Source organism: Capricornis sumatraensis, chromosome 2 (genome assembly GCF_032405125.1).
Source record: "Capricornis sumatraensis isolate serow.1 chromosome 2, serow.2, whole genome shotgun sequence".
In the NCBI taxonomy this organism is placed as follows: domain Eukaryota; kingdom Metazoa; phylum Chordata; class Mammalia; order Artiodactyla; family Bovidae; genus Capricornis; species Capricornis sumatraensis.
The window spans coordinates 116,183,175-116,468,022 of NC_091070.1; the positions used below are offsets into that span (position 1 = coordinate 116,183,175).

A 284,848-nucleotide genomic window follows, 5' to 3' on the forward strand; every position below is an offset into this window, starting at 1 on the left:
AGAGACACAAGAGACATGGGTTCGATCCCTGGGTTGGGAAGATCCCCTGGAGAAGGAAATGGCAACCCACTCCAGTATTCTTGCCTGGGTACTCCCAGGGACAGAAGAGCCTGTCAGGCTACAATTGATGAGGTCACAAAGAGTCAGACGCGACTGAGCACGCAGGCACTTCTCTGTCAAATTAAATAAGCTAAAGAAGGGGTGGTTACTTTTAGATTCTGGCAGAAATTAATATCAGCTTTTGTTTTTGTGTATCTAAAAAAATAATTTCAGAAAATCTGGGAGGCATCACTGGATAGAAGGAACAGGACTGGGATGAAAATGGTTTGGAAGAAAGGTCAGGGGATGCCAAAGCAAAAGGAAAAGGGTTCACTATACCCAAGGATACAGAAAGTGGAAATTAAGTCAAGCTGCAGGCCTAGCCCACTAAAAGCACAGGTGTTCTTAAAGGTAGACTGATTCCCTTTACCCACTCCCTAAATCCCCTTCTTACTATTCACCTCTTAAGAGGAAGAAGAGGAAGGGTAAGAGGGAAGGTAACAAAGAGCAAATGGGTGGAAAGTTTATTGAAGATTGGGGTGAGAAGCAGAAGAGGGTTATGAGATTAGGTCCTCTTCTTTCATATAGAGACCTTCTAAATTGAGTTTAGGGACTGAGATCCCTCACAGAACTCTGGGATTCAGGTCCTAGGTTTACTGCATATCCAGACTGGAGTTTGGCCCTTTAAGATTCCATCCTTAGCTTGCATCACCCTCCTACCCTAGGCCTGGGAGAAAAGCCGAGGTCTCAGCCTACCCCTTGTCTCTGGGCCCCTAGTGGGCGGAGCCTTGCGGCTAGGATTCTGGCTTCTGGCTGTCTGTTTTTAAATTTAGTACATTCCTCAGCCCTGGCTGCCCACTGGGGGGAGGTAAGTCTGGGGTAATGGGTATAGGAACTTCAAGACTGCTGCTTTTGGGGGAGTTCCTAGGGCCTTCCTGTAGGTCTCCCCTGCAGGTGCAACCCTGAAGAAGTCAGCCTCCCTGATGGCCCTGGGAAGTCCTTTCTGCTTTCTAGTTTCCATTCAGCCTAGAACTGGGCATGGTTGTTTGCTCTCCTTTTTTTCTGGTCTTTGCTATATAAGGATCCTAAACGGGGGAATGGGTGAAGAAAGAGGTGAAGGAGTTGCTAGGCAGGAGGGGAAGTCAGAGGAACAGCGAAGGGGTGAGGAGCCCAAGGAGCTCAGCCAGTGGTGAGGCAGTGGAGCCCAAAATAGTGGCAGAGGCTAAAATTGGCACCTACAAGAGTGCTGAGCTGGGCTTAAAACCTGCAGCCCGGCCCTGCTGCTGAAGCCCTGCAGGGAGCCGCTGGGTCTGGTTTGGGCCTCCTCTCCTCCCCTCCTTCCTCCACACCTTTGAGGACCAGAGTCAGGGACGACCCTACAAACTTAAGATGCTCTGTTCCAGGACTCTGTGCTTTTGGTTGCTCCAGAGACAGGAGGCTCTGAGAGGTAGAAATGAAGCGCAATGTGAATGATTATAATTCTAGGGGAGGAGGCATTTCCCCCAAAAGGTGGAGGTTGCCTCAGGCTGGGGCAGAGTTTCCAGAAAGTGTGTCCCACTCCACCGTTCCTCCCCGTGGAGCCACTGGCCTTTCTCCAGTGGGGCAGGTTGGCTGCTGGGCTTTCTGGTTCTGGTCTAACTTGCAACAGACAGAACTGGGGTTAGACACAAGGAAGGACTTCCTCAGCGTCTTGGTCCCACAACCCCTGGCCCCAGCCGTCAGTGAAGGCAGAGGCAGGAGGGAAGGGGGTGGGCAGAGTGCAGGCCTGGAAGGCCCCAGAGAGGCTGGGGGCTTGGGGAAGGACTCTCTCTTCCCGGATTCTTCCTCCCGGCCCTGTAAAGAACTAAAACCCAGCCTTTAGTTCCCCTTTGATTTCTCCGCCCTCTCCCCACCCCTGCCTCGATCGTAAAAGGGGGGTCGGTAGGCTCTGGCCTGCTTTGATGGGCCCCCGAAGGCCAGGAAGGAACTGATCCGGGTTCCCTGGAGAGCTGGGAACGGCTGGAATCCTCCGGCCCGCGGGTCTTTCTAGACTGATGGACTGCTTTGGGGGAGGAGAAGGGGAAGGCGAAGATGAACGTGGGGTGAGGGCTACGGGGCGGGCCAGGGAGGGTTTTAGGGAAACTGCAGCCGAGGCGGCTGGGGTTAGAGACCCCCTACACACACACACGCACACACCGGCGCTGGACTGCCAGTCCACGGCCCCCTGTACTCGTGCGAGCTGCCCCTCCACTGACCGAGGCGTCCGGTCCGGCGCGCGGCACTCCGCCCTCCCTCCGCCCCGCCTCCCCCTTTCCTGAGCTCGGGCGGGGGTGGAGACTCGGGTTTGAGGAACTGGCGCTGGGTGCCGGGCGAGGGGAGTCAGACTTCCTGTCCCCCAGACTGACGCGTGCGGGGCAGACCCCTCCCCCGCCCTCCCCCCACAATAGCCGGACGCCTGGGTCCGCGCCGCATCCTCCTGGGCGCCGCTCCATCGGATTATGTCTCGGATCGAATCCCTCACACGGGCGCGGATCGACCGGAGCAAAGAGCTGGCCAGCAAGGTGGGCTCTGAAACCCCTGTCCCTCCCGCCCGCGGTCCTTGGGGTGCCCTTCGATCCCCGGTACCCGTGCGCGGCGCTCCCGGGTCTCCCCGCCTGCTTTCTGGGCGCCAAAATCGGGCGGAGCGATGGCCGGGAAAGCGGCGGGACGCGGTGGGTGGGGACTGTGAGTGAGTGGGGAGGGGGCTGGGGGAGCCGTCGACGCGACCCGCGCCTCCAGCTCGGAGCTGATTCTCCGCTGGGATCCCGGGAGAGAGCAAGCGGACCTGGGGTTGGGCTGCTTCCGATCCGGCGGGACTCGGTGTTTTGGGCCGCGTGAAAGAAAGTTGCTCCGGTAAGGGACGGAGCGGGAACAGGGAGGTGTGTGTGTCGCGGGGGTGGGCGCGGTGAAGGCTCTCGGGGACCCCCTCTCCCAGGGTCCCACCAGGTTGCTCTCTGTGTACCCCCCCGCCCCCCTGCAGTCGCCGGCTCGGTCGTTCCCTCTTTGTCCCCGCCATCCGGCCGAGGGGTGGGAGGGGGTGGTTTCCCAGCTTCCTCCCACCACCAACACCACCCGCATCACCACCCGTGCAAGACAAAAGTCAGCTCCTCCTCTCCTCGCAGATGGACTTTCCAGCTGTGATTCAGTTCTCCCCGCCGGTGGGCGGGTGACTGGGGTCAGGACAGCTTAGGGACAGCTTACTTCCCCCCAAGCCATCACCCTCAGGTGAAGGGAGCAGAGGTCTTTGTGTAGCTAGGATCCTTTCTTCCATCCTTAGGAAGGTTCCTGGGCACCCCAGTTCCTGAAACATCAGGGTCCCCCATCCCTTTTTGCCCCACCAGCTTCCTGAAATAACCTGGAACCTTTAGGCTGACCCACTTGGCACTGTGCCCTCCTCCCTCCTCCCCACCTCTGCTCTTATCTCTTCATCTTGGGACTGTTCTGTCATTTCTAGAGTCTGGATATATAATTAGCCTAGTCCCCCAACCCTATCTGGAGCTCTTGGCCACTCCTTTCCAAGTATCCTTTTTTTCTGCCTTGGTACCCAGGCCCACTGCCAAAGACTGTGACCTCTCCACACCTCAGCCCCCAGGAAATGATGAAGCTGACTTGTCTGTGAATAAGTGAGAGCTGGGAGGAAGGTGGTGCATGCAGACAGCACCTCCCAGCTGCCTGAGGCAGCCACACTATACCCATTATTGGAAAGGCCAAGACCCAGTCCATAGCTGGTTTAATCTCTGGGCACTTTCCAATCCCAGTTTCTGCCCTGGCAGGCAGCCTGTGCTGATCACCATCACTGTCTTCAGGCATGGGGGCGGCACTCCTTCAGAGCCCTCAAAGGTGATGGAACCCTTTTCCCCCACTTCCCTCCTAGCTCCTAGCCTGGCCACCTATCTAGAAACCAAGCTGGGAGAGATCCTGTCCTGAAACTTTTCTTTAGAGGGGCTGGGATAAGATTCTGCTAACAGGAAAGCGACTGGGGGTTTGGGTAGGGCCTAAGACAAACAGAAGTCCAGAGGAGTGACGGCTGAAGTGCGGTGAAACAGCGGGGTGGCAGGCAGGCTCTTCCCAGCCCTGCGCCAGGCCAGGCCCCAGCTATGAAAGTCTGTTTATTTTTCAACCGTTTGAGCTGAGACTCTGGAGTAGCGCCAAGGGGGGAGGAGAGGTTTTTTGAAACCACGGAAATTTGGTTCCACCCTAAAAAGGAAAGCCGTGGGGGCACCGGTGAGGGGCTATAGACAGGGGTTCTGGGAAGGTAGATACTGGGGTCCCTTTTCCGTTATTGGGAGGAGCTGGGGAGCCGGATAACTGGGTCCTGATGCCTTGTGGGGGGTTGCGTTTGTTTGTTTTGTTTTTGGTCATTGGGAGGACTGGGAATCTAGAAGCTTGACTTTTTCCATCCTGGGGTCCTGGGGCTGATCTTGGTTTGGGGGTGTTGGGAAGCTGATTGGGGGTGAGGATGTGGGGGGCTGAGTGGGTAGGTCTGAGAGGGCACGGAGGCCACTGGAGGAGGGTGCTTGTCAGTTTGGGCTGGTCGGAAGGGGAGGGCCACCTCCGGAAAACTGTGGTTACAGAAGAGGGGAGTTGGTTCTTAGCCAACAAACCCTGGATCCCCTCTTCCCCCTCCCCCAAGCACACCAGCTGTCTCCTTTCTTTTTATACTGTGGTGGGAAGGAGAGGGGGCCTGCTGGAAATGAGATAATTGAGGAAGATGGTCTCCCCTGCTGCCTATTTGGGGGGATGCTTCACAGCCAGTCCTGACAGCCCCCGCCCCCCACCATTCCTTGCCTTCCTCCTCGGGACTTCCTTGAAGAAGAAGGAATTTAAGTGGAACCTGCCCCTTTCTCCTTCCCACTCTCCTAGAGTCTATGCAGCTCCCGCACCGCCACCCTTGACTCCTTTCTCTTTTCTCTCCGTTTCTGTTCTTCCAGGCTGTCTTCAGTCCTCCACCCCCTCGTTCTCTGCGCTCTACTTCTTACCTCCACAGGCCCCAAACCCCAGAGGTCCCTTTTCTGTCTTTCCTCCTCTGTTCCCACCTTCCTCCTCCCCCAAACCTTAACTGTCTCCTCTCTCAGAACAAAGAGTCCTTTCCTCCCTAGAAGGAAGCAGGGACCAGAGGATCAGGGGTGGCTCTGGAGGCTAGGGGGTCTCCCCGGAATCTAAAGGACCCCAGCTTTGGAGTGTGGTGGTGGGGGAGAGGAGAGAGACTATTTCTTTGTTCTGGCTGTTGGAGAGGTGGCTGGCTTTGTGTGCGGGACTGGGAGTGGAACTGGAGAGGAGGGCTAGGGGAGCCCTGGAGGGAACTGGCAGTGCTGGCAGTCTGGGAGGGAAGTTGAAGAACTAGGGGGTCTCCGGAGAGGCTGAGGCTTTGCGGGGCATAGGAAAAGATTCTTGGGGTCTTAGAGGTTAGGAAAAGAGCTGAGGGGGAGGGGAGAAGCAAGGATGGGGGAAGGGAGTGTAATGCTTAAGGTAGTGGCCGAGTGACTCCAGGGGGTCTGATGGCGCCTAGAGAGGGACGTGCCTGGGCTGCCCGAGGGATTTCAAGAGGGGTTCAGTCTCAGTCCCTCTGGCTTTCCTGGAACCCCTGACCTTGGAGTCAGGGAGGGCAGATCTGAAGGAGTGAATCCCATGTGTGCACATGCCCTGTCCTGTGTGTTGGTGTGTTTGTGTGTTGCTGTGGGTGTCTGTCTGTGTGCCTATCCCCAGATGCTCTGGGTCACTGTTTTGAATGATGGTCACCAAAGTAGGGGGCTCATTGCACTCTGGACGTGAGGAAGCAGTTCCATTTTTAGCTCAGTCTCTCCTTTGAGGTATCATCTAGGAACGAGAGGGAGCAGATTGGGCATGGTTCCTGGAGCTGGTCAGAGAAATGGCTCAGAGGTGCTGGCTGGACCCTTCTGGGTTTGTTTATGTCTCCTTGGGGGAGGGTGGGGGAGGGGCTGCAGGCAGCAGCTGCCCCCTCCCAACTCAGCCGGCCTGCCCTGTGCCAGGAGGGCAGGGAGTCCTGGCACAGCTATTGTTCGCCTGCACAAATGCCCGTCTGTTTGCATCACTGCCCCCCTCCATCTCTGCTTGTCTTTCTCTCCTGACCCGACAGGTGTGGCCTGGCGGGGGGTGGGGGGGCGGGCTGGGGTTCAGGATGCCTGAGCCTCCCGGTCTCCAGCCCAACTTTATTCCCTATGGCCCTCAGCGCCCCTCTTCTGCTCCACTCGTGTGCCCACCCCCACCGTCCGGTAGCTCATCTTCATTCATCAAGCAAGCGTTTATTAAGTGCCTTTGTGTGTTCAGCGATGTCTTTTTGTGTTATGCTGCTGGCTTTGGTGTTACCGTTTCGGTTTGGCCGCCTTCTCCTCAGCCTTCTGCCTTCATCTTATCATAAAGGAAGCAAAGCCTGGCTGAGACCACTCCGAGCCCTCTTCTCAGTCCCATGGCCAGGAACCCCCTCTCTCATTCCCAGCCCTAGAACCCATCCCTCAGGACTCATGGCCCTTTGCAGCCTATGATTCTGAACCCCTGCTATCCAGGGTCTAAGCCACAGATGACTTGAAATCTAGTAGAACCTTCCAGGGACCTTCTGGCCACCAAGCACGGCCTGGACAGAGACTGTACCACCTTGGGGAAGAGGCTGCTGCCCCTTGGCCTGAGCAGTGGTCATTCTCAGCATCATGTGACTTCTCCAGAGGTCTTGGTTTGGACATACCTGATGAAGGAGCAAGGACACTGACAGCCTAGGCTCTGGAGAGGCGCTCGCTCCTCTGGGTCAGCTCCACCATCCTCTGCTGCCTGCTTGGGAGTATAGGTAGCCAAAGTCCTGGCTTTGGCATTCCTTGGCCTTTGCGTACGTCACTGTTTTCCTCATCTCTCGGCCTGGGAGACTAAGCACAGAGGAAGGGGAGACTGCCTGTGTGTTTGAGCCTGCAGCCTCAATGCCCTCTGCCATTCGCCTAGTCTTTCTCCAAAATGACCCAAGTCTGGGATGCACTACAGTGGAAAGGAAAGTCTTTTTCTGACTTTCAGAGGATACCATCTGAGCCTAAATTCAAAGGAATTAGGAGTGAAGTTCTGGGAGGAGGGAGGAAAGAATAACAAGAGAGGAGGAGACCAGAATTCCCTGGTGGTCCAGTGGTTAAGACTCCACGCTTCCAGGGCACAGGGAACAGGTTCAATCCCTGGTCAGGGAACTAAGATTTCACAAGTGCATGGCTCAGCCAAAGAGAGAGAAAGAGAGGAGGCAGAAGGGGAGACTGAAAGCTCTGAAGCTGTGATAAAGAATGAGGGGCTCCCTAGAGCAGGGGTAAGGGTGCTGCTAGGACCCCTTGTCTTGGTGTCTCACCATCCGTCCATCCTTCTTTACTTCCTTTCTTCCCAAGCATACGTTGAGTGCCTGTTACGTTCCAGCCGTTGTGCTTGGTGCTTACCCGTGCTTTATTCACTTGATCCTTGATGGAGCAGTGGCGGAGATGCAGGCTGTGTGGCAAGACCTTCTGTGAGGGTTTGTAAGAAAGCAGGACTCTGGACACTGAACAGTATAGGACTGAAGGAAGGGCCTCTGAGTTTGCAAGTGGGTGTTGTGGATTGGGGAGCAATGGGCCCTTTTCTTGGTGGACAGATGGGGTCGTGAGGTGAAGGGCTGTCCTGCTGGCTGGTGGGCAGGCAGGTAACGGGTGATCTTAAGAATATTTGGAAAGAGTAGGACAGAGAAACACACAGGGCCATCGACTTGGAGCAGGCAGCCCTGGGGTGCAGGCCCTATGTCCTTCTTGCCTCACCAGCCTGAGCCCTTGGGGAGGGTGCAGACTGCCTCCAGGACAATAGCACTAGGCAGTGCCAGGGCCGCTCGCTGCTGGGCAGTGTCTGTTGGGATGTGCTGCTGCTGTGGCTGCTGCCCGCTGCTGGCCCACCTAGACAGGGGGTCCCTTGGAGAGAGGGTGAGTGTCGAGAGGTGGAGGAGACTGGGCCCTTGGAGCCAGAGAGGGAAGGTCCACAAGAGTCCCTGTCCTCTGGCTGCCCCAGTCCTCTCGCCCTCTTTCCCCGCCTCTTTCCCAGGTGAGTGCTCCTGGAGGCCTGAGGGCAGAAGGCAGAGGGCAGAAGGCAGAGGGCAGAGGTTGGGGGAGGAGAGGGGGAGTTGTAGCGGCGCTGCCGTGGATCTTCAGGGCTGCCCGTTTTGGACTTGACCTTGCTTCAGATATGTCATTTTTTGTTTTTTTAATATAGTTGATTTACCATATTATATTAGTTTTAGTGCTTTTACAGATTATGTATGCTCCGTTAAAGTTGTTACAAGATAACGGCTATAACTCCCGTGCTATGCAATACATCCTCGCTTCTTGTCTGTTTCGCTTTTTTGTTTTTAGTCATGCTGTGAGGATTTTAGTTCCCCAACCAGGGACTGAACCCTCAGTAACGAAATTGCAGAGTCCTAACTACTGGACCACTAGGGAATTCCCTGCTTATCTATTTTATACACAGTAGTTTGTATCTCTTAATCCCATACCCCTAATTTTCCCCTCCCCATGTTGCTCTTTTTAATACAGTCACGGTTTTTTGTTTGCTTACTTTTAATTCAAACATAACAATTCCTCAAACTTTTCTGTTTGTGGGAGGGCAGGTGAGGAGAAGAGAAGGCAGAGCGTAGAGCAATGAGCTGTTTGGACTTGGATTTTGAGGTTCTATGGTGGTGGTGGTGGTTTAGTTGCTAAGTCTTGTCTTAGCAACCCCATGGATGTGGCCTGGCAGGCTCCTCTGTCCATGGGATTTCCCAGGCAAGAATACTAGAGTGGGTTGCCATTTCCTTCTCCAGGGGTTCTTCCTGACCCAGGAATCAAACCTGGGTCTCCTGCATTGCAGGCAGACTCTTTACCGACTGAGCTATGAGGGAAATCTCCCAGGTTCTATAAGGCCATTTTATTCAGAGGAGGATTAGATTTCCTAAAGAGCTATAATTTGGAGCTGGGCACATGGTGGTTAGACCAAAGAGAGAATTTTCTAGTGGCCCAGATAGGTAGGTATCAGAAAAGAAAAAGGGAGGTTAGAGTGAGAGGTTGGTGAGCTCCCTTGACAAGGCCTAGGAGGAGGGGAGGGAGAGGCCAAGAGCAGCAGAGGAGAAGCAAGGGTGGGAAAGAGGTGGGAGGCCAGGGATGGGAAGGAGAGGGTGTTATGGGAAGAGCAGGAGGCTGGGAGGGGAGGAGAAAGGGAAAATGGGTGATTGGTGGGGCATGACCTCAAGAGCTCCAGGCTCTGGTCACCATCAGACACACCTGGGACTTCTGAGGGTTGCCGGGAGAGAGAGGGATCTTGGGGCACCAGGCAGCCCTGAGACCCTCGGGCACCACAGTCCAGTGCCCTCTGGCCCCTGTGCTGTTGACTCATACCATCCCTTCACACTTCCCTTTTCCACCCTCACCCCAAGCCAGTGCGTCTCTTCCCCTCCCCCACCTCCTAACTGATAGAGTGACTTCAGCTGAGAGTCAGGACTGGGCCCCTCACCCCCAAGTCCAGACTGCGGATCCTCCTCTGAGTTTCGATTGGCTGTCCCAGGGCCCCGATAGCGTCATCTGACTTGGGGCTCATCACCCTCGGCCATCAGGATTTCGCTCTTCGCTCTTCGGTTTCTGAGAGAGGCAGGGAGGCCTTGCCAGGAGTGGTCTTGCCATCTCTGCTTCCTGCTCTCAGTTCTCTAAGAGTGGAGGGAAAATCCAGGGATCTGAGGTGACCACTGAGGAGGGTCCCGGAATGGGTGTAAAGTACGGTGTCCCATCTTCTCATCTCCTCAGGTTCAGGGAAAGTTCGGGGGCCTTGAGGAAGGACAGAAGAGAGGTCAGGGAAAAGAACTTGACCTGCAGAGGTGGGAGTCAGGGTGTGAAGCAGGAGATGAGAAAGCTGATGGGAAATGCCTGCTTCTGAGGTTGCGCGGACGAGCCTAGAGAGTGCCCCAGCCAGACAGAGCAGGGCAGGAGGAACTGACGCTGCAGCTGGGACAGAGGGTGGATGCCAGAAAGGACTTCCTAGACCAACTGGGTGAGGAGGAAGAAGGGAGCAATCCTCGGATTTGGAGGGGAGCGTGAGAAGGATAAAAGTTAAACTGCAGAAGAGACTTCCTGCCAGGAATGAGACCTTGATGGCCAAGTTTCCTTTCTTAAAGATCCTGGAGAAGACAAGTGAAGAGATTGAAACCAGGCTCCTCCTCCCTGAGGTTAGCAGGGGACACGCTGCCTCCTGCAGAGAGGCCCTGTGTCCCTGGGCTGAGCAGACATGGAGGCCTCTAAGGTTTGGGATCCTGACCTCCTGTTGAGGGTGGCAATGGAGGCATCCTGCCCCCTTCAGCCAATCTGATAAGGGGATCTCCTGCCCCCCCACTGTGACTGCCACTGCCACAGAGACAGCGGCTCCACCACCGGTTGTCATGGTTATAAGAGGAGCTAACTCCCATAGATTTGAAAGCGCTGGTGAGCTGGCACCTTCTGCTTTGCCTGCTCTCCCCTCCTCTCTGCGCATCTTCTCCCGGCACAGAGAAGAGAGTACAGCAGCTTGGGGGCGAGCAGAGCTAGAGCCGGGAGGTGGAGTGAGGACGCGGAGGTCTAGAGCCGTGGAGATGAGCGGCAACAGGAGGCAACCCAGCCGCAGGGGCCAGGTAGGTCAGGGGCTAGCTCGGCCCCTGGGGATGGCCAGGCACTCCTGGACAGCTACCTCGACACGCTGCGGCAGGCTCTGCTTCAGGAAGTGGTGTGTTTCTGGCAACCCCAGGAAGGCGTTGCTCGCTCACCTCTGGCTCTCTGGACTTCTCAGGCACCCTGGCATCCTCCAGCCTCACTTCCTGTCTCTCTCGCCCCTCTGCAGACCCGGGAAAAGGAGAAGATGAAGGAAGCCAAGGATGCGCGCTACACTAATGGGCACCTCTTCACCACCATCTCCGTTTCGGGCATGACCATGTGCTATGCCTGTAACAAGAGCATCACAGCCAAGGAAGCCCTCATCTGCCCAAGTAAGTTCTTTGGACCCTGAATGTCACTCTGCCTCAGTGCGCTCTGACCCTGGTCCTTCCATCTGTCCTTTCTGCCCTATATCCATAAGGCTCACTCTCTGAGTCCCAAATGCCAGGGCTGGATGCTTGATCCCTTTCTCCCTTTCCTTACGTCTAGGAATAGTGGCGGTCAGAATATGGTATGAGCAGGACTCGGGGGGATGGGGGAGGGGAGGCCAGGGTGGCTCTCCTTGCAGCTGTCGTCCGCTGGGCATCCCCCAGCTCCCCGAACAGCTGCTGAAGGTCAGAGAACTGATTGGAGAAGGAGAAGGAATGTTGTGTGTCTGGGGAGGGGGGTTGGATAAGGGAGCTGGATGGGAGGCTGCCAGCCTTGCAGCTGCTCTGCCGATCTTCCTGGGCCGAACTGGGTGTTCAGGACTTCAGGGTCCCCTTGCCCCCTCCCTTTCTGTTGACTAGGTGGAGGCTGAAATCTCTAAATCTCTGAAGGATTAGGGATAAGGACACTCATCTCAAATTTCTAGTCCGACTGATACGTAGTGAGAAAGAGAGGATATGGTAGCAATGTGTATATTGAGGGAATAGCGGTTAGAACTCCTGACCTTCAGCCACATCTCAGGATAGCCCTGTATTAAGTACAAGCCAAGATTTCTTCCTTCCCCAAGATGCCTGTACAGAGGGTTCCCACCCTGTCCACCCATCCACCCCCAGATTTATGGCAAAGAGCTGCTTCTGGTTTGAGCAGCACGGCCCACTGCGGAAGAGAGGAGCAAAAGCTTTAGCTTCTAAATCTCTATGGAACCTGGCAGGGAACTCCAGACAGAACCAGTGAGGCCTCCCTCCCTCCTCACTGTTCAACTTGAGTTTATGAGGGTGAGGAGGGAACCCCAATCTAGATCCCTCTAGAGACCTGACAAAATCCCCAATCTGGAAGCTCGTTGCCAGGGGAACTGGGGAGGCGGGCAGCAAGCGCTATTTTGAGAGCAGGTGGAAAGCGGAGGTTCGATCCAGAGACACTGGGTGCTGGAGGTCGAGGAGAGCTCCAGCGGGGTGGGCGCAGCCCCAGCCCCCACTTCTGTCTGCCCCTCTGCCCCACCCTGCTTGCCTTGTATTTGTGGAAGTAAGCCTGATGCTGGGTATTGTCTGAAGGAGTTAGCAGAGTTTCCGGTGTTGTTGGATGGGGGAGGGGAAGCTGGAGCCAGCCAAGGGCTGAGGGCAGATCAGGGAGAGGGACAGACAGCCGGCAGTCCCAGTGCCCAGGCACGGCTACCCCTCCTCGCCTCTTCTCTCCTGCCCCACGGCAAGGTGGGCTGGGTGACGAGGGAGAAGCAGATGGAGTGTGGGAGCTGTGGGTTTGCCTTACTTGGAGAACAAGACTCCCCGGGCCCGGAAGGGAGACTGGAGTCATAGCAAGCATAGCTGAGCAGTACAGAAGGCAGGCAGGCGTGGCCGGCAGGGGCAAGGCATGGCCAGTCCCAGCTCTGCTGCTGGATCCATCAGCCTTTGCGTTGCTTAGGCCTAGCCAGGGTTCACCGGCAGACACGTGGCTCCACGTAGAACCCAGACACCCCTGAGTTAAACTCCAGCTCTGCCGCTAGGACCTCTGGCAAATGATTTAAGCTCTCCAGGAGATGGGTTCCTCATCTGTACGATGAGGATCGTTGCATTTGCTAGCATCCACTTGATGTGGCCCATTTCCTCGCTGCCCAGGGGATGTTCATTCCCCTCCCTGCCCCTAGCCCCCATCCCAGCTGCTCCTGTGCCACCTTCTGTTCCGTGGGCGTCCTTTCTGCCATCTGTCATTCTCAACCACCTTTGTGCTTCTTGAGCTCATCTCTGGCAGCCAGTAACCCCTTCTTCCCTCTAGTCCACCTCACAGGTCATCTTTGAGTCGGGATTATCCCCCTCCTATGGCTTAATTGTGGTCCATACCTATCCCCCCTCACTTCATCTCCTGCTTGAAGGAAGGGGGAGGCGGGAGGAGAGGGACTGGGGTGTGGTGATGGCCAAGGAGTCTGGGGAGGGGGCGAGTCTCTGACGGTGTGGCCAGGGGGACATGGGGGTCTGCATGTGGGTGTGTCCTGTCCTGTACCACCCGGCCCTCCCGTCACCCTCTCTACCCCACCCTCCCAGCCTGCAATGTGACTATCCACAACCGCTGTAAAGACACCCTCGCCAACTGTACCAAGGTCAAGCAGAAGGTGAGATGGCAGGGAGGGCAGAGGGCTGGGGGAGAGGGTAGTGAGTGTGTGGTACCCTCGTGCCTATTCCGTTCATTCCTCACCGTGTGTTCCCCAACCCCTCTCCTCTCCACGGGGCAGCCCGACCCTCCACCCTAGGCCTCAGGCCCCGCCAGAGGGGGGCCAGCCTGTTGCTCTGGACACATGCCCTTGGCACTGGGCTCAGCCACCCTGATGCCCTTAGCCATCAAGCCAGCTTTCTCCCGAGGGGGCCAGCCACCCAGCTCCTGTCCTGGGCCCACGGAGGTGACCCTTGGGTGACAGCTGTTCTTGGTGTCTCTCTTGCCCTCTGTCTCACAGCAACAGAAAGCTGCCCTGCTGAAGAACAACACTGCCTTGCAGTCCGTTTCACTTCGCAGTAAGAGTGAGTAGTGAGGGTGCAGGAGCCGCCACAGGACCCTGGCCCACCAGGCCTCTCGGCCCATGGGCTCTGCTGCCCCCTTGAGGTTGTTCCCTGGCACAGCACCTTCCTCCGTTCATCTGGAAGCTGATGGCTGCGGCACAAGGGAGATGGAGACCCATGGGCCTGGGGGCGGGACAGCAGAATTCAAATGAGGTTGAAGGCTTGGGATGACTGGTCATCTGAGCCTGCTCACGCTTTATATTAGTATGATCAGTTATTTACATGGCACTTGGGGATGTTGGCAGAAGTTGTTAAGGGCCAATTCAGAAAGATCTGGTGTGACAGAAAGAACAGGGTGCTTAGTCAGGAAAACTAGAGTCTGAGTCTGTGCTCAGCCACCAGCTGAGTCACCCCAGCCAAGTCTCTTCACCATCCTGAGCTGCAGTTTGCTTATAGGCTTGTGGCTGGGAAGAGATAAGAAAAGCTCTTTGTAACCATTAAAAGTATTGCACAAGTTTATGGGTAGCATTATTATCATCTTTCTCTGACTAGAACTGGGCTAAAGGTGGGGTTGGAGAGGAGGCTTCCTTTCTAGTCCAGGAGCCTGGGAGGCTTGAGTCCCGGGAAGGCACCAGGTTTGAGGCTTGCTTGCTTGGTATCCCCTCCGACAGCTACCACTCGGGAGCGGCCCAGCTCAGCCATCTACCCCTCGGACATCCGGCAGTCCCTGCTCGGCTCCCGCCGTGGCCGCTCCTCCTTGTCTTTAGCCAAAAGCGTCTCCACCACCAATATTGCTGGGTGAGCCTCTGCTTGGGGACAGTAGAACCAGGCAGGCAGAGTGAGGCTGTGGAGACAGGCCGGGGGGAGGGGCTGAGAGATCCTCCCCATCCCTGAGTTCAGAATGATAGACAGGTAAGGAGAACTTGGAGTGACTGCCTCTGGGATGCCGCCTTTGTTCCCCAACCTGGGAAGGGATCTCTCGCCCGAGTCAGTCGGATGATGCAGCCAGGCTCCACTCCCCTCAGACACTTCAATGATGAGTCTCCCCTGGGGCTGCGCCGGATCCTCTCACAGTCCACGGACTCCCTCAACATGCGGAACCGGACACTGTCGGTGGAGTCCCTCATCGACGAAGGTGACCGTGCCCGGACCTGGGGGAGACCCAGGCGTGAGGGGCGGGCGGGAGCTGGCCTGAGAAAGGCAGGGTGGGAAGGGATCCAGAGAAGGGCCCAGGACCCAGGGAAGAGATCTGGGGTCCGAGTCGTTTCCCCGACTCGCGTCCAGGTGCCGAAGTGATCTATAATGAGCTGATGAGTGACTTTGAGATGGATGAGAAGGATTTTGCAGCTGATTCCTGGAGCCTTGCGGTGGATAGCAGCTTCTTGCAGCAGCATAAAAAGGAGGTGATGAAGCAGCAGGATGTCATCTATGGTGAGCCGGGAAGACCACCCCAGACTTCTCTTTTGTCACCGGCCCTGTTTCTCTGTGTCCTTCCTCTGCCAGCCCCTACCTCTCAAAACACTTTCCTTTTATCCCATTGGCCTTCAAGACCCTGCCAGGGATCCCATAAGTAGCTACGAGGTCCACAGCTTTTGGAGCTGTTGACCTCCAAGGCCCTTCTTAATCCCTTCCTTCCAATCAACTCTTAGTCTTTCCTCTCTGCCCATTCCATGCCCAGCTCTGTGCTGGGGACTGTGGGAAGCCTAGACATGTAAGGAACACATGGTTTTTGCCTTTATACCTTGAGATGGCAAGAGTGAGCCCCTCTCAGCCCCTCCCCCTGCCTGTCTCCACAGCCTCATTCTGCCTTGAGATGGCAAGGCATAAAGATAAATGATTAGAAAAATGATCTAAGATCATAACGCAGAATATTAGCCTGGAAGGGAAACTGAAAACCTCTAATGAGCCTGAGGTCTCCAGCCTCGGCCCCACCAGTTGTGGCCAAGCCGAGTGTTCCACCGTCCCCACAGAGCTGATCCAGACAGAGCTTCACCACGTGCGGACACTGAAGATCATGACCCGCCTCTTCCGCACGGGCATGCTGGAAGAGCTGCAGCTGGAGCCGGGAGTGGTCCAGGGCCTGTTCCCCTGTGTGGACGAGCTCACTGACATCCACACGCGCTTCCTCAGCCAGCTGCTGGATCGCCGGCGCCATGCCCTGTGCCCTGGTAGCACCCGGAACTTCGTCATCCATCGCTTGGGGGACCTGCTCATCAGCCAGGTGAGAAAAGCCAGGAGCCCTGGGCAGCAGTCCTGGGTGGGGGTGTGACTAGAGTGGGCATTTCTCATCTCCAGACTCTGGGGGGTGGGGCAGAGAGAGTTGGAAAGGCAGGAAGCCAGCCTGTTTGGCAGGAGGCGAGAGGGCATTGGGGATGAGAGGTGACTTTGGGGGACATGCTGACCCAGCCTTGCTCCCCCAACTTCTAGTTCTCAGGTCCTAGCGCAGAGCAGATGCGGAAGACCTACTCAGAGTTCTGTAGCCGCCACACCAAGGCCTTAAAACTCTATAAGGAGCTGTATGCCCGAGACAAACGTTTCCAGCAGTTCATCCGGGTGAGCAAACCTCTCCAAGACCCACCCTCCGCCTCCTGTAGTGCCCCAGCCCTAGTGGACACAGCTGCTCATTTTTCCAGGGGTAGAGCGAGTGCTTTCGCTCCTTGGGTCCTCACAGTAAACCTGTGACCTTGTGGCCCCATTTTCCAGAGTCATTAACCTCCCGGCCACCAGCATGAGGTAAATGACCAAGTGCAGGCGGGCACCAGGGCTTAGGCTCCAAGTCCAGCGTCCTTTCTGGTGCCCTCCCCGCGGGTGCCCCTCTGGCCCTGAGCCCTGACCTCGCTTTGTAGAAAGTGACCCGCTCGGCGGTGCTGAAGCGGCATGGGGTACAAGAGTGCATTCTGCTAGTGACTCAGCGCATCACCAAGTACCCGGTGCTCATCAACCGCATCCTGCAGCATTCCCACGGTGAGAGGGCGAGTCCAGGAGGGAGGAGGAGGGAGAGGGCTGTCAGGGGTGAGGCGTGGCCCTGGACAACCACCCGGAGGAAGAGGGTCACATATGGAACCCTGGGCAGCCTCTGAAGGCGGCATTGAGATCAGTGGGATGGGGACTGGCGTGAAGCTGGCTGGGCCACCCCTTCCTCACGCCGACCTCGGTGTCAGGGATGGAGGAGGAGCGCCAGGACCTGACCACGGCCCTGGGGCTGGTGAAGGAGCTGCTGTCCAACGTGGACCAGGATGTGCACGAGCTGGAGAAAGGGGCCCGCCTGCAGGAGATCTACAACCGCATGGACCCCCGGGCCCAGGCCCCGGTTCCTGGCAAGGGCCCCTTTGGCCGAGAGGAGCTCCTGCGGCGCAAGCTCATCCACGATGGCTGCCTGCTCTGGAAGACGGCGACTGGGCGCTTCAAAGGTCAGTGGACAGCTTGGCAGACCAGGCAAGAGTCCATGGCCAGAGGGAGAAGCCTCCAAGCTCATAGGACCTCTTTTAATGTAGCCCTGGTGAGACCCAGTGGGAGGAAAATATGTGAGCTCTGTTGTAACAAAAGTCAGAATTCTGGATTTAATTTCATGGGCGATACAAGGACTTCGTTGTCAGGATCTGTTCATTCCTTTGGTCTTTGCGTGCCCAGAAAGCTACCGATTTTGATGAGAAAAACAGAAATTCCAGGATTAGAGGACTAGCCCCAGGTAGTTGGTTCTACCAGCTGGAGTCCCAGCCACTAGGGCTGGGGAATGGGCAGGCACTTTGGGAACACAGCTGAGGAAGGCCCTTGGAGGGGGTGGAGCCCAGGGAAGGGCGGGCCAAGTGGAGAAGAGAAAAGACTGCAGGGAAGGTGTGTTCAGGGCGGGGCGCACTGTCCCAGCCTCTCTTCCCAGACTGTACTGGGCAAGGCTTGCCTACCTAAATCAGAAGAGTCGCAGACCTCAGCTTTAGGTGTGAGGGATGCTACCTGAGGCCAGAGCTTGCCTGCACCTCTGTCCCGTGTCGTGAAGTCCCCACTCCATAGGCTTGAGTATTGCAGGCTTTGCCAGCCACTTTCCTCCATCCCTTTCTCTCCTTCCCATCCCTCCCACGCAGCAGCTAAGAATATAAACCATGGGGGGGTTAAAAATAGCAAGGCTGAAGAGCTTTATTTCTGAAGCCTTTAGCAGAAGCCCTCCCCTTCTGTGTGCCCACAACTTAGAAAGATCTCCAAGGGCAGAGGATGCATGTGTGTTTTCCTGACTGTGACATCTGACTTTCATGGGTTGACCTTTGTCTCCCCCAAGTCTTAAAGCACAGGACCCTGTAGAATGTGAGGGCCTTGAAGGTGGGGCAGAAAAGGAAAATGAAAGCAGGGCCTGCTGTTGTTGAAGGAGATTGGGATTGTTCAACGGTGGGAGAAATGAATAAGGAACCTAACTGTTCCCCTCCCCATGGAGCACAAAATAAGAAGTGGGGAATATGCTGGCGTGGGGGGAATCTTAGACCAAATATCCAAAAAGATCTCATGTCAGTTGTTCAACATGGAACTGAAAGGCTCTGGGAGTCGTTTTACCCTCACAAGAATTCTGGACCCTTTCACACAGAAAAACACACGTGTGATAGATTAATATGTAAAAATTGCTTATGGAACTTTAGAGGATCTACAGAGCCTCTGAAGCCTGATAGCAGACAACCTAGGTGTCGGCAGATCACAGGCTAAGGAGCATTCATTGGATAAAGAGGCTTTTATTCAAGGCCACTGGGTGATGGCTTTATAGGCATCTCTAGCCCAAGAAACTGTTTTGTCTGATGGCACATGTGTCCCCCCCGCCCCCCCACCGTTTCTGAGCTGTAGGAATGGGGAGAGGTGGGAGGTCTGCAAAGGGGGAGGAAACAACCAGAGGGAGAGAGGTCGGGGAAAGGGAAACAGCTGCTCGCATCCTCTAACGCTGACTCTCCTCCTGCCTCCATCCCCCTGCCAGATGTGCTCATGCTGCTGATGACAGATGTGCTGGTGTTTCTCCAAGAGAAGGACCAGAAGTACATCTTTCCTGCCCTGGTGAGACCTTCCACCTTCTTTCTCAGCATAGACAAGTGTTTCAGACCCTTCTTACTTTCCTACCCCGGCCAGGAAATCCTCCAACATCAAATAGCTATTATTGTAACCACTGCCGTAATATAATCAGGAAAAATAAGAAGAGCCAACGCATATAAATATGATCAGAAGGAATAAGAAGAGCCAACGCATATTGTTACTATCTGCAGCCACTTTTTTTACACGTGTTAGGAAGGCACATGATTATCCTCTTTCCGTAGATGAGAAAAGTAAAGCGTAAAGTTAATTAAATTGTCAAAGGTCACAGACGTTTCTAAGTCCTCTCTGGCTGGCACCAGAGTCTGAGCTCTTAACTTATATTCTCGGCTGACTCTTCAATCCTTTGGATACTCCAGGAGGACTGAAGACTCAAATATCCAGGGGTCAGGATTCCCAGCTTTAATCCTTCCTGTGCCCCAATTGGCAGGACAAGCCCTCGGTGGTGTCACTGCAGAATCTCATCGTGCGGGACATCGCTAACCAGGAGAAAGGGATGTTTCTGATCAGTGCGGCACCCCCTGAGATGTACGAGGTCCACACGGCATCCCGGGATGACCGGAGCACCTGGATCCGTGTCATTCAGCAGAGTGTGCGAGTGTGAGTGTGTGCATGGACTTGTCGTTCCTGCAGTTTGGGGCGCTGGACCACAGCACTCCCAGGGAACAGAACCCAGGGTTCAGAAGTGGAAGGAGAGGCCAGGAGAGAGACAAGATGGCCCAAGGCAGGCAAGGTCATCTATGTTCTCTTGCCCGGTAAAGTTGCATTTTATACAGTGACAACCCCAACCGCCTTCTGAATGCACCATGAGCTGACAAGCCAAAGGAATACTTTAAGTTGGCACGTGCTGGCATGCCTGCCAGTCAGCAGTACAGTTTCACCTCCATTAACATCTTAGTCTGTAGGCAGTGGGCCATTATTTGGATTGTATTGTCTTTTACCTTCATTTTCTAAAAATGAATGAAAAAGAGAATAATGAAAAAAAAAGAAAAAAAGGATAATGAAAGCATTGATACTAGCGATCAGAGGGGCAAGACTGAAACAAACTCCATCCGATAGAGGCTACAAAGAAATCATTTTGTGTGCAAATCTCTGGCTTCTGTTGGACACACATCAGATCTGAGTATGTGTTTGTTGTGATCAAAGAAAGTAAAGAGGCTTCCTTGGTGGCTCAGACGAAGAGCTGCCTTCAATGCAGACAAAAATTCAAGTGCATGTAAAATGTCGAAAATGGATTCTCAGGCTTCCCTGGCGGCTCAGTGACAAAGAATCCTTCCGCCAGTGCAGGAGACACAGGTTCAATCCCTGATCCGGGAAGATCCCACATGCCTCGCAGCAGCTGACCCCGTGCCCCACGACTACTGAGCCTGTGCTCTAGAGTCTAGGAACTGCAGCTGCTGAGTCCACGGGCTGCAGCTACTGAAGCCCGAGCGCCCTAGGGCCCATCCTCCACAGCAGCAAAAGCCACCACGGTGAGGAGCCTGTACACCGTGACTAGCAAATAGCCCCCACTTGCCACACCTAGAGAAAAGGCCTGTGCAGCCGCTAAGACCCAGCACAGCCAAAAATAAATAAACAAAACTTTAAAAAAGAAAAGAAAGTGCATTCTCAAGGATAATGCCTGAAAAATAAACTCAATTAGGATGTTTATGATTTTTTTTTATACTTTTCAGGGAATGGATTCTTCTCTACTTTATAATATATAAACCTATATATATTTTCTCACTTCTGCAATTTAGACTTTTGAACAAATTTTTCAGAAATTTGTGCAAAAATATGAAATTACCTGTTCTGGTAAAACAAGACCAAAGTTCCTATCCCATTGACAGACGATCTATAGCGGCCTCTTTATTAATAATGTTAATATTTGTAGTCGTGAAACCATGATTCATGATAATTGTTTTATTGAGCTTATCCCACGTTCAAAGCACTAGTATATTATTTCATTTAATCCTCATACAAAAAAAAACAAACTGTGAGGAAGATATCATCCCTGTTTCTCATATGAAGAAATAGAGAGGTTACCACCTGGTAAACTGCAGAGCCAGAATCTGAGCCCAGTGTGCTTGACACCAAAACCTGCAGTTGTCCTTCCGCACTACGCTGCCTCTCTGGGTGACTTGCGGAGAGGCACTGGCAAGTAGACGCAGATTGTCAGCGCCAGGAAAAGGATGAAGCCAGGGCGCGGAGCTGACGAGTCTTATCGGGGAAGTATAGAGCATGTTTGGGAAGGAGGGAAGGCAGATTCCTGGTGTGTAACCTAGCTTCCTTCCCCGAACCCCACCCAACCTGTGATCCCTCCAGATGCCCATCCAGGGAGGACTTCCCCCTGATTGAGACAGAGGATGAGGCTTACCTCCGGCGTATCAAGAGTAAGTCCAGGGGAGTTTGGGGGAGAATGGATGCATGTATACGTATGGCTGAGTCCCTTAGCTGTCTATCTGAAACCATCACAGAACTGTTAATCGGCTAAATTCCAATACCAAATAAAAAGTTTGATAAAAAAAATTACATGACGTTTTCAAAAAACAAACAGAAAACAGTAAGTCTACCCACAGAGCTTGTTTAAATAATTTATCAGTATGATATATCCACACAGGGGAATACTATCTTAAAATGAGGTAGCTGTATGAGGGCTGATGTAGACCCACAACCAGAACATTTAGTTAAGTGAGAAGAGCAAGGTTTAAAACACTGTGAAGTATATGCTGTCACCAGCGTTGGGGATAGATATGTGCCATGCATTTTGTGTATACGTGTGGAGTGTCTCTAGGAGGATATTATTACTGTGGTTCCTCTGGGAAGGGAAACTAGGAATAACAGGATTAAGATACTGAGTTTTTTTTGCCATAGATCCGTATGTTAACTGGGGGTGTGATCTAACTGCTATACAAAAAAATCAACAGAAACCATTTGGTCACATGAGGTAGATTATTTCTCTCCACTTACCAGTCCAGAAGCGAGAAGTGCAGGGTGGTAGTGCAGCTGTGCCCTCTTTGTCATGAAGATTCCCCGCCTCTATGGCCGCATCACTCCTCCAGCTTCCGCTCTCACATCTGCATCCCAGCTAGCAAGGAGGGTTCGAGGACGAGGAGAGTTTATACTCATTTCTTTTAAGGCCAGATCAGGAAGACATTCCCATCTACTGGTCAGAATTTAGTCCTGTGGCAATGCCTAACTGCAAGGCAGGTTGGGAAATGGCGTGTAACTGGGCAGCCACACGCCCAGAGGAAACTTGCACTCCTTCTGTAATGAAAACATGGGGAGATGAAAGCTGGTGGACAGCCTGCAGGCCCTGCTACATGCTTTCGTTTTGAAGACAACACTGCATGTGTTACTCATTCCCCCCAAAAAAGTTCTCTTCTTTTGCATAAATGCCAAAAAAACCCAAAATGCAGTCCTGCCGCCCTGTCCATACCTGGCTCCTCATCCCTGGGGCTGCCCCTCCACTCCCAGTGGCTCTTCCAGGTGCTCACCTGTCTCTCATCCACAGTGGAGCTGCAGCAGAAAGACCGGGCCCTGGTGGAGCTGCTGCAGGAGAAGGTTGGGCTATTTGCCGAGATGACCCACTTCCAGGTGGAAGAGGATGGCGGCAGCGGGGTGCCCCAGCCCACCCTGCCCAGGGGCCTCTTCCGCTCTGAGTCCCTTGAGTCCCCTCGTGGCGAGCGGCTACTGCAGGACGCCATCCGTGAGGGTGAGGGAGCTTCTGGGGAAGAATCTGGACTCACCTCTTCGCCATCACACAATAGGGACACATGGCTAGACAAGGGGAATGTCCATCCCATAGTCTGGAACTCCCCCAAGTGCCTGTTGGGTGCTGGATGCCAGGAATGGCGGGGGAAGATGGCCCTTGCTACTGTTTGCCACCTCTCATCCTGCGCACCCCTGGGCACTTTAACGATCTTTTCCTCGTACGTGGTGTTGGCACTGAGACCCCATTAGCTGTGCAGGGGGCATTTCCCTAGACGCCTGCATGTCCTGTGAACTGAGTGAACAGCAGCCCCTCCCACCCACTGCAGAATTCCATCCCTTCTGTCCTCACCTCTTCTTTCCGCACAGTGGAGGGCCTGAAAGACCTGCTGGTAGGGCCTGGAGTGGAGCTGCTCTTGACACCCCGGGAACCGTCCTTGCCCGTGGAGCCAGATAGCGGTGGTAACACAAGTCCTGGAGTCACTGCCAGTGAGTGCCCGGGTAGGGGACCACGGCAGGTGGGAGGAGTTAAAGAGAATGAGGTGGTACCAAGGTCTGAGTGGTGTCAGGGTGCTGGGGCAGCGAGGTCGCTGCATCATTTTCCCCTTCTCAACAGATGGTGAGGCCAGAACCTTCAATGGATCCATTGAGCTCTGCAGAGCCGACTCAGACTCCAGCCAGAAGGTGGGTTTCAGGAGGTGTCAGGACTTAGCTAGAGGGTGGGAAATGGACTGCTGGCCTATAGACCCTTGACACAGAGCTATCAGGGACAGGCACCAGGGACTCGTGTGTCTGCTGATGCCCCATCCTTGCCCGTTTCTGCAGGATCGAAATGGAAATCAGCTGAGATCTCCCCAGGAGGTGAGATGGGCTTGCGATGGTATGGGAGACTGAAAGAGGGGTTACTCTCAGCTGAGAAACTGGAGCCCAGTTTGGAGTGGGGGGTGCTGTATATACCTCAAAATACCTGCAGTCTTATTGTCCCCACACCCACACTTATTCAACTTCTGGTCAGTTCTCCCATCCTGAAGCTTGGACTCTGTTCCCCAACCCCTCCTCTGTCCTCAGGAAGCGTTGCAGCGATTGGTCAATCTCTATGGACTCCTGCATGGCCTACAGGTCAGTGAGGGTAGGGGCTCCAGTGAGAATGGGAGGGACTGGGCCAGAGCTGCCCACTTAGCTAGAGCAGAACCATCCTAACAGGCCTGTCTAAGCCTTCCTCTGATTCAAGCTCTATGGGACTCAAAAGCTGGGCCCTGGGGAGTGAGGGATAGAAGAAATGGGATTCTGATACATCCCTTCATCTCCATTCCACCCGCAGGCGGCTGTGGCCCAGCAGGACACTTTGATGGAAGCCCGGTTCCCTGAGGGCCCCGAGCGGCGGGAAAAGCTGACCAGAGCCAATTCCCGGGATGGGGAGGCTGGCAGAGCTGGGGGCGTCCCTGTGGCTCCTGAAAAGCAGGCTACGGAACTGGCGTTGCTGCAGCGGCAACACGCGCTCTTGCAGGAGGAGCTGCGGCGCTGCCGACGGCTCGGCGAGGAGCGCGCGACTGAGGCCGGCAGCTTGGAAGCCCGGCTCCGGGAGAGCGAGCAGGCCCGCGCCCTGCTGGAGCGGGAGGCCGAGGAGGCTCGCAGGCAGCTGGCCGCCTTGGGCCACACGGAACCCCCACTCGTGGCTGAGGCCCCCTGGGCCCGCCGGCCTCTGGATCCGCGGCGTCGGAGCCTCCCTGCTGGTGATGCCCTGTACTTGAGTTTCACACCCCCACAGGTAAGGACTCTTGAAGTAGTGAACTAACCTGGGGTGGACATCAGGGTCCAGGAGAGAATCTGAGAGGAACTGGAGGCCAAATGAAATCAGGCATTAAACTTGAGAAGGATATTAGGATACTAATGGGAGGGCTGAACAATTTCGATGGGTGCAGAAAGAAATCAGTCAGTGGTAGAGTCAAGTCTTCACACTGCTCATTCCTGGACCTCCTGCTTTTTCTGCCTGCTGTCCATAGCCCAGCAGGGGCCACGACCGCCTGGATTTGCCTGTGACTATTCGCTCCGTCCATCGACCCTTTGAGGATCGAGAGAGGCAGGAGCTGGGCAGCCCCGACGAGCGGCTGCAAGATAGCAGTGACCCTGACACCGGCAGCGAGGAGGAGGGCGGCAGCCGTCTGTCTCCACCCCATAGTCCACGAGGTGAGGTCCTGGCAGAGACGCGGCGTAGAAACGGGGTGTAACCTGGGTACAGACCTTTGGGCTGTAGCTTCCAAGTGGAGCCTGCATTGGAAAGCACAGGAATGTTTAACCAACCACTGAGCTCCACAGTCACTCTTGGGACGGGCCTAGAGTGCTTCCTGGTTTGCCTCCTGGTAAACAGGTAGTGGATCTCTCAGAAGCAGAAAATGTAGGGGCCTCTGCTCCAGTAGGTCCATGATTCCAAACCTTTTCAAGCAGAAATAGATTTTCAGAGTGAAAAAATGTCAAAGACCTCCAAGTTCTTATAGCTGGCTCAGGAAATACAAAATAACCCGAAGCTACTGTGACTTCGTATAATACTCATCTTAAAATATTTTGTATCTTATTAACCATATTGTATCTCCATGTAGTTAACAAGCTACCTAGGTATGGATCCATTATTCTGTGGATAGCTTTCCCATCACCCGGGGATTACAGACCTCTGCCATCCCTCCCTGGAGAATCCCAGGGACGGCGGAGCCTGGTGGGCTGCTGTCTATGGGGTCACACAGAGTCGGACACGACTGAAGTGACTTAGCAGCGGCGGCAGCAGCAGCAGCCATCCCTCCCAGCTCTCTGAGCTGCTCAGCCCACAGACAGGGAGGCATCCGTGTAGGGGTTTGGCTGATCACAGGAGCCTCTGTTCACTCACTGACTTTGCCCCTTCCTCCTCCAGATTTCACCCGAATGCAGGACATCCCGGAAGAGACTGAGAGCCGAGATGGGGAGCCTTTAGCTTCCGAGAGCTAAGGGGGCCCCTCCCCCCACTCGGTGTCCCCTGAAGAACATTGCTGAGGGAGGCAAACCTTGGGGACTCCAATCTGCCAATGACAAGGGAACATTTGAAAGAACTGCTTACTGTCCTTGCCATCTCTTGGTATTCTTGGATACCTGGGGGCCATTTAGGAAGCTGGGGGAATTAAGCCACAGTGCCCCCTGCTGGCATCCAGAAGCTACACTGCAGATGCCAATTTTTCATGCCTTCTTCCCTCTACTTTAGGAAAATTTATTTATTTATTGTTTATTAGTTACGGAGGGAGAGGGGAGATTTAGAGGACCAGGGACATGGGAACCAAGCCATAGGGAACAGGGGGCCTTGTCCTTTAACACTACTGGGGTTTATTCAGGCTTAACCATGCAGCTGCTGGGTTCTAGCCCTGACACCCCTCCTGAGCAACACCCATCTTTGAGGAGAGGCTGCAGCCGTAAGCCCCTACTGCCCCTTCAGGAAGGGCTGTGGTCAGGGCCATGTCCCTCTCACCTTCCCCTCAACCTCTGACTGCTGTTCCCCCTTCTCTCTGTCTTCTGTGGAAACCCCAGGAACTTAACCTGGCTTCCTAGAGTTGATGGAATAGAGGCTGAGGTGGCCACAATGGTTTGTTGGGGGATGAGGGGGAAAACTCACAGGGACCAGAATGTTTTTTTTTGTTGTTGTTGTTGTTTTCTTTTTTTTGTACCAAAGCCAACTGCACGTGTTTTATATTTTTAAGAGAAGATTGTAGGCAATTAGAAATTGCAGCCTTCTATCTCTAAATCTCTGAAGAACTTGAGGGATGGGGGGAGCATTGACTTCTCCACTCATCCGTAGTAATGGGGGCCCCATTCTGACCTCTTCCCCAGTCATTTGGAAAAACAGTTCTAGGGTGAGTTGGGAAATCTCTCCAAGCCCTGACCTCACCCCCACCTCAGCAACCATGACCTGAAACCTCAGTGTGAATTTGGGGGATTTTTCAGTGGATCGCCCCTTGCTCAGTGGCCACCAGCCCCGGCCAGTTTTCTGCCAATTTGATTATTTTAAAAAAAGGAAAAAAATAGAAAGTCGGGGGTGGGGGGGATAAAACAGGGAAAATTAAAGTCCTGGAACCCCAGGAAGTGCTGTCTGTTAATATCCACGAGTTCTGAGGATGCTGGTGATGAGGACAGCCAGGGAGGGCCCTGTGTTCCTCTGAAAGGAGCCTCTTCCTCTCCCAGGAGGGGCGACTGCCTCCCTGAAGACACAGGGCACTAACAGAAGAAACTGGTGCCAACCTGTTTTTGTTGTCATCTGTGATACTCACAAATACAAGGATAAAAATGAAGGGGCACTTAGGTTCCAGTGGCTGTTGGGGGGGTTCCAATATTAAAAAACCTGTTTCCATCTCACTGGCATGCCGTGCTCAGAATTACATCAGCCTCTTGCCCCCTTCCCTCCCTTTCTGCACAGCTGCAGTTCTTCGCATGTCCCCTCAGATTCAGCCCTCACTCTGCCCTTGTTCTTCGCAGTGTCAGAATCCTGGGGTAACCTCTTTAAGACAGTTCCCCTCTCCCCTCATGGGAGCTGCTCATTTGCTCTTTGCATTTGGAGAGGCAGTGAGAGATTAGGTAGGTTTCGGTTCTTATTTTTGGTTAATTTTTTGCTTCCTGTTTCTGGTTAATAGCCTGCTCTGGGGCTGTGGGGGAGGGAGGCTAAGAGCGGCCAGCGTTGTCTAAATGCTGGTAGAGCACATAGACTTCTGTTGGAGCCCATGGAGTAAGATGAGAAGAATGGGGCTCGCAACCTCAGCTGGAAAGAGGAATTGAAACCACATGGGGTGTGGGCAGGCTTGGGGGAGCAGCCAGCACCCTCCACTCCTGTAATTCTCATCTATTGGCATCTGGCCTTGACGAGGTGCTTTCTCATCTGTCACAGAGTCTGTGAGGTAACAATTGTTCTCATTTTATAGACAAGGAAACCTGGCCACAGAGGGTTGCCAGGCCAGCAGAGCAGCCAGGGAAGGGCCAGTCCTAGCTGCAGCCCCCCGCTTCCCCTTCTCGGTTGCTCTGCAGAAACACACCGGCGCGCCAGGTTTCCAACACACTGGCCCATGGCTCAGCAGCTGGGACCCAGCGCCGAAAAGGCAGATCGGGGGACGTTAGCATCCAAAGACCACCAGAAAGGGAATGCAGGCTCCTCCAGTGTTCTCACGGGTCCAGTGAAGGGTGCTGGTCGGCAGGAAACAGGAGCCTGGAGACAGAGCCCAGGGCTTGAGTTGGGAGAAGCCCACAGCTCACAGGACAGCTTTGCTGTCCCTCCTGCTATCCCTGGGCTGAAACCCCCTCATCCTCGATCCCAGAACATGACACGACTTTCTCTGACATGGCACTCACATCTCTCACCATTTCTGTCAGTTTCCCCCTCTCTGTTCCCATTTTGGGAAGCGGTCTTGCTCTCTGTCGGTCCTGTGCTCCAGAGCCCAGCCTCTTGCCACAGTAGTGCTGCCTTTCCATTGCACTGTCCCCTCCATCTCCCATCCCTAAGGGTGGGTTTGCATGCATTCATTCACCTCTGACTTGGACCTGTTTAAACTTTGTCAATATTTACCTCCGGGTCCCATAAAACCCATAAAGCACTGATGCCCCCAGAGGAGCCAATATCCGGAGCCCCAACAGGGCCACTGGAGGAGCTGCAGGGGGTGGGAAGACGGGCACTTGAGTAGGGGAGGATTTTCCATCCTGAATTGGCTGGGAACAGATCTGGAGTTTTGATACCAGTTTAAACATTATCAGAGAGAGGAAATTAAACATCAAGAGGCTAATTAAATCTCTTTAGCATGGCTTAATATGTTGTGAATTAGGTGACTCTTTAGAGCCTCTTCTGTTCAGCAACTGGATGGAGCTGGTGCAGGGGGGTGCCCCTTCCAGAGGTAGCTCCACGCACTTGGGAGGCGCTGTGCCCAGCTATTGCCCTGGGATCTTGAGTGGCCAGAGTCCTCCTGGGTTAGAAGACCTGTTGGGGCATGGGGTGGGGCAATGGCAGTGGAAAGTCCACTCCATTTTCCCTCTGCCACCTCCCTCCTTTCCAAGGGCTGCCCCCAACCTTGAACATCCCTTCTGATGGCTGACTGTTGTCTTTGCTGCAAATCTATGGATATATGGATATAGAAACCAAAGGGGAACCCCTCCCTTTAGTGCACACCTTTAATAGGGGCCACCCCCTCACTCATTTCCTTTTGTGACTTTAATTTCACTCCAGAACTTGTAAAAATTCCAGAAAAGACCTTTATGGTTTCCAGCCCCTGTCTCCCAGTTACCCCCATTTCCTCCTTTTTATCATCTCTGTTTCCATTTTACACGGGGTGTGCGTGCGTGCCAAGTCGCTTCAGTCGTGTCCAATTCTTTGTGACCCTGTGGACTATAGCCCTCCATGCTCCTCTGTCCATGGGATTCTCCAGGCAAGAAGACGAGTGGGTGGCCTTGCCCTCCTCCAGGGAACCTTCCCAACCCAGGGATTGAACTCGCATCTCTTAAATCTGCTTTGGCAGGCGGGTTTTTTACCACTAGTACCACCTGGTAACCCCACATGGAGTGTGAGAATAGCTATTCCAGGCACCATTAAATCCTTAACAGCCCAACTTAAGTTGAGAAAACAGGTATAGAGAAGTATTTAACTTACTGAGGTCCCTCAGCTGGTTAGTGTCAGACCTAGGAGGTGAATCCAGGTGTTCTGACACCTGAGTTGATGCTCTGAGCTAAGAACGTGGGACAGGTGGAAGACTAGCACCTCTTTCTGCACTTTCATCCTGGTACCTAGGGGGTGCAATGGTGAAGAATCCGCGGTTTTGATCCCTGGATCGGGGAGATCCCCTGGAGAAGAACGTGGCTACCCACTCCAGTATTATTGCTGGGAAAAATCCCATAGACAGAGGAGCCTGGTGGGCTACAGTCCATGGGGTCTCAGAGTTGGACACAACTGAGCATGCACACATCCGCACCCTCAGCCGCCTCTTCTCCCAACCTCTTTCTGAATCTCACCTCCCTATGCCTCACCCATGATCTTGGCTTGTCCTTATCTTCACTTCCTCCAAATTCTGATTTAAGGAGAGACAAGGTACTCCCAGCCAGCAGCAGAGGTTTGCACTCCAGGCTTGGCTGGAGATAGGGATCCGGCAAGATCCTGCAGACAGCAGGGGGATCTCCAGCTTTTGCCTCGGAGGTGTCTGTGGGCACCAAGTTTCTATGGGTGCTATTGAGATGGTAAGAAGGTAGAGATAGCCAAGGGAGGAGGGCATATTTGGCTTCAGCACCAGGGAAGGACAAGGGTACACCCCATCTGAGGTGAGGGAGGAAAGACAGAGAGGACAGAGGGAGATAGTTACTGACCTATGACTCAATTAGTCTAGAACCCATAGGGAAATTTTCCTGGGAATTCTCACAGAAGGCAGAAAAGGGGCAAAGAATCCTTTTGGCCACACTGACCTGGAGGTAGAACTGAGATGAAAGGTGCAGACACTTTGTGGATAATCCAGAGGTTTATTCTTCGATTCCCATTGCCATGTGGAGATTGGGCTTGGTCGTACCCAGCCCTGACCTGGGCCCTGGCCACCTGTCTTTCCCCACAGCCAGAGCTGGGGATCAAAGATCAGACTTTCCCCAAGGGTGTTTCATCAAGGCAGAGAGGCCAACCTCTCTTTCCCTAGGACGCGTGGATCCTGCACTTGGCAGATAACCAGAAAGAGGAGGGTGTTTAACTTGCCCCCTTCACCCAGGTGTCCCTTTGTCCAGGTTGGTGAGCATGGTGGAAAGGCCACCCTCCTGAGGGGTGCTCTCCGTCCACCACCTGCTCATTTCGTTTAGGGCCACCTGTTCCACCCAGCCCCGACCCTGGGGCCACAGCCTTGCTCGCAGGTCCCTGAAGGTGTCTGCCAGGGCCCGCCGAGGCTCCCGCCTGAGAAGGCAGTACAGCATGGGGTTGAGGCAGCTGTTGGTGTGCGCCAGGCAGGTGGTGACGGGAAAGACATAGGTGTGGATGGTGTAGAAAGTGCTGTCCCAGGGCACCAGGTCAAACTTCACCAGGACACCCCAGAGCATGACCACATGGTTGGGGAACCAGCAGAGGAAGAAGGAGGCCAGAAGGATGCGGATGGAGTGGGCCACGCCCCTGCTGTCCCGCCATCGCCGGCGCCGCCGCCGCAGGAAGGCCAGCAGCAGCAGGTAGCTGGTGGTGATGATGCCCAGTGGCACCGTAAAGGCCAGGACCACCCTCTGCAGCTGGTAGGCCCCCAGCCAGTACCTGCTGGGGAAGCGCAGCAGGCACAGGCACACGCCACTCACCTCGCCCTCGGCCCCAAAGACAGCTGTGGGCACCGTCACCAGAGCAGCTGCCACCCACATGGCCAGGGTGGCCACGCAGGCCCAGAAGAGCGAGAGGTGGGTGCCTGGCCCTGCAGCCACGGCCACCACCCAGTACCGGGCGACGCTCAACGCTGTGATGAGGAAGATGCTGGCGTAGATGTTGAGGACGGTGGCCGTTAGGACTATCTTGCAGAGGGCACCTCCAAAGGGCCAGTGGAAGTCCAGTGCCGACTCGGCTGCCCAGAAGGGGAGGGTGAGTGCTAGCCCCAGGTCTGCCAGAGCCAGGTTGAAGACGAAAGTGTCAGAAGGTGGGCAAGGGGCACGCCGAGCACAGTTACCCAGCACCCACAGCACGGCCAAATTTCCCAGCAAACCGACAGCCCCCACAAGCCCGTAGGCCAGGGCAACCGAGACCCTCAGGGCTAGGAATCCAACAGGCATCGTGGCATCAGCAGCACTCAGCACGCTGCCTCCAGAGGCATTGACCCAGAAAGCGGGCAGGGGGGCAGAGGCGTTGGGCGTGGGCATCGCGGGGCATCCGACGTCAGTGGGGTGGAGGGGCCAGCCAGTGCCTACCAGCCTGGCAGGGGGCACCTAAGGCGCTCAGCAGGACCCTGGGTCAGAGCGCTTGTCCGCTGTTCTCAGGGCCTCTGGCTGCCTGGAGACCCAGCCCACGCCCATACCTCGGGGGCGGGCTGTGGACAGACAGGACAGCCTTCCTCTTCTCTGTTGGTCTTGGTGGTGGGTGGGGCAGGTGAGGGAGAGGTGAACACCGGCACAAATGTGTGTGTGCGTGTGTGCCTGTGTGTGCGTGCATGTATGCGTCTCTGTGTGTGTAGAGCCCCATGTGGAAGAGCGGGAAGCGGGGAGGGAGAATGACCCTACAAGGGAGGGCGGCCCCACACCTCTGCCTCAGGGAGAGGCCACAAATACCCCATCTCAGGGGTGACAGGAACCGAATTGGAGCCCCCCTCTACTTCTGATGTTCAGGGGCTCCCTTCTCTGCAGCAAGTGTCCCCTTGGGGCCTGGAGGAAGGAGCCTGGGAGTGTGCACAGAGGCAGAGAATCAGAATAGTATCTGAGAGAAAGAGGAGAGGTTCTGGAGTCCCGGGGCTGCTCCCTGCTCGCTCTGTGACTGTGGGTGAATTACTTTACTCTCCTGAGCCTCGCTTAAAATTTTCAGATAAAAGTCTCTGCGTTACAGAATGGGTGTGACAAAATGAGAGAACACCTGTGAAAAAGCCCCTTGTACGTGGCTATTTGCGTGAATGTGAATGATTATTATTTCAAAGGAAAAGTTGGGGGCATCTGTGGCAGGAAGGAGCAAGTTACTCCCTTCTTATAATGAGCAGCTATGATCATCATGCCTGGGGAACAATGCCAACTAAAACAGGTTGGAATTCACTGCAGCAGCCAGTGACCTTGAGGTTAAGGGCAGGGAGGAAAAGGGGAGAGGAAGTCACAGCTTCCTGTTCCCTCCCCGCTGGAGCCGATGAGGACCTGAGCAGGCCTGGGGCATGCCCTCAGTTCTCTCCCTGCTAAGGAGTCCTGCTAACCTCTTTCACTCCCACGGCCATTTCACCCTTCCCTGCCCTAATCTGTGGGGGCAGCAGTCAGCGGTAACCCCCACTGTCTCCTCCAACCCCCAAACCCCATTTCAGAGCTGTAGATGCTGAGACACACCCTCACCATGCCGCATCCTGTCTCCCCATGATCTCAGTGCTAAATGGGGTGAGTGCTTCAGTGTGTCCTCCGCCTTTTGTGCCTGTGTCCTTACCCGTTGCACAATTTGCTGTGATGGGGGTGAGGGATAGGAAGAATGAGGCTTTCGCAAAAATATTCAACCACCTTCTTGCCCTCTGCCTGTGAATTAATATGTTTGACGTTCAGTTCCCTTGAGTGCTGGGGGAGGAGAGGGACCCTTTCAGGATAATCAGCAGTGGGTTTGATGAACCCTGTAGGAGAGACCTAGGGGTGAAAGAGATTCAGAATGGGTGCCCAGATGTTTGGGTTTTCTGGCAAGGGATGGATGTGAAGGGAATGCCCAGCCCAAGTTCAGGTGAGCCCCAGGGGCTGCCTCCCAGCCTCAGGGACTGCCCCTGTGTGACTTGTGTTAATCACTCCCTCCCTCAGGACTGTCTTTGCTTTTCAGCCATCCAGCATCACCTGGCTGATCTGGCAGCTGCTACGTCTTTCAATGTGTGGGACCTACTGTCCCTCAACTTGGAAAACAGAAGCTGGGTCAATTTCAGGGCTCTGCTTTCCATTTGAAATATCCGGTCCTCTGGTTATTTCTTTTCTTTCTTTTTTTTTTTTTTTACCTTTATGTGTTTCTAATCTAAGTCCTTTCCCTTGGTCTGAGACTAGCAACACTCCCTTGTGGTTGTATAGAGAGGTGGTGCCACCAACTGACTGAGTTTAAGAACTTCCCTTTGGGCCCTTTCATTTTAGTATCTTGTTAGATCACTCCTTTATCCATCCACTCTTCACTAATCACAGCATCTCTTGGACACTTATTATGTGCCAGGCGTTGTGCTAGATGTTGGGGAGACAAAAACATTACACGGTCCCTCTCCTCAGGAAATACAGTAAGCTCTTTGAGGTGGGTGGGATCTTTTACATCATCTTGTTCAACTCCTCTTTTTATAGAGTGAAAGTGACTTGCTCAAGGGCACCAGGAAGTAGTGTCAGAGTCAGGATTTGAGATAAAATCTTCTGACTGCTAGACTCTAGCTCTTTCCAATACATCACAAAACCCTTTGGGCATTTCTTTCCACCTCTAATCTCTTCCCTTTCTAGAGTGCCAGACCCTGCCCCTGGGAAGCCCCAAGGAAAACAGCAGCAGGATATGCACAGAGGGATAGTGACAACTCCCAGTGGTCTTCACCCACAACTGCTGAGAGAGGAGGAGGAACTGGACTCAATAAAAATTATTTTTCCATCTCTTGTTCATATTACCCTCCAGAGCCATTCTTTTCCAGCCCCCTTTTCAGTCTCAGAATCCAAGGACTCTGCAGTGGTGGGTCACAGTCTCCCTTCCATGAAAGGGACTTGTAACATACGGGCCTTCCCTTTAGTCACCTGAACACCCTCCCCTTGTGCAGTCCACATGTCTGCTCAACCCCACATCCCTATCCTGCACTCCAAAGCCTAGGAAAGAAGAATTGGGAGAGAAGGAAGAGCATAAAGAGAATGGATCTTTGCCCGCAAAACATAAAGAGAAGGAATTTTTGCATCTGTATTTATGGTGGAGACTTAGCGACTGAACTAAAGCAGAGACTAGCTGCTTGGAGGACTGCCCAGTGGCAGAAGTAGGAGTGTGCGTTCTAAGTCACTTCCGTCACGTCTGACTCCGCAACCCTGTGGACTTTAGCCTGCCAGGCTCCTCTGTCCATGGGATTTTCCAGGCAAGGATACTGAAGTGGGTTGCCATGCCCTCCTCCAGGGCATCTTCCCAACCCAGGGATTGGACCCATGTCTCTTATGTCTCCTGCACTGTCAGGTGGTTCTTTACCAAACTTCTGAACCAGTCTCTGTCGCGCTCTCTCAACTTTATTTTTTTTCCCAAGGCAAGGAATTATTTTTTCTCTCAACTGTGTATTTTGGCATAGCTTTATAATTTACAGAAAAATTACAAAAGCAGAGATGGTGATCCATCTCTTATTTTCCATATTAAGATGAAGCTGCTAGAGCATCAAAAATAAAAAATAAAAATCTTAGAGATAAATCTGACAAGAGATGTACAGTACTGGTATATTGAAAACTACAAAAGACTGCTGAAATTTAGATTTTAATAAATGGATAGAGAGGCATACTGTGTTCATGAGTTTGAAGACTCAATAATAAGATGTCAATTCTCCTCATAATGGGTCTGTAGATTCAATGCAATTCTAGTCAAAATTCTAGCAGCTTTTTCAAAGAGAAACTGACAAGCTGATTCTAAAATTCATGTGGAAAAGCAAATAGCCAAATGATTTTGTAAAAGAGCCAAAACAATTTAGTAAAAAGATAATAAAGTTGGAGTACTCATGTACCCAATTCCAAGACTTACTATGAAGCTGCAGTAGTCAAGACAACATGGTATCAGCAAAAGGTTAGACATACAAATCCACAGAATTAAGAGTCCTGAAAGGCCCACACTTTTACAGTCAACTGATTTTTGCCAGAAGTGCAAAGGCAACTCACTGAAGAACAATAGTCTTTTCAACAATTGGTTCTATAACAACTGAATACTCACATTAAAAAGAGTGTGCGTGAGAGAACTTTGATCCCTACCTCGCACCATGCACAAAGATTAACTCAAAAATGGATCATAGATCTAAATATAAAACCTAAAATGCCAAAACTTCTAAAAGAAAACAAAGGAGAAATTTTTATAACCTTGGGTTAGGCAAAAAGTTCTTAGGTACAACATCAAAAGCACAGTCTGTAACTGCAAAAAGTGAGTAATTGGACTTCATTGAAATGAAGAACTCTGCTCTTGGGGTTTTTTTTTTTTCAGTTTATTTTATTTAAAATCAGAGGTGTTTTTTTTTTTTTCCCTTTTGTCTCTTTTGAATTTGTTACAATGTTGCTTTTGTCTTAGCTCCCTGACCAGAGATTGAATTTGCACTCCCTACATTGGAAGGCAAAGTCTAAACCACTGGACAGCCACAGAAATGCCCTTTTGAAGTATACTTTATTTGCAATGTTGTGTTAGTTTCTGGTATACAGCAAAGTGATCCAGTTATATATAAAATATATATCCCTTTTCATATTCTCTTCCATTATGGTTTATTATTACAGGATATTGAATATAGTTCCCTGTGCTATACAGTAGAACCTTGTTGTTCATCCATTCTATATATGATAGTTTGTATCTGCTAATCCCAAGCTTTCAATCTATCCCTCCCCCAACCCCCTCTCCCTTGGCAACCACAAGCCTAGAACTTCTGTTAAGAGAATGAACAGGTAAACCACAGACTAAGAAAACATTTGCAGGTCATAGAATTTATAAAGAAACATATCTGGAATATCTAAAGAATTCTCAAATTTTGGTAATCAGAAAACCACCTTATTTTTTTAAAAGGGTAAAGGATTTGAACAGATAGTTCATCAAAAAAGATATAGAGATAGCAAATAAACACATGAGAAGACACTCAACATCATTAGCCTCCAGGGAAATGCAAAGACTAACCACAGTGAGACAGTACTATTTTCTGATTAGAATGCCTCAAATGAAAACAAAAACCAAGAAACTGATCATACCAACTGCTGGTGAAGAAGTAGGCTACCAAAACTTTCATACATTCCTAATAAGAATGTAAAATGGTATAATCACTTTGTAAAGCAATTTGGCATTTTCTAAAAAGTTAAACATGCACCTCATATGTCCTAGCCATTCTATTCCTAAGCATTTACTTAAGAAGAATGAAAGTACATATTCACATGAAGACACGTACACCAGTGTTCACAGCAGCTTTATTTGAAGTAGCTTAAAATAGGAAAGAACTCAAGTGGATAATCTAATTTTCCATGAGGTAAATGAATAAAAAGACTGTGGTATTTTCACACAGTGGAATGCTACTCAACAACGAAAACGAAGGGATTACTGCTGTGGAATGGTACAACAGCAACCGTGGGGGAAAGAGCGCTGATGACTGCCAGGCCAAGGTCGTCCCTTCCCATTTGCTTCACAGAAGCACCTGTTCTCCCTCCCACCTGTTCATTCCAGGTTCATCTACAGTGCAGCCAAGTCCTGCCTGCCTAGCCTCCAGTCCTAGCAGTGTGCTCCTCTGAAACAAAACACCTCATTGCTAACTCCATTTGCTCTGGACCAGGTTCACTGTAGAGCACCCCACTCTGGGTGTCCCAGGCTGTGGCTCTGAGAATCCTAGCCTTTCTGTCTTTTAAGGCCCCCCACCTGAAAGGTAGGTTTCCATGTCAGATGACAGGTTTTCATCTTCCTGAGAAAGGACTGGGGCAGATACTTCCACATGCATGTAGATGACCAGAGGCTCTTCTGGGGGTTACTGTTCTAAAACCCCCCAAAAGTTTAAGTTTTCAGTAATGGACATGTGTGTTAAGTCACTTCAGTCATGTCCTACCCTTTGCAACCTCATGGACTGTAGCCTGCCAGTTTCCTCTGTCCGTGGGATTCTCCAGGCAAGAATACTGGAACGGGTTGCTGCCGGGAGCCAGCATGGGGAATCCCGCCCGTGGCAAAGGTCATGAGGAAGAGGCCTGACAGGCAAAGGCGAGATCAGGCCTCGAGGGAACCCCCCTGGACCTTCTCTAGCATCCACCCCAAAAATAGAGTCTGTCTGCCTTATTGCATTATGCCTTTCACCAACTCTTCTGACATTAACAGGGGGCTATCCCCCACCACCTTTCTCTGGAAAGAGTTAACTTAGAGCTCCAGTTAATAAGTCTCCTGGGCGTAACAAGAGTGTTTCAGTCCAAAAACTCCTCTGATGGCTCTTTAGCCTGCCTGACAAGTTTATCTGGCCTCTTACAACCACACATGTGATTGTTCACAGCCTTCCAACTGTGAGAGGCGAGAGACGCTCTAAACTTTCTAAATACAGAGCCTCTTGAGAAGTTAGAAATTATTAGTGTGGTATTAGTGGATTGTTAGAAATATACCCGTGGAGGGTTTCATTGTTGAGCCAATATTTGCTGCTGAGTCTCCATATCCCTTGTCCCTTATATACATTAATTGATGTAACTGGCATATGAGAAAAATAGGTAATAACCTTTGATATTAATCACGTTAGACCTTAGGCTAGTAAATTCTTTTCTTGATTATAGCCCACTGCACCTTTGCCCTGTAGGAATACAACTTCATCTGGTGCTTTCAGAGAGTGGCACCTGACTTTAGAAAAATCACCTTTGGAGAAAATAAGTTTTCTGGTTGACTGACCATTATCAAAAAGAAAGGGTCATAAAATGTTAGCAGGCCCCCTGGCCAGAAGATGATGTAACACTACCTAAGACCTTTGTATGCATGCATAAAGAGTGCCTGGTCTCGATAAGGGTCAGGTCTGCTGACCCTGCATGACTTTGTATTATCCATGGATCTCTATGTACAACTTAAAGTATAAAAGCTTTCCTGAAAAATAAAGAGATGGACCAGTTCCTGGAAAGACTGTCTTCTTTTCTTTCTCTCCTTTTCAGGCTAATTCCCGTCTGGAGCATGCTTCGAATTCCCTGGATCCACCAGGGCTGGGCCCCGGGAGGTTGCCATGCCCTCCTCCAGGAGATCTTCCCGACCCAGGGATTGGACTTACCTCTCCTACGCCTCCTGCACTGGCAGGTGGGTTCTTCACTACTAGTGCTGCCTGGGAAGCCCCAGAAGTAGGAGACGCTAATCCAGATCCCTAACCTCACATCAGCCCAATCAGCCACCATCTCTACTCTTAATGTGTCAGAATGAGAAGCCACTGAAAGTTTTTAATCTAAGCAGTGACAGAATCAGATCTATTTTTTGTCTGTTGACAATGTGAAAGATTGTTCAAAGAGGCCGAGAATGGCAGGAAAAGAAATATCAGTTAGGAGGCTTTTGTAAACAGGTGCTGAGATAGTCAGGAAGTAGAGGAGGGAAGGAATATGGATTATATTTAAGAAATAGAATTAATTGACTGGGGATGTAATGTGATAAGAAGAGGGAAGAAGGACTTCCCTGGTCGTCCTTCCACTGCAGGAGACACAGGTTTGATTATGCTCAAAATCCTTCAAGCTTCACCAGTCTGTGAACTGAGAACCTCCAGATGTACAAGATGGGTTTAGAAAAGGCAGAGAAACCAGGGATCAAACTGCCAACATTCGTTGAATCATAGAGAAAGCAAGGGATTACCAGAAAAACCTCTACTTCTGCTTCACTGACTACTATAAAGCCTTTAACTGTGTAGATCACAACAAACTGTGGAAAATTCTTAAAGAGACAGGAATACCTGACTACCTTACCTGTCTCCTGAGAAACTTGTATGTGGTTCAAGAAGCAACAGTTAGAACTGAACGTGGAACAACTGACTGGTTCAAAAGGAGAAAGGAGTATGACAAGGCTGTATATTGTCATCCTGTTTACTTAATATTTATGCAGAGTAAATCAGGAAAACTGCTGGGCTGGATGAAGCACAACCTGGAATCAAGACTGCCAGGAGAAATATCAACAACCTCAGATATGCAGATGATACGACTCTAATGGCAGAAAGTGAAGAGGAACTAAAGAGCCTCCTGATGAAGGTGAAAGAGGAGAGTGAAAAGGTTGGCTTAAAATTCAACATGCAAAAAACTAAGATCATGGCATCTGACACCATCACTTCATGGCAAATAGATGGGGAAACAATGGAAACAGTGACAGACTTTCTTTTCTTGGGCTCCTAAATCACTGCAGATGGTGACTGCAGCCATGAAATTAAAAGATGCTTCCTTGCTCCTTGGAAGAAAAGCTATGACCAACCTAGACAGCATATTAAAAAGCAGAGACATTAGTTTGCTGACATAGGTCCGTACAGTCAAAACTATGATTTTTCCAGTAGTCATTTACGGATGTGAGAGTTGGACTCTAAAGAAAGCTGAGTGCCAAAGAATTGATGCTTTTGAATGTGGTGCTCGAGAAGACTCTTGAGAATCCCTTGGACAGCAAGAAGATCAAACCAGTCAATCCTAAAGGAAATAAACCTGGAATATTCATTGGAAGGACTGATCCTGAAGCTGAAGCTCCAATACTTTGGGCACCTGATGTGAAGAACCAAATCATTGGAAAAGATCCTGATGCTGGGAAAGATTAAAGGCAAAAGGAGAAGAGGGTGGCAGAGGATGAGATGGCTAGATAGCATCATCGATTCAATTGACATGAATTTGAGCAAACTCCAGGAGATAGTGAAGGACAGAGAAGACTGGCATGCTGCAGTCTATGAGGTCACAAATAATAGCAACGGAACAATAATGAACAACTGGAAACTAAGATTCCACACGCCTCATGGCGAGGCCAATTAAAAAAAAAAAAGAAAGAAGAAAAGGGAGGGATTAGGCTGACTATTTGGCAATCTTGGGGAATTAAGCGAATGAAGGGTACATGATTGGATGGCTGAATACATGTATCACACTGGCATCAGAAAATACAGGAGGAAAACAAGGTTGAAAAATTTGTGAACCACTTGGGTACAGCAACCCAATACGCAGTTGGAAGAGTCTGGAAAGAGACCTGGTCTTGAAGATCTGAAATTAGACGTCTTCAGTAGAAGGTGGTCATGGGTACACCATAAAAGAAAAGGTCCAGTAGTTTTGCGACCACGCCTCCCCGTCTTTTTTTTTTTTAAGAACAATTTTTACAGTTTATTTATCTTGGGCTGTGCTGGGTCTTCATTGCTGCGAGGGCTTGTCTCTAGTTTTGGTAAGAGACACTCTCTACTTGGGGTGCAGGGGCTTCTCACTGTGGCGGCTTCTTTTGTTAAAGAGCAAGGGCTCTAGAGTGCAGGGGCTTCGGTAGTCGCAGCTCCAGGGCTCTAGAGCAGAGGCCAACAGTCGTGGAGCATCAGCTTCGTTGTTCCCCGGCATGTGGAATCGTCCCAGACCAGGGATCAAACCAGTGTCTCCTGCATTGGCAGGTAGACTCTTTGCCAGGGAACCACCAGAGAAGCACCCCTTTTCCTTTCTAAAGAACTTAATTTTGTCCGTGTCCATTTCTTCTCAACAGAGCTCACGTGACTTGGAGGAAGCTAACTCCATCTTCTGCTCTAGGAGTGGATGCTGATAAGTTTGAGTCAATCACTATCTCACCATTCTCTTGAAGGTAACTGTTTCAAGAGTCAAGGATTGGACTTCCCTGATGGTGCAGTGGATAAGAAACTGCCTGCCAATGCAGGAGACACAGGTTTGATCCTTAGGCCAGGAAGCATCCTCAGGCTGAGGATCAACTAAGCCCATGGGCCGCAACTACTGAGCCAGAGCTCTAGTGCCTGCGAGCCTCAACTACTGAGCCCGAGTTCTGCAACTACTGAAGCCGGTGCGCCTAGAGCCCGTGCTTCCCCAGGGAGGCTCATGCACTGCAAGGAAGAGTAGCCCCTGCTCCCTGCAACTAGAGAAAGCCTGTGCCAAGCAACAAAGACCCAGTGCAGCCAAATAAATCAATTAATTAAATTAAAACAATTTTTTTGAGTTAAAAAAGTCAAGGAGTAAGCCTATCAACATCTGACATTATCCTGATGAGAGTTACTAGTCCACAGGTTGGTCCAATCAGACTGAAGGTTGGGGGGAAGAGTTTTTCATTCTGATTGGCAGACGGAATTTATTTCTCCTGTTGGAGCTAAACATAGAAACATATGCCTCGGTTGGTGTTGGCTGTCATCCTGTTAGAATGAAGGAAGCCAGTTTAAGGACAAAGCCTTCCCACGGAGACAGGCAGAGCAGAGAAGCTGGGCCTACACCATCTTTGGACTTGTAGCTATAAGACAATACACTTATTATTTCTTGAGACATTTGAGCTAGTTTTTCTGTTACTTGTTATGAGAAGCACCTTGGTTTAAGCAGAAAGGAATGCAGATATGTCCATAAATACTAGGAAGAAACCAGAAATGCTCACTAAATGTATTGCTTACAGAAAGAGAGGGGCTTCCCTGGTGGCTCAATGGTAATGAGTCTGCCTGCCAATGGAGAAGACTCGGATTTGACCCCTAGGTCAGGAAGACCCCCCTGGAGAAGGAGGTCTTCAATATTCTTGTCTGGGAAATCCCATGGACAGAGGAGCCTGGTGGGCTGCTGTCCATGGGGTTGCAAAAGAGTCGGATACGACTTAGTGACTAAACAACAGCAACACAATAAGAGCGAGACATCTTGGTCGGATATTATCTCTATGGGCAAAGCAGACTGTAAATCTGCCCACAGGGTTTGGGGAAGCTGGGGTTCAGGAGCTAGTGTATTTTCAGAGGCATACGTAGATAGACATCATCCTTGGGAGATGATTACTCTTATGAGACTGCTGTTGACTGAAGACAGTCTGACTTTGAAAAATGAGGGGTTGACACTGATTGAATGATGTTCACTAAGGCAAGTTGTTCATTGATTCAACAGGTTTAAAAACAGGGTTTGATGGTTACATGTTACCTTGGCTTTTGTGGTTGTTGTGGTTTAGTCAGAGTCATGTCCAACTCTTGTGACCCCATGGACAGTAGCCCGCTCTGCTCCTCTGTCCATGGGACTTCCCAGGCAAGAACACGAGTGTGTAGCCATTTCCTTCTCCAGGGTGTCTTCCTAACCCAGGGATCAAACCCAGGTCTCCTGAACTGCAGGTGGGTTTTTAACCAACTGAGCCACTAATGTGGTTGCAGAATTTAAAAAATCAGTTTTTTTTTTATATGTGTGTGAATTTCTTTTTCTAATTACCAGGATGAAGTATTCCTCTTCCTGTTCAAGACCAATCTCTCCATCTGTGTTCTTAAGTCCTTCTCTTTCCAGATCCTGCTGCATCAGGCATTCTCTTCCTCTTGTTCTTTTTTTTTTTTTTTACAGTCCCTCTTTCATTGCAAGGAACCCCCTTGAGCTGCTTCTAGTACTGAAACTTGTATCTAAGGACAGGCTGGTGTTTATCAGGCCAGAGTCCTGGGAAAATCCGCACTGTTTTGGCTACCTATTCCCACTTCTCTCTCCTTTCTCCACTGCAGCTGGTGGGCACGTTGGCATGAAAGAGTAGCGCCAAGAATGCATTTTTAGAGTTTTAGTAGATCTGAATGGATTCAGGTGAGATAATAGGGAGACAAAACAATACAGCCCTCAGGAGACAAGTTTTATTCCTTTTGCTTTTCATTTGGTTCCTGTTTCTCATTCTCAGCACATCTACTCCATTCTCTTGCTCCTCTTTGCAGATCAGCTGCATCTTACACCTTTTAGAAACTAAGTACCCAGACATCTGATGTAAACACTAGAGGAAAAACACAGTTACAAAAAACTTCTTAATTAAAGGGGAGAAAATAGAAGGTATCCTTCAGTATATCAACACCATACATTGGTCAAGTCTTCAGAGTTGTTTCACATCCCTCAGCTCAGTAAGCCGGTGTTATAGGGTAAGCACTGGATCGATACTACAGGGGTACCCACGGCTGGGTGACTGAACACGATTGAATTTCCAGCACTGGAAACAGTTTCAACACTAATCTTCGGATTATCCCTGAGATAGTTACTGATGAAAACTTTCTCCATGGAATTGAACTCCTAAAATATTTCTTTTCTGCCATTACCCTCTTTATTTGGGATTAAGCATTGCTGGAGAGGTTGAGATGCCTTGCTATGCTGATGAGTCAAACTCAGGACCCAACAGTTCAGATCTGGTGTTTTTCTGGCAATTCAGTTCTTAAAGTACTTTAGTGGGTTGCCTCCCCGTTTTTAAACACTTCTAAGTTTGTTTTACTGTTGCGATAGTTTTCTTCTTCCTTTTGGTATTTTTTTTCTTTTGACATAATTACTGATTTAGAGAAAGCTACAAGAATAGTACAAAGAATTTCTGTATCCCCTTTACTCAGATTCCCTAAATGTTAACATTTTTTCACATTTGCTTTAAATGTAACTAAATTACATCTAACTTTTTTTTTTTTCTGAACAACTTGAAAGTAAATTGCAGACCTGATGCTCCTTTCCCTCTAAAATTTTCAGTGTGTGTTTCCTGGAAACAAGAATATGCTCTTACGTGACCACAGTACAATGATTAAAATCAGCAAATTAACACTGCTACAATAATCTTGAAACCTTATTCAGTTGTTTCCAATTGTCTCCTTAATGTCTTCTTAGCAAAAGATATCTCAGAGTATGGCTTACACTCAAGTGGCATGTCTCTTTAGTTTCCTTTAATCCAGAATAGTTCCACAGGCTTTGTCTTTTATGACATTTTTTACTATGTATTTTAAAAGAGTAAAAGCTAGTTATTTTGTATAACATTTTCCCACTTGGGTTTGTTTGCTATTTCCTTATAATTACACTCAGGTTGTGAAACTTTTGGCGGGAACTATGTGATGTGTTCACTTAACAGCATTATACCAAGAGGTACATGACACCTATCACGTGGCTCATTTAGTTAAAGTGGTGTTTGCTAGATTCCTCCACTGCTGTAAACATACTATTTCCCTTTTGTGCCTAATAACTATCTTGTGAGGAAATACCTTGAGACTATGTAAACATGCTGCTACTCCTCTTTCTTTGATACGCTATAGCATTCATTGATGATTCTTGTCTGACTCCATTGCTACTATCACTGTTGCCAAATGGTGATTTTGATGGTGGTTTTAAAACCATGACCTTTTTCTGATGGTGGTTATTTCTCCAGGAAAATTAGTCCTGCAGGAATTTGTGGCCTGGCAGAAACCCAAGCCTGAATGTCGCCTGTCCCCTCTGCTGCAATTCCAATGGCTTTGTCCTTGGGCCCTTGATGAGAAACCACATTTGAGATGACACCATGTTTTACCTGCAAGTCCATTCATGATTATCCTATGAAAAGTCATGTTTTGGTGGGGGAAGTGCTGCATTGACAAGTGTTTTTAAGCAACCCAGATGCTAGGGGTTTCCCTACTTCTTCTGGCTCTCCCAGAAATCCCACATTCCAATTGTCAAGAGCCTAGTCGTGGCCACTCAGCACATTAACCTTAGTCACAATAATCCAGTACGGCAAATAATTTGGTATGACCTAAAATATGACAAGAAAAGGTTAATCTTCCAACACTTGGCCTTAAGTAGTTTCAGCCTACAGGGTGAAAGAGTTTTGTCTAACAGGATTACAAAAATTCAGTTTTGGGTTTTTCTTCTTCCTATGCCTTTCATCAGAGAAACCTGGAACAAAATGTTGATCTCTTTAGGGACTGTGCTTCTCCTAAGGCTCTGAAGAATAATAAGCATGGAGTATAATCCTCCCATTCTGCTAACAGGGCCTCTGGGGTTTGCTGTGTCTCCTGGTTTAGCTTTGTCACTGTTGAATTCTCAGTCGGGAATGGGTTAACTGATACCAGCCAGTCACAGTTTCACCGAGGGTCTACGATTTGCAAACCCACTCTTTAAAAAAATTTTTTTATTGAAGTATAGTTGATTTACAGTGTTAATTCCTGCTGTACTGCAAAGTGATGTATAATATCAGTTATACACATATATACATACATACATTATTTTTCATATTCTTTTCCATATGGCCTATTGGATATTAATCCACAGGATATTGAATATAAATCCCTGTGCTATACAGTAGGGCCTTGTTTATCCATCCTATATATAACAGTTTGCATCTGTTAATCTCAAACTCTCAATCAGTCCCTCCCCCATCCCTCTTTGGCAATCACAAGTCTGTTGTCTCTGAGTCTGTTTCTGTGTAAACCCACTCTTAGTCATCGACTTATTTTCCAAGTATACAAATAGCCAAGGCTCACTGAAGCTAGCTCAAGTGAGGGGGAGGGAGGGGGAATCATGTTTTATTTATTTTTTAAAAGCTTATTCTTTTATTTTTGTACCTGGCTGCACCAGGTCTTAGTTGTGGCACTCAGGATCTTCTGGCTTCATGGCGGCATCTGAGATCTTTTAGTTGCAATGTGTGGGATCTAGTTCCTTGACCAGGGATTGAACCTGGGCCCCCTGCATTGGGAGTGAGAAATCTAGCTGCTGAACCACCAGGGAAGTCCCAGCAATCATATTTTAAAACTACACTGGGAAACGTCCTGGCCATAAAGGACTTAGCACAAGTATAGCCAAGACTCAGCAGAGGCTGAGCTGGGGCTAGACACTCTATTTCTTGAACAGTTGCTCCATTCTTCTCTTTTTGACAGACTTCTCATTTGTAAGAAGGCTTTTAGAGGTGATAGCAGATTGTGTTATCTGCTATCTAAACTGTTTTTAGAAGTGATAGCAGATTTCTTCATAGGAAATCTGTTTGGAAAAATTATTCAAAAGCACTTGAGGTAGAAGGTGACACCCCAAACGGTGCTGGTGAATATACTGGAGACCCTGTGAAAGCCCACTCTCCATCTTTTCTTTTTCCCCATCATAACTCCCACTGCTGTGGGTGAGGACATCAGGCCAGAATGGCAAGATCCAGTGTCATCATTTTCCAATTTGGGGCTAATCTAAATGGATTCAGGGAGATACTCAAGGGGGCAGGTATGGATGTGTACCACCGCTATTTGGATTGTAGACAGAAAGTGCCACTGAAACAATGAGGGAGTGGCAAGTTTCAAGGGTCAGGACAGGATACTGAGAGAGGTTATAGGGTCCAGTCATATGAGTTTTATATGAACTCCAAGCTGTCACTGCCTTAGGGTTGGTAGATTACCTAATACTACCCAAATGAGCACCAGGAAATGCACAGTCATTCAGATTCATGTCAGTTTTTTTTTTTTTTTTTTTGACCATGCAGCAAACAGGAAGGAAAAATGACCTCAGCCTAACCTCTCTCACTTTAGAGAGATTTTTTTCAATTAGCAATATCACAAAGTGCAATTGAATGGAGTGTAGAAAATCAGACTTGGTTGTACCAACAAAGAAATTTTCTTGGGGAAATTCTAAAAGAATTTTAAATAAGTAAACTGAGCATTTAACTTAAGAAACTAGGAAAAACATTAAATATTACCAAAAGGAGAATATAATGAATAAAAACAAAATTTCAGGGATTTCCCTGGTGGTTAAACACTACACTTTCCAATGCAGGGGGTGTGGGTTTGATCCCTGATTGGGGAGCTAAGATCCCACATGCCTCATGGCCAAGAAAGAGAACATAAAACAGAGCAATGTTGTAACAAATTTAATAAAGACTTAAAAAAAAACCTTTAATATGCTATTGATGAATTGATGAACATATGGATGATTAAAACTAAATTATGGATTCTTCAAAAAGTTGAACAAATAGACAAGACCCGGGCGAGGATAAGGAAAATAAAAAGAAAAGAAAAAAGATAGAATAGAAAGAAATAGCCATACAAATGAGATTAAAAGAATAAGAGACCTTTAATCAAATTTTATGCAAAACATTTTAAATTCTAGGTAAAATGGATGATTTTAAAATCAGTAAAACTAACTCAAGAAAAGTGAAAAGACCAAAAAAAAAGAAAGATAAATGAAAAGACAACCTATAGAATGCAAGTCATATATCTGAAGGGACTTGAATTCATAATAAATAATGAATACTTACAACTTAACAATAAAAAGATAAATAACCCAATTTTAAAATGGGCAAAGGATTTCAGTAGGATTTTCTCCAAAGGGGATAGAGAAATGATGAATATCTATAAGCAGATGAGTGGATAAACAATTGTGGTATATCCATACAATGGAATAGTATTCAACCATAAAAAGGAATGAAGTACTGACACATGCTACAACATGGATGAATTGTGAGAACACTATACTAACTAAAAAAAGCCAGACGCAAGTGGTCACAAATTCTGTGATTCCATTTATATAAAGTGCCAGAATAGGCAAATCCACAGAGACAGGAAGTAGATTAGCGGTTCCAGTAGCTGGCCGGAAGGGAAAATGTGGTGACTGCTTATGGAAGCAGAGTTGCTCTGTAGGTGATGAAAATGATTTGAAATGAGATAATGGTGATACTTGCAGAACTTTGTGAATATACTAAAAAGCAATGAATTGTACCTGTAAGATACCCTTTCAAAAAGAGTAAATTTTTACAGTATGTAAATTATAGCTCAATTCAAAAAAAAAAAAGGAAAAAATAAACACAATGTAACTTCAGTCATAATCCCACCAACACTGTGTTTTGGGGAGACAACACAGAGGGAAAACAACGTTTTAAAATCTGAAATTCATTTGTAAAAACACACCTGTCAATATAAGCAAAGGAATGTAGGAATATGGGCTTGCCCTAACAGATATTAATGTAGGCATAAAATTGTTATAACGACATATAGTAAAAGTAAAAATTGATTCATGCAATAGAAAAGTGCAGAAATAGGACACATTTAATTTCATATATAATAATGGTGGCATTTGTAGGAAAAGATTTATTTATAAAATGCTGAGGGAAAAACACTATTTATTTGACTTTCAAATCAATTTGTATTCTATTAATCCTATGAGATGGCTTCCCTGGTGGCTCAGTGGTAAAGAACCCACCTGCCAACGTAGGAGAGATAGGTTCTATTCCTCGGTGGGGAAGATCCCGTGGAGAAAGAAATGACAACCCGTTCCAGTATTCTTGCCTGGGAAATCCCACGGGGGTCACAAAGCGTTGGACACGACTTCGCGACTAAATGTCAATCCTACCACAATGTAAACGTATTTGAAAAATACCATTATACTGCATTTACTCAATCTAGAGACTCCTTGCTGCTCCAAGATACCCTACATGCTGGTAATCTCTGGCTTTCAGAATCAACTCAGCCGGTATCCAAGGGCCTTCCGGATCCCGCCCGGCACTCGGCCAGTTCAACAGTTAAGTAGGCAGATCCAGAACACGGTGTTTCATAACAAACCCTGGATCACTCCTCCAACCCTCACCCGGACGTTTAAATTCCGTTTCTTTCAAATACCTGCGTGTAAGCTCCATCAAGTTGAGTATTCTATCTTCTTCATCTTTGCTTATCACACATTCCTATTTTATGTAATTGCCAGCGTGCCTACCCCGCCACATTACAACCAATAGAAAGGGAGGACCCGCGGCTGGTTTGTCTTTATATGCCTCGCTCTTAAAATGGGGCTAGGCACACAGAAATGAAAAAAAAAAAAAAATCTTCGAATAACCTTTGAGAGGAGGAATCGTTTCCATTTTCCTAAACATGTAACTGAAACGTGAAGTTCGAAAAAGTCTGGGAAAGCACTCTTCCAAGCCACAGGCTGGGACTCCAAAGTAATATAAGTGAATTGGGGGTAAAATCTGTTTAATTCCCTGACTCATGCGTATTGTCTTCTAGGCTACCAACTTGCCCACAGCAAAGATGAATTCTCCTTGCCCCAATTCTTCCTGAAGATGAGGTTTAACAGCCATCTTTTTCAAGGGCAAGGCGCAAGCAGGAAGGTCACACCCTAGAGGCTCCCACAACTCCAGATGCCTTGAAATCAGAGTCCAATAGGAATAGACGTTTACACCGGAACCGCTTTGCCTCACGACCGGAAGAGGCTCTGCGTAAGGGCGTTGGGGGCGGAAGTGACGGGAAGGTGGTAGTGGAGTAGTTGGCGGGTGGTTGATCAGACCCGGTCGCCATGTCCGCGGGGAGCGCGACACATCCTGGAGCCGGAGGGTAAAGCTTCGCGGGAGAGGGCATCTCAGGGAGCGTGGGGAGCAGGAGAGGCAGAGGGATCATGGGAAGCAGCGTATGGGTGGAAGGGCCCTGAGGTGGGAAGTGGACACATTGGAGGGCCGGACTTTTGGGGCGAAGGGTGGTGAGCAGGCCTGGAGTCCCTTGAAAAGGCCGGCGGAGATCAGAAGGAGGAGAAAAGCAGGGACTTCGGGAAGGCCGAACTAAGGGGGAGGCGGAGACGAGGACGTATGGGACAGAGTGGAATCTTAATAGGGATGACGGAGGAGAAAGGAAGTAGATTCTGGAACGAGGTTGGAAGAAGTATTTGGGGAAATGTTGCAGTAGTTCTAAGGAGAGAGGGTAATTCCATTTCTGATAGGAGAGTCGGAATTGTAAAGGGAACATGATAGCGGGAAAATAGCGTGTTAAGGTGTCGTAAGGGGAGAAAAATATAACTGAAAGCTTTGATGGGGCCTAATGTTTTTTCTTTTACTTCCGTAGGCGCCGCAGCAAATGGGACCAACCAGCTCCAGCCCCTCTTCTGTTTTTGCCACCGGCGACCCCAGGTGGGGAGGTTACCAGTAGTGGGGGAAGCCCCGGGGGCTCCACAGCTGCACCCTCTGGAGCCTTGGACGCTGCTGCTGCTGTGGCGGCCAAGATCAATGCCATGCTCATGGCCAAAGGAAAGCTGAAACCAACTCAGAATGCTGCTGAGAAGGTATTGGAAGTTGAGGCGACTCTGCTAATTGCAATATTAATGGGGGTTATTTTGTAATCTTGTAATCTCCCAATAATTTGGATGAATGAAAGAGAAAACAGGGATACAGTAATTAAAGATACTTATATTTGAAACCTATTTGATGATATCTTGTGATTTGTTTTTAGGAGGCAGTTTGATTGAACTTAGTTCACTTAGTTCCGCTTAAGTTCGATGTATATAACAAGAATACTGGGTTGCCATTCCCTTCTCCAGGAGATCTTCCCGACCCAGGGATTGAACCCTAATCTCCCGCATTGTAGGCAGATCCTTTACTGTCTGAGCCACCAGGGAAGTCATAATTATCTAAGGCAGTGGTGTAATATGTTTTTTGATAACATGTACGTTTTCCCTGAAGTCAGAAGAGAAATTCAGATAAATCGCGTGGTTTAAATTGTCGTGTCGAGTTAAAAAGCTGTAGATTCAGATAACTAATGACTGCCTAACTGAAGTGCAGTTAAACATGAACTAAGATGATTAATTGATATGTGAGTTGTTTTGCTGTTTTCATACAAATTAGGAAATTATTTGGTCGTTTTATAAAATCTTTGTTATAATTAGAAGCTTACAACTGAAATGGGTCTGAACTTTGAAGCCTTTATCTTGCTGGAGAATGCAAGAATTTCCCTATAGAATAAGGGGTATAGTTCTGTTTATATTGCTAGAATGCAAGCTTTACGTTTGGGGAAAAAGCAACCTTGCGACAAGTATGGGGTGGATTATTGTCACCACTTTATAGATATGGAAAATTAGGTTCATGAATGGAAAGTTAACTTGTCTTAAATCTGTAAATGGCAGACGCAGATGTCTCACTTCAGTGTCCCCTCAGACTCTGGGTATTTAGCTTTTGTTTGGAGTTGGAGAATTCAGTTTGTTCCAAGACAGCCCATTCCATTGTAGTTTTCATGTGAAAAACAATTATTTTGGTTTAATTAAAATTGCTTTCATTGATACATATGAAGAGTTCTACTTGAAAACATAACGCATGTGAAGTGATGGATATGTTAATTAGTGTGTTTGTGGTAATTATTTCATACTGTATGTGTATATATTTATATCAAAATGTAAAATTGTACACCTTAAATGTTTACAGTTTTGTCAGTTGTACTTCAATAAAGCTGGGTGGGCTAGGGGGAGAAAGAAAATGCAATTCTTCAGCCTTCCAGTTTGTCAATAGATAATATCTATCAGTAGGCCAGAAGCTGTGTGGATGTTTTAATGCTTGAGTTCTGTGGATTTGGCGAAAACTTTTAGCGAATTGGAAGTTTGTTATTCATTGTATTTTTTGGTTTGAAAAGATAGTGTGAGTCAATTGTTTATTTGTAAAATCTAGAAGAAAATACTAAAAGCACATTGATGGAGATGGATGCTTGAATGTTAAAATTATTAATATTGATGTTACTCATTTGGACTCATTTTTTCTTCTAAAAAAGTAATCTCTAAAATGGTGATTGAACCCAGCAGAAGGCAGCATGGTGCACGAATACTGGATTTAGAATCAGAATACCTACGTATGAAACCTAGAAGCCCCAGTTACTGGTTGTAAATGTTAAGATTTAGTTCCTTGGTTATGTTAGCCACATTTCAAGTGCTCAGTGGACGTGTGGATGGTGACACCCATATCGGACTGGCAAGTGGAAAACAAAGTTCTGTTGGACAACACTGATCCGCACCTTTAAAGGCATAAGGATTCAGTGAGACAGGTGTGTGAATGCATTTTGAAAGTCAGTAAAGGAATAGGGATATTGTTGAGTTAGTTTGCTTCCGCATTTTTAAAATACCTAAAGTGCAAATAAATAATCTGTATTTTACCTTCCTTGTGCTGTCCACGGCAACTAAGGATTGGGGGAGGCTATCTTGAGGTTAAAACTTTTGAGATAACACTCAAATTCAGCTATCTGGAGTTGCCTGTAGTTTATTTTTTATTATTTTAGGGGGCCATGTCACATAGCTTGTGGGATCTTAATTCCCCAACCTGGGATTAAACTCAGGCCCTCAGCAGTGAAAGCTTGGCATCCTAACCACTAGACCACCAGGGAATTCCCTGTAGTATATTTAACATTTTTTTAAGTCTTATTAACTTTTTAAAATTATAGTTGATTTACAAAGTTATGCTAATTTCTGCTGTACAGCATTTTTTTCCGTTTTACTTTATATTATAGTTGATTTTACAGTGTCGTGGATTTGCCCATAGTTTAAATTGAGAGAAAACAGTCAGGTTTCAGAATCTTACTTGTCTTTTCATTCATTCTCTTTGTTCTTCCTTAAGTGAGTAATGGGATGTGAACTGGATACAATTTAAGGATTTCTGAGGTTTCTGTAGGAATAGATTTTTTTGTGTGTTGTGTAGGTCACATTGTGACCCTAGTGTTGGCGCACAGGCAGCTTTCTGTTACACAGATGAGATGTATGAGTAGTTGGACTCAGGTTGTGCATGGACTCGACTCTACCCTATATTTTACTACACCTGTAGCTATCTAATTGAGCAGTAAAGCATCATAACTTGGCCTTTAATTTTCCTTTTGGAGATTGCAGCTTTTAGTCCATACCGTTTCTGTAATCATATGGTCATAAAAATGCACACAGAGCCAAGGTTACAAAGATATCTAATGATGGCCTTCAAGTAAATTGACTGTACTTGGTGTCATTTTATGGAGGTTTTGTTTGCTTTTTATTTTGTTGATGACGAATGACCAGGGAATATTTCCAGATGTGTTTGCTCGGGGGAGGGGATCGGTAAGGAGTTAGTGGCACTCAGGAAAGTGTAGTTTTAAATTGAACAGAAAGAGATTATTTCGTCGTATGAACTTTTTAATGTAATTTCTCCTGTTACAGCTTCAGGCCCCTGGCAAAGGCCTAACTAGCAATAAAAGCAAGGATGACCTGGTTGTGGCTGAAGTAGAGATCAACGATGTGCCTCTCACGTGTCGGAACTTGCTGACCCGAGGACAGACCCAAGATGAGGTATGGAGATGTGGGGCCTCTGTGGGGAAGGTGGTGGGTGGGTGTAGTGTCAGATTTTTATTAGTGGTTTTGGGTCTACAAAGTCAGGATTGGGTTTGACTGTGGAAGAACTTCCTTGTGAAGATAAACAGATAGGGGTGGATTCCTTGAGTTAGTTTGAGTTAAAATTTCAAGATAATAGGAGAGAACTCACTCCTACATATTGATGGAGTGAATGAATGGGGGAAATCTATATCCTGCTGCCTGTCGTTGACCTCAGTGAATTGCCAAATCATCTAATGCATTGTTTGCTGTTTAGATCAGCCGACTTAGTGGGGCTGCAGTGTCAACTCGAGGGAGGTTCATGACAACTGAGGAGAAGGCCAAAGTAGGACCAGGGTATGTATGCATATCCTATACTTTGGGGAAGAGTTGGACATAGGACTCACATTAGCTTCATATTTGTCATTTGTAGGGAATATGTGTACATGTTTGGTTAGTAGCTATACACACGCACATGTGCGCTCACTCACTTTATAACAGAATTTGAGACATCTCAAAATAGATGTAAGAAGTATTGGCAGCTGTTTCTTTTGCTGTTTGGTTTTTTACTTGACAATTAGTGCTTTTACTGGAGGAAATAAATTAGACTAAACTGTGAAAGAAGACAGTAGTTGTTAATATTTACTGTATGTCTAAATTTTTTTCTGTGGAAATATTTCCCCCAACAAGTTGGTTCCTACTTTGTCATAATCTCCCTTTTAGAAAAATCCTTTTATCAGATTCCTTATTACCACTGTGATGATTATAGGTTGTAAGTTGTCCATATAAAGGTTTCATCTTAGTTTAGTTTCATTATTTCCATTATCCAGTTTTTGAGGGCAGGTATTCAGGCAGTGCAACATTTTTCATATTGGCTTAAACTAAATATAATTAGGAGGCAAAATTTGCTCTCTACCCCAGGCTAAGACTGTATTTTAACCTTGCATATGTGCTGGTTGCTATTTTAAAACATTTTTTTCTTTAAACAGTTATGTTTTGCCTACAGCTTTTTATTAGTATGGTTGTTGATCACTTTCTTTATTATTATCACAATTTAAGTGAGTTTATGGTTTTGTTTTGTTAAAAATGTGTTTGTTTTTGGCTGTATTGGGTCTTCGTTGGACTTTAATCTAGTTGCAGCAAGCAGGAGCTACTCTTTGTTGTGGAGCATGGGCTTCTCATTGTGGTGGCTTCTCATGTTGCAGAACATGGGCTCTGCCTGCGTGGGCTTCAGTAGTTGCTGCCCACCAGGTTCGTTGCTCTGCAGTGTGTGGAATCTTCCCAGACCAGGGATGTCCTCTGTTCTGGCAGGCATATTCTTAACCACTGAACCACCAAGGAAGCCCCATGTTATGTTGAGAGAGTCTTAACGAGTCTTCTCAGTTGGGTGTGAACCTTTAAAGAAATATGCATGTGTATATATATGCCACCACTCTTGGCACATTAGGTTGGATAGCCAAGAGCCCATTTGTCCATAACTTACTAGACAGCCAGCAGAAAGAAATGCTGTTCTCAAACACTGGGTTATCCAAAAGACTAGAGATTAATGTTCATGAGCCTAGAAGAGCATATTTGATCCCTGTGTGGCCCCATTTACTTTAAGCAGCCAGCAAGTATTCATTCGCCAGCTATAAAACCGTGTTCTTAGAAATTTAACTAGCAACAGCCATTTTCATGTATACGGTCTCCTTTACTTATTTAGAAACATTTGAGTGATAACAGATTAGGTTTGGTGACCCATTTGACCCCTTTGGTTGTGACCAGCTCGCTGTCATCATTTTAATATTTCTCTTTATAGGGATCGTCCATTGTATCTTCATGTTCAGGGCCAGACACGGGAATTAGTGGACAGTAAGTAATTGTTTTGACTCGCATACTGCTTTTTGTGAAGAGCAAAGTGTTATATGTAATAAGTTGGCAAACTGTTTGTTCCTGGTGGCTGTTTTAACTCTTCTTTATGATAAAGAACTACTCATGAATATATTTGGGTAATCTATAAAATGGATTAAAAACACAAGTAACTGAGGATTGGCCTGTGTTTATCATTATTGTTTATCTGTTCGTTCATTTCTTTAGTGTAGTACCTTACTGTCTGTGTTTTTCCCTAGGAGCTGTAAACCGAATCAAAGAAATCATTACCAATGGAGTAGTCAAAGCTGCCACAGGGACAAGTCCAACTTTTAATGGTGCAACAGTCACTGTCTATCACCAGCCAGCACCCATTGCACAGCTGTCTCCAGCTGTTAGCCAGAAGCCTCCCTTCCAGTCAGGGGTATGTTTTATGGAGAGGTCATTAACAGTGTTATCATTGCTGTAAAAATGATATATGCCAAATACTATAGGGAGTATGAAGAAAAAAATAAAACCCTGAAGCTCCAACCTAAAAGTTACCCCCGTTGATAATCCTATTAATGGACCATCTAGGTTACCGAGAGGTCGTGAACATCTGAACACACATCTCTTTATACCGATACATTCTAGATGTCAACTTTAAAAAAAAATGCATAACATGAGAGTTGAGAGTTAAGTTTTATTTGGGCCAGTATGACAACAGTAGCCTGGGAGATAGTGCCTCAAATAATTCTCAGAGACTGTTCCAGAGAGATAGAGGGGAAGGGCAGTATATATGTGATTTTGGTAAAGTGAGAGTACATGTAATTAAGCATGTTTATTTTTTAGAAAGTTCTTCTGGTCTGATGAAGCTTCTTCTAATCACAAGAAATAGTCATCACCATGAAGGATTTTAGTGCTTTTCTAGGTACAAGGAGATATAAAAATTAGACTCATAGAATCAGCTCTTGAGAATAGCTGGCTATTTGAAAACCTGTCCTACCAGTTTTCTGGGAGTGCAGGAGTGCCTCATTTCTATTTTCCACCCTGAACGCCTTTCAGAAGGTATTGAAGTTCAGCAGTGGCAGCAGCACATGATTTAATCCTTGCAGAGGCAGATGGCAAGCATGCATGGCAAGTGCCAGTTTGTGGTTGACATAGCAAAGGAACTGTTAGAGCGAAGAGTACACGTATTGTGCATTTTGAAGTCAGTGGTTTGGTTTAAATTAGTAAACTTAACTGGAGGACTAAGAAGGCTGAGTCTGATGAAGCAAGACTCTGCTGATACAATCCTCCTAGAAAAAAAGGGTTGGAGAGAGCAGCCCTCCGTGTGTTATAGAATATCACAGGGTTGACTGTACTACCCGACATTCTACTCCAGCTTTTCAGGAGACTGTCTTTGCTATATCTTATACAGTAAGTGGATTTATTTACTCAGTATTGAATCTTGGGTTTTCACTTCTTAAATAGATTTCACTGACCAGAGTAAGATGTTAATGTTGTAGGTATGTACATGGAATATGTAGTTTGTGTTTAAGCAACTTGATAGGGTTTATTTTTTAGGTTCATGGTAGGAATTACAGGGGGGGGGTCTTTATTCTGGAAGTGATTGAAAGTATCTGGAGGATTAAAGTATTTTGCCTAATAATTTTCATTTTTAGGATTTATTTATGTATTCTGTTTTAATTAGAGATATTCTGTTCTTCTGCAGATGCATTATGTTCAAGATAAATTATTCGTGGGTCTTGAACATGCTGTGCCCACTTTTAATGTCAAGGAGAAAGTGGAAGGTCCAGGCTGCACCTATTTGCAGCACATTCAGATTGAAACAGGTGCCAAAGTCTTCCTACGAGGGAAAGGCTCAGGCTGCATTGAGCCAGCATCTGGCCGAGAAGCTTTTGAACCTATGTACATTTACATCAGGTATGGAGAGATAGAGCCAAGGACATTTGAATGCTTGTCAGCTGATCAGTACAGGCAGAAATGACTCAAGAGGAGCAAGAGAATATGAGCTTAATAAGTAGTAGCATTACGAACTTAAGTAAATAATAGCAGTAATCGCTTTGTAATTAGTTAATAAAAACTGAAGTAGAGATGTGATTGGATTTTTTTAGTATTTACATCTTTGGGTTTTATAAGAGTCTGTGATCATAAAATGAGCTGCAGTAAGCCTGAAATAACTTTCATTTAAACCTACGACAATACATTTAAAAATTAGTGATCTTTAAATAGGCTTCGTTTATATCAAGAAATACCGTTACTCAAAGAAGGAGACCATAACATTTGTGGTAATGATATTAGTTATATCTTGAAGGGCTTAAGGACTATTTTTGTGTTTCTGTTTTGTGATATTCAGAAACTTAGATTTGTGCTACATTGACTATACTGCATTTAGAAAACAGCATACAAAGCAGAATTCTGTATCTTTGCTTTTTCTTTCTTTCAAATTTATTGGTTCTTACGTCTTTACAGTCATCCCAAACCAGAAGGCCTAGCTGCTGCCAAGAAGCTCTGTGAGAATCTCTTGCAAACAGTAAGTTATATTTATCTGTCTGAAACTCATTTAGAAGATCTACTGCCGTCTTGGACTGTGTCTTAGCTATTTTTCTACCTGTATGCGTTTCCTAGGCCTCCCATAACAAATTCCCACAAACCAGATGACTTAAAACAACAGACCTTTATTCTCTCATAGTTCAGGAAGCCAGAAGTCCAAAATCAAGGTGTGGCCAAGCTAGGTTCCTTCTGAAGACTCCGAGGGAGAATCCATTCCATTCCTCTCAATTAGCTTGTTAATAATTAACCTGCAGTCCTTGGCATTCTTTGCCTTGTGTCAGCTTAACTCTGCCTCCATCTTCACCTGGCCTTTCCTGTGTCTCTCTTACCTCCTCTCATAAGAAGGAGGAGATTTGATTTTACAGTCCACTCTAATCCAGCCTGACTGCAACTTAATGATCTCCATCTGTAAAGACCTTCTTGTTGCCAAACGAGGTCATATTCTAGTGTTCTTGGCAGACATAAATTTGGTAGGGGGTTGGAACAACACTTCAAACCACTGCACCATTCCAGCAACTGATACTCTCTGTATGGAAGTCAGACTCCCCTAGCCAGGGTCACTGTTGACTTGGATTTCTTCTTCAGGAGCTGTTTCAGTATGACATTTCCACTATATAGTATCATACAGTCTCAGTGTTGTCAGTTACTTAAATACCACTATTAATCCTGGTCAGGTTGTTTATGATCTGAATTCCAAATTTAATATTAGCTTTAGATGAGGTGGGTTGAGTTATCACAGTTGGAAGCCAGTCATCCTTTGCGGTATCCTTTGGGCTTCTTTGGCTGTCCATTCTGTTTATTCTGTAATCAAATAACCAGAAGTTAAACCATAGGTTTTTTATAGCACCTAAAGGAAATCAGGTTCGAGGGGTTGAATATGTTCAATCTTGTGTTATTTGGTAATTTAAGGAATTTGGTATCAGGCATCTCAGGATGAAGCTGTTATTTCCTTTGCTTTTGCAAGGTAACCTGACTTACCAACCCTTGTCTCATATAACTTCCTTGACCAGTTCCTCATCTTTTTCTTTGTTGTACTTACTAAGTAGCAACAAAGTTGGACTTAGTAAGATCCTTATAATGAAGAACTGGATGGAAGAGGTAATAAACCTTCATTAAACGATGAGGTCCGTGAGAGCAAATTACCCAGTAAATAAAAGAATGAATGATTTCTCTACAGTTAAACAGAAAACTTAGAAATATCTTAACTGATTAATTTCTGTGGTTCTGTGAATGATTTTCTACCCTAGAATTGGGTCAAGTGGGGGGTGGTTAGGATGCTCCACTCAAATTGCTTCCCTAATGTGGGATACCCCGGTTCAATCCCTGGGTTGGGGAAGATCCCCTGGAGAAGGGAAAGGCTACCCACTCCAGTATCCTGGCCTGGAGAATTCCCGTAGTCCATGGGGTCGCAAAGAGTCAGACATAACTGAGCGACTTTCACTTCACTTAGGGTGCTCCTGATGTCCATGTCTCTTGTTCCCCAAACCTGGGTTAGTAATTTAGTGGTGTGCCTTATTAAAATTAAGAGTGTGTGTGTGCTCAGTTGTGTTTGACCCTTGGTGATCCTGTGGACTGCAGCCCACCAGACTCCTGTCCGTGGGATTCTCCCAGCAAGAATACTGGAGTAGGTTGCCATTCCCCCTGCAGGGAATCTCTGAACCAGGGAATCTAACCCATGTCTTCTGCATTGGCAGGCGAATTCTTTACCACTGAACTCCCTGGGAGGCCCCCAAATTTAGATTAAACGAGTCTAATAAATTTGACTGAAACATTGATGGAAATGTTTTGGCGTCTAATTTGCTTTGATCCTGGAATTATATATCCTTGTATATACTAAGTGAGTTGAGACTGTTCCATATTGATCTGTTCCCCTTCACTTTCCAGGTTCATGCTGAATACTCTAGATTTGTGAACCAGATCAGTACTGCTGTACCTTTACCAGGTGTGTATGTCTTGAAGTGGTAAAAGGAAATACTTTGGTAGTGATATTAATGAATAAAGTAAGATACTCGAAGTTAAAGGAACTGTGCCAGGGCACTAATAATATTCACTTTAACTTAGGGTAATTTGGAAAGCCATTTGTGCCTCAGTAGTTTTCTTCCCTAGAGATTAAGTTTAATATTCAGCTAAAATGTCTCATTCTGCTGCAGCTGATTAAACACTTTTTTTCTTCCCCCTCAGGCTATACACAACCCTCTGCTATAAGTAGTGTCCCTCCTCAGCCACCATATTATCCATCCAATGGCTATCAGTCTGGTTACCCTGTTGTTCCCCCTCCTCAGCAGCCAGTTCAACCTCCTTACGGAGTACCAAGTATAGTGCCACCAGCTGTTTCTTTGGCACCTGGAGTCTTGCCAGCATTACCCACTGGAGTTCCACCTGTGCCAACACAATACCCGATAACACAAGTGCAGCCTCCAGCTAGCACTGGACAGGTAGGTTGCCAGGATATGAAATACGAGACCGTTGAATTAGGAAAGGTTGGGGCAGGGAGGGGGTGGAAAGGTGCTGGTATTATCAGAAGCAACTGGAATTCGAGGTGTTTCTTCCTGTGTTCGCACCATCGCACTACCTGAGTACTTTGGAATAGTGTGTACATGTGTATATTTATCCTAAAGTTTACAGTTTTTTGACTTTTGCCACCAAATACTACTTCAGAGCACAAGTTGTCGAGCTTTTCACGAAGGGCTGGAAGATAAATATTTTAGGCTTTGTGGGCCATACAGTTTCTGCCATAACTACTGCACTGTTGCTGTAGCGGAAAAGCCATTTCTACACTAGGAAATGGATGAGCATGACCATGTTCCAATAACTTGATTTACAAAAACAGATAGCAGGCAAGAATCATCGTTTACCTGTCCTGGGCTTTGCAGTGTTAAAGTTCTCACGGATTAGGGCTGGCATACCACACTCGTCTAAATGATAGGAACTGATTTGCTAATCTTAGAAGAAATATATCATATACAGGTGTTCTAGGCCAAGAGGTATGTGAGCTTCCTTAATGAAAGGATTATAAATGCTGGTATATATTTCTCAAGCTAGGAAAGTAGAATTTTAGGAAAAGAATGAGTAGCCAGCTCGTTTAGATTATGTACCCTTCTTCTTAGAGGCAGGGGAAAGACTAATGAAAGCATGGTAATGGATTTATGGTAGGTCCTCCTCTGTGGGCCTCTCATAGTGTACCCATGCCAGAGAAAACAGCCTCGAACCATTGCCCAGTCCCTGCCTGTGGGCTGTGAGCACTGAAAGCGGTTGTACAGTGTGAAACCAAAAATGGGCTTATGAACTCAATTCTGTTTGTGGTCCCTTAGTCATAATTATATTACCTTATATTTAGGCAGAGCTATAGTTCTGCAGCTTTGAGCCACATTCTCTTGTAATTGGGAAGCAATATAGCAGAATGGTTAAGAGTATGGGTTTAGAGATAGACTGGCAGGGTCCATGATGCTTCCCCATTTTTGAGCTGTGTCATCTTGGCAGAGAACTTAATCTATCCAGGCTCTAGTTTTCTTTATATATAAAATGGCATAATCATTATAATCCAGAGTTGCAAGGATTAAGTAAGCAGTCAATAAATATTAGCTGTTATTAATGAAAGTTTTCCTTTTAGAAGTGCTTGTTTTCTCTAATATATCTATCTTTTCCTTTTCGGAACAACCTCTTAAAACTATTATACTTGTTCTTGACATAGTTTATCCATGGAAATGATAGATGAAGTTGTATTTGCCACACAAGCCTTAGCAGCATTTATGATCCAGAAAGAGCTAATTACATTGATTAAAGGGCTTTAAATAAGAGAATGTTCTTGCTTGAACTTCTGAACTAAGTAAGTGACTGGAGTGTCTATTGTTTGTTCATGATCATGTTTGCTCCTGATGGCAAAAATGTGTAGCAGGTTTTTCCTGAGAGTTCAAAACTTTCAATTTCATGTTAGCTGCCATGAAGGTAGGAAGACTAGGTGATACTGTTACCAAATTATACTTGAAGGAAACTCAGGACCAGAAGATGAAGGATGTACATGCATCATATTGATCTCTAAAGTATGCTGTAAACATCCTTTAGTTATTTGTTAATTGGGCATTCTCACACTTTTTCCTCCTTGGTTTGTTTTGGTCCCAGAGTCCGATGAGTGGGCCTTTTATTCCTGCTGCTCCTGTCAAAACTGCCTTGCCTGCCGGCCCCCAGCCCCCACCCCAGCCCCAGCCCCCACTCCCAAGTCAACCCCAGGCACAGAAGAGGCGATTCACAGAGGAGCTACCAGATGAACGAGAATCTGGACTTCTTGGATACCAGGTTAAATAAAATATCCTATCTTACTTATCTCGTCTTATCTTACTGTATTCTCCCTTTAAAGAAAGATAAGTTCACATCTGTGTCAACTGTCCTCCCAATACTAGGATTTCTGCATTCTGGAATCCATTTAAATAAGATACTTATCCTTAGGGATTAAGTTAAACCAAGAGTGATTCCCTTTGGGTGGGTTTTGTTTTTGGGTCAGGGAGATAAGGGAATACAGAGCTCTCCGCCTAGAGAGAAGTCTCCTATGACTAGCATCTGGAAGTTCTGTAAAATTCTGCACTTCCTCTTTATACAGCAGACTCTTGAAAGCCTCTTACAGCTTGTAGTGAAATGAGTAGGGAAGAACTGTTACTCTACCAATATATGATTTGTATTTAAAACCTTGGCACTGTTCTTTTTCTCCCTGCTAAACAAGAGGGTGGTGTAATTCCTACACCCCTGAAAAAACAATAGCCAGAAATGCAGTGATTCTGTGCATGGATGTGATTATAAACTCATTCACTGATGAGTCTTTTTAGATTATTAAAATACATAATTTTGGTACAGTCTTGTTTTATCCGGAGAAGTACTTCTGCCAGAATCCTCTGAAGCATTCTTTGAACCAGACATTCTTTGAAGCATTTTTGTAGTTTATAACTAGATTTATACAAACCAGTTAAGTCATAGATAATTGAAAACATAAAGACATAGCATAATGAAGCACAAAATCTCTGGCCAAGTCCTACAGAGAAAAGTGATAGTCTATGCTTTGAGTATAGTTAACTCCAAATCCCAGAGAGCTGTGTAGTACAGCTTACTGCAGTTTATCAGAAAGATGAGGCACTTGACAGTTACATTAAGGAGCTAAAGTCAATACGGCAGTTGTAGATTTGCTAATGCCACTGTATTTTTCTGCTCATAGCATGGACCCATTCATATGACTAATTTAGGTACAGGCTTCTCCAGTCAGAATGAGATTGAAGGTGCAGGATCGAAGCCGGCAAGTTCCTCAGGCAAAGAGCGAGAGAGGGACAGGTAAGTTAGTTGGAACAGAATTATATGGATATGTTCAGATGTCATTTTTTTTTTTGCAACATTAATGTGAATAATGATCGTTGCTACGAGCACCCATGTTAAACTGAGATGAAATCATTTGGATCAGATAATCTCCTGTTCATTGTAATGGATGCGGTAATGGAAAATATGATGATATCCTTTACACAGTCTTAGAATCGCTTATACTCAGCCTTGAATAGTTCAGTACTTGATTATTCAGGTATCTGCCTTTATTTTTTTTGTCTGTGTCTTAGCCATTTTCCTAAGGATAGACAGTAAAAGAAGTATTACACAATCAAACCATTTTTGCTACTTAGAATCATAGAATATCATGGGTGGAGGTACTTGAATGAGAGTCCAGCCTGCCACCCAGTGCCTGAATTCTCCTCTCCTATATTACGTTAGCCTTCACAAGATGGAAGTGGTTTTTATCACCACAGTTCATTCTTTCATATTCATTCACTCTGTTTTTTTTCCATAAGGATATCATACTTTGCTTTTTTTTCATACTTTAATTCTTGATGCATCATTTTATAAACTGCCTAGAAATATGTACTGTGATTGGCAAATCCCATTAGTGGATATACCATGTTTTACGGTAGTTGAAAGCATGCAAAGGCATATTCAAACGAATAGCTGGGACAACTACTTTCAGGTCATGACAAATACAATTTGCATTGGAAAGACCTCTTTTTTTTCTTTTATTTTGAAGTATAGTTTATTTACAATGTTGCATTAGTTTTAAGTGTACAACAAAGTGATTTACTTGCTGTACATACATATCTATTTTTTTTTCAGATTCTTTTCCCTTTGAGATTATTCCATAATGTTAAATATAGTTCCCTATTACAACTTTAATTTGTTTATTTACTCATTTTATTATATCCTTATAATCTTACAACTTTTGTTTTTGGCCACACTGCATGGCATGTGAGATCTTAGTTCCCTGACCAGGGGTTGAACCCAGGGCACTGGTAGTGAAAGTGTTGGGTCCTAGCCACTGGACTGCCAGGAAATTTCCTAATCTTACAACTTGATAATTGCTTGAAAAAAAATGGTGTCAGGTAGAAAGGGTTGAAATTAATGGTTAAAATGAACTTTTATTTGCAGATTGTATTGTTATTCAACTTCTTATGTACTGGAAAGGTTGAATGTGTCTGAAAAATTATTTTTAACTTTTAACAGGCAGTTGATGCCTCCACCAGCCTTTCCAGTGACTGGAATAAAAACAGAGTCTGACGAAAGGAATGGGTCTGGGACTTTAACAGGAAGTCATGGTGAGTAAGGTGTAGCTGGGGGAGCAAGGAAATGGCTAAGACTGGTCTTAAGCTATTAGCTTTCTAATCTGATATTCATTCAGGTTGACTTATTCAGGTGTTTAATCCAACCTCTATAATCTGTTGGCTAATGAGAATACTTTTTTTTGTTTGTTTGTTTATAAGGACATCATATAGTTACACAGCCTTTTATTTTCAACCGACGTGTGTCTAGAAAAGAGTCAGTCGACTTACATTTTATACATAGCGTCAGTGACATTTAGGAAAAAGTAATGATTGGTAGGTCATTTCAAAATTTTGTTGCCTTTGTTGTTTGAATACCTGGAGGTAACCTGATGCAGACTTAAAAGATTTTTGTGTTGGGAGCTGAGCTACCTCTCACCTTATATCTCTTATTTATTGGTTGGGAATGGTCAACCAGTGTCTTTTTTAAAATGTTGCTTCTTAGTATCTCAGAACTCTAAATTTGGAGAGGTCCATAAATGGGATTTTTTTTTTCTTTGCCTATAGTCATAAAAATTAACAGAAGAAAGTACATTTTTTTTCTTTTCTTCTCTTTTAACTTTTTAAAGGTGAAATATTAGACTCCAGAGACTTACTTGCTAACTTTCCTTTTTTTTTTTTTCTTTTTTTTTTGTGTGTGTGTGTTTCTTTTTTCTTTCTCTGTTTTCTTACATGGCTCTGGTGGATTCCCATTTGCTGATGCTGGTGCTGTTTTTCGTGTGATCTTCAACGTTTTTGGGTGACCATTGACCCTGTGACCTCAAAATGGTGTCCAACTAACCACAATTAACATCTTTTTTTTTAATTAACGAATTTATGGTATTATCTTTTTTTTTTCTTCTTGGTGGGGAATGGGGTTGGGGTTATTCTCTCTTCTAGATTATCCAGTCAAGAAAATGAAGACTACAGAGAAGGGGTTTGGCTTGGTGGCTTATGCTGCAGATTCATCTGACGAAGAGGAGGAACACGGAGGTCATAAAAATGCAAGTAGTTTTCCACAGGGCTGGAGTTTGGGATATCAGTATCCTTCATCACAACCACGAGCTAAACAACAGATGCCATTCTGGATGGCTCCATAGGCAACAGTGGAGCAGAGATTTGAGCCTTGGTGACTCTAGCAATAATGCATGCATTTGATTTAATAATAAGACTCTGGGGCCTGTACGGGGAACCATCTTGGACTTTTACAGAAGTCAGTGATGGGGAAAAAGAAAAAAAAGTCAGTGATGAGTGTTCCCTTTCTTAAAGGGTTTCCATTCTTTTTTAAAAAAAAAATACCCTTATTTCTGCAGTGGCATAGCATCTGTTAAAATTTACTTAGAATCACAAATTTGTCTCAAGCTTTTTAACAGTTGGTGAAATGTGCTTGTTCAACAGGGTCATTCCAATATACCCTTGACCTGGTCCAGCCTTTTCCAAATGAATAGCCCTTATTCTGACATAAAGCAAGTTTTATTTGTATTTTACTACTGTGGTCAATTTTGATAATAACTGGTTCCAAACAAAGCCTTACTATTTATTAGTGGGGAAATGATTTTAAGACCATCCTTTCCTTTCAGTATTTAAATCTAAAAAGTCCTCATCCCTATTTCATTTTTTGGATTCTTTGTTTTGGAAAATGCAAATGCATTACTAATGCAAATTACTGTTGGATATAGCTGAATCCTGGGATATTGAAGGTTTTTTTCCATTGGGATGAGTCAAAGCTGGTACCTTTCAGGCATTCTTGTCTCAAATAACCATTGCTGTTTTTACTGCCCGTCTAAGCTCCTTGTCTTCAACTGAGTCTGAGAAAATTACTTGATGAAAAGCTGGTCAGAACTCATCACAGAAATGACATCCAGTGGTCTGTCTCTCTGAGAACTGGTTGCAACTGAAAATAGAGAGATTTGACTGCTTGGAATAAATGGTGGACTTAGTGACTGAAATTGCAACTTGTCCTTTTTCTTGGCATTACAGGTTTTGCCAAAAGAACTTTTTTGTATCAAATATTGATGTGTGAAAGTGAAGGAGCTAGTCTGCTGAACCAGGAGTAGTTTGAGATACTGAACTGTCGTTTTTGCACATTTGAATACTTTGCAGACTGGCTTTGTATAAACGTATCCTCTGGTTTCCTATATGTTGTAAATATTTAGATCATAATTTCATTATAAATAAATGTATAAATATTCTGCTTGTGGTTTCTTTGTTCTTTATTCCACAACCCATCCATATATGAAAATTCATAACCTTTTTTACTTGTGTGTTTTAGCCTCTCAGTGGTGTCTGACTCATTACAACCCTGTGGGCTGTAGCCTGCCAGGTTCCTATATCCATGGAATTCTCCAGGCAAGAATACTGGAGTGGGTAGCCATTCCCTTCTCCAGGGGATCTTGACCCAGGGATCAAACCTGGGTCTCCCTCATTGCAGGCAGATTCTTTACCCTCTGAGCCACCAGGGAAGTCCCAACATAATGCTATTATAGCTCCATCAGAAAAATACATACATGGACCCCAAAATTTGCATGCAGTTCCAAAAGTTTTATGACTGTACAAAGTAAACCCTTAAAAATTCAAATGAAAATAGAGGATTTTTATGATGGATATTTTTTACTTTCATATTGTCCCCCTTCATTGAACATGGTTAAAGGTACTGAGTGAAGGAAGCATTTTTAAAGGAAATGCAAATTATTCTTGGAAAAATCTACTTCAAAAAGAAGGAAGGGTGCAAAAGTTGCAAGAGAAAAATTTCCCAATGGGGTTGTTTGTGCTACCTACAGGTGGATATAGTTGATAACTCCTTCATTTGTGCTGTTATTTAAGGCCACCTGAAAACTTGAATTATCATTTCCTGTGGGAAGGCATATTCCTTAAAAATTAAAAAATTTTTTTTTCTAAATATTTCACTTAACATTTGCTTAAAATATGTGCAGAAATTTGATTAGTATAACTAGTTGTCTTTGAGACCTGATTGTCTCAAGTCATTTAAGAGCCCAAGTCATTGCCCTTGTCCATTTAGGGAAAGTTTTCTTTTTCTGCTGTTAAGCCTTAAACTTGATCTTGGTGCTCTTTTGGGGAGGATTTGGTGGGTGCCCGTTCCCTTTGTTTACCCATTATATTTGGCTAAATTTTTTAAATATACAGTACCGGGTAAGTTAACTGTTTTAACGCCTTTGTGGGCATGGGCCCTTAGGCGCGGAACTGGCTTTGAGGACCTGGAGGGAAAATGGCCCTCCCCGAAGGGGGTGTGGCCAGCTGCGGGCGTCACGGGGCCGCCCCGCCCCTCCGGTCGGGACGCGGGCGCTGGTGGCGCCATCTTTCCCGGCTGCGGGAGGGGTCACAGGTCAGTGTCGGATCCTCGGCGCGAGTGAGGAGGACGAAGTAGGTGATTAGACCGGCCGAGACCTTCAAGTTCCGACCGGTAAGAGCAGCAGGAGAAGGTTGGCTCCTGAAACGGAAGGGTGGAGGGCCTGAGGCGGGCCAGGGATGCAGCTGGGGTAGGGGGCCGGAGAGAGGAATGGGGAGGGGGCGGAACCTCCGGGTACCGCTGGCGTGAGAGGACCCTTGCGGCCTAGGGGGAGGTGTTCCTTTGGTCCTCAAACCTCAGCTTTCTCACTGGGCTCCTTCCTGCTGTGTCCCGGTTTGAAAAATTCAAGATTTCTTTGTCTCTAGACCTTCTGGAAAATGTAATAATTCGGAAAACCTGTGATAAGTCATAAGACTGAACTGTCCGGGAGGGAAGGTGATGGTGAGGATTTCTTTTACGGCCGCCAGAAAGGGAGCAGGAGTCATAGGCCAGCGTTGGGAAGGCAGGGCGCTGACTAGGACTGTCGTCACTGGTGCCTCCATCCTGGATTAAATGTTTTTTTCTTTTATTCTAGGTGCCTTTTCCTCGGGGCAGCCCGGGATTCTCCAAGAGGACAATGGATTCTGGGACTCGCCCAGTTGGTAGCTGTAGCAGCCCTGCAGGGCTGTCTCGTGAATATAAACTAGTGATGCTGGGTGCTGGTGGTGTAGGGAAAAGTGGTAGGTGACGTTTTTCTTCCATCTTACAAGAAGTAAGAATGAAAAATGCTTACAACAAATGCTTTCCACCCAAATCAGCTGGGAGACTGGCTAGCATGCAGTATTGATACTTAACAGTTATTTCCATGGGTCATCTTTGTGTGGATTTTACCTTTCATTTCTTGTTTTAAAGCCATGACCATGCAGTTCATCAGCCACCGATTTCCAGAAGATCATGATCCCACCATTGGTAAGTCAGAGCATCACTTAGGTTTTACAAATAAACCCCATAAAAGTTACTTTGTGTCAGTTTTTGAAACAGTTTTAAACCATTTATATTTTGATCCTTTTTTGGTGCCTAAACAGACTTACTTAATAAGTGTATCATAGTGATTACTAAGGAAATGAATCTTTTCTTTTTTCCTAGCTTAAGTCTGTGTACATCAGCCATCTTAGTCTGTCTTTATTGAACATTAATGGGACACTTTGTTATATTTTTATGGTTGGTATACCATGTTGCCAGGTTAAAGGAAAAATTTAAGGGCCACTTAACAGAAGCCTATTACTATCATTTTTCTAAGGGTCTGATTTGAGACTGACTCTGTAACTATGAGTCAGCTGGTTTGAACTTCCACAAAAGGAAGCAGAAAAACAAGTAGAGCCAGCCTGCTGAACTCTTTACAACCCAGACAATCCAGAGCCTGGACTTACTTGTTCCACAAGAAGCGCTTTTTACTTCCTTATACCTCAAGTTCATTACATAGCAAGGTCTTTCTTCATGTCTTTCACAGTCCTTAATGCTCAGTTATTAGTAAAACAGAGAGTAAAAAGTAATTTTTTAAAAAATTGCTATTTTCTCTAAACATCATAAGGAGACAGGTTTGATTTTTACAAGTTATATCCCAGGATTATAGAAAACTTGTGATGGGAATGGGGAGGCACAGAAGGCCGCTGTATTAGTTATGTTTTCAGGAGGTGACACTGTGTCGATCCTGGGTCTCAGGAGAATTTCTGTTGGGTCAAGCCAATGAGTGTTCTGTGCTAACCCATCTTTGGATGTGGTCATTTTATATAGTAGATGCTTTTGTGGCTTGGGGAAAACAGAAACAGTTCTTATTTTTTCATGTACTATATTCAATTTAGAACATTGTTCACAAATTCACACTGGTGGGAATTCTAGGAACAAAATGAATTTAGGGCTTGGTATAATTTACTTAGAAATATCTTTTCCTGGGACTCCTGACAGTGCACACCAGTGGTTAAGACTGTTTCCATTTGAGGGGGCACAAGTTCCAACTCTGGTCAGGGAACTAAGATCCTGCAAGCAGCATGGTGGACCCCCTCCCCCACAACAACAACGAAAAACTAAACTAAGAACTTGTCCCCTGAAAAAGTTCCCCTCCCCCCCACTCAGCTGCTCTTCTGACAATATCATCTGATTCAACAACAGATACTTTTACCTATTGAGTTATGTGCCAAGCACTGTGTTAGGCCCTGGGGTTACAGTAGTGAGCAAAAAGATACGGGTGTTTGCTGTCATTTGTGCTCCCCTGGTGGCTCAGAGGGTAAAGCGTCTGCCCACAATGCGGGTGACCTGAGTTCGATCCCTGGGTCGGGAAGATCCCTTGGGGAAGGAAATGGCAACCCACTCCAGTACTCTTGTCTGGAAAATCCCATGGATGGAGAAGCCTCTCATTTAGTTTCTAATTTAGTGCAAGTTTGTTGCAAACTTTGGCTGCTAAATCTAAGAAGAAAATATATTGTAACATGCACATATAAGTATACATTTACACATATGTATATGTAATTAAAATACCATGAAACTCTATTTACCTCACTACTTGTGTTGCACTTTTGTATTTCCTCTTTCATTTTAGATTTCTCCTTGTTTATTTTAATGCTGGTCCTAACCCATTAAATTCATCCACAACTCACAAATACTGATGGCTGCATGACCTGTAGTTTGAAAATCACTGGTTTAGTAGGCCCTTCGTCTGAGGAAGAGTCAGAAGCAGGGATTCAGGAAAAACTGAAGGAAATACATCAGGGTGTAAGGAGCAAATGTTTGAATGGTGGAAATAGTGAGGCTTTTCTTTTTTACTTTTTGGTATTTTCCAAGATTACCATAATAATATACATAGAGAAATAGCTCTCATAAAGGAGAAATTTTGACTATATGAATTCTTTAAGAGACTCTGATATTTCTTTTTCCTGTATTAAAAATGAGGAGGAACTATAAATAAAGCATTAATGAACTTTGTAACATTTAGGTTTTTTTTATCTGTAAAATGGAGTTAATACCACCTCACTGAATTATTGTCACTGTTGAATGAGTTAATATATATAAATCACTTAATATAATGCTTAGTGTTTAATAACTTTAATAAATGGTGAAGTTACTTTTATGGCCTAACGCTTTTCAAAAAGACAATCTCTGAGCTCTTTTTTAGTTTAGAATTATAGGTGAAGTCTGAGAAGTTTAAGCTATGAATAAATTTACGTCATGGCTTATGTGGAAGAAAAAAATTAGTTGACCCAATTTACATATCTGAATGGATTTAGGGGCTTCCTTTGAACATCTGGGCACTTAAAGAAACTTGTGTGTAATCATCTTTTCCATAAGATGAATTTCAGAATAAGTTTGCGTATTCCTGCATTTATGAGTTGATAGTACTGCCTCTCTTCCCTCCTGTAGAAGATGCTTATAAAATCCGGATCCGTATTGATGATGAGCCTGCCAATCTGGACATTTTGGATACGGCTGGACAGGTATTAAATCTCAAAATGCTATGAGTAAAGGCCTTTTCATGCTAGTAAAGGGGAGGGAAAGACTTATGCAGAGAAGATCACTGGTTCATTTCTTTTAATTTTTCATGCACTCTGACTCAGGACAGCAGGTAACAAATCTCTCTTTGATCTGAACTAAATAGCTAAAGTATGTATAGTTTTAGGTTGTATTAGTACACTAATGACCCTTGTTTCCCTCTAGGCAGAGTTTACAGCCATGCGGGATCAGTATATGAGGGCAGGAGAAGGGTTTATCATCTGTTACTCCATTACCGATCGTCGAAGTTTCCATGAAGTTCGGGAGTTTAAACAGCTTATTTATCGAGTTCGACGTACTGATGATACTCCTGTGGTTCTTGTGGGAAACAAGTCTGACCTAAAGCAGCTAAGACAGGTGAGGATAGACTAGAAAATGCTATATGTAATTGTGTGAGATTAGTCATTTGTGTTTCTCGGTTTATACATTTCTGTGCCTTAAAATGAAAATTTAAAATTAGCTTCTCCCCAGCCTGGAAAATGTCCCTATATCTTGCTGTTATTTTGGGTAAAATCTGGATTGTAGGAATCAGTTTACAGGACAAAATCCACATGTGACAAATCAGATGACAAATAGGATACACTTTAAGTGAGGCGTCACGGACTTCCCTGATGGCTCAGCCAGTTAAGAACCCACCTGCAGTGCAGGAGACACAGGAAACGTAAGTTCGATCCCTGGGCTGGGGAGATCTCCTGGAGGAGGACATGGCTACTCACTTGTGTTCTTGCCTGGAAAATTCCATGGACGGAGTAGCCTAGCAGGCTATAGTCCAAAGGGTCGAAAAGAGTCAGACACAAGTGAGCATAAGCACAGATGGAGGTATCATGGGCTTTTTACTTCCTAAAGCCTCAGAAATAAGTCTCTTTTTGTTGCAAAGAGAGAAACTTAGGCTTCAAGGTATACTTCCTGATGGTGAGGATTATGAGCCCAGTAGAGGGAGAATAAGAGAAATTGTAGAGGATTTTAGAATGAGTGATACCCTTCAAATTAGCAGCAGTGTTTAAAATTTTGCTTTTTGGTATAGAGATGCAGGTATAGTGAAAGGGGGCATGTTTATCACCACTAGTGAAGGCTATGAATGGTATAGAATTTTTAGAAGTAATTGGATAATAGTTAAGTTCGTGATGTTTCTTGGTTGCTTTCTCTTCAGAATAATCTATTCAGGGATTTATATATAAAATATTTGTTGCTAGGCTATTTATGGCAGCAAAAAATTAGAAAAAGGCTAAACATCCAAAAGTAGGAGAAATTATGTTATATTCATAATTTGATATGTTGATTTCAGGTTCTTATGGTTTTCAGTGTTGTAGCTTAATTACAACTTCTCTTTGCCTTGTGATTTACTTTCTTGAAATGTATGAGGAAATTAAGATTGTATATTTGACATCTATAAATACTCCCTGTTCCAAAAAGTTACCTTTAAAGTAGACTAGAAATAGAATCACATAGTTTGAAGATGGAAGGAGTCTTAGAAGTGAAATAATCCAGCCTCTCAGCAATACAGATATCACTGTGCTTGCTCTGCTGGGACATCTCCAGAGCTGGAGAGGGCTCTTCCTGTTACTTCACTTTGGGGCGGCAGCTGTAATTTTTTTCTGCTGCTGTTGTTCAGTCGCTAAGTTTTGTCTGATACTGCGACCCCATGAACTGCAGCACACCAGGCTTCCCTGTCCTTCACTATCCCCCAGTTTACTCAAACTCATCAAACCACCGAGTTTCAGTTATGCCATCCAACCATCTCATCCTCTGTCACCCCTTTTCCTCCTGCCCTCAATCTTTCCCAGCATCAGGGTCTTTTCCAGTGAGTATACAGGGTTGATTTCCTTTAGGATTGACTGGTTTGATCTCCTTGCTATCCAAGGAACTCTCAAGAGTCTTCTCCAGCACCACAGTTGGAAAGCATCAATTCTTCAGCGCCCAGCCTTCTTTATGGTTCAACTCTCACATCCATACATGACTGCTAGAAAATCCATAGCTTTGACTATATAGACTTTTGTTGGCAAAGAGATGTCTCTGCTTTTTAATATGCTGTCTAGCCTTATCATAACTTTCCTTCTGAGGAGCAAGCATCTTTTAATTTCATGACTAGAGTCACTGTCTGCTGTGAATTTGGAACCCAAAAAATAAAATCTGTCACTGTTTCCACTTTTTCCCCATATATTTGCCATGAAGTGATAGAACCAAATGCCATGATCTTAGTTTTTTGAATGTTGAGTTTTAAGCCAGCTTTTTCTCTCTCCTCTTTGACTTTCATCAAGAGGCTCTTTAGTTCCTCTTCACTTTCTGCTGTTAGAGTCGTATCTTTTGCATATCTGAGGTTGTTGATATTTTTCCCAGCAATCTTGATTCCAGCTTGTGCTTCATCCAGTTTGGCATTTTGCTGATGTACTCCGCATATAAGTTAAATAAATGGGGTGACAGTATACAGCCTTGTCACACTTCCTTCCCAGTCTTGAACCAGTCCGTTGTTCCATGTAAGGTCCTGACTGCTGCTTCTTGACCTGCACACAGGTTTCCCGGGCGATGGGTAAGGTGGTCTGCTTTCCTGTCTCTTTAAGAATTTTCCACAGTTTGTTGTGAGCCACAGAGTTAAAAAGGCTTTAGTGTGGTCAATGAAGCAGTTTTTCTGGAACTCACTTGCTTTTTTTATGATCCAACAGATGTTGGCAATTGGATCTCTGGTTCCTCTACCTTTTCTAAATTCAGCTTGTACATCTGGAAGTTCTTGATTCATGTACTGCTGAAGCCTAGCTTGAAGGATTTTAAGCATTATCTTGCTAGCATGTGAAATGTGCACAATTGTACGGTAGTTTGAAATTCTTTGTCACTTCCTTTCTTTGGGATTGGAATGAAAACTGACCTTTTCCAGTCCCGTGGCCACTGCTGAGTTTTCCAGATTTGTTGACATAGTGCAGCACTTTAACAGTATTGTTTTTTACGATTTTAAATAGCTCAGCTAAAATTCCACTATGCTGTTACCACTAGAAGTTTTCTCTTGTTTACATTTTTAAAGGTCACCAAGGAAGAAGGATTGGCTTTGGCCCGAGAATTCAGCTGCCCCTTTTTTGAGACATCTGCTGCATACCGCTACTACATCGATGATGTGTTCCATGCCCTTGTCCGGGAGATTCGTAGGAAGGAAAAGGAGGCAGTGCTGGCCATGGAGAAAAAATCTAAGCCCAAAAACAGTGTATGGAAGAGGCTGAAATCCCCGTTCCGGAAGAAGAAAGACTCAGTAACCTGAAGGAAAGATGTGAAATGGCTATCTGTGAACTGCAGTGCTTGATCAGAGCAGTCCAGTAATCTGCATTAGTGAGCATGGTGCTTGTTCTTTCTCCTGTTATGACCGTTATTTTAAAAGTGACTGATGAAGGGGACATGCCCACTAGGAGATTTCAATGATGTGGTATTTAAAGGATTGTCTCTTAGCTAATTCAATTAACCCAGTGGAGCACTGTCTACTCTTTAATTTGCCACATTAGAATTTGATCTACCAGTGTTTTGGATTCTGTTGCTGACATTAATGTAAGTTTTTTATGCCCAGGGGAATATGCCTACCGTATGTGTTTGACTAAGCTCACAAGAGGAATTTTTTGCCATGCACTATTCTGCACTCTCTTGCGGTCCCAACTGCAGTTTCCTGGGAAGGACTTCAGGGAAGGACTTCTGTCTTTTCTATTCATGCTGTGCTTCCTGGAGACAGAATAAAAATCATATCGGGAAATCAGTTCTACAGAGATCAGTGCTAAAGTTCAGCCGATAGCTATGGAACTGACTCCTGTTGCAGATAGTGATGAGAATGGGGAAATCAGGCTGTATGTTTTGCAGGAACTTGCTAGAAAAAGGTAGGATCAGAACAGTGCTCCCCAGAGGAGCCTGTCCTTTCTGAGAAGTACACATTTGACCCAGATTCACTGGGAGAACAAACACGTAAAATGTAATGAAGCTTGCTTTCTCCCTACAGCGTTACTTTACTGTTCCTTTCAGGGTTTTACCTTTCTTTACCTTTAAAGGTAAACACTTTGGAAACCATTACTAGATTACTAAACTCCTGTTTAATCTAAATCCTTGGTTGGGATAGCCATTGCCTTGTACAGGTTTATTTTTTTCCCCAGAGTTGCACTCACCAGTGTTAATTGCTTCCTAGTGCTTTCCCCTCACTTCTCCATGCTCTCTAGGACAGCTAAGCCTGGCAGAATGTTTTATAGGCCCTTTGTCAGACTGACTGCGTTTTCCATTCAGAGGAGACTCATCAGGAGTTAGTAAAATTGAGTATGCGCCTCCTTGACACAGACAATCACTAGACTCAGTGTTCTAAGAAAGCCTGTGGCGTTTCTGTTTAATGAGCCAGTCTTGAAGCTTTAAAATCCCCATATGTTGAGTTTCTCATTGAAGGTTTCTTTACAAGGACCTTGCTAAGTTCACCTCAGGGTTTTCTCTGAGCCTTGACAAAGCTTAGCCTAAGAGAATACCACTTTGATAACTGCATAGTGGAAAAACTATCCTACCTTCTTGGGAAGAATCAGCTTTAAATATTGGTGGTGAGCGCTTTCTTTTAGAACCAGGATTATTTTGATACCTGAACTTGCTGTGTGTGGAGATGAAGTACAAAAGTGCTAAGAGTAATGTAGCATATGTTGAACATTGAATGTCACTGAAGCAGTGTTTGTGACCACTTCAAGAACATGACCTTGTGTAGCACCTTTTAAAAAGTACACAGCCCAACTTACTGTTTTCCATTTTTATTACCAACAGAAGGATGGGGTTTTTCCTCCCAATCAGTGGTATATGTTCTAGGTTTAAAGAAAAGTGATGATTGTAACTTTTTTAGCTGAGTAGTGATCCCTTTTGAAACTCCTGGAGATGTTTTTGCTACCAAATAAATCATGTTTTATGGTACTCAAGCCATCCAAAAGTGAAAGATACAGAATTTGAATCTATGCAGGACAAATATCGTAATGGAATCATAGCACTTTGGAAAACCATGACAGAAGATACATACGGTGCAATTCTATGAATAGTGTTTCACCACATTTAAACTAGCTTAGGGCCTGTTAGGTTTAATGCCTTAGCTTCTCATTACTAATGACCTAGGGAATTGTTATTAGCATCAGGCAAGAAGTTCAGGATAGTCAAGGCAGCAGAGAATATTGCCAGAAAAAAAAAAATCTTTAAGACAGGAGGGAATTTCTATTGTATATAAGAAAAATAACAAATGAGTGTTTTTAAGACTATCAGTGTCATATATTTGATCATTGGAATAATTAGCCCATCAATTAGTACTGAGAATTCTGTTCATGGTGCTAAGTAGTTAGAGGGGTATAATGTGTAAGTCATAGTTCTATTCTTAGTGATTGTATAGTGTAAATAATTTATAAGCTCTAAATAGCTTTATCTAACTTGAGGGCATTAAAATCAATTACTGCCTGGAACTTTGAAGAGAGAAAAATTCAGGGATAGATAAGTTGAAAAGCACTGGAACTGTTTATGTCCATACCAGATTGGTAAATTACAAAACTTGGAAGCTGGTGTCTAGAATTAACTGTTAAGAATTCAAAAGGGGACATAATGTTTTACCTTTGTGATCTATTAGCAGGAATTGGTCTACTGTAATGTTTGAGGAGCAAAGGGAAGAAAAATTTTTCACTTATGCACTTGTTTTTGAAGACAGTTTGTATGACACAATACAAAACTTTTAAACAACTTATTGGACCTTTCCTTTATTTATCTATATGTGGGTAGAAATGTTTGGAATTGTTATACAGAGGTCATTTTAAGAAAAGAATACTGTGAGATTTTATATTCTGGAAAATATTGATTGAAAAGAGTTTTGAGTGCCTACCATGCACAGAACAGCTGTATCAAGTAGTCAGGAGCATGCCACGGAATGCCCCCTCATCCGAAGAGGTTACCTCGGTGCTCACAAAGCTTGAGGGCCAAGGAGGGAGGTGGAGGTGCTGCGTCCTACGGCTGCAGAGGTTCCCTCTTGTCTCTCTGAGCTGAGGTCCCAGTTCCAGGCACCTCCTGGCTCTGATTCCTGACCTCAAACACTGTCCCCATCCTGGAGCCAGTAGACCAGTGACACTTGGTATTTGGCCATGCCATTGGAGAACGTGGGGTGCAGAGTGAACCGCTGCCTCCAAGTGCCTGAGGGACCCTCTGAGACCCCTGCATCTCTGGGAAGAGGCAGAGGGATGAGGCAAAATTTTGTTTAAAAAAGAGCTTACCTCTTCAGTGAGAAGACAGAAAAAAACATGTTCAAAGTAGTACTGCATTTGCCATTTGATCAAGGGTTAATTCAAGTTGTTTCAAGTATATAAGCTAAATGCGAGACAATGAGGAATAATCTTTTATGTGAAGGTCACTGCTTTTATCTCCACTACTATAAATAGGCATCAGTGTTGGTTCAGTTCAGTCACTCAGTCGTGTCCAAGTCTTTGCAACCCCATGAATCGCAGCACGCCAGGCCTCCCTGTCCATCACCAACTCCCGGAGTTCACTCAGACTTGCGTCCATCAAGTCGGTGATGCCATCCAGCCATCTCATCCTCTGTTGTCCCCTTCTCCTGCCCCCAATCCCTCCCAGCATCAGAGTCTTTTACAATGAGTCAACTCTTTGCATGAGGTGGCCAAAGTACTGGAGTTTCAGCTTCAGCATCATTCCTTCCAAAGAAATCCCAGGGCTGATCTCCTTCAGAATGGACTGGTTGGATCTCCTTGCAGTCCAAGGAACTCTCAAGAGTCTTCTCTTAACACCACAGTTCAAAAGCATCAATTCTTCGGCGCTCAGCTTTCTTCACAGTCCAACTCTCACATCCATACATGTCCACTGGGAAAACCATAGCCTTGACTAGACGGCCTTTAGTCGGCAAAGTAATGTCTCTGCTTTTGAATATGCTATCTAGGTTGGTCATAACTTTCCTTCCAAGGAGTAAGCGTCTTTTAATTTCATGGCTGCAGTCACCATCTGCAGTGATTTTGGAGCCCCCAAAAATAAAGTCTGACACTGTTTCTACTGTTTCCCCATCTATTTCCCATGGAGTGATGGGACCAGATGCCATGATCTTCGTTTTCTGAATGTTGAGCTTTAAGCCATCTTTTTCACTCTCCTCTTTCACTTTCATTAAGAGGCTTTTTAGTTCCTCTTCACTTTCTGCCATAAGGGTGGTGTCATCTGCATATCTGAGGTGATTGATATTTCTCCCAGCAATCTTGATTCCAGCTTGTGCTTCTTCCAGCCCAGCGTTTCTCATGATGTACTCTGCATAGAAGTTAAGCAGGGTGACAATATACAGCCTTGACGCACTCCTTTTCCCATTTGGAACCAGTCTGTTGTTCCATGTCCAGTTCTAACGGTTGCTTCCTGACCTGCATATAGGTTTCTCAAGAGGCCAGTCAGGTGGTGTGGTATTCCCATCTCTTTCAGAATTTTCCACAGGTTATTGTAATCCACACAGTCGAAGGCGTTGGCATTGTCAATAAAGCAGAAATAGATGTTTTCCTGGAACTCTTGCTTTTTCGATGATCCAGCGGATGTTGGCAATTTGATCTCTGGTTCTGCCTTTTCTAAAACCAGCTTGAACATCAGGAAGTTCACAGTTCACATATTGCTGTATCAGTGTTGGTAGAGAGGACTTAACTTAGACATTGAAAAAGTGAAAGTGTTAGTTGCTCAGTCGTGTCCGACTTTGTGACCCCATCGACTGTAGCCCACCAGGCTCCTCTGTCCTTGGAGTTTTCCAGGGAAGAATACTGGAGTGGGTACCCATTCCCTTCTCCAGGGGATCTTCATGATCCAGGGATCAAACCTGGGTCTCCTGCGTTGCAGGCAGATTCTTTACTGTCTGAGCCACCAGGGAAACCCAGTTTAGACATTAAAGAAGTATATTTTGTGTCCTCATTATTTAACACTTATTGAGTAGGTCAGTAACTATCAGAGTGTCCACTGTTAAATGGGTAATGGAAGAGGAGCATTCCATGTTCTAATGTAACCTCTTAGGATAGGCAGTGGAATTACAGTCAAAATGTTTATGGACACTTATATGCACTAAGCACTGTTTGCTTAGAGGTGTGAGGGATTCTGATACAGTCAGAGGACTAAAAAGCTCCCAGCTCTGCAGCTTTGATAAAATTTGCATATACAAAACAACTAGAGATCAATCTTTAATAGATTACGTGCTTCAAAGTGGGAGTGTTAACAAGGATTCAAAGAAGGAAGGATTTACAATGGCCTGGCAGATCAGTGGAGTTGACTCTTTAGGTGGAGGGGTCTTCCCTGGTGGTCAGGTGGTTAAGAATCTGGCCCTGATGCAAGGTAACCGAGTTTGAGCCCTGCTCGGGGAACTAAGATCCCACATGCCATGGGGTAACTAAGACTGTGCCACAACTTAAGAAGCCCATGTGCCACAACAGAGACGCAAGGCTGGGATTTCCCTGGTGGTCCAGTGGGTAGGAATCTGCCTGCCAGTGTGGGGGACATGGGTTCTGTCCTTGCTCTGGGAAGGTTCAACACGCTGCAGGCAACTAAGCCTGTGTGCCACAACTATTGAGCTGGTGGCCCCTAGAGGCCGTGTTCCACAGTAAGAAGCCACTGCAATGAGTAACCCCTGCTCAGTGCAACTGGAGAAAACCTAGCATGACCAAATTTTTAAAAAGTAAATGGGAAGGACTTCCCTGGTGCTCCAGTGGCTAAAATACACGAGACTGCTGTTCAGGGAACTAGATCTCACATGCTGCAACTAAAGATCCTGCATCTCACAACAAATACTGAAGATCCTGCATGCCTCAGCCAAGACCCAGTGCTGCCAAATTAAAAAAGTGAGTGGAAGAGGAGACAAATTCAGGAGAGATTGCATTTGACCAGAATAGAGTAATAAGGAGATTACATCAGAAGTGTAATTTCTGAAATTCCTCATTCCTGGTATTTATTACTCATTTATTTAAGAAGAAATTGCTTATACAAGTTTAGTATGCCATTGATAAATGATTGGCCATGTTGCACTTTTTCCAAACTCAATCTTGAGGAAGATGAGATAAATTTGTAGTCTTATTTTTAAAAGTCCTAGTTAAATTGACAGGACACTTGGCTTTAAAAGATACTTAATACTGAAAACATTGGAATTGTAGTAATCCTGGATTTGTTCAGCTTCAAATTAAAATTTATTTTCAAATCTTTATTCTCACATTTCATCAGCTCAGCTGGAACTGAAACTCATACGGTAACATCATACAGGGAAGTAGTTGGAAATCCTAAATTTACGACCGAAGATATCATTTACCCTATCTTCAAAGTATCTCTAAATGTTCTCATTGCATGAATTAAATTTGTCTTTCTTTTTCCCCACTAAGTATTGGCCGTCAATAATTAGGTATAGCATGTATTAGAATAATTAGCAACTATATTTATATTTTACTCAGAAGTTTTAAGTTTTTTTTCAATGAAAGTTGGAAGGTGAGTCTTGCTATTCCTTGCTGTTTTATTGGTTACCTGTTTCAGTGGTGTGCTCTTCACGTGTTTGACTAGCCTACACCCATACCCATGCAGAAAGCTTATTGTTGTTTAGTTGCTAAGTCCTGCCTAACTCTTTGTGACACCATGAACTATAGCCCGCCAGGCTCCTCTGTCTGTGGGATTTCCCAGGCAAGAATACTGGAGTGGGTTGTCATTTCCTTCTCCAGGGGATCTTCCCGACCCAGGGATCAAACCCGCATCTCCCACATCTCCTGCACTGGCAGGCGGGTTCTTTACCACTGGCTAGTCACCAGGGAAGCCCATGCAGAAAGCTAGAGCTGCCTTAACCCTTGTCTACAGAAAGCACATTCTCCTTTAATGAGTCGCATTGACTTGCCATCTGCTGGCACCACTGTTTAGAAGTGAAGGACCTTGTAAGGCCTGCAGGAACCAGGATGGATTTTAGTCTTTAGGAAAATGTGATCAGAAAGCATAAGGGAATCAACCCATCTATAGAGGCTTGCAGACCTATTTCTCTTCACTGTCGAGATAGTCAGACCCAAGTGTGGCCAACTTCCTTAGGCTAAAATAAGTTAGTTAACCCAACTAAAGGCTCCTAACACAAAGTTTCTATTCCCAGTGGTTTACATTTGATAGGGAAGACAAAGCAATCTGTAGGAAACATGAAAACAGAATTCCCTGGCAATCCAGTGATTGTGCTGTCACTGCCAAGGCCTCAGGTTCATTCCCTGATTTGGGAACTAAGATCCACAAGCCACACAGCACAGCTCCAAAAAAAGAACAGAACAGTACAGTCACTAATTTTAAAAAATTGCAAGATCTAGGATTAAATTGGTAGGTGGAATTAGACCATGAAGATTACTCCAAAGGAGGAAAAGTGTGACTTGGGACAAAAAGTCGAGTTGTGTCTGTAGGACAACTTCGATGGAGGATTCGAAACTGGGAAAGTCAAGACCACAGTGTCGTACATAGAATGGGCATAACAAAGCAAGCTTGGGGTTAAACAGTAAGAGGTGGGGTGTAGCAAGAGCCCATAGGGCAGGGTAGAAAGCTGTGGAGCCTAGTCTCAAGGGTGCATGATTTTCAAATATCTGTTTATTCAGGGTCAGAAACAACGGAGGGCTTCCCTGGTGGCTCAGTGGTAGAGAACCCATCTGCCGATGCAGGAGATACGCGTTCAATCTCTGACCTGGGAAGATCCTGCGTGCCGGAGAGAAACAGCCCATGTGCCCCAACTACTGAGCTGGTGCTCTAGAGCCTGGGAACCGCAACTACTGAGCCCACGTGCTGCAGCTGCTGAAGCCCATGCAGCCTCGAGCCTGCGCTCAGCAAAAAGGTGCCGACACAATGAGAGGCCCGAGCTCCAACACGAGAGAGTAGCCCCTACTCCTTGCAGCTGAGAAACGCCTGCGAAGCAATGGAGACTCAGCACAACCAACAAATAAATAAAACTATTTAAAAAAGAAAGAAACAACTGGAAAGCTGTTTTTTTTTTTTTTTCTCATTTTCTCACTTTAGCCTCTGGAGATTTCAACTTCATAGATTTCTGATAGGACCTGATAGGGTTAAAACAAAACCCTCCCAGGTGATTCTGATTGTAGTCACCTAGCCATTCAGCCATTCCTGGGTTAGGGATCACTGAACTGGATGATGTCCAAGTGTCTTGGGAGATCACTGAAGGACTGTATAAAGCTGTGATAGGTTGTAGTTAACAGGTGTGGAAAATTGTGGCTCTATATGTAACAATAGAATGGTGTGGGGATGGGGAGCAGTTGGGAGTAAGCAACAAGAAGGCTGCTCTAATAGTTAATGAGTAAGGAAACAAGGGCTTTGGGTGTGGGGACAAGCAAGAAAAATAAACTCATACCTTGTTATGAAGGAGACCACTGGAGAGCACAAAGGACTGTTAGGTCCTAATGTGCAGGTTATTTTGAAGTCTCTGACCAACTTTCAAATATGAGTTGACCTGGGAAAAAAAATTACTGAAATATTTTAGTTTTGTCTAATAGTCCTTGCTTTAAAAAGAGAAAGTATGATGAGCAGCTTTTGGTTCAGTATGTACATTCTGCAGCACACATGATTATATCATTAAGTCACCCAGTTTTTTGAACAAAAGCTGCTGGGGTGGGGACATGTGTCATTTCCTGCCCTTCCCAGAGCTCGTTATTGCTAGGTTTATTACAGTTTGCTCTGAGCCAGAAGAAAGTCTTTAGCTCCCAGAAATATCCCCACTAGATGCTTCTCTAATTTTCCTTGCAGAAGAGTGTATAGGTGAAGTCATGGAGGCAGAGAAACCTACAGTATATATGAAGGTGAGTCCAAATATGTGCTCAAATACAATGTAATCCAACATAAAAATTTCTGCTGGCCTCTGTGGAAGACACACGCACATACAATTTAGTCAGAAATATCTTGCACAGTCCCACCCAAAACACTGAGGCTGCTCTTATTTTCATATCCTTAGACTCCTCAAAAGAGTATGTGGTTCTGGTTGCAGCTAAAATACATTTACCACCACAACCATCACCAAAAAAAAAAAAAACCCAAACTGTCACAAAAACAAGTCTAGACCAAACTTCTCTTGAAACTCTAACTCAGAGTAAACAGGAGGAAGAAGCAAGGGCTTTCTGTGTCTGCCTCCTAGACAACATTTTGTTCACTGCCTGTCTACCTTTATTGGACAAATCTTTACTCCATACAGCTCTTGGAGTCTTAGTTCTGTTCTTTGGGCGCCTCCAATTCTAAAATGTGGACTCTCCTCTGAGATTTGATCAAATCGAACGGTGGGAGAGTGTAGGGAAAGAGCAAATCAGCCAAGATGGCGGTGGTCAGGCTCTCTCGCCCAACGCCCTCTCGCTCTTGCCCCACGTTTTGTAAATAATGATTATGTAACAGCTGAGATCACTTATAGCACTGTGCGTGCACATCACGAGGTACTGGCTTGGCCACAGGCAACGCTTGTTCTGTAAGCATATATAAGCTTCACCTGAAACGCCCTCAGGGCTACATTATAGCTGCATTATGGCGGTGAGGCTGCCTTTCAGCTGTGTCTGCTGGGTCAACCATGGGAAGAGAGAATACAGGGTGTCTGCTGCCATGGCTGCTGTGCCAGTCAGGAGAGAATAAATGTGTTCGCAGGTCTTAATAGCTCCTTGCACTTTCTTCCAGCTTCTCTGCTCGAGCTTACCTACCCTGGGTTCAATGAACAGTGTGCACAGTGAGATAGAGCGAGACAACCGGCGTAGTTGGTAGGTTAAGTGAGACAGAGAGTGAAAAGAGGTGAAGAACAAGCAGTGAGTATTTCAACCCCTTGGTGAACAATAATGTTTAAATATTAACTTGGAAAATGCCTAAAAATAGACTGATTTGGTGTGAGTGAATGTAAATCATGAAAATGTCTAGTTTCATACAATAACAGATAACCAACCCTCCAAACGAAGAAGGCAATGGCACCCCACTCCAATACTCTTGCCTGGAAAATCCCATGGACAGAGGAGCCTGGTGGGCTCCAGTCCATGGGGTCAGTAAGAGTCGGACACAACTGCGCGACTTCACTTTCACTTTTCACTTTCGTGCATTGGAGAAGGAAATGGCAACCCACTCGTGTTCTTGCCTGGAAAATCCCACGGACAGAGGAGCCTGGTGGGCTGTCGTCTGTGGGGTCGCACAGAGTCGGACACGACCGAAGCAACTTAGCAGCAGCAGCAACCCTCCAAAACACTTGAAAAAACCATAGTGTTTTTATTTTTTGGCTGTGCTGCACAGCATGTGGGATCTTGCTTTCTCTAGCACAGATTGAACCTACACTCTTTGCAGTAAAAGCTGGGAATCTTAATCACTGGACTACCAGAGAAATCGTGAAACATTCTTGAGGACATTGGCATCAAGTGTGTGAATGAGTACAGGGACTCCCTGGTGGGCCAGTGGCTGAGACTCCATGCTGTAAACTCAGGGGACCCGGGTTTGATCCCTGGTCAGTGTACTAGATCCCGTCGAATGTTTTTTTAAAAAAAGAGTACGAGCATATTCTAATTTGTATCAGTTCCCATAGCCTCTGCATCTTTCTTTGAAGTCTCTACCAGTACTGATAGTGGAAGAAAGAGCTTCTGGGGTCAGAGTATCACCGGGTGAATCCAGGATGCATGGTTTATGAATGGCATAAGCCACTGTTAAATTTATTAAATGGGGACAATAGTAGCACATATCCAACAGGGTTGTTGGAAAGATTGAGTTTTAAATGTGTAAAGTGCTTAAAATGGTGCCCAGCACTGATAAGCATTTGATCATGTTAGTTTTTTTTTGTTATTACTATTAAAAGAAAATGAGACCCTTATGGCCTTGTCAAAGTTTTCCAATTAGATTGAGGTTTAACATAACATTTGAGGTGAATTACTATGCTATGCTAAGTCACTTCGGTCGTGTCCGACTCTGTGCAACCCCAGAGACGGCAGCCCACCAGGCTCCCCTGTCCCTGGGATTTTCCAGGCAAGAACACTGGAGTGGGTTGCCATTTCCTTCTCCAATGCATGAAAGTGAAAAGTGAAAGTGAAGTCGCTCAATTGTGTCCGACTCCTAGCGACCCCATGGACTGCAACCTACCAGGCTCCTTCGTCCATGGGATTTTCCAAGCAAGAATACTGGAGTAGGGTGCCATTGCCTTCTCCAAGGTGAATTACTAGCTCCCCAGAACTGAACACAAAAGCAGCTAATGAATTACCAGGCTCTTATCTATTTATCTGTTAATACATCTATTCCTGGGCCTGCTGAGCCTTAAGACCTCCTCTAGGAGTTTGTTCTTGAACACCAAGCAGAGTTTTGAGCAATTCTTCCAGGTGTTCAGAAGGTGTATTTGACCTAATATGGTATTTGGCAATTGAGATACTCTCCAGTTTACTATCTTGTAAAAGTTATACTGAATAAGAATAGATATGTTTTCAGTTTTTTTGAAAAAATAATGCCGCATGGCTAAAACTTATCAGTCTTGAATTACTTAAAGAGGACTTCAAGCACTAGGCTGTTCGTCTTTTCAAACCACTAGGTATAGGGAATGAATGAGATTAGAAGGTGAGGCACATGGTAGGTTAGGAACTCTTCTCCAAGAGTTTGTTATAAGATCATAGGATAAAATACCTTAGAATGAAAGGTACTATAGGAAACTATGTAGGAATTCCTTGGTGGTCCAGTGGTTAGGATTCTGTTCTTTCACTGCGGAGAGCCTGCATTCAATCCCTGGGTCAGGGAACTAAAATACCACAAGCTGCACAGTGTGGCCAAAAACAAACTATGCGATGTTCTTTATTCATTGCCCACCCAGTAGCAATTCCTTCTTCCAAAGAAAATGACATTTTACTCAAGAATCTACCCATCTTCCATACTCTGTTCCAGGGCAGTACTAAATGGCCTGAAGATAATCCCATCGTCTTTCCTTGTGACTGGTTCAGAAATGACCAGGTAATACATTTTGGACCACCAAGATAAGTGGAAAGAATAGCTAGAGGCTTCTGTGAATGACTGACCTTATTTTTCTAGGAGAGGTCCCAAGGCGATCTCCTTTTTTCTCCTGAAAATGCTTCTATAAACATTATAAAAGCCTTACTAATGATTTTATGCCTTAAGCTAGCACTGAATGTCAGAATGGCCCTCAGAAAGAACCTGGGCCCCTCATAGTATTGGTGACTTTTTGTTTTATCAACTCTGAAGCCTAACCTGACTTTGGACTTCCAGTTAGGTGAACTGATCCATTTCCTTAATGTTTAAGCCAGTTTGAATTGGGTTTCCTGTTAATTAAAGCCAATAACATCTTGAGGGCCAAGATAATCTTACTATCATTGTTATTATATCACATTAAAAAAAAGTAATATACAAAATTACATACCACGACTGGAATTATAAGGTTGTTAAATTGGAAGGACATGTGCCAAAATTAGTACTGTTTGCCTGTGGGTGAATTTTTTTCTGGTTCCTACGAACATATACTTTATGTATTTTCTAATACGATCCTGAATAATGTACACAGGGAAGAAAATGCACAAGAAATAAGATTAGATGACTTATTTCTAATGATTGTTAAAATGATTGTTAAGGTTTTGAAACCTTGACTTTTCCCCCTCTTTATTTTCCAATGTTTTTATAATATGCTATGATGTTAGCTTTATAATTTAAAAATGTTTTATATTTTCACTGAAACTTAAAAAGTTTTAAACTTTTTATCTTGCTTCCCTCTTTCTTGCATGCACACAGAGGGTTCCTTTTCTGTTTGTAATTAAATATTTATTAGTGTGATTAATTGATGCTTGTTCTTTGCTAAGCTCAAATGCAGTACTCTTGCTTATCAATGTCTTGTATTCCCAGTACCTGTCATATGATAGAAACTCAATTTAAAAAACTGTTTTGGGGGAGGGAGGCTCACAAGGGAGAGGATATATATGTATATAATTATGACTGATTCACATCGATGTGTGGAAGAGACCACTGTAACATCGTAAAGCAATTATCCTCCAATAATAAAGTCTTGACTAATGAATAAATGAAAGATAGAATCAGTCAATCTAAGCATTGCTTTTGATATATTTTCAATTAAAGAGTCAGACTTATTCTCAGCACTAAAAACCATCAACTCTCACTCTGGTGGTTATTGTCTTAAATACTACATTTTAAGAAGAAAATAGGACAAAAATAAAAGACTCTCAGTCTAGGACCACGTCTTGGAAAACATGGGTGGGTGCCTGCATGCGTGTGTGCATGCACGTGCATGTGCTCAGTCGTGTTCAACTCTTTTTGACCCCGTGGACTGAAGCCCACCAGACTCCTCTGTCCATGGAATTTTCGAAGCAAAAATATTGGAGTGGGTTGCCATTTCCTGTTCCAGGGGGATCTTCCAGACTCAGGGATCAAACCCAACTCACTTGGTTCTCTGGCACTGGCAGGCGGATTCTTTACCACTGCACGACCTATTGGAGTCTGAGTGTTCACATCATTCATAGTCATCCAGCTTCCAAGAAAATCATCCTGAAGTCACTGGGCCTATTTAATGTGAATCAGTCTTTATTCCGCACTTGTGTGGTGCATTAACAAATTCAACATACAAGATAGCATTACATATTGTAGGTTAGCATTACAGCATTAGGCAGTTTCACACAATTCATGTTAGCTTTTTCGATTTTTTTTCTTTTTTTAAAATTTGACACGTTTATTTTATTCTTTGAGTTTCATTTTTACAAGAGAAGACACAAGGTAAAGAAAGACGACCACATTGGAGAAGGATCATGGTGAGGGCAATGTCACTATTGTGGCCATAATAAAAGCTTCCCAAGAAAAAGGACTTGCATCATTCCCTCTCCTGAGCAAGCTGCCCCTGTCCCATGAACCAGTCTGTTCTCATATCCCGAGCACCGCTCCTAAACATGTACCTCTTGGCTGTGCTCCACTGAGATGAACTGAAGGAAGGACTAACTCATAAAGGGACTTTTTGTTATTAAGAAAAGCTCTTGCCTTCCCAAAGGAATCAAGATATCAGCAGAGAAGGACTGACTCTTGGAAAATCAGAAGTGACCATTCCCTAACCTATTCCTGATCATGAGTGCCTTGTGCGAAAGCTTGAATGTGACTCTCTTGTCTTTCCACTGACTCTTAGGAGTAGGCATTCCTCCTCCACCCTTATCAGTTAGCTCTGGGAGGAACAAATGTGAAAGCCAAAGTCAGCTAAGAAACTTTGGGATGGCTGAGTCAAGGGCACAACGGATCAGGCCTGAGGGAGGAGGGAGGAACCTGGTACTGTCTGCCTCTGCCTTTTTCTGAGAAAGACACCGAGGCAGTTCCTAGGCTACAGAACTATGGGTCCCTCTCCTGCCACCTCCACCCACTGCTCAGCAGATGCAAAGAATAAAGCTACAAGGAGATGGGTAAGAGAGGAGTTGGGTGAGGCTGTTTTCCCAGACTTCTGCCGGGAGGAGCTTCAGAGGCACACAGCAGGGCAAAGAGCACGCTTTCTCCACCTGCTCTGCATTGTTTCTGGGAAGGAAACAAAAGCGGGTTGCTCAGCAGTTTCTGATCTTTAGACATTAAGGCGATGGAGAGGAACCATTTAAATTTTTTCCTAATGGGGCTTCAGAATGCTCCTGTCAGATTTACATTAAACTATCTCAAAATGCATTTTTAGAAAACAAAAATTATTTTTGTCTACGTATGATACAGTATTTACATTCCATGGAGTGTTGGATAGAAACCGGTGATGTGAACCCAGCTGATGGTGAGATTGTGAGTCAGATTCTGGGGGTTGGGGGATGACAGCGACAAGAACAGAGAGTGGGCTCTGTGCCTGCTCAGAACTGCTCTGCACTGTCAAGAATCCAGGTTAAAGAAAAAAAAAGAAAAGAAGAATGGGGTTGGGGGGTCAGGGAACAGGTTGGTTTTAAATCCACAAGAGTTATGGAACGGCAGAGGCAACATCACCATTCTCTCCATAGAGAGACTCAGCTTTTCAACTCTTCTCAGAAGCAAGTCAAATAGTGATGTTCTTGTATGAATGTGAAATTTCTGTCTCTACTAATCTTTCAGGCCTTGGTTCAAGCTGCTTATCTGAGTTCCTCTTCAGGCTGGCAAAAATATCTACTGCCTATCCAGGCTTACTTATCATCCGTGAAGGCTCTGCCATCTGAAAAGTCTCAACTCTGGAGACATGGCTGGACTAGGGGTAAGGAATGAATTCCAAAACAGAGGCAGAATCTCTCTCAAGCTCTGCTGTCCACCGGCGGGTGAAGGACTGAGCTCTGTGGTTTCCACATGCCTTCGCTGTACCTTGAGATTCCGGCGTCCTAAGAATTAAGCACTTTGTTTACAGGGAAAGGATGTTCTGAAAAATCCGAGTTATCTTTATTACTAATTTAGTCATGTACTCATTTTAGTCATTCAGTTATTTTTAAGGGCCATTACTGAAAAATTTGAGGAGAAAGAATCATTTCTGAAGGTCCTCTTCCTTATGAAGTAAAACTAACCTCACGGAAACTACTTGAGAAGACTTTAAAGCTTCTCAGTGGTCAGCATTTCTGGAAAAAACAAAGGCCAGTCTAACCCTTCAAACCACAGATGATTCCTAACACATTACCAAAAAATGGCTATCCTTCCAAACACAGCTACAAAGGGCAAGGCACTCGTCTCATTTTCCTTGTCTTCATAACTGCATTTGGGATCAGCTAGACATAGTCAATGGTACTATCCTGTAGCTGAATCTGAAGTCCCAAAGTTCTTTCTAGAGAAGTCATCTAGTTTTGTAAACCCAGATTCTACCTAAAAGTCTGATGCCTTTGTGTAATTGATCACATATTAATCAAAGAGAGCCTTTTACCCCTTTCCAGCATGAGCACTGACAGCAAACATGCCTCATTTCTCAAATACTCTTTCTCCTGCAAACCCTGCCTTATCCATTCCACCTTTGTATATTCGCCTACGGCAGACCTCTGGTCCTTAAGCTCAAAGAGCAGACATGTAAGCGGTAATAGGGAGAAAAGATGGGGATGATGAAAACATGAGGTTTTACAAGAGCAAAAAGATTCTTCCACAGAGGTGGGAGGTGAGAATAACTCTCCAGAGAAGCCCAATAAAAAGAGACCAATTTCAGGTAATCAGCAAGTACAATTCGGCACAAAACACAATTTTCATGGATTAAAATCTGTACCTTGATATTGGCAGTTAGGCTAATTTCTTCAGTTTGTATTAGACATGCAAGTATAAGGTTACATTGTTATATATAGACTTGTAGAGGTCTTTCCCTCTCTTTTTTTCCCCATTTGGAAAAAAAAAAATAAAAGGATTTCCTAGTGCCTTGCAAAGGAGAAAAATCATCATTGCTAAGAACTGAACTGCAGCTGTGGTCACGTGGGGTGTTCTCTGTAGTGTTTGTCGTGTAAGAAATTTTCTTCTACAACTAAAATGAGGTTTTGAGTCCACTCCTCTCGGTCCTCTCTCTCCCCGCCACGTCCCTGCCCAGCCTGGCCCCAGGGTTAGAGGCAAGGAGAAGAGGATTAGTACTCGCTCAGACTGTGCCACTTGGCCACGGGTTTGCGCGGGCTCTCGCACACCTCTCTCCAGTGCTCGGCGCCGCTGGCTGTGACACTGTGCGCCCCCAGGATCAGCCTCCCCACCACCTCGTTCTTGGTGGTGCGATCGAAGTCGATGACCAGGAACTCGATGCTGATGTCGGGCAGGAGGTCGGTGGGGATGTCGTAGATGAAAGACTCGTTGAAGACTGGGTTCAAAGTGCACTTCTTCACGTGGGTTTTCTTCTTGGCAATGCGCTTTCTGCCGTAGTAGACGTTCACCTTGACATAAGGATCTGGGGCCCCCGAAGGAAAAAGGGAGACAGGCCTATGACACAGTCCTCTGCTATACAATGTCAGGGAGGAGGGGCTTCTGCTGTTCATCTCCTTGATGTCCCCTCTCTCACCCCCTGCGGACTTTGGTGGTTGCACACTAGGTGTACACTGACTGTGTGCACATCTGCCTGCCTGGACAAGGGGTCAAGGAAACCAGGCAGACAAGGAACAGAAAAACTGCCTCGAGTCAGGACTGAAGAAACTCCATGACACCAAGAAGCATTTTCAAGGGGGCACAGGGACTACCAAAGGCTGCAGGCTTTCTGAGAAGTCTCACCTGGAGCAAGGGCACAGAGGCTGGCATGCATACCACTGCAAATCCCTTGCCAAAAGTAGAGACCATTTGCTTACCCAACATACCTCCCTGGTTACATTCATCAGGAAGAGAATGTAGACAGAGAGGAACGGGTGGAGGGTGAGAGGTGCCAGGGGTCCTGCAAGGTGGGAGGGGGAGGCTCTTGGATCACAGGCAAGGGCAGCAGTGCGGGGAGGGCAGGCAGAGATAGGTTGAAGTAAATAGCTGCTACCTGAGAGACCGGTGATGTCCATCTTCGGCAGGTGTCTGGCTTTGAGGACCACCACTGTCATCCTCTGTGCCACAGGCTGGTATGACAGAGACACCTGGAGCTCGCCTCTGCTAATGCACTTCTGTGGAGAAGAAATAGCAGGTGAGAACCCCAGCCGAGGGGGCAGGCCACGGCACAGGAAGCGCGGAGGAAGGGACAAAGGAGATGTTCTCCTCACGGTCCTGAGAGTAAACAAGGGGATTCCTGGTGGCCCGGTGCTTAAGACGCCACACTTCCACTGCAGGGGACGTGGGTTCGATCCCTGGTCAGGGAACTAAGATACCACATGCCACATGGCGTGGGCCAAAATAAAATAAAAAATCTTATAGTAAATAAAATCATTTGCATGGAGAGGCAGCACAGCACAGACTCTGCAGCCAGACTGGCCTGGATTCAAATCCTGACTCTACTGCTTATCTGTCTGAGCTGGGACAAGGTCAGCCCTACTTGACCTCTCTGGACTTTTGCTTCCTCTTCTGTAAAATGGATATGAAAACAGTAGCGACTTCCCAGGACTAGTAAGAGGATGCAGTAACTTAGTGTGTACTCTCTCCTGTTCTCTCATTTGGTTCTTGTGATAAAGTTTTGAAGGGAGATTGGACACTTGCATTTGAGTCTTAACTTTGTCACTTACTCACCGGCTGGCCCTGGGCAAGTCCCTGAACTTTCTGGAGCCTGTGGCTTCATTTCACAAGGTGAATATCCACACCTGCTCTGCCTGCCCCAGTGTATGACCTTCAGAGTGTCTTCTCCGGCCACCCTGGATGCCCATATCTTTGTTTCCCCACCTTGAAACGTTATGCTAGACTCTATTTTGAGCTTGGAAATGTGACAAAACAAAACAAAAACTCTAGTCCTCCAAGGACATTTTAAATAACATTTGGATACTAATTACATGCCAGGTGCTGGGAATTCAGAGCTAACAGGACTCAGTCATTGTTCCCAAGGATGAGTAGAAGATTCAGAGACGTAAACAAACATATTTACTTGTCAGGAGAGTGAGAAGCCTCGGAATTCCCTGGTGGCCCAATGGTTAGGTCACTGTTGAGGGCCCGGGTTCAATCCCTGGTCAGGGGACTAAGATCCCGCAAGCTGCGCAGTGAGACCAAAATAAATGCTTCAGTGCTGCTGCGGGATGCAGGGGAGGTGTTGCCAGCTGACATCAGGGCTGAGCTGCTGCGGGGGGAGAAAGAGACACTGAGGCAACGGGCAGAGTGAAGATCCTGCGTGGCAGGGCAGCCGAATGGCTGAAAGGGCTGAAAGGGCTGGCTATGTTCAGAGAATGGGGAGAGGTGAATGTACCTGATGTTGGAGTGCTGGCAGGAGGGATGGGCCAGGAACCTGGAGACGTGGGTTAGGTGGGGGTGAAGGGCATGGGGAGTGGGGGGAGTAAGCTAACCAAACAGCAGAGCCAGCAGCAGCAGCCAGGTGAGAGGAGGTCCGTAAGCATAAGAGCGATTTCTGTAAGCATGACGTTACTGCTGTTGTTCATATATTAATAATCAGATTATTCTAGTTAAAGCTGGAGAAGGAACTAAAGATGAAAGTCAGAGAACTTGGTGAGGAGGCTGCTCCCACAGGCTGGGGAAGGGAGGGTGAGGGCTGGAACCAGGGCTGTGGCAGAGGAGGTGGATGGATAGGTCTCAGAAAGAACTGTCCAGATTTTCTGGGTGGGGGCGGCTAACTGGATGTAAACATAGGGGAGAGGGAAGAGAGGAGGGACTGTTTCTGGTGTTTCTCTCTTAGGAAGTGGGGATGAGGCTGGGATAAAGAAAACAAACTGTGGCAGCACAGGAGGAGTTTAGGACATAATAAGTTAAATTTGGGACAAAACAATTTGAGACCAAATCATTCCTCCACTATCAAATTTTATTCCTTATACTCTTCATAGCCCCAAAGGAAGGTCACCAACTCGACGAATTCTTAGATTGAACAAAAGTCGACTGAATTCACCACCAGCCTTACATATGCCACATACCCACCAAAATGACTTGCTGTGCATTAAGTGCCAGGCAATCTGAAAGCAGCTAGGGCTGAAGAGATGCACCCCTACCCTCAGGAAGCTCACAGGCTAGTGCCTGCTCAAGGGTGTCTGGTGCAGGAAAGAACAACAGCAGTAAATAATTTAATTAGCTCATCGGTGAAAAACAAAGGAAAAACCCTAATAGCTTATGCTTTGATTGATTATAAGTCGTCACCTCAAGGAAAGAACTGTGATAATATTTCCATTTGGTTTAAAAAATTTCTTGAGGCTATGTTTCATACCAGGAGCATATGGAAATGTCTTTCATAGGGTATTGAACGTGACTAAACTTTCAGTGTAGCCGTTAGCTTTCGAAATTGAAGTATAAGAGAAAATAGGCTTTAGAAATGATTTTCATGGTTTTCTCTGCTAGATGAAGCCCTACTCTTTTCCTTACCCATAACATACAGTCGGCTCTTGACTGTATCCACAGGACGCACCCAGAGCCAGTTTAAAATCACAGGCTGGTTGCTCCTGCCAGCCGGTATACTTCTGGGTCGCTTCCTTTGACATAAGTCAGAACGCAGTCAGAGAATGTGCACTCACTTTTCCTATCAGTCACAGCCCAAAGGCATCAGGAAAGTAATCCCTCAGGAAAAAGAAAATGCCTTCCAAAATGTTCAGAACTGAACTGCTCAGTACCGTAGCTGGTAGCTACATGTATCTATTTAAATTTTAATTCATTAAAATGAAGTAAAATTAAAATGTTAATTCCTCAGTCACACTGGCCATATTTCAAGTGCTCAGTGTCCACACGTGGCCAGTGGCTACCATGTTGGATATATGCAGATATAGAACATTTCCATCATCATAGAGAGTTCCAGTGAACAGTGCTGCTCTATCTAGAAAGAACTTTTGGATTATTTGGGCCACTGCTCCCCTCCATTTCCATGAATAATGAAATGTTAACTAGTTTTGATATCTATATCTGGGACCATGAATATTGGTATCGAAATATTAAAAATACCATCTTTAAATATAATCTAACTTTATATACAGAAGAAGGCTAGGGAGGGTAAAAAGGAAATTTTGATTTAAAAGAATAAAGTTTTATTTGTAAAAATAACATCAATTACAAGATGATACTTAGGTCTTCTGATTATTTAAAGCTGTTTAAAAAAAATTCAAACAGTTTCCTAAATCATCAATTACAGCATAATCACCCTAATCAAAGTCCCGTGTGCATTCCCTAGTTCTTTGGGAAAGTGGACAACTTCTGGTCACAATCCTTTCCTCCCCTGAAATCACTCCTCTGGCAACTGTTCTCCATCTGACCCACCCTCCCCCCCTCACCTTTGGCCATTTTACATAGGCAGAATGCCCATCCTCATTCAGCTGCCCCTTTGTGATGCCCAAGTCTGCCGCGGCAACACCACCTGAATGCCCTGCCTTTCTGCATTGAAGGCCAGAGTTTCAAGTCCCCCGTCCCGCCCCCCTTCTCTTTCCACCCAGTTCCCATGCCAAGCGGCATTGTCAATGGCTCGTTCTCAAGGGCTCTTTGTCAAGCAAGGGCTGGGAGCGAACTCTGTTTCCCAGCCCCTTCGCCTAGTGAGGTAAAGACCCTGTTGGGGGGTGGGCGAGCAGAAGGACAAGGGGAAAAAGGGGTTTATCCATGCCTGACAGAGCCGAGAGGCTTTGCTCTCAGAGCGCAGGATCCTTTCTCAGTCCGTGGAAAAAAGGAACAAGGGCAGTGGTCCGAAAGAAGAAGTTAGGCTGAAGGAAATACTTAGGCGAAGGATAAGTCCAGTTCTTATAACTCACAGAGCCCCTACGGAATGACTTTTTCTAGCCAGAGCATCTTTGCCAAGAGGAGGACTCATGCATCCTCAATAAACCTTTACAGGGACTGGAAGTTCTCAGTGCTACCTCCACATAAATCAGAGTCATGAGAAAACAAAAGAAACAAAACCCTCAACATTCAACCACATCCCTCCTTGTCTTTGCCCCAGTACACATACACAGTGACTTCCTTTTTTGGTGTGTATGATTTTATTTTATTTTTCGATAGCAAATTTCATTATTGTTTATGGAAAATTGACATTCCTTGTTCTTTCTTTCTTTTCATTCCCTTTTGACTAGCCTGGATGACCTCCAAGGTCTCTTGTAAATCTGAGACTTTAAGAATCCTCTCATTCCCATGACCACTGTCCCAGGTCATGAACACCAATCTGGCAGTAGAAAGACAGGAAATGGTTTGGGAAACAATGACATGAAGAAATTAGGAGGAGTCTAACGACTCTCTATTATCCACCTTGTAAATCACTTCTTTCCCACTGTCTCTTCTTTAACCCCAGCCCTCTCTCAATCACTTTCCTTCTCCTTGTGGGGGGTGTATTATGGAAATGTAAATTCACTTTTATTTCTTTCTGAATAAAACACTAGGGGGAAAAGCTGCCACTAAAGGAAAAAAAAACAAAACAAAACTCCAGTTCCAAAGTCCAGCTCAGAGAGTTTGTGTGTTTGGAGTTTATGCTGTAAACTTCTTTCACTAATAGTCAAGTGTTAATTTTTAATGCTTCTTATATCTTTCCGAACATTCATAAGAGCTGAGAGTGACCTCTCACAAAGTGACCCCATTAGCCTTCGTGATCCAGCCAAGAGGGAGACTGAGACCCAGAGAAAGTAACTGCACACCCAGAATTAGACAGTGAAATGGACAGAATCAGAAATCATGACCAGTCCTGGCTTCTTTCAACTGGATTGCACTGCAATAGCAGAAAGGACAAGAGCTAAATTTTCTGCTACAGGTCAGGAAATGCAGTTAGGGGCTGGGGATTGTCTAGAGAAATGCAATTCTCACCAGTCTCCACCCAGGAAACTTTGATCCCATTACTATAAAGGGATACCCTACCCAGATCAGGAAAGACTCTTTACAGTGTGGACTCTTCCAGAGCAGCTCTAGCTGATGAGCAGACTATTGGCTACAGTAAGGAGGATTTAAGGTGGACATTTGGAGGCTGCACTGCTAGGGAATCAGGGGCACAAATGACTAAGGAGAGGACAGCCATGACCCAGGATGAAATGTAGCCCTGCCCACTGGCACTGGTTGGGGAAAACAGGCTTAGGAAGCCTGGGAGGCTGCAGACTCAGGGTGTCCTGTCTGGGGCCTCATCCAGGGAATGTGTTGCTCAGGATCCCACCCTGGCTTATCCCTTCTGAAGGGAGTTAATAAAGTGGAAAGAAGCTTGGCGCTTGCCAAGAGCCCCTGGCAGTTTAGCAAATGCCATTGTCTATGCTCCCTGCCCAGTGTCCTGGATTTGAGGCTTGTTTTGTTCCCAGCCCCAATCAGTCCCTTTCCTTGCCAGTGTCTTCCCAGCTGCAGCCTGGCACAGAGCCCTCCTCCACACTCAGCCATGGGCTGAGAGTGCATGAGCCGTCTGGGGGAGTCCAGCTAGTTGGTGGCTTTACCAAGGCTAGTACTCCAGAGAAGGCTGTGCTGAAAACAACCGCCCAGTGAGGAGAGCTGAATGAAGGCAGGGGGTTGGGTACTGGAGCTGCTGTAATGGGGAGTCAGGAGTCAGGGGAGCGGGCTGGCAGAATCTAGAGGAAAAGAAATGGAGGGGGAAGGGAGAGGATGCAGGGAGATGAAACCGGTCGCTGCTGCAGCTTCTGTGCAGGCCTGCCTCTGACCTCAGAGGATGCGAGAATTCCTGCTGTGTTGGACTCAGGGGTGTCTCACTGTATCCTGGCAATGGACTAGTGTTCATGCCCTGACCAAACACCTCTAATATTCTCTAAAGTGTTCAGACTTCCTCTGGCCCTTGTGAGCTGAGTGTGCCACGTGGCAACAGTGGTTCTCTGGGCAGTGGCGTGACTAAGCTGGCTGCAGTGAGGCAGGCAGAGATGGTGCAGGCAGCAGAGATGGTGAGAGCACACCTTTGGGGGAAGGGCTCCCCTCCCCAGCCTGGCGCGGCACAGTGCCCTTCAGCAGTGGCCAAACCTGCTTCCCAGGAGCTCACTGCCCACTCAGTCCTGCTGGCCTGGAAGCCTCTTGTACGTTCCCGAGCCTCCTGCCTCCCCACTGAGTCCAGCATGGGTGTGCAGCTGGAGAAGGCAGTAACAGAGAAGTAAGGTATCTGCAGGCAGGGCTCTTTCTGGAAAACGTGCAGGTGTTTTTAGTGACCCTGATATCCTTTCCAAACCTTCTACCATCTTCTCCACTGATCTAGCCTTCCTTGTCTTCCTTTACCAAAACAAAATGTAAATATGTACAAATCACATATCTCTCCCAGGGATCAAACTTTAATAATGATAATCCTGGTTAACTTTCATGAGAGTTTACTATGGGCTAGGGACTATGCAAATGCATCATTTTAATTCCTTATAAGAAACAGAGACTTAGAGAATTTAAGCAGCTTGCCCCAAGTCACTTAGCTGGTAGAATTTAGATTCAAACTCAGGTCTGACTTCAAAGTCCTTGCTGTGTTGTGCTTAGTCGCTCAGCTGTGTCTGACTCTTTGCAACTCCATGGACTGAGGCCCGCCAGGCTCCTTTGTCCATAGGATTCTCCGGGCAAGAATACTGGAGTGGGTTGCTCTGCCTTCCTCCAGGAGATCTTCCGAACCCAGGGATCGAACACAGGTCACCCGCATTGCAGGTGGATTCTTTACCATCTGAGCCACCAGGGAAGCCCAAGAATACTGGAGTGGGTAGCCTATCCCTTCTCCAGGGGACCTTCTCAACCGCAAAATTGTACCGAGGTCTCCTGCATTGCAGGCAGATTCTTTACCAGCTGAGCTACCAGGGAAACCCTTAAGTCCTTGCTATCAATTCCTTATGTTAAATCCTGAAAAAGGAATGAAACTCTTAAGTGTAAAATTTCAACGGCTTCTTTCACAGCACACTCACTGTACGATAAATACCAAGATTTCTTTTTTGTCTTTCTCCTCCACTAAGTAAAAGCTACATGAAGGCAATAAGATGCCAGGTATATTATTCCATTTGATACTCATAACCCATAAGGAAGGCAATATTATCAGTTCCATTTTACAGATGGGGAAATAGAAGTTGAGAAGAGTTAAGTAACTCACTTACATCACACCCCTGGAAAGTGTTGAGCTGGAAGGTGAAGCTAAGCAGTCAGATAAGAGCCCTCCTGCCAAACTGCAGAACTGCACTGCCTCGCCAATTGAGAATGGAACAGCTGAACTAGTGTGGCTGGGAGCACAATTCTTGCATCCCTGAAAGGATTCAAGAACCAATGCTAGCCCAGTGGAGAGAAGGCAGGATGGAGGGCTCTCATGCCCCTCTTAATGCAAACAGGGTAGAGAGGAGGAATGGGGAGAGAAGTATCCATGGCAAAGGTTTTGGCCTGCGTGAGGGGCCTGAAAGTTTAAGCATTTGTATGCTATGAATGCTAAGTTGTTTCAGTCGTGTCCGACTCTTTGCAACTCCATGGCCTGGGACCCACCAGGCTCCCCTGTCCATGGGATTTTCCAGGCAAGAATACTGGAGTGGGTAGCCATTTCCTCCTCCAGGGGCTCTTCCAGACCCAGGGATTGAACCCATGTCTCTTACATCTCCTGCACTGGCAGGTGGGTTCTTTACCACTAGCAATACCTGGGAAGCCAAAGCAGTTGATGAAGTTGCATTTATAAAAGTTGTTAAAAGTCACACAGATGCAAGCCTACTTATATCTCTAGGTTTGGGCTGGGAAAGGGAAGCCGAGGGGAAAATTACTGAACTACTTCCATAGTTTCTCAGTTGTAAGGAATAAGTTCACAAGAGGAAGACCACACATTCTGGAGAAGAAATTGGCTCCCATATGCCTGAAATGATGAGGTCTAGGACTGGAGGGCCAGCCTGCTCCAAGCAAGCTGGACGCAGCATCAGGACGTCAACCACTAAGAGCAATTTCAGAAGGCGTTTGCCCTTTTCTCTTCAGGAAGCTGCTTCTTGGAGGAGGCCTAACCTGCCAGGCTCTCTGTCTTACTTTGACCACTGCTCAGTCTTGACATCCAAGAGCTTCCTCTCTACAGCCCCTCCTTGCCATCCATCCCACTTCTCCCTCCCATTCAGCCCCTTCTCTCCCCCAACCTACCATTCCTCCCCAACAACTCTTCCTGCTCACCTGGATGTTCCTTTTGATGATGTCCCTGGTCAGCTGTACCTTGCCTGTGCTGGGGTCCACCCCAGCCAGCGGCACCATGACCTCCCCAATGACGTCATCCCGGGAGAAGCGATCAAAGCTGAGGACGAGGAAGTGCAGGACCAGGTCTTGCAGCTGGCTGTACGGGATGCCATAGAAGGTGAAGGTTTCATCAAACACAGGGTCCAGGGTCTTCCGCAGCACCCTGGTCTTCACCCGATGCCGTTTGTCGGGAAGGATGGTCATTTTGATGTAAGGGTCAGAGCCCTGGGTCTGGTCATCCATCACGGGCAGCCCATGAGCCTCCTGGATTGTCACCACCAGGGCTTTTTTCGGGAAGTTATAGTCCACTGAGAAGGTGAGGGATCCTAGCATGACATCCTCCTCTGGAGATGATGGAGAGGTGGTTTTGCTCTCCCCGGGGGTCAGGCTTGCAATGGGGCTCCTCAGTTCTTCCCCATAGTCCACTTTGATGGGCAATTGGTCTATACAAGATCCAGAGCTAGGTCCCTTAGGACTCTTGTCTTGTCCCAGCAGGCCAGCCTCTGCATCTACCAACAGGTTCCCGCGTCCGCCTTCCCTCCCGGGGCCATCTTTGTCTCTCCGCACTTTGATGATTTTCTTCTTGTTGCTGAGGGTTTCTGGGTATATGCTGATGCCTTTGAGCATGTGAATGAACTTGTATGGTGGGTTCTTGTGCTTCTTCTCTGACTGCTGGTGGCAGCACGTCCAGACAAAGACGGTCACTGAGACACACACCACCAGCACAGAGGCCCCGATAAGGCCGGCGACCACTGGTGATACATCTGAAAGCGGAGACCAGAGATGCGTCAAGGCAGCTGGACCTCAGCCTCTGCCGGAGCACCCCTGCTTAGGGCCTCTGGTTGGGGCCGAGCTAATCTGCAACCCAGCCTTCTTCAAAGCGAAACTTGCTCATCTAGGCTTAGGAACATCTCCCCTCTTTTAGAGATGCCCTCACCCATCCCTCCAACCAATCCATGGCTCTTTCTTCCCACCAACCTGGATGAAATACTTATCTTCTCTCAAAAGCCTCCTCTGCAGTGCCCCACCTGACTGCCTGTTCTTTTCTTGGCCTTGCCTCTGTACTTACGGACTTGATTTGCTCATATTGATTTGTGTTTCACATAAAGTGGCCCTGTAAGTGTTATAGGTCACCCTTCTACATAGGAACCATTCACCTCAACTCTTCTACAAGGGCATGAGCTGTGTCTGGTTTCAGGAGGATATTCCACAGCATCCAGCACAGGGTTTGCCACAGTGGGTTTGTGTGGGCTGACTGACAGGTAGGGTGGAAGGATGTGGAACTGACTTTGGATGGGTTTGGTAGGGTGCCCAAGGGTGATAAAAGTAAGTGAGTGGTAAGAAGTATAACTGTGGGCCTAAGTCCTTTTGAAATATGTTTCAAATTTTAGCTCCCAGGTATTTAAAATATTTGTATTTTAATGTAAAATACAAATATTTAAAAATAAAACACAAGTATTTTAAATAGGAAGAAATAGGGACCGTGGAACATGTCAGACCTTGTCACCTTCTTAGTAAGGTTGCTCCTGACCAACCTATTTAAAAATGTAACCTTTTCCACCCTTGAGACCTACACTTCTGGCCCTGCTTAATTTTCTCCATATGACATGACATGAGTTCTGTCTTTCACAAACATACACACATGCATGCACACATATACATAAGAACATGTACAAACACTCACATATTGTCTATCTTCACTAGAATGTAAGTTTCCTAAGGACAGGGATTTTGTCTGTCTGTGTGCTGTGCTCAGTCGCTCAGCCATGTCCAACACTTTGTGACCCCACTGGCTATAACACGCCAGGCTTCTCTGTCCATGGAATTCTCCAGGCAAGAATACTGGAGTGGGTTCCCCTGCCCTTCTCCAAGGCATCGTCCCAATCTTCTGGGATTGAACCCAGTCTTCTGAATGCAGGCAGAGTCTTTACCTTTGGAGCCACCAGGGGAGCCTTTTGTTTGTTTAGTTCCTTTCTTTATCCCCAGCACTAAAAACACCTAGCAGGTACTTGATATTTGTTAGGTAAACAAATAACTAAAGAGAAAGAGGTTTTTTTTTTCTTTTCTTCCCTTCTCTAGTCTTGTCTTTTCTCGCACAAATTGGGCCCCTGACTTAGATAATTAGGTTTGGGGATTTCTTTTCCCTTAAATGCACTGACGCTAACTTGGGTTTAGGCCTTAAAGATCTAGATAAGGCCTATAGTTATCCATACTACGTATTAGGGTAAGTCTCAAGTAGGGCAGGGGGAACTAAGGAAGTAAATGTGATTCTTGCATATTCTAGATTTTTCCTAGAACATCCTTCTATCAGGCATATGCCTGGCCTGCTGCCTCACTCACTGCAGGCTTTTGTTCAAACCTCATCAGAAAACATTTCCTGTCTGTTGCAAGTAAGATAGTATCCCCACTACTCTGATTTATTTCTCTCTGTAGCACTTATTACCTCTGGTATGTATTTATTTGTCAGTCTTCTCTTACTAGGTAATTTAATAAGGCCAGCGACTGGCTGTTTTGTTCACTGCTACATTCCCAGGTCCTAGAACCACGTGGCACATAGTAAGTGTTCAGTGAACAAATGAGTTAGTTTATTCAAAACAGCTTCCACTTTAGGAGCTTGGGATTAACAGATAACAAACTACTACTTAAAAAACAGATAAACAGCAAGGTTCTACTGTATAGCACAGGAAACTATATTCAATATCCTATAATAAACCATAATGAAAAAGAATATATATATATATACACACATATATATAATTAAATTATTGCTGTATATAAGAAACTAATACAACATTACAAATCAATGATACCTCAATAAAAAATTTTAAAAACCCAGTTTCCACAAATTGGAGAAAGAGGATGAGGTCAATATGACTACATATAACAGGGATAAATGTAAAATTCTATTTAGCCTTCAAAACCTATTGATAGGAAATAGGAGACCTTACTTGATAAATCTGAGTAACTAACTTAGTAGTCTAAGTGATAACAAGCTTGGAGTATAACTAGGCTGACTTATACTATCAGTGCAATGTCTAGATCATAGAGGGGCAGTATAATTTCATCTGCTCTGGTCATGACACATATGAAGTGCTCTATCTATTTCTGACAAGAATAAAAATTGCTGTTTTTTGTGTGCCAGTATGATACCCCTGCCAGACACTGTGTTAGAGCTTCCTCAATCTGACTCAAATAACTCACTGAATAGGTACCATTAATAGCTAATTTTACAACTGAGGAAGCTGGGGACTCAAATCTGCTCTAGGCCACCTAGAAGCAAATGACAGTGATGAGATTTAAACCCTGGTCTATCTGACACCAGAATGTGTCTATATTATGGATAAGCAGGATAGAAGAGGACCTAGAAACCATATTAAATGAGGAGAAACTGAAGGAGCTGAAGCCGAAGGGTCTGGGAATAACAACTTTCTTTAATTACTTAAGGTACTTTGCTGGAAGAAGGTCTGATCTGATTTTACTTTGGAGGGCAGGTCTAATACCAGTGCATACAGGCTACAAGAAGACAGATAAATTGAAAGAACTGAATTATTGTTAGAACTGCCTCTCGATGGCCCAGATTGCTTCCGGAGGCAGTGAATCTCTGAAGACTTTCAGAGACTGGATCACCTTGGTCAGATATATTCTAAAAGGAATTTTCTTAACAAGGATTGGAATCAACATCTCTGAAATTCTTTCTGCCTCAAACATTCAAAGTTCTATGAATGTTGGGACCAGGTAAGAAAAGAAGTGGTTACATTTTTAAATAATACAGATGAGGAGTAACACCATTTAACAAAAAGTATATCAAGGTGACTGTGTTCATGGCCATGCTGAATAATAATAGCATTTATTTTCAGAATATCAGGTGAAATAAAAACTGTTAGGGAGAGGTTTCACATAATGGGAGCAGCCTTGGCCGTAAGCTCCTTGAGAGCAGGCAGAAATTACAGCCTGTTTACCTTTGAATTCCCGAGTCTCTTGCATCGAACAGGAGCTCAGTAAATATTTGCTTGAACAATTGATTGTGTTCAACTGTAAATCAGAATGAGCACAATCTGAAAAACTGGCTCTCCATTCACCTATGAGAGATTTTCCTGAAAACTCTTTGCTACTGATTTGTAACACTGAATGTTATCTCTCCAAGAAGAGAAAAGCAAGAAATTACTAGGACAAGTATATTTTTGAGAATGATTTGAAAGGGAGTCTAAAGGTCAGGGTTGAGAGACATCTGAGTGATCCTTTTGGCTCTACCATAAATTTACTCTGTGATCTTGAGAGATCCCACTGCTGTTTACTATGCCTCAACTTTTACTGCTAGAAAGCAGTGGATCAGTAAAAGAGATGAAGGATGCTTATCTTTCAGGAGGGTAGATAAGGAAAAAGAGACAAACAGATGAATGGTTAGATAGCATCACTGACTCATGAATCTGAGCAAACTCCAGGAGACAGCAAAGGACAAGGAAGCCTGGCATGCTACAGTCCACGGGGTTGCAAAGAACTGGACATGACTTAGTGACTGAGAAACAACACAACGCTTCCACCTCTTTTCCCACTTTTGCTCTACTTTCTTCTTCATTTAAGTATTTGTTAATCCCTACATCTCTCCCCCACACCCAAGGCAGTAAACTAGAAAAATCAGAGATGTTGAAACTCAGGACCCTCTGTCTAGTTTTAGTCCAAGGCTTAGTGGGAAAAGTAAGTTAGAACTAAAAGCTGAAGTGAGTGTTTTCAAGTAGCTGTAAGTTGCAGTGACCCATGCTGCTTGCTCCTTTTGTCCTATGAGGTCAAAGATAATTGAGTGTTGGCTTGCTGTATCTCACAAGGGCTATGGAGTTTGAAATGAAGTACTCTATGAGATGTGAAAAAGTCAGAAGTTCTACAGGGAGTTCTCGGTGGAGACCTTCCATATGGATTTGAAGATCTATAAGACACATTTGGGTTTGTTCAGCTCTCTCAGCCTCTGACCAGACATGCTTATTGACATTTCCTTTGCAAAAATAGCCTTTCCTGGTCAAGTAGGCCAGTGTGACACAGTAACATAAGAATGAATTTTGCCATCAATGGGAAATTGGTTTAAATCCTAACACTAGCCTAACTAGTTTGACTTTATTTCCCTTAGACTCAGTTTCCTCATCTAGCAAATATATATATAAAATAATGAATACACTGGAGGGTGTTTATAAGTCTTTTAGTATGTAGAAGACTGATATAATTTCTTTTCTTTTGTCCACTAATATTTCCTCTAAATGACATCACCATATTATGCTCTATACCATCTAACTTTCCAAGGAATCTGGAACTGCAATTAGAGAAAAGAATATAATGGAAAGGAGGCAAAAGAAGAAAAAGAAAAAGCAAGAAGAAAATCACGGAGTATTCATGTGATTAGAAAAGGGACATCAATTTTGGAAATTTAGGACTCAAATAATAAAAATGCAGAAGATGAAGTGGAAGAAAAATATAATCAAGATTTATCCTTGGGGAATCAGTGTGAACCAGTAGTAAATGGGTGTGACCTGTTGTCTGTATACTTTCTCTGATCTGATATTCTTCCCGACATTGAAGGGATAGAGCAGGCTGGGTTTTGTTAATTTCCATAAACCTTCTAGTAGGGAGTGAGAAAAGCCATTTCCTAGTTGGATTGTGACCCCACCCTAAACACTGGAGTCTGGATGCTCAAACCTTCTGGATTGTCTGAGACATAGAATCTCTTAAGGGAAATCAAGGAACCCTAGGCTGACAGCAACTCTCACCTGCTTCTCCCATCCAAACAGGGATAGGACTGAGGCAGAAGCAGGGCAATTCATTTTTCTTTGTGCGGGCGGGGCAGGAAAACAGCACAGGAAGTTTGCTATCTCAGCACATTTTGCAGGAATCCCCCGGAGGAAAAACTTGCATCTCGAGCTTTTCTTTCCCATCTGCTTCCCTATTTTCCACCCCACTCTCTGCTCCAGGGAGTGTAACTGATCTTGGAGCCTGTAGGGTTGGGTCTGGGACCAGCCGCTCCGAGATGACGTAATGCTTTCTCTGGTACACAAAGCGGCCTCCCCCGGGCTCGGCCTTTGCGCCCCTCCCCCTTTGGCGGGCCCCCGCCGGCACCAGCGCGGGTGAGTCCCCCTTTTTGAAAAGCCGGCCCAGGGAAACAGGGAACAAAGGACTGAGAAGAAGAGCCTAGGCGCTGCCAGGAGGCCCAGAAATAGACATCACGTCATCCCCCAGCCCAGCAGCGCCAAGCGCCATTTGGTAGCATCGGACGGACCCCACCATTACGATGCAGAATAGACATGGCAGGGCTCACGTTTCCTCCCGGCCCCAGCATCCAGCTGACCGGCTTCAGGAGTGGCTTCCCTTTTGCTCTCCACCCCCGCACCCCTCCTTCCCCAGAGGCCGCCGCCTCCCCTGGCTGCCTGCCACACAGCCCACGGTCTCCAAGCTGCCATCTTGATGCCCCATCCCCCTTGCCACCTCCCTCCCCCGCAGCCCTGAGGAGTGGGAGGGGGAGGAAGGGGCACCGCCCTGCGTGCCCCAAGGGGGAGGGCTCGGCCTACCTCACCTCTCCTCCCCTCGAGGGAGGGATTCACGTCCTTCGCAGGCTCTCGGTTTCTCACCTCCAGCGGTACTGACAGTGCACCATACAAGGTTTTCGCATCCTGGACGTCCCCACCCTAGGTGTGACTTTGGCCTTCTCAGCCCCTGCAGCCCATAGCTCAGGTTCGGGCGCTGTCCACTGCCCGCGACACCACCACCGCAGGCCCGATTCTACCCACCACAGGCCAGGCCTTGATCTGGGCTTCACGCTCTGCCTAGACGCTGAGCTCCCTTGCCTTGGCAACGGTTTCACCTACCCCAGGCTTAGTTTGCCAGATTTTTACTTACCAAAGCTAGGTCGGATGTTGGTGATCTCAGCCATGTCTTAATCAGAGGCTATTGCTATAAATGCTTTTGCAATGGTCGGTCGGACAAGTCTGGGACCTCCGGTAAGTACCGGAGGCCGCCGCTGCAGAGCGCTAGGCCAGGGCAGGGAGAAGGTATCTGGCGGATGCCTCCTGCGACGGTCTGGTCCCTGGTTGACAGCTGCGGTCGCCTCTTAAGATGCTCCAGGGATGCTCTGAGCTAAGGATGCAGGTGCAGCCAGACTGGTCCTGATGCGAGGTAGGCCCCGCCTTCCTCCGAACGGCCCTCGGCAGAAGACTCCGCCTCTGTCCGAAAAGTTCCGGAAGGCAAGCCCCGCCCTTTTCCGGAAGATCCCTGGGAGGGGACCCCTCCCGCTGCCAAATTTTCGGGAGAATGAGACCCCGCCCACTGATGGGCTTGTGAGTCTGTAAAGCGAAAACCCCGTGGCCTGACTAAGGAGAAGTTGTATGAGATCCTTTAGATCTTGTGATTCCGATTCCCTAGGCTTAATATAGCAGCAGAATGTTCTGGGCGACAGGGAGGTAGGATTTTGAAAAAATAAAATTATATATTGCCTGCTTTTCAGTATCAATTACCGTTATTGTTATGCGTTTCTGAGACCACTAAGGATTATTATGGAAACTTTCTTAAACTTCAGAAGCTCTGATTGAAGACCTGCACAACTCTGAAAGTTTACTGAAAATAATTGAATTGTATAAGTAAAACTTCTTTGGTGGCTCAGATGGTAAAGAATCTGCCTGCAACGCGGGAGACCCAGGGAAGAGCTGACTCATTGGAAAAGACCCTGATGCTGTTAAAGATTGAAGGCAAGAGAAGGGGGCGACAGAGGATGAGATAGTTGATGGCATCACTGACTCAACGGACATGAGTTTGAGCAAACTCAGGAAGATAGTGAAGGACAGAGAAGCTTGGTACGCTGTAGTTCATGGGGTCTCAAAGAGTCGGACGACTTAAGCAACTGAAGAACAAGAATAAGGATGGATTCTGTGATGTGAAAATTGAAGCTTTTTTCCTTTTAAAGACTAATGAAGGTTGCCAATAATTAATCGGTGTTGGTGAATTTCTCTTCTAAAAGTTTCAAATGCTTAGAACAGCTTAGATGAGAGAGAGACAGAGCAAACCAACAGGTCTGTGCATTGTGTAGTTTCAAAAAGCAGGACACAAATGAAAAGCCAAGCTTCTAGAGACATCTTTGGAATGGAAGAGTTAGTGTGATTCACATTAGAGTCAGACTGCTGGCGGTTATCTCCATGATTACATCAACTTCACCGTTTTGAGCTGTGGATCCTTTTATTCTGCAGATTCTGTTTACAGACAGAATCAAGTCAAATAAATTACTTAAATATATAAATGGTGGTGGTTTACCTGTAAAGTGAGAGAGTTGGATGTTCTTTTCTAGTTTTGACCTTCTGTCCTTCTTGGAAAGAGAAAAGAACATCGTTCTAGGAGTTATTCATCCATTCAAAATACATGTGAATTTATTGGCCTTCGACTATGCTCCAAGCACCTTCCTGGACACTGTCTTAATGCATTAGAAGCTAGAGTCCTGATACCTGATTCCATTTGATAGCTGTGTATCTTTGTAAAAATCATCTACCCAGCTGAGCCTAAAATGTGTCCTGTATAAACTGGAAGGTATAATAGCCATTGTCCTATAGAATTTATTGTAAAGATTAAAAAAAATCACCTTTGATAACGTAAGTGAGAGCATTTTGTAAGGAGAGTGTTATACAGATATGAATAATTACTATGGATTGAATTCAAACTACCTTCTCTTTATTCAGGAAACTGCACTATTTGTAACCCAGGATTTCTCTTTCTTAAATTTTATGAATTCTCCATTTCCTTGGTTGCATATTCCAGGTGTTTTGCAGCGAGGACTGTCAACTTAAACCACTGAACCTTAAACTCCCAGTGTTGTTTAAAGGCAAGGTAGTGCCTTTAAATATTTTTGCCAACAACGGAAGTGCTCGCGCTTTGGCTTCATTGTGCCCTAAAATAGAATGGCGCCTGGGCTGGGAGCGTGCTCCTTGACACCCCGGCGCGGCGCGCCGCGACCCGGGGATGCGTTAGTAAGTCGGTGCCGTTGTCTGACTTCCGGTGATAAGGAAGCTGTGTTTCCGCGGGAGCGGGCCGGCTGGTGAGGGTACGGGTTGTGTCCTGTAGGGCGGGAAGAGGCAGTTTGGAGCGGACGTCCGGGCGAAGGATGTTCAGGCTGAGGCGGTCGGGTCCGAGGGCTGGTGCGGGGTGCGTGACGGAGGTAGGGGAGTGAAGACGTCTAGCTGGGAGTGGGGACTGACTCAGCGCTAGGCGCTGAGGTGAAAAGCGCAGTTTGTACCCCTTTGTGAAATGTTTGGCCAGGAGGAGTTCGCGCTAGGGCCGCCTTCTTATTTGCATTCATTCACCCTGTTGGTTTGACTGCAGTTCCCAAAGAGGGGGCCTCTTTAGAACCTCTTTTGTGTTTGAAGTGCCTGAGAAGATCCCTGCAGGCTACTGAGTGAATAGTAGCTGCCTTTCTTTTCATCCCCCGCCCCCGCAACCCCCGCCTTTTTGGACCTCAATGATTTATCTGAAATATGACTTGCCTAAACTAATGCCACGATCCTTAATTCTCCCTTACCATTCCCTTATCAGAGGAATCTTGTTAATTTAACTGTGATGATCAAGATAGGGACAGAAGTTCATTTGGTCTGGGCTGGGGAGTCTCTCCCAGTGTCCTGGAGAAACGGAATTAAAGCAGTTTAAAACTAACCTTGTAGTTCAAAGTCTTAGAAAGCACTTTTATGTTGCCGTCCTCTAATCCAGGTTTTCATCTAGCGCCTTGGTAGATGGGCATTCAGGCCTTACTTGAACATTGTTAGTGATGAAGAACTCACTGTAACACAAGGCAGCATGTTCTATTCTTGGACCTATCTTATTGAGAGTAAAGTTTTTTGGGGTAGAAAGATGCAGTTAGTTTTCATATAATGCCCTTGGTCCAACCTGCATAGAGTATGCACAAAAAAGTTCACACATTCATTCATTCATTCAGGGAACACTTAATGATTGTCTCCAGTAGGGCAGATATTTCTGAGTACTGCTGCTAAGTCGTTTCAGTCCTGTCTGACTCTGTGCGACCCCATAGATGGCAGCCCAACAGGCTCCCCTGTCCCTGGAATTCTAGAGGTACTCATTGAAAGAATCTTTTCCTTCAAAAAGCACATAATTTGTGAGAAAGCACGTAGCTGGTGGGAAAGAGCCAAGAAGCAATCATAAAAGTGGTACGTACAAAAAAAGAGGTTTGCAAATAGATGCTATAAGAACATATGAGAAGATAACCTCCACTTTAGGTTGTTGTTGCCATTAAAGTGTGATATTTGGAATTGAAGTCAACTGTTCAGAAATATCATAGTATACACAAAAGTTAGGAATCTCTCTTGTTTTCAGTACAAAATTTTTGTTAATATAGTCTAACCTTTTTAAACAACCACACTTTGCTTTTGGATTCTTTCTGTTAAGGGAAATACCTGTTTATAAAAGCAACAATGGGAAACATTTATTGATCTAATAAATTACTATTTAATGATGGAAGTGCGATTTTTGTTTCATTTTATAGCTGAAGAAATGAAATTCAGGTAAAGTAACTTATGCAAGGTCACAAAGCTTACTTGGGAAACAAATCCAGATGGTTTGACTCCACAATTTGCTCTCAACATCACGCTATCCTACCTCCCTGATGGTAATAGTAGTAATTAACACTTACTAATCATTTACTATTTAATTCTTATAACAACTCCATAAGGTTAGAAAAATTATTATCTTTCATAGTTGAGGAAACCAAAATTTGGGTAGGTGAAGTCACTCAGGCAAGATAACACAGTAATCAGTTATAGAGTTAGGATCTGAACTCAGGCATTCTGTCTCTTACTTCCCACCGAATGGGAGATTGCATTTGGTGTAAAGTACAGTGTTCGTGTTTGAACTTGAATAAGTAAAAGTATATCTGCTGCTGCTGCTGGTAAGTCACTTCAGTCGTGTCCGACTCTGTGCGCTCCCATAAACGGCAGCCCACCAGGCTCCACCGTCCCTGGGATTCTCCAGGCAAGAACACTGGAGTGGGTTGCCATTTCCTTCTCCAATGCATGAAAGTGCAAAGTGAAAGTGAAGTTGCTCAGTCGTATCTGACTCTTTGTGACCCCATGGACTGCAGCCTACCAGGCTCCTCTGTCTATGGGATTTTCCAGGCAAGAGTACTGGAGTGGGTTGCCATTGCCTTCTCTGAAAAGTATATCTGAGGAAATTTATTACCATTAATTAATAGGAAAGTGATAAGAACTTGCCTTTATCCTTTCAGGATGGAACAAAAGTGGGACTTGGAAAATGTTGCCCTGTAAGAAGAGAAGAACTACATTGACAGAGTCCCCACAGCATCAGGGCAACCAGGAGGAAGATGACTTAGACCTGCAGTCAGCTGTTAAACCAGAATCTGACCAAGTGAAAGACCTGGGGTCAGTGTCCCTGTCCTGGAGTCCAAGTCATGGCAGAGCAGCTGACCTTGAAGTGCAGGATGCAGGCATTCAGCTTGGTATGGAGGACCCATCTTTGAGCTCTAGGATGCTCACCGAGGACACAAATGTGGCAGTTCTGGAAGCTGTGGATGTGGCCATCTCTCAGGGACTCACCCTTCCTTCCTTGGAGTCTTCCCAGCCTGTAAATACACACCTTGGTAAAGGAAAACTCCAGGCCACTAGCTCAAGGAGAGGGAAGAAAATTGCACTCAGACCTGGGTCAGTTACTCAAGAAGACCCAGGCGATCATCCTGTCGCTAAGGAGCCTTTTTCAGAAGAGCCTAGTGAAGAGGTCAAGGAAGAAGGAGGTGAGACATGGAAGATCTTTGGCTTCCATTTACCTTGTTAGTACCAGCTTGTCATTGCCTTTGCGCTTGTCACTGCACTCTCTGCAGTGCCTTTATAAAACAGCATTTCTGAAAGGGGAGCCTGGTTGGGTTTGGAATTGGAACGTTGGTCTTTGTAAGGGTCAGCACTGAACATTATGAAAGGGTGGAAACTTTCTTCTCCCCTCCTATTTCCTTGATCATCTTCCGTATTCTTTTCTTTCCCTTTTTGTTTTAGGGTTTATGTATTTGCTCTGTTGTGGTGTGTCTTTGTTGCTGCACGCTGGCTTTCTCTAGTTGCAGAGAGTGGGGCTATTTTCGTCGTCATGTGCAAGCTTCTCACTGCAGTGGCTTCTCTCACGGTGGAGCACGGGCTCTGGGGGTACTGCCTCAGTAGTTGTAGCACACAGGCTTAGTTGCCACGCGGCTTGAGGAATCTTCCTAGAGAAGGGATCAGGAACCGGTGTCCCTTGCATTGCAAAGTGGATTCTTAACCACTGGACCACCAAGGAAGCCCTCTTTCCTTCCATTTTATCTTTTCATCATTTCTGTAGGGATGAACTGTGTATGGCCTATTAATATTTGGTGGCTGTTTGTGAAGTGGGCCTTGAGGAGGGGCAGCAGCTATAAGGGAGAGACTACTGCCTATGGCATTTGGCAAGGCTCTCCAGAGATGCCATAACCCTTAGGACCTGAAGGATGAATTGTGATTTGATGGAATGGTGGCATGGAGTATCTTAGCCGAAGAACAGTCTGAGCAGAGGCAGGAGAGGTAGTGAAAGATGATGTCAGAGTGTTAGATTGTGTTTAGATTGTGATGGGCTTTGTTTTTTATGCTTGAATGTTTGAACTTTTCCTGAAGGTTATAGCTCACTAATAAATAAAAAGCAGAAGGCATACTTCTAACCTCAGAACACTTATAATCTAGTTGGGAAGAGAAGACACAAGCACCTAATTCATTTGGTGCAGTTTAGGACAATATGTGATTGAATGGAAGTGAGGTACAAGTAATTAAGATTTTTGAAACTGGATCTTGGTGTATTGATAGAATTCAATGGTTTAGGGTAAAGGAGTGGAAATAGAATAGCATTTTCTACAAACATGTAAAAGTGCTGTGTTTGTATGGGTGTGTAACAGGGTTTCAAATAGAAAGGATAAATTCAGATTACTATACAGAGTCATGCTGTTATGCCTTTGAGACCTTGTAAAGTATTGAGAAGAAAGGGTATGTCTTAGAGATATTAGAAAGAAAGAATTAATATTACTCAGAGACTGATAACATTTAATTTATCTGAGTTGGGGGATGGTGAAGCATGCCTTTGTTGGGGAGGTATTTGAGGGGTTAAAATGAGTTCGACTTTAGATATGGGGAGTGTGAGGTTACATTGAGGCCATCAAGGAAAAATAGAAAACTGAGATTGAAGTTTGTTAAGATGTAGAATGAAAAAAGTTTTGATTGTGGTTCTTCTCATGGAAAGGAACATGGTAGAAAATGATAGAGAAGGGAAAACTTGAGAAGTATCAATAATAGTGAAAGTCAAGGAGGCAGGAGAGTTTTAAGTGCAGGTACTTTATTTAAAACTTAGCGACCAAGGAGATATATTGATACCTGAGAAAAATATTACATTTAAAGGTTGATCTTTGAGAGTAGATTTAGGAGAGATTTTGGGAAAAGGAAATCAAATGATGAAATTAAAAAGGGAAGGATGAAAGTCCCAGTGATAATTTGTACAGTGGAGTGGAAAGGGAAATAGCTAGTCTTGCAACCACGTGACTTAAATTTTCTCCTTGGCTGTGGTATGTTTGTGACATGAAGACCAGAAGGAATGGAAGAAAATGCAGAATTAAAGTGCTAGAGACGGAATGTGAAATTAAGTAGGGGCTCAGGGGGGTTTAACTGTCAGTTAATGTCCAAGAATAGATAAATAAAATAAAAAATATCAAATGTAGATAAAAGAAACATTTTTGTTATAGTATTATCAGTAGTACTACTGCCCCTCATTAATCTGGATAATTGAAAGTTGATTCTCCCACCTTGTAATACTTCTGTTAGCTGTATGTGCCAGTAATGCCACCATCTCAGTGGCTCTGTGGTGAAAAGAATCTGCCTGTCAGTGCAGGAGATGCGGATTTGGACCCTGGGTCAGAGAGATCTCCTGGAGAAGGAAATGGCAACCCACTCCAGTATTTCGCCTGGGAAATTCCATGGACAGAGGAGTCTGGTAGGCTACAATCCATGGGGTTGCAAAAGAGTTGGACACGGCTTAGTGACTAAGCAAATAATACCAGTAAAAGAAGTACATTTTGACTCCCTTTTACCACCACCTGCCCCCGCCAAGTAACTTTTTTTGACCAAATAGAAATGTCACATAAAAAGCAGAAAGGAAGAAAGAAGGAAGATTGAAAATTCATATATGTGCATTTTGGAAAATATTGAAAAGTTGAAAGAAAAAAATAAAAATCACTCATAATCTTACTACTCAGAGTGAAAGTGAAAGTTGCTCAGTCGTCTCTGACTGTGCAACCCCATGGATAGTCCATGGAATTCTCCAGGCTAGAAATACTAGAGTGGGTAGCTGTTCCCTTCTCCAAGCGATCTTCCCAACCCTGGGATCAAACCTAGGTCTTCCGCATTGCAGGCAGATTCTTTCCCAGCTGAACCATCAGGGAAGCCCAAGAATACTGGTGTGGGTAGCCTATCCCTTCTCCAGAGGATCTTCCCGACCCAGGAATTGAACCGGTGTCTCCTGCATTAGCAGGCAAATTCTTTACCAGCTGAGCTACCAAGGAAGCCCCAGAGTAATTGCTGTTATAATTTAGTGCCTATTCTTTTTGTTGTTTTGCTTTTGTTAAGTAACATTTTGGTTTATTTTGAAGTATCAGCATTGTGTTACAATCGATATACACTGTTAAATTATGTTTTCAGGCTGCAGGTGTTCGTGATTAAACCTTTCTCTGGATTGGTATTTATTCTTGCAGAATTTTAATTGTTCTTTTAAAATTGATTTACATACCTTGAGTTGTTTTTTCTCCTTTCTTTGCCTTTTAAAAATGATTAACTTAGGTAGATTTCAGCTTACAATTAGTTGGTTTTTACAATTTTCAGCTAATTATTTTCATGTTACCAATTTGAAGTTGTTAGGTGGGCAGTAAGCAAATTACTTCTTCCTTATCTCTTGTAATATTCTTTATTTTAAGGTCTAGTTTGTCTTATATAAGAATTGCTATGGAATGTCTTTTTCCATCCTCTCAGTCTATATGTGTCTCTAGGTCTGAAGAGTGCCTCTTGTAGACAGCATGTATATGGGTCTTGTTCCTGTATCCATTCAGGAGTCTGTGTCTTTTGGTTGGAACATTTTATCCATTTACATTTAAAGTAATTATATATATATGTTCCTATTGACATTTTCTTAATTGTTTTGGATTTGTTTTTGTAGGTCTTTTCCTTCTCTTGTGTTTCCTGTCTATAGTAGTCCCTGTAACATTTGTTGTAAAGCTGGTTTGGTGCTGCTAAATTCTCTTTTAACTTTTACCTGTCTGCAAAGGTTTTGATTTCTCCATCAATATTGAATGAGATCCTTGCCAGGTCGGGTAATCTTGGTTGTAGGTTTTTCACATTCAGTACTTCAAATATAGCCTGCCATTCCCTCTGGCCTGCAGAGTTTCTCCTGAAAGATCAGCTGTTAATCTTATGGGGTTTCCCTTGTATGTTGTTGTTCAGTTGCTAAGTCATGTTCGACTCTTTGTGACCCCACAGACTGCAGCATGTCAGGCTTCCCTGACCTTCACTATCTCCTGGAGTTACTCAAACTCATGTCCATTGAGTCGGTGATGCCATCCAACCATTTCATCCTCTGTCACCCCCTTTTCCTCCTGCCGTTAATCTTTCCCAGCATCAGAGTCTTTTCCAATGTGGCCAAAGCAATGTAGCTTCAGCTTCAGCATCAGTTCTTTCAGTGAATATTCAGGATTGATTTCCCTCAGGATTGACTAGTTTGATCTCCTTGCTATCCAAGAGTCTCTCAAGAGTCTTCTCCAGCACCACCATTTGAAAGCATCAATTCTTTGATCTCAGCTTTCTTCATGGTCCAACTCTCACATCCATACATGACTACTGGAAAACGCACAGCTTTAACTTTACAGACCTTTGTTGGCAAAGTAATGTCTCTGTTTTTTAATATGCTTTCTAGGTTTGTCATCGCTCTTCTTCCAAGGAGCGTCTTTTAATTTCATGGCTGCAGTCACCATCTGCATTGATTTTGGAGCCCATGAAAATAAAATCTGTCACTATTTCCACATTTTCCCCATCTATTTGCCATGAAGTGATGGGACTGGATGCCACGATCTTTGTTTTTTGAATGTTGAGTTTTAAGCCAGGCTTTTTCACTCTCTTCTTTCACCCTTACCAAGAGGCTGTTTAGTTCCTCTGCTTTCTGCCTTTAGAGTGGCATTATCTGCGTGTTTGAGGTTGTTGATCTTTCTCCTGGCAGTCTTGATTTCAGTTTGTGAGCTATCCAGCCAAGCATTTCGCATGATATACTCTGCCTATGAGTTAAATAAGCCGGGTGACAATATACAGCCTTGATGAACTCCTTCTCCAGTTTAGTTATTGCTTTTCACTTGCTGCTTTTAATATTTTTTCTTTGTTTTATTTTTTGTTAGTTTGATTAGTATGTGTCTTGGCGCCTTTCTCCTTGGGTTTACCGTGAAGGAGATTCTCTGTGCTTCTTGGATTTGATTATTTCTTTTGGCATGTTAGGGAAGTTTTCAACTATAATCTCTTCAAAAAATTTCTCAGACTCTTTTTCTCCTCTTTTGAGACCCCTATAATTCAAATCTGTTTAGTATTGTTCCAGCGGTCTCTGAGACTATCCTCAATTTTTTTCATTCTTTTTCTTTTATTCTGCTTTTCAGCAGTTATTTCCGCCATTCTATTGTCTAGCTCACTTATCTGTTTTCTACCTTAATTATTTGAGTATTGATTTTTTTCTAGAGTATTTTTAATTTCAGTAATTGTATTGTCTATCCCTGTTTATTTTTTATTTCTTCTAGATCCTTGTTAAATGTGTTCATTGATTCTGTCATTTTTTCCATTCTGTTTTCGAGATTTTGGATCATCTTTACTATCATCTCTCTGAATTCTTTTTCAGGTAGTTTGGCTATTTCCTCTTCATTTATTTGGTCTTGTGATTTTTTACTTTGTTCCTTCATTTGCACAATATTTCTCTTATCTTTTCATTTTTCGGTAAGTTACTGTATGTGAGGTCTCCTTTTCCCAGGGTCTAGTGTTGTGTTCCTTCTTCCTTTTAGTTTCTGCCCTCAATGGATGAGATTGGTCCAGTGGGTTGTGTAGGCTTCATGTTGGGAGGGACTTGTTCGAAGGAACTTAGGTTAGCAAGGAGAATAGGTGAGATGAATCAGCTATGGGAAATGATTTGTACACTGGCACTGAGGGAAAAAAAGAAAGACTAGTTGTGTAAAAACTGCAGAATAGGGAGTTCCCTGGGGTTCCACTGGTTAGAAATCTTTGCTTTCACTGCTGTGGGCCTGCGTTCAATTCCTGGTCAGGGAACTAAGATATTGCAAGCTTCGTGGAATGGTCAAAAAATAAATAAAAAATAGAATCTTCAGAATAAGTGTGTTGCATTGGAATAGATTCTTATGGTGCTGAACATCTTAAATATTCTTTAGAGGTATGAGTTCACAGTTGGGAAAAAGTGTCTGAAACATTTTCTTTTCCTAGAGGAAGCAAATGATGACAATCCAGAGTATAATTTCCTAGAAGAACTTGATGAACCAGATGCAAAGGATTTCTCACTGACCAGGCAGTAAGAATCACCAGTGAGTCTGTGTTTTTTATGAGTCATGCTCTTGACTTTTCCACATCTGCTTTTTGTTTACTTTGCAGATTTTTGAGGGTGAAGCTTGTAGCCCACTTAGATTAAGACATTTAAGTTTCCTCTACCATTTATTTCTATAATTCTTTAAATTTACATATATATTCAGGAATCCTTTCAGTTACTCATTTATACATCCCACAGTCACGAATTGAGTCCAGTATTTGGCAGCGATTGTACTGAAATGAGTAAGACATGGCCTCTGCCTGTAGGATGTCAGCTTAGTAGGGGGATACAGACAGGAACAGCTACAGTACAAAGTGATAAGTGCTATAATAATAGCTCGTGTATAAGGTACCCTGGCGGCCTAGAAAAGGGTATATAGTGTCCTATGTATACTATGGCTTAGGGGATGATTCACAAAATGAGATGTTTCATCTTAGTTTAGAAGGAGCAATAAGAAATTTTTGGCGAATGGGGCCAGAGAAGGATATTTCAAATAGAAGAATGTCTGCAGACCATGAAATTATGAAACAACAATACATTTGTTTCAAAAATAGTAAGTCGTTTGATTCAGTTGTCTGAGTGAGTGATGATAGAAAAGCAGTGTTCAGGTCTTGGAGAACCTTAGATTTGATTTTTGATCTGTCAAAAAGGAGAGCTCATTGAGTTTTAAGCAGGAAATCAGTAGGAACTGACTTGGATTCTAGAAACATCACTTTGATTTAATGCCAGTTTAATTTATTGATTTGGTGGGTAAAGAGAGCAAGATTGGAGGCATGGGAAACAGATAACTTGGCTTGAGTCATGTTTTAAAAAATTATTCCGTTGCTCATTTGCCAATAATGGATAAGATGTTTCAGGAACTGTTGATTTGTATCCCCTGTCCTGGGAGAGTGAACACCACGTGGTGAGGGTAAACGTCAGCTGGTGACAAGGTTATGAAGAAAGCTTTGTCAGTGTGCCAAAGTGTTCATTATGTACCTGAACCATGCAGGTCTTTGTCCAAAGAGCATTATGTGAGCACAGTCCTGTAGCACTTATGTTTTGTTTTGTTGCTTTAGTTCATCTTTCATGTCATTTTTGAGATTAGAGTGCCTTTTTCTTTATGAAGGTCTTCCGTTTATTTTGGTATGTTATGACAGTTAAGGTTAGAGGAAGCATTGAAAGGCAAGTACCAAGAATCAAACAAAAAGTATAGAAAGAAAAGGCTGGAGGATTCTTGCTATAAAGTAAATTAGAGAAAAGAAAATGTTATTAAGAAAATCATAAGGAAGACAAAATACATTTACAATACTGTATTTATTGATACTTTAGGTTTGTGTTGTCTGTTTATAGGATAAATCATTTGTCATTGTGTTAGTATTGTCTTATATGATACAGAACAGTGTAGGCATATGTGTCAACTGGACATGAGAAATGAAAAGATGATGTGATAAAGAAATTCATATTTATTTACTGGTATAAGGATTCATGCATTGATAATGAAGAAACAATGCTATGATGGCTTGATAGTAGCCTAGTGTAATTGATAGGATTGCTTCATGGTACCCTGGCCTGTAGATGAATGAATTGTTACAGAAATTTTATGGCTTACAATATTATAGTCCTTAAAAAAACTAAGATCATGGCATCAGGTCCCATCACTTCATGGCAAACAGAAGGGGGAAAAGTGGAAGCAGTGATAGATTTTATTTTCTTGGGCTCCAAAATCACTGCGGATGGTGACTATAGCTATGAAATTAAAAGATGTTTGCTCCTTGAAAGGAAAGCTATGACAAACCTGGATAGCATATTAAAAAGCAGAGACATTGCTTTGTCAATAAAGGTTCGTATAGTTAAAGCTATGGTGTTTTCAGTAGTCATGTATGTTTGTGAGAGTTGGACCATAAAGAAGAGTGGGCATTGAAGAATTGATGCTTTCGAACTGTGGTGCTAAAGACTTTGAGAGTCTCTTGGATGGCAAGGAGATCAACCCAGGTAATCTTAAAGGAAATCGACCCTGAATATTCATTGGAACATCTGTTGCTGAAGCTGAAGCTTCAATACTTTGGCCTCTTGATGCAAAGAGCCAACTCTTTGGAAAAGACCCTGATGCTGGGAAAAACTGAAGGCAAAAGAAGAAAGGGACAGCAGAGGATGGCATGGTTAGATAGCATCACCACTCAGTGGACATGAATTTTAGCAAACTCTGGGAGATAACAGAGGACAGGGAAACCTGGCGTGCTGCAGTCTGTGGGGTTGCAAACAGTCAGACATGACTTAAAGACTGAACAAAAGTAACATTTAGTCAATATTCATGTACAGGATTGTTAACATCGTTACATTTTTAAAAAATGAGAGGCTGATACAAGGTTTCTCTGATTACAAGAGAGAGGCATACTGTACGGTAATGTAACTCTTTGAAAGCAAAGTTATAAATCAGTAATAAAGCTAACACATTGTTAATTTTATATTAAATATCACTTTCTGTAAGCGTAGGCTATTCATTTCAGTATAAGTCTTGCACATGATGTTCTAATACTTGGGCAATGATAATGATGATGACACAGAAACATCTCACACAGTTCTTGCCATACAGTTATTAGATTTTCACATAAAGACATGCATATATACACAACAGATAGGTTTATTAACTGTTGGCATGGTGACTATTTACTGTTCATTAAGTAGAAGTGGATCATGAAAAAGGCCTTTATCCTCCTTGTCTTCACATTGTGTCAGCTGAGGAGGAAGAGGAGAAAGAAGGGAGGTTGGTCTTGCTGTTGCAGGGGTGGTGAGACAGAAGAGGTGATGGAGGCAGATGAGGAAGCAGAGAGTGTGACATTGTGGAAATACATTGTAATTTTTGTCTGACTTTTTTGCTTTTTCATTTCTTTAAAAATGTTTCTGTATGGTACCAATCCGTCTCCCACCATGTGCTTTGGTTTCAGAGTCTATATCATGAAGGTGCCATGTAAAAGAAATCAAAGGCAGTCTTAAATAATCAGAATTCTTCTGCCAGATTGTCTTATATCAGTGCTCATTGGCACTGGTCTGGAAGCACTCATCTCCATCAAGTCATCTTATGTTAATTCCTCTGGTGTAGGGTCTGTTAGCTCTTGAATTTCTCTAAGATCCAAAACTTGAATCTCTTCACCTCCATCTTTTTGAGGCCATATTCACAATCTCTTTCCTGATTTCCTTGATTGGCTCTGTTGTAAATCCTGTGAATTCATGCATGACTTCTGAACACGGTTTTCTCCAGTGGGGAGTTATTGTTGCAGGTTTGATGGCTTTCTTGGCTTTTTCCCTAACGGGGATCTTGGCATCTTCAATAGTGTAATCCTTCCTCCAGGCTTACATGATGTTCTCTCCATAGGGGCACTTGTATATTGGTGAGAATATCCTGTGTAATGCGCCTTTAAGGTCCTTAGGACTCCTGATCTAAAGGCTGAATTGGAGACAGCTTTGGAGGCAAGTAGACCTGTGGCTCAGCTGGTAAAGAATCTGCCCGCAATGCGTGGGACCTGGGTTTGATCCCTGGGTTGGGAAGATCCCCTGGAGAAGGGAAAGGCTACCCATTCCAGTATTCTGGCCTAGAGAATTCCATGGACTATATAGTCCATGGGGTCGCAAAGAGTTGGACACGACTGAGTGACTTCACAGACCACTTAGATGCCTTCAGTGTTGAATTCATGGGGTTCTGGGTTGCCAGGGGCACTGTCCTATATGAAAAGAAGCTTAAAAAACAAGGTATTTCCTGACTTCAGGGACAAAGCATTGATGGAACCAATCCAGAGAAAGGGCCTCTTTTTTTTTTTTTTTTAAATATCCAAAGACTGGTAGCTCCTGTTTTATCTTTTCCCTTCAAGGCTCTGGGGTGAGCAGCTTAATAGAGAAGGGCAGTCCTGCTCATAAACCTGACTGCATTTTCACAGAACAGTAGACTTAGTCTCTCCCTTCCTGCCTTAAATCCTGGTGCTTGCTTCTCTTTCTTACTAATTAATGTCTTTTGTGGCTTTTTTCCCCCCTCCTCCAGATTAGGGCATTTTTGTCTGCACTAAAAACCAATCAGGCAGATACTCCTTCTCCTCAATGATTTTCTTAATGCCATCTGGGAACTCGCCTGCTGCCTCTGCATCAGCAGAGGCTGCTTCTCCTGTTATCTTGACAGTTTTTAAGCCAAACCTCTTTCTAAAATTATCAAACCATCCTTTGTTGGCACTAAATTCTCTAGCCTTATGTCCTTCACCTTCCTTTTGCTTTAAATTGTATAATGACTTTGCTGTTTCTCAAATCGTGTCAGATAGGTATGTCTTTCTTATAGCAATCCTCCACCCACATAAAAGTTGCATTCTCAACATGAGATAAAAAAGTATTTTGCAAAAAGCTCTAGGTTTTTGCACCTGCTTGTGTAGCTTCAGCTATGGCTTCATGAATTTCCTTTTCTTTCTTCCAAAGGTCTTTAAACTGGCTTCGTTTATCTTGAAATGGTAGGAAATCACAGCTGCAGACTGCAGTCTCTGGTACCTATCAGGCAATTCAGTGTTCTCTTGTAATGTCCTGACCGTGCTTCTTGGGAGCACTTCCAGCATCACTAGTGGCACTTCGTATGGGTCCCATGGTTATTATTCAGGGTCTGTGGTATTGTGCTAAACTTGATGGAGAATACTCAAGAACTGCAAGAGATCACTTTTTACTACAGTATGCAATCACAGACTTTGGAAAGCTTCCTGTGGTTACATATGTTTTCTTCCCACGTAAGCATTTTCATGGCCTCTCTGATGTAGCCTTTCAATCTGTTTGGGGAACTGGGGTGACAGGGAGTTCATCAATTCTGCAGATAGCTTGTCCTACTCTCAAACACCTCCTCAGTTAATGTTTTCCTTATGGAACCTGAATCTATCTTTTATGTTTCTCTTTTGTCCATTATTGCTAAGAATATAATTTACCCCCAAATGTGCACAGTATGTTTCTTTTCCTACATTTTTTTCTTTACTGTGCTAAACATACCAAGTTTCTTCAGTTCTCTACATTTCAGCCTTTCCACACTTCACCCCTCAAGTTAACCTTCTTCTGGATTCTAGCCTTTGTTTTTAGGAAAATTTCTCCCTTATTACATTTTATTATGAAACTTCAAACATATGGAAAAGTTGAAAGAATTGTACAGTGGACACCCATATTCTCACCACCTACTTTCTATAGTTAACTTTTCATATATTAATTATGCAGCGCTTCACTTATTTCTCTATCCGTCTCCAAATCTTTTTTTTTTTTTTTTAAGCATTTCATAGTGAGTTGTAGATATCTAAACATTTCATCAGGGAGAAGGCAATGGCACCCCACTCCAGTACTCCTGCCTGGAAAATCCTATGGACGGAGGAGCCTGGTAGGCTGCAGTCCATGGGATTACTGAGGGTTGGGCACAGCTGAGCGACTTCATTTTCACTTTTCACTTTCCTGCACTGGAGAAGGAAATGGCAACCCACTCCAGTGTTCTTGCCTGGAGAATCCCAGGGACAGTGGAGCCTGGTGGGCTGCCATCTGTGGGGTCACGCAGAGTCGGCCACAACTGAAGTGACACAGCAGCAGCAGCAATTTCATTATGCATATCATGAATTAGGGGCTTCCCAGGTGGTGCTTGTGGTAAAGAACCCACCTGCCCATGCAAGAGAGATAGGGTACCACAGGTTCAATCCTTCGGTCGGGAAGATCCCCTGGAGAAGGGAATGGCAGTCCATTCCATTATTCTTGCCTGGAGAATCCCATGGAAAGAGAAACCTGTCGGGCCGCAATCCATCGGTTTGCAAAGAATCAGACACGACTGAAGCGACTTAGCCCACATGCATCATGAATTAGAACTGAATATTTGTTTACAGTTTTTCTTTTTAAGTATGTTTATATACATTATTATATAAATTATTGACTTCCCTGGTGGCTCAGACGGTAAAGCGTCTGTCTACAATGCGGGAGACCTGGGTTCGATCCCTGGGTCAGGAAGATCCCCTGGAGAAGGAAATGACAATCCACTCCAGTATTGTTGCCTGGAAAATCACATGGACAGAGGAGCCTGGTTGGCTACAGTCCATGGGGTCGCAAAGAGTCGGACACAACTGAGTGACTTCACGTCACTCATATACACATTATTGCATAGAAATCTTAAGTGTACTATTCAGTGAGGTTTGATGAGTGAAAGCCCTAACAAGATAGATATTTATCACCCCCAAAGTACCTACTGGCCCCTCGAGATCAGTACCCTGACCATTCTCCCAGGTGTAACCATTGTTCTGTTTTTGTTTTTTTTTTAAATCACAGATTAGGTGTTTGCCTGTTTTAAAACTTCCTGTAAATGGAATCATGTAGTATGTGTTGTGTTGTGTAAGGCTTCTTTCACTTAGCATGTTTCTGAGATTCATGTGTATTGCTTGTATTATTTAATTTCTTCCTTTTTATTGCTGAGTTGAATTCCAGTGTAGAAATATACCAATTTGTTTATTTTTCAATCTCTAGTTGTTGATAGACCCGTGATTCTTTCTAATTTCTGGCTGTCTTGAACAAAGATAGCTCTGAACTCTCTTGTTTGAAGGATAATTGCTTTAGAGAACCTTGTTGTTTTCTGTCTGACCTCAACATGAATCAGCCATAGGTGTATATTTGTCCCCTCCCTCTTGAACCTCCCTCCCATCTGCCTCCCCATCCGACCCCTCTAGGTTGATACAGAGCCCCTGTTTAAGTTCCCTGAGACATACAGCAAATTCCCTTTGGTTATCACTTTTATTATGGTAATGTAAGTTTCCATTTTACTCTCTCCATACGTCTCACTCTCTCCTTCCCTCTCCCCATGTCTATAAGTCTGTTCTCTATGTCTGTTTTTCCATTGCTCCCTTGCAAATCAATTCATCAGTACCATCTTTCTAGATTCTCTATATATGCATTAGTATATGATATTTATCTTTCTCTTTCTGACTTACTTCACTCTGTATAATAGGCTCTAGGTTCATCCACCTCATTAGAACTGACTCAAATGTATTTCTTTTATGGCTGAGTAATATTCCATTGTGTACGTTTTCTCTTGTTAGAGTTGTGAACAAATATTTTATTTCCTTTGGTCAGCTCTCTAGGGGAGGAATCGTTGGTCATATAGTAGCTGTATATTCTGAGAAATTGCCAGCCCTTTTTCCAAAGATCTTTTATATTCTTTTTAGAGTTCCAGTTGATTCACATCCTCATAAACGTTTGGATTTTAGCTTTTTAATGCCCTCTTAAGTAGGGCTTTTATAGAAATGATCACAGTCCTCTAGAATTGATCTGAAGGCCAACCAAAAAAATTGAGACCTTTTTCAGATTAATTGGTTTTAAGCCATGTTACCTTTTTGTGCACTTAAGAAACTGATTTTTGAAAATCCTAAATGCATGACTTGTTTATCCCTATTCCGTTTCATCCAATTAATTTGAGAAAACCTAGAATTTTGAATCTGTCATTGGTTGGTTTGGTGATCCCTGCCAGCTTTGTATCATTTACAGATTTGAAAAGTGTGTTTTCTGGCTGTTTTCAGTTGTTAATGGCATTGCTGGTCCAAAGATAGAGTTCTTTGACACATTACTGGAGACTTCTCTCTTGACTCCATTCAGTAGGATAGGCCAGCAGACTGTGAATTTATCTCATAAAATCATCGAGGACTTCCCTGGTGGTCCAGTGGTCAGGAATCCACTTACAATACAGGGGACATGGGCTCAGTCCCTGGTGCAGGAAGATTCCACATGCATTGGGGCAACTAAGCTCATGTGCCTGAGCTGCTGAGCCAGTTCTCTCAAGCCTGATGCTCTGCAACAGGGGAAGCCCCTGCAATGAGACGCCCATGCCACCACAAAGTAGAGAGTTCCCTCTGTTCTCCACAACTAGAGGAAGTCTGCACACAGCAACAAAGACCGGGGTGACCACAGATAATAAATAAACAAAAAAAAAAATGCCTAGCTTATGTTTTTGTTTGTTTTCCCACTAGAATTTGAGCTTCATTCATGAGAGTTTCTGTCATATATCTGAGCATCTAGAACAGGGATTAAAGCATATAGTTGTTGTTCAATAAATGTTTTTGAATGAGTGAATGATGGATATTAATACATTTGAGGATTTTGTCAAAAGCCTTGCTAAAAATAACTTTCTTTGTTTTCCTGGAATTCCCTCTATTGCAAAATGAGATAAGTATGTGCCAACAACATACTATTTGGCTTTTTTGCAGAAAAGGACATGAATGAACTGATGGAAGAGTCGTTTGAAACTGTGAGTAGTGATCTTTGAATGAGAACTTTGGACACTAAAGGTGGATTTTCCAGCAAGCTCTATCCTTTGGTCTCAGGGCCTCTCTCTCCAGAACAGTGGTCTGACCAAGCCTTCTCCTTGCAGTCCACCCAGGAGAGAATATAGTGACAGGAGAATTTTGGTAACTAATAGACTTTGAATATCCATATCTTAGTAAAGTTTTCCTTATGAGCTTTTACATAATCTTTTCAACTGTCACATGGTACATCCTTAAAGATTGCAAACTAATTATAGTTTCTTTTTTCATAAATTTCTCTCTTAAAAGATAATCTGATCATTTTGAGTTATCCATGCTCTGTCTTTACCATTACAAGTTGGCCAAGTGAGAAAGTTTTTTTCTGGCATGAAAATTATGCCATGTGCTGGACTGGTTGAGCCCAGAAGTGAGAAAGGATCCAGTGCATGCTCTTTCTGTGTGACAGCATTATTAAAGTCCTGTCAACCAGTCTTCATTTTCCCCTGTCACTGTTGGGGTGACTTTTACGTGCCAATTCCCCAAGAAAATCCTTCTTTCCCTTTGCCCTCAGTTTCAAGATGAGATGGGATTCTCCAGCATGGAAGATGACAGCCCAGAACAGGACGAACATGTGGCTGAGCCTCGGCCTAACTTTAACACTTCTCGAGCCTTATGGTAGGCTAATCAAAGACCTTGAGACCCAGAGTAGAGGAAAAGTGTATGTCTGAGAGGGTTTTGAGAAGTTTTGGTTAACAGTTTCTCATCCCTGACTGCCTGTTGTTACTGTTATAAGGATGCTGAGCCCCATGGGGGTGTTGGGTGTGAAGCGAATAATTCTCCTTCTTATGGGGCAGTGCCGCTCTAGACCAAGCTGTATCTGTTTGGGAAGGGAGAAAAAGCAGTAGCTGGCATCCATAGCAGCTTCTCCAGGGGAGTGGTGCTGGAGAGGTGTGTAGGCCTCTGTGTGGCCAGCCATACAAACTACTCCAAAGTGTAATATCCAGTATGTCCTTTTTGTTCTTCTGCTTTTCATTAACAGAATGATAGTCTAGTAAAAGTTAATGAACCTTCATTGGTCTCCAGGGCATTAATTGAGCAAACCATGAAGCACCTACGGTAATGCCCTGGCATCTCAAAAGTGTGTACTGCCCTTTTCACATGAATTAGCACTTCTGTTGTCCCATCCAGAAAGTAGAAGCTTTAATTTCCCCCCCCATATTTGTGTGGAGTTTGCAGAGTTCATCCGTACTTTGTTGTTATCCATTCTGAGTAGCAGCATACTATCATTAGGTACCGGCTAGATGTCAGGGTATGGTTTGTGCCTTGGGTGGAACAAAGCAAAACCCAAGGACTCATAGCTTTTAATTAGTCCTGCGCTTTACCTTAACAGCATTACCTAACTAGAGAGCTTTGGATTCACCTGAAAGCTAGACCTTCAGGTAACATACAATTTAGTGAAAAAGGCTAGGTATACTAACCAATGCCTAAAAAGTCGGGAGTAGCAGTCATCAGTTCAGTCAGTTCAGTCGCTCAGTCGTGTCTGACTCTTTGCAACCCCATGGACTGCAACATGCCAGGTTTCCCTGTCCTTCACCAGCTCCCGGAGCTTGCTCAGACTCACGTCCATCAAGAAGGTGATGCCATCCAACCATCTCATCCTCTGTTGTCCTCTTCTCCTCCTGCCTTCAGTCTTTCCCAGCATCAGGGTCTTTTCCAACGAGTCAGTTTCTCGCATCAGGTGGCCAGAGTATTGGAATTTCAGCTTCAGCATCAGTCCTTCCAATGACTATTCAGTCATATTCCATTATAATAAATACCATAATATAACCACAACAGAAATCTCAAGAGTTCCTTTTTTCCCCCCAACTTTGTTGAGTTTTAATTGATAGATAAGGTTCTAAAATGTTGAAAGTGCACAGCGTGATGATTTGATATACATTATGTATTACAAAAGGATTTCACCCATGAAGTTAATGAATACTTCTGTCACCTCACATATTTGCCGTTTTTCTTTTTTTGAGAACATTTTCAAGGTTTCTTAGAGTTCTTTTTTTTTCTTTTTCCAGTTTTATTTTTATTGATTTTTTTTAACACCAAAAACATTTTGTATTGGGGTACAGCCAATTAACAATGTTGAGATAATTTCAGGTATACAGTGAAGCGACTCAGCCATGCATATACATTTATTATTCTCCCCCAAAGTCCCCTCCCATCCAAGCTGGCACATAACATTGAACAGAGTTCCATGTGCTGTACAATAGGTTTTTGTTGGTTATCTATCTTAAATATGGCAGTGTATACATGACCTTCCCAAATTCCTTCACTATTCCTTACCCCGCAACAACCATGAGTCTCTTTTTAAAGTCTGTGAGTCTCTTTCTGTTTTGTAAGTAAGTTCATTTGTATCACTTGTTTTTAGATTCCAAAAATAAGGCAGGTCACATGATATTTCTCCTTCTCTGTCTAACTTACTTCACTCCGTATGATACGCTAGGTCCATTCATGTTACAGCAAATGGCTTTATTTCAATCTTTTTAATGGTTGAGTAATATTTCATTATGTGTGTGTGTGTGTATATACATATATATGTGTATATACGCACATGTATGTATATATGTGTGTGTGTATATACCCCTCACCTTCCCCTGAAGGAGGGCATGACAACCCAGTCCAGTATTCTTGCCTGGAGAATCCCCAGGGACAGAGGAGCCTGGTGGGCTACAGGCCAGGGGTCACAGAGAGTGGGACGTGGCTGAGCACAGGACGGCGGCTCACCCTATCTTCTCTGTCTGTTCCTCTCAGTGGACGTTTAGGTGCTTCCACGTCTTGGCCGTGGTGAACAGTGCTGCCGTGAACACTGCGGTGCATGCATCTTTTTGGGCCACGTTTTTCTCTGGATATACGCCCAGGAGTGGGATTGCAGGGTCATATGGTAGCTCTGTTTTTATTTTTTAAAGAACTTTCACACTGTTCCTTAGAGTTTGTATTTGATCCGCTTACTTCACACCGTATGTCATAGAAAGAAATTCTAGTGTAGCAGAATAGAACCTGAGCACCTATGATCATGGGACTTGATCAATAGACCTATTTCGTTTCCACTACACACCTCTGTGTGCCAATTTTTAAAATTTGGGAATTACATAACTACTTAAAAAGTTCTTATTCAGTTCAGTTACCTTCTGGTATTCAGTTGATCTGCTTAGGCTGCTGCTGCTTTTCTTTTAGCTGGAAATACAAACCTAGGTTATTATTTGATTATGAGTAGAATATCACATGGAAAGTAGGTTACCTGTGCTCCCCTTTTAGCTGTCCATCGAGATAATGCTTCTCAGAATCAGGTACAGCTCTTTTTGCATTATCTACTCTTTTTTCCTGCTTCTGGTCTGTTCGTCGGGTAGGTATGCAGATAATCAAAAGAGTTTTCAGTTCTCAGTAAAAGTGTACAGAGGACAGTCCTGTGTCTATAGATTTTCATCCTGGGCCTGCCCATACTTGCAATAAATACTGTTAAAGGAAACATAATGTTTACCCCCCGGGGGCTGTTGGAACAAAGTTATGATCATTTAACTATTGTACAATCTAGAGGATTTATTGAATTAGGATTACCTGCTAGTCATAGCTGCTTGAGCAGGTTGTATGCTGATTTCATAGAGTAGCAACTTTTGCTTAATCACTTGAGTGTCTTCTGCGTCTGCCTCAGAACTAGCATTTGGATTCTTACTTCAGCCCCTGACAGTCTCTCTGTCTCTTAGGAAGTAGGGGTGGGAGGGAAGTGATAGAAAGCTTGGAGGAGGAATTTAGAGGGCTATTTTCATGGAGATGAGCAGGGTCATACTTGAACCACCTTCTCACTATTGATCTGAACTGCTGTGTGCTTTAGGGCCTCCCAGGTGGCAATAAGAACCCGCCAGCCAGTGCAGGAGACGCAAGAAGCGTGGGTTCAATCCATGTTTCAGGAAGAGCCCCTGGAGTTAGGAAATGGCAACCCACTCCAGTATGCTTGCTTGAGAAATCCCATGGATGGAGGAGCCTTGTGGGCTACAGTCTATAGGGTTGCAAAGAAACAGGATGGAAGTGACGTAGCATGCATGTAGCACCATATGTTTTAGTTTGTGCCCTTTCTACTCCACGCTAGAAGGTCTTTGAGTTTTTAAGAAAGGAAGTCAGGGCAGCCTGAATGAATAGGAGCTGGAGAACAGGAAATGCTAGACCTGGGGTGGGAGTAACAGCTAGCTTAGAGAACAGATGTTGTGCTTTGGGAAGATTCGGTATCACCGTTAAGAATAAGTCCCAGATTAATGTAACTGTCAGTGGGATGCGAAAATCGTGGGTTCCCATTAGCTCCTTGGCTGCTTTGTTATCCAGACATTACTGTATGTTTAGATTTTAGTTTAATTTTACCTTCATTAGTATATTACTCAGAGTACTGATTTTAGGAGAATGGGTAGGGGACGATTAAGAACCATCTTATTTGAATCTACTTTGGGAGAAGATTTGGGTAGGCTAGGAGTTTGCCTGTTGGCTAAAGTGAGACTTGAGGACTAGCAGTAGATGGAAGTTGCTCAGACTGGCTTAGCCCATGGTAGGAAGGAACTGGATGTTGTTTTGGACCCATGGAAATGTTCAAATCCAGTCATCTCCCTGTGGGGGATAGGTTTGAGAAACCACTGGCCAACTTACTAAATGAGCAACATCGCACCGTGAAGGAGCTACTTGAACAGCTGAAGATGAAGAAATCTTCAGCCAAACAGCAGCGGGAAGTAGAGAGGGTGAAGCCCCAGAGGGAGAAGGTTCATCAAACTCTGATTCTAGACCCAGCGCAGAGGAAGAGGCTGCAGCAGCAGATGCAGCAGGTAAGGCTCTTCTTGGTAATGTTAATATTGGATCACCTTCATCTTTTGAGATGAAGCCAAAAATTAGCAGCTTGTGAAAGTCAGAAATAGGTGTCTTGGTAACCATTGAAACCACAGGACCACATCTTCACATCAGTCAGGACCTTGAAACGTCACCATGTCGTGTCTTTATGGCTCAGATAAGAATGCATGTAAAAGGACTTCCCTGGTGGCCTAGTGATTAAGACTCCAAGCTTCCAATTCAGGGGGCACAAGTTCAATCCCTGGTTTGGAACTAAGATCCTGCATGCTGCACAGCATAGCCTAAAAAATAAATGAAAAAGAATGCTGTAAGATTTCAAAGAATCTTTAGTAATCCCTTCTGAATTGAACAGCCTTATGCCAGAGTAGTTTTTGTTTTTTCTAATCTCAGTTCGTCTGGTTTGAGGTTAAACTTCCTTTGATTCTGTTGTTTTGCTGAAGTAGAGCATATCTGAGAAAAGAATTCATACTGAGATAACTGTGTTGTTTTAATAGTCTCTCTAGAAAGTGAAATGTATTTGATAAAGTCACTGACATTGGTCTTCTGGGTTCCTGAGATGACAACATCATAACATGTCACACTGTCTTATTTTCTTTCCCTTCCCAGGATGTTCAGCTCTTGACGCAAATTCACCTTCTCGCCAGTTCTAACCCCAGTCTCAGTTTGGAGGCCAGTACCACCAGGATATTTCTTGTAAGGTTTCAGATACTCCTAAATCTAAAGAATTGTGCATTCAATTAGTTAGGAAGTCATTTCTCACAGATACCAAGTCATCATGAGCTACGTTAATTCTTCTCTCCTGCATGTTCTGGTAAATATTTGTATGGGTTCCTATGCTTGCTGAGAAAACATAAGTTACTGCTTCCCAGGAAAGGGACAGAGTGTGTATTCAGTTTTCTAAAGACAGTTCCTCTTACCTTTTTATTGGGTGCTCTTCCTCACCTGTAGATCCACCCATCTTGGGCTTTTGGTACTTCTCTTCTTTTTATTGAACTCATAATTTATTAAGCTTGATATCATTGTTTTATGTATAAAATTAATTTTGCTTGTGGCATTTTGAAATATTTTGGAGGAAGGGCTTTTAATTTCAAAATGTTGGGAATTCCCTGGTGGTCCAGTAGTGTAGGATTCGTCGCTTTCACTGTCAGGGCCCAGGTTCATTCCCTTATTGGGGAGCTAAATAAGATCCCATGAGCAGCAGGGAATGGGCAAAAAATTCACATTTTAAATCTGAACTTTGGGGCAATAATAAGGATATTCTTTGCTTGTTGGATAAGTCTCTGGAGTCTGAGTTGACTCGTAATCAAATCTTCCTTGGATAGTCAGCGGAGTATGTTTCCCTCTTATTGTGTTCAGAGGATCATGAGCAATACTTTATTCTGAGTGTTATTCAGAGGAACAAATAAAAAGTTATTTATTAATTTTTTAAGTAATGGCTCTCACTCTTGAGAATTTTAATTCCATCTGGGGAGCCAGAACATACATCCAAAAGGCTGAGGAACACTCAGATTGAGAATAAAACAGGAATAAATTAGTATATCAGAGATCCTCAAATATCTGAAGATTTAGTAGAAGAGCTCTCTTAATGGAAAAACACTGATTATGAATGACGTTATGATGATTTTAACCTCTTTTTATCCTATTGTAGGAGGGACAGTTTTTCTCTCAGAGGCTAAGAGCTACTGGTATTGTCTGGAACTTACATCTCCTTTGTGTTCTGTTTTCCCAGAAAGAGCTGGGAACCTTTGCTCAAAGCTGCATTGCCTTTCATCATCAGTTCAATCCCAAGTTTCAGACCTTGTTCCAACCCTGTAACCTGATGGGAGCCATGAAGCTCATTGAAGCCTTCAGCACACAAGTCAGCGTTGACTGGAGTCCTCGAAAAACTGTCACGAAGACTGGTAGGGAACAGATGGGTCCGCTCTTAAGTTTTTATTTGCAGTACGAGGTGAGTGTCTTACCCCACAGACTATTTCCTAGGGATAATTTCCTAGGGTTGGAGGAGACGGGTATTTGTAATTCTTTCCTCTCTCTTTTATCCTCCCTTTGTGTTCATTACCCAAGTTCTAGAACTGGGTAATAATACTTGGGTTTAAATAGAGGATGGAGTCAGTGAACAGGACAGGGATGTGGGAGGTGGAGATGCGGGACTCATTGCTAATAATTGGACTGAAATAAATATGAGGGTAAGTATTAGGAATTAGGTCAGGACCACTGGTATGAGATAAAGATGGAAGTCAAGTGGTAAAGTCAGGTTATATTTAGGGTTTTACTGTCTTCATTAACATCATTTTATTTCCCACAGTGATTATAGTGGTGTCTCCATTTTGAGTGAAACATTGATTTGGGAGTTAGGAACAAAGTAAAAATGTTGTACATTTGCCGTGTTCAATATTTTAAAGACATCTGCAGGTTTGGCTTCTACTTTCATTGGTTTAGGGTTTTTTTTGTGAAAATATTTGCTGTTCCTGTAAAACAAATATTTGCTTCTGATTTCTTCCTGGTTTAACAAATTAATTGTGGTTTACTCTGGATTCAGACTTTGGTCTTCATTTTAACTCCCGTTCTTATAATTCAGTGGAATGTAAGTACATTATGTCATAGCCACTGATCTCAAACTGCTTTATTAGTTATATGTTGGTAATGAAAACTTAACACCAGACTACAGTTATAACTTGGGCTTCTCAGGTGGCTCTGTGGTAAAAGAATCCACTGCCAATGCAAGAGGTGCAGGAGACACGGGTTCAGTCCCTGACTCAGGAAGACCCCCTATGGAAGGAAATGGGAACCCACTTCAAGTATTCTTGCCTGGAGAATCACATGGACAGAGAAGCCTGACGGACTACAGTTGATAGGGTTGCAAAGAGTTGGATACAACAGAGTACGCGTGAGGTTATAACTTATATATATAGTGACCTGTGTTTTTCTTCTGGGGATATAAAAATTATATTTATGGAAGGAAAAATATGACTATAGAGGTGCTTATCTCTGAAAAGGCAGAAGTGCCTGGAATTGGGAGGCTTAGACAACAAGACAGAAATGAATGAGACTGAATTATCTCATTCTCTTTCTGATTTCTTTGTCCCAACCTCAGGAAGAATCTGGGAGAACTTAATGAAAGTTAAGTAAGAATAAGTGAAATTTGGAATACCAGATTTGTGAGGGAGATTAAAGAAGTTGGAATCTTATCCTGGAAGAAAGAAAACATTGTTGAAGGTCACTTACCTTTCAAGGATTTAAAAGGGGAAGGAGGTAAAAATTTTTTGAGCATAGAGTATCTGCCAGGTGTTCCTCGGTACTTTATAAGTGCTGATGTTATTTAGTGTGTTAAGTGTTCCACACAGGAAAGAAAAAGACAATCAACTTTTAATAACGTGGAATGGGACTCTTTTTAGGTACATATTAGGCTGAGAATGATTGTGGAAACTTTTGGGAGAGGGGTATGTGGGTGGATACCCACATTTTTTATGGTCAGCTCTCTCTAAATGCCAAAATACATTCAGAAGCTTTTGTGAAGCCCTCTTTTGTTCTGGAATTTCATTTACAATGAATTTTCTTCTTACAGCCTATAGATTGCCCTATTTGCCAAAGCAAGTGGCTTGGATCCTAGCCATGAGCAAGGTTTTCATGTATCCAGAGCTACTTCCAGTGTGTTCTCTGAAGGCCAAGAATCCCCAAGATAAGAATTTCTTCACCAAGGCAGAGGACAGGTAAGGACTTAGTGTAGCAGAGAAGAAAATCAGAAGACTTGTCTAATAAGGAATGGACACAAAAGACAAAGAAAAGCCATGTAGATGGACACAATTCTATATATGTACCTGTTTCAGCAGTGCTCTTTTTACAGGATTACATATACATTTTGGAAACATTTTATGTTGTAATTTGTCTTTTGTTTATCATAAAAACTAATCTCGTAATACTGTTGGAGGAAAATTTTCAAGAAAAAACATTTGTATCCATTATCCTCACCAGCCCAAGACAATGATTTTTCTCTTTTTATATTTTGTACATAATTATTGCCAATTTGAGTTTAATTTTGTTTTGCTTTTTTTAGCTTAACATCTTCTTGAAATTGTTTTTCTATGTGCCATGGTGTGGCATTGTCTTTTTTTGTTTGTTTCTGTATATTGTCCTTTCAGGCTGTATTAATGGCCCTATCATAGTCCTTTTATTTGCCTCTTTTCCCTCCTTGTCTTGTTTGGCTGTTCTAAGTGAGGCTTCACCAAGGATCTTTGTGCATAGCACTTTTGAAACTCTTTGAGTTTATCTCTTTGGGTAAATTCTCAAGAGTGAGATTATTTGATAAAGGTTATAAACACTTTTCTGGCTCATAATGTGTATTTCCCCACTGCCATCGGCAAATATGTATACAGGTAACTAATTGAGTATGTTACATTGGGAGGTACTGTTGGTGTGGATTTAATATATCTAACATGGTGCCCAGTATTCATTTTATATTTGTTTTATTAGAGCCATTCTCCTTCCCTCAAACTTTGTTTTTATGATTGCTATAAAACACATCATGTTGTGACATTTATTAGCAATTTATGCCTGGTTTTGCCTCTTATCACTTGATGGGAACACCTCACTGAGTCTTACTTGCATAGTACTTCTTAGCATTCAGTGAATATCTGAAATTTTCTGTTGAGTTTTCATTAACTTGTACAAGAATTAGCTGTAAAAAACATGGGTTGCAGAATGTGGAGTTTGTCTGGGAGGCTTTTTTGCAGGATGGATTGTCAAGTGAGATTGAGTGTTACTGCCCCTTTCTCAGTTTGTTAGCTTTAGGCCTGAAGCACTTTGAAGGGATTCATTTTCCTAAGCCTCTGATCAGCAAGTACCTTCTCACTTGCAAGACTGCCCACCAGCTGACAGAATTAAGAACCTCACAATGAACAGAGCTTCCGACAACATCATTGAAGTAAGTGCTCCCTGCATGCTCCACTGGGCACCTTGGCTGAATGCAGCCATTCCTATCTTTTTCTCAGTTCAGTGAATAGCCTTTTATCTAATGCTGCTGCTGCTAAGTCGCTTCAGTCATGTCTGACTCTGTGTGACCCCATAGACGGCAGCCCACCAGGCTTCCCTGTCCCTGGGATCCTAACTGCACACTAGCCCTCTTTTCCTTTCTAAGGTCATTGATCTACTCTTTTTGTATGGAGTATCATCTTCTTCCCCTGTTATGGATATTTTCGCTAAATATAAAATTGTTCAAATGTAAAAATCAAATTTGTTTTCTTTTAGTTATTTATTCTCTTCTTCTGCTCTAACCTTCTTCAAAGGGTAGGCAACAATCCACTTATATCCTTCTTAATTCTTTTAATTTAGATGTTTATATCAAAGATATAAAGCATACTTTAAAGCAGGGGTCCCCAGCCCCCAGACCACAGTCTGGTACTGGTCCATAGCCTGTTGGTAACCGGGCTGCACAGCAAGAGGTGAATGGCAGGCTAGTAAGCTAAGTTTCCTCTGTATTTACAGCCATTCCCTATTGCTTGTATTAACGCCTGAGCTCCACCTCCTGTCAGATCAGCGGTGGCATTGGATTCTCATGAGTATGAACCCTATTGTGAACCGTGTGTGTGAGGGATCTAGGTTGCCAGCTTCTTATGAAAGTCATCCTAAAACCACCCCTTGGGTCCCCCTGCCCCTGTCCTGTGGAAAAATTGCCTTCCACAGAATTGGTCTCTGGTACCAAAAAGGTCAGGGACCACTGCTCTAAAGAGTTAAATACCTCTGTGAGTCTTGTCATGAAAAACAGTCATTTTTCTCCCCATTTCCTGCTAAGCAAGATTTCTGCAGGGATGGTCCATTTACCTCTAATCTATAATCTAGGTAGCATGCTTAGAATTACTATCACTTGACTTTTCAGATTTGGGCCTTCTCTATTAAACTGAAACCATGAAAGATGAAGACAGTTCTCCCCACACTCTCACTGCTTCACCTCAGTTGTATCACAGTGTAAGCTGGATTTTTTCCAGAGTTTACATTATAAGCAGTGTGTAAAAACCCCTCACAGCTGAGCCAGGTGGTGTATCATGATTACTTTGCTTTTCCTGCTGAGTATTTTGTTTCTCCTGGGTTGATGATTGCATTTTTGGAGGGTGAGTGGGACTTGGTTTACTATGTATTTATTACCAGCTCATTGCAGTTTGCTTAAATTTCATAACTCTCTTTTCAACGTGCTCTGGTATTTTAGGTGCCCCGCCATCACCCTCGTTGTCCTGAGAAGTCCTCTGCAGGGCGCTCTGATGCCGCTCCGCTCTACCCACGCTGCTCTCTTGGTTTGCTGCACGGATGTCTTCTCTGGGTTTTTTCTTCATGATTTTCCTGGGGTTTTGTTTCACCTCTTACTTGGGTTGGATCCTCTTATTTCTGTCTTTTTTTAAAAATAATTTTATGTATTTACTTTTTGGCTCTGCTGGGTCTTTGTTGCTCTGTGGGCTTTTCTCCAGTTACGGTGCACAGGGGGATGCCCTCTAGTTGTGGCAGCTTCTCTTATCACTGAGCAGGGCTCCAGGGTGCGTGAACTTTAACAGTGGCAATTCAAGGGCTCAGTATTTGCTGTTCCCATTCTCTAGAGCACAGGCTCAATAATTGTGCCTACGGGCTTAGTTGCTCCATGGCGTGTGGGATCTTCCCGGATCAGGGATTGAACCTGTGTCTGTGTGTTTCCTGCATTGGTAAGTGGATTCTTAACACTGAGTCACCAGGAAAGCCCTCTTTAAAAACACAAGTTGCTTTTGCCTGAGCTGGGTCTTTGTCTTGTGCAGATTTTCTCTAGTTCCGGAGAGCAGGTGCTCCCCTTGTGGCACATGAGCTCCTCGTCGCCACGGCCTCTCTTGTCGCCTGCGGGCTCTAGGCTGCTCAGGCTTCAGTAGCTCAGTGTGTTGGCTCTGGAGCACGAACTCGGTAGTTTTGGTGAATGGGCTTAGTTGCCTTGTGACATGTGGACTCTTCCAGAAGCAGGGATCATACTGTGTCTTCTGTGCTGTCAGGCGGATTCTTAACCTTTGGACCACCAGGGGAGTCCAGATCCTCTTGTTTCTTTAACCCCACATCTCTTTTCCCTTGTTTTAGTGGAGCACATCCAAGTAGCATTCTGAGGTGGAGTGCTTGAGAAACAATTTTTTAGATTTAAACTGCTTGTATTCATCGTGTGTTATGACATGACATGACCAATATTATAATTTCCCAGTTTTGCCATTGTACTGTATACCTGGTTTGTATATGTGACTATTGTTACTGTGTAACAAGTGTACATAAGACCTGCCTATGAATCTATATTTACTCAAAATTAAAAGTTTGAACTATGTCTGTATGTCTATTCTCCCACATCAGTGGGTCTAACATTCTAGGTTGAAAATCACTTTTATCAGAACATTTTAAGGACTCCATTTTCTTCTAGTTTCTAGCGCTGGCTCTTTAGAAATTTGATGCCCTTTTGACTACTGAACCTTTTTATGACACGTGTTTTTTTCTCTCCCTCTGGCAGTACGTAAGATTTTTCCTATTTCTTCAGTGTTTTGAAATTTCATGATAATAGGCCTTACTATGTGTCTAGTTTTACTAATTATGCCAGGTACTTGATAAACTTTACTTCAGAAAATCATAGGTTCTGGTTTTAAAACTCCTACACTCCTATCTACTGTGATACCAGGACTTTCACCTCAGGCTGCTCTTTCGTGAACTCTGCCATTAAACGTCAGTGTTACACAGTAATTTTTCAGTATGGGGTTTCGCCCAGATTCATCATTTTTGGTGTTCTGTCTCTTCATAATTTTCAGATCTGTGTCTCTGGTCCAGATTTCTCTTCAGAGCTCCAGATTAGTGAAGTCAACTGTTTCAAGGAGTTCTTAGCTCAGTTGCCTCACTGACTCCTCAGACTGAACTGTATGTCCCCCTGCACCCTCCAGTTGTTGCCACTGCAACCACCACCACCAGCTAACTCCGCTCCCCACAGCTTACACTTTAGTGGAGCTGTTCTTCGTGGACAACATTGCTGACTAGACATTTGCTCGATCTGTAAACCTGGGAGTTATCCTGGCTCCTTCTACTTGAGCGTTACCCTCTGTCTGTCACTAAGTCCTCGGGATTCTTACTCTGCTCCTGCTCTGTTGCCCATGGCCTTGGTTCAGCACCTGAACTAAGGTGCACCTATGTTAATGTAGTATTTTTCTAACAAGTGTCTCTGATTCAGGCTCCACTGATTCCACCCTTCACACTGCTGCCACAGCCACCTTTACTCCTTTAGCTCAGAGTGGAGACTGCTTGGCATGTGCAGAAGGCCTCTCCTGTCTGCCTCTGACTTGTCTCCTGAAGTTTCTTCACAATTCTTTGACTGTAACCAGACTGATCTCTTTGTGTTCTTTAAACACATTTGTGATTTTGAAAATGAAGTATATTTTGTCCTCCGTTGCTTCATTTAGCAAACTCTTGTTTCTTTAAAATTTATTTGTAGTTGGACCTAGTTCAGAAAAATCTTAAATTTGTAAATTTGAGTTCTGTGTCATTTTTTGTGCACATCTGTAACCTTTCTTACATATAATGTTATTAGTGGTTTCTTTCTTTTTTAAAAAATTTTTGGCATCATGGGTCTTTGTTGGTGTGTGCAGGCTTGATCAGTACTTGTGATGTGCAGGTTTAGGTGCCCTGAGGCATGTGAGATCTTAGTTCCCCAAGCGGGGATTGAACCCTATTCCCCTGCACTGGAAGGCGGGTCCTTCATCACTGGGCCACCTCATCATTGCTTTCTACTTGACTTTCTCTTCCACTGTCTGTAAGCTCCTTGAGAGCAGGGATTGCCTCCTTATCTGTATGCTCAGCTTGTAGCATAGTGCCTAGTGCTTATTGTCAGTGTAAACTCATTTCCCTTCTTCATTCACTCTTAAAACTGAGCTGCTCAGTCTTTCTGTTCTTCTTTTCTTCCCTCCCAAAGTTACTTGCACCATTATTTGCTTAAAAGGAAGCTTCCATGTGGTCAGGATAAGGATTAATAAGGCACTCCCATTTGCAGGAGCAAATTTTAGATAAGATGACTCTGCTTCCTTTTTTCTGTGACCTAAACTTTTCCTTTCCTGGTGACCAGAATGGAGCTTATCAGAAAATATTAAGTAATAATAAAATATTTATTAATTGGAGATTAGCTTAATTTGAAATGCAGAGCAGTCAGTATATGCTGTTTGTGTGTGTATATATATATGTATGTGTGTGTGTCTCAGACCACTGCCCACCACACTTCCCAAACTGATGAATGCAGTGTTTCTGGAAGGAATGTGACTCATGCTTTATTTCTTCACACTCAGTTTTATCAGAAGACCAAACAGCTGCCCGTCTTAATGAAGTGCTGTGAAGAGATCCAGCCGCATCAGTGGAAGCCGCCTGTAGAGAGGGAAGAACACCAGCTTCCGTTCTGGTTAAAGGTACAGCGCTCCTCCTCAAAGTGTCAGGAGCAGAAGGTCACTACAAGCCCGGCAAGAACATCAACGAAGGCCTGCTTGACACCTCTGCTGCTTTAGTTATAGAACTAGGACTTAAGAAATCTTCCATCACCATTCCTCTCTTGTTTCTCCACCCCACTTCACCCTGGTGGTTCTCTAACCTTTTGAAAATAGTGGTTAACATGATAGTTTCTTAAAGGAAATTCAGAGGAGAGTTTCTAGAGTAAAAAAATCAGGATGTAGTCTTTTTAGAAATATCTGTTATCCTGCCAAAAAATCCTTGTTAAAAAGATGACTTGAGACTGCCCTGGAATGGCACCTAGTATCTAGAAAGCCCAATTATTTTCCCCTAATTCTAGCATGGGGTATATCTGAGTGTTCTTATTCCTATTAGGCCAGTCTGCCGTCCATCCAGGAGGAAATGCGGCACATAGCTGATGGTGCCAGCAAGGTCGGAAATGTGACCGGAACCACTGAGATCAACTCAGACCCAGGCCTAGGAAAAGGCAACTTGGAACTGGAGAGTGAAACTCGGTATCCACTGCTACTGCCCAAGGGTGTAGTCCTGAAGCTAAAGCCAGTTTTCAGTTTTTCTAGGAATGTCTGGAGACAGAAGCTGTTGTCAGCCCTGAAAACCCTTCCTTATCAGACCCAGCCCGTTTCCAGCCTAGCTTCAGCTCTGGGAAGACACTAGCTAGGTCAGCTCACTCAGAAGCCCCTCCAAGCAAAATGGTGGTCCGGATTCCTCCCCTGATCCAGCCAGCCACAGTCTTACAGGCAGTGCCAGGTAGCCCTCCTCTGGGGGTCCCTGGGGGGGATAGTTTTGAGTCTCCAGCAGTGCTGCCAGCTACAGCTGCTGAGGCCAGGACCAGCTTCCCTCTGCCTGAGCTGCAGACCCTGCTCTCCTCCGCCTCTGTGCCCAAGCTAATGCTGCCCTCACTTGCTCCTTCGAAGTTTCGAAAGCCATGTGTGAAACGGAGAGCCTCCAAGAGAAAGGGACCCAAGGCCTCTCTCTGTCTGAAGCCTGCCCCTCTCATCCGCCCTGCGCCTGTTTTCTTCACTGTTCCTGCCACCACGGTCAAGATTGTGAGCCTTGGCGGTGGCTGCAGCATGGTGCAGCCTGTCAGTGCAGCTGTGGCCCAAAGTCCGCAGACCATCCCCATCACCACCCTGTTGGTCAACCCTGCTCCCTTCCCCTGTTTGTTGAGCCAGCCCCTTGTGGCCTCCTCCATCCCTCCCTTAATTGTCTCTGGCACCTCTGTGAATCTTTCTGTACCATCTACCCCTGAAGATAAAGCCCCAGTGAATGTAGACATAGGTTGTCCCTTGACTGAGGGGAAAAATGCCTTTCAAGGCCTCGAACCCAAATTAGAACCTCGGGAACCCTCTCCTCTCTGTGCTGCTGTCTTCCCCAAAGAGGAGCACAGCCCAGGGCCTCCAGCTACAGACAGAGTGTGCCAGGAACAGTTGTCGGAGAGCAGTGCCTATGGCTGGACTGTTATGAAAACAGAGGAAGGGAGGCAAGTGCAGGAACCGTTGTCTCAGGGCTTCCGAGAATCTAAATACTTCCCCCTAGGATTTAGAGGAAATCGTTAAGACGGAGCCTAAAGACCCTGGGGAGGACATCTATGGTAGATCCCTGGATCAGGATATCCATTATGAAATCAAAGACAAACACTGGGAAACTGGACACTGGCTTCCCAAGTGAGGAGTCAAGCGGGTCTAGAGAGGGGAAGGAACAGGCCTACAACAGGAGGAGGAGTCATCCAGCTGTTAGGTTGGTGCAAAACTAATTGCACTTTCGTATTGTTGAACTTTGCTGTTTGATATTGGAATACATTCTTAAATAAATGTGCGTATGTTATACATCATTTTAACCTGCATTTCTTGTTTTTATGTTTTTTGCTAATGACATTACTTGCTGTGTATTTCATATTTATTTTAGACTAGGAAATAATGTTAATCAAAAAGCAAGTTCTTATTTGAGTTTGAAATGGGTGGTAAAGCAGCGGAGACAACTGACAACGTCAACAATGCATTTGGCCCAGGAATTAATGAATGTACAGTGCAGAGGTGGTTCAAGAAGTTTTGCAAAGGAGATGAGATCCTTGAAGGCGAGAAGCACAGTGGCCAGCCATCAGAAGCTGACAACAACCAGTGGAGAGCAATCACTGAAGCGAATCTTTGGTAACAGTAAAACTTACCAAAGAATTCAGCGTCAGTCATTCTATAGTTATATGACATTTGAAGCAAACTGGAACAGTGAAAAGCTCAGTAAGTGGGTATCTCATGAACTGACCACAAATAAAAAATGTCATTTTGAAGTGTTGCATTCTCTTACTCTGTGCAACAACAATGAACCATTTCTCGATTGGACTGTGATGTGTAGTGAACAGTGGATTTTATATGACAGCTGACGAGGACCAGCTCAGTGGTTGGACAGAGAAGAAGCTCCAAAACACTTCCCCAGAGCTAAAATTGCACCCAAACAGTGTTTGGTGGTCTGTTGCCCATCTGATCCGCTACAGCTTTCTGAATCCCGACGAAACTGTTACATCTGAGAAGTATGCTCATCAAATCAACACAATGCACCAAAAACTGCAATGCCTGCAGTCACCATAGTTCAACAGGGCCCAATTCTCCACGACAATGCCTGACCGCACATCGAACAACCAACCCTTCAAAAGCTGAACGAATTGGGCTATAAAGTTTTGCCTCATACACATATTCACCTAACCTCTCGCCAACCAACAGCCACTTTTTAGAGCATCTCATTAACTTTTTGCAGGGAAAATGCTTTCATAACCAGCAGGAGGCACAAAATGCTTTCCAAGAGTTCTACTCCTGAAGCATGAATTGTTATGCTACAGAATAAACAAATGTATTTGTCATTGGCAAAAATGTGTTGATTGTGATGGTTCATATTTTGATTAATAAAGGTGTGTTTGAGCCTATTTATAATCATTTAAAATTCACAGTCTGAAACCACAATTACTTTTTCACCAACCTAAAATCCTTTTAGCTTCTCATGAGCCTCCTGATGTAGGAAATTCAAGAGATGTAAGCAAAGGGTCCCCAAGGAATACTTCATCCTCCACTGACCCTGAAATGGTAGCCCGCCAAGGAAGGGGGGCTTCCTTCCCCAAGGAAGCCTGAAGACTTACCCAGCGTTGATGTTCAGTCAGTGGGACCAGCCGGGCCAGAAACTGCAAGAGAAGGATGGGCCAGAGGAAGAAGAGGACTTTGACGACCTTACCCAGGATGAGGAAGATGAAGTGTCATCAGCTTCTGAGGAATCTGTCCTCTGTCCCGGAACTCCAGGTGAGAGCTGGGCAATATTCTTCAATATTTTGTGGATTCAGTAATAGATTTAATTTATTGATAGGCTACCTGCTTGCTTTTTACAGTAGAGATAGTCCTAAAATCATTTTTGTCTTTTGTGAGAGGAGAGGGAAAGAGTTAAATGTTCCTTATTATATTTGACTTAAACTCATTTACATTAAATTGAATCACCTGAGCACAATGTAAATAACCACAAAAAAGAAAAAGGATGATAAGCATGGCCTCTGGCAAAGGACAGTTATCTTCAGGGAAATGTTTCAAAACACGTCTGCTCAGGAATTCCCTGATGGTCCAGTGATTAGGACTTGCCACTTTCCTTTCACTGCTGGAGCCTGGCTTCAGTCCCTGATCAGGGAACTTACATCTCTTAAGCTGCACAGCATGGCCAAGAAAATGAAAAGGAGAGAAAAAAAAAACAAACCTCCAAAATCCCCGGAAAAAAACCCATTGGCTTCCAACCTCTGTCACCAATTAATTAACCTCAGTCCCTTCTGAAAAACTCTGTAAGCAGCCCATGGTGAGCCATTATATCCCTCATGCATACTGTTTGGGGGTTTTTAAGGAAACAATGGAGAAACAGACTTGGTTCACATCTGAAAAGTACATGAGTCAGGAGGATGAGTCTGAGGAATAGAACTCCCAGAAGAGAACTCAGCCTGAGAAAGGAGAGCAGGAAGAAGCAGAAAGAATGGAAATCCTGCAGAAAGAGGATGAAAAAATGATGGACGAAGCCATTGGAGACCCTGCCGAGAAGCCATCTGTTACCTGTGCCTCCCTGAAGGCCTCTCCAGAAGTGAAGACCATCAAGGGTGAGTAGGACAGGCCTGAGTGGGGACAGGTCTCAGGTGGCCTCATTGACACAGGGACATGTGCAGAGTGACAGGCTTATTAAACAGGTGCCAGTTTCCAGAAGAAATCCTTTGGATCCCGCCTGCCAGTCACCCGACTCCCAAATAGATGTTTAACCTGCTGCCACTGCAGAGAAGAGATGCTCAGAAATTAAAAATTTGTCTCTCATCAGCTGCTAGATTTGTACTCTGTTCATGCAGGGTTTTATACTGGTTCTTAATTCATCAGTCATGTATGAGGCCAAGAGCAATGTTTATTTCAGAAAGTACTGCTTGTTCCTCACCAGGACATAGTTCTTTGAGAGCCAGCATCAGACCACACTTAGACTTCTGTGTTCAACATGCAGTAGCTAAGCATCTCATTATCCCAGTTAATGCAGTCATGCTGTCGACACTTCACAGAGCTGACTTGACGGGGACAGACATTACCTGTCATAGCATTTTTCCAGCAGCTTTTCTCCCAAGTTCTTATGTAATTTTGAATAGGATTTGGATGGGGTTGGGGTGCCTGTGGTGGGTTGGGGAGAGCAGAGGCTGCAGGTACAGAAAAACAGTTGTATGCTAAGGAGAGAGCATCAAAGCTGCTGGAAAGAGCTGGAGTAATCATCGAGCTCTCAGCAAGCAGGGCAGTTGGGCCCGGGCCAACAAGGACACCTCCAGGCTGCTGTTGCTGTATGATGAAGGCATCCTCAAGTGAGATCCTCTCCAGGAACAGAAGGATTTGGCCTTTGCTCAGGTGTATCTGACCAGGGTAGGCAAACGCTGCTTTCTGTTCCTGCCAGCCCCTCTGAACAAGACTGCTTTTCCTTCACAGGAGATGTTTTTAAAATGAAGTCTGCCTTTTAGACTGCACAACAGCCTTCTATGCATCTGCCTTTGTTTTCCTAGAAATATCAAAAGAGATGTGTGAGTGAACCACAAGGACGCCAAGTTTAGTCATCAACAGATTTATTGTTACTGCCCAGGGATACCACCCCTCTGTTGCTGCAAAGCTGAGGAAAGGTGATAGCTGCCATCATCAGTGTGAGGGTAGGCTAATAAAGACTTTAACTGAGCCTTTGGCTTGAGAAAATAGACATTTGGTACATTGACCAGAAAGTGGACCTCAGTGATCTTCAGAGTCATGAACCAACCTGTTTGTGGCAGCGGTCCCTATCTCATTCTTTTGGTAACCACCTGGTTCCTTTATACTCCCAGCAAAGTGGAGTCCTAGCAGTGATTGTCATGGTTTTTCTTGTCTCCTGATATTTTACTAACATTCCTAATTTACATATTATTTACCCTCAGATGATACCATGCTGAAATATATGTACCAAGCACTCCTTATCTATTTCAACATGGAGGTGAAACCAGGAAGGGGAGGCCCAGGCTGTGAGCTAGAGAAAGGTTTACCTGATTTTGTGGGTAGCACTGTGGTCCCTGGAAAATATAAATGTTCCCATTCCTCACTGTCAGAAAAAGAGCTCTGCCTTGCCCATGGCCCTGTGGCTTCTATTAATCATCAGATCTTAGGACCTGTCAGAGGAGTAGCCTCTGACGGATAATCTGGAGCTCTTTAACAGTAACTCTTCCTCCTTCCTCTGTCCCATGGTTTCTTGTCAGGGCCCAAAGAAGGGATTGGATGATTGAAAGTCCTCTCATACAGGTCTGAGAAGCCCTGCAGCATATCCCTGGCAAGTATGAAGACTTCTTCAGGTCATCCATGAGTTTGAGTCAAGCACTCAGGCAGACAGCTGTGGATCTCTACAAGAGTCTGCAAATTCTGCTCCAGGACTGACCTCAGCTGTTGAAGGACTTTGCTGCTTTCTTGTTGCCTGAGCAAGCACTGGCCTGTGGATTAGTAAGTAGAGATGGGGGCAAAGACCACACACTAGGATCCCTGGGTTACAGCAAGACTAGGCTTGGGTAGTGTTGATTAGGACTGTTCCAGACTCCTGGCTGTTTCCATAGATAGCTTTCCCCTAGACCAGGGTCACGAGAGCCACCTCCTTTTCAAAAGATGGTCTCCCCAACTCCTGTTCTCTCCATGTAGAGTGAAGGGTTTGACCATTGTTGCCAGTGGAGACCTTAGGTACATCATAGCCCGTTGCTCCTCACTGTTGCAAAATAGGCTTTCGTTCAACAAATGTTTATTGAGTACCTGCTGTTTCAGGCAGTGTTCTAGGTATTGGAATGTAGTAATTATAAAAGACTAAAATCCTTGCCTTCCTGGAGCTTACATTCTCATGGGGAAAGTCAAGTAATAAATAGTATATTGTATATTGAAAAATATGTTATAAAAATGATAAAATACATAAACAGTAAAAATATATCATGCGTTATAGTAATTATGTTGCAGTTTTATACACAGTGGTCTGGGAAGGCCACTATGGTTAGGTAACATATGAAATGTTTGAGAATAAGTGTTTGAAATTGAAGCATATCCCAGTAGTTCTGATTTTCTTGTCATGATGGGTAAACACAGGAATAAAGGATATGATATTAAACTGATGGTCTTTAAACAGTTTAATTAATGGTGATCAGATGATTATACATAATTTTCTGTATTATTATGAGCATCAAATGAGTATATATGTGAGAATTCTCTATAGACTGTGAAATGTGTCTGATTGCACAGTTCTGGAAACAGTAAGCAACTTGAGATATATAACTCTGGAATCTTTCATTTCCGTCTTAGTTTTCTTGTGTTCACAGACCCCAGAAACCCAAGGTGGATAGATGCTAGGGTCTTAAGAAAGATCTCACAAGGAATTCTCTGGTGGTCCAGTTGTTAGGACTTGACACTTTCACTTCTGGGTCCCAGGTTTGATTCCTGGTTGGGGAACTAAGATACCACAAGCTGCATGGTAAGGCCAAAAAGGAAAGATTTCAGCTTTGTAAACCAGAGCCTATAACCGGGAAAGGTTAATTTTGGCTTCATGCTTGATCTATGACTTTAACCCTTGTTTTTGCTACTTTTGTTGCTATAAGCATATATAATGGTCTGCCTCAGAGAACCATGTCCCATCTGCCTGACTCTTAAATTAAAATGCCCTTTGTTTAGCTCACAGAGAGATAATCTGACCCTGCCCACCTGTGAATGACTGTAAGAAAAAGGGAGCTAATGCATCGCCCTGCCTGAGGCTCACCATTCTAGGAGATACTGGCAAGAATTAAATGGTCTTCCTGCTTCGTTTCTTCATCTCACTCATCTCTGATTCATGGAAGAACCTGGCAGCATACGCTGACAAGGTGGTGGTTTTGAGATTATTAGTCTGCCATCTTCTTGGTTAGCTGACTTTCCAAATAAAGTCGTAGCCTTTGCCTGAACACCCCATCCCTTGGATTTATTGGCCTCTTGTGGTGAGGCGAGAGATCTTGGACTAACAAATTTAGCAAGCCAGTCCAGGAGCCTTGCTGATATTGTGGCTAAGCCAGCCCCTATCAAGGAGTATTGAGATAAGGCCCAAAGTAGCTGCCAGAACCATTTGTCTTGAGGATCTCTATTTTGAGGTCCCCTGAAATGGTGCCAACTGCCCCCAGTGCTTGGCAGTTGAGACAAGGAACCGAAAACTGCATTTTTAGACTAAATCTACCTAACTCGATACCTGGTTCATTTGTCTGTGGTTTTGTGTGCCCTTTTTGTGTTATGAATTGATGAGCTCAGTTTTGTAGGATAGATTGCTTTGGTTTGCACACCAGGTACATACTCCCCCCTCAATTTGTGCTTTTTCCTCTTTGAGACAAGCCAGTTTGATTGGAGTACCCTGTTGAGGTGGGAGGTAGTGGACTACTACTTGAGTGCATTGGGAACTAGTTCTTCTGGGGGGTAAGCCTACCCTAATTGGAACTAGTTCATTTTTGTAGGGGCTCCCCAGGTGGCGCTAGTGTAAAGAATCTGCCTGCCAATGCAGGAGATTTAAGAGAAACCGGTTCAATCCCTGGATTGGGAAGGTCCCCTGGTGAAGGAAACGACAACCCACTCCAGTATTCTTGCCTGGAGAATCCCATGGACAGAGGATCCTGGTGGACTATCAGTCCATGGAGTTGCAAAGAGTCAGACATTGAAATGACTTAGCACACATTTTTGTAGGGTAAATTTATTTATCAGAATTGAGAACCCATTCATCTGTCCATCAATGCAGTTTGTGCTGTTTGTGTTGAAATTTGCCTATGTCTTTTGTGTTTAGTGTTATCAATTTTAAAGAATGTGAAATATTTCATCTCTCTTGAAGGAAAGCTCTTTGGGGTGCATATATTACAATCAAACAGTTAGAAGTGCCTTGCAAAGGAGAGGAACACTCTGATAATGAACAACTCTGAGGATTCCCTTGGACTGGAGATGTCCAATTCTAATTTCCCCTACAGGAGTCCCAGGTAAATTTGTCAGTGGGGAGCGTCAGCTCCAGTTTAGGGAGCTTCCCCTGTGAAGGAAAATTGAACTTTTGGAGGAAGATCACAGGTCCAATGGGTCTGGGAAGAAGTCACATTATTGTGACTTTCTGACTGGCTAGGTTTTGGTTTTTTTCTGGTTACTTTGGTCATGCACAGACATCTGGTACTAACTGTTTCCTCTAAGGCTTCTTTTAAAATTTCTTGCTTCTTTCTCTTTGAACCCTCTGCGAACAGGTGAGTAGCTATGGAAGCAATTGAGGAACTCTGGCCTGGGTTACTCTTCTCTGTATTCCAAAGGTCCACCACCCAGTGTGCCCTAGTAGCTGCCACCCAGGAGATGAGGGCTCTCCTTTCCTCTTCCTCCCTTGAGCTGAGGACCAGACCAATTAATATCATGTGGTTACGGGTCAGACACTTAAAAGCCATCAGGGAGTCTGCCGCTTGAAGACTCCATGATAGGATAAGTGGGATGTGGATCGGACCAGACAATTAATGTCCTGCTGCCAGCAAGACATCTTCCAAGCAACTCAGGAACATATTGGTTCAAGCAAAACACTGACCCCATTTTCCCCTGGCTGCCGCTTTTCTGGAAAGATTACAAGGCAGATTCCTCAGCATGTCTTCCCCGTTGCCTTTGTCTTTTTCCCCTTCAGTCTAGATAGATTTTCAGGAGCATGGGTGTAAACCTCTGGGCCTTCCTGAGAGGCCTTCTACCCTAGGCTAGAGGAGGAGGAGTGACGCTTTCTAGGATGAGTGAATGGGTATGTCAGTCCTTTGGTTTCTTTGGGGTGGCCACTCAATTCTTTCAGGAAAGGAGAGGAAAACAAAGTTTTCCTCGGAAGAACTTGCCTATATCTTTGAGATGCAAATTTTAAAACAGGAAATAAAAATCGGCTTATCCAAGGCAAACAAATCTTAGATGCTTTTTCTACAGATATTTAGCTGTCTAGTCAAGTGAGCTTGAATTGTTCCATCTATGAGAAACCCAACTTTAATCCAACCTCTTTGTAAACTGATGGGTTTTACATTGCTGTACCTGACTCAGGATTGAAATCTTCAAGTTAGAACTGAGGCCTCATATGTCTGTATGTGTCTTTGTCTTTGGATAACATTGCCATCGCTGATACGTAAAAGAGCTCTATGTAATTGGCTTAAACAAAAGTTAACACTTACAAACCAAACAATTCTAAATACAAGAGAAATTAAGCTAAATAAATTTTTAGTTTCATGTGAATTTGGAAATATTCAATATTAAATTAGTACCTAGTATTAATGTTTAAGTCAGTTGATCTGATAGGCATGTCTTTTTTTTTTTTTTGGTTTTTTGTTTTAATTGGAAGAATAATTGCTTTACAATACTGTGTTGGTTTCTGCCATACATCAAGATGAATCACACAGTTATACATATGTCCCCTTCCTCTTGAACTTCCCTCCTTCCTTTCACCCCATCCCACTGCTCTAGGTTGTCACAGAGCCCCGGTTTGAGTTCCTGAGTCATACAGCAAATTCCCATTGGCTGTCTGTTTTACATACGGTAGTGTTTATGTTTCCATGCTACTTTCTCCATTCGTGGCACTCTCTCCTTCCCCTCCCCCTGCATGACACCAAGTCTGTTCTCTAGGTCCAAGTCTCTATTCTTGCCCAGCAAATAGATTCATCAGTACCATTTTTTTAGATTTCATATATATATATGTTAATATATGATATTTATTTTCCTCTTTTCTTACTTCCCTCTGCATAACAGGCACTAGCTTCATCCAACTCATAGAACTGACTCAAATGTGTTCCTTTTATGCACCACAGCTGCTTTATCTATTCATCTGTTGATGGACATCTCTGTTGCTTCCATGTCCTAGCTATTGTAAATAGTGCTACAATGAACATTGGGTACATGTGTCTTTTTCAATTATGGTTTTCTCAGGATACATGCCAAGTAGTGGTATTGTTGGGTCATATGGTAGTTTCATTCCTAGTTTTTTTAAGGAATCTTCATACTGTCTTCCGTAGTGGCTGTATCACTTTACACTGCCATCAACATCGTAGCATGTCCAAAAGTGGGCGACCACGGCTTCCAGCTGTCTCCAGCCCCATCCTGCCCTGGGGTGACTGGGATGTCACTGTGTTTTAAAATTTCCAGAACGGGTCTCGCAGTGGCACCGGAGGAACCTCCGAACTTCCCAGAGTTCTCAAAGCTCTGATAGGCATGTCTTGAGTTATCAACATTACATATAATACTTTCAGTATGCCTAGATTTAATATAAGCTAAATAAGCAAATTTGTCAGCAAGGAAAGTAACTCAATGTAAAGAAACTTTTGAAAAAAAATACATAAATGAGATAAGAGTTTTTGAGTGAACCTTTAGAAATATGTTTTAGGTCTCTGCAGATATTCTACAACTTAAAAGTTAAAATTGTACTAAAATAAAGTGGTGAAAGGTTTATGAAAAGTGGACCCCACGGGGGGACTTCACTGGTAGTCTAGTGGATAAGGCTCTGTGCTCTTCATGCAGGGGGCCCAGGTTTGTTCCCTAGTCAGGGAACTAGGTCCCACTAAGACCTAGCGCAGCCTAAATAAATAAATAAATAAAATATTTTTAAAAAATGGACCCCCCAGATGGTTTTATACACTATCGGTCAGGATTGACTAAGTTTAAAACAAGTTTAACGGAGTAAATGGCTGAAGTGACTTAGCGCACACAGTGGAGTAAATGAACTTATAAAGTAAGCTGGTGCAAAACGTAAACCTGACTTTTCTGTTCAAACAGACAGGTTTCTGAAGATGCTAAACTGACTTTGTAACAGATTTTCAGTTTATACACCTTTTAAGTAATCTATATTTGCTGTTGAAATCTTTTATTGTCACTCTGGCTGAGTTTCACAGTGACCTATGGTCCTATTTGTATTTTAAAATGTCTTTTTTTGCTGTTCTTTTGGCAGGGCTTCCCAAGTCAAATTATAACAAAGTTCCTAATTCTGGGATGCTTCAAAGGGCCCATTAGGTGCCCAAGGGGAGATATTTAAACTAATTAGTTTCTCTTGGTCTATTAAACTATAAGGGATGTGTTTTCAAATGGGTAATAAACTTTTAAGTTATATTGTAAATGGTACAGATATTCTAGAGATTGTAGGGAGTTCCTGGGAATCTGATATATCCTGGTAGATTGTTGTCAGTCACAATTGTAGTTATTTTCTGAAAGTGTTGTGTCACAGCAGTGGTTGGACTGCTTTGTTAATTGCATTGTAATCAAATTTAAGCTATGCCTTTTTTAAGGTTTCTTTGTGGACAGTTATGCTTTCACTCTAATGCTTTTGCAAAAATGTCTCCTCTTCAAGATTTGTAAAAAGAACTTTAGATAAATACAAGTTTCTGATTGTCAGACCATAATGCTGCACTGAATGAAGAAATTGATGAATTCTAATGGGAAACCTGATGACTTTACAAAGCTGTTAACAAAAAGCTTAGTTACCTAGGACTGAATAAACTGCTAAGTACGGTGGTAATTTTTATGGTTTCTATCTAAAAGGATTATTGGTTTAAATATGTGTTCTCCAGGTATAAGAAAAACTTTCTCCTTAAACTAATTATGACTTACAGTAACTTGGTAAATCGTACCTTTTATGAGAGAAATTAAAATACTTACCTTTTCTGTCTGGTTGATGCTGCCAGTAGCATATGCTTGTCTCAGAGATTAAGCCAGGTATGTGTAGGTACACACTGCCAGTAGTGAAACAGCTAATAGCTCATTGAATCAGCTATGACTGCTTTGGTCTTTCAGTGATTGTAACTGGATTAGAGTTATACTAATCACTGTTTAAATTTGTTCTTTGTTTTCAAATCATGCTTTGTCTCTTCTGGCTGCACTGTGTCACTGTCAGTGTTACCAGCTGCATTGTTTATATTCTGTCTAATTTATAAGAATGTTATCTCTTGTAGTAACCAATGTGTAAATCAGGCCTCCAACAAAACTTCTATGGCTAAACACTTTTTGAGGGATAATTATAATAGTGTGATTCTAGGCATGGGAAGAAGCAACAAGAGAAAATGTTTCCTGGATAATATTAATAGTTAGACAGGATCCAGAGAATTTTAATTATTGATGGGGCCTGGTCCAAAATTTAACATCCAGAATGACATGCCAAGTATTTTTGCCTAATCTATCTAGGATGTGCCTCCCAGCACCGTGGGACAAAATTTACTTATGAAGTGCCTCCCAAATATTGATCCAGGTCCTGACCAAGAGGGAAGGATCTGAGAAATGGAATATTTCCCGCAATCAATGATTGCAATCCTTCAGCGTGAGCCAGTGAGCCCCAAGGAAGGGAAATGAGACTGCAGTCACTCCCTATGGTGAATTCTGAGGAAACAGTGAGACTAGGATTACAGGCCCCAGAGAGCTGAAATGCATATATATATACATATATGTAAATGATTTAATGTGCCCTGACTCTTGGCATCTTCCCATGGCTAGAAAAGCACTAAATTTGTTAACCTGAGATGCTGCCTATTGGGTTTAAGTTTAGTATTTCTAAGTCTACAGGTGTAAAGCAGACACTTTTCCAAGAGGAACAAAGAAAGACAAATCTCAACATTTGGAGCCCTGGCACTGATGGCAGACACTCCCAGAGAGATCCATCTGACAAAAAGAATAGTTGTCATCCCCTTTCCCACAAGATGGTGGGATGGACATTGACAGTGGCGAATTGTAACCAGGAAGGGTTACTTTTGACTCCATGCTGGATCTATTTCTTTGACTGTAACCCTTTTTTTTTTTTTGCTGGTTTTGTTATTATAAACATATGTAGTGGCCTGCCTCAGAGAACCCTGCCCCTTCTGCCTGACCCTTAAACTAAAGTGAAAGTGAAAGTGAAGTCACTCAGTCGTGCCCGTCTCTTTGTGACCCCATGGATAGTAGCCTGCACCAAGCTCCTCTGTCCATGGGATTTTCAAGGCAAGAATACTAGAGTGGGTTGCCATTTCCTTCTTCAGGGAATCTTCCCAGCCCAGGGATCACACCCTGGTCTCTCACATTGTAGACAGATGCTTTCCCTGAGCCACCAGGGAAGTCTCTTTGTTTAGCTCACAAAGAGATAATCTAACTCTGCCTGAGGCTTGCCATTCTAGGAGATATTTATAAGAATTAAATGGTCTTTTTACTTTGTTTCCTTATCTCCCCCATCTCTGATTCCTAAAAGAACCTGGCATGCATGCCCACCAAGATGGCTATTTTGAGACATCAGTGTGCCATCTTGGTCAGCTAGCTTTCCAAATAAAGGCATATCCCTTACCTGAACACCTCGTCTCTTGGCTTTATTGGCCTCTTGTGCGGCACAGAGCAAGCTGACTCGATAGACTCGGTAACAAGCCTTGTCATCCGCCATATGTCCCCAGGACATTTTTCTTGGTTTTTATGCTTAGAACCCTCAAGTCCTGGTCGAGCTGTATAGATGACTCCTCTTTTGCCCTCTTTCCACCCTGGTTGTTTGAAGAGCAGCAGGCTTTTGAGAAGAGTTACAAGTTTCATCAGCAGCTGGAAATTTGCTTTGCAGAGAACCCCTCATACTACCAAAAGATCATCAAGCAGGCCCTCCAGAACTGTGCAGACTGCTGGCCCCAGGAGATCACTGAGGTGTTCTGTCTTGTCCTGCTTCCCTCCCAGGGGCCCTGTCTCGCCTCTAGACTGGGCAATCACCATCCATGACCCCCTGTACCCTCCAGTTCCTTCCTCCTCCTGGGGGCCCGCTCCATCCTCTAGGGTTCCCTTCCTTCTGGGCCCCCCTCAGCGCTCCAGGCCAACCCACCTGCCTTCTGGGGACACAGTTCTGCCCTCTAGGGTCCCCTCTGTCCTCCAAGGTCATCTCCAAGGGCGCTCTCTGCCCACGAATGTCCTGCAGGACTAGGCGGGAGGGGAGACTGTGCAGGGCCTGTGGGGGAAGGGCCCCTGTGGGTGTGGAGGGGAGTAGAATCCATGCAGTGTCCCCACCTGTGGCCCCGGAATGCTGGGGACCCCGTGCCCTATCCTCTGCACCCTAAAGCCAGAGGCACTGCAGAGGCCCTCTTGGCTGGAGGGAGCCTGGGCTGCCCCTCACCCTCACCCAGCCTTTTCTGGAGGCTTGGGCCTGAATTAGAACCCTACCCCCAGCTAAATCCCACCTTCACTTAAATACTGCCACAGTCTAGCCCTTCCACACCTAAGTCCAACCCTTCAAAACCAAGGTTTTTTTCTACTTTTTGTTTTTACTGTTTCCCAGTGGAGTTTGATTTTATTCTCTAGTGTAAATATGTATTCTTATTTTTTCTACTATTTCTGTTAGTTTTCTAAACTTACTCTATTATTTTTTTAACATTTGTTATTCTGCTCACTCTTATTTTTTTCTCATTTTTTATGTGTGTGTATATGTATATATTTTTCTTCTCTTTGTTATTGGAGTCCAGTTTTACCCTTCAGTGGTTATCTTATTCTTTGTTATTGTTCTGCCTCCTGCCCCTCTTTTTTTTTTTCTCTTTCTTTCCTTTTTCCCCTCTACACTCCACAGTTTGTGGGATCCTGGTTCACAGGGCTAGATATCAGGCCTTAGTCCCTGAGGCAGGAGTACTGAGTCCAAATTGTTGGAATAATAGAAGATGTCAGGCCCCAAGAATATTAATCAGAGTGAGACATCACATAGGTCCTCATATCAACACCAAGACATGGCTCTACCCAACTGCCTGCAAACTCCATGCTGGAAACCTCAGGTGAAACAATAATAAGACAGGAACAAGTCCCACCCATTAAAAAAAAAAAGAAACATGGAAAGACCAAAAAAATATGTTACAGATGAAGGAGCAAGGTAAATAAACTACAAGACCAAATAAATGAAGAGGAACTAGGCAATCCATCTGAAAAAGAATTTAGAGTAATGATAGTAAAAAATTTTCAAAATATTGAAAATAGAATTGATAAAATGCAAGAAATGTTTAACACATTTAACAAAGACCTAGAAGAAATAAAGAAAGAAAAACCAGGGACAACACAATCACTAAAAATTAAACATGCGCTAGAAGGAATCGATGGAGAAGGCAATGGCCACCCACTCCAGTGTTCTTGCCTGGAGAATCCCAGGGACGGCGGAGCCTGGTGGGCTGCCGTCTATGGGGTCGCATAGAGTTGGACATGACTGAGGCGACTCAGCAGCAGCAGCAGCGGAAGGAATCAATAGAACTACTGAGGCAGAAGAACAAACAAGTGAGCTGAAAGACAGAATGATAGAAATAACTGCCAAAGAGCAGAAAAAAGAATGAAAACATTTGAAGATGGTCTCAGAGATCTCCGTGACAATATTAAACAAACATTTGAATTATAGGGATCCCAGAAGAAGAAGCATCTTCCCTGGTGGTTCAGATGGTAAAGAATCCGCCTGCAATGTGAAAGACCTGGGTTTGATTCCTGGGTTGGGAAGATCCCCTGGAGGAGGGTATGGCAATCCACTTGAGTATTCTTGCCTGGGGAAACCCCATGGACAGAGAAGTCTGGCAGGCTACAGTCCATGGGGTCACAAAGAGTTGGACACAACAACTGAGTGACTAAGCACAGCACAGAAGAAGAGAAAAAGAAACGCAGGAGAAAATATTTCAGAAGATTATAGTCAAAAATTCCCTAACATGGGAAAGAAAATAGCCACCGAAGTTCAGGAAGCCCAGAGAGTCACATATAGGATAAGCCAAAAGAAAAATACACCAAGACACATATTAATTAAACTAACAAAGAGTAAACACAAAGAAAAAATGAGAAAAGCAAAAATTAACATGCAAAAGAATCCACATAAATCCAACAGCTGATTTTTTAAGAGAAACCCTGTAGGCCAGAAAGGAGTGGCACGATATTTTTAAAGTCATGAAAGAAAAAAAACCTACAACCCAGATTACTCTATCCAGTAAGGATCTCATTCAGATTTAATGGTGAAATTAAAAGCCTTATAGACAAACAGAATTTAAGAGAATTGAGCACCACCCAAGCAGCCTTACAACAGATGCTAAAGGAACTTCTCCAGCAGGAACACAAGAAAGAGACTCACAAAAACAAACTCTAAACAAGAAAATGGCAATAGGAACATACATATCAATAATTACCTTAAATGTAAATGGCCCTCAGCACTGTGGACTTGGTTTGCTCATACTGATTTGTGTTTCACGTAAAGCGGCCTGGTAAGTGTTATAGGTCACCCCTCTACGTGGGAACCCATTTACCTCCACTGTTACATAAGGCCATGAGCTGTGTCTGGTTTCAGGAGGATATTCCACAGAAAGTCAGAGACATCAAGGGAACATTTCATGCAAGGATGGGCAAGATAAAGGACAGAAATGGTAAGGATATAACAGAAGCAGAAGAGATTAAGAAGGGGTGGTAGGAATACATAGAAGAACTATATTAAAAAGGTCTTAATGCCCTGGATCACCACAATGATGTGGTCACTCACCTAGAGCAAGACATCCCAGAGTGTGAAATCAAGTGGTCCTTAGGAAGCATTACTGCAAACAAAGCTAGTAGAGGTGATGGAATTCCAGCTGAGCTATTTAAAATCCTAAAAAGATGATGCTGTTAAAGTGTTGCACTCAATATATCAGTAAATTTGGAAAACTCAGCAGTGGCCACTGGACTGGAAAAGGTCAGTTTTCATTCCAGTCCCAAAGAACAATAAACAATGTTCAACAAGGCCAAAGAATGTTCAAACTATCATACAGTTGCACTCATTTCACATACTAGCAGGTAATGCTTAAAATCCTTCAAGCTAGGCTTCAGCAGTACATGAACTGAGAACTTCCAGGAGTACAAGCTGGGTTTAGATAAGGCAGAGGAATCAAATTGCCAACATTTGTTGGATCATAGAGAAAGCAAGAAAATTCCAGAAAAACATCTACTTCTGCTTCATTTACTATGCTAAAGCCTTTGTGTGGATCACAACAAACTGGAAAATTCTTAAATAGATCGGGAATACCAGACCACCTTACCTGTCTCCTGAGAAACCTGTATGCAGGTCAAGAAGCAACAGTTAGAATCAGACATAGAACAACAGTCTGGTTTGACAAGGCTGTATATTATCACCCTGTTTATTTAACTTATACGCAGAGTACATCATGTGAAATGCCAGGCTGGATGAGTCATAAGCTGCAATCAAGATTGCTGGGAGAAATATCAACAACCTCAGAGATGCAGATGACACCCCTCTCACGGCAGAAAGTGAAGAGGAACTAGGAAGGCTCTTTATTTTGGCTGCACTGGGTCTTCATTGCTGTGTGCAGGCTTTCTCCAGTTGCGACGAGCAGGTGCAACTCTCTAGCTGCTGTGTGCGGGCTTCTTATTGCAGTGGCTTCTCTTGTAGAGCAGGGGCTCTAGGGCAGCATGCTCAGTAACTGTGGCCCATGGGCTTCGGTGCCCCTTGGCATGTGGACTCTTTCCACACCAGGGATTCAACTCATGTCCCCTGCATTGGCAGGCAGATTCTCAACCACTGTACCACTAGGGAAGTCCTAAAAAGGCTCTTGATGAAGATGAAAGAGGGGAGTGAAAAAGCTAGCTTAAAGCTCAACATTCAGAAAACTAATATCATGGCATCCAGTCTGATTATTTCATGGCAAATGGATGGGGAAAAAGTGGAAACAGTGACAGAGTTTCTTTTCTTGGGCTCCAAAATCACTGCGGACGTTGACTGCAGCCATGAAATTAAAGCTGCTTGCTCCTTGGAAGGAAAGTTAATGACAAACCTGGACAGTACATTAAAAAGCAGAGACATTACTTTGCTGACAAAGGTCTGTCTAGTCAAAGCTATAGTGTTTCTAGTAATCATGTACAGATGTGAGAGACCATATATAAGACTGAGCACTGAAGAATTGCTGTTTTCAAGTTGTGGTGCTGGAGAAAACGCCTGAGGGTCCCTTGGACTGCAAGATAAAACCAGTCAATCCTGAAGGAAATCAACCCTGAATATTCATTGGAAGGACCGATTATGAAGCTGAAGCTCCAATATTTTGGCCACCTAATGTGAAGAGCCCGCTCATTGGAAAAGACCCTGATGCTGGGAAAGTTGGAAGGCAGAAGAAGAGGGAGGCAGAGGATGAGATGGTTAGATGCTGTCACTGGCTTAATGTACGTGAATTTGAGCAGGGAAGTTTGGCGTGCTGCAGTCCATGGGATCAAAAAGAGTAGGACATGACTTAGTGACAGAACAAGAAGAACAAGAAACCATAATGAAAAATTATATATATACATATATATATTTCATATAATTTGCTGTACATCAGAAACTAACAAAACACTAAGTCAACTATACCTCAATAAAAATTTTTTAAAAATCCCAGCTTCCACAGATTGAAAACAGAGGATTAGGTCACTATGATTACATATAACAGGGATAAATGTAAAATTCTATTTGGCCTTCAAAACCTATTGATGGGCAATAGGAGACTTCACTTGATGAGTCTGGGTAAAAATAACTTAGTCGTTTAGGTGAAAACAAGCTTGGCGTGCACCTAGGCTAATGCTGACTTATACTGCCAGTGCAATGTCCAAATCACAGGGTAATAAAGTTTCATCTCCACTGGTCATGACACATATGAAGTTCTCTATTTCTGATAAAAACAAAAATTGCTGTTTTTTGAATTCTTCTGCCAGGCATGTTTTAGAGCATTCTCTAAGAAAAAAGAAAAGCCATTTCCTAGTTGGATTGTGACCCCACCCTAAACACTGGAGTCTGGATGCTCAAACCTTCTGGATTGTCTGAGACATAGAATCTCTTAAGGGAAATCAAGGAACCCTAGGCTGACAGCAACTCTCACCTGCTTCTCCCATCCAAACAGGGATAGGACTGAGGCAGAAGCAGGGCAATTCATTTTTCTTTGTGCGGGGGGGCAGGAAAACAGCACAGGAAGTTTGCTATCTCAGCACATTTTGCAGGAATCCCCCGGAGAAAAACTTGCATCTCGAGCTTTTCTTTCCCATCTGCTTCCCTATTTTCCACCCCACTCTCTGCTCCAGGGAGTGTAACTGATCTTGGAGCCTGTAGGGTTGGGTCTGGGACCAGCCGCTCCGAGATGACGTAATGCTTTCTCTGGTACACAAAGCGGCCTCCCCCGGGCTCGGCCTTTGCGCCCCTCCCCCTTTGGCGGGCCCCCGCCGGCACCAGCGCGGGTGAGTCCCCCTTTTTGAAAAGCCGGCCCAGGGAAACAGGGAACAAAGGCCTGAGAAGAAGAGCTCAGGCGCTGCCAGGAGGCCCAGAAATAGACATCACGTCATCCCCCAGCCCAGCAGCGCCAAGCGCCATTTGGTAGCATCGGACGGACCCCACCATTACGATGCAGAATAGACATGGCAGGGCTCACGTTTCCTCCCGGCCCCAGCATCCAGCTGACCGGCTTCAGGAGTGGCTTCCCTTTTGCTCTCCACCCCCGCACCCCTCTTTCCCCAGAGGCCGCCGCCTCCCCTGGCTGCCTGCCACACAGCCCACGGTCTCCAAGCTGCCATCTTGATGCCCCATCCCCCTTGCCACCTCCCTCCCCCGCAGCCCTGAGGAGTGGGAGGGGGAGGAAGGGGCACCGCCCTGCGTGCCCCAAGGGGGAGGGCTCGGCCTACCTCACCTCTCCTCCCCTCGAAGGAGGGATTCACGTCCTTCGCAGGCTCTCGGTTTCTCACCTCCAGCGGTACTGACAGTGCACCATACAAGGTTTTCGCATCCTGGACGTCCCCACCCTAGGTCTGACTTTGGCCTTCTCAGCCCCTGCAGCCCATAGCTCAGGTTCGGGCGCTGTCCACTGCCCGCGACACCACCACCGCAGGCCCGATTCTACCCACCACCACAGGCCAGGCCTTGATCTGGGCTTCACGCTCTGCCTAGCCGCTGAGCTCCCTTGCCTTGGCAACGGTTTCACCTACCCCAGGCTTAGTTTGCTTAGATTCTACTTACCAAAGCTAGGTCAGATGTTGGTAATCTCAGCCATGTAATCAGAGGCTATTGCTATAAGTGCTTTTGCAATGGTCAGACAAGTCTGGGGCCTCCAGTGGGTACCGAGGCCGCCGCTGCAGAGCATTAGGTTAGGGAGGGAGAAGGTATCTGGCGGATGCCTCCTGCGACGGTCTGGTCCCTGGCTGACAGCTGCGGTCGCCTGTTAGGATGTTCCAGAGTTGCGCTGAGCTAAGGATGCAGCTGCAGCCAGACTGGTCCTGATGCGAGGACGACCAGGCATCCTCCTGGTCATTCATCTTTCTCATGAAGGAGGTAGGCCCCTCCTTCCTCCGAACGGCCTTTGGCTAAAGACTCCGCCTCTGTCCGAAAAGTTCCGGAAGGCAAGCTCCGCCCCTTTCCGGAAGATCCCTGGGCAGGGGACCCCTTCCAACGCCAAGATTTCCAGAGAATGAGACCCCACTTATTTAGGGCTTTGTGGGTCTATAAGGTGAAATCCTCAAGGCCTGATGAAGGAGAAGTGTATGTACTTAATCATATGAGATCCTCTAGATCTTGTAATTCGGATTCCCCAGGCTTAATACAGCAGCAGAATGTTCTGGGCCAGGGGGAAGCAGGAGTTTGGAAAAATAAAATTCTGTATTTCCTGCATTTGAATATCAAATATCTGAGCCTTAGTTTCTTCATGGAGAAAAATGAGTAATAATACTCCTTGAAATTTCACAATGTTCCGGCAAGAATCAGTGGGATAACCGATTTATAATCATGTAGTTAAAATGTATGTGAAAGTATTTGGTGACCTACATTCTGTTAGGCATACAGACACGATTACGGTATCTCATGCACAAAAGTAAAGAAACTTCTCAATTTTGTTCTTCTCTAATGGTATGTCCTAGACGAATGATTCTACTTCTTTTCAGTGTTTTCTTACATGTCATGTTTGCTAACTTTGAAATAATTTGTTTTCTTCTGAGGCTTCTAGTGTTTATCATGGTTTTTCTATTCCTTCAGGAAAACATTTTCAGCCCTTTTCTGACTCAAGTATCTTTTAAATGCACCGCAGTCAGGAAACTATAGTGAGTTAATAGAACTTTCCTTATTGGAATTTGTGAGGTCTAAAGGACTTCATGACTTATAAATGGTCTATTTTACCCCTAAATAAACTAATTCAATAAATGGGATGAATAAAAGTCTCTTTAAGGTTACTTAAGACTTCATAGCTGGAGAAGGCAATGGCACCCCACTCCAGTACTCTTGCCTGGAAAATCCCATGGATGGAGGAGCCTGATAGGCTACAGTCCGTGGGGTCGCTAAGAGTTGGACACGACTGAGCGACTTCACTTTCACTTTTCACTTTCATGCATTGGAGAAGGAAATGGCCACCCACTCCAGTGTTCTTGCCTGGAGAATCCCAGGGATGGGGGAGCCTGGTGGGCTGCCGTCTGTGGGGTCGCACAGAGTCAGACATGACTGAAGTGACTTAAAAAAAAGAATGAATATCAATTGCATCAGTGTTATGCATTTCTGAGACCACTAAATGTTATTACTGAAATGTTTTTAAACTTTAAAACTGTGATTAAAGACCAAACCTGGTGATGGTTGCATAACGCTGAAAATTTACTGAAAATAATTGAATTGTATAAGTAAAATGGATGGATTCTGTGATGTGTGAACTGAAGCTGCTTTTAAGAAAAGACTAATGAAGAGTGCCAAAGTTAATCATTGTTGGAAGGTTCAGGTGCTGAAAACTGCTTAGGTGAAAGAAAGCGAATGGGAGAGAGAGCAAACCAAGGGAGCTACAGGACAGAAACTGAACTGGAAGCTTCTAGAGACTTCCTTGGAATTTGAAAGAGGGTGATTCTCGGTTAGAGTCACTATTGGTGATTATCTCCATGATTACATCAACTTCGCCATTTTTGGCTGTGGATACTTTCATCCCACTTCAATTCTGTTTACAGACAGGATCAGGTCAAGTAAATTATTCAAACGTGTAAGTATTTGTTGGTGGTTCACCTGTTCCGAGTGCAAGATAAATGTATTTTTCCAGCTTTGACATTCTTTACTTCTAGAAAAGAGGAAAGAACATGATTTTAGGAATTATTCATTCAAAACACACGTATTGAATTTATTGGCCTTCGACTATGTTCCAGTCACCTTCCTGGAAACCGGATTAATGCATTAGAACCTAGAGTCAGGATACCTGATTCCATCTGATAGTTGTGCATCTTTGTGAAATCACCTACACAGCTGAGCCAAAATTTTGTTTAAACCAGGAGGTATATTAATAGCCACTGTCTCATAGAATTTATTGTGATGATTGAAAAAAATCACCTGTGATAAATGAAAGCATTTTACAAGCAGAGTATTATACAGATATTAATTATTACTGTGGATTGAATTAAAGACTTATTGTTGTTCAGTCGATCAGTTGTGTCTGACTCTTTGCGACCCCATGGACAACGGCATTCTGGCTTCCCTGTCCTTCATTATCTCCCAGAGTTTGCTCAAACTCATATCCATTAAGTTGATGATGCCATCCAACCATCTTATCCTCTGTTGCCCCCTTCTCCTCATGCTCTCAAATCTTTCCTAGCATCAGAGTCTTTTCCAGTGAGTTGGCTCTTCCCATCAGGTGGCCAAACTATTGGAGCTTCAGGTTCATAATCAGTTCTTCCAATGAATATTCAGGATTGATTTCCTTTAGGATTGACTAGTTTGATCTCCTTGTAGTCCAAGGGACTCTCAAGAGTCCTCTCCAACACCACCATTAGAAAACATCAATACTTCAGTGCTTATCCTTCTTTATGGTCCAACTCTCACATCCATACATGGCTACTGGAAAAACCATAGCTTTGACTATATGGATCTTTGTCAGCAAAGTAATGCCTCTGCTTTTTAATATGCTGTCTAGGTTTGTCATATCTTTTCTTCCAAGGAGCAAGAGTCTTTTAATTTCATGACTGCAGTCACTGCCCACAGTAATTTTGGAGCCCAAGAAAGTAAATTCTGTCACTGTTTGCTTTTTTTCCATCTATTTTCCATGAAGTGATGGGACTGGATGCCTTGATTTTAGTTTCTTGAATGTTGAGTTTTGAGTCAGTTTTTTCACTCTCCTATTCTACCTTCATCAAGAGGCTCCTATCTACAGCAGGCCTTAGTAAAGGTAATTCCAACCTCAAAAAAAAAAAAAAAAAAAAAAAAAAGGTTTTTGGCTCTTTAGTTCCTCTTCCCTGTCTGCCGGTAGGATAGTGTCATCTGTGTATCTGAGGTTACTGATATGTCACCTGGTAATCTTGATTGTAGCTTGTGCTTCATTTAGCATGACGTACTCTGCATATAAGTTAAAGAAGCAGGGTAACAATATACAGCCTTGATGTACTGCTTTCCCAGTTGTGAACCAGTCTGTGGTTCCTTGTTTGGTTCTGTTGCTTCTTGACCTGAATACAGGTTTCTCAGGAGACAGGTAAGGTGGTCTGGTATTCCCCATCTCTTTAACAATTTTTCAGTTTGTTGTGATCCAGACAGTCAAAGGCTTTGGTGTGATCAATGAAACAGAAGTAGATGTTTTTCTGAAATTCCCTTTTTGCTTTATTCAGGAAACTGTACTATTTGTAACCCAAGATTTCTTTCTGAAATTTCATGAATTCTCCATTTTCTTGGGTCCCCTATTCCAGGAGTATTGCGACGAGAAGGACTGTTAACTTAAACCACTGATCCTTAATACCCAGTTTTGTTTTGAGTAGGATTGCTCCGTGGACAGACAGGTATTGCCTTTAAACTTTTTTGCCCACAACGGAAGTACTAGCCTTTTGGCTTCATTGTGCCCTAAAGTAGAATGGCGTCTGAGATTGGCGCATGCTCTTTGATACCCTGACGCGGCGTACGGCGACCTGGGGGCGAGCACGTCAGTCGCAGTCGTTGGTTGACTTCCGGTGACACTGAAGCTGAGTTTCCGCGGGATCCGGCTGGCTGGTGAGGGTACTGGGTCGAGTGCGGTGGGGCGGGAACAGGCAGCTTGGAGCTGTACGTTCGAACGAAGGATGTCCAGGCTGAGGCGGCTTGGTCTAGGGCTTGTGCGGGTTGCTTGACAGAGGTAGGGAAGTGAAGGTGTCTGTCTGGGAGTGGAGACTTGGGCCAGCGTTCCGCGTTAAGGTGAAAAGCGCAGTTAGGACCCCTTTGTGAAATCTTTTTCCAGAAGGGGTCCGCTCCACGGTTGCCTCCGGATTTGCCTTCATTCATGCTGTTGGTTTGATTGCAGTTCCCAGAGATTGGGCAGAGCCTCTGTTGTATTTGATGTTCCTGAGCTGATCCCTGCACGCTACTGACTTTGAATAGTAGCTGTATTTCTTTTTTTCATTCCTCCTCCCCACTCCCCTTTTTTTGGACCTCAGTAATTTATCTGAAATATAAGACTTGCCTGAACTAATGCCATTACCCTAATTCTCCCTCAGCATTCCCTTATCAGAGGAATCTTTACTTGTTTATTGAAGTTTAATTATCAAGTTACCAACAAAAGTTGGTTTGGCCTTTGGTGGGGAATCTCTCCTAGTGTCCTGGAAAATCTGAATTAAAGTGGTTTAAAACTGAGCTTATAGTTTAAACTCTTAGAAAGGACTTTATGTTGCGGTCCTCCAGTCCAGGGTTTCACCTGGTGTCTGATAGATGGGCGTTCAGGCCTTACTTGAACATTATTAGTGATGAAGAACTCACTGTATCAATCACAAGGAAGTGTATTTTATTCTTGGACCTAGCTCAAAAACCTGAGAATAAAGTTTTTTTTTGGGTTGAAAGGTGCAGTTAGTTTCCATATAATGCTCTTGGTCCAGCCTGCATAGAATGTGCACAGAATAGGAAGTTCACACACTCCTTCATTTGGGGAACAGTTATTGAGTATCTGCAATAGGGCAGATATTGCTGAGCACTAGCAGAACTTCTTGAAAGAATCTTTTCCCTCAAAAAGCACATTGTGGGGAGGGTGATGGGAGAGAGACAAGAAGTAATCATAAAAGTGGTAAGTACGAAAAAAAGAGGTTTGCAAATAGTTCCTATAAGAACAAAGGAGAAGATACCTCCACTTTAGGATAGTGTTGCCATTAAAATGTGATAATTTGAAGTGAAGCCAAGAGTCCAGGATTTTCATAGAGAACAGTTAGTTTTTGATTTAAAAAAGTATATTACGGTCTAATTTTGTAGATGCAACTTTTGTTTTCAGTACAGAATTTGGTAGTATAGTTTCCCCGTTTTACATATCCATACTTTGTTTTTGGATTGTTTTTGTTAATGGAAATACCTGTGTATGTAAGCAACAATTGCAAACATTTACTAATCTAATAAATTACTATCTAATTTCATAGATGCAACTTTTATTTCATTGTATAGCAAATAAACAGATTCAGGTTAATTCACGCACGGTCACAAGACTAGAGAGACGCCTACTTGGGAAGCAAATACTGGTAGTTTGATTCCACAGTTTACTCTCAGCATCATGCTGTTCTCCCTCCCTGATGGTAATAGTAACAACTAACACTTATTAATTGCTTACTATTTAATTCTTATAACAACTCCATAAGTTTAGACAAATTATTATTTTTTACAGTTGAGGAAACCAAAGTTTGGAGAGGTCACTCAGGCAAGATAATACACTAATCTGTAATAGAGTTAGGATTTGAATTCTGCCTTTCTAACCTGTCTCTCACTTTCCACCTAATGGGAGATTGTGTATTTGGTGTAATATACAGTGTTCATGACTGAACATGAATAAGTGAAAATATGTTTGAGGAAATGTTATTACCTTTAATTAATAAGGTGGTAAGAACTTGCCTTTATCCTTTCAGGATGGAACAAAAGTGGGACTTGGAAAATGTTGCCCTGTAAGAAGAGAAGAACTACATTGACAGAGTCCCCACAGCATCAGGGCAACCAGGAGGAAGATGACTTAGACCTGCAGTCAGCTGTTAAACCAGAATCTGACCAAGTGAAAGACCTGGGGTCAGTGTCCCTGTCCTGGAGTCCAAGTCATGGCAGAGCAGCTGACCTTGAAGTGCAGGATGCAGGCATTCAGCTTGGTATGGAGGACCCATCTTTGAGCTCTAGGATGCTCACCGAGGACACAAATGTGGCAGTTCTGGAAGCTGTGGATGTGGCCATCTCTCAGGGACTCACCCTTCCTTCCTTGGAGTCTTCCCAGCCTGTAAATACACACCTTGGTAAAGGAAGACTCCAGGCCACTAGCTCAAGGAGAGGGAAGAAAATTGCTCTCAGACCTGGGTCAGTTACTCAAGAAGACCCAGGCGATCATCCTGTCGCTAAGGAGCCTTTTTCAGAAGAGCCTAGTGAAGAGGTCAAGGAAGAAGGAGGTGAGACATGGAAGATCTTTGGCTTCCATTTACCTTGTTAGTACCAGCTTGTCATCGCCTTTGCGCTGGTCATTGCACTCTCTGCAGTGCCTTTACAAAACAGCATTTCTGAAAGGGGAGCCTGGTTGGGTTTGGAATTGGAGCTGTGGTACTTGTAAGTGTCAGCACGGAACAGTATGATTATGAAACGGTAGAAACTTTCTTCTCCCCTCCCATTTCCTTGATCATTTTTCATATTCTTTTCTTTCCTTTCTCTTACCTTTTCATTATTTCTGGAGGGATGAACTGTGTATGTCCTTTTGTGATTTGGTGGCTATTTATGGAGTGGACCTTGAGAGACTAATACCTCTGTCATTTGGTTAGGCTCTCCAGAGACGTCATAGCCCTTAGGACTTGAAGGATGCGTGTGGTTTGATAGAATGATGGAATGGAGTATCTTAGGCCATGAAGAGTCTGGCAGAGACAGAAGCAGAAGCGTGATGAGTTGATGGGAGATTGTATTTAGGTTGTGAAGGGCTTTTTAAAATTTTATTTTAATTTTTGGCTGCACTGGGTCTTTGTTTCTGCGAGCAGGCTTTCTCTTCTTGCAGTTAGAGGGGGCTACTCTTCGTTGTAGTGCAAGAACTTCTCATTGCTGTGGCTTCGCTTATTGCGGAACATGGGCTGTTGTGAACAGACTTTAGCAGTTGTGCCACATGGGCTTAGTTACTCTGTGGCGTGTGGAATTCTCCTGGACCAAGGATCAAACCCATGTACCCTGCAATGGTAGGTGGATTCTTAACCAAAGGACCACCAGGGAAGTCCCAGAAGGCTTTGCTTTTCATGCTTTGAACTTTTCCTGAAGGTTATAGCCAGTTAATAAATAAAAGAAGCAGAAGGCATAGTTCTGATCTCAGAAAGCTCTTTTAGTCTGGTTGGGAAGACAAGACATCAGCACATAATTCATTTGCAACAGCTTAAGACAATATGCGATTAAGTGCTAGTGTGGTACAAATAATTAGGATTTTTAAAATTGGAACTTAGTGGATTAATAAAATTTGATAGGTTGGGGTGAAGGAGTGGAAGTAGAATAGCATTTTCTACAAATGCATGAAAGTGCTGTGTTTGTGAGGAAGGAAAGCAGGGTTTCAGATAGAAATGATAGATCCAGATTACTACACACAGCCGTGCTGTTATGCCATTGAGACCTTAGAAAGTATTGCTGTAGGATGTTGGCAGTAAGGATAGAGAAGAAAGGTATATCTTAGAGAGGTTGTTATTTAGTTGCTAAGTTGTGTTCAACTCTTAGCGACCCTATGGACTATAGGCTGCCAGGCTGCTTTGTCCATGGGGTTTTCCAGGCAGAAATACTGGAGTGGGTTGCCATTTTCTTCTCCAGGGGTCTTCTTGGCCTCGGGAGCAAATCTGCGTCTTTTGCATTGACGGGATTTCTTAGCACAGAGACATTGCAGAGGAGGAATGAATATTTCTCGGAGACTGATACCATTTAAGCTATCTGGGTTGGGGCATGGTGAAGCATGCTTTCCTGGGAAAGGTATTTGAAAGGTTTAATGAGTTTAGCTTTAAATATGTGGAGTGTGAGGTGACTTTGGGGCCATCATGGAAAAAAGGAAAACTGAGATTAAAGTTTGGTAAGAGGTATGACTAGAAAAAGTTTTAATTGTTCTTCTTCATAGAAAGGAACATGGAAGAAGATGACAGAAGGGAAATCTGGAGACGTATCAGTAGTGAAAGTCAAGGAGGGTAGAGAGTTTTAAAAACAGATACTTCATTTAAAATTTAGTGACAAAGAAATAATGATGCATGAGAAAATACTACATTAAAAAAAAATTTTATAAACCCGAGTCTGGTGCATTGGCAGGCCAGTTCCTTACCACACAGCCACCAGGGAAGTATAAAAAAATACCTCATTTGAGGGTTGATGATTTTTGAAGAGTAGATTTAGGAGTTTGGGAAAAGGAATTTGAATGATAACATTAATGAGGGAAGGATGAAAGCCCCAGTGATAATTTGTGCAGTGGACTGGAATTGGAAATAGCTAGAGAGGGCAGCAAAACTGTTGAATTTTTTCCTTGGCTTGGTTGTATTTGTGACCTGAAGACAAGAGGAAATGGAGGAAGATGTGGGATTAAAAGTGCTAGAGAAGGAATGTAAAATTAAGCAGGAGTTTAAAGCCTCTGACCTGTTGAAGAGTGGAAGGTAGAGTTTTTATTTTTTAGTATAACATGGCCAACCGCTGAGTACTCATGACCCAGGATTGACAGTTGTTAAGATTTTGTTGCATTTTCTCTTAATATTTACTTATTTATTTGGCTGTGTTGGGTCTTAGCTGTGGCACGTGGGATATCTTTTACGTTATGAGGGATGTTTTGTTGCGGTGCATGGACTCTGCAACTTTGTGTGAGGTCTCAGTAGTTGTGGCACGCAGGCTCAGTTGCTCTGCGGCCTGTGAGAATCTTAGTTCCCTTACGAGGGGTCAAGCCTGCATCTCCTGCCTTGCAAGGCAGATTCTTAACCACTGGACCCACCAGGGAAATCTGTAGAGTTGTCTTTAAGTAAGTTTATAAATGTTCAAGTGTAGGTAAAGTAAACATATTTTGAAGTTTATCTGTAATACTGTTAATACTACTCCTCATTAAGCTAGGTCGGAATTCCCTAGTTGCTCAAATGGTAAAGAATCTGCCTGCAATGCTGGAGACCTGGGTTCAATCCCTGGATCGGGAACATCCTTGGAGATGGTCATGGCTACCCACTCCAGTATTCTTGCCTGGAGAATTCCATGGACCGAGGAGCCTGGAGGGGTCAGTCCATGGGGTCCCAAAGAGTTGGACACGACTGAGTGACTTTTACTATCACTACTACATTAAGCTGGATAAATGAAAGTTTTTTCTACCACCTTATGTCAATTAGCCATATATACAAGTAATACCAATAAAAGAAGTACGTTATGACTCCTTTCTCCCCCCAAATAACTTTTTTTTTTTTGCCAAATAGACATGTCACATGAAAAGCAGGAAGAAAAAAGGAATATTGTAAATTCATATGTGTTTGTGCATTTTGGAAAAATATTAGAAAATTGAAAGAAGAAAATAATCACCCATAATTTTACTACTCAAAGTAATTACTGTTATAATTTAGTGCATATTCTTTTTGTTGTTTTGCTTTATTTAACATTTTGGTTTTTTGATTATCAAAATGTGGGGGAAAAAGCAGAAAAATACCTAGGTTTTTTGGAAGTATCAGCATTGTGTTACAATTGATATATACTGTAAAATTGTTTCTAGATTGTAAGTGCTAATGATTAAACCTTTCTCAGTAATGGTGTTTACCATTAATTCTCATAGAATTTTAATTGTTCTTTTAAAATTGATTTAATTTTTCCTTTAAGTCTTTTTTCCCCTTTCTTTGCCTTCTGAAAATGATTAACCTAGGCAGATTTCAACTTATAATTAGTTGGTTTCTGCAGTTTTCAGCTAATAATTTTCATATTAATTTGAAGTTGTTGGGCTGGCAGTAAATGAGCTGCAGCCACGCTCTGTAGTAAGGCTTTCCCTTCTCTGCCTCTTGCCCTTCTTGACTTCTCTTTCTAAGGTCTTTGGTATCTGGCACATTGAGAGAGGAAAGGAAGAGTGGGGTCCTGAGGAGTTCTGTGAGAAGGGAGTTAAGTTGAGAAGCACTGTGATGGGATCAGGGAGAAAAGTATTGCAGAGGAAAGGAACTTTTTCTCTATGTAGAGTATGGTGCAGCTGATAAACTGTAGGGGCAGTTTTGGAGTCGTTCCAGATGTTTGAGGTGGCCAAAGTATTATTGGACGCTCTATCTACCAAACTGAACTTTTGTATTTTGGTTAGATGTAAAGGTTACGGTATGTTTGTTTTAAAAAATCATTTGTGTCAGTTCAGTTTTTAAATGTTAGACATTGATTCTAAAAATTATTAAAGATTGTTGATTAATGAGAAAGCTCTGCTGTGTTACTGATTGAAGTTCCTCCCTCTTACAAGACATTTGCCTGAGAGGGACTTTTGATTTGTTGGATTTAAGATTCAACTCCTTGTTGTACAGTCCCTGTTAAAGCCACAGTTTTTAACCTTTTTGACACTGTGAAGTAATCACAGACTCCAGAAGTAAAGGAAATAAGATTAACAGTAAATAGAATTAAGGATTGAGTCATGCTTTAGTTGAAAGTAAAGGTTTTTTTTTCCTTTGTCAGAGGAAAGTGTCTTCCCATTTAAAATCTTGCTTATGTCAGTTGAAGCTGCCAATGTTGATGGGATAGCAGTCTAAACAAGGACTATCTATTTTAAATGGAGCTCAGTATTAATAACAAGTAACTTGATCTTTTTTTGAAAAAAAAATTTTTTTCTTTTGACTGTATAATACACAAACATGACAAAAAGTTCCTAAATACAGAAAGTACACAGGGAAAAGTTAGGCACCCTTTCACTTCATCCTCTATTTTCCAAGTTATCTTCTCAGAAGCAATCACTGTTTAACAGTGCCTTGTGTATATTCTACAGATCTGTGCACACACAATCCTGTATATATTCTTTTCCCCATGAAACCAGATTTTAATGTTTGCTTTTGATATTGCATGAATGTTTCTTTGTCTTTTTAATGTCCCTCATGAAAAAGGGGAAGAAAGGTAGCATTTACTAAGAGTTGAATTGAGGAGGGAATTCTCTGGCTGTTCAGTTAGAACTCGGTGCTCTCACTGCCAGGCCCCCGAGTTCCATTGCTGATTGGGGAATGAAGGTTCCACAAGCTGTGAGGCTTCACCAAAAAGAGCTGAGGTGAGGGAAGGAAAAAGTTGTGTAATGAACTGTGTAACCATGTGTTTACAGTGTTATGGTGATCTTTTACTCTAATGCTCTGTAAGATTGATTTACAGAGTCAGAAAGTTTAGGACATTTTATATATATATATAATATATATATATATATATATATGTATAAAATTTACAGAGAAGGCAATGGCAACCCACTCCAGTACTCTTACCTGGCAAATCCCATGGACGGAGGAGCCTGGTAGGCTGCAGTCCATGGGGTTGCTAGGAGTCGGACACGGCTGAGCGACTTCACTTGCACTTTTCACTTTCATGCATTGGAGAAGGAAATTGCAACCCACTCCAGTGTTCTTGCTTGGAGAATCCCAGGGACGGGGGAGCCTGGTGGGCTGCCGTCTATGGGGTCACACAGAGTTGGACACGACTGAAGCGACTTAGCAGCAGTAGCAGCATATCATTTATAGTGATATATAATCATTGATATATATTAGATATACATAGTTGATACATGTATTGTTTATGGTTGATTAAATGTGGTATTAATGATCATCTATGTAAAATGTCCCTTTGTCATCCGGAGCATACTCCCTGTCCTACAATTATGAATATGATTATTTCATGGGGAAAAAATGTGTAGCTCAAAAAATATATTAGAACTAGAAAGATCTTAGCAATTACTTAGTTCAGTTCCCTGACATTAAGGATGAGTAAATCACATCTGAGCTTTGATTTCAGTGTTTTTCTTAGGACACTGTCTTTAAGAGAGGAATGCCTGTATAGTGAGTGCATCATTATTGAAGTAATCTAACTAAAAAGGACTTTGTAACAAGATGCTGATTTCTATGACAGAGTATAATTGAGAATGGACAAAATGTTGAGCAGTATTTGTGATTCTTTCAGGAAAATCTCAAATGCATTCTGAAGGGGAGATGCCTTCTTTGCCATCAGACAGCCACTCTGCAAAACCTGCAGCCCCACCTAGGAAATCATCTCAGCCAGATGTCTGTGCCTCTCCTCAAGAAAAGCCACTCAGGACTCTAGCTCACCAAGCTGAGGAAGAGACAGAGGATGGTGGACTCTTTATTCCAATGGGTAGGCTTTCTTTTCTTCCAATTAAAAAGCCCCCTGCTTTATTGAAGTATAATAGGCAGAAAACTGCAAGTATTCCAAGATAGCCAAGTTCACTGAATTTTCAAAGGTTGAATACACCCATGTAACCAGCAACCAGATCAAGAAATAGAGTATTACCAGTTCCCAGAAGTCCTTCCTTTCAGTTATCACTGACACCTTACCCATCAAGATAAGGATGGGTAACCTATCTTGACTTCAAGCAGCATAGGTTAGTTCCCTGTTTTGTACATTATATGAATGGAATCTTACGAATGTATGTTTTTTGACTGCCTTTTCCGCTCGACATTATGTGTAAATGAAATTGGTCCACATTGTTGAATGTGCTTGCATTTTCATTGCTGTATAGTATTCCATTGTTGGAATATTCTGCATTTTCTTTATTCATTCAACTCTTTAAAAATTTTTTTTCTTTCTTTCTTTCTGGTTGCACTAGGTCTTCGCGGGTGTTCAGGCTTTCTCTGGTTTTGGTCGGAGGGGGCTGCTGTTTGCTGTGGGCTTCTCACTGTGTTGGCTTCTTCTGTGGCGCAGCACAGGCTCTAGGTGTGCGGGCTTAGTTGCTCCACCGCACGTGGAATCTTCCCAGACCAGGGATCCAGCCTGTGTCCCCAGCATTGGCAAGTAGATTCCTGTCCACTGTACCACCAGGGAAGCCCCCTGTTCATTCAGCTCTTAATGAGCATTTGAATAGTTTCAAGTTGTAGGCTACTCTGATTGGTGCTGCCGTGAACACTGTACTAGAAATCTTTTGGTGAACATAGAATATTTGGTGCCTAATATTTGTTGGGTGCAACTGTTGGATCATAGGATTAGGCCTCCTTCAAGTTTTTTTGAAATATATTTTTATTGTGAAATATAACATATACAGACAAATGAGTAAAGACTTCTTTATTTAGCTTAACAAACAGTTTTAAAGTGAACAGTTCTGATTTCTTTTTCTTGTTACAAATAATAGACCTCCATTGCTGTGTAAGTTAGAAGTTGTAATAGTGGATATCCATGTCTTGTTTCTGAACTTGGGCAAAGGTGTTCAGTATTCCTATTTATGTGTAATGATAGTGATAAGCTTTTTATGGATATATTGTTATATCAGATTACAGAAAAATTTTCCTGGTTTTCTGAGCATTTTATCCCATACTGAATTGTGTTAAATACTCTTAAAAAATCTCTATGAAGATGATCATATGGTTTTTCTCCTTTATTCTGTTTTTTATTTTTGTTGTTGTTTTTGTAGCTGGTCTGTGCAGCATGCAGAATCTTATTTCCCTGACCAGGGATCAGACTTGTTCTCCCTGCAGGGGAAGGGCAGAGTCTTAACCACTGGACTGCAGGGAATTCCCTCCCTTATTCTGTTAATGTGGAGAGTTACATAGATTCTTTTTAAATGTCTATTGAGGTTTATTGAGATGTAATTTTCTTTTTTTAACTAAAAATTAATTTTTAAGATTTCTGGCTGTGCTGGGTCTTCTTTGCTGCTCTCGGGCTTTCTTTCTGTTGAGGCACGAGGGTTTCTGGTTGTGGGGGCTTCTCTTTTGCCGTGGAGCACAGACTAGGCGCTTGAGCTTCGGCAGGCTCTAGAGCGTGGGCTCAGTAGTTGTGGTACAAAGGCTTAGTTGCTTCATGGCATGTGGAATCTTCCCAGACCAGGGATGGAACCCGCGTCCCCTGCACTGACAGGTGAATTCTTAACCCCTGGACCGCTAGAGAAGTCTGAAATAGGATTTTAATATACTAAAATTTTTTAAGTGAGTTTTGAGAAATGTATATATTTGTGTAACTACCACTATAGTCAATATATGGAACATTTCTCTCACTCCAAAAGTTCCTTCATTCCCCTTTGCAGTCCTTTGGGAACCACTGGTCTCAATTTTTTTCTTATAATCTTGTGTTTTTTTACTATATTAAACATTGGAGAAGGAAATGGCAATCCACTTCAGTATTTACCTGGAAAATCCCATAGAGAGATGAGCCTGGTGGGCTACAGTCTGTGGGGTCACAAAGAGTTGACATGACTGAAGTGACTTAGCATGCACAATGTTACGTATAGATGTTGTACAGTATGTATGGAACCTTTTTGTATCTGGTATCTTTTTGAATTTTTATTGTAGTATAGTTGATTTATAGTATTGTGTGCATCTGATATCTTTCACTTCAGGTAATGCTTTTAAGATTAATTCATGTTCTTCATTGCTGAGTAGTATTCTATTACATAGATGTACCACAGTTTGCCTGTTCACCAGGCGATGGACTTTTTGGTTCTTTCTCGTTTTTACTTGTTAGGATTAAAGCTGCTATAAACCTTCACATACAGTTCTTTGATAGAAATAAGTTTTTGTTTTTGTTGGGGAAATGACTGTGAGTGGCTTTGCTGGGTCTTACAGTAAGTGTATGTTTAACTTTATATGAACATGATAAATTGTTTTCCAGAGTAGCTGTACCATTTTACATTCCCAACAGGAATGTATGAGATTTACAATTGGCCCATATCCTTGTGAGCAGTTAACAGACTATAATTCTCTCTCTTCTTCTGGGTGTACTTCCTCATGGTTTAACTTGCATTTTCCCAATGAATAATGATACAAAGTATATTTTTGTGTATTTATTGGCCATTTGTAGATACTTTTTGGTGAAATGTTTGTTCATTATTCTGTTGTTTGCCAGTATTCCATTTGTAATTACTACATATTTTGCACAAGATACTTTGAAACTATGCATATATTCTTATTTGTCCTCAAACTTAACCCCCCCTAGTTCTAGCCTCTGTTGGTTGATCACCTGCAGCAGTTACTGTGTTGTTCTAAAGGTGATTTTTATTTCTGTCATTCTTTATTTCTATCATTCCTTTTACATTTAATAATTGGAATTTTTCTGTAAAGAACAGTCTTCTCTCTCTCATTTATTTATTCAGTTTTTAGATGAGTGGGGACTCATGGATATTTGTTTCACTGTTTGAATTACAGTGCCATTTTTCATTATTTATTTTGTCTGAATTGTTAAGAGTGTTAGCCATGGGGAGCTACTTCAGGTTTTACTTAATTGCTTATGCTTTCATATTGTGTCAAGGAGCATTTGCCTCATCCAAGGCTACAAAGGCTTCTTTCCTGTTTTCTTCTAGAAGTTTTAGTTTTACACATTACACTTAGAAGTATATGATCCATTTTGAGTTAATTTTTATTAAATGTGTGAGGTACATTTGAGATTCTTTTTTTGCCTGTGGATGTCCAATTGTTTCAGTGCTATTTCTTGAAAAGATATCTTTCCCCATTAAATTATTTCTGCATCTATATCAAAAAGTCATTTGGCAATTTTGTGTGGGTCTTTCCTGGACTCTCTGTTCTGTTCTGTTAATCTATGTATTAATATTTAAGCTTTCACCAATGTCACACAGTCTTGAAATCAGGTAGTCATGAGTCTTCCAACTTTTTTTTTTTTTTAATACTTTAGGCTATTCTAGGTACTTTGCATTTTCATATAAATTTTAGAATTGACTTGTCATTTTCTTCAAAAATATTTTCTAGGCTATTGATTGATAATGAATCTATGAATCCATTTGGGAAAATTGCCATTTTTTTGGCCATACTGTGGGCCATGCAGGATCTTAGTTCCCCGATCAGGGATTGAACCTGTGCCGTCTGCACTGGGAGCACAGAGTCTTAATCACTGGACCACCAGGAAGTGCTAGGAACGTTGCCATCCTAACAATACTGAGTCGACTAATCCGTGAATAAGATATAACTGTGGTGAGAGTGGGCACCTTTTCCTTTGTTCCTGATGTCTTACAGGAAATGCACTCAGTTTTCACCACTAAGCTGTGGGACGTTGGTCTATAGCTATTGTTTATTAGACTGAGGACTGGTATTGATGCTAAGTCACTTCAGTTGTGTCCGACTCTGTGCGACCCCATAGACAGCAGCCCACCAGGCTCCCCCGTCTCTGGGATTCTCCAGGCAAGAACACTGGAGTGGGTTGCCATTTCCTTCTCCAATGCATGAAAGTGAGAAGTGAAAGGGAAGTTGATTAGTTGTATCTGACTCTTAGCGACCCCATGGACTGCAGCCTACCAGGCTCCTTCGTTCATAGGATTTTCCAGGCAAGAGTACTGGAGTGGGGTGCCATTGCCTTCTCCATCAGACTGAGGAAGTTCTCTACTATTCCTGGTTGTGAAGAGTTTTTATCATGACTTGGTGTTGGATTTTGTGAAAAGTTTTTTCTACATCTCTTGAGATTATATTTTGTTTTAGTCTGTTGATATGAATTATCTTGATTGATTTTCAAATTTCAAAGCATTTTTGCATGGCAGGGAGAAATCAACTCTTGATCATGATATAGGTGTTGTTTTTTTTTAATTGCAGGATTTGATTTGCTAATATTTTGTTAAGGATTTATGTGTCTGGTCTAGTTTTCTTGTAATGTCTTTGGTTTTGGTATTAGGGTAATGCTGACCTCCTTTCCTCTTCTGTGTGTTTTTTTTGTTTTTGTTTGTTTTTCGAAGAGTTTGTGAATTGGTTTTGTTTCTTCTTTAAATGTTTTATTGAATGCACCAATGAAGCCATCTGGGCCAGGAGTTTTCTTTGTAGGATGTTTTAAATTATGAATTCAATTTCTTTAACAGATAAAGGGCTATTTAATTATATATTTGTTCTTGAATGAGCTTTGACAGTTGGTGTCTTTTAAGGTGTTTGTTCCATCTAAGTTGTTGAATTTATTGGTATAAAGCTTTTGATACTATTTTTTTGTCATCTTTATTTTTTTTCAGGTTTATTTATTTCTTTATTTTTTGGCAGTGCTGGGTCTTCATTGCTGCTTCGAGTTTTCTGAGGTTGCAGTGAGCAGGGGCTACTTTAGTTGTGGTGCCTGAGCTGCTTATTGCAGGGGCTTCTCTTGCTGCAGAACCTGGGCTCTAGGCAGGTGCATGGACTTCAGGAGTTGCAGCCCATGGGCTCGGTAGCTGCAGCTCACAGGCTCCAGAGCACGGGCTCAGTCGTTGTGGCTCATGGGCTTGTTGCCGAGACATGTGGGATCTTCCTGGATCAGGGATCAAATTTGTGTCCCCTGCATTGGCAGGCACATGCTTAACCACTTTTGTCATCTTTTTAATGTCTTCAGGATCTATAATGATTTCTGTTCTTTTATTCCTGATGCTGTTAATTTATACCTTTCTCTTAATCACTCTAGCTAGAACTTCTTCAAAGAACAAGGTTTTGGTTTCATTAATTTCTCTACTTTTTTGTTTTCTATTTCACTGGTTTTTGCTCTTGTCTACTATTTTATTCTGTTTTTTTTTTTGTTTGTTTGTTTTGGGTTTAATTTGGTCTATTTCTAGTTTCTTAAATTAGGTTTCTTAGGTCACTGATTTGAAATTTTTCTAATAATACCACAGGATGTATCAGTTTTCTTTTAAACAACAGAAATTTATTTTCTCACAGTTCTGGAGCCTGGGAAGTCCAGTATTAGGTGCTGGTAAATTCAGTTTTCATGAGAACTTTCTTCTTGTAGACAGCTGCCTTCTCGGTATAACTTCACACGACCTTTACCTTGCATGTGTGTGAGCGAGGGAGTGAGCTTTCTGATATCACTTCTTATAACGACACTTATCCTCTGGGCTCAAAGATTCACCTTGTGGACTCATTTAACTTTAATTACTTCCTTAGAAGACCCATTTCCAAATATAGCCAAACTGGGGTAAGGCTTTCAGAGTATGAATTTTGGGGGGACACACACATTGGAATTTTCTGTACAGGATTGCAGTTCTGTACAGGATTAGAGACAGGGAAGCCTGGCATGCTGCAGTCCATGAGCTTACAAAGAGTCGGACACGACTGAGCGAAATGAACTGAACTGAACTGGAGTCCTCTTCTTTGTTGTTTTAAACCTGATTTTTTAAATGTAATTTTTATAGTTATAGAGTACCATAAGGCCTATAATAGTAAAACAAAAATCCACTGGAACTTTTTAGAAATGTGTTCTTTCATTTCCAAATATTTGAAGACTTTCCAGTTATTTTTTTGTTACTGATTTCTAATTTAATTCCCTTGAGTTCATGTCACACTTTGTATGATTTCAGTACTTTTATATTTATTGAGGTTAATTTTGTGGCCCCAATATAATCTTTATTGGTAGCGCTTCCCTGTGTATTTGAGAAGAATATGTTTTCTTTTGTTTTGAGATACACTGTTTTATAAGTGTCAGTTAGGTCAAGTTGATTGATAGCATTGTTAGGTCTTCTCTATTTTTACTGATTTTCTTTTGGTCTATTCTGACAGTTATTGAAAAAGGCATATTGAAGTCTCCAACTTTAATTGTATATTTATCTATATTTCCTTTCGGCCTTGTCAGTTTTAGCTCTACATGTTTTATTTATTTATATTAATTTTTTTTTTTTTTTTACTTATTCAACGTGTTTTGGCCACACCACATGGCGTTTAGGATCTTAGTTCCTGTGCCCCCTGCTCTGGAAGTGCAGTCTTAACCACTGGATCACCAGGGAAGTTCCTAGCTCTCATAGTTTATTTTTTAAAAATTAATTAATTTAATTAGAGGATAATTACTTCACAATATTGTGATGGTTTTTGCTGTACGTACATCAACCAACATGAATCAGTCACACTTTACATGTGTCCCCCATTCTGAAACCGCCCCCTCTCCTCCCTCCCCACCCCATCCCTCTCGGTTGTCCCAGAGCACTGGCTTTGGGTGCCCTGCTTCATGCATTGAACTTGCACTGGTCATCTGTTTTACATATGGTAATATACATGTTTCAATGCTATTCTCTCAAATCATCCCACCCTTACCTTCTCCCACTGAATCCAAAAGTCTGTTCTTTGTATCTGTCTCCTTTGCTGCCCTGCTTGTAGGATCGTACTGTTTTTCTAAGTTCCATATATGTGCTTTAATATACAGTATTTGTCTTTCTCTTTCTGATTTACTTCATTCACTGTATATAATAGGCTCCAGTTTCATCCACCTCATTAGGACTGACTCAAATGCATCCCTTTTTATAGCTGATTAATATTCCACTGTGTGTATGTACAACAGCTTCCTTCTCCATTCATCTGCCAGTGGACATCTAGGTTGCTTCCATGTCCTGGCTATTGTAAATGATACTGCAGTGAACATTGGGGTACAAGTGTCTTTTTCAGTTCTGGTTTCCTCTGGGTGTATGCCCAGCAGTGGGATTTCTGGGTCTTATGGCAGTTCTGTTTCCAGTTTTTTTTAAGGAATCTGGACTGGCTACAATGCCTCCTGCCCCTGGCTGGGTGGACGTGCCAGGGCCCCTAGTGGGGAAGGGTGGGGTCTCCCCTTGTTCCTCCACACCCCCGCTGTGGCTCACTGCAAGCTCATGCACCAAGCGTGGGCAGTCGGCCGTCCTCGCCATGGGTGGGGCAGGTCCCGTGGGCCCCTGGTGATCGCCTTTCTGACCCCTTCCTCACCTTGTGGGTTTCTGCTAGCACCACATGGGGTGTGTTGCTCTACACCCCACGCCCTGCAGGCCCAGCTCCTTGTATTCCTTAGGGCTTCCCTGATAGCTCAGTTGGTAAAGAACGTACCTTCACTGCACCAGTTGGATTCCTGGGTTGGGAAGATCTGCTGGAGAAGGGATAGGATACCCACATCAGTATTCTTGAACTTCCTTTGTGGCTCATTTGGTAAAGAATCTGCCTGCAGTGCAGGAGACCTGGGTTCAGTCCCTGGGTTGGGAAGATCCCCTTTTGAAGGGGAAGGCTACCCACTCCAGTATTCTGGCCTGGAGAATTCCATGGGGTCACAAAGAGTCGGACATGACCAAGTGACTTTAACTTTCCACACTGTTCTCTATAGTGGCTGTACCAGTTTGCATTCTCACCAACAGTGTAAGATTCCCTTTCTCTACACCCTCTCCAGCATTTATTGTTTGTAGACTTTTTGAAGATGGCCATTCTGACTGTGGCTCAGATCATGAACCCTTTATTGCCAGATTCACACTTAAATTGAAGAAAAGTGGGGAAACCACTAGACCATTCAGGTATGACTTAAATCAAATCCCTTATGATTATACAGTGTAAGTGAGAAATAGATTTAAGGGAATAGATCTGATAGACAGAGTGCCTGATGAACTATGAGTGGAGGCTCATGACATTGTTCAGGAGACAGTGATCAAGACCATCCCCAAGAAAAAGAAGTGCAAAAAAGCAAAATGGCTGTATGAGGAGGCCTTACAAATAGCTGTGAAAAGAAGAGAAGTGAAAAGCAAATGAGAAAAGGAAAGATACAAGCATCTGAATGCAGAGTTCCAAAAAAATAGCAAGAAGAGATGGTGTGACCACTCACCTAGAGCCAGACATCCTGGAATGTGAAGTCGAGTGGGCCTTAGAAAGGATCACTATGAACAAAGCTAGTGGAGGTGATGGAATTCCAGCTGAGCTATTTCAAATCCTGAAAGATGATGCTATGAAAGTACTGCACTCAATATGTCAGCAAATTTGGAAAACTCAGCAGTGGCCACAGGACTGGAAAAGGAAAGTTTTCATTCCAGTCCCAAAGAAAGGCAATGCCAAAGAATGCTCAAACTACAGCACAATTGCACTCATCTCACATGCTAGTAAAGTAATGCTCAAAATTCTCCAAGCTAGGCTTCAGCAATATGTGAACTATGAACTTCCAGATGTTCAAGCTGGTTTTAGGAAAGGCAGAGGAACCAGAGATCAAATTGCCAACATCTGTTGGATCATTGAAAAAACAAGAAAGTTCCAGAGAAACATCTATTTCTGCTTTATTAACTATGCCAAAGCCTTTGACTATGTGGATCACAATAAACTGTGGAAAATTCTGAAAGAGATGGGAATACCAGACCACCTGACCTGCCTCTTGAGAAACCTGTATGCAGGTCAGGAAGCAACAGTTAGAAATGGACATGGAACAACAGACTGGTTCCAAATAGGAAAAGGAGTACGTTAAAGCTGTATATTGTCACCCTGCTTATTTAACATATACAGAGTACATCATGAGAAACGCTGGGCTGGAAGAAGCATAAGCTGGAATCAGGATTGCTGGGAGAAATATCAATAACCTCAGATATGCAGATGACACCATCCTTATGGCAGAAAGTGAAGAAGAACTCAAAAGCCTCTTGATGAAAGTGAAAGAGGAGAGTGAAAAAGTTGGCTTAAAGTTCATCATTCAGAAACTAAGATCATGGCATCCGGTCCCATCACTTCATGGGAAATAGATAGGGAAACAGTGGAAACAGTGCCAAACTTTATTTTTGGGGGCTCCAAAATTATTGCAGATGGTGATTGCAGCCATGAAATTAAAAGATGCTTACTCCTTGGAAGGAAAGTTATGACCAACCTAGACAGCATATTAAAAAACAGAGACATTACTTTGTCAACAAAAGTCCATCAAGTCAAGGCTATGGTTTTTCCAGGGGTCATGTATGGATGTGAGAGTTGGACTGTGAAGAAAGCTGAGCGCCGAAGAATTGATGCTTTTGAACTGTGGTGTTGGAGAAGACTCTTGAGAATCCCTTGGACAGCAAGGAGATCCACCCTGTCCATCCTAAAGGAGATCAGTCCTGGGTGTTCATTGGAAGGACTGATGTTGAGGCTGAAACTCCAATACTTTGGCCACCTGATGTGAAGAACTGACTCATTGGAAAAGACCCTGATGCTGGGAAAGATTGAGGGCAGGAGGAGAAGGGGACAACAGAGGATGAGATGGTTGGATGGCATCACCGACTCAATGGACATGGGTTTGGGTAGACTCCAGGATTTGGTGATGTACAGGGAGGCCCGGCATGCTGCGGTTCATGGAGTCGCAAAGAGTTAGACATGACTGAGCGACTGAACTGAACTGATTCTGACTGGCATGAGTTGATACTTCATTGTAGTTTTGGTTTGCATTTCTCTAATAATGAGTGAAGTTGAGCATCATTTCATGTGTTTATTAGCCATCTGAAGATCTCTTTTGGAGAAATGTCTGTGTAGTTCTTTTGCCCACCTTTTTATTGTGTTGTTTGTTTTTCTGATATTGAGCTGTATGAGCTGCTTGTATATTTTGGGGATTATTATTAATTCTCCTGGTTGCTCAGATGGTAAAGCGTCTGCCTACAATGAGGGAGACTTGGGTTCAGTCCCTGGGTTGGGAAGATCTCCTGGAGAAGGAAATGGCAACCCACTGCAGTATTTTTGCCTGGAAAATCCCATGAATGGAGGAACCTGGTTGGCTATAGTCCGTGGGGTTGCAAAGAATCAGACACGACTGAGCAATTTCACTTTCATTTTCACTTTCTTTGTCTGTTCTGTTTGCTGTTATTTTCTCATTCTGAAAGTTGTCTTTTCACCTTGCTTATAGTTTCCTTCCTTGTGCAAAAGCTTTTAAGTTTAATTAGGTTCTGTTTGTTCATTCTTGTTTTTATTTTATTACTCTGCAAGGTGGGTCGTAGAAGATCTTGCTGTGATTTATTTCTGGGAGTGTTCTGCCTGTGTTTTCCCCTAAGAGTTTTATAGTTTCTGGTCTTACATTTAGGTCTTTAATCCATTTTGAGTTTATTTTTGTATATGGTGTTAGAAAGTGTTCTAGTTTCATTCTTTTACATGTAGTTGACCAGTTTTCCCAGCACCACTTGTTGAAGAGACTGTCTTTTCTCCATTGTATATTTTTGCCTCATTTGTCAAAGATAAGGTGTCCATGCTGCTGCTGCTGCTAAGTCGCTTCAGCTGTGTCCGACTCTGTGCGACCCTTTAGACGGATGCCCACCAGGCTCCCCCATCCCTGGGATTCTCCAGGCAAGAACACTGGAGTGGGTTGCCATTTCCTTCTCCAGTGCATGAAAGTGAAAAGTGAAAGTGAAGGCCCTCAGTCGTGTCCGACTCTGCGCGACCCCGTGGACTGCAGCCTACCAGGCTCCTCCATCCATGGGATTTTCCAGGCAAGAGTACTGGAGTAGGGTGCCATTGCCTTCTCCGAAGGTGTCCATAGGTGCATGGATTTATCTCTGGAGTTTCTGTTTTGTTCCATTGATCTAGATTTCTGTCTTTGTGCCAGTACCATATTTTCTTGATTACTGTAGCTTTGTAGTATAGTCTGAAGTCAGGAAGGTTGATTCCTCCAATTCATTTTCTTCTCAAGATTGCTTTGGCTATTTGAAGTCTTTTGTGTTTGCATACAATTGTGAAATTATTTATTCTAGTTCTGTGAAAAATACTGTTGGTAGTTTGATAGAGATTGTGTTGAATCTATAGATTGCTTTGGGTAGTATACTCATTTTCACTATATTGATTCTTCCAATCCAAGAACATGGTATATTTCTTCATCTATTTGTGTCATCTTTGATTTCTTTCAGCAGTGTTTTATAGTTTTCTATAAACAAGTCTTTTGTTCTTTTTGGTGAATTTATTCCTAAATATCTTATCCTTTTTGTTGCAATGGCGAATGGGATTGTTTCCTTAAATTCTCTTTCTGATTTTTCATTGTTAATGTATAGGGATGCATTGGATTTCTGTGTATTAATTTTATATCCTGCAATTTTACTGTGTTCATTGGTTAACTCTAGTAATTTTCTGGTGGCATCTTTAGGGTTTTCTTTGTAGAGAATGATGTCATCTGCAAACTGAGAGTTTTACTTCTTCTTTTGCAGTCTGGGTTCTTTTTATTTATATTTCTTCTCTGACTGCTGTGGCTAATCAAAAAACCTCCAACAAAACGCCCAGGACTAGATGGCTTCACAGGGGAACTCTACCAAAAATTTAGAGAAGAGCTAACACCTGTCCTACTCAAAGTCTTCCAAAAAATTGCAGAAGAAGGAAAATCCCCAAACTCATTCTGTGAGGCCAGCAATACCCTGATACCAAAACCAGACAGAGATGCCACAAAATAAAGAAAACTACAAGCCAGTATCACTGATGAACATAGATACAAAAATCCTCAACAAAATTCTGGCAAATAGAATCCAACAACGTATTAAAAAGATCATACATTATGCCCAAGTGGCCTTTATTCCAGGGATGCAAGGATTCTTCAGTATTTGCAAATCAATCAGTGTGATACACCATGTTAACAAATTGAAAGATAAAAACCATATGATTACTGAATAGATGCAGAGAAAGCCTTTGACAAAGTTCAACACCCATTTATGCTAAAAACTCTCCAGAAAGTAGGCATAGAAGGAGCATACCTCAACAAATAAAAGCCATATCTGACAAACTCACAACAAACATCCTCAGTGGAGAAAAACTGAAAGCATTTCCTCTAAAACTAGAAACAAGACAAGGGTGCCCACTCTCACCACTACTATTCAATATAGCTTTCATATTTTAAAACTGTTTTTTCATGTACATATGCCTAATAACATACATTGATTGTTTGGGGTTTTTTTTTAGTATGCATTTATTTGGCTGCACCCAGGTCTTAGTTGCGTTATGCAGGATCTTTAGTTGTGGCATGCAGACTCTCCGTTGCTGCGCTGTGGGTTCTAGTTCCCTGACCAGGCATTGAACCCATTTTCCCTGTATTGGGAGGACAGAGTCTTAGCCAATGGACTACCAGGAAAGTCCCTACATTGATTGGGTTCTGAAGTTAAAACAAATTAGCATTTCATGGATAAACCTGTTTGGTCATGATGTATTAGATTTTCTAATATACTGAGGTTTTTGTGTCTTTGATTATGGAAGATATTGGCTTTAATTTCTTTTTCATGTGTTGGTATTAGGATTATACTGACCTTATAAAATGAATTGGGAAATTTTTCATCAGTATGTATTCTCTGGAAGAGTTTGTAGAAGACTGGTGTTATTTCTTTCTTAAATGTTTTATAAGAATTAACCAAGAAAGCTAGCTAGGCCTGGAGTTTTGTCAAAAGGCTTTTAAGTTTTGGATTAAATTCTTTCATAATTATAGGATTATTTAGATTTCCTGTTTCTTTTTGTTTCAGTTTTGGTAAATTGTGTTTTTCAAGGAATTTGTACATTTTCTCTGAATTGTCAAATATGTTGATAACGTTGTTTGTAATACTCATTTTGGAATGTCTTTAAAGATTTTTATTGAGGTCATCTTTTTATTTCTAATTTTAGTACGGTCCTCTTTTTGTGTCTTATTTTTTTGTTGATAAGTTTGCCTAGCGGTTTATCAGTCTTTTTAAAGAACCAATTTTTTGGCTTTCTTTTTAAATTTTTATTTCATATTGGAGTATAGTTGATTAACAGTGTTAATTCAGGTGTACAACAAATTGATTCATTTATACATGTACAAGTATCTGTTCTTTTCCGAATTCTTTTCCCACTGAGGTTTTATGTAATACTGAGCAGTCTGTTATGCTGTGCAGTAGGTCCTTGTTGGTTATCTTTTTATTTTTTGGTCACACTGTGTAGTGTGTGGGATCTTTGTACCCTGACCAGGGATTGAGCCTGTGCCTGCTGTAGTGGAAGTGTGGAGTCTTAACTACTGGACCACCAAGGAAGACCCTATCCAGTAAAAAGTTTTTTTATTTGCTTCCTTGACTGCACTGGGTCTTAGTTGTGACATGTGGAGTCTTTCTTTTTTCAAGTTTTAATTTTATATTGGAACATAGCAAGTTAGCAGTGTTGTAGGAGTTTCAAGTGGACAGCAAAGGAACTCAGCCATACATACACATGTATCCATTCTCCTGGGGCATCTTTGATCTTTGTTACAGCATGCAGGATCTTTTAGTGTGGCATGTGGCCTGTGGTCAGTTCCCTGACCAGGGATCGAACCAGGGCCCCCTGCATGGAGAGTGCGAAGTCTTAGTCATTGAACTACCAGGGAAGTCCCCATCCATTTAAAATAGAGCAATGTGTACATGTTAGTCCCAAACTCCCTAACTATACCTCCCCTCCACCTTTCCCTGCTGGTAACCATAAGTTCATGTTCATTTGCATCATTGTTGTTCTGTTTTGTTTTAATTGCACATACAAGCAATATCATAAGATGTTTGTCCTTTGTCTGGTTTGCTTCGCTCAGTATGACACTCTCTAGTTCCATCCTTACTGCTGCAAATGGCATTATTTCATTCTTTGTGATGGGTGGGTAATATTCCATTGTATGTATGTTCCACTTCTTCCTTATTCATTCGTCTCTTGGTGGACATTTAGGTTGCTTCCGTGTCTTGGCTCTTGTAAACAGTGCTGCAATGGAAATTGGGGTGCATGAATCCTTTTGGACCATGTTTTTCTGTGCATATATGCCCAAGGGTGGGATTGCGTTGGGAGGCAGATTCTTATCTACTGAGAGAAGTCCAATTTTGTCTTCTTTTATTTTTCTTTCAGATGTTGCTCTATAGATTAACATATACAGTCTTTGAAATTACTATAGTCTATCTTAAATTAGTACTTTTACCACGTCAAACAGTATAAGAACTGTAAACAATTTCATTCCATATATCTGTTTCTGCCTTTTGTGTTGATACTGTATTTTACTTCTTCATTTCTTTTAAACCTCATGATACTTATTTTTTTCTTTTTCGTCAAAGGTTTATCTCCTTATTTATTTCTGGGTGTGCCGGGTCTTTGTTGCTGTGTGGGCTTTTCTCTAGTTGTGCTGAGTGGGGACGACTCTCTAGTTACAGTGGGTTTCTCCTTGTGGTGGCTTGCTGCAGAGATGGACTCTAGGCCCTCAGGCTTCAGCAGCTGCAGCGCGTGGGCTCGGTGTTGCGCTCCTGGACTCTGGAGCACAGGCTCAGTAGTTGTGGTGCTCTGAGACACGTGGGATCGTCCCGGACCAGGGATGGAACCTGGATCTCCTGCACTGGCGGTTAGATTCTCTGCCACTGAGTCACCAGGGAAGCTTCTGAACACCAGTGGGTTTTCACTTTTTATCTCTTTAGGATTGTAGGGTTACTTGAATCTGAGATTTGATATTTTCTCAGTTTAAAGAATCCTTGTCAATATTTTAAAATATCATTTCTGTCCTCCTTTTCTTCTGGTATTCCAGTTACATGTGTGTTAGATTTTTTTCCTGTATATATTCATTTTTCTCCACATTCTTTTCTCCTTCATGCATCTGTTTCTGGGGTTCTGCAGTCTAGTTCACTAGTTCTTTGTTTTGCTGTGTCTACTTTATTTTTCATGCCAATTTAACACTGTGGATTTTGTATTTCTGGTGAAATTCTCCATCTTTTCCTTTATTTTCTTGAATGTATTAATCATAATTATTTAAAAATCCCTTTTCCTGTATCTGACTCACCCATAGTTCTTTCTTGTTTTTACTGTCGCCTGTCACCGTCCTCCACCCCCTGGTGTTTTGGCCTTCTGGTTCTGTTTTTACTGTGCTGTAATTTTTGATTGGATAGTGGACAATGTGGGTGAAAAATTCTAGAGGCTTTGGTGTTATCTTCCTCCAGAGATGATTATGTTTTCTTCAAGCAGGCAGATAATTTTGGAGGGTGAATAAAATTCAGCCTAGTGTTTGTTTTATGCTATATTAAGACTTCTTTGTTTGAACTTTCTACTTATTTCTAGATGGTGGCCTGTATTTCTAGTGAGTGACTCCTCTGGGGTTTCATCACTTAGTTTAGCAAGAATGCTGCTTTCAGCTTGGATTCTCCTTATATGCTTCCCTTCTCTGAAGGATGACAACTCCTTAAATCATGTCTGTAGGGGTTGTTACCCAGTGCCTTCAGACTGTTGTATATATTTTATTCTGCTTTAATGTAATTTTATAGTTTTATATAATTCCACAGTTGTTTTGGCACGAAGGCTTCATCTGATAAAAAATACATTGTTGTGGCCAGAATCAGAAGTCCTGGGTGTGTGACAGGGCTGTTAAGCGGCTTTTTTCATACACCAAAGCAGCTTTGATGATTCAGATATTATAGAACCCACCCATATTTTTATTGACATCGTCCACTTTACAGTACATATACAGTGCAAATTTACTTTCAGTTTATTGCTTACTTCATTAAATCTGCTCCTTAGCAAATACCTTGTTTTTTAGCCATATCCCACCTTTCTCATAAAAGGAAAAACTAGATTTCCTTCTTTAGTCTGATTTTTATAGAGCAGCTTCCTTTAAAAATTTTTTAATTTCAGTTTATAAAAATTCTGAGTCAGTGGTATCCCAGTATTTTAAAAGTAAAATAAGAGATTAGTTCTAAAACGGAGTAAGAAGTAATTGAATTATCTGTTCTTTCTTGGATTGTCTGTGCAGTGTATTGGAATGTATTAAATTTTCCTTATAGACCTACATTCCCTATTAAACTCAGCCTTAAAACCAAAAATCAGAGGAGAAATATGTGTGATGTGATTTAGGAGGATGTAGTTAATTGGAGTGGTTCTTACCCCACAGTCATTACTTTGATTTTTGTAAGATAACTGTTCTAAATGGGAGTTATGGTTAACGCCAATGCTTTTTCCATTAAAAAAATATTTTCTGTAGTAAATTTTATTATTTCCATTTCAATCCTGTGATAACTTTTCTTCTCAGTGCTTTTAATTTTTTTTTGTCTTTATTGTATTTTTATTGGGGTTAATAAATGTTTTTCAGTGTGTATTTTAAAGCAGTATTTCTCAAAATGCGGTCTGAAAACCATTGCTAGTTGAGAACTGTTACTGGTTTGAAACAAATAATTCGTGGAAACTGAGAGTAAAACTTTAAAAATCTGACATTCGTAACATGGTAAAAATTGAAACATTGACAGTATGGCTATATTCTTATTTTATAAAAATGTGAGTCTACAGTGGATTCGCCACAGTTTGAGAAGCACTGTTTTAAAGGATAATTTGATTACTCATCAGCTGTCTATATGTAATTTTATAAATTTTTATCTGCTTCCATTGTAAATTTTCTTTTTTTGGTCTTTTATGAATTTTGCTTACATTTTGTAGGTTAAATTTTGTAATGAAGATTTTTAGTTATTAGGTTACTTTTTGGCTAATAACATACTTTATTATTTCTAGTATAATAGTAATAGTTTTAACTTGTGTCTTTCAGACTTTTTTCTCCTGAATTAGTTTTGCAGTTGACAGTGTTACTAACTACTTGATAGGTTATGAATATGAAACTGATCAAAACTTCCTCAGGTGTCAGAAATCCTCGTCTTGTTCTGCATCTACTGGGTCTTTAAGTGCTGATGAAATGAGGAGGGAAAGGTGGGATTACAGAAACCAGGAACTGGCTAGATTGGTTTGCATGAGAAAGGATGCCAGAGGGACGGGAAGAGCAAAGAGGAGATTTCAGAGTGGTGAGAGAGAGGAGTTTTGGAGTTTATGGAGAAAAGAGGTAAATGAGGTGAGAAGAAAGACTTTGGGAAAAGATATGAATACAAAGGTTTTAGAAAGTTTTGTTGTGTATTATGCTACATGATTCCCCTTTTGCTGCTTTCTCAAATGACCATCAGTAAAGAGCTGCATCACTTTATCACTTCTGATGCATTCTAGAGTTTTATATTTCTTTTGCATCTATCACTGTGTTGGGATGTACCTCAGGATAGTCCATTTTAGTTTGCTACACAAATGTTAGTTGTGTATGTTTGAATTCTACCTTGTGTTTGTTAGAAGTCATTATCAGTTTTTTTCTATATTATTAAAAATTCTCTAGTCAGTTTTAACTTGTTCTCCACTCCACGCCACCCCCCAGGCTCACATAAAAGGAACTGAACCTAGTGTTTGGGAGATGTTCTAACTGACCTTCATGCCAAGGCAGCCAAAAGCCTCTTGAAAGATGAGGGGGAGGTGGGTGGCATGCATACGTGCATGAAGCCCATTCTGTCCATTCTTTAATAACTCAGTTACAGTCCAGTATATGGGTGTACCACTTCACTTAACCATTCTTTTTTCATATTGCCTGTGTACACAAAAAGTGGTACCTGCCTTTTCAGTAAAGAATGAATTAAAAAAAAAAAAAAAGAATGAACGTTCTTATTCTCAACCCACAAGCCACTGTAGCCCCAGCACCCTCCTCACCCCAAGGGTGTGCCCAGAGGGGAATTCAGGATAGAGAAAAAAGGATACTGGGCCTCGATAGTTGAGATGCACTGCTAATAACTCCAGTGAACCCACAACTCTTGCATCTTCCCTTACATAGAAAAGCACTGAAATCGTTAACTTGAGATGTCATTTTTCGCAGTTAGCAGTAATCTTTTGATGTTCAATTACATATCTGTTTTTTTGCAGCAAAAACTTATGTATATTCTGGGTTCTCCTTTACCTCTATGGTGCAGCTCCTCAGAACCATCTGAGAGGCTGTCTTCAAGGCCGTAGTCCTCAGTAAGGATAATAAACATAACTTGCAACTTTCGGGTTGTGTGCTTTTCTTTAGTTGGTATTTAGGTGTTTTCCATGCTTTTGCGTAAGTAATTGATGTTGATAAATAAAGAACTCGATTAGTCTTTACATGTGTTGTTGTTCAGTTGCTCAGTTGTGTCCAACTCTTTGCGACCCCAGGGACTGCAGCATGCCAGGCTTCCCCGTCCTTCACCATCTCCCAGAGTTTGATCAGTAATTACATATGTAGTTATTTCCTTAAGAAGAATTATTGGATTGAAAGTTATGAGCATTTATCAAATTCTTCATATATATTCATAAGTGAAAAAGCAGTTGTTTGAAGTTACTAATTTTCACAGAATAAATATTGCCAGAGTGCAGCTTGCAGATCATAAAACCTTTTTAAACCAAGAAGATTGTCTTGATGTTAATTTTCTCTAATCCCTTGTTTTCATTCGGTAGCAGACCAAAAAGTTTCAGAGATGAGGACCTCATTTTGGTATTGTGTGATAGTCTACCTCAAGATTTACGGGAATTCTCCAAGCCAGTCTTCAACAGTATGTGAACCAAGAACTTTTAGATGTTCAGGCTGGATTTGGAAAAGGCAGAGGAACCAGAGATCAAATTGCCAACATCCGTTGTATCATAAAAAAGCAAGAGAATTCTAGAAAAACATTTACTTTTGCTTTATCGACTGCACCAAAGCCTTTGACTGTATGGATAACAACAAACTGTGGAAAATTCTTAAAGAGAAATTTGTGTGCCTCTTGAGAAATTTGTATGCAGGTCAAGAAGCAACAGTTCGAACTGGACATGGAACAACAGACTAGTTCCAAATGGGGGAAGGAGTACGTCAGGACTAAATATTGTCACCTTGCTTGTTTAACTTATATGCAGAGTACATCATGTGAAAGGCTGGGCTGGATGAAGCACAAGCTGGAATCAAGATTGCTGGAGAAATATCACTAACCTCAAATATGCAGATGACACACCCTTCTGGCAGAAAGCGAAGAAGAACTAAAGAGCCTCTTGATGAAAGAAAGAGGAGCGTGAAAAAGTTGGCTTAAAGCTCAACATTCAAAAAATGAAGATCAACATTCAAAAAATGAAGATCATGGCATCTGGCCCCATCATTTCATCATGGCAAATAGTTGGGGAAACAATGGAAACAGTGACAGGCTTTATTTTCTTGGGCTCCAAAATCACTGCAGATAGTGACTGCAGCCATGAAATTAAAAAGACACCTTCTCTTTGGAAGAAAAGCTGTGACCAACGTCGACAGCACATTAAAAAGCAGAGACATTACTTTGCCAGCAAAGGTCCGTCTAGTCAAAGCTATGGTTTTTCCAGTGGTCATGTATGGATGTGAGAGTTGGACCATGAAGAAAGCTGAGCGCCGAAGAATTAATGCTTTCAGATGGTGGTGTTGGAGAAGACTCTTGAGAGTCCCTTGGACTGCAAGGAGATCAAACCAGTCAACCCTGAAGAAAGTCAGTCCTGAATATTCATTGGAAGGACTGATGCTGAAGCTGAAACTCCAGTACTTTGGCCTCCTGATGCAAAGAACTGACTCATTGGAAAAGACCCTGATGCTGGGAGGGATTGAGGGCAGGAGGAGAAGGGGATGACAGAGGATAAGATGGTTGGATGGCATCACCAACTTGATGGACATGAGTTTGAGCAAGCTCCGGGAGTTGGTGATGGACAGGGAAGCCTGGCGTGCTGCAGTCCATGGGGTTGCAAAGAGTTGGACACGACTGAGTGACTGGACTGAATAATCAGGAAGCTTTTCCGTTTATCTGGTTATATATGTGCTCCTTTCTTGTAGAACAGAGGTACTTCATCCTCTCCACTCTTTTTAATATGATTCAGAGTGGATGTTTTTATTGGTTTGCTGCTTGTTTTTCTCTTTTCTAAACTCAGTAATATAATAATAATAATGATAAATTATGTTTATATAATATTTCATGGGTTATAAGGCACTTTGATAGATATTATTTCACTTAATCTGCATGGTTTCACTGGTGGGAAGATATCTGTATTTTACAAAAGAAAAAAATTAAGAATCTGTTGCCAAGGTAACCCAGTTAAGTTGTAGATCTGAGATATAAGCCCTGGATTTCTGATGTATTATCTGGGCAGTATAGAGTAATAATTAAGACAGTTCTAGAGCTAAAGTGCTTGGCCTCAGAACATGGCTTTGTCATTATTAGCTCTTGGGAAAGTTTCTTAATCTTTCTGCCTCAGTCTCTTCCTCTGTACCATGGGGAAAAGAACGGTCCCTACCTCGTATGGTTGTGATGAGGATGAGAAGTGAAGTAGTGTGTATAAAGTGTGTGGAAGAATGCCTGACCTAATAGGAGTATTCAGTGACTGTTGGGTGTTACCACTGTGTTCTTACCACAGCTGCCCCTCTCACCGCTTTTCCATCACAGCCTTCTTTGATTCCAGGACCAGACAGCCGGCGGGTGGTTTTTCTTTCAGTGTTGACTTTTTGGGTTGTGTTCTGGGAGCAGTTGCTTTGGTATTCTGGTGATGTTCTTGGTTTATTTGCAGAAGAGCATGACAGTGAAGAAAATGAGAAAAGGCGAAAAAAGAAAAAAGGTACCAAGAGGAAAAGAGATGGAAGGGATCAAGAAGAAAGGACTTTGTCTTGTGACCTGAAGCTGGATGACATGCTTGACCGCACCTTAGAGGACGGCGCCAAGCAGCACAACCTGACCGCAGTCAACGTGCGGAACATCCTTCACGTGAGTGCGACTGGGGCAGTTGTGTAATGGGAGCACAGCTCTTTCACAGGAAGCAAAGGGAAATAATTAGGAAACGTTGCAGTCTTGATATGTGAATTACTAACTTTATGAATTCCTGGTGGTAAAATATTCATTTCAAGGTAGCTCTCTCTTTGCATTTGGCACAAGTTTGAAATGTGAACACATGTGAAAGAACTTGACTGGGAAGATAAACTGTTCCTCAGCTTCCTTCCACTGATTTGATTGTTTCTTGTTTAGCAGTTGGAAGATAATGGGAGATGATAATGTTCAAGGTGGACTTACTCTTGTGGGTGGATATGTCTGAAAAGATGCCCAGTTAACAGTTTACAGTACTTTGCACATAAGCAAATTCTCTTCTTTGCCATGTAGAAGTACAACTATTTATAAGACTGCTGTTGTTCATTACTGTTTCTCTTAAGCAGGTAGTGAACTGGAGAATTTTTTTTTTTTATGCGCGCCATTCCTGTTAGTATCAGCTAGTGAGGTTGATCCATTTGCTTACTACATTGTTGGAAGCTGTGTGCTTCTCTCCAAAACTTGCTCCTTTGCTTTCAGTTGCCTTGCTTTCCCCTAATCGGAAGCCATTGGAGTATCTGACTCTCGTTTATCCTCTGCATATATCTAGCAGAGTTACATAGAGATGAGTATTACCTGGGTAATACATCTTTGTGTCATAAAGTGAAATTTCCTCTTTCTCCAGGAAGTAATCACAAATGAACATGTGGTGGCTATGATGAAAGCAGCCATCAGTGAGACGGAGGATATGCCAATGTTTGTGAGTAGTCCTTGTTCTTCTAGTGCCATGAGACAGAGCTGTCTGTAAACTGGCGAAGTACAGGAAGGAGGTCATTTGGAAGTCTGTAAATAATGTAACAGTTAGGGACAAAGTCAGTCACTCCATGATTTTTATTGACTATTTTCTTCTCATTTTCCTTCTTAGGAGCCCAAAATGACACGCTCTAAACTGAAGGAAGTGGTGGAAAAAGGAGTGGTGGGTGTTCTGTTTTTTCTTTGTTGTATAGTTAGCTTTGTTAATATTATCTAATTCCAGGTTATTTGTAGGGCAGAAAACTGTAGGAAAGATTATGATCTAGGTTTTCCTCCTTAAAGAAATAGTTGTAAAAGGCAAATAGACATGTGGAGACGGAATATATGAAATTACTGTCATAGTTTATTTTTACTTTAGTTGCTTTTTGGGAAGTGCTAGGTAGATAACTTTCGGAATGTTTGAAAGCAGTGAGCGAGGACAGTTTTCCTGTTCATGTTGTGAGATATGTGGCAAAGTGATTAACGTAGTATATTTCAAATTGTATTTCAGGGAACAGTTTTATCACGATCACCCTAGTATGGGTCCCTCACGAGTGTTTACTGAAAAATACATATTTGGGGGCTCACCTCAGACTGAGGAATTGGGACCCATGGGTAGGGCCTAGGAATATGCATTGTTGAATACTAAGGTATGAGAGCCACTTGAAGACTTTTGAAGCATTCTGATATAGTACAGCAAGCTCTTTGATGCTAGGGACTGTATTTTCTTCTGCTTAACAAGCACATGTCCAACTTGTGCTGACCTTTTGTAACAAGGCAGGAGATAGTCCTGAGGGAGTCCATTCTATCTCTGATAGTAAGGAAGATTTGCCTCCTGGACCCAAAATACATATTATAGTTTTTGTCTGTTTGTCTGATTCTGTTCCTTGTAGCCCTGTAGAGGAAATATCTGCTCCTCTTTCATATGACCTTTCCTCTAGTTGAAGAATGCTAGTATATCTTCTCATAACATTCTTTTCTTGCTAAATGTCCCCCAAATTAAAAAAAAATTTTTTTTTAGTCAAGTTCCATAGTACATAGGATCTTAGTTCCCTAACCAGGGATCGAACCTGAGGCCTCTGCATTGGAAGGTGGATTCTTAACCAGTGGACCACAAAGGGAAATCCCATGCATTGGCTTTTTTTGACAATCACATCGTATCTGTCTAATTGACTAACTCTGGTTGCATAAAGTGAAATTTCATCTTCGGGAAAATAATTACAAATGAATATGTGGTAGCTATGATGAAAGCAGCCGTCAGTGATACAGAAGTTATATGAAGTCTGCCTGACATAGAATAAAATTAACATTAATTCCGTATTTGACTTGGGAGAAAAAAAAACCCAAGGAGATCCAAATCAGGCTCTAGATTATGTTTACCAACCATGTATATAGTTGCATAGAAGGTGGACATCCCAAGACTGTAGTTTGTATGAGGAGCAAGGTTTAAAGTCCATTTCTCTTGCTTTTTAATACTTAATAGACTGACTCCTTCCTGATGGATTTGGCAGTAGGGAAATCTGTTGGTTTAAAAACAAACATGAGACGAACTGTGGACCTGAATCGCATTACTCCCTTTACCCTATATTGGACCTGGCTACACAGAGCTAGATGAATAGCTGCAACATAGCAGGGCTGAGAAGATGTGGAGGACCTGAGGATTCTTGTAGAGACAAAACCTAATGGCCTGCTGGAGTTTGTTCCTGATGATCTTGTTTGGGTCACCATTAGATGGTCAAGAAATTATACACTCCAGCTACATACTCTAATGGCTTTTTGTCAGGAGTTATGTAAGAGATTTTAAAGGATTCTTTAAAAAACTTTCCCCCTACCAACTCTATTTTTTAAAAATTAAGAAAAAGTTAAAAGAATTTTAGAGTGAATCTAGATTGCATCTAGACTTAACAGTTGTAAAATTTTGCCATATTTGCTTTATGTGTATATATATCTTCTTTTTTTCCCTATACTATTTTGAAAAGAAGTTGTGTACAAATTGATGCTTCATCCCTAAGTCCTTCCCTAAGAACTTTCCATGGCTGGCTTTTTGGAGGCATACTTACGGTAGCTTTATGTTATTGATTAAAAAAAAAAAAATCACAATTTGTGTGATTGATTACTAATTGATACAAATGGCTGCTATTGCCTATAATGTCATAGATTTGTGCACTGTGGTTGTTTACAAATAGTTCTCACGTTTGTTATTCTGTGTGAGCCCAAGCTGTAATATAAAGTAGGCAAGACAGACACTTGGTCCATTTATGGGTAATACAGATATTTATTAGGTTTAAGGCAGAAATACTAATGGTGGGAAGAGATTTGTCTCTCCTTTTCTTCTGCCAAGCTTTGACAGATATTTGAGCGTGCAGATCAGTACCCCTACATCACTGTAGTTACGTGTTAGTCCCATGGCTCCTTGTGATGGCAGAGAAGTAAAAATGAAAAACGGTCCAGTTTAGTTAAGAGAACTTACCTATTTATATTCTTTGTTGGTAGGTAATTCCAACATGGAATATTTCACCAATTAAGAAGGCCAATGAAATTAAGGTAAATTTGGAAGAGGTAATTCTATTTTTCTCAAGAAAGACTTCATCAGTCTCAAAACGCTTTTATTTGTTAACTTTTTTTGGACCTATATATTTAGTTAAATTTCAGCTTTGGTTTTTTCCATTCTGTTACTCTTAGATTTGACTCTCATGCTAGAAATTAAAAATTGTTTTTTAAAGTTTATTTACTTATTATTTCATTTTTGGCTGTGCTGGTTCTTTGCTGCGACGGCTTCTCTCTAGTTGCGGAGAGTGAGGGCTGCTCTCCAGTTGTGGTGCGCAGGCTTCTCATTGCAGTGGCTTCTCTCGTTGAGGAGCCCAGGTTCTAGAGCTCAGACTCAATAGTTGTGGCACACAGGCTTCATTGTGCTGCAGGGTGTGGGCTCTTCCTGGATCAGAGATCGAATCTGTGTCTCCTGCATTGGCAGGGGGATTCTTGACCACTGAGCCACAAGGGAAGCTCGTAGAAATTTTTTTAACTCTTGACTCTTATTGCTGGCTTTAGCTGCTTATGCTCTCAGGATTTCTTTTTACCGCTCTGCTTTCTTCCCTTTACTTTCCAAGTACATATGATTCATATTTTCTAACCAATTTGTTTATTTCTATAATTATACGTTATGTAGCCTCCTCAGTTTGTGGATATCCACCTTGAGGATGATGATTCCTCAGATGAAGAGTACCAGCCAGATGATGAAGAAGAAGATGAGACTGCTGAAGAGGTCAGTGGTTACCTGTGTGAGTGTTAGTCGGTAATATAGAAAATTTTTGGTTCCACAAGGCAGACTGTACTTTGCTTTCTGAGTAATATCACTTGTTCTATACAGAGGGTTGAAACACAGTACTTTTTTCAACTCTTTTCTTTACATAAATCTAAGACTATGACTCCTTTTCATGTTCCCTTGATTTTTTTCATGTCTTGTATTATGAAATATAATAACACATATAATATGTAGAACTGTGTATAGGATAAAACAAAACTATACAGCTTGAATAACTATAAAGCTAATCCTCATTAAACTTCCTTAAAGTCATTAAATGTAATGTTGCCAGACACCTCTTACCACAATGACTTCTCTTCCCCTACAGATAACCACTATCTTGACTTTTTGGTAGTTACTTCCTTGCTTGACCTGGGTTAGATCCCTGGGTTGGGAAGATCCCCTGGAGAAGGGAAAGACTACCCACTCCAGTATTCTGGCCTGGAGAATTCCATGGAGTCACAAAGACTCTTTGTGACAGTCCATGGGGTCACAAAGAGTCAGACAGGACTGAGCGACTTTCACTTAATTTCCTTGCTTATCTTTTTAGTTACATCACCTAAATATACAGCTCTACACACTATGTTCAGTTTTTTATTGTTTCTGAAACTTATGTAAATGGAACCAGTAGTGTATATATTCTTTTGTGTGGCCTTTTTATTTATTTATTTTTATTTTTATTTTTTTAAATTTTAAAATCTTTAATTCTTACATGCGTTCCCAAACATGAACCCCCCTCCCACCTCCCTCCCCATAACATCTCTGTGGGTCATCCCCATGCACCAGCCCCAAGCATGCTGTATCCTGCGTCAGACATAGACTGGCGATTCGATTCTTACATGATAGTATACATGTTAGGATGTGTGTGGCCTTTTCAAAATTTGGTTCAACACAAGTCATTTGAGATTTTATGTTTGCTTGTGGCTGTAGTTTTTTCATTTTCATTATAGCTATGTAACAAGTCTATTTTTAAATGTGTTCTTTGACTTGTTTGTTAAAGGAGTTTTAATCAGTACCTTACAGTTTTGCAGAGGTTACAACATTGATGAGTATAGTGATCAGATCCCTGTTCCTACTTCAGAAAATTAAGCTTCTATTTAAATTTTATTCTTTTACTCTGACTAATTCAGTGATTGATATTTTATGATTCATTCTATTGAGATACTTCAGACTCAGTAGAATGAGGTAGGGGCATAAATATGAAAGTGAACTGGATTTGTTTTGTAGAGTTTATTGGAAAGTGATGTGGAAAGCACCGCTTCATCTCCACGTGGGGCAAAGAAATCCCGATTGAGGCAGTCTTCTGAGATGACTGAAACAGATGAGGAGAGTGGCATATTATCAGAGGTAAATCCATACCATGCTAATAAGATCAATTAGAAAGACCTTATAAGTAGATTATTTAACTGTATAAATAGATAGCTTATCCATGGTGATTCTGAGCTGTCACCTTTTGCCAAACATGATTCAAGATCAGTAACCATGCCATTATCTTCTGTGTATTTGTGACTAGTTATAACTGAATTTCCAAGTCCCTTAAGTCAGTGAAGGGTTAAGAGAAAATTGGAACTCAGTGACAGGGAGAGAGATGTTTGAGTTTTTGTTAAGGGTCCAAATATGAGTGACTGGCAGGGTTTCTTTTCTTCTACCCTTCTCTTTTCTGTATGTGTTTTCTAATATTCTAAAGCTATTTTAATTTATTTCCCATTTTCAGTAACCTGAGTAGCATCCTGTTGGCTTCATTAGAAATAGAAAGAAACCTGTTAGATTAATGTACTTGACAGTGTCTTTGCTTTTTTTTTTTTACCTCTCTCTGGCTGGGAAGAGAAAAGTCACCAGCATGTGAGAGATGTGCTTCTCTCTTCCTGCTTCTTTTTTTTTCTCCCACTTTTCCTCCCCTCCCCCTTTTCATTTTTTAACATAGTTGCCTCTTTTAATTAGGCTGAGAAAGTCACCGCACCTGCCATCAGGCACATCAGTGCTGAGGTAGTGCCCATGGGGCCTCCGCCCCCACCAAAGCCCAAACAGACCAGGGATAGTACTTTCATGGAGAAGTTGCACGCAGTAGATGAAGAGCTGGCTTCCAGTCCGGTCTGCATGGATTCTTTCCAGGTGAACATAACTCTAAATTGCTGAAAAAGCAAATGGAGTAATCAGTTATTGCTCAGACTGGGAAGGGAGAACAGAAGATATTACATTCTGATATAATAAGTTCATGTCATGAAATTGTAGGTCTTTGGTACTACTTGGTTTGTAGTATTTTATTGTGAGAATGGCATTTCCTAAGGAAGGAATAAAGGTATGTGAGCGAGCATTTAAAAAAAAATTATATATCTGTTTGCACTGTATCTTCGTTGTGGCATGTGGAATCTTTAGATGCAGCATGCCAACTCTTAGTTGTGGCATGTGGGATCTGGTTCCCTGACCAGGGAGTGAACCTGGCCTCCGGCATTGGGAATGTGGGTTCTCAGCCACGAGACTACCAAAGAAGTCCCACAGAGAGGATTTTTTAAATTTTTTTATTTTTATTTTTTTAGAGAGGATTTTTAAATGTGGAGCAGAGAAGCAGCCTTCAGCCAGGCTCATCCAAATCAAGCTCTCCCACAGTTGCTTGAGCATCTTCTCCTTCTTTCTCTTTGTACACTTTTTTTTTCCTGAGTTACTTTGGCGTGTGCTACAGTCGTGATGCTCCTTTACCCCTAAACACCTTAGTGTATATTTCCTAAAAATGAGGACAGTTGATTATGAAAATAAGAATATATAATATTGTATATAAAATCCATTGAAGTCCTTATTTGGACTTTACCAATTGTCCCAATAGTCTTTTGTATAAAGCCAAAGAAGAACAATTTTTCCGTGATCCGGGATCCAGTTTAGGATTCCATGTTGTATTTAGTTGTCTTGTCTCTTAGACACTTTGAATCGGGAACAGTTTCTCAGTCTTTCTTTGTCTTTCATAACCTTGACGTTTTTGAACCTTATGAAGCAGTTATTTAACAGGCTATTCCTCTATTTTGACTTTTCTAATAGTTTTTCATGATTTGATTCACCTGATGTACTCCTGGGCACAGATATCCCAGAAGTGATGTGTCCTTTTCAGTGCACCATATCAGGAGGCACGTGGCTTCTGTCATGTTATATTTGATCATATGGTTAAGGTTGTGTTGGCTTTTTTTCTCCTTGCTGTAGAAATGTTATTTTTCCATTTTAAAATCAATTAATATGTATCCTTTTTTTTAAGGTAAAACATCTTTTCACCCACTTATTTTAGCCTCCATTCCTTATTCTTGATTGAAACAATCATTACTATGGTTATTGTCAAATGGTGACTTTCTAAATCACCATCATTAGCTAGTTCTATTTTTTGATAAGTTTAAGCGTGAATTTTATTTATTTATAAAACTTTATTTTATATTGGAATATGGCCAATTAACAATGATGTGATAGCTTCAGGTGCCCTAGATAGTTCTTTTAAATGTTTAGGTTTTCCCCAGTAGTCTTGCTGGTCAATGAAAAATATGTCTGTCTTAAAATTTAAAAATAGAATATTGAATAAAACAGCTCTGAAAGGACCATTTAATTTTTAAAATTTTTATTAAAAGTTAAAATTTTTTTGGCTGAGTTGAGTGGCATGCAGGATCTTAGTTCCCCAACCAGTGGTTAAACCTGTGCCCCCTGCAGTGAAAGTGCAGAGTTTTACAATCACTGGACTGCCAGGGAGTCCCAAGCATCACTTAATTTGATCACCCTGCTTTGGAGTGAATGAGTAATAGTGTTGGGATATAATAACTTTTATGTAATCATTTATTCATAAACATACTGAACGACTGAAGGTGGGGAGTAACTGTACAAGACAGAAAAGGTCTTTCCTCTTCTACCTTATAGTCTGTTGGGGAGAGATAGACCATAAATGCATAAATTGTTTCAGAGATGGGTAAAAAATGAACTAAATAAAAGCAAGGAAATAAGGTAGTGCCTATTGTAGAGCTGTACGTAGGATGACCAAAAAAGTCCTCCTTGAGGAGGGCACATTTGAGCTGAGATCTGAATAAGCAGGAGGCAGGCATCTAAACGATCTGAGAACATTTAAAAAAGCTTTTTTGTGATATTTTCTGATTTAATGTTAAAAATGTCCCTTTGGCTAAGATGTGGGAAGTGAACTACAGGAGAGCAAGAGAGGAAACAGAAATCTGTTGGGACATTATTGCAGTAGTCTAGGGAGAACTTCCTAAATAGATCTACAAATTCCATACAGCCCCTTTCCAAATGTGAGCTGCTTATTTTGCAGAAACTGACAAGCTAATCCTAAAATTCAAATGGAAATGCAAGGGACCTAGAATAGCCAAAACAGTCTTGAAAATGAGAATAGTTGGAAGTCTGTACTTAGTGACTTCAAAACTTATTACAAAGTTACTATAATCAAGACAGTTTTGTACTGGCATAAGAATAGACATAGACTTCCGGGAGTCGGTGATGAACAGGGAAGCCTGGCTTGCTGCAATTCATGGGGTCGCAAAGAGTCGTACACGACTGAGCAACTGAACTGAACTGAGTGGAACAGAATAGTGTATAAAAATTAAGTCTTAGGACTTCCCTGGTAGTCGGTTAAGAGTGCACCTGCCATTGCAGGGAACACAGGTTCAGTCCCTGGTCTGGGAAGATTCCATACACTGCAGGGCAGCTAAGCCCGTGCGCTGTAGCTCCTGAAGCCCACATGCTCTAGAGTCTGCTTGTTGCAACTGCTGAAGCCCTCATGCCTTCGAGCCTGTCCTCCACAAAAACAGACGCCATCGCAGTGAGAAGCCCACGTACCACAGCTGGAGAGTAGCCCCTGATTATGCAGTTAGAGAAAGCCCTTGTACAGCAGCAAAGACCCAGTGCAGACAAAAATAAAGGAAAAGTTTTTTAAAAGTTAAAAAAAAAATAAACTTTTAATTTGTGGTCAGTTAATCTTTTAGGACTTCCCTGGTGGCTCAAACAGTAAAGAGTCTGCCTGCAATGCGGGAGACCTGGGTTCGATCCCTGGGTCAGGAAGATCCCCTGGAGAAGCTTGGAAAATCCCATGAGCAGAGGAGCCTGGCGGGCTACAGTCCATGGGGTTGCAAAGAGGCAGACACAACTAAGTGACTTCACTTTGAACTGTTTAATCTTTAGCAAGTGTGCCAAGACCAATTAATGAGGAAAGAATAGTCTTACAACAAATAGTGCTACAATAACTGGAAATAAGTTCATTTGTGTCTTTTTTTTTAAGATTCCACATACGAGTAATATTATATATTACTTGTCTTTCTCCACCTGACTTGATGCACTTAGTATGTCCATCCATGTTGTTGCAAATGGCATTATTTCATTCTTTCTAAAAATATACTCTGAGTATCTTTTAAAATATATATTTATTTGGCTGCATCCCAGTTGTAGGACATGGGGTCTTTGTTGCGTCATGCAGGACCTTTTGTTGTGGCACACGAGCTCTCTAGTTGTGGCACGTAGGCTCAGGAGTTGTGGGGTGTGAGCTAATTTGCTCCACGGTGATCTTAGTTCCCAGACCAGGGATAGAACTTGATTCCTCTGCATTGTAAGGCAAATTTTTAACTACTGGACCACCGAGGAAGACCCCATTACTTCATTCTTTTTTTTTTCTAATGTTTTATTTTTTGAATTTTTTGGCTGCACTGTGCAGCATGTGGGATCTTAGTTCCCCAGCCAGGGATTGAACCTGTGCACCCTGCAGTAGAAGCCTGGAGTCTTAAGCACTGGGCTGCCAGGGAAGTCCCCATTTTTTTTTTTTTAATGGCTGAATAACCTTCGTTTGCATATACGTACCACATCTTCTTTATCCATTCATTGATCAGTGGACGTTTAGGTTGCTTCCATGTCTGGCTGTTGTAAACAGTGCTGCAGTGAACATGGGGATGTGTATGTCCTTTTGAATCTTATTTACAAAACAGAAACAGACTCACAGTCTTAGAAACAAACTAATGGTTACCAGGGGGAAGACTAGGGGAGAGGGCTAGATTGGGAGTTTGGGATCGATGTGTACAGACTGCTATATTTAAAACAGGTGACTAACAGGGACCGACTGTATAGCAGCAGGGAACTCTGCTTGCTATTCTGTAATAACCTAAATGAGAAAAGAATTTGGAAAAACAATAGAAAATAAACAAAAAGCAATTGGTCCTGCAACAACTGAAAATTCATATATGAAAGGATGAAGTTTGATTTTACCTCAAACCACCCTCAGAAGTTAAAATAGATAACTCACCTACATTTAAGAGTTGAAACGATGCAACTATTCCAAGAAAACAAGAGTAAATCTTTGTGACCTTTGATTACAATACTGTAATAGGTAATGAACTCTTATAACTCAACAATAAAAAGACAACCCAGTTAAACAGTGGGGAAATATATGAATAGAATTTCTCTATTCCCTTCCTTTTTTCTCAGTAAAAAAGAATGAAGTACTGATACATGCTACAGGATGGATGAACTTTGAAAACATGCTAGATGAAAGCAGCCAGAGACAAAAGGCCTCATATTGTATGATTCCTTTTATGTAAAATTGCCATCATAAGCAAATCATAGAGTCAGAAAGATTAGTGATTATTAGAGACTGGGATCAGGGAAGAATGGGGGGCATCTGCTAGGAAAAATGGAGTTTCTTTTGGGGGGTGATGAAAATGTTTTAGAATTAGATAGTTGTGGTGCTCACTCAAGTGTAAAACCTACACAGTTATGCACTTTAAAAGAGTGAGTTTTATGGTATGTAAATTTTATCTTAATTTAAGGACAACATCAAGTTTTTTGTTCATTTTTTTGTTGGTGGTGGTGCTGAAATTTTGGTTTTAAAACTGATGTCATTATAAGATACAAGGATATATTGTACAACATGGGGAATATAGCCAGTACTTTATAATAACTATAAATGAAATAAAACCTTTAATAAAGAGAGATTGGTACTACCACCACCAACAAAAAACAACAAGAAAAAATAAAAATAATTAATGTCATCGTCCTTTATGTTTCTCAAAGAATAATAACCCCCCCCCCAAAAAAAAAAGAATAATAAACCCAAATGATTTAGAGAAGAGACCTTGTGGTTTAAGCTAAGAAGAAAAGCGCACAGGATATGATGAAGTTTGGAGAACCTGAAAGCATTAGGCATCCAGTGATAGATTTTTGTTTCCTTCTCCATCGTCTAGCCCATGGATGACAGTCTCATTGCTTTCCGAACTCGCTCTAAGATGCCACTGAAAGATGTTCCCCTGGGGCAGCTAGAGGCAGAGCTCCGAGCTCCAGATATCACCCCAGACATGTACGACCCCAATACAGCAGACGATGAGGACTGGAAGATGTGGCTGGGAGGACTTATGAATGATGATGTGGGGAATGAAGGTAACTGCTTTTGTTTGCATTTACTGTCCTCTCTGTCCATGGTCTCTATGGTAAATTTTCATTAGTTAAAATCTTAACGAAAGGGGTGTTTTCAGTTGATTTAATTTTGTATTTAATAATATACTCTAAATCAGTAGTTAAATCCCCCCTCCCTTTTTTCTGGTAAAGAGTCTTTTGGGGAATCTTTTGATTGCTAAGATTCTGCCTCTGAAACATAAATGTACATACAATTTTATATATGATTGCATGAGAGTGCATCATTTTACTCAAAGACTCTCGTGTTAGTTAAGATTCTTCCTGATGCAAGTGAAAGAATCTTAACTCTCAGCTTGCTGAAGGGCAAATGAAACCAGAGTTTGGAAAGGGCAGAAAAACCTGCAGTGGAATTGAGGCACTGTTTAGGCCCACTTTCTCTCTCTACAGCTGTTATTTCTACTTCTTTTTGTCAGTCAACTCGATTCTTAAACCTTTTTTTCTACAAGGCTGGAAATATGATCATAAACACACCATTCACTTCTTGCTTTGTTCCCACATCAGAAGAAATCTCCCCTACAGGCTCCAGTTGGAAAAGTCCAGAGGAGCAACTCTGATTGGTTTGGTTTGATCACATACCCACTCTCTTGGTGTTGCATGGCTTTGATAGGAAGCATGGAGGTCTGTGATTGGCAGCACCTCATAAACAGTGTGGTTGGGATAAGTAGTTACTCAGAAGAAGTGATAGTGTTTCCAGAAGTAGGGAAGGAGAATCGATCAGACACAAGCAACGTTGACTACAGTCATACGTGGTGTAAGAATCCTGCTGCAACCCTTATTTGTTTTAGAATATAAGTAAAAGTTCTTTCTTTAAAACAGTGAAATAAAGATTGTTAAAATTGTTTTTGGTGATTTTTTTGCAAGTGTACTATAGTGAAAATCGGGTATCATTCATCATTTTGTGCAGTGTTTCTGTAAATGTAGGGGAAATGAGAGATTGCCTTAGTTTGTAGTGATTTCCAGATGATTCCTTACCCCTTTGAGAATGTGCTGAAAGCTATGCAGCCACTCCCCAGAAAAATGTCCACATCTACATACATGAAGCTTTTTTATGTCACTTTCTTTGGGGAGATTTATAATTTTCTTGAAGTTCATTTATTGACACTTCCTTTTTCTATCAACCCATCTCAAAGTCCAAGGCTCACAAGGCTCAAAAACCTCTACAGAAGGGAATGAACAGGGACAAAGATAATTCTATCCATTTTATAAAAGTCTCAGAAATTCATTGTGTTACTTTGTGTTTCAGAATCCATGTGTTATACTGCTAGAATTAGAACCCAGTTTAGTTTTCTAGGAACATGTCTCAAAGAAGTCTCAGGGGGCATGAAAGCATTTTTTAAATGCATATGATACTTCATAAGCAAGCTCTGCATTTTATCCTTAGACCTAAGCTAAGACAAAATATCGTTAGTGACGTCTCGTGGCTTTATTAGTCCAGCAGCTTTGGTGCCTTAATTGTTAACACCTTGGTTGAAAAAGCTGACATACTGGCTATTGAGGAGGAAAGGTCAGACTGGGTTGGCTGTCAGGATTTTGGGAGCTTGGACAGTGTTTCTCACGGAGAAGGCAATGGCAACCCATTCCAGTACTCTTGCCTGGAAAATCCCAGGGACGGGGGAGCCTGGTGGGCTGCCATCCATGGGGTCGCACAGAGCCGGACACGACTGAAGCGCCTTAGCAGCAGCAGCAGCACGAGGACAGCGTTTCTCATAGTTAGTGTCTAGAATTTGAATCAGAATCAGAGTGTGTAAAGATGTTTTTGTTGGATGGTGTTAAGATGTAAATTCCATTCCAGGGCCTTGCCCTGTACCTACTGAATCAGAATCTCTAAAGGGTATCATCTAGGGATCTAATTCTTGTGTGTCCTAAAGGTTAGAAACTACTGGCAAGGGAGGAATAGAAGAGTATGATAAGGGTCAGTTGAGGAAATGGAATAATGGTTAGTGGGGAGGGTGAAAATCTTTTCTTTGAAACAGAATTGTTTTGTTTCCTTAGTAGGATCTATTTTAAAAAAGAGAATATGAAGCCAGTAACTAGGGTAGATTTAGAAACCACATCTAACAGCTGAGTTTAATGAGTGCTGGTAAGTAGGAAATAATGCTGGATATAAATCACAGTACCAAACTTCAGCCATATGCTGGTTTATTTTTGTAGTATTATGTGGTTATTTTCATATGTTCCTAGTACCATCTGCTCTTCATATTATTAAGAGTGTCATTTGCAAAAAATAATTTAAGAGGTCTACTAAAGGAGTGGGTACACCAAATTGAGATCAGCTGGGTAGATGCTGACACTGGGTGTTAATATGTCAACAAAGTAATTAGACCCAGAGGGTAGGTTCCACAATCAAAGTACTAAAAGCCAAGCAGAACTCAGAAGAAACCTTCCCAAATGATTTTTCAGCATGTTTACCAAATGAATTCTCTGAGAATATTGGCTGGCCCACTTGTATGATACAAGCAGAAGCCTTCTTTGTAGATCTTGCACCTAAACAGATGGGGGTCCAAACGTGTGTACAGAATCCATTTGATATAGGCTTTCTCGGGAACTTATATTATTCGCAACACTTGTAAAGAATCTGCTCTAAAGAGGCTTACATAGAAAGTAGAGATTAGGAAGACAGGATTCCATTCCCAAGGATTTAAAACATTTTTATTGGGGAGATAACCTATAGATGGGTGAAAAAGACTTCACATTTAAATAACTATATACAAACAATGCAGATTTATATATTGTAAACAGAATAAATGTTGAGTAAAGAATATCTGGTTAGCTAACACAACATTGTATGTTAATTATATTCCAATAAAAATTTAAAAAGATTATCAGGTTAGATTGGGGTTTATCAGTACAGATTTTTCAGTGATGGTGAATCAAAGATGTGTGTGTATATATTTTTATTTTTAATGAAAGATACTCATTTGTTGTGAAAAATCAAAACATTATTAAAGGGCACAAAGTGAAGAGTTCCATTCTTCAGTGTTTATTAATTCTTTCTAACTGTTTTCTTTGTATCCAGTCAAGCACATATTTATCTTTTTTCCATGAAAGGCATCATACTATACATGTTATCCTTCATCTGCAACTTGCTTCTTCCACTTAATATAATTTAGAGATCTTTCTATTGTGATGTGTACAGATCTCCCTCTTCTGTTTAACGGCTGTACAGTGGTAAGGTGTTTTTGTTTTAATTCAGTTCCTCAGTTGCGCTAGCTGCATTTCAAGTTCTCAGTTGCCTCATGTGATTACTGTTGTACGATGCATATGAATTAGAACATTTCCACCCTTGCAGAAAGGTCTGTTAGATGATGGTCATCTAAAGTTGTCTTGGGAAAAATTTCACCTTAATATAACTTCTGTATTTTATTGACTCCTTCACCATTTTTATTTAGCAGTCTGTCGGGAAAGAGCAAATTGGCCAAGATGGTGGTGGTCAGGCTCTCTTGCCCCACAGCCTCTTGCTCTCGCCCCATGTTTTATAAATATATGGTTATGTAACAGCTGAAATCACAAAACACTGCGCGTCACGATGTACCTTCTTGGTCACGAGCCACTTTTGTTCTGTAAACACATGAAAGCTGCCCCTAAAAAGCCCTTGAGGCCACATTATGGCTGTGTGTCAGCTGCGTCAGCCACTAGAGAATACAGTGTGTCTGCTGCTTCGGCTGCTGTGCCAGCCTGGAGAGAATAAACAGTGCAGTTCCTGTGACTCCTTGAGTTTCCTTCCAGCTTCCCTGCTTGCGCCTTGCCTATCCTGGGTTCAGAGAACAGTGTGCACAGTGAGGAACAGCAAAACAGTTGGCATAGTTGACAGGATACCCAGGAGGTAGAGGAGCCTGTGTTACCAGGTGGCTGCAGTTTTCTCGGTGTGGACCCTGATGGAAGACTGGGAAGTGGTGGGTAGTTCACCAGATAGCATTGAAAAGGCATTACAGGTGGTGAGTTCCTGTTTGCCTGACATGGTGGCATGGATTGCCGCTGGCACTGTGGGGTGGATTTCCTACCTGCCTTGAAGGTGAATATAGATAGTGCCCTCTGTGAGGCCACGCAAGTGTGCCAGTTGCAAAGACTAGAAGAAGAGTTGGAACCTTGCATGTGTATGCTGAAACAAGAGATGCATGGCCTTGAGGAGGAACCCAGTGCCTTGGACTATGAGGTGAGGGACGATGATGGTGAACATCGTGAGACCTTGGGTCCCCGCTTGGCAGCAAGGCCCTATTTACAGCAGAAGGTGAAGCATGAGCAGCCTATGGCCCAGGGGGAGCATCCTCAAGGGGCCCCCAGTGTGACTGAGTTCACGCTGTATTGCCCATATACTCAGGTGGAGTTGGTCGACTTGGGTAAGCAGTTTCAGCAAAAGCAAGGAGAACCATTGGCAGCACAGCTTTTGTGAGTCTGGGACACAGGAGTGTTTGGTATCCTTTGTTCCAGAGACAAAAGAGAACAGTTGGCATGTATAACCACTCACCCCTCATTGAGACAAAGGTTGCAGAATGCTAGGCGACTCATGCAGGGGGTGCCTAACCAAACACGCACCCTCATGAAATGGATTAATGCCGCCATCCACACCATGTGGACGAATGCAGGAGAACTCCCAGACACTAGCTATGGAGGCAACTGCAGCTGGAGCAGCAGTTTACCAGGTGTGAGAAGCACCCAGAGCAAGAGATACAAGCAGTTACATGAACTCGTGATGTGGGCTGTGATCCTGAAGATACAGATGCGTGATTGAGCTGTGAACGACACAAAAATCCTCTCTTTGTAGGGGTGGGCTGCCTCCTGTGGGAGGATTTTGTGAGTCCTAACTGAGAGAAGTAGAGGGACAGCATGCAAGGCACCATCTCGAAAGTGTGAAGAGCCTGAAGGGGGCCCTAGCTGGCCGGGGCTGCTTTGGGGTTCAGTTGAGTTAAGTCGCTCAGTCGTGTCCGACTCTTTGCGACCCCATGAATTGCAGCACGCCAGGCCTCCCTGTCCATCACCAACTCCCGGAGTTCACTCAGACTCACGTCCATCGAGTCCGTGATGCCATCCAGCCATCTCATCCTCTGTCGTCCCCTTCTCCTCCTGCCCCCAATCCCTCCCAGCATCAGAGTCTTTTCCAATGAGTCAACTCTTCGCATGAGGTGGCCAAAGTACTGGAGTTTCAGCTTCAGCATCATTCCCTCCAAAGAAATCCCAGGGTTGATCTCCTTCAGAATGGACTGGTTGGATCTCCTTGCAGTCCAAGGAACTCTCAAGAGTCTTCTCCAACACCACAGTTCAAAAGCATCAATTCTTCGGGGCTCAGCTTTCTTCACAGTCCAACTCTCACATCCATACATGACCACTGGAAAAACCATAGCCTTGACTAGACGGACCTTTGTTGGCAAAATAATGTCTCTGTTTTTCAATATGCTGTCTAGGTTGGTCATAACTTTCCTTCCAAGGAGTAAGCGTTTTTTAATTTCATGGCTGCAATCACCATCTGCAGTGATTTTGGAGCCCCCAAAAATAAAGTCTGACACTGTTTCCACTGTTTCCCCCTCTATTTGCCATGAAGTGATGGAACCAGATGCCATGATCTTCATTTTCTGAATGTTGAGCTTTAAGCCAACTTTTTCACTCTCCTTTTTCACTTTCATTAAGAGGCTTTTTAGTTCTTCTTCACTTTCTGCCATAAGGGTGGTGTCATCTGCATATCTGAGGTTATTGATATTTCTCCCAGCAATCTTGATTCCAGCTTGTGCTTCTTCCAGCCCAGCGTGACAATATACAGCCTTAACGTACTCTTTTTCCTATTTGGAAACAGTCTTTTGTTCCATGTCCAGTTTTAACTGTTGCTTCCTGACCTGCATACAGGTTTCTCAAGAGGCAGGTCAGGTGGTCTGGTATTCCCATCTCTTTCAGAATTTTCCACAGTTTATTGTGATACACACAGTCAAAGGCTTTGGCATAGTCAATAAAGCAGAAATAGATGTTTTTCTAGAACTCTCTTGCTTTTTCGATGATCCATCGGTTGTTGGCAGTTTGATCTCTGGTTCCTCTACCTTTTCTAAAACCAGCTTGACCATCTGGAAGTTCATGGTTCACATATTGCTGAAGCCTGGCTTGGAGAATTTTGAGCATTACTAGCATGTGAAAGAAAGAAAGTGAAGTCGCTCAGTCGTGTCCGACTCTGCGACTCCATGGACTGTAACCTATCAGGCTCCTCTGTCCATGGGATTTTCCAGGCAATAGCACTGGAGTGGATTGCCATTTCCTTCTCCAGTGGATCTTCCCGACCCAGGGATCGAACCCAGGTCTCCCGCATTGTGGACAGACGCTTTACCGTCTGAGCCACGAGGGAAGTCACTAGCATGTGAGATGAGTGTAATTGTGCGGTCGTTTGAGCGTTCTTTGGCATTGCCTTTTTTTTGGGACTGGAATGAAAACTGACCTTTTCCAGTCCTGTGGCCACTGCTGATTTTTCCAAGTTTGCTGGCATATTGAGTTTGCTTTGGGGTTACACAGGTGCAAATGTGGGCTGATTTGTGTGAAGGTATACTGTATTGGCTGTGTCCTGTCTTTAGATCTAGCTGTGTCCTGTCTTGCAGATTTAGAACAGTGTACTCTGAAGGCTGTGTCCTAGGTTTAGAACAGGGTTCTGTGAAGGATGTGTGCTATGATGTGTTACTAACTTCTGACTCTCTTGCAGATTTAGAAGTGTGAAAGCATTTGGAAGGAATCATGTGGGTGGGCTGTGAATGCTGCAGAAATCCCTCTTTGAATGGGTGGGCCTGGTGCCTGTGGGTGGTTTTGCGGGTCCTTAGTAAAAAGCCCTGCAGGGGTGGAGTTGCCTCTGTCGAGGCTTTCCTGCAATCTCACAAGGGCAGATGGTGGGCTGGCCATGGAAGATAAAGGCACTCCGCATGCAGTGGGTGGCTCTTCTAGCCCCACGAGGGCAAGGACTGCAACATGAGTTCCAGGTGACACCGGGCGTTGGGTTTTGCTCTGCATTGGGGATGTAACTGTCATAGCATCTACTGCTGTGTAGAATGTGGGATCGAGGGTCTGTGTTAACTCACCAAGGGGGTATCGTGGAAGATGGACTGCACATGGATTGTGAGGGGAGACTCTGAACGGGTGGAATGTAAGGAAAGAGCAGATTAGCCAAGACGCTGATGGTCAGGCTTTCTTGCCCCACGGCCTCTCTCACTTGCCTCACGTTTTGTAATCACACGATTAGGTAGCAGCTGAGATCATTTATAGCACTGTGCATGTATGTCAGATGTACCCACTTGGTCATGGGCCACTTTTTTTCTGTAAACATATGAAAGCTCCACCTGAAAAGCCCTTGAGGCTGCGTTATGGCTGTGTGTTGACCAGGTCAACCACGAGAGAATATAGCGTGTCTGCTGCTGTGGCCGCTGTGCTAGCCTGGAGAGAAGACACACGTCTGCAGTTCCTATGACTCCTTGAGTTTGCTTCCAGCTTCCCCGCTTGTGCCTTGCCAACAATGTGTGAACAGTGAGACAGAATCTAAAAGACATGATAGCATCAACATTAGAGAAGATTATGAGGGAGAATATCTGTATTTCTGTATTCTTATATAACAAATGTTTAGTATTTTGTGTAGTTTTAGTTGTTTCTGAGTCTTATTGTAGGGATATAATTTCTTCACGCTTACGAGCGTTATATGAGTGTTGTGTTGTCCTTTTGTCATGTATATGTTGAACATGTATATAATGCTTAAATTCTGCATGTATCTTCTATCTTATACTAAGGCATCTTAAGTATAGTCATTCCTTAATTATTGGGAATTGGGTTATTTTTTTTTTTCTTTTACTGTCAATGCCTTTGTATAAAGAATTTTGCAAAAATATTATTTTAATGAGATGCACTACTCTAAATGAGTTTACTGAGATAAATTATATGTTCACTTTTCTGACTTTGGCTGCATTTTGAGAACTTTAAGTCTTGTTTGGAGGAAGGAAGGAACTTAGCTTAGTGGGGAGAATAGGTGAGATGAGTCAGCTGTGGGAAATGATCTATACACAGGCACTGAGGAAAAGGAGAGTAAGTAGTTTAAAAACTTCAGAATAGGGAGTTCCCTGGTGGTCCACTGGTTAGGACTCTGCCTTCACTGTCAAGGGTCTGGGTTCAATTCCTGGTCAGGGAACTAAGATCCTGCAAGCCACATGGTGTGGCCAAAAAAAAAAAAAATTTAAAACTTCAGAATAAATGTGCTTTATTGGAATAGATTTCCTGTGGTGCTGAACATCTTAATATTCTTCAGAGATATGAGTTTACAGTTGAATAAGTGTCTGAAACTTTTTTTTTTCCTAGATGAAGCAGATGATGATGATGATCCGGAATATAATTTCCTGGAAGACCTTGACGAACCAGACACCGAGGATTTCCGCACTGACCGGGCAGTAAGAATCACCAGTGAGTCTGTGTGTGTTATGAGCCCTGCTCTTGACTTTTCCACATCTAGTTTTGTTTACTTTGCAGAGTTTTGAGGGTAAAGCAGCCCACTTAAGACATTTAAGCTTCCTCTGCCTATTTATTTCTATAATTCTTTACATTTGCATCTATATTCAGGAATCCTGTCAACATCCCACAGTCATGTATTGAGTCCAGTATTTGGCAGTGATTGTACCAAAATGAGTAAGACATGGCCTCTGCCTGTAGGATGTCAGCTTAGTAGGGGGATACAGACAGGAGGTTACAGTACAAAGTCATAGGTGCTATAATAATAGCTTATATATTGGTGGCCTAAAAGAGGGTATAGTGTCCTATGTATACTATGGCTTGGGAAATGACTCAGAAAATGATTCACCTTAGTTTAGAAGGAGCAATAAGAAGGTTTTGGTGAATGGGGGCAGAGAGGGATTTTGTAAATAGAGTTTTTGCAGACCATGAAATTATGAAACAGCAATACATGTATTTTGAAAATAGTAAGTAGTTTGATTTAGTTATCTGAGTTGTGGTAGAAAGTTAAGCAATGTTCAGTTCATGGAGAACCTTAGATTTGATTTTTAATCTGTCAGAAAAGAAAGGTCAAAAAGTTTTAAGCAGGAAATCAATAGGAACTGATTTGGATTTTACAAATATTATTTTGATTTAATGCCAGCTTAATGTATTGATTTTGGTGGGTAAAGAGCAAGATTGGAGGGATGGGAAACAATAACTTGGCTTGAGTCATTAAGAAAAAAAACTATTCCCTTGCTCGTTTGCTGATAATGGATAACATGTTTCAGGAACTGTTGATTTGTATTGAGTGTGTGCAAGTCTCTGTGCTTGGATAATATACACCATACAGTGAAGGTAAAATGTTGGCTCTTGACAAGGTTATGAAGAAAGATTTATCAGTGTCCAAAAGTATTTATTATGTACCTAAATAATGTAGGTCTTTGTGCAGAGAGAATTATGTAAGCACAGTCCTTTAAATGTTCTGTTTTGTTGCTTTAGTTCATCTTTCATATTGTTTTTGAGATTAGAGTGTCATTTTCTTTATGAAGGTCTTCCATTTATTTTGGTATCTTATGACAGTTAAGGTCAGAAGAAACATTGAAAGGAAAACACCAAGAATCAAAGAGAAAGTGTAGAAAAAACAGCTTGAGGATTTAGATTTTGAGAAAACTGTGAAGGATTGTCTAGGAAAGTATGAGAAAAACCAAGAAAGTCTTGTGTTTCAGAAACCAAGGGAAGAATCACGAAGGAGTGACTGGTCCACAGTGTCTTGTGCTGGTGGTTATGAAACATTATTTGCTTGAAGCAGAAAAGTAGGAGATTGCATTCCAGTTTAGTTCTCATCCTGGAATACATTTGCCTTCCCCTTTTGTTTGTCTGTGACTTTGTTCAGTTGACCTCAAGGACTTGGGGGCTAGGGGTGCTAAACCAGTGTGCAGTGAAAAATCTGACTGGAAGTTTTGACTGTCCCTAAACTTAACTACTAGTAGCCTCCTGTTGAAGGCTTAGCAATACAGTAAATAGTTGATTAACATGTATTTTGTATGTAATGTGCTTTATATACTATATTCTTACAATAAAGTAAGCTAGAGAAAAGAAAATGTTATAAAGGAAATCATAAGGAAGACAAAATACATTTTTACACTACTGTTTTATCCATATTGCCAAATGTAAGTTTGTGTTAATCTGTTTACAAGATGAATCATCTGTCAGTATCTACATTAATATTATCTCATATGACACAGAACACTGTAGACATACATGTCACAAGCACTGGATATGAAAAATGAAAAGATAATGTAAAAAAGAAATTCGTGTTTATTTACTGGTGTAAGGATTCATGTATTGATAATGAAGAAACAACACTATGATGGCTTGATGATAGCCTAGTGTAGCTGATAGAATTGCTTCACAGTACTCTTGCCTATAGATAAATGAATTGTTATGGCATACAGTGTTACAGTCATTAAAAAATTAAGATGATGGCATCAGGTCCCATCACTTCCTGGCAAACAAAAGGGGGAAAAGTAGAAGCAGTGACAGACTTTATTTTCTTGGGCTCCAAAATCACTGCGGACAGTGACTGCAGCTATGAAGTTAAAAGATGTCTGCTCCTTGAAAGGAAAGCTATGACAAACCTGGACAGCATATTAAAAAGCAGAGACATCGCTTTGCTGACAAAGGTCCGTACAGTTAAAGCTAATGAAGAAGCAGCAGTATGATAGCTTGATGTAGTATAATTGATAAAATTGCTTCACAATACCCTGATGAAAGAATTGTTATAAAATTTTTATGGCATACAATATTACAGTCATTAAAAAAAAACTTAAGATCCTGCCATTCACTCCCGTCACTTCATGGCAAATAGAAGAGTAAACAGTGGAAGCAGTAACATTTTTTGGGGGGCTTCAAAATCACTGCAGATGGTGACTGCAGCCATAAAATTAAAAGACATTTGCCTTGGAAGACAAAATATTAAAAAGCAGAGACATCACTTTGCCAACAAAGGTCCATATAGTCAAAGCTCTGGTGTTTCCAGTATTCATCTATAGATGTCAGAGTTGGACCATAAAGAAGACCAAGTGCCGAGGAATTGATGGTTTTGAACTGTTGGGACTGAATGGAGATCAAACCAGTCAATTCTAAAGGAAATCAACCGTGAATATTCATTGGAAGGACTGATGCTGAAACTGAAGCTCCAGTACTTTGGCCACCTGCTGTGAAGAGCTGACTCATTGAAAAAGACCCTGATACTGGGAAACATTGAGGGCAGGAGGAGAAAGGAGCAGCAGAGAATGAGATGATTAGATAGCATCACTGACTCAGTGGACATGAATTTGAGCGATCTCTTGGAGATAGTGAAGGACAGGGGAGCCAGAGGTGGTACAGTCCTTGGAGTCGCAAAGAGTTCGATACGACTTAGCACCTGAACAACATTACAGTCATATTCATGAACAGGATTGGAAACACTGTTAAATTTTTTAGAATTGTGATAGATTGATACAGAGTTTCTCTAATTACAAGAGAGAGGCATACTGCAAGATAATGTAATTTTTTGAAAGCATAATTATGAATCAGTAATAAAACTAACACATAGTTGAAAGTGAAAGTGTTAGTTGCTCAGTCATGTCTGACTCTTTGCAAGTCCATGGACTGTAGCCCGCCAGGCTGCTCTGTCCATGGAATTCTCCAGGCAAGAATACTGGAATGGGTTGCCATTTCCTCCTCTAGGGGATCTTCCCAACTCAGGGATCAAACCTGGGTCTCCTGCATTGCAGGCAGATTCTTTACTGTCTGAGCAACCAGGGAAGCCCTACCACATAGTTAATTTTATGTTATATCACTCACTTTATGCCTATGTAAGGATAGGTTACAAGTCTTGCACAGGATTTTCTAATACTTGGGCAATGATAATGATGATGACACAAAAACATCTCATACCCTTCTTGCCATAGAGTTATTGAATTTTCACACAAAGGCAAACACATCCACCACAGATAAGTTTATTAACTGTAGGCATGATGACTGTTTACTGTTCATTAAGTCATAGTGGATCATCATAAAGGCCTTTGTCCTCTTTGTCTTCACATTGAATCAGCTGGGGAGGACGAGGAGAAAGAAGGGGCTTGGTCTTGCTCTCCCAAGGGTGGCAGAAGCAGCAGAGGTGGTGGAGGAGGAAAGGGTGGCTGAGAGTGTAACTTTATGGAAATACATTATCATTTCTCTTTGACTTTTTGCTTTTTCATTTCTCTAAATATGTTTCTGTATGGTCCAATCCCTCTCCCCACCATATGCTTTGGTTTCAGAGTCTATATATCATGAAGGCTTCATGTAAAAGAAATCAAAAGGAGTCTTGAATAATCAGAACTCTTCTGCCAGATTGTCTAGTATCAGTTTGTTTTCTGACACAGCTTCCCCTTTGTCTTCTTGCTCATGGTCTGGCACTGGTCTGGAAGCATTCCGTCAAGTCATCTTCTGTTAATTCCTCTGGTGTGGTGTCTGTTAGCTCTTGAATTTCTCTAAGATCCAAAAGTTGAATCTTTACACCCATGTTTTTTGGGCTATATTCACAATCTCATAATTTCCTTGATTGGCTCTGTTGTAAATCCTGTGAATTCATGCATAACATCTGAACACGGTTTTCTCCAGTGGGGAGTTATTGTTTCAGGTTTGGTGGCTTTCTTGGGTTTTTCTTTAACAGCGATGGCATCTTCAGTAGTGTAATCCTTCTTCCAGACTTACATTCTCTTCATTGAGGACTCTTTTGTAGCATTGATAATCCTTTCCATAGAGTATCATGTATAATGAGGCTTAAAGATCCTTATAACTGCTGATCTGAAGGCTGAATTAGAGATGTGTTTGGAGGCGAGTTGACCACTTAAGACACCTTCAGTGTTGAATTCATTGGGCTCTGGGTGGCCAGAGGCATTGTCCAATATCAAAAGAAGCTTAAAACACAAGGTATTCCCTGACTTCAGGGACAAAGCATTGATGAAACCAATCCAGAGAAAGGGCCTTCTTTTTTATATATCCAAAGACTGGTAACTCCTGTTTATCCTTTTCTTTCAAGGCTTTGGGGGTGAGCAGCTTTATAGAGAAGGATGGTCCTGGTCATAAACTAGACCATAGTCTCTGGTACATATCAGGCAATTGAGCGTTTTCTTGTAATGTCATGACTGTGCTTCTGGACTTCAGCTAGTAACAGGAGGTAACTATGAAATTATTGCAGAAGTACAGTATATGCCACCGTTAACTTTATGCAGTTACGATTTCCTACTGAATCTTTATATTTGTGTTTCTCTGAGTGGCACTTTGTGTAGTCTGCATTTGCATAAGTGTTGATGAATTTTAACTTTCAGAGTCGATTTGTGTGTATTTTAACGATAGTTAATGATAAAGTAGACTAGTATCTACATACAGTGTGTGTGTTCATGACGTACCTCACTTTCTCTTAAATGTTTCGTATTCTAGACTGCGGTTTGTCTGAGAGTTTTTTCGAATTGTTGCACATCCCCTTCCATTTTTCCAATAAATTTATTGAAAAAACTCTGCATATAAGTGGACCCATGTAGTTCAATTCCATGTTGTTTAAGAATCAACTGTAATTTCTCGGTGAGATCCTCCTCATTGATTGACTTTCTTGCTTTGTATTCCATGTGATTTAATATGTCCTTTTTAATGCTCATCTCTCTCATAATTGCTTACTTATATCTTGTCTCCTCCACTAGACTGTGAGTTTCTCATGATTTTTGTATTGTTTATTGCCTTTGAGCAAGTGTTTTTCACGGTGCTGACAATATTTGCTGAAGAGTAGACTTTTCTGGGATGCCTGAGTGGAGGGTCCTCCTTTCTAGTCATAATGTTCTGTGATTGTAAGTAAAAACTGGGATAGAATTTTAATTTTGTTTCTACCCCTTGTTGTCTTACATTATCATGTTTAATTACAGTCCTTTTAAAAGGACTTATGTGGATGATAAAAATTTAAAAATAAGCTTAGAATCACAGAGTCTGGAATGCTTCCGTGATTATGTATGTTTTTCTCCCACTTAAGCATTTGGTCGTAGCTTCTCTAATGTGACCTTTCAATCTGTTTGGGAACCTCTGGTGACAGGGAGTTCTTCAGTTCTGCAAATGCTGTGTCCTGCTCTTGAACACCTCCTCAGTTAACATTTTCCTTACTAAACCTGAATCTTCTATATGTCTCTGTTTTTCCTTTGTTCCTAAAAATTGTAACTTACTACCAAGTGTACATAGTATAGTATGTTTTTTTACTATGTTTTTCTTTACTATGCTAAACATACCAAATTTCTTCAGTTCTCTAAATGTCAGACTTTCCACACTTCAGCACCCAAGTTACCTTCCTCTGGATATTAGCCTTATATTTAAGAAAACTTCTCCTGCATTACATGTTTTTATGAAACTTTTCAAACATGTGAACACCCATATACCCGGGCTTCCCCGGTAGCTCAGTGGTAGAGAATCTGTCTGCAGTACAGGTGTTTCAGGAGATAGGGTTCAGTCCCTGGGTTGGGAAGATCCCCTGGAAGAGGGTATGGCAACCCACTATAATACTCTTGCCTGGAGAATCCAATGGATAGAGGAGCCTGATGGGCTACAGTCCATAGGGTCGCAAAGAGTTGGACACAACTGAAGCAACTTAGCGCACACACACGCACCCATATACCCACCACCTAGCTTCTGCAGTTAAGTTTTCATATATTAATTATACAGCTCTCCATCTGTTTATCCATCTGTTAATCCTTGTTTTTTTTTTTAAAGCATTTCATAGTGAGTTGTGGATATCTAAACATTTTAGCATGCATATCATTAATTAGAACTCCGTATTCTTTATAGATTTTCTTTTTAGGTAATGTATACGTACTGTAGTATAGAAATCTTTAGTGTACCATTCAGTGAGGTTTGTCGTGCCTCTTTGTTAGGGGGGTGTACTCAACCCCTAAGAAGATAGAGATTCATCACTCCAAAAGCACCTACTTGTCCCTCCAAATCAGTCCCCACATCATCCTCCCTGGTGAAACCACTGTTCTGTTTTCTTATATCGTAGATTAGACTTGCCTCTTTTAAAACTTTATGGAAATGGAATCATCGTATGTGTTCTGTTATGTAAGCATCTTTCACTTAGCATGATGTTTCTGAGATTCATGAATATTGCTTGTATTACTTAATTTCCTTCCTTTTTATCGCTGAGTAGGAGTCCAGTGTATAAATATACCAATTTGTTTATTTGTCATCAATCCCCAGGTGTTGATGGACACCTGGGTTCTTTCTGATTTCTAGCTATCTTGAATAAAGATAGCTCTGACCTTTCTTTAAAAGTTTTGCAGACAAATGTTTCATATCTTTTTCTCTCTAGGGGAGGAATCATTGGTCATAAAGTAGATCTATACTTGGTTTTCTGTGAAATGGCCAGACCTTTTTTCAAAGTGTCTTTCCTTGCACATTGTTTTTAGAGTTCCAGTCGCTGCACATCCTCACCAACATTTGGATTTTATTTCTTTAATGCCCTCTTGAGAAGGGCTTTTATAGTGATGATCACACTCTGTTGTGATTCAGTGATATGCTTGCCTTCTTGGTCACAAGCACTGTTTTGGAGCCATTGTGTCCTGTTGATCTTTTTGTGCACTTAAGAAGCTTATTTTTCAAAATCCTAAATGTAAGACTTTAAATTTATCCCCATTATATTTCATCCAATTAATTTTAGAAAATTAGAACTCTGAATCTGTCATCTGTTGGTCTGGTGATCCCTTTTAGCTTTATATTATTTGCAGATTTGATAAGTGTGTTTTCTGGGTGTTTTAGGTTGTGGATGGGATTGCTGAATAGTTCAGGCCCAAAGATAGAGTCCTTTGACACACTACTGGAGACTTCGGTCTTGATTCCATTCAGTAGGATAGGCCAACAGACTGTGAATTTATCTCATAAAATCATCTAGCTTATGTTTTTGTTTGTTTTCTCACTAGAATTTAAGCTTCATGAGAGTAAGTTTCTGTCATGTATCTGAGCATCTAGAACAGAGATTAAGGCATATAGTTGTTCAATAAATGTTTTTAAATGAATGAGTGAATGATGGATACTAATACATATGAAGATTTTGTCAAAAGCCTTGCTGAAAAAAGCTTTCTTTGTTTTCTTGAAATTTCCTGTATTGCAAAATGAAATAAACATGTAGCAACGAAATACTCTTTGGCTTTTTTGCAGAAAAGGAAGTAAATGAACTGATGGAAGAGCTATTTGAAACTGTGAGTAATGATCTTTGAATGAGAGCTCTGGATACTAAAGCTCTGGATTCTATGCTAAAGAGCTTTGGATTCTTCAGCAAGCTCTGTCCTTTAGTCCCAGGGCCCCTCTCTCCAGAACGGTGGTCTGACCAACCCATTCTCCTTTTAGTCCACCCAAGAGAGAATGTAATGACAGGAGATTTTGGTAACTAATAAACTTTGATTATCCATATCGTAGTAAAGTTTTCCTTAAGCTTTTAGATAGCCTCTTCAACTATCACATGATAATCCTTAAAGATTGCAAACTAATTTTAGATTATTCTGAGCACAGATAATTCCCTTTCTCGTACATTTCTCTCTTAAAAGATAATCTGATCATTTTGAGTTATCTATGGTGTGTCTTTACTACTACAAGGTGATAGACTGAGAAACTTTTTTTCTGGCATAAGGATTATTCCGTGTGCAGAACTGTGCAAGCCCAGAAGTGAGAGAGATTCCAATGCAAGCTCTTTCTGTGTGCTAGCATTATTGAAGTCCTGTAAACTAGTCTTCATTTTCCCCTGTCACTGCTGAAGTGACTTTGACATGCCCATTCCCCAGGAAAATCCTTCTTTTCCTTTGCCCTCAGTTTCAAGATGAGATGGGATTCTCCAACATGGAAGATGACGGCCCAGAAGAGGAGGAACGTGTGGCTGAGCCTCGGCCTAACTTTAACACCCCTCAAGCCTTACGGTAGGCTAATCAAAGACCTTGAGACCTAGAGTAGAGGAAAAGTGTATGTCTGAGAAGGAGTTTTGAGAAGTTTTGGTTAACAACTTCCCATCCCTGACTACCTGCTGTTACTGTTATAAGGATGCTGAGCCCCATGGGGGTATTGGGTGTAAAGTGAATAATTCTCCTTCTTATGGGGCAGTGCAGCTCTAGACCAAGCTGTATCTGTTTGGGAAGGGAGAAAAAGCAGTAGCTGGCATCCATAGCAGCTTCTCCAGGGGAGTGGTGCTGGAGAGGTGTGTAGGCCTCTGTGTGGCCAGCCACAGAACCTACCCCAAAGTTTAATAGCCACCATGTCCCTTTTGTTCTTCTGTTTGCTGTTAACATCTAGTAAAAGTTAATGAACCTTCGTTAATCTCCAGGGCATTAGCTGAACAAACCATGAAGCACCTGCGGTAATGCCCTGGAGTCTGAAATATGTTTACTGTCCTCTTCACATGAATTAGCACTTCTGTTGTCCCACCCAGAAGGTAGAGGCTTTAATTTTTCCCCCTATATTTGTGATGAGTTTGCAGAGTTCATCCGTACTTTGTTGTTATTCATTCGGAGTAGCAGCATACTGTCATTAGGTATTGGCTAGATGTCAGGGTATGGTTTGTGCCTTGGGTGGAACAAAGCAAAACCCAAGGATTCATAGCCTTTAATTAGTCTTGTGCTTTAACTGGAGAGCTCTGGATCCATCTGAAAGCTAGACCTTCAGGTAACGTGCAATTTAGTGAAAAAGGCAAGGTATACTAACCAATGTGTAAAAGTCAGAAGCATCAGCCATTCTCCATTACATTAAATACCATAATATAATCACAAAAGAAATCTCAAGAGTTCTTCCCCCCTGCCCAGGTTTGTTGAGTTATAACTGGCAGAGAAGATTGGAAAGCATTGAAAATGCACAGTGTGATGATTTAATATTCATATCAATTGCAGAAGGATTTCCCCAATGAAGTTAATTAATACTTCTGTCACCTTACATATTTACCTCTCTTTTTTGGAGAACATTTTCAAGATATCTTAGAGTCTGTATTTTGACCTACTTCTCCCAACATTTCATAGAAAAAAAATTCTAGTGTAGCCGAATAGAACCTAAGCACTTTTTATCATGGGATTTGATCAGTAAACATATTTCATTTCCACTATGCACCTCTGTGTATGAACTTTAAAAATTTGGGAATTACATAATTACTTAAAAATTCTAATTCCAGTTCGGTTACCTTCTGATATTCAGTTGCTCTGCTTGGGCTGCTGCTGCTTTTTTTTCAGCTGGAAATGCTAACCTAGCTTAATATTTGAATAATTAAAATATCACATGGAAAGTGCATTAACTGTGCTCCCCTTATTGCCTGTCCATCCAAGTAATTCTTCCTAAAATCAGGTGCAGGCTCTTTTCCTTATCTAGCTTTTTTCCTGCTTCTGTTCTTCTGTTCCTCTGCTAGTTATGCAGAAAATCCAGAGTTTTCAGTTCTCAGTAAAACTGTATGGAGGACAGTCTCATTCTTTAGATTTTCACCCTGTGCCTGTCCATTCTTGCAGTAAATACTGTAAAAAGAAACATAGTTTTTATCCTCAGAGGCTACTGAAAAAAAAAATTATCATTTAGCTATTGCTACAGTCTAGAGGATTTATTGAATTACAATAACCTGTTGGTCATAGCTGCTTGAACAGGTTGTATGCTGATTTCATAGAGTAGCAACTTTTGCTTAATCACTTGAGTGTCTTCTTCTGCGTCTGCCTCAGAACTAGCGTTTGGATTCTCACTTCAGCCCCTGACAGTCTCTCTCTGTCTCTCAGGAGGTGCAGGTGGGAGGGTAGCGACAGAAAGCTTGGAGGAGGAATTTATTCTGAGGCTAATGCTTGGTAGCGTAATGCCTGAACCACCTTCTCACTGTTCATCTGAGCTGCCATGTGCTTTAGGGCCTCCCAGGTGGCGGTAGTGGCAAAGAACCTGCCAGCCAGTGCAGGAGACGCAGGAAACGTGGGTTCAATCCATGTTTCAGGAAGAGCCCCTGGAGTTAGGAAATGGCAGCCCACTCCAGTATGCTTGCCTGAGAAATCCCATGGATGGAGGAGCCTTGTGGGCTACAGTCTATAGGGTTGCAAAGAGTCAGACAGGACTGAAGTGACTTAGCATGCGTGTAGGCACCATATGTTTTAGTTTATGCCCTTTCTACTCCACGCTAGAAAATCTTTGAGTTTTTAAGAAAGGAAGTCAGGGCAGCCTGAATGAATAGGAGCTGGAGAACAGGAAATGCTAGACCTGGGGTGGGAGTAACAAACAGCTAGCTTAGAGAACAGATGTTGTGCTTTGGGAAGATTCTGTATCACCATTAAGAATAAGCCCCGATTAATGTAATTCTCAGTGGGATGTGAAAATCGTGGGTTCCTATTAGCTCCTTGGCTGCTTTGTTATCCAGATATTACTGTATGTTTAGATTTTAGTTTAATTTCACCTTTATTAATATATTACTTAGAGTACTGATTGTAGAAGAATAGGTGGAGGACGATTCAGAACCATCTTATTTGAATCTTTGCTAACAACTCTGGGAGAAGATTTGGGTAGGCTAGGAGTTTGCCTCTTGGCTAAAGTGAGACTTGAGGATTAGCAGTAGATGGAAGTTGCTCAGACTGGCTTAGCCCATGGTAGGAAGGAACTGGATGTTGTTTTGGACCCATGAAAATATTCAAATTCAGTCATCTCCCTGTGGGGGATAGGTTTGAGGAACCACTGGCCAACTTACTAAATGAGCAACATCGCACCGTGAAGGAGCTACTTGAACAGCTGAAGATGAAGAAATCTTCAGCCAAACAGCAGCAGGAAGTAGAGAGGGTTAAGCCCCAGAGGGAGAAGGTTCATCAAACTCTGATTCTAGACCCAGCGCAGAGGAAGAGGCTGCAGCAGCAGATGCAGCAGGTAAGGCTCTTCTTGGTAATGTTAATATTGGATCACCTTCATCTTTTGAGATGAAGCCAAAAATTAGCAGCTTGTGAAAGTCAGAAATAGGTGTCTTGGTAACCATTGAAACCACAGGACCACAGCATCTTCACGTCAGTCAGGACCTTGAAAGGCCACCGCGTTCATGTCTGTATGGCTCAGGTCAGAATGCATGCCAGGACTCTGATAGTTTTCAGAATGATAGATTTCTAAGAATCTAGAAATCCTTTCTGAATTTCACAGCTTAACTGCCAGAGTAGGTTTTTTTTTTTCTTTTATTATCTTAGTCCCTCTAGTTTGAAGTTACATTTCTCCTGGTTCTGTCAGTTTGTTCAGGTAAAACACATCTGAGAAAAAACATTTACACCAAGGTGCTATGTTGTTCTCATAGTCTCTCTACAGAGTAAAACATGTAGGATAAAGTCACGAACATCTTGGTAAGGTCTTCTGGGTTCCTGAGATGACAACATCATAACATGTCACACTGTATTATTTTCTTTCCCTCCCCAGCATGTTCAGCTCTTGACGCAAATTCACCTTCTCGCCAGTTGCAACCCCAGTCTTAGTTCGGAGGCCAGTACCACCAGGATATTTCTTGTAAGGTTTCAAATATCCTTAATCTAAAGAATTGTATGTGCAGTTAGTTAGGAAGTCATTTCTCACAGATGTTGGCTCATCATAAGCGACATTTATTCTTCTCTCCCGTTTGTATTGGTAGATGTTCGGATGGCTTCCTGTGTTTGCTGTAAAAACATAAGTTACTGCTTCCCATGAAAGGACAGAGAGTGTATTCAATTGTCTGTGACTGTTTCTCTTACCTTTTTATTGGGTGCTCTTCCTCACCTGAAGATCCTCCCATCTTAGGCTTTTGTACTTCTCTTTTTATTGAATTCCTTATTTATTAAGCTTGATATCAGTGTTTTATGTATAAAATTAATTTTGCTCATGGCATTTTGAAATATTTTGGAGGAAGGGCTTTTAATTTAAAATTTTGGGGAATTCCTTGGTGGTCCACTGGTGTAGGATTCGTTGCTTTCACTGTTGGGGCCCAGGTTCATTCCCTAAGTGGGGAGCTAAATAAGATCCTGTGAGCAGCAGGGAATGGGCAAAAAATTCACATTTTAAAATGTGAACTTTGGGGGCGATAATAGCGATATTCTTTGCCTCTCAGGTAATTCTCTCTGGAATCTGAGGTGCCTCATAGTCAGAACTTCCTTGGATAGGCAGTAGATTATGTTTCCCTCTTACTGTGTCCAGGGGATCATGAGAAATATCTTGTTCTAGGTGTTATTCAGAGAAACAAACAAAGAATTATTATTATTACTTTTTTAAGTAATGGCTCTCACTGTTAAGAATTTTAATTCCAGCTGGAGAGCTAGGTCATACATCCAAAAGGCTGAGGAACCCTGAAACTGAGAATAAAACAGGAACAAATTAACGTATCACAGATGCCTAAACATCTGAGGACTCAGCAAAAGAGCAGTCTAAATGGAAAAACGTTAATTATGAAAGTCCTTAGGATGATTTTTATCTGTTTTTATTTTGTTGTAGGAAAGACTGGTTTTCTCTCAGAGGCTAAGGGCTACTGGTATTAATTGTCTGGAACTTAGATGTCCTTTGTGTCCTATTTTCCCAGAAAGAGCTGGGAACCTTTGCTCAAAGCTCCATCGCCCTCCATCATCAGTTCAACTCCAAGTTTCAGACCTTGTTCCAACCCTGTAACCTGATGGGAGCCATGAAGCTTATTGAAGACTTCAGCACACATGTCAGCGTTGACTGGAGTCCTCGAAAGACTGTGAAGAAGACTGGTAGGGAACAGATGGTCTGCTCTAAGTGTTTTCTTGCAGTGCGAGGTGGCCGTCTTATCCCACAGACCACTAATAATTTCCTAGGGTTGGAGGAGACGGGTATTTGTAATTTCTTTCCTCTCTCTTTTATCCTTCCTTTGTGTTCATTACCTAACTTGGACAACTAGGTAATAATACTTGGGTTTAAGTAGAGGATGCAGTCAGTGAACAGGACAGGGATGTGGGAGGTAGAGATGTGGGACTCATTGCTAATAATTGGACTTAAATAGACATGAGGGGAAGTATTAGGAGTTAGGGCAAGACAAACTGGTATCAAGATAAAGGTGGAAGTCAAGTGGTAAAGTCAGGTTGTATTTATTAGGTTTTTACTCTCTTCATTAGGATCATTTTATTTCCCATGATTATAATAGTATCTCCAATTATGTTCATTTGGGAGTTAGGAACAAAGTAAAAATGTTGTACATTTGCCTGTTCAGTATTTCAAAGAAATTTCCAGGTTTGATTTCTACCGTTCATTGGTCTGTAGTTTTAAGTAAATATTTGCCATTCCCTTAAATCAAATATTTGTTTCTGATTTGTTCCTGGCTTAGCAAATTAGTTGTGGCTTGATCTGGATTCAGATTTGTCTTTGGATTTGATTTTAAATCCCTGACTCTTACAATTCAATAGAATATAGTTGAATTTAAGGGCATTATATGATAGACACAGACAACTTTTTTAGTTATATTTTGGTAATGAAAATTTAACACCAGACTACAGTTATAACTTGGGCTTTGAAGGTGGGTCTATGGTGTAGAATCAGCCTGCCAGTGGAGACGCGGGTTCAGTCCCTGGGTCGAGAAGATCTCCTAGAGTGGGAAGTGGCAACCCATTCCAGTTTTCTTGTGTTGGAGAATCCCTTGATCAGAGAAGCCTGTTGGGCTACAGTGATAGGATTGCAAAGAGTTGGATGCAGCTGTGCGTGCATGCACAGTTATAAGTTACATGTATAGGGTCCTGTGTTTTTCTTCTGGGGATATAAAAATAACGTTTTTGCAAGCAGAAATATAGCTCTAGAGGTATTCATCTCTGGAAAGACAGAAATGCCTGGAAACTGAGAGGTTTAGACAGCAAGATAGAAATGAATGAGACTGAATTGTCTCATCCTCTTTATGGTTTTTTTGTTCCCAACCTCAGGAGGAATCTGGGAGAATTTAATGAAAGTTAAGTAAGAATCAAATAGAAATTTGGAATACCAGATTTGTGAGGGAGATTAAAAAAGTTGGAATCTTATCCTGGAAGGAAGCATTGTTGAAGGTCACTTTTCTTTCAAGGATTTAAAGGGGGAAGGAGGTAAAAATTTTTTGAGCATACACTGAAGTGAAGTGAAGTCGCTCAGTCGTGTCCGACTCTTTGCGACCCCGTGGACTGTAGCCCACCAGGCTCCTCCATCCATGGGATTCTCCAGGCAAGAGTACTGGAGCGGGTTGCCAGGTATTACTTGGTACTTTATAAGTGTTTATGTTACTTAGTGTGTTAAGTGTTCCACACAGGAAGCAAAAAGACAATCAATTTTTAACTTTATTTTTTGATACATGTTAGGCTGAGAATGATTGTGGAGACTTTTGGGAGAGGGGTATGTTATGGAAGGGCATCACGTTAGGTAGGGTTGGCTCTCTCTAAATGCCAAGATGCATTCAGAAGCTTTTGTGAAGCCCTCTTTTGTTCTGGAGTTTCATTTATCATGATTTTTTTTCCTTATAGCCTGTAAATTGCCCTGTTTGCCGAAACAAGTGGCTTGGATCCTAGCCACAAACAAGGTTTTCATGTATCCAGAGTTACTTCCAGTGTGTTCTCTGAAGGCCAAGAATCCCCAGGATAAGATTTTTTTCACCAAGGCGGAAGACAAGTAAGGATTTACTGGGTGGGGAGAAAAGCACAAAATATACTGAGATAATACGATTATACTGTATAATGAGGACTGGACACAAAGGAGAGCAGTGTAGATGGACAGAGGGCTACGGTATGTGTGTGTTCCAGCAGTGCCAAATACAGCTCTTTTCAGGGGATGGCATACACGTTTTGGAAACATTTTAAGTTGTTTTTTGTCTTTTATAGTAAAAACTAACCTCATAATGCTGTTAGTGGATAATTTTCAAGGAAAACATTTTTATCCGTTATCCTGACAACCCTTACACAATAATTTTTCTCTCTGTATTTATGTAACTATTGGCAGTTTAAGTATAATTTTGTTTTGCTTTTTTTAAGTTTGTGTCATTTAAGTGAAGTCGCTTAGTCGTGTCCACTTAAGATATTCTTGACCTTTCTTTTCTGCATTCCATGCTGTAGCATTGTCTTTTTTTTTTTTTTTTGGTCTCTGTATATTGTCCTTTCAGCCAGTATTAACGGCCCTATCATAGTCCTTTTATTTGCCACTTTTCCCTCCCTTTCTTGTTTAGCTGTTCTAAATGAGGCTTCACCAAGGATCTTTGTGCACAGGGCTTTTGAAACTCTTTGAGTTTTTATCTCTTTGGGTAAATTCTCAAGAGTGAGATTATTTGATAACAGTTATGAACACTTTCCTGGCTCTTGATGTGTTTCCCCAGTGCCGTCAGCGAATATGTATACAGGTAACTAACTGAGTATGTTATGTTGTGAGATGGTGTTGGTGTGGATTTAATACGTCTAATATGGTGCCCAATATTCATTTTATATTTGTGTTTTTAGGGCCATTCTTCTTCCCTCAAACTTTGTTCGTATTATTATTGTAAATTGTTGTGACATTTATTAGTGATTTATGCTTGGTTTTCCCTCTTCTCACTTGATGCGAACTCCTCATTGAGTCTTACTCTCATAGTCCTTCTTAGTTCCCAGTAATTATCTGAAATTTTCTGTTGAGTTTCCGTTAATGTGTACAAGACTTAGATGTAGGAGAAGTAGGTTGCAGAATGTGGAGTTCGTCTGGGAGGCTTTTCAGCAGGATGGACTGTCAAGCGAGATTGAGTGTCACTGCCCGCTTCTCAGTTTGTTAGCTTTAGGACTGAAGCACTTTGAAGGGACGGAGTTTCCCAAGCCTCTGATCAGCAAGTACCTTCTCACTTGCAAGACTGCCCACCAGCTGACAGTGAGAATCAAGAACCTCAACATGAACAGAGCTCCTGACAACATCATTAAAGTAAGTGCTCTCTGCACGCTCCACTGGGCACCTTGGCTGAGTGCAGCCTTTCCTTTTCTTTTTCTCAGTCTCAGTGAACAACCTTTTATCTAACACTGCTGCTGCTGCTGCTAAGTCGCTTCAGTCGTGTCCGACTCTGTGCGACCCCATAGACGGCAGCCCACCAGGCTCCCCCATCCATGGGATTCTCCAGGCAAGAACACTGGAGTGGGTTGCCATTTCCTTCTCCAATGCATGAAAGTGAAAAGTGAAATGAAGTCGCTCAGTCATATCTGACTCTTCGCGACCCCATGGACTGCAGCCCACCAGGCTCCTCCGTCCATGGGATTTTCCAGGCAAGAGTAGTGGAGTGGGGTGCCATTGCCTTCTCCGTTATCTAATGCTAGTCTCTCCTAATTGCTCACTAGCCCTCTTTCCTTTCCAAGGACATTGATCTATTATTTTCCTATGGAGTACCATCTTCTTCCCCTGTTATGGATATTTCTGCTAAATTGTTCAAATGTAAAAATACTTACCAAATTTGTTTTCCTCTAGCTGTTCATTTTTTTTCCCCACTCTAAACCTTCTTCACAGAGTAGGCAACAGTCCACTTATATCCTCCTTAATTCTTTATACTTGGATATTTATATCAAGCTTATGAAGTATACTTTGAAGTGGGGGTCCCCAGGCCACAGACTGATTTCACAGCTGTTCTCAGTTGCTCACACTCCGCCTGAGCTCCACCTCCCGTCACATCAGCGCTGGTCGTAGATTCTCAAAGGAGCACAAACCCCACTGTGAACTGCGTGCGCAGGAGGGTCTTAGTTGCCAGCTTCTTATGAAAATCATCCTAAAACCATCCATGGGTCCCCCACCCCATCCTGTGGAAAAATTGCCTTCCACAGAATTGGTCTCTGGTGCCAGAAAGGTCAGGGACCACTGCTCTAAAGAGTAAAATACCTCTGTGAATCTTGTCATGAAAAACAATCATTCTTCTCCCCATTTCCTGCTAAGCAAGGTTTCTGCAGGGATAGTCCATTCACCTCTATGTCTAGGACCTAGGTAGCATGCTTAGAATTGCTGCCAGTTGATTTTTTGGATTTAGGCCTTCTCTGTTAAACTGAAACCATGGAAGATGAAGACAGTTCTCGCCACACTCTCATTGCTTCACCTCAGTTCTATCTCAGTGTAAGCTGGATTTTTTCCAGAGTTTACATTTTAAGCAGTGTATAAAAACCCCTCACAGCTGAGCCAGGTGGTGTATCATGATTACTTTGCTTTTCCTGCTGAGTATTTTGTTTCTCCTGGGTTGATGATTGCATTTTTGGAGGGTGAGTGGGACTTGGTTTACTATGTACTTATTACCAGCTCATTGCGGTCTGCTTACATTTCATAACTCTCTTCTCAGCGTGCTCTGGTATTTTAGGTGCCCCGCCGTCACCCTTGTTGTCCTGAGAAGTCCTCCGCAGGGCGCTCTGATGCCGCTCCGCTCGACCCACGCTGCTCTCTTGGCTTGCGCACGGATGTCTTCTCTGGCTTTCTCTTCGCGCTTCTCCTGGGGTTCCGTTTCGCCTCTTGCTTGGGCTGGGCCCTCCTCTCCCTCTCTTTAGGAGTATCTTTACATCTCTTTTGGCTGTGCTGGCTCTCCGTGGCTTCACAGGCTGCTCTCTGGGTGTGCAGAGTGGGGCTCCCTTCCAGCTGAGGTGTGTGGGCTTCTCATTGCAGTGGCTTTTCTTGTTCTAGGTCACAAACTGCAGGCCATGCGGGCTTCAGTAGTTTCAGTGCGTGGGCTCGGAGGTGTCGCGGGGGACTAGTTGCCCTGAGGCGTGGGGAATATTCTAGGAGCAGGGATTGAACCCGTGTCCCTTGCACTGTCACGTGGATTCTTCGCCTCTGGACCACTAGGGAAGTCCGGATCCTCTTATTTCTGAATCCCACAACTTTTTGGCCTTGTTTTAGTGGAGCACATCCTATATTTGAGAAAAAAATTTTTAGATTGATATTGCTTGTGTTCATGGTGTATCATGACATGACTTGACCAATGCAGTTTCCTAGTTTTGCTATTGTGCTGTCTACCTACTTTTTATATATAACTGTTGTTACTTTGTAACAAATGTACATAAGACCTGTTTACAAAACTATAATTATTCAAAATTAAAAGTTTGAAATATGTCTGTGTTCTTTTCTCCCACTTTAGTGGGTTTAACATTCTAGGTTGATGATCACTTTAGTCAGAACAATTTAATGACTCCATTTTCTACTAGTTTCTAGCACTGGCTCTTTTGAACGTTGGTGTTCTTTTGACTCTTGAACCTTTATATGACACGTGTTTTTTTCTCTTCCTCTAGGAGTACATAGGGTTTTCTTTTTTCTCCAGTATTTTGAAATTCATGATAATATACCTTACTATGTGTCTGGTTTTACCAGTTATGCCAGGTACTTGATAAACTTCACTTTGGAAACTCACAGGTCCCAGTATGGGAAATGGACTTGAGTCTTGCATTGCTGGTCTCCTCCCCTTCTTTTGGTTGCTGTCTCCTGTGGTGCTCAGTGGTCAGAGGGCAGACCTCTCAGGCTAGCCCTCTTGTCTTGCCTTTCTTCTTTTCTCCCCTCACTCTGTCTTCTTCTTGTATTTTCTGGGATATTATTTCATCTTTTTTTTCTAACCCTTCTGCTGAGGTGAGTTGTTACTTCTTCTGTCATAATAGCTAATAGCTTTTGTTGTTGTTTATTGACTGTTCTTTAATAGCTGGTGGCAGAGGCTTGTGGGAAAGCAGTAGAGGAAGGAGGCTAGAGTTTTCTCAAGTGTACTTGGCCAGCATTGTACACCTGTCCTAGTATGCCTGACAGCCTCAGCTGAGAGAACGTCCTTTCCTCCGTGGCTTCTGCCAGGGTAGGGCTACATCAAACAAGAGGGAGCATTCAGGGTCTCACTGCCCCTTCAACAGATTTAAAACCTGTCTTCCTTATCTTGACCTGTTTTTAGTTCTTCCACTTCTGGAGGTATCTGTTGTCTTAACCTTTTGCCTGTCTCTGACATCAGTTTAGTTGGCCCTTACCTTTTCTCCACATGGTATTTGGCTTTCTTCATTGTCCTGTGTCACTTGCCACTTATCTGTCGGCTCTTTAGCTTTGAAGATTTTGTTACTTTTACCTTTTATTTCATCTCTCCTTTTATCTTTAAAAATTTCCCATCTGTTGTTTTCATGGGGTTTCACAGGGAATAGAGACAAATGGGTGTGTTTAATCCACCTGATTTGTTTGTTTGTTTGCTTTCTTTTATTGTTTATTTGTGTGTTTTTCTGTGCTAGGTCTCTGCTGCTGTGTGAGCTTTTCTCTAGGTGGTGGTGAGTGGGGGCTACTCTAGCTGCTGTACACAGGCTTCTCGTTGCGGTGGCTTCTCTTGTGGAGCACAGGCTCTGGGGCATGCAGGCTTCAGTACTTGCTGCCACTGGCCTCTAGAGCACAGGGTGAATAGTTGTGGCGATGGCCTTAGTTGCCTTGAGTCATGTGGGATCTTAATTTCCTGAGCAGGGATTGAACCTTGTCCCCTGCACTGGACGGTAGATCCTTCACCACTTGACCACCAGGGAAGTCCCTTATCACTGATTTGTACTTGACTGTCTTTCCACTGTCTGTAAGCTCCTTGAGAGCAGGGATTGCCTCCTTATTTGTATGCTCGGCTTGTAACACAGTGCCCAGTGCTTATTGTCAGCGTAAGCTCATTCCCCTCTTCGTTTACCCTGGAAACTGAACTGTCTCAGTCTTTCCGTTCTTCTTTCCTTCCCTTCCAATATTCCTTGCACCGTTATTTGCTTAAAAGGAAGCTTCCCTGTGGTCAGGATAAGGATTAATAAGGCACTCCCATTGCGGCTGCTGAGCAGGAGCAAATTTTCGATAAGATGACTCTAACCATCCGCTTCCTTTTCTCTGTGACCTAAGCTTTTCTGGTGACCAGAATAGAGCTTATCAGAAGATACTAAGTAATGGTAAAATATTTATTAATTGGAGATTAACTTAATTTGGAATACAGAGCAGTCAGTATATGCTTTTTGTGTGTGTGTGTATATATGTGTGTGTGTGTGTTTCTCAGACCGCTGCCCAACATACTCCTCAACCTGACGAGAGCAGTTTCTAGAAGGAATGTGACTCTTGCTTTATTTTTTCACACTCAGTTTTATAAGAAGACCAAACAGCTGCCCGTCTTAATGAAGTGCTGTGAAGAGATCCAGCCGCATCAGTGGAAGCCGCCTGTAGAGAGGGAAGAACACCGGCTTCCGTTCTGGTTAAAGGTACAGCGCTCCTCCTCAGTGTGTCAGGAGCAGAAGGTCACTACGAACCTGGCAGGATGTTCAAGGCCTGCTTTACACCTCTGCTGCTTTAGCTGTAAAATTAGGACTTAAGAAATCTTCAGTCACCTTTCCTCTCCTATTTCTCCACCTCCCTCCCTCCCTCCCCCACCGGTGATTCTCTAACCTTTTAAAAATAGTGGTTAACATGATAGTTTCTTAAATGAAATTCAGGGACTTTCTAGAGTATAAAATCGGGATGTAGTCTTCTTAGAAATATCTGCCATTCTGCAGAAAAATCCTTTTTAAAAGATGTCTTAAGACTGTCTTGTAAAGGCACCTAATATCTAGAAAGCCCAATTATTTTTCCCTGATTCTAGCATGGGGTATATCTGAGTGTTCTTATTCCCATTAGGCCAGTCTGCCGTCCATCCAAGAGGAAATGCGGCACATAGCTGATGGTGCCAGAGAGGTTGGAAATGTGACCGGAACCACTGAGATCAACTCAGACCCAGGCCTAGGAAAAGGCAGCTCAGAACTGGAGAGTGAAACTCGGTATCCACTGCTACTGCCTAAGGGTGTAGTCCTGAAGCTAAAGCCAGTTGCCAACCGTTTTTCTAGGAAGGCTTGGAGACAGAAGCGGTCCTCAACCCTGAAGCCCTTCTTTTTTGGACCCAGCCCCTCTCTCCAGCCTAGCTCCAGCTCTGGGAAGACACCAGCTAGGTCAGCTCACTCAGAAGCCCCTCCAAGCAAAATGGTGGTCCGGATTCCTCCCCTGATCCAGCCAGCCACAGTCTTACAGGCAGTGCCAGGTGGCCCTCCTCTGGGGGTCCCTGGGGGGGATAGTTTTGAGTCTCCAGCAGCGCTGCCAGCTACAGCTGCTGAGGCCAGGACCAGCTTCCCTCTGCCTGAGCCACAGACCTTGCTCTCCTCTGCCCCTGTGCCTAAGCTAATGCTGCCCTCACTTGCTCCTTCGAAGTTTCGAAAGCCATGTGTGAAACGGAGAGCCTCCAAGAGAAAGGGACCCAAGGCCTCTCTCTGTCTGAAGCCTGCCCCTCTCATCCGCCCTGCGCCTGTTTTCTTCACTGTTCCTGCCACCACGGTCAAGGTTGTGAGCCTCGGCGGTGGCTGCAGCATGGTGCAGCCTGTCAGTGCAGCTGTGGCCCAAAGTCCGCAGACCATCCCCATCACCACCCTGTTGGTCAACCCTGCTCCCTTCCCCTGTTCGTTGAGCCAGCCCCTTGTGGCCTCCTCCATCCCTCCCTTAATTGTCTCTGGCACCTCTGTGAATCTTTCTGTACCATCTACCCCTGAAGATAAAGCCCCAGTGAATGTAGACATAGGTTGTCCCTTGACTGAGGGGAAAAATGCCTTTCAAGGCCTCGAACCCAAATTAGAACCTCGGGAACCCTCTCCTCTCTGTGCTGCTGTCTTCCCCAAAGAGGAGCACAGCCCAGGGCCTCCAGCTACAGACAGAGTGTGCCAGGAACAGTTGTCGGAGAGCAGTGCCTATGGCTGGACTGTTATGAAAACAGAGGAGGGGAGACAGGCCCCTGAACCATTCCCTCAGGGCTTCCAAGAATCTCTGAACACCTGCCCTGAGGATTTAGAGGAAATCGTTAAGATGGAGCCTAAAGACCCTGGGGAGGACACCTGTGGTGGATCCCTGGAGCAGGACAGCCATGGTGAAATCAAGGAGGAACGCTCTGTGGAGTTGGACACTGGCTTCCCAAGTGAGGAGCCAGGCAGGCCTAGAGAGGGGAAGAAACAGACAGGCCTACAGCAGGAGGAGGAGAGGAGTCAAGCAGCTCAGACCCTTTCGGCTTCTCAAGAGCCTCCTGGTGAAGGAAACTCAGGCGATGTGAGCAAAGGGTCCCCGAGGGACGCTTCCTTTTCCACTGACCCTGAAATGGTGCTTAGCAGCCCCCTGGGGAAGCCTGAAGACTTATCCAGCGTTGATGGTCAGTCAGTGGGGACCCCAGCAGGACCAGAAGCTGCAGGAGAGAAGGATGGGCCAGAGGAAGAGGAAGAAGAGGACTTTGATGACCTTACCCAGGATGAGGAAGATGAGATGTCATCAGCTTCTGAGGAATCTGTACTTTCTGTCCCAGAACTCCAGGTGAGAGTTGGGCACTCTTCTCCAATATTTTGTGTATTCAGTAATAGATTTATTGATAGGTCACCTGCTTGCTTTTTCCAGTAGAGATAGTCGTAAAATCATGTTTGACTTTTGAATGTATTACGGAGCATAGTTTGGGAGTTGAAGTAAGAGAAGAGGGAAAGAGTTCGGTGTTACATATTATATTTGATTTAAACTCATTTAAACATTAAATAGAATTTCCTGAGCATAATTTAAATAACTAAAAAAAGAAAAAGGGTCATTAGTATGGACCCTGGGAAAGGAAAATTACCTTCAGGGGAAACCTTTCAAAGCTCATCTGCTCAGGGACTCCCTGGTGGTCCGGGGGTTAGGACTTGGTGCTTTCACTGCTCAGAACTGGGTTCGATTTCTGGTCAGGAAACTGTTGACTAAAAAGTTAATCACAACCTCAAAGTAGAGAGTTATTTTATTTGGTAGGAATGTTAAGGATTCTGAACTTGGGAGGCAGCATCTCAGTTCTCTGAGAAAACTGCTCTGAGGAAGCAGGAGAGGGAGTCAGGCTATACAGTTTGCAACAGAGAAGGTAGGAAGTCTGAACATCAAAGACTATTATTAAGTAGTAAGGAGAACCAGATATCAAGTCAAGTTAAAGAATTTAGTCTTCTATGTGTGGCAAGATGGAGCCTCTGGGCTCACTGAATTCATTCCTTTCATATGCACCTGAGCTGTCTGGGGCCAAATCCTGTTTCCTGTCACCTTAAAGGGTGGCGAGGCTGGTGGTTGGCTGCTCTTGCATGACACCCACTCCCCTCCAGTTCCTCACCCGTCACTGGGCGTTGGCGTCTTCTGGATCGTAGGCCTTGTGTTCCCTTTTGAGAGCCCTCATTCACATTAGGAGGCCATGAATCACTGATAGCTGTGACATTTTTTGTCCTCCGATAAGGCAAGAAATATTTCATTTCACAGAACTAACATCCCTCAAGCTGTACAGTGAGGCCAAAAAACAAAACCAAAAATCCCCAGTCACCCCCTTTACCATCCGCTTCTCACCCTCCCTCACCAGTTGATCAGCCGCAGCTCCTTCTGAAAAACTCCGTGCAGTCAGCCCTTGGTGAGCTATTACAGCCCTCACGCACACTCTTTGGGGGGGTTTGCAGGAAACAATGGAGAAACTGACTTGGCTTGCATCTGAAAGGCGCATGAGTCAGGAGGGTGAGTCTGAGGAGGAGAACTCCCAGGAAGAGAATTCTGAGCCTGAGGAAGAAGAGGAAGAAGAAGCGGAAGGAATGGAAAACCTGCAGAAGGAGGATGAGATGATGGACGAAGCCATCGGAGACCCCGCCGAGAAGCCTCCTGCCACCTTGGACTCCCCAAAGGCTGCTCCAGAAGTGGAGACCAGCAGGACCCCACCAGGTGAGTAGGACAGGCCTGAGTGGGGGCGGGTCTCAGGAGACCTCACTGATGCAGGGACATGTGCAGAGTGGGCTTATAAAACAGGTGCCAGTTCCCAGGAGAAATCCTCTGGATCCTGCCTGCCAGTCACCCTTCTCCCAAATAGATGTTTAACCTGCTGCTGTTGTAGAGAAGAGATGCTCAGAAATTAAAAATTTGACTCTCCATCAGCTGCTAGATTTGTACTCTGTTTATGCAGGTTTTTATACTGGTTCTTAATTCACATGTCATGTATTAGGTCAAGAGCTATGTTTATTTCAGAAAGTGCTGCTTGTTCCTCACCAGGATATAATCCCTGAGAGCCCAGCATCAGACCATACCCACTCTTTAGACTTCTGTGTTCAATATGCAGTAGCTAAGCAGCTCATTATCATCCCAGTTGGTGCAGTCATGTTGTTGACTCTGCACAGAGCTGACTTTACAGGAAGAGACGTACCTTTCATAGCATTTTTCCAGCAGCTTTTCTCCCAAATTACTATGTAATGTTGATTAGGTCAGTTGATGGGGAGGGTGCATTTGATGAGTTGGGAAGAGCAGAGGTTGCAAGGACAGAGAAACAGGTGTTTTCATGTGTATCCTAAGGAGAGAGCATCAAAGCTGCTGGGAAGGGCCGGAGTAATCACCGAGCCCGCAGCAAGCGGGGCAGTCGGGCCCGGGCCAGCAAGGACACCTCCAAGCTACTGTTGCTGTATGATGAGGACATCCTCGAGCGGGACCCACTTCGGGAGCAGAAGGATTTGGCCTTTGCTCAGGCTTATCTGACCAGGGTAGGCAAATGCTGCTTCTTGTTCCTACGAGCCCCTCTGGTTTTAAAATGAAGTCTGCCTTTCTGGCTGCACAGTAGCCTTCTATTCCTCTACCTTTGTTTTCCTGGTAATACCAAAAGAACTGTGTGAGTGAAACCACAAGGACACCGAGTTCAGTCTTCAGCCGATTTATTATTCCTGCCCGTCATACTACCCCTCTGTTGCCCTGAAACTGGGGAAAGATGATTGCACCATCATCCCTGAGAGAGTAGACTAATAAGGACCTTACCTGAGCCCTTGGCTTCAGAGGAACCTCAGTGATCTTCAGAGTCATGAACCTGCCTGTTTTTCACGGTGGTCCCTATCTCATTCTTTTGGTAACCACCTGATTCTTTATACCCCCAGCAAGTGGGATTCTAGCAATAATAATCATGGGTTTTCTTTTTCCTGCTATTTTACTAACATTCCTAATTTACGTATTATTTACCCTCAGATGATACCATGCTGAAATATATGTACCAAGCACTCCTTATCTATTTCAACATGGAGGTGAAACCAGGAAGGGGAGGCCCAGGCTGTGAACTAGAGAAAGGTTTACCTGATTTTGTGGGTAGCACTGTGGTCCCTGGAAAATATAAATGTTCCCATTCCTCACTGTCAGAAAAAGAGCTCTGCCTTGCTCATGGCCCTGTGGCTTCCATTAATCATCAAATCTTAGGACCTGTCAGAGGAGTAGCCTCTGACGGATAATCTGGAGCTCTTTAACAGTAACTCTTCCTCCTTCCTCTGTCCCATGGTTTCTTGGGGCCCAATGAAAGGGGATTGGATGATTGAAAGTCCTCTCATATAGGTCCGAGAAGCCCTGCAGCATATCCCTGGCAAGTATGAAGACTTTCTTCAGGTCATCTATGAGTTTGAGTCAAGTACTCAGAGGCAGACAGCTGTGGATCTCTACAAGAGTCTGCAAATTCTGCTCCAAGACTGGCCTCAGCTGTTGAAGGACTTCGCTGCTTTCCTGTTGCCTGAGCAAGCACTGGCCTGTGGATTAGTAAGTAGAGACGGGGGCAAAGACCACACACTAGGATCCCTGGGTCACAGCAAGACTAGGCTTGGGTAATGTTGATCAGGACTGTTCCAGACTCCTGGCTGTTCCTGTAGATAGCTTTCCCCTAGACCAGGGTCACAAGAGCCACCTCCTTTTCAAGGGATGGTCTTCCCAGCTCCTGTTCTCTCCTTTTCTTTCCATGTGGAGTGAAAGGGTTGACCATTGAGTGGAGCCCTTAAGTACATCATAACCCTTTGCTCCTCACTGTTGCAAAATAGGCTTTCGTTCAACAAATGTTTATTGAGTACCTGCTGTTTCAGGCAGAGTTCTAGGTATTAGAAATGTAATAATTATAAAAGACTAAAATCCTTTGCCTTCATGGAGCCTATATTCTCATGGGGAAAGTCAGATGTGAAATAGTATATTGTATGTTGTAAATATATATGTTATAAAAGTGATAAAATATATAAACAGTAAAATATATTTAATGCTTTATAGTGATAATGTTGCAGTTTTATGCACAGTGGTCTGGGAAGGCAGCTTTATCATTATGAGGATCAAATGAATACATACATGAAAATACTTTGTAAACTGGCATGTGTCTGATCTCACAATCTTTGAAAACTGGAAGCAACTTGAGATACATAACTCTTAAATCTTTCATTTACATCTTAGTTTTCTTGAGTTGGTAGACCCCAGTAACCCAAGGTAGATAGATGCTAGGGCCTTAAAAAAAAAAATCTTACAGGGAATTCCCTGGCAGTCCAGTGGTTAGGGCTTGGCACTTTCACTGCTGGGGCCCAGGTTCAATCCCTGATTGGAGAACTAAGATCCGCAAACCTTGTGGTGAGGCCAAAAAGAAAAGATCTCGCTGTTGTAAACCAGAGCCTTGTCATCCCCTTGCCTCCAGCACATTTTTTCTTGGTTTTTATGTGTAGTGCTCTCAAGTCCTTCTCAGGCTGCATAGATGATGACTCTTTTGCCCTCTTTCCACTCTGGTAGTTTGAAGAGCAGCAGGCTTTTGAGAAGAGTCGCAAGTTTCTTCGGCAGCTGGAAATTTGCTTTGCAGAGAACCCGTCACACCACCAGAAGATCATCAAGGTCCTTCAGAGCTGTGCAGACTGCTTGCCCCAGGAGATCACTGAGGTATTCCGTCCTGTCCTGCTTCCCTTCCATTGTCATCTTCGCTTTTGGCCTTTCATTCTCCTTTCCCTAAGCAATCCTCTTGCTTCTGAGCAATGGACTTCCTGGAGGGAATTAAAATGGCAAGGAATTTTTAGGCTTACCTAAGTCATAAAACACTTGGGTGAGGTGGTTATCATCTGAAACCAGAGCCTGACTGCTACTCACAGGCTCAAGAATGCTGTAAATACCCTGGAAGGGAAGTTCAAGGAAAGAGGTGATGTTCTGGGTGGAGGGTTGTTTTCCCTCCTTTCTCAGCCTTGAGTTGGTGCCTGAGCTGGGGACCAGTAAGGCAGGGCTATTGAGTAGTGAGTGTCACTGGGAATCAGACCTGTTAATGCAGGCATGTCTAACGAAGACGTGGGAGCTCCCTAAACATGCATTGATGGAGGAATGAATGAAGACCTATTTGAAGTGAAATGAAAGTCGCTTAGTCGTGTCCCACTCTTTTTGTCCCATTCTGTACAGTCCATGGAATTCTCCAGGCCAGAATACGAGATTGGGTAGCTCTTCCCTTCTCCAGTTAATCATCATACTAATTGAAGTTTGATTTAATTCACTTGATAAGCATACTTATCATACTAAGTATAGAAAACATTTGGTTTATAATATAGAAAACCTACGGTTACCAAAGGGGAAAGGTTGGGTGTGGTGATAAGTTAGGAGTTTGCGATTAACATATTCACAGTACTGTGTATAAAATAGGTAACCAACGGGGACCTACTGTATAGCACAGAAAATGATATTCAGTATTTTGTATTAGCTTGTAAGAGAAAAGAATATGCAAAAGTATATATATCTATGTGTATATATGTGTGTGTGTCTGCACACATACTGAATCACTGTGCTGTACACCTGAAACTAACACAATGTTGACGGTATTGTGAATCAACTATATACATCAGTTAAAAAAGTAGTAATTCAGACATACCTCAGAGACATTGCAGGTTCACTTCCAGGGCATCATAATACAGTAAATATTGCGGTAAAGTGAGTCACATGAATTCTTTGGTTGCCCAGTGCATGTAACAGTGCATGTAACAGTTAGGTGTACACGGTGAAGTGAAGTGCGTGTGTGCTCAGTGAAGCACGTGTGTCTGACTCTCTGCGATCCCATGGACTGTAGCCCACCGTGCTCCTCTCTCCATGGAATTTTCCAGGCAAGAATACTAGAATGGGATGCCATTTCCTACTCCAGGGGGTCTTCCCAACCCAGGGATTGAACCCATGTCTCTTGTGTCTCCTGCACTGGTAGGTGGATTCTTTACCCGCAGTGCCACCAGGGAAGCCCAACCATAGTTTATTAAGCATGCAGCAGCATTATGCTTTAAAAAATGTACATACGTTAATTAAAAATGCTCACAATTTGTAAATCAAGTATATTTCAGCTTTTAAAAAATGCTAAAGAATTCCCTGGTGGTCCAGTGGTTAAGACTCAAGCTTCCATTTCACAGGGCACAGGTTCAATCCCTGGTCAGGGAACTATGATCTTGAATTCTGCACAGAACAGCCAAAAAAAATGCTAATCAGCCTCCAAGTCTTTAGCAAGTTGTCATCTTTTTGTTGCTGGAGGGTCTTGCCTCAGTATTGTTGGTGCTGACTGATCAGGTAGTGGTTGCTGAAGATTGGAGTGGATGTGGCAATTTTTTTTTCTTTCTTTCTTTAAAAAATATCTGTTTGCCTGCACCTGGTCTTAGTTGTGGCATGCGGGATCTTTTGTTGCAGCATGTGGGATCTGCTTTCCTGACCACCCATCAAACCTGGACCCCTTGCGTTGGGAGTGTGGAGTCTAAGCCACTGGACAACCAGGGAAGCCCCCACAATTTCCTGAAACAATGAAGTTTGCCCCATTGATGGACTCTTCCTTTCATGAATGATTTCTCTGTAGCATTTTACTTATAGTAAAACTTTCAGAATTGGAGTCAACCCTCTCAAACCTTGCTGTTGCCTCACCAACTGAGTTTATGTGATGTTCTCAATCCTTTGTTGCCATTTCAACAGTCTTCATAGCGGCAGCTCCACCAGGAGTAGATTCCATTTCAGGAAACCTCTTTTTGTTCCTCTGCAAGAAGTGACTTCTCATCCGTTCGGGTCTTGTGTGGGACTGCGGCAGTTCAGTCCCGTCCTCAGGCTCCGCATCTGTTTTCAGTCCTCAGGCTGCTCCTGTCACATCTGCCGCTCCTTCCTCCACTGAAATCTTGAACCCCCTCAGAGTCATCTGTGAGTGTTGAAATCAACTTCTTCCAAACTCCTGTTAGTGTTGATTATTCGGACCTCTTTCTGTGAACCACAAATGTTCTTAATGGTATCTAGAATGGTGAATCTTTTCCAGAAGGTTTTCGGTTTTCTCTCCCCAGATCCATTGGAGGAATCCCTATCTGTGTCAGCTGTAGCCTTATGAAATGCATTTCTGAAGTACTGAGACTTGAAATTAGAAATTGCTCCTTGATCCATGGGCTGCATGATGGTTCTTTTGCTAGCAGGCACGAAAACATTGATCTCTTTGTCCATCTCCATCAGAGCTCTTGGGTGACCAGGCGTATGGTCGGTGAGCAATAACGTTCTCAAAGGATTGTTTCCCGAGTAGTAGGTCTCAACAGTGGGCTTCAGATGTTCGGCACACCATGTTGTCCACAGATGTGCTGCTATCCAGGCTTTGTTGTTCCATTTAAACTAGCAGAAGCAGAGTAGATTCAGCATAATTTGGAAGCACCGTGGGAATTTTGGAATGGTAAATGAGCATTGGTTTCAAGTTAAAGTCACCAGCTATATTAGCCCCTAATCAAAGAGTCAGCCTGTCCTTTGAAGCTTAGAAGTCAGGCATGACTTTTCCTGTCAGTTATGAAAGACATAGATGTTATCTTCTTCCAAGAAAAGTCTTTTTCTACGCCGAAAATCTGTTGTTAGTGTAGCCATCTTTGTTAATTATCTTAGACCTTCTGGATAACTTGCTGTACCTTTTACATTAGCACTTGCTATTTCATCTTACACTTTCATGTTGTAGAGATGGCTTCTTTCTTTAAACTCTATGAACCACTTTTTCTAGCTTCAAAATTTGCTTCTGCAGGTTTCTTCACCTGTCTCAGCCTTCATAAAATTGAAGAGAATTAGGGTTTGGGGGCTTCCCAGGTGGCTCTGTGGTAAAGAATCCACCTGTCAAGCATGAGAGTTGCAGGCGACTCTGTTTCCACCTTTGTGTCAGGAGGGTCTTCTGGAGAAACAGATGGCAACCCACTGCTGTCTTCTTGCCTGGGAAACTCCATGGACAGAGGAGCCTGGCGGCTACAGTCAGTCCCTGGGGTGGCAGCGAGCTGGACATGGACTCAGCAGCTAAGCAACAACAAGGCCTTTTCTGCAATAGGCTTTGACTTAATGGAGTGTTGATCTTCTGGTTTGATCTTAGACCACAAAACTTTCTCCATATCAGCAAGAAAGCTGTTCTGCTTTTTTATCACTTAATTTGCTTCAAGAACTTTTCCTTCACGTTCATGGCTGTTTGGCACAAGAGGCCTAGTTTTCAATCTGTCTTGGCTTTAGGCGTGCCTTCCTTACTAAGCTTAATCATTTGTTGCTTTTGACTTAAAGGGAGAGGTGTGCGTCTGTACCTTTCCATTGAACACTTAGAGGCCTTTTCAGTTCAGTTCAGTCACTCAGTCGTGTCCAACTCTTTGCGACCCCATGAATTGCGGCACGCCAGGCCTCCCTGTCCATCACCAACTCCCGGAGTTCACTCAGACTCACGTCCATCGAGTCAGTGATGCCATCCAGCCATCTCATCCTCTGTCGTCCCCTTCTCCTCCTGCCCTCAATCCCTCCCAGCATCAGAGTCCTTTCCAATGAGTCAACTCTTCCCATGAGGTAGCCAAAGTCCTGGAGTTTCAGCTTTAGCATCATTCCTTCCAAAGAAATCCCAGGGCTGATTGGCCCTAAGTATTCAAGTGAAATTGGCCTAATTTCAATATTGGTGTGTTTCAGGGAGAGAGGCCCAAGGAGAGGGAGACAGATGGCGAACCTGTTGGGTCAGTGGAGTAATCAGAACCCGTACAATCAGAACAGAACAAGTCCACTGTCTCTTTTGGGTGAGATGCATGGTGCCTTCAAGCAATTAAAATAGTAACATCAAAGGTCGTTGATCACAGATCGCCATTATAGGCATAATAAACAAGTTTGTAATATTGTGAGAAGTATCAGAATGGGACACAGAGACACAAAATGAACAGATGATGTTGGAAAATCGGTGCTGATAGACTTTCTTGACCCAGGGTTGCAATGAACCTTCAGTTTTTAAAAAAAAAAAAAAAGAAAAGAAAAACCAAAATGCTGTATCTGAGGTGCAGTGAAGCAAAGACACTAAATCGAGGTATGCCTATACTCCTGTGTAGACAAGCAAGGAGGGAAAGGGAGTTTAGGAGTTCTTAATCAAAGAGCATCTCCTGTGTGTCTCCCAGTTGATAAGGAAAGTAGACCTCAGAAGTATATGGGATTGATTTGGAATGGTGGTCTGGAGAGGCTCTGGAGACTGCATCTTTCCTTCTGCAACTCTCCCCAGCTCAAGACACAGATGTGGCAGCTCCTCAAGGGCCATGACCACCTACAGGATGAGTTCTCCGTCTTCTTTGACCATCTGCGCCCAGCAGCTAGCCGGATGGGTGACTTTGAAGAGATCAATTGGACCGAGGAGAAGGAGTATGAGGTATAGGCCCTGCGGCTGCAGCGGGGGTGTCAAGGGGGAAGGTCAGGTCATATGTGGGAGGGACATCTGATACGTGGGAGGGACTCTGCCCAGAGTCTTTGTTGAGTTGCACCAACTCCTGCCCAGTTTGATGGCTTTGAAGAAGTGGCACTGCCTGATGTGGAAGAGGAAGAGGAACCTCCCAAGATACCCACAGCCTCAAAGAACAAAAGAAGGAAAGAGATTGGGGTCCAGAATCACGATAAGGTACGCCCGGTTGTTGGGGATTATCCTGAGTCAAGCCTTGCATTTTCTGTCTGAGTGGTTCTCTGGCACAGGGTGGTGCCAAGCCGCTGTGAGCTGAGGCGGCCGTGGAGCAGGAAGCTCAGGTCAGGTCAGGCTGCTGTGCAGCACGCCCCGGGCCCATGGGAAGAACAGTGCAGTGGCTGAAGAGGTCCCGCCATGATTAACCATTAGAAGGATCTGTTTCTCTGGCTCAGAGATACTTCTCTTGCCCTTGGGTCTTCCTTTCTGTTCTTGTGAAAAAATAGAACCAGGATTCCTCATTTTAGAAATGACAATGACTGATACCTAGCCGTATCCCAAAGCATCATGTATCTCCTGTATTTTACATGGATTATTCAGTTAATTCTCACAGTTACCCTGTGAAAAGATTTTTTTTTTTGCATTTTACAGAAGAGGACACTGAAGTGCCAAGAGGGGCCGTTCCCAGGGTCTCATGTTTGATCAGGGACGGGTCGTCTGGCTCCAGAGCCCACTTGTACTCGTTGCTCTCTGTTCTCTTCAGGAAGTAGTTTTTTTCTGGTCCCTGTCCCTTTACTACACGCCTTGTACTCTTTCTTGGGGAAAACCACTTCTTAGTACCTTCATGACCTTGGGCAATTTATTTAATCTTTGTTTCACTTTCTCATTGTTAATGGGGATAATAACGGTACTTCTGTCTTGGGTTTATTGAACAGAGAGTATCATTGAGTGAGCCTTCCATATGTACAAAGCCCTCTCTCAAGGGGATTGGAAGAGAGGGGAGAGCTCCAGGCACAGGGAGACGGAAACAGAGGCAGCCGAGTGAGTAGGTCACACCTCACTCCGGAGCTCTCCAGTCCACCTAAACATCTCCTGAAGCTTCCGGGCAATTGGGATCCGTCAGCCTCTGGGTCACTTAAGGATTGTTTCAGGGATGCACAGTAGGCTTTAATTGAGTTTGGCCTTTCATCTCCCCAGGCAGTGTGAAGGAATGGCATATAATAAAGGAGAAAGGAAGCAGGGGAGGGGTCCGGGGGCGGGCTTGTTCCGATGGCTCACAACTCGGCTCCCTCTTGGTGCCAAAAATGTTTGCCAGCTAACCAAGCCCAGGTGTCTCCTAGGAGGCCGAGTGGCCAGATGGGGCCAAGGACTGTGCCTGCTCCTGTCATGAGGGGGGTCCTGACTCCAAGATGAAGAAGAGCAAAAGGAGAAGTTGTAGCCGCTGCAGCAGCAAGGTGAGGAGAGAACTCGCGCCCGGGGGCACCAGAGCCGCTGCGGCAAGCCCCAGGTGGCTCTGCTGTGTGTGGTATTGTTACCCCAGATCTGTGCATTAGTGAATTCCTAGAAAGATGACACGTGAATAAATAATACGCTGTATACATACTCATTAGTGTGTGTATGCAAATAAACAGAATCTTTAAAAATATATGTAACAGATTTTTCTTTTTAAGGGGAATCTTTTAGGTAAAGTTTTGAAATAGGGAAGAATACCAACCAGTTCATATATTTCCCTCTAAGATTTTCTTTTTTTAAATGAAACTAACGTGTGTGAGGAAAATGGTCGAAAGGTAATGCTGGTTCTCTAGGCTTGGTTGCCAGCAAAAATACAGTCCTTGGTTGGAGGAGGAGTGGTAGAATGCAGCACTCTATTTTGGGCCCTTGAAAATCTTTGGAGCAGGCATGCATGTTGCTTGACTTGCTGAGCATCATGGCAGGGCTTCTTTCTGTGGTCAGCCCCCATGACAAAAGAGGTCAGGAGACCCTTGACCCAGAAGGCCATCCCTGCAGGTCTGTGACAGCAAATCCTACAAGAGCAAGGAGCCCCATGAGTTGGTGGGCAGCAGCCCCCACCGAGAGGCCAGTCTTATGCCTGGTGCTAAGGAAGCTGGGCAGGGCAAGGACGTGATGGAGGAGGAAGCCCCAGAGGAGCGAGAAAGCATTGAGGCAACCCAGAGCAGGACTGGCAGGAGTACCAGGAAGGGAGAGATGCCTGTTGCAGGTGAGTGATCCGACTGCCAGCCCAGCCTTTCTCCCTTTATTTCTGTCTCATTCTCACATACTTCACGCAGGAACGTCTTTGAGCCTGGGAAATATTGGGCTTTTCAGGGATAGACTACCACCTCTTTTACTAATAAACCAGTAGGAAACTCTTCTGTCTAGCCTTAACTTTCTCTCCTGTGGCCTCAGTCCTCTTGTAGAATTAAGAGTGCTTAACATCCGCATGATCCAGCCTTTTCTTCTTGTGTTCCCATCCCTGGACCCCTTCTGCTTATCTGCAGATCCTCTACGATCTGTATTCTAAAGACTCAGCCATTCTCAGCTTTGGCAGCGGACTTGATATAAACAACTCTAGCCCCTACCCTCGCCTCACTCTTGTACATCAGAACTTTAGCACAGTAGTTTGCCAGAGTGACCCCATGGTAATTTGTAGTCCTTAGATGCAGTGTGACCCTTAGGTCCTTATTTTCCTCCTAAACAGGATTGGCAGCGGGGAGCACTTTGCCGTCCCCTCAAGAAGTGACTTTCACAGACCAGCTCCTTGATGGCCCGCCACCACCCTGCTCACCAGAGACTCCTCAGCTTCCCTCCACAGCTGGAACTGTGCTGTGCGCTGTCAGGAGTAACCAGGCTGGGCCTGCAGTTCTCTCCGGCGCCAGGGCATCCCCCAGACCCCAGTATGAAGGGGAGGGCCATAAGCCAGGGGCTGAGTTGGAACCATCCATGCCCTGGGATGCTTCTGAAACTGAGAAATTGCCTGGAACTGTCGAACCCCCTGCCTCCTTCCTGAGTCCTGTTTCCTCAAGGACTGGAGACTTTGGGAGAAGACAGGTGCCTGGGAACGCAGACACACAGGAGAGCTGGCTGCCTTCCAGCAGAGCTGGGGTGACCACAGCAGACAGGGTGTCCCCTCTCCGTGGAGTTTCTTCAGCAGGAATTGACACCGCAGAGACTTCGCCTAAAGCCCCTAGAGGAGGTTTGGCCAAAGACAGTGGACTACAGGGCAAGGGCCCAGCGGGGGAGCTGCAGGCGAAAGCCACAGAAGCTACAGTCTGTGCCAACAACAGCAAGGTCAGCTCCACTGGGGAAAAGGTGGTGCTGTGGACGAGGTAGGTATGGATGGGGGACGTGTGCGTTTGGAAAGCGCGTGGGGCACGCCCGCTTCCTGAGACTGATCGCCACGTGTGGGTTCCAGGGAAGCCGACCGCGTGATCCTGACTATGTGCCAGGAGCAGGGAGCACAGCCGCAGACTTTCAGTGTCATCTCCCAGCAGCTGGGAAATAAGACCCCTGCTGAGGTAAGCAGGGTGGGCCCTGCTAGAGCTTCAAGCCCTAGAGGAACCAAGGAAGGGTTTGGCAGGAGGGCGGCTTGGCCAACTAAGATATGATTGGGGATTGTAAAGTTCTGCTCTGAGTAAGACCTGGGCTTGTCAGCACGGATAGCAGTGGCTCTGGAAGACAAAGGGCATTTTTGGGGAAGGAGCCCCAGAGTGCATTTTAATTTTTAGAAGGAATGTGACTTTTGGGCAGTGTTTAGCCTCTTGACCTGAGTTTCCTTATCTGTAAGGAGGACTCAGCTCTCACAGCCTGTGTGCAACAAACCAGATGGTTCATGCTGGTGTATCATATAGCTCACTTGAGCTTCAGCCGTATCTGACACTTCACGACCCCATGGACTGTAGCCTCCCAGGCTCCTCTGTGTGATTTTGCAGGCAATGAGTGGGTTGCCATCCCCTTCTCCAGGCATCTTCCTGGCCCAGGGATCAAACCTGTGTCTCCTGCATTCGCGGGTGGGTGGTAAATGTTAACGTGTCACTAACTTAAGAAGGGTGTCGTCAAGGCCCTCACTCTCCTCCTAGGTTTCCCACCGTTTCCGAGAACTCATGCAGCTCTTCCACACAGCCTGTGAGGCCAGCTCTGAGGACGAGGACGACGCGACCAGTACCAGCAACACAGACCAGCTGTCTGACCACGGGGACCTTCTGTCTGAGGAAGAGCTGGACGAGTGAGACCCGGAGTGTGAGGGCGCCCTCCGAGGATGGAGCCCGCCGAGCACCCTGGTGGTCAGGGAGAGGGTGGGGCGCTGCGCTTCGCTCCTGCAGTTTTTGAGTTCAGTCTGCAGAGCTGGAGGGGCAGGGGCCAGGGACAGTGACGGGCAGGCTGGGGGCCGCACGGTCCTGCCACCCTGTGCATTTTTTATGAAGACCTTAGAAATAGTTGTGAAGAGCATTGAGGGAGAGTGGGCGCAGTTCCTTTCCTGTGTTGTATTTTTCTGTCTGATGGTACATATTTATTGTTGTGTGATCTGATCACAGTGTTTCTAAATGTAATAAATGTGTGTGTTGGTGTAGCCAGTCCCAAGACACTGAGCTCCTGCACCCAGCAGTTTTCATTGTAAACTAGTCTCCTTTTCTCGGAGCTTTAGTCCACGAGTCTGCCGCCGCCGCTCTCGTAGCACTGGGCCAGGCTGCGCAGTTCCTGCAGCGTCTCTTCTAGGTCATCCTGTTCCACCCCAGCGTCCATGAAGCTGGCCCAGCGCCGCAGGTCGAGTTTGGAGAGATCTTTGGCCAAATCCCCCAGGGCCCGGTTCAAGGAGGAAGAGGAGCAGAGGGCCCCGAGCACTGGGATGCTCTCCACCGCTGCGGGGAGAGAGGATGGCAGCTGTCCTTCTCTGGGCTCTGGCAGGCTTGACTGTATAGTAAGCTATACAGTGTCCTGTCTGCCTTGCATACAGGGAACCACAGAGTGAATAAGGAGTGTAACCTGAGCACTTCCCCAGGACCTTCATCCATGAAGGGATACTGGAAAAGTCTCATGCTTGAAAACCTCTGGGTTTTCTTCACCTGCTACATACCTGTCCCTGTTGGGAGACCGTCCAGAACTGAACCGTGCTGGCTGAGGCTTGAGGAGAAGAGGGAGGGATAAGGAGGGACCACCTTGCAGGGAGTCAGCAGCAGATGAGAAGAGCTGGGGGCGAGAGAACAGCAGCGAGTGAGAGAAAGTCAAGGGAGGTCTGAGGTCTGGGAGGAGAGGGGCAAGCATTCTACTGACCTCCTGACTCTAGGCTGCTGCTGCTGCAAATACTGGGCCAAGACTTCTTCCCCAGTGGTGCATGCGTGGAGTGGGGAGGGCAGAGGCGTCCCGGGGGTGAGCTGGCTGCCAGAACAAAGCCAAAGCCGCCTTTACTCTGGGGCAGCGTGAATGAGAAACCAGGACTTACATTCTCAGGCGGTCAGCTTGATAGGATGCTCAGAGTCTGATTTACTAATAAGTGTGTCAGAGGGAAGGTGAGCAGGGCAGTGCCATTAGGCCGTCCGGAGGTACCAGGGAGAAAAGGATGTGGACCAGAAGCCTGACAAGGGCTCCTGAGGACCGCCAGTCCTTACCTGGTGTGGCGTGCTCTGTCTAAACCCCTCAGCACCACCGACTGGGCAAAGCAGCATGTTCCAGAAGGGTCCCCACATGCAGACAGTGGGGTCCACGGGGTGGCCTCTCCCAGCTGCATCAGGGCGTCAGGGAGGGACTGGCTTGGAACTAAGGGGAAGGGGATAGTTGCTCCTGCGGTCACCACCTAAAGGTAAGGAAGAAATCAAGGTATAGAGCCTTTCTCAGCTCTGACCCAGCTCTTTACAAAGCTTCATACCTTTTTCCCAGAGAAGTTCAGCATATCAGCCAGATGGACCATGGAAACTGGTGAGGAGCGTAGGCGATAAGGAACAGTGACTGTGTCCAGGGCTGTAGCCAGGATGGCACCACAGTGGAAGGGCAGAGTGGCCTGTAAAGAGGATATGAAGAAAAGCACCTGGCCTTTGGGTGTAGAAAAGAGGCTGTGTCAGCAGAGTAGTAATGGCAGAGGGGTCTGTGTGCCCTGGGACAGAGCAGGCGTGTGTTTGGTCCCGGGCTGGACTAGCATAGGACAGTGTCATCTAAGAGGCCACATCAGGGCCGAGTTCAAGATGAGGCTTCAAAACAGATCCAGCAGCAGGTAAATTTGGGAGCGTGTGTGTCTGTGTGTGTGGTGCCCTTTCATTAGCTATAAGTCAGAACAAGAGCATCGGGTCTTACATCATACTGCAGGAGAGGGAAGCTGACGGGCGGCTCGGGTCGCAGCCCCAGGCTCCCACCCAAGGATAAGGGGCAGACCAGAGAGCTGTGAGCAGACAGGTGCACCAGCCCGAAAGCTGTGTTTAACAGACGGTAGATGTTTTTCTGCAGCTCCTGGTGAAAGAAGTGACAGCAGTTTGTTTTAACCAATGTTCTCACTAAATTCCTTCATTTCTCCCTGGGGCTCTTCCCCCCACACCCCAGAAGAACTACTCACCCCAAGGCGGTATGGACCAGGGAGCAGGCCCCAGGTGATTATTCCCCGCCCTGAATACTCGTCTTGTAGCAACTCCGCAGCCTTGGCACCCAGCCCCGAGAAGCCATCATGCAGGTCACACAGAATCTGGAAGCCCTGGAGAGAGGTGAAAGGTGGAGGTGGGCAGGATGAGGGTGGTTTCTCCCCTATTGCCCGCCGTGCCCCTCAGCTACCTGCAGGTAGTCACACTCCTCCACATAGAAATGCAGCCTGTCCTCCAGCTCTTCCAGGTACTTGGGTTCCTTTAGGATGCTCTCCCCTTGGCCGAAAGCCTCCAGGCGGCCTGCCTCCCTGCCGCACAAAACCACAGTCTGGGACTTAACAGGACTCCCCCACTTTGGTATTTCTGCCTAAGGTCTCTTGTTTTGGAGGAGGCAAGGAAGATGGCCTCAAGAGCCTCATCCGACACTGGTGGGGACCCAAATTCTTGCCTTACAGCTTCTAGCTCCCCACCCCACCACCACCACAGCTCATACCCATCATGGTTGTACTTGTGAATCATACAGATGCTCCGGGGGTGGAGATGGACTCTGAGGAAGTCTGACCAGACTCTGATACTGCCCTCTGTGGGCATAACTGGTTTTGGAGTCCTACCGTTGGTGAATGGTGGGAGACCTGAAGAAAAAACAGAGGCAGTGTGCCTTTCTCTGTGTTCCTGCACTGCCCAGTTCCCCATTCTGCAGTCCCTGGAGAAGTCTCACCTTTGCCATTGGGAATCGATTTGACCCTCCAGGTACCATCACTACTCAGCACTCCCTGGGAGGGATGAGAAAATCTACATTTAGGTCCAGGCAGTCTAGAGGCAAACACTGATTTATTCTCCCCTCCTTCTTTTTTTTTTTTTTTGGCTGGCCACACCCTGTAACCGCCTTCCTGTTCTAGTAGTCACAGTCCTTTAGGAGGAAAAAGTGCTTTTTCTTAAAATACCATTTGAGGGCACTGAAGGTGACCAAAATTCTCTTTTTCTCTGCCCAAGTGGAGGCACTCTGGTTGTAGCACTGGGCTTACAAGTTCAGGACAGAGGTCCTCACCTCTGCACTCAGAAAGTCCTGGAGATAAGGGTTCTTGGGATAGAGTTCCTCTTTGTGTGTGGTGAGCTTCCCTTGCCTGAAAGAAAGTGGAAATTGGGCATAGTGTCAGCTTCCTTGAGTTCTCCAGTTTCCTGCGCTCCTTCCCAGCTCCTCTCCCAAATCACAAATACCATGCTATGGCAGCATCTAGCTGTTTGTCCCTGTAGAGTCCACCTTCTTGCTTTAGAGAGCTCAGGCTACCTGTACAGAAATAATAAGCAATGTTAGGTAAATCCCAGCCCTTCCCATCCTGCAGCTAACCTTCCTCCCATCACCTGATAACCTGCTGACACCCTCACTCCAGCACTGGGCCTTTCCAGGCCTTCTTGTAATATACATGGGCTAGAAAACACCCTTGCCTAGGAAAATCTGGATTCCATCCTTCATTTCCCAGCTTAGTTATTAGCTGTGGAACCTGGGCAAAGACCACAACCAGCGGTTCTAGAGGAGCGCCACAGCGCTGAGCATCACACTCCCCAGGGACAAGCAGCCCATTCGAGAGACAGCTCTTGAACGGAATAGTTTCTTTTCTTGCGTCCCCTCAGGTGTCGGCATACTGTGGTTAGCTCTCCCTGTGGCTCCTCATCTCTAGTCCCACAGGCCAGTATAGTAGGAGGATCTTGACGCGAACCGCTGCTAGAAACTCCACACGCGAAGGGGAACACGTAACTGGCTGACCCGGGCCACCACCTAACCCTTCAGATCCATGAGGATGAGTCTCGGCGTGTAGGTCTCTTGGCCGTGTAATGTCCGGCCGGTCCGGTACAGGACGTCGGGGCACAGCTCTCCCGGCGGCTCCTTGGCATCGGTCGGCCTGCACAACGCAGCATCCTGGGGAGGCACAGAGAAAGGACTGGACTCGGGCGGCGAGAGGAACAGGCCAGAAGCGAGGACTTCTGGAGACCCGGAAAACTCAGCTGAGGCGGCCAAAAGACCTTACCTGCTGGTTCCACCAGTGCGCACCCACGAAACCCGCAAAATGTCCCAACTGCAAAGTGAGCACCTCCCGAGCCCCGCCCGCCATGCCGCGCTGCTCCGCTGAGTAGAGCGGCCGCTCCCTGCCCACCGTTGCTCCTTGCGGATTGGCTCAGCGGGATATGGGTGTGGCCTCATCCTCGGCGTCCTATTGGTCCATAAACACATCTTTTCCCATAGGATGAAAGATTCGTTGGCTTTAAAGACTCCGCTTATTATACCCCGCCTCTTCCTAGCGTGGACCAGTCCTGCTTACCAGTTGTCGTCCAGGGGCGGGGCCCCGCGGCGCTTGCCGGAAGTTGTAGGCACGCGTGCTCAAGCGCCACGCTGAAGCGTTTTTGGTTCGGAGTTCTCTGCGTCTCATGTGGGTTCCCTGGCGTTGCTCACTGAAGATTCTCATACATACTCCTTGCGGCTCTTGCAGCTGTTGTTTCTTCTTTCAGAGGATGCTTAATGCTGGCTAATAGCGCCTCAGGCAAAAATAAAACCTTGCCAGAAAATAGACTCCTGGAGGACGAAATGGTAACGCACTCCAGTATTCTTTCCCCTGGGAAACCCCATGAAGAGAGGATCCTGGCGGGTTACAGTGCAAAGGGTCACAAAGAGTGCGGCATGACAGAGCCCAGCACAGGAAATAGACGCTTACTTAAAGCTTCACATGCGTTTTCTTTTTCTGTCCAAAAGTCATAGCCTTCCTGACTTCTGACCCTGCGGACTGACTCGCTCGCTCTGTCTGTCTGTCTATCTGTTATGTAATCGGAGTACGTATTCTTTCGCATCTGCCTTTTGCTCAGTATTGTTAAATTCTTCCCTGTTCTTACATATACCTAGAATAGTTCATTTTCATTGCTTCACAATTCCATCTTATGATTATACCTCAAATGATTTCACCGCGGATAATAGACTTGGAAGTTGTTTCCAATTTGGAACTATTAGGTGCAACGGTTAACATTCTTGTGCATGTGGACATGTACGTATTTCTGTTGCGTATATACCTAAGAGTGTAATTGTTGGGTCATGAGGATGGATATGTTTGGATATGGTAAATGGTAAACGTCTCTAAATTTTCCAATTTACAGTTTCACCAGCAGTATAGAGAGTTTTCAGGTGATGCTCAACCTTGCCAACATTAAAATTTTTTTGTCATTATCATTGATTTTATTTTCTTGATTATCGGTGAGATTGAGAGCATCTTTTTGGATGTTCGTCACCTTTAGAACAGTCACTTTTGTGAGGTGTAGAGCGTGTTCAGGTCTCTTGCTCATGCTTCTTTTGGGTTGTCTCATCTGTTGGTAGGGTATTTGATTCTGAATACAAGACCTTTGTCAGTTATATGTGTTGAAAATATCTTCTCCCACTGAATGATATTAACTCAGTTAATATCATGTCAGTTTTTGTTTTCTTAGGCTATGTTATTGATACATACTACTTTACATTTCCTGATGGACTGAAACTTCCACCATTACAAACTATTCCTCTTTTTCTCAAATAATGCTGTTTACCTTAATACCTGTCTTGATAGCAATATAGATGAACCAGCTTTCTTTTGATTAGTGTTTACATGGTATAATTTCTTTTTTTTCACTTGTAACTTTAATTTGTATTTTGAAGACAGTATAGGCCAGAAGCAAACACCAAGATGGGAGTATACATATATGTGCTTTGTCAGGGAAATGCCCGTGTGGAAACATCACAGGGAACCAGAGGAGGCTGGGAGTCTCGGACCTTGAGGAAGGTATGAACCTAGTGAACAGTAGAGGGAAGGAAGAAGTCTGCAGTTCGTTTGTTTTTTTAACCCTTATTGAGGTGTTATTTATCTACATTAAATGATTTGAGATGTCATTTATATCCGTTTTAAGTGTTTGATTTTGTAAATACAGAGCTGTGCAGTTATTACCATAATTCAGTTTTACATCATCCCCCAAAGATTTTTCCTGTGTAATTACATGTAAACTCTGTTCCTACCCCTAATACCAGGTAACCACTACTCTACTTTTGCTTTTATAAATTTGCCATTTCTGGACATTTCATGTAATTATACAAAGGTGGTCTTTTGTGTTTGGAGTCTCAGTGTAAGGTTTTCAAGTTCCTATGTTGTAGCATGTGTTAGTATTTTGCTCATTTTTGGTAATCCATTTTTAAGTTGATGAATAGTTGGATTATTTTCACTTTTTAGCTGTTATGAATAATGTTGCTATGAATAATTTCATGCTGCTTGAACACAACTCTTGTGTGGACATATTTTGATTTCTTTAGGGTAAATATTTAGGGGTGAAATAGCTGGATCATGGGATAACTTCATGCTTAACAGTTTTAGGAACTGCCAAAGTATTTTCCAAAGTGATATTTCCATTTTATATTGGCACTTGAAATGTTAGAGGTTCTTTTTTTTTCCCTCCTGTGTGGTACAGTTTGTGGGATCTTAGTTCCCTGACCAGGGGTTGAACCTAGGCCTGCAGCAGTGAGAGCGTGGAGTCCTAACCACTGGACTGTCAGCGAATTCTGATCAAGGGTTCCTTTTTCTTCACATCCTTCCCACCACTTAGTTGTTGTTTTGAATTTGTAGACATTCTAGTGGGTGTGTAGTATTTTATTGTGGTTTTAATTTGCTCCTAAATCACTAGTGATGTTGAGCATTTTTTCATTATCTTGTCAGCTACTGAATATGTCTTCTGTAGAGAAATGTCTATTCAAATTATTTATCTTCTTATTAATGAGGGAATTTACCCAGTATATATTCTGGGTAAAGTCCTTTATCAGAAATAGAATTTACAGATATTGGCTCCATCTGTGGCTTGTCTTTTCATTTTCCCAGTGAAAATAAGTTTTAAAATCTTGATAAAATCCAATTTATCAAATTGGATTTGTACAGCTCACGTCTTCTTGTGGAAGAGATATTTGCCTAATTTTTATATAGATCACAGCTTCATATGAAAGAAATATGTGCCTAATTCAAAGTCATAAAGATTTCTTCATGTTTTCTTTTAAATGTTTTATATTTTACTTTTTACATTAGGTCTATAATCTATTTTGGATGTCTGATGTGAGGTAACAGTCAAAATTCATTTTTTTGCATGTACATATCCAATTATGGCTTGATGTCTTTGTTGAAAATCAATTGACCATACATATAAGGGTTTGTTTCTGGACTCTCAATTTTGTTCCATTGTCTTCCTTTATGCTACTGCCATTGACTGTGTGGATCACAATAAACTGGAAAATTTTGAAAGAGATGGAAATACCAGACCACCTGACCTTCCTCTTGAGAGACTTGTATGCAGGTTGGGAAGCAACAGTTAGAGCTGGATATGGAACAACAGACTGGTTCCAAATAGGAAAAGGAGTACGTCAAGGCTGTATATTGTCACCCTGCTTATTTAACTTCTATGCAGAATACATCATGAGAAATGCTGGGCTGGAAGAAACACAAGCTGGAATCGAGATTGCCGGGAGAAATACCAATAACCTCAGATATGCAGATGACACCACCCTTATGGCAGAAAGTGAAGAACTAAAGAGCCTCTTGATGAAAGTGAAAGAGGAGAGTGGAAAAGTTGGCTTAAAGCTCAACATTCAGAAAACGAAGATCATGGCATCCGGTCCCATCACTTCATGGCAAATAGATGGGGAAACAGTGGAAACAATGGCTGACTTTTATTTTGGGGGGCTTGAGAATCACTGCAGATGGTGATTACGGCCATGAAATTAAAAGACCCTTACTCCTTGGAAGGAAAGTTAGGACCAACCTAGACAGCTTATTAAGCAGAGATATAACTTTGTCAAAAAGGTCCGTCTAGTCAAGGCTATGGTTTTTCCAGTGGTCATGTATGGATGTGAGAGTTGGACTGTGAAGAAAGCTGAGCACCGAAGAATTGATGCTTTTGAACTGTGGTGTTGGAGGAGACTCTTGAGAGTCCCTTGGATTGCAAGGAGATCCAACCAGTCCATCCTAAAGGAAATCAGTCCTGGGTATTCTTTGGAAGGACTGATGCTGAAGCTGAAACTCCAGTACTTTGACTGCCTGATGTGAAGAGCTGACTCATTTGAAAAGACCCTGATGTTGGGAGGGATTGGGGGCAGGAGAAGGGGACGACAGAGATGAGATGGCTGGATGGCATCACCGACTCGGTGGACATGAGTTTGAGTGGACTCCGGGAGTTGGTGATGGACAGGGAGGCCTGGTGAGCTGCGGTTGATGGGGTCACAGAGTCGGACACGACTGAGCAACTGAACTGGACTGATGCTAGTGCCACTTCATCTGAATTACTATACCTCTTTAAAAGTTTATTTGGCTGCATCAGGTGTCAGTTGCAGCCTGTGGGCTTCCTTCTAGCTGTGGTGTATGGGTAGTTGCTGCTTCTCAGTAGTTGCTGCATGTGAGGTTAGGATGGCATGTGGGATCCTAGTTCCTCAACCAGGCATCAAACTCATGTCCTCTGCATTGGAAAGTAGATTCTCAACTACTGGACCACCAGGAATGTCCTTTAATTACTGTAGCTTTTCTTTTTTTTTTATTTTTAACGGGAGGACAATTACTTTATAATGTTTTAGATCACATTCTGAAAATAGGAAAAGTCCTCCTGCTTTGGTCATTTAAAAAATCACTTTGGAAATAAATAAATAAATAAAAAATCACTTTGGTTTTATTTCCATATCAGCTTTAGATTGGTTGTCAATTTTTGCAGAAAAGCCTACTGAAATTTTAATATTGATTGTATTGAATTTATGGTTCCCTTTGGGGGAGAATTAATATCTTAACACTACAGAGACTTGCAATCTATGACCATAGACTGTCTTTTCATCAATTTAGATTTTTAAAAATTTCCTCAGTAATATTTTATAGTTTCTGGTGTATGTCTTGCACTTCTTTTGTTCAGGTTGCTAAGTACTTTATTTTCCTGTATTTTTAGAACAGAATTACTTTATTAATTTCATTTTTGGATTTTTCATTGCTAGTATAGAGAAATACAATTGGTTTTTGTAATCTTGTGGTATTGTGACTTTGCTGAACTTGTTTTTAGTTCTAGCAGATGTTAGTTCTAGCAGTATGTTACCTGAAAGTAAAGATAGTTTTGCTTCTTTCTTTTGATTCTAATTCAGTCCCCTTGAGTGATGAAGAAAAGCCCCAAGAGACCAGCTGTGCAGCAGGCTTAGCATGGAGACAGTAAAACTTGGGGCATGAAGATCAGGTCTGAAGGATCTGAAGAAGCAAAGGGAACTGGATAGGGTAGGTGATAGAGTATTTGGAAAAAGATGAATTCGTATTTAACAAATTGCAAAAGTAATGATGCAATTCTTCCATAAGGATTTTGTACATAAATGATAGTATACCATTCCACACTCATTAAAGGGAATGAGTAAGTAAAGTCGCTCAGTGGTGTCCGACTCTTTGTGACCCCATGGACTGTAGCCTACCAGGCTCCTCCCTCCATGGGATTCTCCAGGCAAGAGTACTGGAGTGGGTTGCCATTTCCTTCTCCAGGGGATCTTCCCAACCCAGGGATCGAACCCGGGTCTCCCGCATTCCAGGCAGACGCTTTAACCTCTGAGCCACCAGGGAAGCCTCGTATTGACTCTGAGCTCAGCCTTCCAAAGATTAAAGTATTTCCCAGCCTCATGTGCAGTGAAGGATCAGGCTTGCAATCTGACCAGTAACCATCTGCTAAGGGTAAGTGTAGTGACATCTTGCTTCTTTGGGAGGGAAGTGACAGCCCTGGAGTTTTTAGGGGCTAGCTGCCATTGTCAGGCTAGGCTGCAGTGTCAATGCTCTAGTCGCCCTGCTGACTGTATCGCAGCAGCCCCTCTCCTGGTGTGGTTAGGATGTTGTCAGCGGCTGCTGACCTTGTGCCAGTGTGCCTCTTGGAGGTTGTGTGAGCTGCCTGCTTCCTTTTCTTTTGCTCTGTATTGGCTGTGCCAGGGCTTCATTGCTGTGCAGTCCTCTAGCTGCAGCGCGTGAGCTTCTGCTGCAGAGCAGGGGCTCTAGACCGTGGGCCCAGTGGTCGTGATGCACAGGTTTAGCTGCCCCTCACATGTATAATCTTCCTGGACCAGGGACGGACCCTGTGCCCTCTGCATTGGCAGGCGGATTCTTAACAACCACCAGGCCACCAGGGGATTCCTTCCTTTTCTTTTAAAATTCCTTAGAGCAGGCATTCAATTTACTAGAAAAATCGACAATTTCTAAGATATGCAGAAACATCAAGGTATAAAAGAGTAAGTACACTATTGTGTTAAAATTTTTCTTTTTTTAGAATTTTTTTCTCTAGAATTTGGTTGCTTGTAGGGAGCTGAGAGGAAATGTTTCTGTATGGTTTGAACTCTGTAACCCATTGTTGTTGTTCAGTTACTATGTCATGCCCAACTCTTTGCGACTCCATGGACTGCAACATGCCAGACTTCCTTGTCCTTCACTTCACCTCCCCGAGTTTGTTGAAACTCATGTTCACTGAGTCAGTGATGCTGTGTAATCATCTCATCCTCTGCCGCCCCCTTCTCCTGTTGGCCTTAATCTTTCCCAGGATTAGGGTCTTTGGCAAAAATAAAGACACAGTAAAGCTGCTGAATGGCATTAGGGGAACCTCATGGTGTGCTGTTTAGGAAGCTCACTGAGACAGCCTGGTGAAAGATGGGCTGGAGGGAGAGGCCAGGAGTATTTAGGAGCAGAGAAACAAATCAGCAAATGATAACAGCAACTCAAACAAGAAGTGGTGGGTTATGTAATAAGGATGGAGAGGAGGAAGTGCGTTTGAGCTGTTGAAAAGGCACATCTCAAGGCTTGGGAGGTGCATCAGTCAGAGAAGCAGAACCATAAATAAAAAGGATTTGTTAATGGGTTCAAGCTTTCCAGTTGTGGCAGCTGGTTAAACAGTCTCTGTAAAGGTGCTGTCTGATGCTATACCATCAGTCTAGCTAACCTGGGGGTTGGTCAGGGATGGAGTTTCATTTTTGATACGGAATCCTTTAAGAGGTGGTTTTGGGTAGGGACAGCTGGCTCTCTAGTGAAAAATGCTGATATACATTCAGACTCTATCATAGTAATTTTTCAAATAAAGCATTAATAAAATCCAAGTTATAAACGGTAGCTACCTCTCATTTAATGCAGACCCACTATGTGTGAGGCACTTGACATATATCATGTGATTTAATTCTCACAAAATCCCTGAAAGTTTAGCATTATTACCTTTACATAAGGTGAAACAGAGATAAGGTAAAATTAGAGAAGGAAATAGGGTAAGACAGAGAGCTAGTAAGTGGCTGTGCTAAGGTACTTTGGTCGTGATCGACTCTGTGCGACTCCATGGACGGTAGCCCTTCAGGCTCCTCTGTCCACGGGATTCTCCAGGCAAGAATACCGGAGTGGGTTGCCACTCTCTTCTCCAGGGGATCTTCTCGACCCAAGGATCGAACTGGCGTGTCTTACATCTAACCCGCATTGGCAGGTGGCAAGGTTTCATGGTAAACCTGCATTTACCACTAGCGCCACCTGGGAAAGCCCCAAAAATGGGACTCAAACTTCTGACTGTATTACCAGCCACGTGGACCTGGTGAGAGAATCAGACTCTCCTGAAACTGATGTGAGCCTCTGTTTTCTCGAATCTCGGAAAGCTGGTAACGGACACTGCTATTCTATTACTGTATGGATTAAGGTGTTACTTATTCCACGCAGTGTGTGCCATGGGGCAGTGGCCCCAACCTTGCTGGCACCAGGGGCCAGTGTCACGGAAGACAGTGTTTTCCACGGCGGAAGGGGAGGCAGGATAGATCTGGGCATATTCAGGCACACTGTGCTTTACTGTGCCCTTCATTCACGGCTGTGCACGGCGTTCGCTAGCTGCGGTCAGTGCGGGCTGCTCTTCACTGGGGCGCGAGGGCTTCTCGCTGCAGAGAACAGGCTCCAGGTGCTTCGGCCTCAGCAGCTGTGGCTCTGGGCTCTTGAGTGCGGGCTCAGTAGTTGTGACGTCCAGGCTTTGTCGCCCAGGGGCATGCTGGATCCAGACAAGAGATTGAACCGGTGTCCCGCAAACTACAAGGCAGATTCTTACCCCCTGGACCTCCAGGAAAGCCCTGCTGTGCACTTTATTTCTATTCGTATCACATCAGCTCCACCTCAGATCGTCAGGCATTAGATCCTTACAGTTGGGGACCCCTACTCTGGGGGTTTAGAACTTACTTCTTTCAGGAAGCTGTAGAAAGGGGCTGTACCATACAAAGCTGCCAGACTCAGCTGGAGTTTGAGGAAACTTCTTAGGGACCATGATAAAAGTAAAGAAGTGAATGGTCTGGGAGAGATAAGTCAAGCTGTGAGTCCCAATCTCATAAACTGAATAAAGACTGGAAAATTTCTGTAGAATTGAGTCTCTTCAGAGCCTCAACAAGCAGAATGCCAAAGAAATTCAGTTTGACCAATTGCAAATAGGCTCTTTCCATCTTATAACACAACACTTTAAGAATCATAATTTAATTTTTAAGGAAAAGCTACATGATTATTTAAAATGTGAAACCCACAGCTAATAAACCGGCGTTGCTTTTAGGACATCCTGTTGCCAGCACGGGCCCCTTACAAGGAACCCACTGCAACAAAGGCTGGGAGCTGACTGCAGTCCTGTTGGCGCCCGCGTGCAGCGCCGGGCTGCTCTTGTATACTGTGGGGCTTCCCATCTGACTGGTCCATTAAAGAAACATCCATCGTCTTCCACGCACTTTGTGACCAGGGCTTAGAGGTAGGCACAGAGCCGCTCCAGCAGCCCGGGATTCCTGTTACTTAAGAACAGCAGCTCCTTCTTCCCTTCTTCTGTATGAGCTAAAATAGAACCAAACAGATAACTGGAAGATTTCTCCTGCAGCACTGTCACTCAGCAAAATCCTCAGCCAGAGGCCACATTATCCAAGTTATATTCTAATGTAATTAATACTCCCAAGACCTCACTTCTAGACCCTTTATTCTGCCCCCCCCCCCAGTATTATTTTTTCTATGCATAATTTTCTTTTCTGTCTGTTCCTCCAACCAGCATCTAACCCTCCCTCTGTTCCAAGACTATACTCTGGACTTGAAGGGCTCTTGTGAAATCTCACCATTGTGCCTCCTAACTCATCATGCTGCAGTGACTTTATACAACTCCCCCTTATTCCTCTAAAACCCATCCCAATTTGCAGCTAATTCTCTATTATCTAGTGACAGAACAACCTTTATTTTTCCTCTACCCCCCATCCCACACACCCCCAGAACTAAGGGCAAGGGTAAAATGAGCAGCTGGAACACTTTGATATGCAAATATTAGGACAGGTCTAGCAAGAATTTGGTTTGGTGCTGGAGTAACTTCTCACACGGCTTCAGTTATTCTGTGGGTGTCCCAGCATCTAGGTCTCTGAATCCAGGTTTGCTGAGTGCTGAGTAAGTGCAGCAGCGAGAGTGTGGCAGCAAGCAAGCACCTGGAAGCTCTGCCAGTGGCCCCTCTATTAGCATGAGCACCTTATTCTAGAATAATGCAAGAGTTTTGGGAGAGACATGTCTCATATAAATTAGACTTTAACCACCCTCCAATCTCACATTTTCTTTACCATCTAATCAGCCAGGAAGAGATCAAGATAAAAGGGAAAAAAGATGAAAAACAAATTACAGGCTGCTCCTGAGGGAAGAAGAGATCAAGGGTCTGACTCAGTGGGGTTCTTCTGTGAGAGGAAAAATTAAGCAACTGACCTTTCTCATGCTGAAGCCAATTGTTCTCCAAATAATACTGAATACAAGCTTCAAATTCCTTTGGGTTATAATTGGAAACCAGGATGGGAATAAAGGGATCCAGGGTATCAAATCCTTCCTGGAGAAGAAAAAGGATAAAGAAATAGTATTTGTTAAGTGACAAATTGGTATTTATTCAAACACCTGAGGGTAAGGGCTTTGCTTTTGTTCTGTTCTACCTGATTTCACATTCTCTGGGGCTGGTTACTGTTGTTCTACATGGCCACACAGTATATTTCAAAAAGAGATAATGCTTGAGACACAGGGGCGACGGGGTGCCACTTATCTGAGAGTATACCCGCATAAACGTATACATCTTCAACTTTTTGCAGTTCTAACTTCAACAGTCAGCAATAGTTTTGATAGTTCATATACTCCAAAACAAAAAATAAACAAAATGACAAGGACTGGGGGAAAAGACCCTGAATGGCATATAAACCGAAACAAATGAATCAAATTGTCCTTTAAAGTTCAAAGGTAACACTGAAGGGAGAAGGGAAGCTAGCAGAAACCAGCTTGTGAATAGAGTATTTGAACTAAAGACTCTGGCTCCTGTCTGACTCCTTCCAACCCCATGGGCTATACAGTCCCTGGAATTCTCCAGGCCAGAATACTGGAGTGGGTAGCCTTTCCCTTCTCCAGGTGATCTTCCTACGATCAAACCTGGGTCTCCCCCATTGCAAGCAGATTCTTCACCAGCTGAGCCACGAGGGAAGCCCAGGAACACTGGAGTGGTAGTCTATCCCTTCTCCAGCGGATCTTCCTGACCCAGGAATCAAACCGCTGTCTCCTGCATTGCGGGCGAATTCTTTACCAACTGAGCTATCGGGAGCCCAGAGACCCTTAGGCTTAAGATGAAAACTGCTCTAAAACATAGTGAAACTAAATAAAAGGGAAAAAAAATTTGTGTTCTAACGTCTGGCAAGGAAAGGGCCAAGACCCAGGCTTGCTGCGAGCAGAGGCCCTCCCGGTCCCCAGGCTGATCCTAAGAGACGGCTGCAGAAAGCTGGGCAGAACTCCTCTGCCAGTGTAGGTTCCTCAAGTCGGGACTGCGTAACTAAACCAGTTGCACTTTTTTTTATTAACAGCTTTCTTCACCCCAAAATGCTTTGTAGTTGTGTGTGCAGCACTCTGCCCTGATATGTGTGCTGTACAATAAGAACCAAACCTAATACATTCTGGCGGCAAAAAAACAAACCCACTTCTTACTTTTAGAGAGGCAAGGGTTAGCAGTTCTGAAATTACTTTTACTGTAATCTAAGATTGAGCTAATATGTAAATACACTGTGAATGAGAGCAGAGTTCTTATTATTGGAGATGAGGTTTTCAAATATAGAAAGCAGACAGGATATAATGAATGCTGTGATGCTAGCCTGGAATTAGAAGTATCAGACTTCTGCTTTTTTTTAATATAGAGAAACAGATACAGATGTGTGTGCTTATGTATATAGAAACACATGTGTATACAGAACATATACATATATATGTATGTATGTATATATGAACAGTGCATATATCTACCTGCTCACTCTGCTAGAGGGCCTAGAAGAAGTGACACCCACATCCTAGTAGTATGAAGTATACCTAGCACTCAGGTCTTGGTTTCTAAATACCATCCTCCTCCAAAATGAACCAAAGCTCCTTGAAGAAATGGCTGACTTTAGCGCTGGGGTATGGAAAATACAAGATGAATCTGGAACACGTTCTTGTGCCTAAGGTAAAGAAGTGCTTACAAAAGATGGGGACAGAGGAGGAAAGGTATGGAGAAAAATGACGGCGACATGTTAAAGGGACATAGAAGCCAGCTTCAAGGGTACTACTGGCCAAGTCTGGGATAACTTAAGCACCAATTAAAGAATGACAGTCAAGGTTTGTGCGTGCGTGTTCAGTCGCGTCCGACTCTTTGCGACCCCATGGACTGTAGCCTGTGAGGATCCTCTGTCCATGGAATTTCACAGGCAAGAATACTGAACTGAGTTACCATTTTCTCCTCCAGGGGATCTTCCTGATCCAGGAATTGAACATTTGTCTCTTGTGTCTCCTGCATTGGCAGGCAGATTCTTTACCACTATGCCACTTTTAGAATCCATTAAATAAGAACCCACATTCTTATGTGTAGCAACAAATATATAAATATATAATGCAGAAAGGAAAATTCTTAAATATAAGAGAGGGTGAACTGATACATTTAGTAATGATGGAGCTAGAAAATATCCATCTTGTAATTGTCATGTGATTTAGGGCAGAATCACTAATGAAAACTAAAACTGCTAAGGGGAAGCTTGAGAAATAAAGTCTCAAAGTATATCTTCATGAGATATTTATTCATTATGAAAGGAAAAGAGTAACTTTGTTAAGGAGACAAAGTGGACATCACCTTAACCAAGTGTTCCAAGTTTATACTGCCAGCAAGAGGAGAAACAAGCTTTACGTGCTTTCAGATGTTATGTACTGAGAAGACACAGTATAACCTCTAACATCCCATATACTCAAGAAAAACACATCAGACAAACCCATAAAAGTAACCCAACATAAGATAACTAGCATATACTCTTCAAAAACAGAGAGATAAATATGAAGGTTATAAAAGACTGAGGATCTGGACCAGATTAGAGGAGGCTGAAGACATGACGGTAAGTGTGGTGCATTATCCAGGACTTTCTTTCCCTGTAAGGAAAACTGGCAAAATCAGAATATATTACACAGATAACCGTCAATGTTAATTTTCTGATTTTGGTCATTGGGATGTGGTTATACATTAGAGTATCTTTGATTTTAGAAAATATGCATATAACGAGTGCTTCCCTGATAGTTTAGTTGGTAAAGAATCCACCTGCAATGCAGGAAACCCTAGTTCGATTCCTGGGTTAGGAAGATGCCCTGGAGAAAGGCTAGGCTACCCACTCCAGTATTCTGGGACTTCCCTTGTGGCTCAGCTAGTAAAGAATCCACTTGCAATGCAGGAGACCCAGGTTCGATCCCTGGGTTGGGAAGATCCCATGGAGAAGGGAATGGCTACCCACTCCAGTATTCTGGCCTGGAGAATTTCATGGACTGTGTAGTCCACGGAGTTGCATAGACATGACTGAGCGACTTTCCATCTAGTCAAGGCTATGGTTTTTCCAGTGGTCATGTATGGATGTGAGGGTTGGACTGTGAAGAAGGCTGAGCGCTGAAGAATTGATGCTTTTGAACTGCGGTGTTGGAGAAGACTCTTGAGAGTCCCTTGGACTGCAAGGAGATCCAACCAGTCCTTTCTGAAGGAGATCAACCCTGGGATTTCTTTGGAAGGAATGATGCTAAAGCTGAAACTCCAGTACTTTGGACACCTCATGCGAAGAGTTGACTCATTGGAAAAGACTCTGATGCTGGGAGGGATTGGGGGCAGGAGGAGAAGGGGATGACCGAGGATGAGATGGCTGGATGGCATCACGGACTCGATGGACGTGAGTCTGAGTGAACTCTGGGAGATGGTGATGGACAGGGAGGCCTGGCGTGCAGCAATTCCTGGGGTCGCAAAGACTCGGACACGACTGAGCGACTGAACTGAACTGAACTGAACTGAGCGACTTTCACTTTCAAGATATAAAAGAAGGCATCATGTCTCAGGTTCAGTTCAGTTCAGTTGCTCAGTCATGTCCGACTCTTTGCGACTCCATGAACCACAGCACGCCAGGCCTCCCTGTCCATCACCAACTCCTGGTGTTCACTCAAACTCACGTCCATCGAGTCAGTGATGCCATCAGGCCATCTCATCCTCTGTCGTCCCCTTCTCCTCCTGCCCCCAATCCCTCCCAGCATCAGGGTCTTTTCCAATGAGTAAACTCTTCTCATGAGGTGGCCAAAGTACTGGAGTTTCAGCCTCAGCATCAGTCCTTCCAATGAACACCCAGGACTGATCTCCTTTAGGATGGACTGGTTGGATCTCCTTGCAGTCCAAGGGACTCGCAAGAGTATCTCAGGTTACTATCACATAATTCAGAAAACAGAAAAAAAAAAAAAAAAAAAAAGATGGAGAGAAAGAGTAAAGCAAACATGGTAAAGTGTTAACATTTTAGTTAACAAGTGATAACACTAACACTGTTAACACTAGTTAACTAACACTTTAGTTAACACTAGTTAAAGTGCAGAGGAATATGATTTTTCTCCAAGTCTGAAATTACGTCCCTATATATGTGTGTGTGTGTGCATCTTCAGACAGAATGACTAAAGTAAACAAACTTTGTGATCGGACCTTTCCCAGCAACTCTTGAGGCAGATAGGCTTTCCGGGGCTTAAAGAGAGACCCAGTCTGGCTCACAGTCAACACAATGGCACCTCCTTGCTGAAAGAAAGAAGAAAAAGCTGAATTTCAGCAAGACAGAAAAATGCATTTTAAGCATCTGCAGATTTTTTTTTTTGCCATATAGAACAGTTAAATGGCAACTAAATTATTAATTTGTGATTTGATTCTGACAATAAATTGCTACATGATCTTAAATTTATCAAAATCCTCTCCAAAGTTGGTAAGAAATAAAAACATCTTGAACAAATGCAGTAAAGTGAAATTATGCCAATATTTTTTTAAAAAAAGGTTTTGAATAAGTGTATTATAGTCAAGTGGAGAGATAAGCCAAATTACAGACATTAAGTAAGATATAAGAACTTTCTGTCCATGTACTTAGAGACTGGTAAGTATTAGCAATGAAGCAATCAAACATCTTTAAAATGAAAATACATTTTTTTCTGAAATGTGTTAGGCATTGTATGTACTCACCCAATCATTTTTCACCATTTTCCTCAGGTTGTAAATAAGGGCTAGTTCTTCTGGGGCAATCTGCATATTGGTCAACGTGTGAGAGGGAGGAGAGAGGGAGAGAAGAGAACATTACTTGCTTTCCCTGGATGCTCTCCTGAGATAGTTGCACTGACAACATTCAAAAAATCCTCAACCGGGATTTCTCTGGTGGCCCAGTGGTTAGGACTCCGTGCTCACACTGCCAAGGGTCCAACTTCAGTCCTTGATCGGGGAACTAAGATCTCACAAGTACTTTGGCTGCGTGGCCATAAAACAACAAACTACAGAGCCATGTACCTGGAGGTACAACTCTGGGATAAGCTACGTGGCCACTGGTCCTCAAACTGCCATACTTCTGGAGATTAAAACCAGTGGGAAAAATAACCACTGCCCTAAACCACTGATTTCCTTGATGCTTCTGATTGTCTCTGCTTAGAATAGGGAACATCATTTTGAAAAGAGAATAGAAAAAATCGTGAAAAGGAAACACAGCTTTTGCTGTCATGCTCTTGGTGTTCAGTGGATAATAGTATCAGTCCTTCTGATACTATTTTCACTATACGTCTTATTTCATATATTCCAAAAGCAAGAAAATATATTGCCTGGTTTAAAAGGCTATGTCCCAACCTACATAGATGATTCCTGAAATCAGGGAAACCAAAATAGAGAAACTTAGTTTTCCTACCAGGCTTTTATCTTCTCTTTTCAGTGTGGTCCTTCCCCAGAGAGCATTGACTCCATCCACTGCCACCAGGAGGCGAAAAATACCCAGAGAACTTTGCCTCTTTAGCTCTTTAAGCACAATCCCAACTGCATCTGTGGCATTCCTCACTCGCATTATGCCCTGTAGGGGAAGAGAGACAGTGGACTGCAGTTCTACAAGGGGCTGTCTCTGGTTATGACAGGGTACAAGTTCTATCTTTTTTTAATACCTGTTCAACTACTTCTGCCAGAGGACTGCCTTTCTCAGTGCTTTCTCGCTTATTCCAGACATACTTGTCTTGAACTTTTATCTAAAAATAAAACAAAGACCAAAAAAGGCCACTTAGCCTGAGAATGAACCCATCCCTAGCTAGGAAGGTAGGGTAGGAGGTTAAGGTTATTAGCAGTCAGCTTTAATCTATTTTTCAAGCCGAGTAAGAGACCTCAGCAGAAAGTGAATGCTTTGTAGCCCATTTTTGCCTGGAGCATAAAGAAACACAAGAAAAAACATAAGGGATTCTGATTAAAAAGGCCCAGGATGAAGCCTTGCTATCTGAATTTTTAACAAGCTCCTAGGTGATTCTGACTTATATCCAGAGTTGAAAACCCCTAGCCTAGAGACTGTGAACAAGAATCACTTGAAAATAATTTTACAAATCTGTTTCTGGTTCCTAAAAGATCCAATCTGGAAATAATTACGTAGTTGAAATGTTCGTTAGAGGATTTTAGGCTGTCACCTTGGAAAAGTCAATGAATCTGTCTGGACTTCCTTTTGCTCCACACCAGGTGCAGACAGCTTACTGCTGCCTGTTTCCCATGCATAAATGAGCTTTAGGGTATGAACTCACTGTGAATAAATGTATGAAAGAAATAAAAAATGGTATAGTTATCCCAACTACAATATTAGTTCTCCATAGTCTACTGGTACTTAGGGCACAAAGAAGATAAAATCTTAAGGACTGTCCAGCACCAAACTTCTGGGAGTCTAGTCACCTGACTCAAGAAACGCTCATTTGCAGTTTTGAAATTCTTCAGCCAGACTGAAGCTTCTAAAGGTTGATCAAAGCGCTGTTTGTTGTAGGTGGACTGCAGAAGATCCCGGCAGTTTTTCACCCAAAGATGAGCTAATCAAAAGGCAAAAGAAAACAAACTAGGTAGGAACTGACTGTATTCAACTCAAAATACTCCATGCCCCTTTCTGTTATGGGAGATGACTTTAGATTCCCATATATATTTCTTAAAGCCTCCCTGCTTCAGAGGTTTATTTTTTGGTCTAGTCCATCGTAAATATTATCACTGTACACAATACACAAACAAATGGATTAAAGGTCACCTTTCCCTTTCACTTTTCACTTTCATGCATTGGAGAAGGAAATGGCAACCCACTCCAGTGTTCTTGCGTGGAGAATCCCAGGGACAGGGGAGCCTGGTGGGCTGCCGTCTATGGGGCCGCACAGAGTCAGACATGACTGAAGCGACTTAGCTGTAGCAGTAGCTTCTTCACAGTTTTAGTTAGAATATGTCGATGCAAACAACACTGAACAAAACAAGGAGAGACAGGGACTTCCCTGATGGTCCAGTGGTTAAGAATCCACCTGCCAATACAGGGGACATGGGTTTAACCCCTGGTCTGGCAAGATTCCATGTGCCGCAGAGCAACTGACCTCATCCTCTGTAACTAGAGTCCGCACACTGCAACAAGAGAGGCCACTGCAATGAGAAGCCCATGCACTGTAACGAAAAGTAGCCTCTGCTCACTGCAACTAGAGAAAGCCCACAGATAGCGACGAAGACCCAGGGCAATCAAAAATAAGTAAAATCACGTACTAAAGAAACAAAACAGGGAGGGATATGTATGAAGTGTGAGAGTTTAATTTTTAAACTTCATGCCGACAACCCAGAATGCTGGCAAGCAGTGCCATGGCAAAGGCTCTGTGGGTCTCACGGTTGTTAGCTGATGGCACAGTCTGTGGTGAACGCAGAGGTGGGAGTTCATGCTCATGGGCGTGAGGCAACCACCAGAGGACTGTGCCTCCCAGAGGACTGCAGGGCCAAAATACTTCATTCCTGTTGTCAAAAGGCTCCCGAACTAGCTCGCACCAATCTGCCTCTGGAGCAGAGCCCTGCCAGAAAACTGAGGTCACAGTGCCACCACAGTAACAGAACAACCCCAACAGAGTGAGGGGAGGAAGTTCTTACCATCTGGAATATGCAGTATCAGCCAGTCTTGTTTTGCACAGAAATGAATAATATGGCAAAGACTGAGGGTTTTTCCTGTTCCCTTCTCGCCATCTAAAGCACTTGCTGTTAAAGAAAACACTACCAAAAGGGACACTTCCACTGTCAAGAAATAAAGAATTTCTTTTTCCCACATTTGAGGGAGGAAAGCACTGGCTCAGACAGCCCAGGCAAGCAGGAAAGGATACAGAGAACATATCGTACGGCTGGGTGAGCAAAATTGGTGTTTTTCAGGTAATGCAGAAGCTCGAGGGCTGGTTTCCTTACCATCAGGCATGCTTCACTGAATGTCTTCACCTAACAAGACGGGAAAAGAGGGAGGAAAGGGTGGGGCTGGAACTTCTAGCCAGTTCTGGTAATATACACCGAGCCTAATACAGCAACCATAGAATCAAACTGCCTACTGTTCATTTATTCAGTTAAAGGATGTTGGTATTGAATTTGAAAATTTAACCATGTAATTTAGCTAAAAATTAAAACACATCATCCCACACCAAGCACATAACAGTCAGCTTTTGATTATTTCTGTAAATGAAGATTAGTTAATTGAAATCTACAAATAATTCTGATGTCTCATAACATAATTATGCATACTACTTAAGGTTGATACAAATATTACAAGTGTGTAAAATGCTGAACAAGGTATTTGATACATGCTAATCATCAAATTAGCTGATGGCATAAAGCCTGTTTATTCTTTAAAATTTATTTTTAGCTAGTTCTTACTGTAACCACCTACACTTTTCTCTGAACTATATATGTACCAGCTCAAGAGCAGGTGTGACCAGTTGCCTCAGCTATGAGGCCATACTTGACAATACCAGCATATGGATATATCAGAGAACTAACACAAAAAATTAATTCCTTTTTTAAAAAAATTAATCTCCTTTTAGCCACCAGGAAGTTTGGTAGAAAAATTTGGGAAGCAGTGATATGTGTGAAAATGGTTTGCAAATGAAGTATTTAATAATGTGTATTGAGTTGACTCATTGGAAAAGACTCTGATACTGGGAGGGATTGGGGGCAGGAGGAAAAGGGGACAACAGAGGATGAGATGGCTGGATGGCATCACCGACTCGATAGACGTGAGTCTGAGTGAACTCCGGGAGCTGGTGATGGACAGGGAGGCCTGGTGTGCTGCGATTCATGGGGTTGCAAAGAGTCGGACACGACTGAGCAACTGAACTGAACTGAACTGATTGATAAAGGTAAATATCTAACAAATACTACTCACAGGTATGTTAGATAAGGGTTAAAATAATGTTATTATTATTATTTTTTAATCCTAACCAAACAACTGGATTGGAAGAGGACTTTGACAGGTAAGTTCAAACTTAACAGAAAGTGAAAACTTCAAAAACATGATACAGATATTAAAACAGAAATGCTGTTATTAGGCAATATGACAGTACTAAATACACAGACAATAGTCAGGGGTTGGCTTTTTACGTAAATGGAAGCCATGGAAAGAACGAGTAATTCCCTCCAAAGCACTGGTGGGTAAGCCAGTCTGAGAGCAACCTGGGATAAAGTTAGACCCTCAGAACCACGTTAGAGATTGCACTACGAATGTCCTGGAACAGTTTAAAGTAATGATTTCTTCTAATTGTGTCCTATTTCCAAACAACAAAATTTTCGATTAGCGTCTATGTCGAGAGTTAGCTCCTTTACTGGCGTCTCATCTGATTTCTTGAAATAAGCACACTGAAGAAACGACATCCTCTGGCTTCTAAGCTAAATGTCACCCGCACAGCCAAGTTTGATATTTCAGTAAGAAGGAATAATTTCTGAGACTGAAAATAATTGAGCAGGAATTAGCCAAAGAACCAGTTTTGCCAATAAACCCTGCTTCCAGTTAACTGAATTCTTTCACTGGCTATTAAGGCAACCCAAGATCACATTCTTTGGGTTGATGTTATGACTACAAAACTGTATTTTCTGAAAACCCATGAGACTAAAGAACAATGAGTGATGCATCTAATCCATATGTTGTTTCTGACTCATGAATACGTTTTTGTTTTTCTACACATATTAACTATTTTCAGGATATTTTGCTAAAGCCAATATTAAATTAATTTTTAACAATTTTTGAAGGCTGAAGTTTCTAGAAATCTGTTGGGTAACACAAGAAAAAAGAGTGGGGTATTATTTATTTACTTAAGAATATTTTGCCTGGCTTCAAAAAGGATTTAAATTGGTTAACTTCAGATCTGCTTAAAGTGATAATAGTAACAGCATTATTCACAAAAGATAATCAATAGCTGAATTTACCTTTTTGAAGATTCAAATTAAATCTTTCAGTTTTCTACTCACTTAATTCTACACCTCTGCTATCAACACCTTGTGTTACAAGCTCCCTCCAAAGCCCTCCCGTCTTGAGCACCTGCATCACGAAGCGAGGAGGCAGGCCATGGGGGAACACAGTCTTCAGTTCTTGGATGGATATGTTGTAGTGCTGACCCACATGCTGCTCCCCATGCTTGGCCTAGGAAATAAAAATGCAAACAAGTATAATGGAGAGTGACCAAGACTTTGAAAAAGCATCAAGGGCTCTCTAGACGCTACTGAGGAAACAGTTCTCAGAGCTGGAAAAGATATTCTATTCTTTCTTATCTTAGACAAAAATGTTCACTGTTGTCCCCAGATCCACAGTGCATATATTGAACATAAAGCTTGTATTGGCCTGAATGATGCAGCCAGTTGCTCAGCAACATAAACCCTAGATGTGGAGGCAGCAGAGACAATTCTTGCCATCTGGATTCTTCTGTGCTGTGTATAGAGACGCTCCAATCATGTGACAAGATCATCTGCATGCCACTGTTGCCATGGAAACCCCAGAGGAACTGGCAGATAAAGGGACTACAATTACAGGGGAAAGCTGAAAGACACTTCAATGACTTCATTCACTTACCCTGTTTCATTTTGTGCTTGTGAAAGTAGATGAACGCTGGAGACATAAATACAACACACCCTGCTGAGATGGTGTCTTGGGGTAATGAGTTATTTTTTTTCATTCCACATGTGCAGCATATGTTAAGATGGGGCAACTCAGAGGCCAAGGGTAGGGACAAAAAGGGAGAGAGAAACTACTGGTTCCCTTCACATTTAGGCACAGATCACACAACTAATTTCATTTATAAGAGGCAACAATAATACTGAGGAATGAGAAATAAGTATTTAGCCTAATGGGACCTGAAGTAGAAAATGCAACCAGATTGGTTACTACCCTGGTATGTAATCCTGGGCCTGTAAGTCGATTTCTTAGGATTCTCCAAACCAGGGTTGGGAGACTATGACGGGCTATCCATTTTCATAAACAAAGTTCTACTGGAGCACAGCCATTTGTTTATGGCAGAGCTAAGCAGCTATAACAGAGATCACTTTGGCTCGTATGTCTAAAATATTTGTTATCTGGTCCCTGAAGGAAAAGTTTGCGAACCCATCATACAGTAAGATCAATAATAACTACTAAATTTAACTTCTAAGATATTGAGTATTTAAGTGTTTACTAGGTACCCACTCTATATATAACAAAACTGATAGCATGAAGTGAGTTCAATGGCAGGCATTAAATCAGAACAGATACAGACTGATCTGCCTGAGTTATGTTACTAGAGTATCAGATAGGGTTGGGGAAGATGAAGGTTCCAGAATGCTGTCTCAGGTACATTGTCTGACTGTATGTAAATCTGCTTCCCTTCCTTTGGTTTCAGTTTTCCTGATACATAAAACAATGGCAAACAAATTATAAGCCCTGAAAAAAATCCATATACACATTAGCAACTCACCGGATCGTTCTCAAGAGTGCGGGAAATAGCTCTGGGACTCTCAGTTGGAACCTGGTTATCCAAGTGAGCAACAAGGCACTGGGGTGCCTGGGTCCCTGAGTGCAAAAAACGTCCAGGGTCCAACTATAAAAGAAACCATTTTAGTTTTAAATTATTAGCCTTTTTGTGCTTGCTACAACACTGAGGTTTAAAGCCAGATGTGCAACAGGGGAAAATATTACTAACATGCATTTTAGTTTTATGTAAAACAGAACCTTGTTATTATTTATAATTCTCTAAGTCCAATCATATTATTCATACTCTGAATCTGTTCCAGGTGGTGTTGCTTTGTCTGGGCGCTGTCCCACATGGAAACAATTCCATTAGAGACTGTTCAGGAGTGTAGCTCAGCCATTAACAACTAGACTCAGGAAGCTTCTTTTAATGCTCTTGCCCAAAGTGATGAATGGTGGCCAGTACTGTACAATTCCCAGCTGTCTAGTAATCCTAGTCACCTCAGTTATTAGGGGATTAGTGCCATGTTCCTATTTGTCAGGTATAATTACACTTCCTGCAACAATATGCTGGCTAGCTCTGCCCTGAAATAAAGAATCTTTCATTAAGGACGAGTAATGAGGGAGTGCGTAAAGCATCCAGCTAAGTGAAAATAAACTGCTCTAAACAGGCAAGTTGGTGAACTGCACATGGAAACCTCAAAACTGGGGGAAGGCTGGGGAAGAGGATGCGATTTCAGGAGATAAATCGAAGAAAAAGCTAACTGGAGAACTCCTAAGCTGAGTTAGGATAACAGGCCTTGTTTTTAAGTAAAGAGATGCCAGTTACAAGAGAAAGATTAGAGTATGAATCCAGCGGAGTCAGGAGGACAGGGGTGTGAGAGATGGTTATAGTAAGGGAGTTGCTTGCTAGGTCAACAGGCAATATGAAAGCTGCCTGTATTTATATTCAGTCTCACTAAGCAGCTGCATGAGTGTAGAAAATGTATATTATTTTTATGCTACCTTTTGTAACACTTTTATCCATTTATAAGACCTTTAACTCCATAACAGCTTTTTAACTAGTATCTTTGAATCTTTCACACTCCTAAAGATTTGTCCTCCCAAACAGGTTTTACCTTAAGCTAATCAAAAAGTTGGCATGATTCTTTATTTATGTTAAAATAAGTCTCAAAGGCCTTAACATGATAATTAAGGCAACTGCTCTAAGTTCAACCTACCTTTCTAGTCTCACCCCTTTATAAAGTCTATACTCTAGCCTGCCAACTATGCTAAAACATGTTATTCACGTTTATGCCTTTACAATTCTGCTCATTCTACTTCAACTTCCCTCTCTCCTTATGTAAATCTTTCTCATCCTTGAAGACTCATCTCAAATGTCACATCCTTTGTGAAGACTTGCCAGACACCTCCAGGCAGAGGCAATTACCGTTCCCTCTCTATTGATGGCACTGTGTACTGCAGGCATTTTTACTCTGCCTGGAACGACATTCATGGTTTTCATTAACTGAGTACCTAAAAATGCTAGGCAACATGTATACACATTATTTTTGAGCCAAGAATCCTAGAAGATAGGTAGAGTATTACACTATTTTATTATGAGGGAAGTTTTTATTATGGTTCAGGGAAGTTAGATAATTTTGTCTAACGTCATTGAGTTGGTAGGTATTGAAACCAGAATCCAAATCCAAGTCTGTCTGACTCCAAAATCTTTATCTTTATCATGCTATCTTACATGTAAGTTTGTCTCCCATTTTAGGCCACACACACCTGGAAGAGAAGGGATCAGGTATTGTACATCTTTGTATCTACTTCTCCGAGCACCTAATGCACCACAAATGCTTCATGCTCACGCCCTGGAATAAAAAATCTTTCTCAGAGACGTGATGGGGGAGTACATGAAGCATCAAGCTACGTGAGCGTAAACTGCACTGCACTGCAACCTGGTGAACTGCACACAGAAACCTCCAAACCAGAATCCGCATACATGAGCTGGCCAAAAGGTTCATTCAGGTTTTTCCATAACATCTTACGGAAATTTTTTGGCCAACCACATATAAAGTAATAGGGAAAGGAATACAGTTGCTGCAACTTTGAGGATGCAGAGACAGCAATGTTTATCACATATCTAAATACGCTAATCTCCCAGCCTCCTTTGCAGATAGATTGGGGCCACATTATTAGTTCTGCTAATAAGCTCTAAATGGAAATAACTTCGGTCACTTCTAGCCAGGCAGCTAAGAATGGGTAAAAATTCCATTTTTCTTCTGCTGCGGCAAACTTAAATGTGAGATCAGTTCTGTTCAGTCGCTCAGTCATGTCCGACTGCAATCTCATTAACGTAGCCTGCCAGGCTCTGGGATTTTCCAGGCAAGCATATTGGAGTGGGTTGCCATTTCCTACTCCAGGGGAGCTTCCCGACCCAGGGACTGAACCCAGGTCTCCCACATTGAGAACAGATTCTTTACCATCTGAGCCATGAGGGAAGCCCCCATATCTGCTTATAAACCAATTTTTATTTTTTGGCTGCAGCACAGAACATGTGGAATCTTAGTTCCCCGACCAGGGATTGAACCTGTGCCTCCTGCAGTGGAAGTTCGGAGCCCTAACCACTGGACAGCCAGGGAATTCCCTGCCTGTTAATCATTTCGGAAATACAGCAATAGCAGAACAAAGCACAGACACAAAACACAAAAAATACACAAAAACCAATATCATGTGCTGAGTTAAGCCAATGAGAATTCAAGGCCTGTTACCTCAACACAGCATCTGAACAATGCACCTTACTACTGATAAAATTTTTTCAGTTCTACTTTGTGACCCCATGGACTGTATCCTACCAGGCTCCTCTGTCCATGGGATTTTCCAGGCAATAGTCCTGGAGTAGATTGCCATTTCCTTCTCCAGGGGATCTTCCCAAACCAGGTCTGGTCTTCCCAAACCAGGAACCCTGGTCTCCCGCATTGTAGACAGACACGTTACCGTCTCAGCCAGCAGGGAAGTCCCTACTGCAGAGAAAGCACGTCTCCAAATAAAGTAGCATTCAAATGGGAAATTATACTCAAAGACCACTAGGTGGTGCCATTTCTACAAGAAACCTATGACATTTTAGTTAAGTGTTTTTTTGCAGCAAAATTAAAAGCTAACAAAATGGACTCCTTCCTTAGTGTGATACATGGCATCACCCAGCTAGTCTCTCGTTTCCAGGGCAAACAATCATATGTACAGCTGCCTCTGCATTGTTCCAGAATGAAAATCATGCAGTTCTTGAAAGAGCACCATTCATGAACCCATAAAGGTCCCTCTAACCCCATCTACAGAAAGCATACTATTTTCTCACTGACATTCCTCTGCAGTTTGGACTCAAGACTTTCTTGTCTGCTATTAGGAAGAAGAAATTGTAGCCTTTTAATATAATTAGTTGGGGCCAGAGTCCATCCATTTGTTGATATTTCCTTTCATTTTCATTTTGTTTTATAAAAATGGGTTATTTTATGCACACAGGTCTGTCATGAATCTTGGGGGAAAAGATGACCCCCATGAGAGGAAGGACTCCTTTCTAAGGAAATCTAATCTGCAATTAAATGGTCAGATGGGAGTGACTAAGGCCTTCTGCTCAGTGCTCCTCCTTCAGGATTTAGCTCTTTAGGATTTCCTCTGGACCCTACTAATCCAGTGAGATGCCTTCACCATACTAGGACAAAGTCATTTAATCATGATTCTGCTACTGGATTTTGAGGTCTGAAAGGAAAACATGGGCCATAAAATGCAATACAGCAGAGTGGGTAAGGTCATAGCCTTTTAAGTCAGACAGACTCGCTACCTAGTCTGGGCTCGACAACTTCACACCATGTTACTCAGGCAAGTTACTTACCTTTCTAATCCTCAATTTCTGCATCTGTGAAACAAAGATATTGTCTACCTTATGGGTTGATCATGAAGATTAAGAGAAACAAAGCACTTAGTACAGTGTCTGGCACATAATGAATGCCCAACAAACAGAAACCGTTATTAGTGAGATGAGTCATCTTAGAATCCCCAGCATCTGCCTTATGGAATGTGCTGAAAAATTATTTGCTGATTAGATGAGAGAATGAAGTAAAGTAACAGAATTGTCTTTCTTACATATGACTGTTAATCAACTATCAGAAATTAGCAACTTTTTTTTTCAGTACTTCATTAAGGGATGAGAACTCAACTAGAGAATAATAAAAGTGAATAAAGATAACTTTGCTTAAGCTTATTTATCTACTAAAAAATGTTAATTCTCCTATGACAGGGTAAAATTCCAAGGACAACTATTCTACTAAGACCTGTTACTGGATTTTTAGGGCAGTTAGGAGTGATGTGTATGGCAGACAAAAGGAGTTGTGAATGCTTTTTTTTGAGTGGTCAGTCAGCTCAAGTTCACCAGAGCATTTTATTCTGGATATAATCAATTTAGAAAGGAAATTCACCTAAAGACAGTTTGCACAAAGCACTTAGGTCAGTTAGGACTCACCTTATGGACCCTGGAGACAAGCCTTGTCATTCCTTTCAGCATTATCCCTGTGCTTAAAAAAAAAGAAAGTGAAAAGGTAAGCCACAACTGGGAAAAAGATATCTGCACACTGGGTTAGTATCTAGGCTAAAGAATGCCTAGACATGGATTTAAAAATGAACAGAGGACATGAACAGACATTTCACAGAAAAGGGAATACAAATGGCTAGTAAATCCATGAAAAGTTTCACCCTGATGACAAATCAGGGAAATAGAAATTAAAACCATGACAAAGAGATTTCCACAATCATCATATGAGAAAAACAAAAAAGACAACAGCAAATGCGAGAGCACTGGGAACACTGGGAACTTTCCTATACTGTCAATGGGGCTATAAATACAAATATCTTAGAAAACAAATTTGAAATTATCTGTAAAGCTGAGAATGTACATGACTATGGCCCAGGTATTCTACTCTGTATTTATTTTAGAAAAACACATATACAGGTACACTGAAAAATATGTATTACAATGTTTATAGTAGTAGAATATGAATGATCAAAAACTGTAAAAAAGCACAAATGTCCACTGATACAACAGAGTATATAAACAGAGATACCGTCATACAATGGAATACCATACAAAAATAAACTGCAGTTACATGTATGGCATAGATGGACCTCAAAACTAATACTGAGGGTGAACTGTAACATATAACATGATATAATTCATATGAAGCTCAAAAACATAAATCCTATTTGGGGAATACACATATATGTAGTAAAACTGAAAGAAGGAGCATGATAAACACATATTTGGAATAGTCTTTACTCTTAGGGAAGAGATAAAGGGACAAGATTGGGGAAGGGCACAGAGATCTAATCAGTCCATCCTAAAGGAGACCAGTCCTGGGTGTTCATTGGAAGGACTGATGCTAAAGCTCCAATACTTTGGCCACCTCATGGGAAGAGTTGACTCATTGGAAAAGACCCTGATGCTGGGAGGGATTGGGGGCAGGAGGAGAAGGGGACGACAGAGGATGAGATGGTTGGATGGCATCACCGACTCGATGGACATGGGTTTGGGTGGACTCTGGGAGTTGGTGATGGACAAGGAGGCCTGGTGTGCTGTGGTTCATGGGCTCGCAAAGAGTTGGATACGACTGAGCGACGGAACTGACTGACTGACACAAAGAAAATTATAATGATCTACTTCAAATGATGGATAATGAATATATGAGCATTTGCTTTATTTTTATGCCATATGTGTTATGTTTATCCATTTTTGTATGCTGGAAGTATTTAACAGAAAAATCTTAATCATGTGAAGTAAAAAACTGTTTAAAATACTTAAATGTAACTTTCAATATTCACTAGTAGATAATAAAGTTGCACTCATTTATTCAACAGCTACACAGCACCTGTTATATGCCAGGGCCTGTGAATAAGATGGTGAACAAAGCTGTCATGGTCTCTGACCGAAAAGAGCTTATAGCACAGTTAAGAGATGACATAAACTCCTATGAGTTTTATTTCCTTTTAGTTTTCAAGTTTACTTTTTCTCTTTTAGAAACAGTTTATTTTCCATCAACCTCTTTCCATTTTAGCTTGTGGAAGAACAGCTTAAGACTCCTCAGGGGTCGCTCCCTCATCTTCAGGGGCTGAGCATTTGGAGCTGCACAGCGGTCTTCAGTGGCAGGCTCAGCACTCCAGGCGGCAACAGGGAACTGCCGAATACGCACTGATGGCACCTGCACGCCTGCAGACCAGTCTGCCGCCTCAGGTCAAGCAGCAAAGAACTTAGGAGCCGAATGGGTCTAGTCACCGTAAAATTCCTCCTTGGTCACAACCTTCTCAGCTGCTGCCCGCTCTTCTTTTTCAATCTCTTCAGGGTCTCTGTAGAAGTAGAGATCAGCCATGACCTCCCATCGGCGTTCACAGGAGATGGCGCCATGCATGCACAGAACTTCCCCAGGTGAGTATCCACCACATCAGACCCACCAAGTCAGCTTTCTTGTTGCATGGGATGACAACGTCCACTCTCTTCTCCTCTCTGCAGAGTCTGTGTTACACAGAGCAATGGTGGGCAGGTGAACGTAAGAGGTCTCTGTGAGCAGCTGTAACCACCAGAAATTGTGGCTCCTGGAAGGCTGCCCGGATCTGGCTAGTGAGGGTCCAGGAGAGAAGCAGCCAGCAATAGGAGTGGCTCCAGGAGCAGCAACAAACTTCCGCACAGCTTCCTGGAGGATGGGACACTCACATCAGCTGGACTTTCAACGGCAACAATGGCATGACCTGCCAACAGAAGCTCCTCCCAGGGTTTTAGATTTATGATGTAGATGCCACCATTTTTCCTTTTGTAGATGTACCGTTTCATTTGGAAGTCAAGAGTGGGTTCCAGCTGCAAGAAATTTAAGGACACCCACCCCTTTCATCTGCAGGACATAAAGGACTCTAGACATTGTGAAAGCTTTCCTTTAAATTAAAATGGGAATCCCGAACACTGCTGTATGGATCCTTGTCTGGGCAGCGTAGAAAAGCGAACTTTTCAGTAAAGATGCCAAAGCAGGCCTTAATTCAGTCATTCCAAAATGTGTGATGCACTTCTACATGCCCACATCATACAGAGCATTCAGTGGTGAACAAGACTGGCATGGTCTCTACTGGCCTGCCTCCTGTTCACATGTGGGATTCCAGGCTCCTTTGCTGTGTTTCAAAACCGAAAGTTCTAGAGCAGCAGGTTCACAAAATGAGTTTGGTGAAACTACTCATAAAATGCATCAATGTTCTCTGGCCAAAGAAACTTGAGAATGCTATATATTCATTCATTTCTTGAATAATTGCAACATATCTATATATGTGCATACTTAAAAGCTTTGGGGAAAACTATAGTAAAGAGGAGGGGCTTCTGTGGTGGTTCAGTGGTAGAGAACCTGCCTGGCAATGCAGGAGATGTGGTTTGGATTCCTGGGTTGGAAAGGTCCCATGTATAAGGAAATGGCAACCCACTCCAGTATTCTTGCCTGGAGAATTCCATGGACAGAGGAACCTGGTGAGCTACAGTCACAAGGCTGCAAAGAGTTGGATATGACTCAGTGACTAAAACAAAACAAAACAAAATAGCAGAATGTTTTTTCCCCTGAGGTGCCCTGGGTCTTCGTTGTGGTGTGCAGGCTTTCTCTGTTTGCAGCCCAAGGGGGCTCTCTTGATGTGGAGCACAGGAGTGTGTGGGCTCGACAGCTGCAGCCTGTGCACTTAGTCATCCCAAGACCCTAGTTCCTCAACCAAGGATCAAACCTGCATCCCCGGCATTGGAGGGTGGACTCTTAACCTTTGGGTCACCAGGGATGTCCCCAGAATCTTTTTAATACAAATTTACTTGGTCTTAGAACACTTGGAACTCCACAAAATATGATTAATTACCTTCTCCTGGGTGTGAGTGGAAGGGTTGCTGCTGTGGAATAAGCATACGCCCAGCCTGAGGGTGAATTCTGCTGGGCTGCAGGCAGAGTCGCGGGAGCCTCTGCTCCCCCTTCTCCTTAGTGCTGCCTTCAGTGCTTCCATCGCCGCTCACCACCACCACCAGCAGCACATGCTATCTAGTCCAACTGTGCAGGAAAGAACTCAAAGAGCAAGGCTAACACTGGGATCCTGCTGGCAAGGTTGCCCCTTAGCTGGTGTCTCTGAGATTCGATTTGGGGAGAGTTCCCATCACTCCTAGAATGGGTAAGAGTGACTCACTGTGCCTAAACTATTTACCCAAACAACATGGTTTATATGAAACACTTGCTTTCCTTCTGGAATATGGAATTTTAGTCCATGCTAGGCAGCAAATGAATACATGACCTGCCCCAATTAAAAACCCTGGGCACTGAGACTGTTGATAGTTTCCCTCGGTGGCAACATTTCATTTATTGTCGACTTTTTGCTGAAGGAATCAAGCGTGTCTTACACAATTCTCCTGGGAAAGGAAAGGACTTCTGGAAATTTATACCTGGTTTCCTCCAGATTTTGCCCAATGTGCCTTTTTTCCTGTACTGATTTTGCTCTGTATCTTTTTGCTGTAATAAGTCATAGCTGTAAGTACAACTATATGCTGACCTCTGAGTTCTTCTAAGGAATCACAGAACTTGGGGGTACTTCCGGCAACCACCAACACAACAACCCAGTGCCCAAAACCACCCAGCGTCGATTTCCACCTGATACAACCATCACCTGGCACCCAACACCACCTCTGACCAGCTCAATTTTCTTAACTTCAGTTCTCATTCCATTCCTATTTCAATTACCTCAACTCCCTGCCTCCATCTGTGACAACCAACCTCCATACAAATTCTAACCCTCCATGTCAGCTGATTTCCAACCCTAAGCCCTCCAGCCAACCTCAGCTTTTCCAATTCCCAAACTACTTATGACCCAGTGCCACTCCAAGAGTATCTAGCCTACTCAGCCTTGCTCCCTGTATCTTCTCAATGTGCCCTGGTACCACCACTAATGTGAGACATCTGTGGGCAGCAGCTCTGCAGGGAGGCCGGGTCCTACAAAGAGTGGTGACATAATCCTGAGGGTAGTACTTTCTCCATGTATGCCTGTGGTCACTGAGGCCATTACTCTGGCTATGTTTTAGAAATTATGAGAAATGCTGGTCAGGAAAATGTGACCAGCTTTCCATTTTGTACCCAGTCATCTTATATCTTACCAGCCTCCATCCTTGAACTTCTCCAATCCATCCTTTCCACTGAAGTCTTGCTCTTAAAACCCTTCACTATTTTTCTACTGCTTTTAAAGGTAAAGGACACACACACACAGGGCTTATATGAGAATGAGAGAAGATATTTTAAGGAAAAAAGGAAGGTGAATCTCAAAAGTATAATCTCAAAGCAGACAATCCAGACTAAACCACACTTTACAAGTCCTACAAAATACCTTTAAATAAAAACAAACAAACAAACAAAAATCAAATTGACAGGCCGACTGAAAGCAGAAAGAACAGAATATGTGCTCATTCTACATTCCAGTTCAGTTCAGACATTCGTTTGTGTCTGACTCTGCGACTCCCTGGACTGCAGCACACCAGGCTTCGCTGTCCATCACCAACTCCCAGAGCTTGCTCAAACTCATGTCTATCGAGTTGGTGATGCCATCCAACCATCTCATTCTCTTTCATCCTGACTGATTTCCTGTAAGATTGACTGGTTGGATCTCCTTGCAGTCCAAGGGACTCTCAAGAGTCTTCTCCAACACCACAGTTCAAAAGCATCAATTCTTTGGTGCTCAGCTTTCTTTATAGTCTAACTCCCACATCCATACATGACCACTGGAAAAACCATAGCCTTGACTAGACGGACCTTTGTTGGCAAGGTAATGTCTCTGCTTTTTAATATGCTCTCTAGCTTGGTCATACCTTTTCTTCCAAGGAGCAAGTGTCTTTTAATTTCATGGCTGCAGTTACCATCTGCAGTGATTCTGGAGCTCAAGAAAATAAAGTCTCTCACTGTTTCCACTGTTTTCCCATCTATTTGCCATGAAGGGATGGGGCCAGATGCCATGATCTTCATTTTTTGAATGTTGAGTTTTAAGCCAACTATTTCACTTTCCTCTTTCACTTCTAACAATATGCTCTTTAGTTCCTCTTCACTTTCTGCCGTAAGGGTGGTGTCATCTGTATATCTGAGGTTATTGATACTTCTCCTGGCAATCTTGATTTCAGCTTGTGCTTTATCCAGCCCAGCAT

The 284,848-nt window shown here is 43.4% G+C and overlaps 9 protein-coding genes, 3 non-coding genes and 2 pseudogenes across 19 annotated transcripts in view; 8 read left to right on the forward strand and 6 right to left on the reverse strand.

Moving 5' to 3' along the window:
- Positions 1-2,471: 2,471 nt before the first annotated feature.
- Positions 2,472-26,628, forward strand: ARHGEF2 (Rho/Rac guanine nucleotide exchange factor 2). Of its 4 annotated transcripts, none has more exons than XM_068963386.1 (22): positions 2,472-2,579; positions 10,894-11,038; positions 13,169-13,236; positions 13,576-13,639; positions 14,290-14,416; positions 14,644-14,753; positions 14,903-15,049; positions 15,589-15,839; positions 16,046-16,171; positions 16,465-16,582; positions 16,780-17,028; positions 18,567-18,643; positions 19,107-19,276; positions 20,981-21,048; positions 22,170-22,370; positions 22,736-22,855; positions 22,983-23,050; positions 23,192-23,227; positions 23,435-23,485; positions 23,688-24,134; positions 24,370-24,553; positions 25,269-26,628. In XM_068963386.1, exons 1-22 carry the CDS (start codon positions 2,517-2,519, stop codon positions 25,340-25,342), a joined length of 2,964 nt encoding a protein of 987 aa, XP_068819487.1. In that variant the 5' UTR covers positions 2,472-2,516; the 3' UTR covers positions 25,343-26,628. The 4 variants fall into 4 exon arrangements, with proteins under 4 accessions (XP_068819487.1, XP_068819488.1, XP_068819489.1 ...); XM_068963387.1 differs by having other exon boundaries at positions 13,582-13,639; XM_068963388.1 differs by lacking the exon at positions 2,472-2,579 and adding an exon at positions 2,808-2,910.
- A 3,460-nt stretch (positions 26,629-30,088) lies between these two features.
- On the reverse strand, positions 30,089-31,210 carry RXFP4 (relaxin family peptide/INSL5 receptor 4). Its single transcript, XM_068962567.1, has one exon. It carries the CDS (start codon positions 31,208-31,210, stop codon positions 30,089-30,091), a length of 1,122 nt encoding a protein of 373 aa, XP_068818668.1.
- Positions 31,211-48,794: 17,584 nt separating this feature from the next.
- Positions 48,795-65,735, forward strand: KHDC4 (KH domain containing 4, pre-mRNA splicing factor). Of its 2 annotated transcripts, none has more exons than XR_011144415.1 (14): positions 48,795-48,879; positions 49,381-49,597; positions 52,472-52,600; positions 52,899-52,978; positions 54,420-54,472; positions 54,730-54,893; positions 56,163-56,374; positions 56,924-56,984; positions 58,889-58,946; positions 59,186-59,439; positions 61,124-61,297; positions 62,233-62,317; positions 63,524-63,615; positions 64,498-64,540. XR_011144415.1 is itself a non-coding variant. In XM_068964121.1 (14 exons), exons 1-14 carry the CDS (start codon positions 48,842-48,844, stop codon positions 64,695-64,697), a joined length of 1,845 nt encoding a protein of 614 aa, XP_068820222.1. In that variant the 5' UTR covers positions 48,795-48,841; the 3' UTR covers positions 64,698-65,735. The 2 variants fall into 2 exon arrangements, 1 of the variants encoding a protein (XP_068820222.1); XM_068964121.1 differs by having other exon boundaries at positions 62,205-62,317; positions 64,498-65,735.
- LOC138074760 (small Cajal body-specific RNA 4) lies at positions 55,690-55,824 on the forward strand. The gene has a single exon (XR_011144572.1). It is a non-coding gene; the product is annotated as a small Cajal body-specific RNA 4 (non-coding RNA).
- On the forward strand, positions 60,135-60,266 carry LOC138074753 (small nucleolar RNA SNORA42/SNORA80 family). Its single transcript, XR_011144565.1, has one exon. It is a non-coding gene; the product is annotated as a small nucleolar RNA SNORA42/SNORA80 family (small nucleolar RNA).
- Positions 65,736-66,917: 1,182 nt separating the features above from the next.
- RIT1 (Ras like without CAAX 1) lies at positions 66,918-81,283 on the forward strand. 2 transcript variants are annotated; one of them, XM_068964055.1, is made up of 6 exons: positions 66,918-67,018; positions 67,479-67,623; positions 67,796-67,852; positions 70,298-70,371; positions 70,592-70,783; positions 81,001-81,283. In XM_068964055.1, exons 2-6 carry the CDS (start codon positions 67,521-67,523, stop codon positions 81,040-81,042), a joined length of 468 nt encoding a protein of 155 aa, XP_068820156.1. In that variant the 5' UTR covers positions 66,918-67,018; positions 67,479-67,520; the 3' UTR covers positions 81,043-81,283. The 2 variants fall into 2 exon arrangements, with proteins under 2 accessions (XP_068820156.1, XP_068820155.1); XM_068964054.1 differs by lacking the exon at positions 81,001-81,283 and adding an exon at positions 73,440-76,036.
- An 8,633-nt stretch (positions 81,284-89,916) lies between these two features.
- On the reverse strand, positions 89,917-105,896 carry SYT11 (synaptotagmin 11). Its single transcript, XM_068966135.1, has 4 exons — positions 105,863-105,896; positions 98,927-99,750; positions 90,792-90,915; positions 89,917-90,227 (listed from the first exon to the last, which is right to left on the reverse strand). The coding sequence occupies exons 1-4, from the start codon at positions 105,894-105,896 to the stop codon at positions 89,917-89,919; spliced, it is 1,293 nt and encodes a 430-aa protein (XP_068822236.1).
- A 4,364-nt stretch (positions 105,897-110,260) lies between these two features.
- Positions 110,261-140,933, forward strand: YY1AP1 (YY1 associated protein 1). The gene is given in 13 exon segments (XM_068965852.1): positions 110,261-110,756; positions 124,834-124,874; positions 125,441-125,544; positions 129,524-129,722; positions 130,351-130,437; positions 131,474-131,645; positions 133,310-133,454; positions 134,519-134,613; positions 134,616-134,665; positions 139,050-139,166; positions 139,579-139,840; positions 139,843-140,743; positions 140,745-140,933. Coding segments are annotated over 13 exon segments (2,817 nt in total). The 3' UTR covers positions 140,893-140,933.
- Positions 140,934-141,177: 244 nt separating this feature from the next.
- Positions 141,178-153,446, forward strand: LOC138097918 (GON-4-like protein; annotated as a pseudogene).
- A 12,088-nt stretch (positions 153,447-165,534) lies between these two features.
- LOC138071534 (GON-4-like protein) lies at positions 165,535-249,329 on the forward strand. The gene is made up of 31 exons (XM_068963061.1): positions 165,535-166,034; positions 171,718-171,909; positions 192,693-192,886; positions 193,608-193,682; positions 193,848-193,898; positions 196,208-196,258; positions 196,881-196,976; positions 198,243-198,362; positions 198,957-199,127; positions 204,215-204,407; positions 212,745-212,846; positions 220,593-220,633; positions 221,241-221,344; positions 224,087-224,285; positions 224,817-224,903; positions 225,943-226,114; positions 227,858-228,002; positions 229,118-229,268; positions 233,423-233,539; positions 233,952-235,655; positions 236,795-237,050; positions 237,672-237,856; positions 238,686-238,883; positions 239,883-240,026; positions 244,612-244,755; positions 244,882-245,001; positions 246,120-246,233; positions 246,787-246,997; positions 247,478-248,105; positions 248,192-248,294; positions 248,856-249,329. The coding sequence occupies exons 1-31, from the start codon at positions 165,539-165,541 to the stop codon at positions 249,003-249,005; spliced, it is 6,714 nt and encodes a 2,237-aa protein (XP_068819162.1). The 5' UTR covers positions 165,535-165,538; the 3' UTR covers positions 249,006-249,329.
- MSTO1 (misato mitochondrial distribution and morphology regulator 1) lies at positions 249,278-253,451 on the reverse strand. The gene is made up of 14 exons (XM_068964627.1): positions 253,367-253,451; positions 253,122-253,257; positions 252,558-252,627; positions 252,388-252,463; positions 252,058-252,112; positions 251,833-251,971; positions 251,530-251,647; positions 251,318-251,452; positions 251,062-251,214; positions 250,640-250,771; positions 250,383-250,567; positions 250,048-250,152; positions 249,851-249,963; positions 249,278-249,635 (listed from the first exon to the last, which is right to left on the reverse strand). The coding sequence occupies exons 1-14, from the start codon at positions 253,448-253,450 to the stop codon at positions 249,418-249,420; spliced, it is 1,719 nt and encodes a 572-aa protein (XP_068820728.1). The 5' UTR covers position 253,451; the 3' UTR covers positions 249,278-249,417.
- A 5,438-nt stretch (positions 253,452-258,889) lies between these two features.
- Positions 258,890-258,961, reverse strand: TRNAS-GGA (transfer RNA serine (anticodon GGA)). Its single transcript has one exon. It is a non-coding gene; the product is annotated as a tRNA-Ser (tRNA).
- A 2,827-nt stretch (positions 258,962-261,788) lies between these two features.
- Positions 261,789-284,848, reverse strand: part of DAP3 (death associated protein 3) — a 38,706-nt gene continuing 15,646 nt past the window's right edge. For all 3 annotated transcript variants that reach the window (XM_068964989.1, XM_068964990.1, XM_068964987.1), the window contains exons 2-13: positions 279,137-279,188; positions 274,643-274,765; positions 273,238-273,339; positions 271,043-271,151; positions 270,816-270,908; positions 269,610-269,740; positions 268,847-268,927; positions 268,600-268,758; positions 267,894-267,953; positions 267,372-267,461; positions 263,099-263,216; positions 261,789-262,201 (exon numbers count right to left, since the gene is read on the reverse strand). In XM_068964989.1, coding sequence (XP_068821090.1) covers positions 262,116-262,201; positions 263,099-263,216; positions 267,372-267,461; positions 267,894-267,953; positions 268,600-268,758; positions 268,847-268,927; positions 269,610-269,740; positions 270,816-270,908; positions 271,043-271,151; positions 273,238-273,339; positions 274,643-274,765; positions 279,137-279,178 — 1,194 coding nt within the window. In that variant the 5' untranslated portion in view covers positions 279,179-279,188 and the 3' untranslated portion in view covers positions 261,789-262,115. The remainder of the gene's footprint in view (positions 262,202-263,098; positions 263,217-267,371; positions 267,462-267,893; positions 267,954-268,599; positions 268,759-268,846; positions 268,928-269,609; positions 269,741-270,815; positions 270,909-271,042; positions 271,152-273,237; positions 273,340-274,642; positions 274,766-279,136; positions 279,189-284,848) is intronic.
- On the reverse strand, positions 280,692-281,576 carry LOC138073528 (small ribosomal subunit protein uS2 pseudogene; annotated as a pseudogene).

Bases quoted from the DNA above. Each gene is read 5' to 3' on its own strand.
- ARHGEF2 (XM_068963386.1), top strand. From the start codon at position 2,517: ATGTCTCGGATCGAATCCCTCACACGGGCGCGGATCGACCGGAGCAAA. The intron at 14,417-14,643 runs GTGAGCCTCTGC...CACTCCCCTCAG, and splicing joins TCCACCACCAATATTGCTGG to ACACTTCAATGATGAGTCTC. The intron at 24,554-25,268 runs GTGAGGTCCTGG...TTCCTCCTCCAG, and splicing joins TCCACCCCATAGTCCACGAG to ATTTCACCCGAATGCAGGAC.
- RXFP4 (XM_068962567.1), bottom strand. From the start codon at position 31,210: ATGCCCACGCCCAACGCCTCTGCCCCCCTGCCCGCTTTCTGGGTCAAT.
- KHDC4 (XM_068964121.1), top strand. From the start codon at position 48,842: ATGTCCGCGGGGAGCGCGACACATCCTGGAGCCGGAGG. The intron at 52,979-54,419 runs GTATGTATGCAT...TTCTCTTTATAG, and splicing joins AAGGCCAAAGTAGGACCAGG to GGATCGTCCATTGTATCTTC. The intron at 54,894-56,162 runs GTATGTTTTATG...GTTCTTCTGCAG, and splicing joins AGCCTCCCTTCCAGTCAGGG to ATGCATTATGTTCAAGATAA.
- RIT1 (XM_068964054.1), top strand. From the start codon at position 67,521: ATGGATTCTGGGACTCGCCCAGTTGGTAGCTGTAGCAGCCCTGCAGGG. The intron at 67,624-67,795 runs GTAGGTGACGTT...CTTGTTTTAAAG, and splicing joins TGGTGGTGTAGGGAAAAGTG to CCATGACCATGCAGTTCATC. The intron at 67,853-70,297 runs GTAAGTCAGAGC...TCCCTCCTGTAG, and splicing joins AGATCATGATCCCACCATTG to AAGATGCTTATAAAATCCGG.
- SYT11 (XM_068966135.1), bottom strand. From the start codon at position 105,896: ATGGCTGAGATCACCAACATCCGACCTAGCTTTG. The intron at 90,916-98,926 runs GTGAGCAGGAAG...TCTTCTCCACAG, and splicing joins TCATCAAAAGGAACATCCAG to AAGTGCATTAGCAGAGGCGA. The intron at 90,228-90,791 runs GCAGCTATTTAC...CGGGGGCCCCAG, and splicing joins CATCACCGGTCTCTCAGGTA to ATCCTTATGTCAAGGTGAAC.
- LOC138071534 (XM_068963061.1), top strand. From the start codon at position 165,539: ATGTTGCCCTGTAAGAAGAGAAGAACTACATTGACAGAGTCCCCACAG. The intron at 199,128-204,214 runs GTGAACATAACT...TCCATCGTCTAG, and splicing joins TCTGCATGGATTCTTTCCAG to CCCATGGATGACAGTCTCAT. The intron at 246,998-247,477 runs GTGAGTGATCCG...CCTCCTAAACAG, and splicing joins GGGAGAGATGCCTGTTGCAG to GATTGGCAGCGGGGAGCACT.
- MSTO1 (XM_068964627.1), bottom strand. From the start codon at position 253,450: ATGGCGGGCGGGGCTCGGGAGGTGCTCACTTTGCAGTTGGGACATTTT. The intron at 251,648-251,832 runs GTATGAGCTGTG...TTTGTGCGGCAG, and splicing joins CACAAGTACAACCATGATGG to GGAGGCAGGCCGCCTGGAGG. The intron at 249,636-249,850 runs GTATGTAGCAGG...CTCTCCCCGCAG, and splicing joins CGGTCTCCCAACAGGGACAG to CGGTGGAGAGCATCCCAGTG.